Genomic DNA, 288,358 nt, shown 5'->3' with positions numbered 1-288,358 from the left:
TCCTCCGGGGCAGCCGATGCAGAGCTTGTGTGCACAACGGTGTGTATTCATGTGCCGCATTGTGTGTTTGGGGGATTGTCTGGCCGGAGAATGTGTTTTCCATTATTCACATATCAACAGCGAATTCAGCAGGGAAGAGGAGGCACACAAATATAAGCAAAACAGAGAGAAAAGAGAGAGAAATATCCATGTACTCCCGCTCTCGCTCTGTGTAATTCGTGGCCTTCAAGCTCTACAATACATTCCAGTTGTGCTCGCCTAAAAAACCCTTTTTTAATTTCACACGGCTATTCAGCATCCTTCACAGCAGGCTTGTGATCTCACTTGTGTCCATTTTCACTCATCTGCCGTTACAAAGAGTCCTGTTTTTTTTTTTTTTTCTTGCCATGGGAGCTCTCATACCAAGACGCATTTAGCCTGTGAAAAAGGTAAACGAGGAAGGCCTGCGGATCTATTTGTCATTAATTGGCACGCTGCAACCATAGATTACTGAACATGACAGTGTCTTTTTCAGAGAAATCTATCTGCCGTGACCTCTCTGGCACTATTACAACAAGGTCAGAGAACGCAGAGGGAAACCAATCAATACCATATTGAGTGCAAGAGTGGACGGAGTCTGATCTGGGGTGACGAAAGGAGGGAAACCAAGAAAGAGGACTTGGGCACAGAAAAGGGGGAGAGAGAAAGTGAAGCTGTGATGGCAAAGGAGAGAGAAAAACTGATTACAAAAAGACAGAATCGAATAAGAGGAATGACCGGGGAGGCAAAGGGATGGAAAAGCACGGAGATACACTCAGCCAGAGATTGTGGGACATGGATGAAGGATTGAAAACGGTGGAAATGGAGGATAGTGAGGACGGCCCTGAAGGTGGCTCGCAATCTCGTGGGTGGCAGCAATATCAGTCTGCAGCGGTGCCACAGGCACAAACACACAAACGGACACCTGTGGATGAATGTGGAGTCCAAGACATGGTCAACTTGGGGAGAATATTTTCCAGCTACAGACACAAACACATATTTGCCCCGGGGAGGTGTCTGATAACACTGCATACAGCAAACTATACACTGTATACTGCATGGTGGGTGTGTCAGTGTGTAGATGTGTGTGTACATGTATATATGTGTAAGTGGCTCATGGTATACCATACACAAAGTGTGCTGTAATGAATTCTGGGTGATTAGCAATAGCTGTATCCGGTTTACTATCCACTTGCATATGGTGCAGGGATTCAAAAAAATATCTGTATCCATGTACATATATTTACATTAATCAATTTCTACATACTGCACATGACTTTGCACTACTATTTCTTTATGCACACGTACATATTGTTAGTTTTTACCATTGCACATTTCGTAATTTAGCGCGTTTGAAAATACGCCGCGTTTTAACGTCTTTTTAATGTAAAGCAGCATCAGTGAGAAATGTCTGGTATGACTTAGCAGTAATTTATTCAACTCTGATACAGTGTAAGTGATGGCACTGGTGTCAGCGGCATAAATTTGCACTGTATTACATGCACGCCTCGATTCCTGTGAGTCCCTCATGCATCTGATATCAGTCTGGAAAACCTAATGGTGGCCATTTTCCTTCGAAAATTACTGTAAGGAGTGGAAAAAGTAAAAAAAATACCTTAAACAGTAACAAGAATGAGGTTGGTGTTCAGATCATTCTACATTTTAAACCTGTAACAAATACATCGACCTGCTACAGAATATATTTTTCTACTGTTTTCTGGTCACTTGTGCTTCATCCACAATGTTACATTGTGGTTTTAATTTATGCAGACATTTAAAACACTATAAAACACCACAGTAATAGTTCTAACTTCTCTTTCGAAAGCCCAGATGGCTTTGTGTAGGAGCATTTCAGCACATGCAAATAAAATCAAGAAGGCCACATGATTAACACAAAGGACTTCAAACCCCACACACGAAACACTGAGGTTGTCAAGGCAACCATGAGGTTGATGAGTGTTACAAAGGAAATGGAAAGTTTGTTTGGGACAAAACTTATCATCATTTTATTATTATATAGATTTTATTAAGTGATTTAAAGCTTATAGAGACTAATAGTTAATGTTAGCTATGTCATAGGAACGTTTTATAATTCACAAAAGTGCATAGCGGTGCAGGCATGCAGCATTCAGTGTAATCATATTTTCCAGATATAAAATGTGATACTGTACTAAAATTAATCATTTTATTACAGTTACACAATCATGACATTATCTACGTTACAAAGGTTCTTCAGTTATCTCCAAATAGAAAGACAAAAACATGCTTTTTTTCTTCCTGCGCACTCGCGCTACAATCTGCCGATTTCAGAAAATGGTGGATATTCATTTTATTTTTATTGCACAAAAGAACCAGAGCTAGCCAACAGCTAGCCAACAACCCAGAGTAATGATAAAGCTGAGTGCATGCCGACCCCAGCACAGGAGCCAGATCCTGCTAATTAAGTAACGTACTGCATTACGTTTAAGAAAAGTAAGGAGTATTATAGAAGTCCTGACCCTTGGATCGTTGACTTAAAATGCCGTCACATACATGCGGTACTGCGGGAGACCACAGTACCCCATTCTTTGTATAACATCTTAATGCGCTAACCACCCAATTTATTTTTTGGGTCAAACATAAAAAATTGGTTGTGGGTTCTTTCATGTGTTGGTTGTGTATCCCACGACATGGACACTTTTACTCTTTTTGCCGACTTTTGCCAGCAGTTGGGCTTCACAAGAAGGCACCTTCAGGCAATACAAACTCATGAAGGAGCAATTAATTGTTTTCCTTGGGTAAACAAATATTCACCATCTCTTTAGATGTAGCGAGTATTTCTACCAAGAAATAAAGGTAATTAAGCCAAAATAATAAAACTAACAATTTCGATTGTCCTTGAGCGATATTAAATGGTATACTTTATCTCTGGGCTGAAAGCCTGTGCATGAATCTGTGTGCATACATTATGCTCAGCATTTCTGGTTCTGTCTGCCTGTGTGTCATGAGCATGCAGTCATGTCTGTTTCTCATTTGTCTTTTTCACCTTGCCCTACACCAGATACAAGGTTGCATGTTCAGCATGGGCAGAATAATAAGTTCCATCATTGCTCCTGAACAAACACTGCAGTCTGTTTGAATTCTATCTTAAAAAAATAAATAAAAACAGGACACTCAGACACGCACACACACACTCACGGCACCCCACTTCTTCTCCCGAAGAGTACACTCCATGCTGGCCCAGCGGTGCTCGAGTGTGATTCATGTGAGTTTCGCTTCCTCGCCACTGGAATACGACTACAGCTGCTCTCTGCAACCACCTGTTTTCCATCTACGAGGAAATGGAAAGGCAGAGAGATGGAAAGAAGCTGTGTACGATATAAAGTTAGAAGGCTACAGGGAGAAAATTAAAGACAGAGGTTAGCGAGAGTTGGAAACTTTTGAAAGAGATAAAGATGAAACAAGAGAACAAATACTAAAAAAAATGCTCAAAAGACAGAAACACAAACAGAGAGAGCGGTAGATAAGAGAGGTTTCACATTTCAGGCTAGTGAATAGAGATATAAAGACAACACATATTAGCGCAAGTTTGTATGTGTGAGTAGGAGATAACGAGTCGGCATGTGAGTGCTCTGTGTTTACTCTAATTAACTACATCAATACTGTCAGGCAGCTTTGATCAGCTCCCCGAGCCTGCCAAAAGTCTGCGCAAAAAACACACCCGTCAATCACAGTCATCCTCTTTTTATGCTAATCTTATTGCAAAAAAAACAAAGGACAAATTAATTCACTTTCTCTCAGAGAAATGTGTGTCGCAAGTCAAGTCGGACAGACGGATGGATGGATTCATGGATGGATGCACGGATGGGAGCACTTCCTCTGATTTGGATTCCACCCTCATTCCATTCCCCTCCATCCACTTCTACTCCACCCATGCCTCTTTTCCACTCATGACATCCATTACTTTCCCCCCCTTCCTAACACACACACACACACACACACACACACACACACACTTGTACACACACCTATGTACACATGCACCGCTGGCCCGATGTTGAATATGTAAATCGACATCTGCTCCAGTACCCAATCTCCAGCCCTCACCATGTGTCTGATATGCTAATGCAGCCAACACAGTTTCTTCACTCCACATCTTCCCCTCCTTTTTTCGCTTCCCTCTGCTTCCTCTCCTCAGCGCCGACTTACCCGAGCCTGCCAACATGAGCAGATGAGGCAGAGGAGGGGAAGGGAAGAGAGGGAGAAAGAGCGAGTGAGTGTATAGAGAGAGGCTTCAAACAAAACCTGATAATGATGTTGTTATGGATGGATGTTACACACACAAACAGGCATGTGAGCAGCAGCGAGAAGCAGGGCTTATTAGAGAACAATAGCAGGGAATCCAGGAGAGGGTTTGCTGAGTGTGGGAGGAAGGACAAATCTCCATCCTCCGGCACTCTCTGCACTTCTCCCTTTCTGATCTCGCCGTTCGCTCAAATAAGCTCATAGGTCATCACCTCACAGTCACAACCGACGCACCGTTTCTGCAGCTTAGCCGCGAAACGCCCCGCGGCCTGCGCGCGTAAGCGTGCGACCCTCGCGAACACGCGGATCGCATTTGCTTCGAGGAGATGGATGGCGTCCCACTCCAGTGGCATTGTTTTGCATCCAAATCCTGGAGGGCGCTTTGATTTATAAAGGATGAAATGGGACAAGACCTGTTTCCCAGAGATCCCCAGTTGGCGGAGTTCACAGCTTTTGCCGCTTTGACTGAGTTCTGAGTGAATACATGAATGTTAAAAGGCACTCGCTGTGGTTCTGTCTGAGGCCACACGAGCTGCAAGGGGGTCCTGTTGAAAAAGATAGGGCCTGTTTATACAAATGAAAGGGTGTGAAGCTCTCACAAATTGGTGTCATGCCACATACACACACGCACGTGCACGTGTAGACGAGAGTCATACGTCTTAACGTTTCTATAAAAAGAATGGGAACAAGTAGTAACACGTGCACTAATGTCTCGTATTACACGGAACAAGCAAACACATTTATCAAGCAAAATCTCATTTATCAAGCAAGTGCATGACCCAATTGGATCACAAAATGAATCTGTACTAATTTCCCTGGAATATAAAACATTTATCAGTTTGAGCCCGGTCGTACGACTACAATCAATCTCTCATCTGGACTGAAATACTAATAGAGAAACACGGGACTCTATATGGTCTGTATCACGCATCAGCTAACCGGCTACAGCGTCATTTCGTCATGTCGATGTTCATCCACATTCCAGCAAAGATACAAAGTCACAGACAGGAAACAGAGGCTTCACAAAGCAGCTGAGCTGAGGAGAGAGACGCACCTGCAGCACAATGTGTTTCTTTGAGGCCGATCTGAAAGCGATGGACCTGCAAAGCGCTGTTTGTGTCTGCAGCCGGTTTCAGGATAGAAGGCTAGGCTGTGTGTCACATGATCAGAGATTTATTTCATTTTCTTTTTTAAAATTAAAATTTCAAGAAAGCATCGAAGTCTTGTATTGTCATGAATGAAAAAGTGCAATAAAATAAAATAAATTCATTTGTTTTGCTTTCACATGATTCGGTTTTATTACAAGTAGCTTTCAGATTCAGGCTTGTGAACGGGCAGGTGGCCATATGGTTGCCTTCTTGTAGAACTGTAATCAGAAGATATCATTTTGTTTGACTAAAGCTTTTTTTCCTGTGGATTAGACTGAAAGGACTGCAAATGTCTGGGCCTTGATGTGATTCTCATTTCCCACCGTGTCTTCAGTGAAACGGAATTTGACACCCGTGGTCTCTATCCACACATGACACGAACACAATCTCCAATGTTTTTTTCGCGCTACATGATGAAACCTGCCAATTAGATTTGGCAATTTCATAAAATCCACCAGGTCTTACAGGAAACCTGACACACGAAAAGAAACATTTTTTTCCTCCCTTCAGCTAAATATCTGGAGTAATCCCTTTTGTTTTTCAAATGCAGGACAGGAGCGAACATATCAACATCATTAAGGGCAAAATTAGGCGCGGCCACGGCTAAGCTCCACAAACACGTTGCAGTTCCCTTTGAACTGATCTGCTGCTCGAAGGGATGGAAAAAAAATAATGGAAACACCACAAGAAAAAGGACTGACTTTGAAGCAACTACATCACAGAGCCAGCAACAGAGGTGAGGCGCATCCAGCCGAATGACAAGTAGCAGCAGAGTTCAGAGCCGTGGAGTTGGGGGCAAAGAGCTGAACAAAGTTTTGTATTGTTTTCGCCGTGAGTGATGCACTCACTGCATGATTACAAGAGGTTTGGTTAACACATGTCAGATCTTCCTGGAGAAGCTGTTCGAAAACTAAGAACTGCTTTAAAGCTTTTCAGCACTTCTTCACATTATGCTAGCTACTGTCACCAGGGACCTTGTGTTTTTGGTAGTGTTTGCGCTTGCACGTGTCATTCTGTCTGTAACCGCGATAGCTAAAAAAGTTTTGAATGAACTCTGATAAAATTTTGTAGGGGTGTGGAGTGGGGTCATGTGAACAACCTATTCTCAACCTATTTTGCCTTTCATCCACCAAGGTCTTCAAGGTCAACATAATAGTTAATTTGTTCAGAAATTGACAAAAAGCCGTCTAAATATGAGTCTTACAAGTTTAGTGTTTATTGTCAAAAACATTTAGAACAGGGGTAGTCAACTCCAGGCCTCAAGGGCCGGTGTCCTGCAGGTTTTAGATCTCACCCTGGGTCAACACACCTGAATCAAATGATTTCTTCATTACCAGGCCTCTGGAGAACTTCAAGAGATGTTGAGGAGGAAATTTAGCCATTTAGCTGTGTTGGATCAAGGTGTTACGACTCTGTATTGAATGTGTTTGTTTTGTGCAATCAACGCATCTGTTTATGTTAATTCAGCTGTGCCAGGGCCCTGCTGCGATTGGTGCGTGGATATACAGCTCCGGAGTGACTGGTGGAGGACCCGCCTATTAAATGGAGGCTGGAGAGCCACGAAGAGGGAGGTTCTCCTGTTTCTCCCCACGACCAAGCAGTGTGCCTGTGACAGCCACTGGCTGCAGTCTCATTTGTGAAAGTTGAGGAAGTGGAGTAGGTAGGTAGAGGTGAGCTGCCGTTTCTTTTCATCATCAGTTTCCTTCTGTTTTTTAGTAAGTCAAGGAGGTCAGACTCTGTCTTTATTTTTAGCTTTTGTTTTGGTAAGGTCAGGTGTGTGGGAATCAGTTTAGAATCATTTTGTTATTATTTTGGCCTTGGCCGTTATCACTTTGTAAATAAATCTCATTATAACGAACGATTCTGTTTCCTGGGTCCTGGGGGGAGCGAGTGCTTCACTCATGTTATTGCCTGGCCCTAGACGGGTCGTAACATCTACAACCTGCAGGACACCGGCACTGGGACCTGGAATTTCCTACCCATGATTTAGAATATGTCACACTGACCTCTGACCTGATCTGAAGGTCAAAATGATAACAATAATACTATATAGACACTTTAAAACTGTTTCTTATGGCCATTCTAAATTTCACATTATTTTAAAAGTTGGAAAATATTTTTTTACTAAACATTTCAACAAATTTTGTTAAATGAATTCTACTCGTGTGCTACAGCCGCGTAAATAAAAACTAATTGAACTCAACATTATGTCTATTATGTATATTAAAATGGGTTTCAATCATTGGGTTCAACAGGTTAAATAACAAAATCCTGGACTTTGTACTTGTTTCCACTGCACTAAAAACTTCTTAAAATAAGTTTAAGAACAAAGAAACAAAATAGATATATACAGGATACAATGCTGTTCCTTTAAAAATAAGTACTGCCTAGAGAGCAAGCTGCCTTGGCAGATGTGTGCGCTCCTCTCCGTGCTTCTTTTTAAAAATAAAGCAATTAAGTAAAACAATACCACAATATAGCAAATCCTAAAGAAGCTCCAAGATGGAACTAGCATATAACGTTTGGTCTAGTTTCCTACAGGATTGTTTACCCTGACTTTAGGCTCTGTTTGTTTTTTTTTCCTAACCTTGCAAAGTGTTTTTGTTGAGAGACTTCTGTATATAATTAACCAAGCAGTTCATGTGTAATTGGAATTTTACTGGAAAGTAATGACTATTGGTTTACTACCTCAAGTAACTGATCCCAGTGCTGTCCATGAAAACTCATTTAATTACGCCTTTGAAATGCCTCCTTACTCTCATTGTATTGCATCTTCTCGGAGTTGCACGTGCAATTCTAAAATTGGTCAAATGTGTGCCAAAACACAGCGCAGATGGTCACAAGAACCAGACATCCTCCTACATATCCCAACACTTCCTGTTTAGACAGGAAGCTGAGAGCCAAAATATCCCAGCAGAAATCTTGTAGCTGTTGCTGGAAAACATATGGTGAACACTGAGAGCTGTTTTTACAATATTTTTATGGCCCTGTCTGAGGATATGAATGAGTGATGGACAAGTATTAATTGGCACCTGTGTAATTTTTCTTTTAGTGGATTTGGAGGAAGTCAATGAAGATTGTACACAATAACAAAGGTATCACATGTCAAACCAACCCATGTTGGTTGAAAAACAAAGGAAAGCAAAGCATATGCTCAGTTCTTCAGGTCCTTTTGTCCTCAGCATCACTAACATCTCTCAGGCAGCATAAGACTCATTTATACTGGATGATAAAAGAGTTCATGTTATATTGTGAGAGCAGATTGTCTGAGCAGATACTGATTCAAGAACTTCTATTCTCTAAGTAATAGTTTAATTATAATTTATTATTATCAATTCATTTTTGAACACCTATCCAATTTAGGGCCATGGTGGGGTTGGAGGCTATTATAGCTATCCTGGATCAAGAGGTGGGAAACACCCTGTACAGGTCAGCAGACTGTCAGAGGGCTAACACAGAGAGGCACACAACCATTCTGCTATTGTACAAATGTGTGAGGTGAAAGACTATCCATCCATCCATCCATTCGCTTCCGCTTATCCTTTTCAGGGTCGCGGGGGGCGCTGGAGCCTATCCCAGCTGTCACATGGCGAGAGGCGGGGTACACCCTGGACAGGTCACCAGTCTGTCGCAGGGCTAACACACAGGGACAGACAACCATTTGCACTCACATTCACTCGCACATTTACACCTAGTGGCAATTTGGATTATCCAATTAACCTATCCCCACAAGCTGCATGTCTTTGGACGGTGGGAGAACAGTCCAAAGACATGACGGTCCTCCCACCTTCTTGCTGTGCGGCAACAGTGCTAACCACCGTGCCACCGTGATCCACAATGTCACCAAAACTTTGGCATTACTCATCAAACTAAATGCAAGCATGTTACAAATCTGCCACAAATATACACGGACCAGTGTGATGATTGTTGCATTTAATGAGCCTGTTCTGTATATAATGAATGCTCCAAAAATCATTTATTAGTCACACTGCTGTCCTTTTGTTTGGTTAAACTATGATCCAATCCTTAAGAGAAGTCAGGCTGGGAAAAAAGGGGGGAAAAAAAAGGTTATTTCGTCTTTTACTGAAACATATTGATCTGTATTGTTTTGCCTTTTCTCTTATTGATTACAGAGTGGAATTTGATACAGTCCGAAATGATACATCCTGGCACATGCTCCTGGAAACAGATATTAAAGGCCAATTCCTGGACTCAGTAATGAATATGAACAAAAATCATGTGACTTTGTTCATATCTGCTTTGTGGAAGTTTTACCGGGATTGTGTTGAATATGTTGAAAAGCGATCAGGCTTATAATATGATTATGATGTCTACATAAAAAAAGCAAGGTCATTTGCAAAGCAATATGATGTAGCTATTAAAAAGCTACATGAAGATAGGTTTTATTTCACGTAAAGGTGCAGACCTAGAGTTCTTTAGCTTCCTCAATGATATAAAACATTAGGGTTAATTTAGGCCTGCCTTTCATTTGCTGCATGAACAAGCTTGATGTGTTTCCCATTCATGTGGCTATTATGGCTCCATAGGCCATGCTACCTCTTCCACTTTTGTTGTGGAAATAAGCATAAAACAGTGGGCCCATAAAATAACAAGCTCTCTGAACCATTCCGATAAAAAAGAGCACACATTTTGGCATGAATCATTTGAAACATGTTCATGCTTGACACAAAGTCAGCATAGAAATTAGCCACCTGGAAAAAAAAACTGTTTGCTATCTGCATTACAGACCTCCGTTCAGCTACAGTCAACAGCTGACCTAATCATCCTAAATATTCATCCACTTTTTGTTTGTGACCTTTTAATCCAGGATGCACATCTCTGAGCAGTACAAAGAGAAATGGTTCCAGTGAAAGATGTACAACGACTGTTCAAAAGAGAAACACAAAACAAGTTTGAGTAAGGTCAGAAAATCACAACTGTGTGTAAAAGAATTTTGTATTTTTTTCTTACTTACTAATGAAAAATAATGTTTAAATCCTCTTACGTCCACCACTACTGATGTACAGGGTGGGCCATTTATATGGATACACCGGAATAAAATGGGAATGGTTGGTGATATTAAAGTCCTGTTTGTAGCACATTAGTATATGTGAGGGGGCAAACTCCTCAAGATGGGTGGTGACCATGGTGGCCATTTAGAAGTCGGCCATCTTGGATACAACTTTTGTTTTTTCAATAGGAAGAGGGCCATGTGACACATCAAACTTATTGGTAATGTCACAAGAAAAACAATGGTGTGCTTGGTTTCAACGTAACTTTATTCTTTCATGAGTTATTTCCAAGTTTCTGACCACTTATAAAATGTGTTCAATGTGCTGCCCATTGTGTTGGATTGTGTTGGACTGATAGCAACACTGCAGGAGAAATGCCAGCACAGGCATTAACTTTCCGTAGTTTCAGGTGCTGCACATCTCGTATCTTCACACCATAGACAATTACCTTCAAATGACCCCAAAGATAAAAGTCTAAGGGGGTCAGATCGGGAGACCTTGGGGGCCATTCAACTGGCCCACGACGACCAATCCACTTTCCAGGAAACTGTTCATCTAGGAATGCTCGGACCTGGCACCCATAATGTGTTGGTGCACCATCTTGCTGGAAAAACTCAGGGAACGTGCCAGCTTCAGTACATAAAGAGGGAAACATCATCATGTAGCAATTTCAAATATCCAGTGGCCTTGAGGTTTCCATTGATGAAGAATGGACCCACTATCGTTGTACCCCATATACCACACCAAACCATCACTTTTGTTGGTCCAACAGTCTTGGAGGGATCCATCCAATGTGGGTTAGTGTCAGACCAATAGCGGTGGTTTTTGTTTGTTAACTTCACCATTCACATAAAAGTTTGCCTCATCACTGAACAAAATCTGCGTGAACTGAGGGTCCTGTTCCAATTTTTGTTTTGCCCATTCTGCAAATTCTGTGCGCCGATCTGGGTCATCCTTGTTGAAATGCTGCAGTAGCTGAAGTTTGTAAGGGTGCCATTTGTGAGTAGCTAATATCCGCCGAAGGGATGTTTGACTAATGCCTCTCTCCAGTGACATGCGGCGAGTGCTAGTGTGGGCTCTTGCTGAATGAAGCTAAGACAGACACTGATGTTTCTTCATTACTGACAGTTTTCTTGCATCCACATTTTGGCAAATCCAACACTGAACCAGTTTCACGAAACTTAGCAAGCAGTTTGCTAACTGTAGCATGGGAGATGGGTGGTCTCGTAGGGTGTCTTGCATTGAAATCTGCTGCAATGACCCGGTTACTGCGTTCACCAGATATCAACACAATTTCGATCCGTGTGTTAACCTCTTTGACATGTCAATGGCTGTGAACAAAGAGAAACTTGTAAATAACTCATGAAAGAATAAAGTTACGTTGAAACCAAGCACACCATTGTTTTTCTTGTGACAATAAGTTTGATGTGTCACATGGCCCTCTTCCTATTGAAAAAAGAAAAGTTGTATCCAAGATGGCCGACTTCTAAATGGCCATCATGGTCACCACCCATCTTGAGGAGTTTGCCCCCTCACATATACTAATGTGCCACAAACAGGACTTTCATATCACCAACCATTCCCATGTTATTACGGTGTATCCATATAAATGGCCCACCCTGAAGATCCTCATTTTCTCTCTTTTTCTTGACCTTTGTTAAATTCAGGTGACAAATAGGACCCAACAGGTACTGATGACAGAGTAGAAAATTGTTGAGCTCTTATATTATCTCAGAGAAAATGTTCAGGAGCCAGTCTGGAGCTGGTCATGGATTCAGACTTCAGGTAGATGGAATCAAACTGGATTTAGCCTCAAAAATTAGCTCTTACGTGTGTTGTTTGCTAGTTGTTACCAAAGTCTCCAATAGATGTACTGGCTGAAGAGCTGATGAGCAAGCTAACTATGTGCTAGCTGCTACAAGAATAAAAATGAGTGACAAGCATAGACCATACTGAGTAAAAGCTGCTAACTGTAGCAATGCATTACTGATGTAACTATGATCAGTAATCAGCTTGTAGCTTGTAACATTATGATGAGCCGTTTACTTAACCATGACGCTGTATTTGTCCTTGTTTTCTGAATATATGTTGCCACATTTGTTACTGTAATCAATTTAAATATCCTTTAAATTTATGTAGACACCTCTTACACCCAACTCAATTCAACTGAGTTCTATTTATATAGCACCGAATCACAACTACAGTTGCCTCAAGGTGCTTTAATATTGTAAGGTAAAGACCCCACAGTAATACAAAGAAAAGCCCAACAATCAGACATCAAACTATGAGCAAGCATTTGGTGACAGTTCGAAGGAAAAACTCCCTTTTTAAACAGGAAGAAACTTCAGGCAAAACCAACCTCAGGGAGGGGAGGCCATCTCCCGTGACCAGTTAAGGCTGAGGGCACACTCAGCAATAAACTAGTTTGAAAGTGAGTAGCAGGTATGCGGGAATTTAACAGCATTTAAAGATTATCCTAATCGTAGCCGCTGCTTGATAGCAACCCCAGATATTTAAGTTATTGTGTCATTGTTTCATGTTAATTTTTCATAAGGGGTCACAGTGCCATTTTAATTCCCAATTCCCAGCAGCTTGTCAGAAATGTTTTTGATTGTCTGCCATCAAGTTATTTTTAGCAGAATCCATGGAGGTGCTGTTTAATACAGCTCTGGCAACAACACAGTTTTTTGTAAAGCAGTTTTTGTCTTTGTTGAGCACGCATTAAATTGTGAATACAACTCAACAGGATTTGCACACAAATTAGATACATTTTTCTACACTGATACATAAATGTATCGAGGTAAACAAGCCTTAATAGACCCATGGGACACGCCTGTTTTTTGCCCACTGAAATGTGCAGCTTATGTTACGACAATCTGAGCAGTCAAAGTAAGTAGGCCCAGATGCAGTGTTGCCAACTCCTCAGTAAGGAAAATCGCTATTGGTTGTCCTAAAAGTCGCTAGAAGTCGCTAAATGATGTCACCGCCTAATTTGCATAATTGGTCATGCTAACGTAATTGTAACCTACGTTGTTGGAGAGAGAAATAACATCGTGGAAGAGACATAAAGTGAGTAAAAAATGTCCTAAATGCATTTAGAGTTTTAGAACTACAAATTACATTTCTTTTCGCAATTATTGTTTTTTTTTATGTCACAGTTCCAACCCTGCTCTTTTACCTGGGCTTGGACCGGCAAAAGTGACCCGAAAATGACACTCTGGTGGAGTTACTTTGTGTTTGTGTGTGTGTGTGTGTGTGTGTGTGTGTGTGTGTGTGTGTGTGTGTGTGTGTGTGTTTATAAGTAGTTTTAAACCTTGTGATCCACAAAACAGCATAAGAGTAAAAGAAGAACTGACTGCATTACAGTCAGTGCGGGAGCGGCGGCTTCGCTAATGCGCGATTCATTTGCAGTTTGGACGCACAGGTGTGCACATCTCCTGCCCTGATAGCAGCTGGGGGAGGACTATCCTCCACCCGTGAGCGCTTTGGAACGGGCGAGGTGCTTGTTGAGAGTAAAAGCGATACACGCTTTCACGTCAAAAAGTCGTCATAAATAAGTCTCCAATAACACCAGAAAAAGTCGCCATATTTGTCGCTAGTCGCTTTTTAGAAAAAAAGTCACTAAGGGGGTCTGAAAACTCGCTAAATATAACGACAAAGTCGCTAAGTTGGCAACACTGCCCAGATGTCATTGACTGTCACCGGATCAGGCCGGACCAGATATAGTTTACTATACTGAACACATGTTCCAGTCAACATCCAATCATATGTGTATATACACCTAAATATAATAGTGTGAGTAATAAAAAAGTCATGGTGTCATTTTAATTCTCAGCAGTGAACCCTCTGTGCTAACGCCATCGGCTACACAGTAAACATAACTCACTTCCCCAGCCTCCTCCTGCATTAGCATTTAGATTTAAGTGAAATCAGAATGTTTTTCCTGTATGTGTTCTTGCTCAGTCAGGTGTTGTGTACCTAGGGCTCTGCTGGGGGGTGGAGGGTTGTGAGCTTTGAGACTGTCTGTGTCACCTTATCTCACAGAGATTTGTTTCTGGGGCATTGGTGCAGAACCAAGCCACCAAATTCAAATCTTTGTTATCGTTGCAGTAAAACCACGATGCGAGAGTCCTGACTGAAAGGCAGTAATCTGATTGGCACGTGAGGCGACGCTGTCACATATAGAAAATTATATGAAAATATGCGATCAGTGATATAAGCGTGCACACACAAAGAGCACACATATTGTAGGCTTAGGTCACATGGAAATTGGTCTTTTTCTCATACAGGCAGTGTCAGATTGAACTGGAAACACTGCTGATTCTTTTAGTATCTTATTTAGCAAAACAGAGTTGAAGACTTAGTAGCTTGTAACAACCCCAGTCCTTCTACTTGATGTGTAAGCACAGACTGGTAGACATGTAACATGAACTGAGCACTTATCTTTGGATTGATGCCTTAACATTTTACTTTTGGGCAACCACCATGGGTTTGTTTGTTTGTTTTGTGTTGTCTGTTTTTAAGTCAAAAATGAAGATGCAGCTAACACTAGCAAACTTGATTTGCGAGCTACATCCATCAACTGTTCAAATGCTTAGTAACAGACTAATAAAAAAGTACAACTTTACTCACCAAAATATTAGCAAAGAGTTGTTGGACAGTCTGTTCCACACTAAAAGGCATACCATTTGGCAGAAAAATCCATTACCATGCTTTGAATAGGAAAAAGAGAAACTACTGCTGCTAGTGCTAGCACATTTATGACCAAGTTTTGACAAAATCCACATAGGTTAGTTTTTTGTTTTGTTTTTTTTTTTTGTTGAAAAAAAATCAGTTTGTGTTTCTTGTTCTAAGCTTAAAATCTGTCAATAATAAAGCTAACCTTAGGTCTTTATGGAATTCTGTTTGGTGTTGAATTAGCAATAGCACTAAATGAAATTTTCTTAACTAGGCAGCCATTTATTCAAAGACGGCATATGTTTATAAATCTGATTATTTTACTGCTGCCAATTACGTAAAAGAAAAACAGGCAACAGCCAAAACTTGATACAAGCATGCTGCTGGGACACTAACAATGTGACAGTTTATTTCACTCATAAGGCTCAGTGGCATGAAGATTGACAGTGATGAAGTCTAATCAATCATGTGCAAGCTTCACACAGTTGAAGGGTGCTCCATGGGGAATAGGGTTGCCAACCGTCCCTTAAAAAACGGAATTGTCCCGTATTTAGAAACAAAAGTACACGTCCCGTATTGAGCTAATAAGGGACGCACTTTGTCCCGTAATACAGTGAGAATCAAAAGTAGTCTATAAATGTTAATGGAATTAACGCTTTGTTTGAAAACATAATTCCCAGCCCCTCTCCTGCTTTGTGACCAATGAGCTGACAGCACACTTATGACAATTCGAGTATGACAATTCAGATTACCGCTCATCTCATTGGTCGAGGAAAGGTCGCTTGCGGAGAAAATACCGGAAGACAACAGATGACCACAACAAGAAGCATGGCCAACAGGGAAACAAACGCCGACACTGCGGTGCAAGTCTCGGATGACAGTACACCTAAAGCTGGGCAGACACTGTGCGATTTTTTTCAGTCACGTTATTCAGCTCCTGCTCAAACTGCACGATTGACTCACAGGGGTTAGAAGTTGGTAGGTCACGATGCAGGGTCTCACACTATACCGCCCGATGCTCTGATGCGACCTGAGTGCTCACACTGTGCCTCCATAACATGAAGGTTATAACAGAAAATCTGTCGCTCTCTCTGTCTTTCACTCACACACACACCACCACCATCAACTTTGCTAAATTGCTAATGAAAAACATTGATCAGGCAGCTGTGATTAAGCAGCAATGTAAATCCAACTATTTTCACGCTTGTTGTGGTCGTGATAATTTTGTGATGCCACATCGAAAAGGCTCGGATGAGCTTTCCAAAGTTCTACAAGTGCCTCCATCGCTTGTGTCCAGATCACACGCTGCACAGCCGTGCTGCTCCATCTTTTTCACCGACGTTTACGTGTTTGCGCGTGAGCAGTGTGAGCGGCTGCGGTGACACCCTCACGAGCGATTGATGATTGGGAGCTGGTCGTGAGGTGTTAATTGCTTCTCGTTACCCCACGTATACTACACGATGCACGATGAAGGCCAAAATCGGGCCGATCACCAAATCGGTCGCACGACTCAAAAATCGTCTCAAAATGGGCCAAAAATCGCACAGTGTAAGCCCAGCATTAGAGCAGCAATGTTTGTTCGCTCAGAGAAAGAAAAAAAGGCTGCAAAAGTACAGGGAGGAATGGGAAAAGGAAAACACCTGGCTGGGAAAATGCACGATAACACCTTTAAAGCGCACTGCACTGTGTGCCGGCGCACTTTTTCCATAGGCATGCTTCTAATGGTGGGCACATGAAGAACAGGAGGGGCGTGAAAGCTCGGGGAACCCTTAACCAATTTCTTGTCCACCAGGCCACGGCAGAAGCAGATATGGTATGTAAACACTGGTTAAGGTTAATATGGGCATGTGCAGTGAATATCAGCGCTATGTGGCCAGAAGTGTGATAATATAATTTATTTTGTGTAATAAACAACTGCAAGGATAGCATTAGAAAAGCTGAAATAATACCTCAACTGAAGCCAATTGTACTAAATGCACTATATGTGCACTGTTACAAGAATGTTTTTCGTTCTATTGTTTTCTATTAATTTATATAATTTTAAGTTAAGCAGGACAGAGTTCTTTTAAAGAAAGATTTACTTATATTCTCAAAAGTTAAGCATGACAGGCTTCTGTTTAAGAAAGAGACCTGTTTTATTGTGTTAATGTTGTCATTTTGAGCTAAAAATAAATGGCTAAATGATCATTTGTTTCCCATATGGTCATATCACAAAGAATATGCATCTGCTTAAATCAAATTCAAGTCAAATGGTTAAAAAATAATTTCACACACAAAAAAAAGAGCTACAAAATTCACCACACTGGGAAGGGTGAAGACAACTGGGTTGCCCGGCCCTGGCCACGAGCAGTGTTGCCAACTCCTCAGTAAGGAAAATCGCTATTGGTTGTCCTACAAGTCGCTAGAAGTCGCTGCCTAATTTGCATAATTGGTCATGCTAATCTAATTGTAACCTATGTTGTTGAAGAGAGAAATAACATCGTGGAAGAAACAGAAAGTGAGTAAAAAACGTCCTAAATGCATTTAGAGTTTATTTAGAACTACAAATTAAATTTCTTTTAGCAATTATTGTTTTTTTTAATATCACAATTCCAACCCTGCTCCTTTACCGGCTTGGACCGGCAAAAGTGACCCGAAATAGGCACTCTGGTGGAGTTACTTTGTGTGTGTGTGTTTATAAGTAGTTTTAAACCTTGTGATCCACAAAACAGCATAAGAGTAAAAGAGTAAAAGAAGAACTGACTGCGTTACAGCACCCGCTGCTTGTTGAGAGTAAAAGCGATATGCGCTTTCACGTCTTTTTTAGCAACTTTTTTTTAGAAAAAAAGTCGCTAAGGGGTCTGAAAACTCGCTAAATATAGCGACAAAGTTGCTAAGTTGGCAACACTGGCCACGACGTGTCCCTTATTTATTTTTCAGGGAGTTGGCAACCCTAATGGGGAATGATAAGAAAGAAATTATAGTTCTAAGATCAGCTGCATGTTTATTGCAGGATCAGGACAACTTAAAGATATCCTCATGCCTAACATGAAATTCCTAGTAAATTAGTCAGTGTGACAAATTATTTTAAAACCAAATTTCTTTGTATGAAACTTTGTAAGTGTATGCATGTGAAGATGTTGGGCATCAAATATTGCCATTTTTTCTAGCTGTAGCTGTCATCACATATGCACAAGATGTCTTTTGGCACTGGCACTAAACATCTTTAATGAATCATATTTCATAACTTTAAATGCAAATATAAATTGTCAATTTTAAAATCCTATGCACAAGTTTTGCAAACAACAAAGTTATTTGCATCCATTTACCTTGATTTTTTAAATAACCATTTAAAACTATTTACACATTATCTGCATTCAATAAGATGCCACACAAATTATTTGTGCCACTCCAAAAAAATTATTTCTGTCTACTATAAAGGAGAACATCACAGCCTGATACCTGCAGGTCTGATAGCAGCAGGTGTATCACTCCTGTTTCTACCTGGAGACAGCAGTCACCTCATTGTTCTTACACACAAGGCAAGGCAAGTTTATTTATATAGCACAATTCAACAACAAGGTGATTCAAAGTGCTTTCCAGAGACATTAAAAGACAAGAACAAATAAAAAGCATGATTTAAAATTGATTTAAAAAAAAACCCAGTAGATAAAATCAGAACAGTAGATAAAATCATTAGTTAAAATGTAAGTTTTGAAATTTAAGCTTAAAAGTGTGGATTTGGTGTTTTATTCAAATTCAGCTGAGAACAGGTGAGTCTTCAACCTGGATTTAAATAAACTGAGTGTTTCAGCTGATCTGAGGCTTTCTGGGAGTTTGTTCCACATATATGGAGCATAAAAGCTGAATGCAGCTTCTCCGTGTCTGGTTCTGACTCTGGGAACTGATAAAAAACCGGATCCATATGACCTGAGGGATCTGGAAGGTTCACAGTGGGTCAGAAGGTCACTGATGTATTTTGGTCCTAAACCATTCAGAGCTTTATAGACCAGCATCAGAACTTTAAAGTCTATCCTCTGATGGACAGGCAGCTAGTGTAAAGACCTCAGAGCTGGACTGATGTGGTCCACTTTTTTGGTCTTAGTGACGACTCGAGCAGCAGAGTTCTGAATGAGCTGTAGTTGTCTGACTGATTTTTTTAGGTAGACCTGTAAAGATGCTGTTACAGTAATCGAGCCTACTAAAGATGAATGCATGGACTAGTTTTTCCAGGTCCTGTTGAGACATCAGATCTTTTATCCTTGATATATTCTTGAGGTGATAGTAAGCTGACTTTGTTATTGTCTTAATGTGTTTTTCTAAGTTTAGGTCTGCATCCATCACTACACCCAAATTTCTCGCCTGGTTTGTGGTTTTTAGGTGTATAGATTGAAGTTCTCTGGTGACCTGTAATCGTTTTTCTTTGGCACCAAAGACTATTACCTCAGTTTTGTTTTTGTTTAGCTGGAGAAAATTGTGGCACAACCAGTCATTGATTTCCTCAGTGCATTTACCAAGAGCCTGTACAGGGCCTCGGTCTCCTGGTGACATTGTGATATATATTTGTGTGTCATCTACATAGCTGTGGTAGTTTATTTTGTTGTTCTTTATAATCTGTGCCAGTGGGAGCATGTAAATGTTAAACAGAAGGGGTCCCAAGATGGAACCTTGGGGAACTCCACATGTGATACTTGTCTGCTCAGATGTGAAGTTACCTATTGATACAAAGTATTTCCTGTTTTCTAAGTATGTTTTGAACCAGTTTAGTACAGTTCCTGAAAGACCTGCCCAGTTCTCCAGTTGTTTGAGTAATATGTTGTGGTCAACTGTATCAAATGCTGCACTGAGATCCAGTAAAACTAAGACTGACATTTTTCCACTGTCTGTATTCAGACATATGTCATTGAACACTTTGGTCAGAGCGGTTTCAGTGCTGTGATTCTGTCTAAAACCTGACTGGAAGGCATCATAGCAATTATTCTGTTTTAAGAAGTAATTGAGCTGTTGAGAAACTGCTTTTTCAATGATCCTACTTAAAAATGGGAGATTTGAAATCAGCCTGTTGTTCATTTGTGTCTTGTCCTTTTTCAGTATAGGTTTAATTACAGCTGTTTTTAGTGGTTCTGGAAACACACCTGACATTAAAGAAAAGTTGACGATCTGTAACAGGTCTGACTCCAAAGTCTTTGAGATTTTTTGAAAAAACTTGTTGGCAGGACATCTAAACAGCAAGAGGAGGAGTTCAGTTGACCTAAGATGTCCTCCAGGTCTTTGCTGTTAATAGGGTGAAACTGTTTTATGGTGTTTAAACAGTTTTTCGGTGGACACAGTACATATCCTGGATCTGCTGTTGATGTACCAATTGTTTGTCTAAACTTTTGGATTTTTTCTGTGAAGAATTTGGCAAAGTCATTGCAGGCCATGGTCGAATGAAGTTCAGCTGCCACTGACACAGGAGGGTTTGTTAGCCTGTCAACTGTAAAAAATAAGACCCGAGCATTATGACTGTTTTTGGTGATGATGTCAGAGAAGTAGGACCTTTTTGCACTCCTCAGTTGTAAATTATAATTGTGAAGTTTCTCTTTATAGATGTCATAATGAACCTGGAGGTTTGTTTTTCTCCATCTGCGCTCAGCTTTCCTACACTCTCTTTTTTCATTTTTCACTAGTGTGGAGTTTCTCCATGGAGACTTCCTTCCAGAGATAACCTTCACCTTAATGGGAGCAATAGTGTCCATTACATTTAACATTTTAGCATTCAAGCTATTGACGAGCTCATTGACTGAACCTCTGGACAGGTCAGGTGCTAATGGGAAGACCTGGTTAAAGATCTCACTACTGTATTCAGTTATACACCGTTTTGTGATCACTACTGTTGATATATTTGTGTGTGCTGAAATTTTACTTTCAAAGAAAACACAGTAATGATCAGACAGGCCCACATCAGACACAGTAACCTTTGAAATGCTCAGGCCCTTGGAGATCAGTAGGTCAAGAGTGTGTCCTCTATTATGTGTGGCCTCTGTTACATGCTGAGTCAGCCCAAAGTTGCCCAGAGTGTTACTCGGGTCTTTAGTCCCTTTGTCCTGAGGGTTGTCCACATGGATGTTAAAATCCCCAACAATAATTACACAGTCGAAATCAACACAAATCACAGACAGCAATTCACTGAGATCATTTAAAAAAGTCTGTGCAGTATTTGGGAGGCCTGTAAACATTAAGAAACACAACTTTGGATGGGGCCTTCAGCTGTAAAGCCACATATTAAAAAGACTGAAAACTTCCAGGAGATAGCTGCTCACATTGAAATGATTTATTAAATAAGACAGCAACCCCTCCTCCTCTCCTGCTCACCCTGGCCTCACTGATAAAACAACACAAAACTATCCACAAAACTACACGCTAACTACACAAGAAAACACATTAACTACACACTCCAAACACGCTAAACGTCACAAATCTCTCACATCTGAAAACTCGCTCTCTCTCTTTTTCTGCTGTCTTTCTCTCTCTCACACACACACTCCTAAAACTTCCCCTGTTTTTTTTTTTTGCTTGTTTTTTTTTTGGGGGGGGGGGTCATAAGCAGACAGTGCTTGCTAGCGCTGTTCTTACGTGACGAAACTATTGAGGGGGGGAAAAAAAAAAAAAAAAAAAAAAAAAAAAAAAAAACGCCGCGTATATATTGTTTATCATGACTTTGGTTTTACGTGGCCTATCAACACAATTTAACCCTCCTCTCATGTTAGGGTCGGCACCGACCCATTTTAAATTTCAAATGCATAAAAAAAATCACATACATTTGTTTTTTGTATCAAGGCTTTTTGACTTTGTCAGGAACCTCTATTTCTACAAAATGAAACAAAAAAAATATTTTCACTAAATTATAAAATGCCCTAGTTGAAATTATGACCTTTGTGTTGTTAGGGTCGGTTTCGACCCAGGTATAATATTATGAGTATAAAGCAATAATTAAAGCCAAAACTGAAATCATAAGTGCACTGTCAGCTAAAACACTTACAGCAAGCTCCTCTCCTAATCATATAAGCTTTAGGGGATTCTTATTTTGCATGTTTTTTGCAGTATACCTGCACAAAAACAAAACAAAATAAACACGGGCATGTCAAGACATGTGAGGTGAATTCACTATTTGAGTGGCCATTTGACTTCCAGAGTGCGCATTTACAATTTGCAGCATACAAAAACTGAGAAGAAGATTCACAGTGAGCTAAGTTCAGGATCATATTTTTGGTGAAAATGAAGGAGAGGACACAGAGCAGCATAGCGATTCAGATGGGCAGGTTTCTAAGGAGGAAGACAATGTGGACTATCATCCAGAAGACACAGACACATCTGATCAGAGGTGGAGGTCGCTGGTGCTGAAGCTACCCCTGCTGAAAGATTCAAGTCCAAAAATGGTAAGATCTTTTGGAGCTCAGTACCTCATGATGTACATGGCAGGGCAGCTGCTGCAAATGTAATCAAAATGACCCCTGGAATCACAAGGTTTGCTCTGACCAAAGTCAGTGACATCAAGAGATGTTTTGAGCTATTTATGCCATTGTCACTAGAAAGAATCATCATTACTATGATAAACCTTGAAGGAAAAAAAGTCCATGGCGACATGTGGAAAGATATTGATGAGGAATACCTGGATGCTTTCATTGGTGTTCTTCTTGCTGGAGTGTACAGATGCTGCAATGAGGCCACTGATAGTCTATGGGACGCATCGACAGGCAGAAACATTTTCTGGGCAACGATGTCACTTCACACATTTGATATCATTTTGATTCAAGAGTCCTCAGATTTGACAACAGAGAGACCAGACCGAGGTCTGACAAGCTTGCTCCCATCAGGGATGTCTGGGAGAGATGGGTGCAGCTTCTTCCACTGATGTTCATCCCAGGGCCAGAGGTGACAGTGGATGAACGTCTTGTCCACTTTTTGAGGAAAATGCCCTTTCTGGCAATATATACCCAGTAAGCAAGGGAAAAACGGCAGAAAAATCTGGGAAGCCTGTGATGCAAAAACCAACTATGCCTGGAATGTACAGATTTTCACAGTCAAAGCTGTGAGTGGCACCCCTGAGAAGAAACAATGAAAATGTGTGGTCCTCCATATGACCACTGGACTGCAGGATCACAATATCAGCTGTGATATTTTATTTTATTTTATTTTTTACCAGATATGACCTCGGACAAGAACTTCACAAAGGAAACTGAGGTGAAGCTGTATCATTGGGAAGTGATAAAAAGCCCACAATTACCCATGGCTATAACCAAAACAAAGGAGGAGTGGACTTTTTCTTTTTTTCAGTTTATATTAAAGGTCTACTGCTGAAAAAAAACAAACTTTTTTTTGTCTTTTCTTGATGTAAATATCTATGGGTCGAAATTGACCCGTAACACCATAGATGTCATTTTAGTTATTAATCTTCAGAGGTGTGGACTCGAGTCACATGACTTGGACTCGAGTCAGACTCGAGTCATTAATTTTATGACTTTAGACTTGACTTGAAAAAATGTTCTAAGACTTGTGACTTGACTTGGACTTTTACACCAATGACCTGGGACTTGAATTGGACTTGAACCGGTTTACTTGAAAAGACTTGATATTTTACCCCAAATATAAAATTTAACATGCATATTATATAGAGATTGAAAATGTGACGTCATTCAGGGGTAAAACCGCAAAGGATTCTGGGAACTCATGGCAAGAGGTACTAGCGCACGCAGGCTTTCAATTGAAATCAGTCACACAGCGATAAAAAGAAACACAAAAATGTCAAGAAGCCGTTGTATTATTAACTGCAGTAGCCGGTCGCATGACAGCCACGGGAAGCCGACGGGTAAAGAGATCGGTTGTTATCGGATTACGTCGTTGAAGAGAAATTGTTCAAGCCATGTTTCCGAAGTAACAAAGACGCAACGGATGGCCTGGATTGCAGCCATTCAAAGACCAAATATAACGTCCCAGAACACTCCAGCTCACAGGTTAGTCTGCTCAAGCATTTACACGAAGGTCAGTGTTTTGTAGTAGTTAATACGTCATTTTTCTTAACATAATTGGTGATATAGGTTACAAGCAAGTCTGGCGCTGAACAGAAATTGTCGCGCTATGCTCCTTTATTTATTGTGCATAAATAGTGAATTGTCCTGACACAATATTGCGTTTCGCTTCTGTTATTATGGTACATTGACAAAAACATATACTTTTATTCACAGGATAAAACAGGTTTTTTGTATCACTAATTGCCCAGTACGATTACAGCATACAGTATTATTGTCACTGCTACATTTCTGTGATGCTACCAGAAATTATTTCCACTACTAATTAATTACCCTTGAGCTCAAAGGTCCTATTAATAAACGGTTAACGAATGTGTATTTATGAAGACAATTTGTGAGACTGGTAAACTTATGATAGGTACGATGGTCTTTCGTTCTACACGGTGCATTTCAAGGTCCTGCACCCATCCGTCGGTAAACTGTACCTGGGCTTGTTGCAGTGACCTGAAGTTACTAAACTTCATGAGTGTGTGCACTCACTCCAAGAACCGTATGATTATAAATATGCATATAAATATGCTACAATGAGATAGCTGACTTCATCTAACTAGCAAATGTTGTCCAGGCTACGTTGGTGATGCAGTTTTTTTTAATGTGTATGATATTTTTGTCATGCGATTTTAAAGCCGGTCCTACAACCGCATCCAAGAATAACATGCAGCTTATCTCAGAACTGTCGGTGAAAATTATTCTTGGAGCTAGGTTTAATTGAGCTGCATTTTAAAGAGGTGCAATTTCACAATTTGTGTATATTTTCTAAGTTCACTATTTTGTCATGTGTTGAGAAAAACACAGATTTAAAAATTACATGGTCTAATATTTACATTTAGCATATAACTGCAACATTCTTTTTTCGTTTTTTGTTTTTTTTAAAGACTCGAAAGGACTTGAAATTCAAAATTTCATACTTGTGACTTTACTTGGACTTTTACACCAGTGACTTGAGACTCGACTCTGACTTGAGGATAAAGACTTGAGACTTACTTGAGACTTGCAAAACAATGACTTGGTCCCACCTCTGTTAATCTTAAAATGAAAAAAATCAATAAAACAGATTTATTTAAGAGATGTGTCCTATACCCCTCAGTAATACTCAGGTAACACAGAAACCTTTTATTTATTAATATGATTCTCTTGAGGTTAATTTTACAATTTTTTTTTAATTGAAATCGAGGGGTATAGTGACAAAAAAAAAAGACCCAGAGGCCCACGCCAAAAGTATTAAAACCAACATTTTCATGGATAAGGAAGCCTAACAAGGTAACCAAGAGATGAGAAACAAATTGGATGATAACTTATTGTTTTTAGTATATTTTATAGCTGATTTAATTCACGGGTCAAAACCGACCCACTAACATAAGAGATGATAACAGAAAGCTAACACGAGAGGAAGGTTAAAAACTGGTATACAGTATGTCACCTTGTTGCTTTGTCTTTAAGTGGTCATGTGATTGGCTTACCACAACTACTTTATTCTTCCTCAGTCAAACAGCAGCACTCATGCAATTGTTTTGCCCCCTTAGCTCCAGGTGTTGTGCTAGATAGTGATCGTGATTACCATCCGCGGGAGCAGCTGCTTATTACAGATTACTTACAGCTACTTCCGTGCAACTGATATAAGATGCGGTAAGCTGAACACAGCTTCAACCATCTGTTTGTTGAAAAATAGTAATGGACCGCGTTTCCTTGCTAGTAACTGTAACGGCGTTGTAACAAAAGGAATAGTAATTAGTTAGATTACTCGTTACTGAAAAAAGTAACGCTGTTAGTAACGCCGTTACTTGTAACGCGGTTATTCCCATCACTGTATATGGGTAGATGATGAAAGACAGACTGATCTAAAGAGCTATAAAGAAAATAATAAATCCCTCAAATCACCAGTGCTCATGAAAGGGAGTAACAGTGAAAAGAAAATGGAAAGACTATAGCTAAAATGGTCATAAAAAAAAAAAATCCTTGCTCGTGGTAGGGTTTGTAGGTTTGGACAAGAAAATATAAGGCCTTTGATTTACAGCGTTAAATACATTAAAAACACACGTGTATTGGTTTAGGTCTTCTTCAGGGTTTCAACACATATCCACCAGAACAATTAGAGCTTCGCTCGTCACAGTTGTGCAACACTAAGCCTACGTTCACACTGCAGGTCTTAATGCTCAATTCTGATTTTTTGATCAAATCCGATTTTTTGTCTGCTTGTTCACACTACAAATAAAATGTGACAGCAAACACACTCTAGTGTGAACCCTCAAAGCGGCCGCATGCGCAAAAGAAGACTTCACACACAAAGCGCTCTGTTTAGACCCAAACCAAACAGTATTGTTTGACTGATGGCCTTAATATAAAGACTTGTTTCGGACTTTACGTTTCCTAATTTTGTTGTAAGTTATTTTGTTATTTACATATGGCCTAATTATTATCCTTATTGCTGTTTTAGAGAGGAGCGGTGCTTCAAAGGATAGTTGCAGAGTTCTGTCAGAATCTGCAGATTATATAGTACAAATAAAATGTTCACGTTTCTCCAACGTTGTCTTCCAAACAGTTTCACTGTAGGGCCAGGAAGTGTTCACGATGTCTTATCGGGCGCTTCTCCGGCGCTGATAACTGGCGTCTGTCTTGTGTCAGTGACGTAAAAGATGGATTTAATGCGACATGACCATTCAAACAGCAGTCACTTTCTAAGACATCGGATATGTATCTGATTCAGTACCACATACGAAAGTGACCCAGGTCAGATTTGAAAATATCAGATTTGTGATGTTCATACTGTCATACCATGATCGGATATGGGTTGCATAGGGTCAAAAAATTCGGATTTCATGAGCTTTCGCCTGCAGTTTGAACGTAGCCTAAGTGCATGTGCCATTTTCTTTCTAGCCTCTAGGGGCAATGGTGTCACCCAAGAAGTAGAAAGCCCTCTCACAGGCAGTTTTAAACAACTTTTCAAACCAACGAAAGCGTACATGCACGAAATTAGTCAAATAAAATACACGTACATAGATACATTTAAGCCACAGCAACATCAATTATACAGAATTTTCATGAATGAAAAACCATAGTCAAACAATGCAAGTTTGAAGTCTTTAACAAGGTCATGTTTTCTACTTCTTGCCTGATTAGATATTAATTGAAGCCACCGATTATTGTTGGCTGATGGATAGTTGAGGAAACATTTTATTCTCAATACTTTAAGACTTTAGTTTGAGTCTCAATTGAGCCTTGATAAGTTTAATCACTGCAACGAAGAACAATTGTTGCTGCTCATTTTTCTGTGCCAAAACAGTTGAAAAAGAAGGCAATCAAATCTGAAGTGCAGACTGCTATGGTTGATAAAGGTGTTTTGTCCCTTGCTAGCCCTGACCCAGTAACTCTTTCTAAGGAAAAGTCTGCTTCTGAGCACCAGTGGTTGAATTGAGATACAATGCTTACAGCTTAGGAAGAATGAACTTACACAGAAAGCTCTGCTTTACACTAATCACAGAGCAAGAAACCATAACTTCAGTGGACATCCAAATTGGCTACTCTACCTACTACTCTACCTTTAAGATTACACAGTCGCACTGATTTCTCCCAGCCAATCAGTATTCATATTGATTTGTAATATGAAATCAATGCAAGTGAAGATACACATGTAGGAGATCCTGCATGAGCTCCTAAACAGTCTTAGGTGCAGCCGGTGGTGCCGGTATATCAAAACATAGCTAACCTTCTGCCAATGGCACGTACTGACAAGCCATCATGGAAGATTTGAACTACGTGTGTAACCTCTGTAGAGTCCAGGTATCACCTCGTGCTACCAGTAGCACACCAATCACACCAAAGCAACTAAAACTTATTAACCCCCTCTACTACTTAAATGACCACATCGATATCCTAGAAATGTAACTGACTTGATGATTAAACGGACCCAAGATGCAGACTGTGTAGTAGTGAGCGAGCTTTATTAACACAAGGGTGAAGTACAACACAAACAAAAGGGTGGCGAGAAACAGAACTGAAAATACTCTAAACTGGGAAAACTAAAACTTAAACAACAAAACCAGAACACGAATGCGAGTACCTTGCAGGAAGAAAGTCCAGGAAGACGGAGGAACATAGACAGAGACGAGGACATAGACAGGAAGACGGAGGGGAAGAACACAGACAAACCAGCAACGAGGACGGGTGAACACACACTATAAATACACACATCAGTAATCAGGGGATGGGGAACAGGAGGGAAACACACCTGGGAGACATAACAGCTGACGAGGCAGGGGAAACGTAAACAGAACACACTGACATAAGACAGAGACCTTCAAAGTAAAACAGGAAACACATACACGTAATGACACAGACTCAGAGACGCGGACTAAACACAGAGACCTACTACACTAAGAGGATACACAAGCAGGGAAGTCAAAGGAGCTTGCAAAGAAAAGTGTCTGGACTTCTTTAAGTTACTTGAAGACGTTTCACCTCTCATCCGAGAAGCTTCTTCAGTTCTAAGGTCAAATGGTGGGGAGTCCCAGATTTAAACCTAGTGGGAGTGTCCCCCCACAGAGGGACAAAAGGACCCCCTGATGATCCTCGAATCGCCTGAGCCAAGGTGTGAAACTGGGTGTGGGTCCCAATCAGCCAGAGTTTCGGGTGAGCTCATTGTGAAACCTGGCCCCACCGCTTCTTGAAGATCAGACACCAGCGAGGGAGGATAAGAAGGACAGACGCAACAACATTGTCATCCCCTATATAGCCGGTGTATCAGTAAAACTCAGGAGAGTTTTCTCCAAGCATGACATCCCGGTGCATTTCAGACCCAACAACACGCTCAGACAAAAACTGGTTCACCCGAAAGACAAAACTCCAAAACACAGACTTAACAATGTGGTGTATGCTGTACAGTGCAGCGAGGAATGCCCAGACCTCTACATTGGAGAGACCAAACAGCCACTTCACAAGCGCATGGCACAATATAGAAGAGCCACCTCCACAGGACAAGACTCAGCAGTCCATCTGCATCTTAAGGATAAAGGTCACTCTTTCGAGGATGCCAATGCATGATAAGGTGGGGCCAGGTTTCACAATGAGCTCACCCGAAACTCTGGCTGATTGGGACCCACACCCAGTTTCACACCTTGGCTCAGGCGATTAGAGGATCATCAGGGGGTCCTTTTGTCCCTCTGTGGGGGGATACTCCCACTAGGTTTAAATCTGGGACTCCCCACCATTTGACCTTAGAACTGAAGAAGCTTCTCGGATGAGAGGTGAAACGTCTTCAAGTAACTTAAAGAAGTCCAGACACTTTTCTTTGCAAGCTCCTTTGACTACAATGACCTGGATGACTGAGAACATTCACAGACACAAGCAGGGAAGACACCAAACAGAGGGAACACAACTAAACCCTAGGAAACCCAAAACAACAGTCAAACTATCAAAAGTAAAAGTACATAACCAAAAACACTGGGTCACCAACCCAGGACCATGACAGATTTACTCTAAGAAAAAAGAGTTTCTTTACATTTTTTGATCAGTGTAAAAGAGCAGACTGAAGAGCAGCGATTTGATTCCTTTTTACTGTCACTTTAGTTGCTGCATGGTTACATTTAGTCAGACATCTTTGGTACGTTAGGAAGTTTAGGAAAAGGAATGTGGTTTAAATTAAACATGCACCTTACCAGTTTTGCACTTAACGCTGCACATTCTGTTTAAATTTGACATGAATAAGTCTTTTACAAGCATCCACATGTGATCATTTCGGAGTGACACTATAGCCTTGACCCAGAGGTGTGAGACACCAGCAGCTTTGACAAAACGGCAGCATTTTACGCTCTGTCTTACAGGTGGTTCTTGCCTGAGGCTCACAATGGCAGCGGCTTTTTCCAGGATTCAAAGGATTGCTCACTATAATCTTTATAGTGAGTGAGGGCATTTCACAGAACTTCATCATCCACTGAAAACATTTCTCCTTCACATTTTTTCCTCCTGTGTTTCGACATTCATACACAGAATTCTTCAACAGGGATGACCCACTCCACACACTCCCCAATCACCCAGTGTAAACACAGATGAAGCTTTGTAGTGTAAACATCATTGGACCTTTATAAGAAATAGATTTCTAGGTTCTTCATCCTTCAGTCCATGGGAGGATTTCCACTTTGAAGAAAGTTACTTTGTGCTTATATATTTTAAAAAGAAGAAGAAAGCACAGTGTGACGTAAGATGATGGTCATTCTAAAGGCTGATGCTACTGCTTCTTAGATACATGATAGTCACCATATATATCCTGTAGGGAACTGTATTATTGTTTTCCGTTGTAATCAGTAAGAGATTTGTGTCATCTTGATGAGGATGAGCAACAAAGGGGATTTATGCACACAGCCATGAGAACGCATTATTATGCCCGTCGTGTTGCATTCGGTGACTCAGATTTTTCCGGTGTCCGGGGTGCAGTTTTCCCTTAGTGTCAGTGCAGGTGTGATAAATGAGGGTCATTTGGACTTTAACTGAAGGTCAGCTGCGGCTGAGCCTTTAGTTGTAAAAACCACTTTGAGAGTTTTGTTTCATATTTCGAAAAAAAAAAAAAGTTTGTACCTTTTTCTGGCCTTGACCCACGTTAATACACTGACACCTGAATCCTGGTTCTAAAAGAAATGCGTTAACCTGAAGGTAACCACCGCTCCCACCGAGAGAAACTGCCACTGATTAGAAGCATTTACCACCCAGCCTTCTCTTGTGGTCGGGTGTGTAGGTCGCTCGTTTTAATCAGAGGATCAATCATGCTAATGAAGCCTTGTGCTCCTTCTTAGCAACCCAGTGTGTGCAGACGCTTTTCCGCACGCTGTGGACCACGTGTGAATTTTTGCGTTTTATAATAACATCTTCCTGGGTGCTTGGCTGCACTGTAGGTGGATAGCTCATTGTCAGCTCTTCAGCCTCAACATATCCCTCGCACGCACACACACACACACACACACACACACACACACACTGCATGCAACCACACATAGATTGCCCCATCATTAGAGTCTGGAGAACAGACACAGACATGAGAGGGGGGTGGAGTGGAGATGGATAGACAGAAAAAGAAAGAGGGGGAAAAAAGAAGATGGATTCAGGAGGGAGGACATTCGGGTGCATCATTAGCACAGGAGATGGAGAGATCCAGGAATAGGGAAATATAATGGAGATAAGACAGTTCATTTGAGATTTTAAATGTACAAAAATATGCAAAACCACGGTAATGAGACAAGGATATTAACTGTGCGCACCCTGTCATGCCTGCACAAAGCAGTATGCTCCCAGATCTGGCCTAATTATCGTTTGCTTGAAATTGTCATACAAAGGGCAACATACATTTGGGCCAAACTAATTAATCAGAAGTTTTATATTGTGATTAAAAATAAATGTCGTAATATTTTGTGAACGTGTTGCAGATCCTTTCTGCTCACATTTCAGGTCATTTTTTTTCTCAGAACAGACACAGAGATGAACAAAAATCCAAACACGAGTTAATTATAATAAGCAGAGACAATTCGCTAGACAGGCTCTCCAGATTATTCAAAAACTCCCACGTAGATGTTTTATTTACAAGTGGGTTTCAGAAAAGTTGTGAGGTTCTGTAAAACTAAAAAAATGGAGGAATCAACAAATAATTCAACACTGTACTAAATGAAAACAAAGAAAACATGTCAAAAATGATTACGTGTATTGTTGTTGTTGTTGTTTTGTTTGTTTTAGTCAGTATGGTTTTTTTTTCGCAGTGCCAATAACACATTTTCCTACTGGAGGTTTCTTCATCTTAAAAGGGAGTTTTTTCTTCACACTGTCGTCAAGCGTTTGCTCACAGCGGGTTGGTCTCTGCCTTTCAATATGAAGGGTCTTGAGATGACTGTTTCTGTTACTTGATGCTATGTAAATAAAACTGAATTTTAATTAAACCCCGGCATCCGTGATGCCATGTGCACTCTTGCACATACCACAGGTAACTTGTGAATCCCCGAAGGTCCCATTAATGCTGAAAGCAATATTGGAGTAAAGTATGCTGTTTTTAAAGAAAACATAGCTCAAGGAGGCCCCTTACTTACAAGGACCTATAAGTGTTTTATTATCTATTACCAGACCCTGAATAAGCATTACCCATTTTTCCCTCCACTTACTAAATGTTTAAAGAGTCTTAAAAGAAGAGGTCCAACACACTGGTAAACTTGATCATTTTTGTTTTGGAATGTGCTGCCTGCATTGATTTCCAGTCGATCTACATTCCTACATTCCCCTATGGTCCTGAGCTCTGAGTGGTGAGCAAAAGAATGAGCACAAGCAGCAGAAATGAGCTTTCTCCAAAGGGTGGCCACAGGGGTTTCGCTTACAGTCGCCACTCGTCTGCATCAAAAGCAGCTTGCTGAAAATGGTTTGGGCATCTGACTGGGGTACCTCCTGAGTGAGGACACAGACATGTCCTACTGGGAAAAAGCTCGGGGAACGCTGAAGAGATTATATCTCTCAGCTGGCCTGGGAACACTAAGGTGTTCTCACGGATAAGCTGGAGGATGTGCCTGGGGAGAGGGCGGTTTGGGCTTCGCTGCTGCACCTGGCACAAGATAAATGGTGTGGATGGATGAATGGGTGGATTAAAAACATTTGATTAGCTACAACATTTAATATGCTGTTTTGTATGATTGTGAGTGACATTTTAACAAGATTAACAAGATAGATTGGAATTTCTGTCTGCTTTAATGAGTCAATGCTCACCAAAATGTGGATCATGGAAAAGTGATACTACTTTGTAAGAGGAACTCTTAGATTTTAAAGATGTAGCAGTACCCATTTATCTTAGCTTATTCTGCCGGACCTGAAATAGCAAAAGTGCCTGGAGTTTGATTATCATTAATTTATTTTAATTTCCTCTGCCATGACTGAAATATTCATATCCGCACATGAATTATTGGGTTTGAATACCCTACAAGAGCTAGCATCGCCAGAAAAAGCATGTATCATGGACTTGAAATTTTAAGCAGGGCTCAATATTTCAACAGTGCATTCCAGGAAACCGCATGGAAGTTGTATTGACTTCTATCACTTGTGTTTCACTTTAGCTCTCGAGTTTATCGAAACATCAGCCAGTCTCCAAGGTACAAAATTGGTGTATGAAAAATAGACGAGGCTAAAAATATTGGCTTAGGGAGAGATTGATGAGAGGGATGAGGGGATGACAAAGCTGCACAGAAGGAACATTTGATCTTAGTCCTTTAATTCACAGTGGACAAGACTGTCCCGTTACATTTCTGTAGTACATGTCTTGCAGTAACAGTGACCCATATGAGACATTCTCAGTTCTTATGAGCCTTCTATGACCCGGGAGTCCGGGAGCTGGCACGATCACTAACAGGTTAATTTACTGCTGATCATTGTTAGCCATGCAAGCTGTTATCCTGATTTTTTTTTCTAAGTAAATGGTGAAATTGAGCAGTTTGAAGACAACATTAGAGAGTCAAAGCTTAAATGGTTTGGAGAGGAGGGCTAGTGGATATACTGGACTGAGAATGTTAAAAATGGAGCTGCCAGCCAGGAGGATGGATTGATGGATGACATGAAGAGAATTCTGGGATAGGGTGAGATGGAGGCAGATGATATGCTGTGGTGACCCCGAAGGGGAGCTGCCAAAAGAGGAAGAAAGACCAGATTAATATATTTCAGTATGAACTGAAAATGATTGGTTACTGAAAATTACATTCATTGTAATTTGTCAAAGTAGATTCTGTGGCTCTTTGAGCCTCCAAGGAACAGGCTTATTTTAGCTGATGCTTTGGATACATGATCTGATTGGAACCCGATGAGTTTGGAGGCTGGGTCAGCATCTTAGATTGCGTTCTTCTAGCTGCACCTGAGAAGCAGTACAGCGGAGTGCAGTATCTCACTAGAGAGGAGTTACCTACTGCTGCAGCGCTGTCGCAATGTTTAATTATTTAATTTATTATGTCTTTAACTTTCCCACCTGCCTCCATATGAGGAGTTTTGTTGGTTCCTGTTCTTCCCCACAGGCTGATCGTAGGAGAGGTTATGAGAATGTGTCGATTTTGTGGCAAAAATACCACACAACCCAGTTCTAGGTCTTGGTCAGGGGGCTTCTGAAAACTCATCATGTGGTATCTTTAATCACCTGATTAAAGATACCACATGATCTTTGTGCACAAAGATGCACAAGGTGCTAAAATCTTTGTGCACCTTTGTGCACAAGGTGCTAAAATCTTTGTGCATAAAGGTGCACAAAGATTTTAGCACTTAGCTGTTTCCCTAAAGAAGAAATGCCACTGTGCGCCATACTAGCTTATGTATAAACTGAAGTTTATCACCACTTGTTAAGCTGTCTTTCAGTAAGATGTCAGATGTTACACGTTTAAAATTAACTTAAGAGTTCTCCCAAAACACGCTCATCTCAGTGTGTGCAGTGAATACATAGTAGAAAAGCAATGGGAGAAAATTTGGGCAAAAAACAGACTGAATGGAAATATGAGTCTGAAATACAAAATAAGTATTTTTTTTTAAATAATGGAAGAAAGGAGGGAGCAGAGGTAATGACAGAAGCAATGAGTATTCTCACAGACTTTAAAAAGAAAAGTCTTCTTTTTAAAAAAAAAAAAAAAAAGCTGAGGTGGTTAAATATATATTTATACATGCGTGACTGTGTGTGTGAGAGACCTCGTCTGCACATGTAGCTGTGTGTGTGTAAGAAAGCTGTCAACTACTCCAGACGAGAGAGTTCCAGCAGTGTGTCAACCTAATGGGCAGAAACTGGGGCATAGTGAATAATTCAGCAGCTTTTTACGGGGAGAGGAGACGCTTCCAATATCTTCCCTTAGGAGAAACGGAAGGACCCTGGTCTCGTAATACAGTCACACACACACCTACACACACACACACACACACACACACACAACACGGTATGTGAGCAAGACGAGTATGCCATCAATTCAGTCTCTGCCAACAGGTTGTGCTAAACTATGTATCTAAGCGGCTAGCTTAAACCCACTGAGACTCTGCGTGTTACTTAAAGGAAATGAGCAAAACTGTGGAGAAATTGTCTGTTGGTCAACTCGCTTACAGAAGTATCAGAATCACTGTTGTGTGCCTTGGGAGACGCAGCATTGCATCAACCACCATCCACAGTTGTCAGGAGTAAAAGTAAAGCCGTGTAACAAACAACTACAACCCCACATGGAGTTAAAGTGCATTTATATGGAGACATCTTAAAAAAACAACAAGAGAACAAGTGGACGAAAACGGATACGTGGATGGATTTCTTGAACGGCTGTTGGTGGCTTCGTGATGCCACAGACTGCGAGAGCACAGCATAACCAACTTCAAAACGAAAAGAGAAGCAAAGATGGCACATTTGCTGCTTTTCTCTTCATATGCATTTAACCGCACAACCAACTGTAGCTACTGCACGACTACTAGTGCTCGAGGCAGCTTGCTGAGTCATTTAAAAGTGGATAGCTTTTTAAATAATGTTATAGACAGGCGTGCCAAGGCTGTCAGAGAACAAGCATTGGCAACTCTACACACAAAACATTTGGAATAAAACACACAAATTTATACAAAGCTGGGAGTTATGTAGTGCTTAATCCCCTTAAACTGTCTGTGGGAGAAAATTTTTGATCTCAGCAGTGGATTTGCTCACAAACATTTCTGCATAAAAATCAACAAAACTGAAAAACTGTTTGCAAACCTTTTGCTTTTCACTGATGCTTTTCCCAACTGCTGCGATTCACAGGAAAGTTGTCTTCGGAAATGGCCAAAATCGGTATGTTGTAATGTTGTGCGAGCTCGCCTGTTATGGAAATGAATTCTCTCAGAATTGTTCTTAAGGAAATGTTTGATGTTGTAAAATTGCTGGGTGTATATTCCCACTAAGAAATCAATCCATCCATATTCTTAACCACTTGTCCAACTTAGGGTTGCAGGGACGCCAATCCCTGTCATCCCAAGGCGAAGGGAGGCAACACCCTGGGATCTTATGAATTACAGGCAAAGGGACCTAAACGGACAGTCGCAGGCAGGCGAGATTACAGAAAAGTGAACCTTCATTCAGGACGATTACGGTGTTCAGAATAATGTCCATGAAAGGAAGACTCAAACCAAATCCACAGTAGGGAAGACAGCACCATTTTTACACAAAAGGGTACACAAGGGAGAGCTAAAACCAATCGAGATGACAAAGGAGGAAGTCAAGTGAGACATAAAATACAAGATTACCAGAATAAAAGAGGACATGATTAACTAGAACACCAGACACAGAAGAACTTGACACACGAGGGTAGACTAGAGAAAGTCATAACTCAAACAGACTTAAACTGAATGGACAGGTTCTACTATACCACTTCTTACACTCTGCTTGAGCACCCACAACACTTTACACTACAAGCCTCATTCACACAAGCACTTGTTTCTTTGTCTAAGTGCTTTCTTTCCAGCATTAACACGCCAGTGAACACGCTGGGAGAAACTCAGGGTTCACTGTTTTGCCAAAAGATACTTTTGTGCGCAGACTGAAATACCACCAACCCCTTCTATGCCACAGCCACCCCAAGTTGAGACTAACTCAAAACCTAACAGGTACACAGAGTAAGGATCTCTACTGAATCAACAGAAATAAATGCTTCAACTATAGAAAAGAAGAAGAAAAACAGAATCTAAAAAGCCTAAAATTTAATGTCCTGGGTTCAAGATCCAGAACCATGGCATGGACAACCCAAAAATCCATCAGAGCATCACGGCTGCCACATAGAAACAGACAAACAGGCAGCTTTTCATGTGCACACCTGCAAACAATTTCAAATAACCATTAGCCAGACTGTGAGAAGAAGCCGGGAAACTCCACACAGAGTGTTCCAGCCAAACAGGTGAGACCTGGTACTAAACATTTGTGCTGTGGTGTGATAGTGCAACTACTGCACCACCATTTAAGACTTGAGAGTAACAAACTTTGATCAGATCAAAGCTGCTAAACAAATGCACTTGATTAAGTGCATTTGTTTAGCAACACCTGACTGCTCATCAGCCACTTAATTCCTATGGAAGCAGTAAGGTTGGTTTTCACACCCTGCTTCTGCACTTTAGTTTCATTTTTGTTAAATAAGGTTGTATTGATGTAATTTTAAGACCCACTAAGGTTTTAATTGATAATGTTTATTAATTCCTGATAATACTTAATTATATTTCACCCAGTAGTAAATTGTTGTACTGACCTCCTGTGAACTATAGCATCAATTTTAAAATATTGTTGCTCAGCTATAAATACTTACATGGGCTCGCTCGACATTATCAAGCAGATCGTTTATGTTCCCATGCCTCATACACTCACTTAGGTCTGCTGATCAGAACCTTCTAGTACAGGCTGGCTTGTGCAGACTAACAGTCTTCAAATCCCTTAAACTTAAAACATGCTGCTTTTCATTAGCTTTGTCATCTTCAGAATAGCTTTAGCTAACTGAGTCATTCTCCATATTGCATCTCTTTTATTAATATTGTTTTGATCACTATTTATATTACATTTTTTACTCTAATTTTATCTGTAAAATTATTATTTTTATCCTTTTTTCTTTCCTTCAATCAAGTGTATTGTTTTTTGATGATTTTACTCGTGCAGTATGAGTCCAGTTTGTTAAAAAACTGCTGTGTTGAAATGTGCTAACCTGACTTGGCAAGCAAATGGATTTGAGCAAGTTTGACAACGGCCATAGATCAGTCAGGGTGTCCATGCTGAAGTCCTAAGTAACGTAGACGGTGGAGTGTCCGCGTTGTTTACCTGGGGAACACCTGGCACAAGGATTCATTATTGGAATAAGACAGTGTTTGGGCATTTCCTTCTTGAGTTGGATACAGGACCCTAGGTTTCCCAACAGAACTCATGTGGATGTTACTTTGGCACATACCACCTGCCTAAGCATTGCTGCAGACCCTTTACACCGTTCATGGAAACGGTACTCCCTGATGACTGTGGTCTCTTTCAGCAGGATAATGCGTCCTGCCACAGAGAAAAATGGTTCAGGAATGGTTTTGTGAGCACAACAAAGAGTTTGAAGTGTTGACTCGGCCTCCAAATCTCGATCTAGTTAAAGGAGGATCTGTGGGAAGCAAGTCTATCCATAGAGCCGGCACCTCACAACTTAAAGGATCTTGTCAGGGGGCTGGGTCTGTGACCCAGCTTTTTTTTTTTTTTATTTGTAATTTTGGTTTCTTAGATTATATTGAAATATGTTCAGTTCTTGTGGTGTTATTCTTAGTTAGTGTTTAGTTCAAATTTAGTCTAGTTGTGTTATCTCCTTGTCTATCCTTGTTTTCCTTGTGTTTCTCTCCTCTGTGTCCCTCCCCCTCTCTCGCTCCCTCTCTCTTTGTCAAGCTTGTGTGTCCCAGTTCATGTCTCTCCATATTTCCTGTTTTATTTTGTAAGTATTGAGTTTCCATGTTCAGTGCATTTGGTTTTGCTTCCCCTGTGGCGTCTTGTTCATTTGGGTTAGCTGTGTCTCACCAGGTGTTTCCATTACCTCATTACCCCTCTGTGTATTTAAGTCTTCCTTTGTTCAGTGTCAGGTTGTCTGTCAAGTCAGGTTTCAAGTGTTTCATGATTCTGTTCAGGACATGTTCAGGTTTTGTCTCGTAGCTTCTCCTGCTCAGAATCGTGTTCATGTCTTTCTTGGTCATATTTATTATCATCTAGTTTTTTCCAGTTTAGGTTTTAGTTTTCACCACTGTTCATTTTGCCTTGTGTTTGGATTCATGTTATCAGCTTTAATAAAAGCTCGCCTTTTCTTTAAACAGCAAGTTCATTTCTCCCATGTCTACTTTTGGGAGCGTTTCATAAACACACCGGCCATCCCAGCCGTGACAGATCTGCTGTTAACATCTTGGTCCATATACCACAGCACACCTTCAGGGGTCTGTAGGAGTCCATGCCTCCATGGGTCAGTACTGTTTTGGCAGCAAAATGCAATATTAGGCAGATGGTCATAATGTCTCTCATTATTTTAAAGATGCTCTGTTATGACACCTCAAACTCAGCACTTTCACCATCGTCATCTCGGTGATCTAAAGTTGGACATGAAAAGCGATGGATCTAACTCAGATATCGACCCTAAAATCAGAGCCTGTTTTGTCTTTTTTGACTCCAGTATTAACCATCATTTACAAAAGGAACATCATGTTACATTGAATAATACTGAAAACTTACAATTCAGACCAAATGATCTTCTAAGATAAGAATTATCACAGACTTCTATACCACTCTACAACAATCCCCTGCCATTACAAAGAACATAGGAGGAAAGAAGCTCACTTTCCTGAGCCAGAAGGTGCAGCCATCTTTTATATAAAGTCTGTATATAATGAGTACACAGAGCTAACATGGTGACAGAAATAAAAATAAAACTAGTGATTTTGCAGTTCGCCGCTCAAAAAATCTCCAACATTCAGAAACCATCTGTCCAAAAGTGTTTCTCTTTTTCTTTTTTAAGTCCTAAACTCTCCGCTGCCAAAGAGCCCAGCCTTATGTAACATGTGACATTTACAACGAGGTCCGTTCCCTGTCTACCTATCTGCCACTCTCTCCTGTGTTTTCCTCCCAAACCCCACTCTGCCCCCATCCTCCTCCCCCCTCCAGCTTCTCTTCTCTATCCAGTCTGAAGCACTGACATTTAATTAGTCAGTGAGTGGAGGGTGCCTCACCACATCAGCCCTGTAGTGTTGCTGACCTTTTCTGACTGGGTCACTCATCTGCCATTAGAGTACCACCCCAACCACCGCAATGTGCACACACAAAGACACACATACACCCTCATTACTCTCTCAGATCTAACAAAGAATACTTGAGATGAGCCAGCTGGTGATCTGGCAATTGACAGTAAGGTGGAGTGTTCTTTTCCAAAATTGGATGACGTCAAAGGATATGTTTCATGATTTGAGATGCGGACAGTTGCTATGTGTGTGCGTGTGTGCTCGTGTCCTCTGATCTTCACATCTGTATATCGATGCAGGTTTGATCATATGTTGTTGTGGCCCTTTCTTGCAGACGATTGCATCACTCTAATCAGCCATCACAGAAGAAGACTAACGACAGTTATCCTTTCATCTTCGGTCAGCGCAAAATGCCCCTTTGCAACACACGTGCGCACAGAAGGCTACACGCACGCACACACCTGTGCACCCGGTCAAAGCCAATCAGCAGTTTCCTGTTCTGTCTCCCCCCACGTCTCCTCTCCACTCCTGAGTGCTGTGACATATCAGCCAGCAACATCGGCTGCCAGACACCTCCTATCAGAATCGCTTTGGAGGCCTTTTAATCCGCCCTCTAAAGAAGTCTTTCCTGTCAATGAAGGGAAACGTGACCCCAATACCAAAGATGGAGGAGGGAGGGGAGGTTGTTATGGAGAGATCCGGCGTGAGGATCTGGCAGAGTGAGCTACCCAACTGGCCCTGTTTGCAAGTGTTGGGTTGCAGCCCAGACAGATTTTTTTTTTTTTTAATGGCTGGAGATGCTGGAAAGCATCCTCTGCGCACACATAGAAAAGAGGCAAAATACACCTTTATTGTCAAGAGTGAGAGGGTTGTGGTTCACTGGACAGAGGAGTGAAAGTTACAGAAGAAGACATGCAGAAAGTCATCCGAATACAGTGTCAAGAACTGCAAAATTTATCTTAAAAAAAAAATCACAATATGCATTTAAGATTAAGTTTTAGGAAAGATTTTGTTTATTTCACTGCAGATCGCAAAGGTACACTATACATTAGAATTTCATATATTATAATTTAATAAACAAAAGCTGCAAAAAAAACTAACACAACTAACACTTCCAAATCCTATAATTATTGTAGAAGAAGAAGCATTATGGAAAAACAAAAAATGAATTTTTGATTTTGAATTGAATTGATTTGATATACCTGTATTAGTCCCACAAGGGGAAATTTCATAAGGCTGCCGACCTATTGCACGCAATGGCGGCGCCATCTTACCCTCTGACCATACATACATTACACAAACCATCAGATATCTATTCATATTAATGTACAGAATTCACCTGCTTGCTGCTACTACTGCACATTCACCCAGTGTATATACTATATGTGTGTATATATATATATATAATGTTCCTCCTCTACACCCCCCCCCCAATTTTTGCACATGTCGAGGAGCGTGTCAGGCTACATTTCACTGTGTGTTATACTTGTATAACTATGCATGTGACAAATAATAAAGAACCTTGAACCTTGAACCTTGAATCACATGGGGAAGACAGGTCAGAGAGGTATAACAATGGAAAAATGCACCACACGAGGAAAGATAAGGAGAAAAACATAACTCCCCCCAGACTGAGCTCCAACAGGGGGATCAGTTTGAGAACAGAAAAAAACACCTCTGCACATAGCACATGAAAAAACTCTTAATGCACCAAAGAAACACATGACAAGCAACAGGGGTGGGTAAAGGGTGCAGCATCGGAAGGGAATAAGCGTTGAAGGCGTTTGGAAAGGGAGGGGGGAGGAGTGTGGGCATATCAGTGTATATGTATGTGTGTGCGTATCCAGAGTTCAGCTGAGACAGTGTCCTTCGCCCTGCCAGGCTAAGTAAACAGTCTTCCAGCCAACCCAGGTGGCCTTGCATGGAATGGGAAGGAACAGACTAAACACAGTCGTTATCAGGGTGTTGTTGTTCAGCTCCAGCCTTGAGACCGCAGCTGGCGCCAAAGGGGTATCCGCATGAAGTGATGGTGGTTTTTACTTTAGTGCGAACAGCCCATGAGAATTTCAAAGCAGTTCTACAGTCCAACACTGGTCTCTCAATCTCCCGTTGGAGAGCCGCGAGCTTCTCCATACTTGCGTCCTGTGATGTTGTCATTTCTTGTGCTCAAGGAGCCGATTTCTGAGAACTCACGGCAGTGTGCCTCCCCGAGATGTCATCCAATTTGCGCCCAGAGATGTTATTCCGAGATAGCCCTTCCAAGATGTATCCAGTCTGCAGTCAGAGATCTTATTCTGAGTATTCACAGCAGCCATAGCCTCTCCAAGATCTTATCCGTGCTGACTCAATGAGCCCATTTTGAGAAACTCATGCCTCTTCCCATCGTTCCAATCCCAGCGGGCAGCCTTGTGGGGGTTTGAACAGCTGGTTCCGCTTTCTTAATTCTTCGATAAGTCAGGGCCAAGCCAGCTCCGATCCGCCAGAACCCTGTTACCATAGTTCCGAATAGGTAGATATCTTCAGCACTCAGGCTCACCCAAGCCCAAACTTCTCGTTGAGAAAGGGGTGTCAATTGCATTTAGGGACCAGTTGATCCAATCCATAATTCCTCTTTTAGGTTTTAGAGAACAGACTGTGAGAGAATGTTCCAGGGAAAAGTAATACAAAAAACACGAGACTAGACAAGGACACAAGAGGCTAAGCAGGGAAGCTAAGGGAGAGGAGGAGAGGAGAAAAGTGCGACCGCCTTCGTCAAGAGCAAGAGCAGAAAAAATAGCATGTGGTATAGTTATGTCAAAACAAAGAACGCACAACAAACAGAGCAAAGATTTAAAAATACACGAAAAGCACAGACAGTGGCTGCAGTGGACACTTTCCTCTGGTTTTAATACATAGTTTCACTTCAGTTGTTTGTATCTAATAACTTCCATCTTCTCTGTGGCTGATGGACAAACAACAGCACAAGCAAAAGTAGCCCACAGACCACTTATACCTCATTTTTGACACTGCCCACATCTGACAACGGATGACAAACATGCAACCAGTGGAGGGTTCATCTGTGCTCTGAGGGCGAGAAAGATTCAGGTAGCGTGTGTTTTAATTGCATTTAAAATGTATTAAATACTTTTTGTCTGTTTTTGTGTATTTCTATTAAACTTCGATGGTATTTGGTGAATTTTGCAATATTTCTCTATTTGCTGATGTTTTATTAAGTTGCAGCATGTTTGACCTCTTATGGCCACAGTACGTCCCTTAGTTTCTTGTCAGATGCACCCATTGTGCATTCATTCATTATGTCCATCTTTTATATACAGACTTTGGTCCACAGAAAAGTGAAAGATGAGCTTTTTTTTTCCAAGGAGAAAATTAAAACCAAGCCAAAAAGGTTTATCTGAGTATTTCAGAAACTGCAAATCTACTGGGATTTTCACCATCTCAAAGGTTTCCATGGAATGGTGTGAAAAATAGAAAATAGCCAGTGAGTGATAGTTCTCTTTGAGAAATGATGTCGGAGGTCAGAAAAGAATGGCCAAGCTGGTTCGAGCTGATAGGAGGGCAACAGTAACTCAAATAACCACTCATTACAACCAAAGGTATGCACTGGGTGTCACTCAAATGGGGTCCAGCCCAGAGCTAGTAAGATGTAGCTACTGAAGTGGTTGGCGAGCAAATTCATTTTTTCCAAATACAAATTTAGATGCTAATTTTCTGGAAGTCAGTCAACATTTTGCTGTCAAAATATTGATAAAAGCAGAGTTTAATTGAACAAATAAGGAAAAGGGGACTTTTTCTGATTGGACTGATTACCCGTTTTCAGTCATGAAAAACAATATCACCGGTTTTCCTGTTAGAGTTGTTTGTGGAAACATTGCCAGACATATGAACCTTTGTGACTTGACAGCCCTGACGAGAATGAGGTGCTAAGAACTATCATTAAGGCCCCATCATGTCGCTGGCATGGTGTTTATCCATGTGTCATCTCTGTGGCCTGTGGAGCTCCAGCCAGAGCATCACATCTCCTCCTCTGATCCCAGAGTCACTCCATTGTCTAATAACTGGGATCATGGATGGTCCACAGATTTTGTTGTTCTTTTTTTTCCACTCAGTGATTTCAGCAGCTGTCCTAGACAGAGAAGGAGAATTAATCAGATAAATAACCTGGCACGGCCTATGGAATGAAAAGCTGCATTCTTGTAGACCTTAGAGGCATGTGTTTGCCCACTACTCTTCATGGTTTCCACACTCGGTAATCATAGCCCTTAAAAACGTTTTTCAAGCTTTGATTTGGAGACAAGAAACCTTGACAGCTTGGCCAAGCTGCCAAATAATGAATGTAAACTACTACCACAAAAAGAATGTCACAGATCCCTTAGATATCAGACAGTCTGGAATCCCTGCAGAGTCCAAATCAGATAAATGCAACCAGGCCAAAGCAGCCCTGGACTGCACCACACTCTCTTTCACAACAGATGATACCATTAGGTCAGAGCAGATTGTCTTTCCATCACTCCTCCATTCCTCTCGGTTCAGTCAGTTTTACACCAGGCTGTTAGACATTCGTGCTGGGTCCCTCAGTGCCTCACTTAGCACCTTAGTTCAGGAGAGAGCTTGGCCAGTGAGCAATCTGTCACCACTGTAAATACTCGGTCATCTTGGAAGGATCACTGCTAACTGAGAGAAGAGAGCTACAACATTTATGTCAGTTAAAAAAAGGAAAAATATGACCCACAAAAAGAAAAAACAGAGCACGATGTGCACACCCAGAACTCATAAATGACTAACATGGTAGAATAAATGAACCCATAATAATTTAAGTCAAGAGCAGAGGAGGCACAGATCCATATAGAAAGCATGGAAATAAAATAATAATAACAATTATAATTTTAAACAGTGCGGTCTTCACCTTCAGGTGGGAAACTGAAGCCAATACTGAAATGCAGTAAACCTGGTGGGGCTGTGGGAAATAACAAATTTAAAGAAACATTTCCTGGTTTGATGAGTCCTGATTTTCACCTCAACATGTGGATGGTGGGATAAGAATTTGATGTAAACAGCATGAAAGCATGGATCCATCCTTCTATCAACAGCTCAGGCTGCTGTTGGAGGAGTAATTGGTGTGGGAGTTATTTTCTTGGCACTCTTTGAGCCCATTAGCACCAGCTGAACATCATTTAAATGCTAAAGCTTACACAAGTATTGTTGCTGACCATGTCCATCCCTTTATGACCACAATGTCCCCATTAGGACTGAGCAATTAATCAAAAATGAATCAAAACTGACATTCAGACTCTCTAATTGACATAATCATGCCCATTTTGGTTATTTTCGTGTTACCCCAGTGTGCACTGTCCTCTTTAAAAGAAACTAGCCAGTTTGTGGTCACGTGACTTTGCTCTTTTTAGTTTGTGACATGCAAGCATCATGGAGGAAAGCTCAAACACCAAAGCCGGCCACAGAACTCGAACAGCTTGTGACGAATATAAAATCACGTGTTCGTTGTTTCGACATATTTTGGGGTTCAGTAAAGCCCATATAAAAAAGGGGGGGAAAGCAGAAAACTGCAGGAAAAATAGTTCAGGTAATATCAGAGTATAACATCAAGTCAATTAAACTTATGCACGAGATAAACAGAAAGTTGTTGGAAGCGTCTTCGGGTTTGAACGTGTTTTGTTGTTTCCACCATTCCACATTAAAGTGAGTGGATCTCTTGTAATTCATATAACATGACAAAATTTAAGAGCTCGACACGTGGTGACAACTGTACTATTTTCATGTCAAGCGAAAAATATATATCATGTGAGTAAATTGTGGGAAAATCTAATCCTTTTTGCCTCGTGTAATAACACCGGAGAACACCCTTAAGCTGGAAAATGTTTCCAAACCACATAACTGTACTCCTCAATTCAAAGAATCCCTGTGCGCCCCAGGGATGATCTTCCATTACAGCCCCTGACCTCTAATCTCCAAGAGGTGAGAGGAAAGGGAATTTCCCCCGGGATCAACAAAGTATTACTTAATCATTATTAATCTGGGCCGAAAAAAAAAGAAAAAGAAATGAAACAATTTGGTTGATGGAATTTTAGATCAAAAGAGATTTAGCAAATCTCCCTGTTTACCTTTAGCCATAGATAAAGTGCTTACATTGCCAAAGGCGCCACACTAAGATGTTAAGGTTTTAAAACTCTTCTCAACTGAGCCCTGGGAAAGAATGATAAATGAAGGAATTTATTATAATCTGCTGCTGGTTATTTCATTCTTAGGCGTTGTATAGCTCTCTCTCTGCTGGCTAGTTTGACACAGATTTTGCTTCAGACAGAAGGGACCAGTGAGTGGAAGTACAGATACTAAGCATACATTTAATATGTTTACTCCCCTTCCATGAAATGTAGATCCTTGTATTAATTTTGAGAATCTTTATTTAAATGTAATATTCTTTTTTTTTCATTCAGAGTGAGATAACAATCCCTCATGTTGCACACATGAAGGGCAGAAACCAAAGCTCAAGTCTCTCATAACTTAAGAAGTAGCCAACTGACATTGTGCTTTAATCAGACTGCACAAGTTCAGACCTAATGTGACAGCAAACAACAGCCTCACTCGAGAGTCTTTGACAAGACACAGACTGCTTATGAGCTCTATGGCTCCTTAAAGACTCTGGTTAGTAGTAGCATAAATTGTCTACCCAAAGTACAAAAGCCATAAAATAGCTAAATCGGTAAATCTAGTGACAAAGTACCTCTGAGAAGCCGAAGTGCTTAAATCAACCCACTTTTGCTGGTAGTTATTACACCGCATTGATTGTCCACAGTATTTCTGCAGCTCTGTGCTTTTTGGACAGAATCTTTGCCGCAGCTCTTCAGTGCATTAATTTCTGCTTGTTTAGCTCATGTCTGCATACCTTTGCTTTTGCTTTTGTTGCATTTGCAATGGAGCTACCGCAACAAAAGACAATTAATCACCCATTCTGCTATTGCAATTTGGATCTTACACCACAAACCCACTCTGTATGCTGCTACTATAAAACTTTTCCTGAGATAGAAACTTTATGTAACTGTATCGCCCAAAGTGGGAAGAACTGGTATTTTAGTCTATTTTAAGAGAATAATTCTATATTTAGATTCATCTCCAGGCATAAAAATGATGCAGTTGTTGCATGCCAGTGTTGGCAGCTCCAATAAATTTCCATGTCCAACTTATTTGTTTGAACCCAGTAAACAAATATAGGATTGATGGCTAAAAGAAAAGAAAATTTAAGATGGAAAAAGAACACAGGATAAGGTTGTGTTTGTTGAACCTGATTGGATGAATCTGACTTTTTCCTGAAAAAGGTTGCAACATAATGTCTTCTGATTCATTTATTGTGACATAACATGATTGGTTTAAACTGACTCAACCATAGAGTACTGTGGCAAAGTCTGAAAATGAGAAATGGATGCAGTGGTTTAATAGAACATACATAACTCATACAAACACAGATTGAAATACAGTATCTCTCTCTCTCGCGCTCTCTCTCTCTCTCTCTCTCTCTCTCTCTCGCGCTCTCTCTCTCTCTCTCTCTCTCTCTCTCTCTCTCTCTCTATATATATATATATATATATATATATATATATATATATATATATATATATATAAATATATATGGCCAAAAAAAGAGTTTGTACAATTATAATGATCAATAATAATTCTTCTATACAAGCCCGAGCTCTCTAAGGTCCTATTCCTTTAAGAAGTCTTCAGGAATAGTTCTCCAGGCTTCTTGAAAGACATTCAAAGTTCTTCTTTGGATGTTTCTGCCTTTTGTTCTGTTCTTGTCAAGATAATCCCACACTGCTTCAATAGTCTTGAGTTCTGGCTCTGGGGAGGCCAATCCATGCAACACGTTCTCATCCCAACGCGTAACATACTGACGACTGTGACAAACCATCGGTATGTTACACATTCGGAGGCATGAGAGCGGGTTGGAATGAATCTATAAATGTGTTTTCATGTGTGACATGAAAATCCACCTAACAAAGCATTATGTATGTTAAATCTCTTCACTTTCGGATCCTGAATCACTTTGGAAAACACTACGTCATAGGGTTAAGATTATGGTTAAGGTTAGAATTAGGGCTGGAATGGACAGCTGGAGCCTCTGCTCTAAGAGTGTCCTACTGCTGCGAGTGGCTGCGAGTGTCTTATTAGGATGTGGAAGAGTACCTTTTGCGCTACTATGCAACGCCTAGGGGCATGACAAATAGTCTGTATGCTATGTATTGGGAATAATAATGCTCTGGTCCATGACTGATAGTGTTCCATATTGTGTTTTTCAATTCAGGTTTGCTTTCACATCGGCAGTGTGTTTAGGATCATTGTCATGGTGAAAAATGTAGTTGTTGCTAATTAGGTGCTTTTGAGATGACACTCAATGGTGGATCAAAATCTGGTACTTTTCTCCGTTCATAAGTGCCTAAAGACACATTTTAAAACTGGTTGTTTGCTAAATTGTCTGTTATTTGTATATAAAACACTGGTTCATCCTTTGAGTTAGGTGTCTTTTTTATGCTTGACTCATCCATAGATCAGGCTCAACAAACCCCCAAAATCTTTGAAAAATCTAAAGTAGGCCTGGAAAAATATTGCTCAAAATCACTTTTAAAATTTTACAATGTCTGGGTCCTTGGATGCAAAAGATAAGATAAGATAGAACTTTATTAATCCCTCGGGTGGGTTCCTCTGGGAAATTCGGTTAAAAGATAAAGATAAAGGTATAAGTGGCAATTCTGTAATTTAATGCAAATTATTTGCTTTTTGCTATTTTACATTGTACTTTTCCCAATAATACTGGAACATTCTGGACGTATTTGATTGATTTAATCAAATCTCTATTTTGCTACAGCTGCATTGCTGTTTCATTAATAAATAGGCCTTGAAGAGACATCGATCCTAGTTTTGCAATATCATCCCAGCTTTTATGTAAAAATATTAATAATCTAAAGTGTTATCTTCTCAGGGGCATTACTGGAATATTTTGGACTGGGCCATCTGTCTCGTCAGCTGACATGACCGCTGCTAAGTGAGACTTTAGGGGCATTTACTCCCTTCTCTGATATGACAGCAGCTACAGAGGTCACGACTAAACCACAGTCTTTCTGTTGTTCATTTGTCTGTTATGTGCGAGTTTGTTGCTCTCATACTTTGCAGTTACTGTTAGCTAACTGCTCTTTTGGCAGTTTGTATTTGTTTGCGTTCATTCAATAATGAGTAACACTGATTGCCTTTTAGGAACACCAGAATCCACTGTTGGCATTGTCTGTTGGACACGTAGCGTAGCCAACTTCTCCCTCAGTATCAGCACTGGCCGGCATAGCTTTATAGCGACTGTTTTCAACTAGGCCTACACATACCAATACATTTTTCATCCATTTCTCAATTATTTTGTTGCACTGGTAATAAATTAAACTAATTTTAGTAAACTAAAATTTAAAGTAAACTTTTTTTTAGTTATATAATTTTAATAATTGCATTTTGGAGATCAGTATCTTACCCGAGGACACTTAGGCATGCACACATAAAACCACCATCCCTCCGATTAGTAGATGACCTGCTGTAACTCCTGAGCTATAGCCACCCTGTGGCAGCTTCATCATAAGCCTCAAATGTGCTTTCCATACAGATTTGTTTGTTTTTTCCTGCTCAAAAATGGCTTAAAATGGCTCCAGCAAGTGACACCATGGGTAGCTGGCAAATTTGTGAATTCATTAAAGTTTTCCTGTTTGTAGAAACGTTAAGCCAAAGTTAGTTAAAAGATTACCTTAATGATGAGAGAAAATAATTCTCCTATCCCAATTTTTGCTGTCACACATGCAAAACCAGTGCAGAATTAGACTTGTCAACACTCCAGCAGTTTTTCTAACAACAAACCCTGGATCACCAGTTACCTGAAAGCAGTACTGAATGAAAAGAAGAGGATACACCACGAACTGAATGCATGATTGAGATGGTGTAAAGATGCATACAGGAAGAAGCTGGAGGCCAAATTCCAAGAATTTGAAGGATGTTATAGCAGTGTACTTATTGCTCTTTTGCCTGTATGTGATGGTGCTTCTGGTGAAAATAAGGTGTGTTTATATATCATTTTAAAGAGCTTCAGTTTTTTAGCACTGATCTGTTATACATAAAGTGATTGTCCAAAGGAGGGTATCCTCCAGAATAAAATATTGACATTGCATTGGTTCATTCAATCTTCTGTTCTCTACCTCTGTGTGATTGTGATGAAGTGAGTGGGAACAGATGGAGAGCTCTGCCCTACTAGCACAGCCGAGGGCCCTCAGTGGTCCAGACTTGACCCACGACTCCACTCACCTGGCACTGGATCCCGGCATGGATAACAGACTGTTCCAGGGGATACAGCATGGAGGAGAATTTTGTTTGTGTTTATATGTTACTAACTGGATTTCTTTTGGCATTACAAGAGCCAAAGAAGACAAATGGCCTTTATTTGTGTCTTGTTTTTAGACTCACAGCAACTATGGAGATAGTCCCTGAACAGTGAGTGAGTATAGCACTCAGAGTACTTATAGCACACTTTGCTTCCACTTTATTTTTAAGTATTTCAAGGGTAACATACTCAGGTTTGCAAACTCTGAGCTCCATCTATGTTGTCAGGAAATCTTTTTTTAAATGTTTTGTCTGTTTATCAAAGTCAAAATATTTTGAGAAGTGTGGAATTTGCAGGTTCTCCTGCAAGTGTCTTCAATCTAGCTGAGTCAGGTTGGTTGGCATCAGGTGTCTAGCCTAAGACCCGTACTGGATACAGACACCCCGGGAGTCAAACCTATGACTCCTGTTCCAAATGGATGTGGGCTTACCATTATGCTATCCAGCTGTACCCAGCTTGGAGCCCTCGGTGCAGTGACTCCCAAGCTTGGCAAGTGGCTCCAGCAGATCCCAGGAACAACACTTGAGATCTCTGTCCAGAAGAGGGCAGTGCTAGGAACAGCTAAGGCAGACCTTCCCAAAGTGTGGGGCCCGCCCCCTAGTGGGGTGGGGGGGGGGGGGGGGGGGGGGCAGAGCCATTGCAGGGGGGGCGCGGTATGAAAAGGGAAAAAAAATAAATAAATGACGCTTGGACACTGCTAGCACGGGGCGCCCACACAAACACAAAGCAGGAGATGAAGCATAGCTGAATATGTTTCCAAACCAACTTCATTCTAAGCCAAAGACTAGAAAATATGGTGAAGCATATCTTCCCTTTGGTTTCACCTGCAAAATTGGTTTTCCCTTCATCGGGAGCACCGCTGGGCTCTCCAAATCACGGACAAACAGTATCCCACATTCTTGATTTTTAGTTCACAAACACTTGTTGTAATGACTAACTACTCCTGACATTTTGGAGATGTGAGCTCTTTATACAGTAAAGTTACAGCGGGATACAAATAACATCAGGCTGATCCTGCCACGATTTGTTCCCCTGTCCAAATCACAGACAAACAGTATCCCACAGCTGTTTATGTTTTTAAACCCATTTTGCACAGAGAGGCATTTTTTGAAAAATTTATTGATAGCAATGTTGAATATTATTACACAGGAAAAAAACAACTACATGTAAAATAATTACACCGTGACGCCTCTGCCTTTCTAAATACAGGGACAGTAACTGCGTGTTTATATGTAAGTGTGTAAAACCTGAAGATAGACACAAAATACTGTTAATCTGACTATCTGCCATTCTGTAATTCATCTCATGTAAACAATAACGTGGCGCACAGCTGACGTGAAAAAAGGCACATACCTTTGACGTTGCGTGACGAACTCTGTATTCCTCGTCCACACGTAAACGCAAAAAAGGAGTTTTAAAAAAATCCCCATTTTCAGTGATTCGAAACGCCGTTTACGTGTGGATGACACAGCTGCGTTTTCAAAAATACCCGCGTAGGTGCGGACGTAGCGTAAAAGAGTTAGTAGTTTATTTTCTTACTACCTGTATTTGCTTAATTGTTTACTAAATGTTTGAGATGTGAAATAAACCACAATTGAGCAAAATATGGGTGTGTGTGGTTGGAGGATGTGTTAGTGCGTGCGTGTGCGCGTGTGTGAGGGGGGCGCGAACATTTTTCCTGTAAAACAAAAGGGGAGCCCAGCGAAAAAAGTTTGGGAACCACTGAGCGAGAAAGGAAAAAAACATATTTATCAACGTGTCAGAGCACTCCTTACATTGTGGTACATCTTATCACCTGTATCCTTAAGCTCCCCAGCCACTGGTGAGGACCCGAGCTTGAAAGAGAGACCGCCCGCAGGGTGAGAGGGGACTGTATATATATGTGTATATAGCTTACTGCATTTTTCTTTTGAAAATATCATGTTTATTTCATCTACCACATATTATAAATGCTAAAGGAAACAAAGAGCTCATGAAAAATAGCTCAAGGAAGCGTATCATCATCCTCGTTTTTGGGATTCTGCAACAGTCTTTGGTCTCATATAAAACCCAGCTCAGCTCGGCAACGCAGTACCTCTCAGGCAAGCTAAAATGGGCGAGGTTATGACACTGTCTGAGTCGTGTGTGGTGGAGCCGCTTTGTCGGCTGCTGCTCCCTCGCCTAGTAGAGATAAACAAAGCCCCGATGTGAAAGTTGAGGATTTCTGCAGCTTGCATTCCATTACTAAATCCCTCACCTCTCTGCAACTCCTCCAGTTACAGAACCCGGCGAGAGCAAACAGGAGAGCTTCATTAGGCTTTTCCAGATGTAAAAAGTTAACTAACCTCATGCGGGTACACACCAGCATTTGCCTTTTTTTCCCTCTCCCTTCCTGCTGCTCTCTCCCCTTCGCCCCCTAAGGAGTTCTCTCCGGTGACTCGCTGTTCCACAGGATGCTTCCAAAATGGCGGCTCGGGGAGCGCTGCAATTCCCCAGGCTGCCCAGATGAGATGCAAGGTTCTCTCTTGTGGGCACAAAAAGAAGAAGAAGAAGAAGAGACACACAGGAAGATGTATGTGTGTGTGTGTGTGTTTCCCCCCCTTTTATTTCCTTAGCTTTCTCTGATCTGATCTGATGTGAAATCACAAATTGGCCCCTAGCCGCTGCCCCCTGTGTACATAACAGAACTCATTAAAGCGAGGAGGGTTATTAAAAAGTGATGGAGCGAGGGAGGACTCTGACAAGAAAAACTGATTCAGTTTAATAAAAGAAACAGAAAGAGAAGAAGAAGGTGAAGCTCCACAAAGAAAAAGGAGGCTAAGCAATGAGGGAGCCGCAACGACAGGTTTACTGTTCACTTTCACACAAGGCTTATGCAAATACGCTAGATTCTTCCGAGGCTTCGGACAAGCTCAGTTCTTTATTTTCTGACAGATGATAACATGGAATGGGACATCTTTCCCAAAGGTTCAGTTCGTGTGCCCTACATATGGACAGACAATACAGTGTGAAGGCAGCGACTTGGCCAGCAGCAGAGCAAACTGTATGTTGCTTCTTAAATCCCAGCAATCGGCTAAAGCCCTTGAGGTCTAAGCTAAAAATACAGCATGTATTACTGTTCACTTAAGATAAAAGCATCTGTTAAATGACCGTATCATAATGCCTCCACTCCTCTGGGCAGTATTTTTGTGTGTAACAGCAACAGGAGACCACTGGCATTCTGCTTCATGGACGTTCATTTATAATTCATCGGTTTTGACTGGGAACACACGTGTAATGGGAGCAAAGTATATCTTGGAGGATTACGGGGCGAGGACAAGAGGGGAAGATGAGCGGATGGCAAAAACATAACAAAGAAAGAAAGACTGAAAGAGGTCTGGTGGGGAGAGATTGTTCCAGACTGTTTGCTCTCCAGAGGCTAATGTAGATCCACAAAGAGCGAGGCTGAGAAGGGAACCAAACTTACTTCTTTTCACTTTTTTTCCACCTGGAATGAGTGGCAGGGGTAGAACTATATCTTCAAAAGCAAGAAACTAAATGTAAATGCTTGGGCATACATGTCTCTGTGCATCACCGTGCTCAGAGAGAGGGCCTTCTGCCCCCTTTGTGGATGAAATGGAATGGGAAAAAAAAGTGAGAGAGTGTGAGGGAGATAGGAAGGGTGAGTCACTGATTTCTGTTGACTTTGCTGCTCTCCAGCGAGTTGCCGTGCCAAGCAACCAGCAATAACTAGAGTGACTATAACCTGTGGCCCGCAGCATCCCACCTGTATGCCTCTGCAGAAACTAAACCACCTGCCCCATCCAGCAGCCTCCTGAGGTCTCATTTATAAACATAACATCCGCTCAGAAAGAGTGGAAAGTTGTGTGCAGCGTTGCCCAGACAAATGCCAAGCTTTAGAAAAAGTAAGCAGCCAAACTATAGCGTTGCTTTATGCAAACTCTGGTGCACTGAGCTCAAGGCTAGATTTGACTGCTATGGTAAAACCTACAATAATCCATCATTCTTCCTCTGCTCTGTCCAATTTGTACAGCAAAAAAACAGGCCTGAATATTGTTGTGTTGTTCGTTGATTATACCCATCCATTCATGTTTTTAACGTCTCATCCGTCGAGGGCTGCAGGGAGGTTGAAGCCTATTCCAGTTGACACTGACCACCGGTCATCAGTCCATGGGCTCCATCAATTCAATTCAATTTTATTTATAAAGCGCCAAATCACAACAACGGTCGCCTTGAGCTTTATTCTCTAAGGCAGGGGTGCCCAATCCTAGTGCTCGGTTTTAGATCTCACCGTGGGTCAACACACCTGAATGAAATGATTAGTTCATTACGAGGCTTCTGGAGAACTTCAAGACATGTTGAGTAGGTCATTTAGCCATTTAAATCAGCTGTGTTGGATCAAGGATTCATCTAAAACCTGCAGGACACCAGCACTCGAGGCCTGGAGTTCGACACCTGTGCTCTAAGGTAACGGCCCCAATAGAGAGAAAACTCCAGCAATCAGACGACCCCTATGAGCAAGCACTTGGTGACAGTGTGAAGGAAAAACTCCCCATCTAACAGGAAGAAACTATTAGCAGCCCTAAATAGAAACTTTGTCAAAAAGGAAAATTGTATGCATAACTGGAATGTTCAAATCCAGAACCTTGCAACAGTGCAATCCACTGCATCGCCATCCCACTCTCTTACATTTACCACTTTATTTTTGTGATTGAAAATACAGATATTCTGGTCACGATATCTGTAGATGTCTTCTTATTCCACTGCTAATATTTTCCTGAGTGCAAAACATATAGTATCAGTAGAAAAGTTGAATATGCTGATGTGTGAGGTGCATTCAAGTTCTGCTTTGGCAAACACCAACTTCATCTTTAAACTGACCCAGCCTTCACACTGAGGCTCGCTGATATTCTCAGGCTGCAGCGCAGTGATGAAACAGCAGTTTCATCACAAAGGTGGAGCTCAGGTCAGGAGCAAAAGGAGAAGCCTGCTTGTTGCTTCTCTCTACATTCAAAGGGGTTGCGGTCAGGGGTTAAAGTAGGATTCAGGAGGTGGGGGAACCCTAAGATTGGGTGCAGCAGTGCAGCTTGGGGAAAAGAATGTCTTAGACACGAGTCACACAATAATGTATTTTGTGAGCTCCAAGAGATCTTTCTTTGTGCACAGGCTGTGATCAGCTGACCTGTGCTTTTACTCTAGTATTCACTGCTATCTGTAGATTCAGATGACGGAGTTTAAGTCACAAAAACGCTGGATTCCATCAGGTAACGATCCAATATCTGATTTTAAAACTCTCCCACTACATGTCAGATTTAAGTTTCCATTTTATAAAATTTCATTTGGCTAACGTACTTAGCTTTTTGTAGCAGTCATTTCCTAATCTCTCATTGCACATTAAGAGTTTTCTTTACATTTCACATTAACTGGATATACATTTTCTGACAAACTGTGCAGAAACAGCTTGTGTGTTTGATATTTATCAAGCTGCATTTCAAATTACATGCCACTTAAAAATAAAAACAAAAAACTTACTCTGGTCATGTTAAATCCCCTTCTGCAGTGCTAGTGGGACTGCAACTTTATTTACATCTGCACCATGAACGCCCCGAAGGGATGAGGAGAAAGGGATGTGTTAAAGGTGTAAACGTACCGCGGGACATCATTATTTTCTTATTACTGAGAAAGTGTCTCCATGCCCCCACTGGAAGCAACACCAGGCTGCGGCACCTGACATGTTCACTCATTCAGTGTTATGCATTAACCTGCCTATCAGATTAAAGTGCTCATTAAATGAAAATGCCAGAATACCATTCCAGATTGTTCCACTTTCCACTTTATTCCCTGGTTATAGTGCTTGAATTCCTCCTCAGCATCAGACCCGAGGATGAAAACAGCCTCTGAGTTCAAACTTACTTGATGCACTCTATCACTTGCACTTAACTTCATCCTTGTCCCGAGAAATCAAAGTCATGATAGACGGTTATCATTTTCAGACAGTGGAAAGAATCCAACGTGGATATACAAGTGACCAGAGCAGGGCTTTAAAGAAACAAGTGGATGTGCACTTGAAGCACTGCACAAGGAAAAATCACAAAATCACTTCTTATGAACTGAAACACATCAGAAGCATTTTTTTCCCTAAAAACAGGGCAAGGCCAAATGTAATATAATAATATTTCAGACAGTTTTTGAGACTTCTACATCATCCAGTACAGCACTTCAGAGTCACACTGCTAGCGATCGAAGATTTAAGTAAATTTGACAAGCTCGACGCAACAGAAGATTGATTGACAATGGTCTATAGCCAATCAGGATGCAGAACACAATGCGCTGTGGGGGGAAAAAGCATGCAAAACTGCACAAAAAAAATCCACGAAACAGCAAGGCCGCAAAAGGTGAACTGCAATATAGCGAGGGAGCACTGTAAATAAAACAAGGTGACAGTCAACACAAAAAGCTTCAGACATTTTCATAGTGTATATTTTTGACCTATTTTTGTACTTAACTTAAGTGGCTAGAAACAAATCTAAGTATTGATCCTATTGCGCTATAATTGGATCGATCTGCCCACGTATAGGCTACTGCTTTATTCTCATATATTATACACAACACATCCTACAAATTCGCCCATGTGAGCTTCATGACGTCCCACCCAAACCTATGACATGTCCGTACCAACCCTGCATCACTGCTCCTCAGCATCCGCCTTGACAAATCACTCCCCAGTTTATAAAGAACATATTTTGTAGAGTATGATGAGCTCAGAGCCTAGATTGCAAACTCTAACTATACTCTGCTGGTATAATGAATGTTTTCTAACTTGAGTTCTCTGACTGAAGTTCATTAGTGTGCCCACCACCCACCACCACCACCACCACCATTCCCTGTCATCCCTGTTTTGCTGAGCTTGGTGTCTCTTTGTTAGGAGTGACAAGCTCACAGCCTAGAACCACATATCAACACTGAACTAATTAGGGAGCTGGCTGACTGGACTGAAATAATTAAGATTTTAACATAGTCTTTAACCCTGTAAAGTTAGAGTTAGGGTTACTCCTCTTTAACCTTCAGCCTGAACCCTAGGCTATTAGAATATCCAGTGTTTTTTGCAAGGCTCAGACTTCTCAGAGGCAGGTAGATTTTTCTTTAGTTTATCTTTTGTCTGATGTGTGTAGATTGATGTGCACTGCATGCAACAGACACGAATCTCATGCTTAGCAAGACCTTTATCCAGACCTCTCCCTTTCTGCATAGTCGTGCGTAAGTCTCCACTCAGCATGCATATCTGCTGACAAGTGTAAGCACAATTTATTTTTATAGAATAAACACTCCCTACAGGGAAGCAGGAAAGCCAGAATAATGTTCAAATCATTTTATTTGTAAGCTAATGCATTCTGCACATCCCACATGAATGAACTGTAATGAGATAATTTGAGTATTATTGTGGATTACCGTGTATGCTTTCCCGTTGGGGGTGTTTTACTGGGAGTGTTACTTTGAGATTGTCCTACGTATCCTAATTAAGCCAGACAGTTTGTGCATTTAGAAGACAAAGTGTAGCATCTTGACTGCCATTCTTCCTAATTGTCGCACTTTTTTTTTGCCCATTATCTCTTTTTTTTTTTGCATGCAAAAAAGCATGTAAGCACTTTGTTCTTAGCTAACAATGAGTGCATTTTTTTGCGATTTATCCATTTTCTCCACAGTGAACCCTGTTAGTATATTTAGGACAATGAAAAATACAATTGAATTATTTATTGCCTTTTTTAAGGCATAAAGACCCTGCAATAGCACAGACGAGCCCCGTGAGCAAGCAGTTGGCGACAGTGGGAAGGAAAAACTCCCTTTTAACAGGAAGAAACCTCCTGCAGAAAAGGCTTAGGGAAGGGCGGGGCCATCTGCTGCGACTGGTTGTGGATTGAGCAAAGGACAGTAACAGTAACTAACGATTACATAGACCGTCCTGTCAAGCAACAGTAGTGAGTGCTTCTAACTGTATGATCCCTTTTCAGTACTTTTTAACAGTGCTACTCACTCTGGTGTCCCTTAGATAGGCACTGACAAGGGAGACCCCAAAGACCTGGAAGCGGAAGCCAGCTCTGACCAACAACTGAACCCGATCGCAACTGCTGCTGAACCGTAAAGCCGGCAGTCAATGAGCCACGGTCAGGCAGCAGGCAAATAAATACAATTAGTGTAAATTAGCTGTGACAATTAGCAGAAGCTACCTCAGCTCACCTTTGTGTCCTCGCGGAGCCACACAAGTCCCTCGCCGATGATGCTGTACATTCATCTTCAAAGCTCCTAATGACTTTCTCTGCGAGGTACATAATACAAAGCCAAGGTCAAGCTGTGTTGCTGACAGGAGTGCGATGAATAGGAATAAACAGGGACAGGTTGGGTTACCTTGCAGCCACAGGAGACACTCGCACGCCCGCTCGTGTCTTTACAGCCACCGTGTCCATCTTTGTCTCGTCTGCTCCAGTTCCTTTGGCTTTGAAGGGCACGCCTGCTTGCGTGTGAGAGATTAGAAGTGTGTGTGTGCGTTGATGTCTTTGTCCTGGAGGCGTGAGGAGACAGAGGGCAGCGGAGTCATGCGGACTTCAACTCTGGGAGTGTGTGCGTGTGCGTGTGGAGACAGGGAGAGAATAGAGGCACTCGTCTGTATAATGGAGCGAGAGCTCAGCCAGCTTCTAGGAGCTTTCATCTGTCTGCTGCAGCACCAAGACACGCACGCACGCACTATTTCTCTTGGCCCACAGACCTAACCAGACCAGCTGTAATTTGTCATTTGGCTGCGATCTGGCCCGTCAGCGCTGGGTTACTTTCAGCTCGTGGCTCTATGGTAATCCCTCCCTTTGAAGGCCGGCCAATCCAATCCCATGGCTGACATTGCCAAAACGGACTTCACTATTGTGACCTTTACAGCGCACCAGCTAATCTTTCTTCAACGAGCACGGGGGAGAAAGTGAAAAGGGGAGGGAAGCTGGCAATGAGTTCAACAAGCTTACTTGTCCTCCTTAGCGCTGTCTCCCTCCATCCTATAGTCTGAATTTTTTTTCTTCACAAGAAAAACGTCCCCCACAACATACGCTGCCTAGTCAGTTGGTGTTTTGTTTTTTAAAAAATGAAGGAAAAAAGTCATGGTTGACATTTAGCGAAGCCTCATGTTTCTGCCTCTGGCGTGGCGCAGAGGTGGCGTGCGCTGTGTTCTCGTTCCCACCACCACCTGGCACATTTACAAACAGACTCGTCGGTTAAAGGTTTTTCACACCTAGTTGGTTCAAAGCGCATAGCTCTCCGGTTTTGCTGCTAATGTGGGATCACGGGCGAAATGAGAAGTCAAGAATCAAACAGAGAACTTGCTGAGAGGTAGGATTTGCACTTCTTCTGCAATCCACCTGGAGCAAAACACCCCGGATGTAGACTATGATTAGAAACTTCATTCAAAGCAAAATCCCGTGAGAAGGTGATTTCTGGCACGATGTACCGAAACAGATGCATGGAGTTTATTCAAAAAAAGCTCGAAAACAGAAGTAAATGTTAAATAAAGTTCTTATAAATCATATCAAGAACAAAATCAATATGTCCCTCTGATCAGTGTTGATGTACGAGCAATGAGGTTTCTGGGATTACTTCCCCGTGGATTTTTTGAGCATCACGCATATTTCCCACACTTTGGTGAATTGGTATCCACTAATTTTCTTTTCCTTTTCTGTCCCACATTCATAATATAAATTCCTTTATCTACTTAAAGGAAGTGGGGAGGAGTAAATGTGAGTGTGTTACATTTTGATAAATTAATTTGTAACGTTTTTTAAAGTTCTGGTGTGTTTGGCGAAGAACATCAGTCCTATTTTTCCAACGGTGTAGACTGACTTTTAGACAGTGTACTTCCAACTGAAACACATTAGTTTCTACATTGTGGTGTTTTAATGAGGCACTCAAGTCGATGTACCTGTACAAACAGACTGCTTTTATGCAGTAAATACAGTAAATGCTGCTAGATCTCAGTTCCTGGTTTCCATGATGTAACTCTTTCTGTCATCTGCCCACCTTCAGTCTGTGTTTGACCTCTTTCATCCCCCCTTGTGCTCTAGTTCTTTCATCTTTCCTCCCTCCTTACCTGTTATTGCAGTAAATTATCTAGAACCATTGGCCAGTTATAAAACTTGAAACAAATTTGACTTGGGACTCTGGGCTATATAAATTAATTTAACTTGTATTCATAAATGTGATGTTAAAAATTCAGATGAGCTAGTTAATCATTGGATGTAACGTGAACCTCAGGTAATCAGTGACTCTACAGTGAAGCCTCGTGAAACAGATTATGAAATGAAATGATTGATTATTATCATTATTACTATGAAAACGGTCAAAAATAGCACACGGTTTCAAAATTGAGGGTTATGAGTGGTTTGAATATTGGCTAACAACTTCTCAACCACAACTCTGTAGAGGACTCACCATTCCTCGTCACATCTTGGATTTTCCAACCAAGATGGCGACAGCAGAAACCCCTGATTTTTGGCCTTCAAAACAGGACTTCAGAAACTAGGTATAACCAGTTGCTGTTTATGCCTCTTTCAAACATCATTGGCTACTAATCTCAGCTAATTCTTCTTTAACTCAGCTGTTTTAAATGTGCAAACGTTTGCAAATGATAAGATTACTTACTGGCCAAACCAACTCTCTAACCATGTCTGAACTCTCGAACTCTGTTGGTCCGATAAAAAGATGTCTCCGCAAGATGTTCACCCATTGGATGCTTTCTGGTGTATGTGTTTTTGCATGTTTTTGAAGCACTGTGGGACTCAAACTAGTCAGTCATAATCAGTGTTAGGACCAGAGATGGGCAATAACTGTAATCCGATTACTTTTTTCGAGTAACGAGTAAAGTAAGGGATTACTATTGCAAAAACGGTAATTAGATTACCGTGACTTTCCCGTAGGAACGCTGCGTTACTGCGTTACCAAAACCGTGATTTTTTTGCGAGAATGTCTCATGACAGTGACGTAAGCAAGTGCGACGTTTGTGACAACAGCTGTGTGCAGATCAACAGTGGATCATATATCGAGTGCGGGAGAGAGTATGAGTGTGCAGTGTTTAAGTATTGACCTTACTTTGAGTTTGATTCCATAAAAAGTGACAAAAACATTAGTGTCCGTTGTGCGTGGGAAGAAAACTTCTTTTTACAGCGAAAAAAACCCCTAAACTTCCAAGCAAGCACCGAGTGCGCTACCACGTAATGGGAAATTCACACAGAAACTGCCGTATCCTTCCACTGACTGCTGCGGCACACCTGCACCAGGGTAAACCTCCGCCTACCCTGCTCCTGCTTTACAGGTGAAAATAGAGCAAAAGGACCGCTAGTCTTTGACTTTATTTATTTTCTGCTGTGTTTTACTTGCATCTATTTGAAAGACTGAGTGTAAACACAAAAAAATAAAAAATTATGTGCTGGAATGTGCAGAAAATAGGTTTAAATATTAAACAAATTTCTTCCAGTCAGTGAATGTTGCATATAATTACATTTTTGCTTGATGCATAAAGTTAAAAGATTAAAACTAATAAAACAAGTTTTAAAAAGAGACTTTTCCATTTGATTTCCATTTTGTATGATGGATTATGTAGAAAAAGTAGAATTGGGCTGAAAGATCTATCGCTTTATCACCTCTTCAGGTTGTAAATCGTGTTTTTAAAAAGTAACTAAGTAACTAAGTAATTAATTACTTTTGAAAATAAGTAATCAGTAAAGTAACGGGATTACTTTTTTGGGGAAGTAATCAGTAATTAGTTACTGATTACTTTTTTCAAGTAACTTGACCAACACTGGTTGGGACTAGCGCGTTATTAAATAACGCGTTACAGTAACTACGTTATTATTGTGGTAACGAGCACGGTAACTAGTTATTATGCCAAAACCGGGAACGCGTTAGTCGTTACTGGGATTTAGATAGGCTCGTTATTCGTTACTTCGTGTGGCGGCTATCGCGGAGCTTCCACAAATTCAATAACATTAGCAAGTGGTGGAAGCCAGCAGGTGGATGAAGGAAAAGGGAGGCAAGAGGAGAGACCCGAAGCAGCCGCTGGTCCGAGAGTGTCAGGTGAACTGAACTTCAGGTAAGAAGATATAACCTGCAGTCTATCTGGGTCAGATATGAACCAAGTTTAGGTGGAGTTTATTTTCGTTATGCTGACTTTTTCGTACTGCGTGCTAGCTAGCATGACGGAGTTTCTATACAGCTGGGTGGGTGCTATGTTACTGATGTTGAACTTTATTTTGTTCATAAGGTTAATTATTAGAGTTGCCAACCGTCCTGTAAAAAACGGAATCGTCTCGTATTCAGAGAAAATATCATGCGTTTCGTATTGAGGTGAAAAGGAACACAGTTTGTCCCAGACTTCAGCTACAATGAAAAAGACACAAAGCTGGAGTTATTCTGTGTTTACGCTGCACAGCTGCCTCTTCTTCTCTCATCCTCTCACCCTCCCTCTCCTGTTTCTACTTCAATCATGAAACTGATCAATGATCAGCTGATCGGCTTTTCTCTCTTGTTTTTTTATCGTCCACTTTGCGCCAGAAAGAGGAAACCAGCGGATGTCGCGCTAAACAACAGCAGCACGTTTAAGCTTGATCAGCTGTTGTTAGAATTTATTTAATATTAATTTCTAGTATCAGCTGATGTTGGCTGGAGCCACAGCTGTAAACCTGCTGGTCATGATATCGGTTTGGTTATGTGATGAGAGGGAAACATGAAGATGAAACCAGGAGATGTCCTTACTGAATCATCAGAGCTGTGATGGAGAAACAGGTTTACCTTTTAGTTAACATGAATGAGTTGAAGGGAAGTTATGAACTGTTTCTGAGAGACAAATAACACCAGGATCCTTTTCTAAGTAGCTGACAGCTGGTAACTGTGCAGGGGCGGGTCTAGCAAAGTGTTGCCAGGGGTCCACGTAGGGCATAGGTGTCAAACTCTGGCCCGCAGCCTAATTACATTTGGCCCGCGAAGCCATACCAAATTACTATTAGAGCTGGCCTACTGGTATTATACAGCTGATATATGTATTGTTTAGTATTAAGCTTTGCTTGTTCCATTTTCAGTTTTTCAGCAAAACTTGTTTGAGTCCATAAGAAAAGATTCATTCTTATATCTGGAGGAAGATTTTTTATTAAATATTAACGTTAGCCCGCGACTTTGTTCCAGTTTTGAATTTTGGCCCACTGTGTATTTGAGTTTGACACCCCTGACGTAGGGCATTAAAAGGGAAAGGGGGGCACAAGGAAATACTTTCTTATTCTCATTTAAAATGTCTCACTTTTAAAAAAATAATTATCTGAGTCTTGCAACAAACAATTGATAGATTGATTCATATATACCATCAGAACAGTGTACATCACTGTCACAACAGTGTTTATTTTCATTCAAAGGCTTTATGATTTTTCCTATAATGGCGGGCCGGTCTCTAGTCAAAATGCCCGGGACGATTTTTTTGTCCCAGTCCAGCCCTGTATGCAGCTCATCTTCAGTCTGGTGTTACCTACATCTTCCTATTCAGAAGGCAGAATTTCCGAGTTCTGAGTACAATCGAAAGCACCACGACTGCAGTTTTTGTGTTGGATGTAAAAAGCAGGCTTGGATAGAATCAGGTGTGGGATTTCTCTCGTGGAAATACATTATTTTTTTCCTTTCTACTGGTAGCTGGCACAGTGCACTTGTGGCAAGTAAGCAAGCTAGAAGACTGGCAATCTTGCTGGGTATCCAGTTACGGAAGCAACACATTAACAAGAGAATTCTGAGTAAAACCAAAGTTACTTTCCCTAATAACTAGTTACTCTGAAAGTAACGAGTAACTTGAAGTAACTGAGTTACTTTTGATAGAAGTAACTAGTAATGTAACTAAGTTACTAATTTAAAGTAACTTACCCAACACTGGTCATAACTCATCACTGCTGAAGCATCCCCAAATACAAGACTAAGGTAAAAAAAAAAAACTCTAAATGCAATCCAGTGCATTAGTCAAAAGTAACAAAATAACAACTGGCAACAAAATAACAGCCTATAGTCTTGGGAAAGCACTGACATGTAAAGTCATGCCTATTTGTAGCTGTAGCATCAGTAAAGAAGCGCTGAAAGTGCCTCTCTCACTCAGTGCTATTTCATTTTGTTTTTGTTTTGGTCCGCCAGCCCCCTGCCATCGCTTCATCTCTTTTTTTTTTCCTGCCAGACCAGGCCGAAAGGGGGTGTGGGCTCAACATGAACTCGCATCAGCGGGCTACCTCCAATCTCCCGCCATTTGCCAGCATGGTACCAATCAACACTTTACTCCCACCCCGCTGAGAAGCAACCGACTCTGAAGGAGACAGAAGGGGACCTGGTGTGATGGAGATATGAAGTGCGTGAAAGAGAAGAAGAAAGAAGAGGGAGAAAAAAAGACAGAAATAGAAGCAGAGAATAAGAGAAAGCAGGAAGGCAGCTTCTTGTTAAGCATCCTAAATTTACCCTAAGTGCTGAGACCCCCCTCCCTGTCATCATCTTCAGCTCTTGCTCTGTCAAAAGATTTGTCCCTGACACACATGCACTGGGATCTACCGTTAAAACTTCCTGAACATCCACTGAAATAACACTCAAATTTAAACGTTAAGTGCAAATTTCGAGGATGTACCCAGAATGAAATGTTCTCAGGCTATCAATAACTTTTAAAAATAACACCTTTGAATATAACAAAACCAGTTAAATTACACCCCTTCAGATATTAATCTTTTTTTCCAATAAGAGTTTCTGTGATTTCATATATTTCTACAGTTTATCATACTGAGGTCTGCTGGCTAACCCCTCACTTCACAAGAGTACTATTGATCCAAGCTCTGTCGTGATGAAAGCAATCTTTTACACCCTGACCAGCTTTTGTAATTAAGATTCTAATGGCCCTTGCACATCTTTCATTCATATACATCTGAGGTATATCTAGATGTTCTGAGAGGGGTGGCTTCTCATTCTGCAAATAATAAAATTAACTATTGTGAAGATTACATTTAAAGTCATTCAACTACAAATCTGGCCTTTCTGTTTTTGAGGCTGATTATAGACTTTGGCTTTGTTTGTAAAGGATCCTGTGATTATTCCACCCCTTTTTTCTTCTGTGGATGTCCAGCTGGTGATTGCATTTTTTTTCCAAACTGTACCAAACTGTTTGTTCTGTTACTTCTAATGTCCCTCCAGTCTCTCTGATGGATTTATTTAAAAAAAAATAATTGCAGCCTAAGAAAGACCGTTTTCAATGCCTTTAACATTTTTAATGCCCCACTTGTTAAAATACTGTATCAACCTGAACTATGAGGAAATAACAAAACCCCACACTGGTCCATGAAACAGCTTTTTAGTGTACGTTCAAAATACATTTGAAGTCTTGAAAATAAGGTTAGGGTTAGGTACTGTTAATCCAATAATTTCGTTTGGCCACTCCAATTCCAGTTTAAATTCTGTAATCTAAGACAATATTCATAATATCACTTAAACTTTGATGTTTCTTTTTTCACAAACTGAAAATTACAAAAATTGCGGCAGTTTTCCAGAAGTTGTGCATTTGTCTTGGTTGTATGATGTATAACATTATTGTGAGATCATGAGTGGCCGTTATCTCTTGATGATAACACCAAGATTCTGATTAATAGATTAGCTGCTCTACCTTCATAGCCACAGCCACCTGCATATATATTTGAGTCACACCTTTTCATGCTTAACTACTGCTCAGCAGTGTTGGTCAAGTTACTTGAAAAAAGTAATCAGTAACTAATTACCGATTACTTCCCCCAAAAAGTAATCCCGTTACTTTACTGATTACTTATTTTCAAAAGTAATTAATTACTTAGTTACTTAGTTACTTTTTAAAAACACAATTTACAACCTGAATAAAGCGATAGATCTTTCAACCCAATTCTACTTTTTCTGCATAATCCATCATATAAAATGTAATCAAATGGAAAAGTCTCTTTTTTAAACTTGTTTTATCAGTTTTAATCTTTTAACTTTAAAATTTAAATTTAATTATATGCAACATTCTCCGACTGGAAGAAATTTTTTTAACATTTAAACTTGTTTTCTGCACATTCCAACATTTTTTTTTTGTGTTTACACTCAGTCTTTCAAATAGATGCAAGTAAAACACAGCAGAAAATAAATAAAGTCAAAGACTCAGCGGTCCTGTTGCTCTATTTTCACCTGTAAAGCAGGACTGCGGTAGGCGGAGGTTTACCCTGGTGCAGGTGTGCCGCGGTCAGTTGAAGAATCCGCAAGTTTCTCTGTGAATTTCCCATTACGTCGTTGCGCACTCGGTGCTTGTTTAGGGGTTTTTTTTCGCTGTAAAAAGAAGTTTTCTTCCCACGCACAACGGACACTAATGTTTTTGTCACTTTTTATGGAATCAAACTCAAAGTAAGGTCAATACTTCCACGCTTTAAACGCTGCACGCTCATACTCTCTCCGCACTCGATATATTATCCATTGTTGATCTGCACACAGCTGTTGTCACAAACGTCGGACTCGCTTACGTCACTGTCATGAGACATTCTCGCAAAAAAAATCACGGTTTTAGTAACGCAGTAACGCAGCGTTCCTAAGGGAAAGAAACGGTAATCTAATTACCGTTTTTGCAATAGTAATCCCTTACTTTACTCGTTACCTGAAAAAAGTAATCAGATTACAGTAATGCGTTACATGTAACGTGTTACTGCCCATCTCTGCTGCTCAGTGGTTAGGTATCAAGTGTCTGCAGATAACCATTGTCCAACCAATCAACGGGCAACTGCAGCAATCAGCTAGGAAACAAAGCAATCACAAGGAGGTTTTTAGTGCAGTACCCCCTTTGTGACCAATTTAACCTAGCAACAAGTAGCAACCACCTGCCAAATGGTCGGGGAAACACATTTTTCTCTAACAAGCGGAAGTCTCTAGGCCTGTGTGACTGAGGTTTCACTTGCACATCTGCAAAGGCACCATTAATGTTAAATGATAATTACAAGTTTTGAAGCAACATATAAATCAGTCTCCTGCATTTGGTTCATTCTAAGACAGACAATATCGTAACAGCTGAAATCCACCGTTGGGGAAGAATGAAAAAAACCCTTCCCTTCCAATTACACCAATTGGTTTTCTCTTTTCCAAGTACCTGCATAATGTTATTAAAAGAAGAGGTGATGCAACACAGCAGCAATCATGCTTTTGTCCATGTGGCTTAAACTGTGAGTTGCAATTCTAGGTTTCTGTTTTTGGTCAGCAAAATATTTCTACATGCAAAGGATCAAATATCAATCCAAAACAGTTTATAGATGTTAGACAGTAGGCCGTGATAGATTGTACACAATCTGTTGTCATTTGACAGTCTGCAAATGCGCTCTAACAAGGTCTGATCTGTGTTGACAGCCTTCTGCTCTGTGACAGCGTGCAAATGTAGCTGATGACAACAAATCCTTTCTGTGAGAGCATTTACCTGTGCATCAGTTATCAAGATAGTAAAGACTTTATCAAATTCTTAGCCAGTGCTTTCCAAAATGTCAAAATATTGCTTCTGTCTCATGTAGGCAGCAATACACCCGACACACACTAGCATCACTCTGCTGAAAAAAAATTGTTCTTCTGAGATGTGCTTACCTGTTTCTCAATGTCATCTTTCTGAGTTTTCAAATACAGAGAGTGCAGGCACGTGTCCCTGAAAACATCAGCACAGTTTAGCAAAAAAATAAAAATAAACAGAAAACACAATGTTTTCTAAATTATCCATCCAAAAATTTAATTTGTCTCAGGCAGTGCTGCATAACATTCAGATATACTGATCATAAAACATTGTGTATAGATTGAAGTAGCAACCCTTAATTTGAACATGAAGCTAATGCACAAATGCAGTTTCTGGATTAGCCACTTGAAAAAGTGTGTAACGTTCCACAGGTTGCTATGTTAAAATGCCCATCATTTTTTTAAACAACTGCATGGTGTGTAAAATTATTTATAAAGCTTCCATTTGGAGACGGTCGACACGCGCAGCTGTAACCAACAGCTGTTTGCTAGCGCTAACCCTCAGCTAATTCAAGACACGTAGCTGGCCCTGTTGTTTGTGCCTTTTGGAATTTTTATGCAATCACAGGACACAATATGAAGCTATATGTGTAGCTCAGACCATCCAGTAATGTTTTACTTCTTTTTTAGTGAGCGAAATGCTACTATCTTAGGAGTCTGTTACTTAGCACTTATTAGCATGTACATGTGTCACACCCATAAACTTCGCAGTAACCAAAATGCTAATGTCAGTGTTTCAAACTGCAGTTAAGAAATGCGTGGGCCAACCAAAACAGGACCAAAAGGCAAGGTATTCAGTTCTAACAATGCCTTTATTCAAAACAAACGAGTTACTAAAAAAGAAGTAATCATGGAAAAGGTTTAAAAGAAAAGAAATTAAGGAGGATTCATGAGAAAGGCTGTGTGTCAGGGACGTAACGAGGAAGTGAAATAGGCAGTGGTGGGAAAATAGACTCGCTGAAGTGGAGTTAAGTGAAAAAGTAGACACATTGGGAAGCGAAAAAGAGAGGCAGCAATATTGGATCAGGCAAATATTGAGCAAGAGCAACAGCAGAGACAGAGCAGAGAGCCAAGGCAGAGATCAACAAAGTGATCCGAGGAAAAGCACAATGACAACAGCAGACATTTTCGGTGTCTGGCCGGCTGCTCCGGCTGCAGCTGTGTGGTTGAGAGCAGCAGCGGCGGCAGTGGAAGAGCCAGAGCAGGAGAGAAGGCCCACAATGCAACATTTGGCTATTTCACAGTGTGCTGCAGCCCACCAAAACAATGTTGAAGCAATCAGAGGTAATTGCTCACTAATGGCTCCCTTTCCACTCTCCTTTTTCTAATTGCCTGCAGCGCCATCTGCGCGCACACGTGCACGCCTGAATGCATCCTGCATACGCAACCAGCTGACGAATGACACACAGGTCAAGGAGTCGAGGAAATAACATGTTACATTTCATCTGCGCAGAGCACGAGAAATATTCTCAAAATGTGCCCACTGAGCCAAAGAGGGCATTTATACTGGCGGTGAACCTCAAACATGTTTGCATTGATTTTTTTTTTTTTTTTGCCTTCAGAGCCCGGCAGTTAAAGTAACCATATAATCATTTGTTGCAATAAATGGATGCAGTTTAACAGGGAAGAGGAGGGGGAGAGGGAGAGGGGCGGTTTGTGACTTGAACACGATCACTGACGAGCCCGTTATTGAGGCTGCTGATGGATCTGCCTGTCACGCGCAACATTTTTTTTTGCCTCTCCCCCTCCACCTCTCTCTTTCTCCCGCCCGGCTCATGGATCCATGAAGGGGGCTTTGCTGACAGGAATAGCTTGTCACTGCTGTCATCTCCGCGGCTCCTGCGCCGTGCATCAGGTTTCTTCCCTGCAGTTCTTTGTTACCACTTAGCAGGAAATCTTTTTTGGCTGCGCAGTGTGGAAACCATCACCGCAGGCAAAAAAAAAAAAAGGTGAAACGGGTATGGCGGGGGGTGGGGGAAGTGTTTTAAAGTGCAGCAGTTGCCACGGAAACCACCTTTACCCAGGTTCTCCTCATTTGCTCACCTTGCAGGTTTTCGAGCTTAATTGACAGATGCAGAAAGATGCACACACACACACACACACACACACACACAAAGATGGTCCTGGAAGTGATTAAATCCGCTGCCCACCTGCTTGTTTCCACTCTGGCGACCGATCCGTCTCTGTTTTCTGTTTACTGAGACATCATCTACGCTGCCATCTGTACCATTCCTGTTTGCAGTGAAAACATAATTTTTTTATCAGAACAGGTAGAGTTCCCCTTTGCATTCCTCAACAAAAAAAAACACTGCTATGATTTGTTTCTGGTCAGCGACACACACTCTCAGACACAGGGGTACAGTAAAAGTCCAGGTCTCTGCCTATAGGGATTAACTATACTGATTTACCATCTAGGGCTAATTAGCATACCTCAAAATAACGATGCGTACTTTTCCCAACACTAACAAGTACATAAACGCGCCATTTCGTCAAGACTTTTCTGCAGGCAGGCTGTGTTCAACAAATACAAAAGTATTAGGTGAGAAGAAATATTCATGTTACCCTCAGATTTTGGGGGTTTTACTGTTTAAATTTTTAAAAAGCACTCAATACATTCTTTTTTTTTTTTTTTTTTTGCTTTCAGTTATTGGTAGTACACGGGTTAGTGCTGAGACCTGAGGAAATGTGTTCTGGATTTGTGGTTATTAAGACTAGACAAAACCTCTGGATCAGTGCCGATACGGGACGATAAGAAGTCCGGATTTGTTGGTTTTTTTTAGCTTTATTTATGCAAAGGCACCATTAATGTTAAATGCTAATTATTTTTTAGTTATATTTATAAGTTGAATGTTTTCAAACTGTTGCAACGTCTTTCTCTATATAATATGTCACTCTCTGAGCTTCTGCACTGATGTGTCATTAAAATGTCAACAAAAACCAACACAGTCAAACGCTTGTGTGTTTGCAGGAGGTGCATGACTGGTAGAAATTAGACGTGACAATTTTGTTGTATGCAAGGTGGGCATAACGGGGCCTTTTGTTAAGAAATTAGAAGTAATCAACGCTCCTCAAAAGTTGGACATTGCTCTTCCAGTTTTATCCTATTTCGTGATCCATTGTCAAAGGATTGTAGTGCAAATGTGCATCACACTGCCTGACAGACAGATATGCTTGGTCAGGTGAGCATGGGCATGGGTAATCTGTGGTTAAAATCCTTGAAGCAAAGTTCATAGAGTTTATGTGGAGATAATGTGGAGGCCGGCATGCTCCTGTCCTCATACGTCATAGATTGTGAAGTGATTCACGCTCTGTATTACAGGAACTGAACTGAGTGTAGGTCTTTCCGCTTAAACACCCTCATTATTATTTTTTTTTGAACACAAAAGCTCGAGTCCAGCTCCATAAAACATTCAGCATTTGTCTGAGCTGACGCAAAGACATGCAAGATAACTGAATTTATAACACTTCACACTTGTCACCTTGGTAAAACAAAGTGTCCAGATGCGAGGTCGGAGTAATGGCATTCTGTCTGAGAAAAGATACGCAGCTTTGAAGCATGCTCGCATCGCATGTGGTAAAGAAGAAGAAGATAGCCTTTCAGGTTTTTGTCTTTTCTAACACCCTTTGAACCTCTCGTCATACTGTTTTCACTGCATTTTTGAGGTAATCAAACCTGTGCAAGAGTTCCAGTTTGTAGTCTTTTAAAGCTGTTCTTGCTCTTAGTCAAACTGATAGTAGGTGAGGTGTTTAACCACACTTTTATTTACACTCTGCATCACTAGTTAAAGTAGATTACTCTCAGCTACCAGGGTTACACAAACATTTCATAGGAAGTAATGAGTGCGTGTGTTTCAGCAAAATAAAGGCTGACTACAACTTTATTTTTATATTCATGCTTATTTACTGTGAGTACTGGGACCAAGCCTTCACATGACCATAAAGACTATATGTGTGTTTGTGTGTGTGTGTGCACTGGGCTGTACTTTAATGTGCCACAGTGTTCTGCACCTCGTCCCCGAGTGTGACAGAAGCAGATGTTAAACTGAGCTCCGGCCGCGGGGCTTAGAACAAAACTCCCATCACACAAAGCTATTTCCCCCTCCAGACAGTGGCTCTGCAGGCCAGTTTAGCGCTTTTATCCAGTGTTCACTCCCTTTGTTCATCATAAATCCTCTGCTGATGCCAGAAGGGGGAGGAAAAAATAAAAAAACAGGAAAATGTCAACGGCCAAACTGGGACAAAAAGTTCTACTTGCACTGCTGCAGCTCAGGGATTTCAAAAAGGCTGTTTTATTTATTTATTTATTTTCCCCCGTCTTCTCTTGATACTGATGTCATTGCCTCCTGAATGGGCTGTCAGCACATTTAGGTCACTGTATAGTTTTTGATGGACAGGTGAGAGGGATGATGGGCAAACACCAGGAAGCCAGGATTAGCAAAGGGCGGACAGGTGTGCTATTTAAGCGCTTCACCGAGTGCTGTGAGTTTGCGTGCCATCGTTAAGTGACACAAACTCTACTATTCCCTAACCTCGCTGACATACAGCCGCTGTAACCCCTGCATGCCGGCTTCAGGCAAGGGTTTTAAACTAGCAACCCGGCAGACACTGAGAGAACATATTTCCCTCAGAGGCATTCGGGTCCAGACCTCTTGGCAGAGCGTTCTGACGGAGAGCAAACACATGTAACCAGTGGGAGTCAGCCCATCTGTCTCTGTCTCGGCTGTAGCAGCACGCACGGCTGTGCGCACACTCACAAACACAATTCTTCATGAAAGTGAGACATGAGCCTGTGCCGGCAGTGACAAACGAACTGCACAGCATAGGAAAACCGGTTAGAAGATGAAGTGACCAATAGATCAGACAACCGAGACTCTCCCTTTCTCACTTGCTCTGCTTTCACTCTCGTGAGTCTGTTGCTAACAGGATCTTAGTTCAAATCTGCAGGACTTTCTGTAACACACAGAACCCATTTTCATGCATTCTTGCTTAGCAATATCTAATCATGCGCTTTGTTTTTAAAGATTTCTAGCTTTACTGCAGTTTACAATTACAAAGTGTGAAGCGCTAATGCTCCCCAGTACACAAAAATGTTGTCTTTTTTAAAAAAGATGTAATTTTGTAGTATTGCACTCTGCACAGTTATGTGAAAAATAATCATATTGATCTCCATGATTCAATAACATGTAGAACCAACTTGAAGTAATGATTTCTGTCATACACATAGTCTTTATGGTCATGTGAAGGCCTGGTCCCAGTACTCACAGTAAATAAGCATGAATATAAAAATAAAGTTGTAGTCAGCCTTTATTTTGCTGAAACACACGCACTCATTACTTCTTATGAAATGTAGCTGCTCTACCAGGTGTAACAATTAAGTTTAACGTCCAGGCATCCATGAAAACGAAATTTATGATATTTAACGGAGTTAGAAGTTAGCAGGGAGTTAGCTCACTAGCTTCCATCTAAATATAATATAGGATGTTCTGACTGAGAGATTTATGAAACAAATTAAAACATACAGCTATCACTTCCAACATAAATGAAGATAAAGTAAACAGCGGTGACATGTGTAGGGTTACTGAAATTTGGCTAGCTTGTATATAATGATGTGCTACGTGATTGCTAGCGCGACAAAGCTATGTTAGCATAACATAAACAGTAAAGCTGGAGGACGAAAATGATTAGCGGTAATAAAAACTGAGAGAAGCCGACATTGATCACTGACTGTTTTTAGAGGCTTGTTGAGATTAAATAGAACAAGATACAAAGCATTAAAACGTGTTAAAAACACAACAGCCTTATTAAATGCAGACTACTTTGGGCCCAGAAGCAGAATTCGTCACGTCATCACTTAAAGACCAGATTAATCCTTGATATCCAAAAGGATAGCTGCTACATGGACTAAATCATTCTTTTCCAGAGGAACTTATTTTGCTCTTAGCAATGAGGCTAAGCTAACGTGCTTGCTAAGTAAGTCATGCATTGTTAGGTTTCTTTCTTTCTTTCTTTTTTATTCATGGAAAATAGTTCATCTGTCATGTGTTGTGAGCACCACAAATAAAGTTACGCTTTCCTTTCAGCACCATTGTATTAGTGACATCTCAAAACCTGGGGGCAAAAATGAAACCATTTGCATGGGTAGATACCAGCAGAGGTACGTGAGAAAATGTCTGCGTCTGTGAATAGTGTGAACCCTTTAATTCAAGTCTGGTGGCGATAAGGGTGGAAAGATAGGTGTGTGCATGTGTGTGACAGAAAGAGAAGGGAAAAAGAAAGCAAGAAAAAGGAGAGAGGGACAGACTGTGAGCGTGTGAGGAAAAGGCAGCGACGGGTTTCACCTAAAGCCGGATTCATTACCATGCATCTGTCAGAGCGTCGACGGAGGTCTTGTTGCCAATGGCAATGTGGAAAGGAGTTAAAGAGCATCAGCATCTTTTCCTCTCTCCTCACTCCCCCCCCATCCTCGCTGTCTGCTGCCACTGTCTCTCCTCCTTTCTCACTTTCCAAGCCAGAGAAGTTAAACACATCAGCATGTCTGTCATTGCTCTTGCTTCACCATCTGCAGACGCCAACACAGTGCAGACAAGAAAAGTCCATTATCGCTTCCCTCAGTGTGACTATTTATCTCCCTTACCATCTCGGCCTGTCACTTGCAAACCCACCCACCTACCCCACCCTGCCTGCAATAGCACACACACACACACACACACACACACACACACACAGACAGCAGTCAACTAGGACTGTGACGAGCAAAACATTGCATCACTTGTCTTTCTTTCAGAGAGAGCTGCCGAGCACCCTGCTTTTCCAGAAACGTGTATGTAAACATAGTGTGTGTGTGTGTGTGTGTTTGCAAATGTCTGCATGTTGACACAGACTGAATAATGCCCCCAGCAACTATCATCCATGTGTTCTTTCCACAAGACATTTAACCCCAAACTGCTCCAGCAGTGATGCTCAGAGACTAACAGCTGAATCACAAGTTTTCTTGTGTTTCCCAAGCTGAGAAAATATGCAGGGCTGATTAACAGTACAATATTTTTGCATGAAACGCCTGCTTTCTTTCCTAGAGCAAGGTAGCAAAACAAATCGATATTTAACTTGTTTGTGTGCCAAGTATGAAGCTAGGCTAGGGTACAGACTGGATACCTGAACAAGATCTATAATGAGTATCTCTCACCAACTTTGACACTTGACCCTGCTTTTAATGCCCAAACATGAGAGACATAGATACTTTGGGAGCACAGCTGAAGTAGGGTAGGGTAGGTCTGCTTTTTTAATAAAGGCAGGCTAGTTTCTTCTGGTTTATATGCTAATCTAGGCTAACAATGCTTTTGTGCTAGCTCTAAGAAAGGATTTCAAGTTTTCTTGTGTTTTCTGGGGGTGAGAATATGTGCAAAGCTGTTTAACAGCGCATCTGGTGGGAAAAAAGAAAAATTCTGCAACTTAGGAAATTTATATTTATTTATTTTCTGTTTGTGTACTAAAGAAGCAATTACAGCACACACACAATTGGCTATGCTAGCTTACAGCATGGAGGGTTGAGTGTTGTTATCTGATCTATACCAGAAACCCAGTTTATTTTCACAAAAATGTCATATTAGAAACTTGAGGTCTCAAAACATGGAAAGCACAGGTATGTTCTTCATAATAGAAGACTTTTTTTTTCTTACTAAAAATGAAAAAGTCATGTTTTTCTTGTTTTGGTTCAGAATAACGGATGTAGCGCACTAATTAAACGATTTGTTTGTGTTTTTATCAGTGTGTATATTTCAACATGGAAATCGTGTCAGTTAAAACTCAAGTTTTCCTTCATAAATTAAAAAGATTTCCAGTATTTACATGAAAACACAGAGAGGAAAGTGTTCACCAACTGAACAAATCAGCTTTAACAACAGAGTACACTTTACAACATAGACATTGATGTAGCAGCAGTGCCATAATTTTAATAAAACACCAAGAAAACAGTTCCTTTTAATCGATAACACAGTACAATTAGCAGTGGCAGGAAGTATGCGTTTTTTCCCACATTCAAACAATTCATTTTGTAGTACAAATCAAGTAGCAACACTTTTTCATAGTAGCACAATGATTTGTTGTTTTTCACTGCAATTCATGTACAGTTGCTAAATATATGTTTTCATTTGCAATGTAAAAATAAGCCAACACACAGTGCAACAATACATTTCAATTGTTAAAGAAAGAAAATTTTGATTACAGTGCCAGTATAGTATAAAAAGGTATATTCATTCATATCAGCAGTCATTGATGGCTCTAATCATTTGGGTGCTTTGGGCAAGTGAGGTTTCTCTGAGTTTTTTGTAGGTGTGCCTATATGTTATTTTGTAGTATTATATTTTTTTTTTAGTATTCCGAGTGTATTTTTAATAAAAACAAAAGTTAAAGTGGCAAAATTATATTCTTCATATGTTTAAACTCACCCACCTTACCTCATGAACCGCGTTAGCTGAGCTGTGCATGCCTTGGGCCTCATACTTCCCATTTCTTGCCATGTAGATATTGATTTCCAGTTTTTAGATACTGTGGAACAAATTCACAACTTTTAAGTCAGAATACCTTTGAAAATAGTTGTTCAGGTCCATTTGAGTATGCCAAAGTTTCTCCTTGGACTTTTGGCTATCTGTCAAGTTACGTTGGAGCAAAGCAGTCACCTGCTGTGACCCTCATTTTAACTACAAAAACGCTCTGTAGTGGCAAAGCCAACCCTATTTTAGCTGCTGTCATCTCTTCAAACACGTTTGCCCGCCTACCTCCAACTGCTTTGTAGTGTTGAGGTGGAAGCGCCGTGTCTGAGTGGAATGGTTGACTGGCCAGGTACGTTGAAATGTCGGGAAAAAGGAATATCCCATCAGGAAGAATCTCTGTCAGTGCTGCAGAGACCTCTTAGCTTTAAAGCTTCCAGCACACTGACAGGAAGCTTGAAAGGAGCTCTTTTAAAGCAAAGGCTATCTTTTGAAGCCAGAACACCCACATACACATATACATCTTTGGTCAAAAGTTTCCTTACGCTCATCACCAGCTTGAATGTGAAGGTATTTTGGGGCTTTTAATCATTTCTTTGAACTCTTCTTTTTCCAGGTTGTAATGATTGTACAGTATATGTCTTGAGTGACTTAAGTATTCGGTTCGTTAGTTTGAATTTACTTTGGATTCTGCACAGGTGAAAGGTATAAATACACCTCCACTAACATTTGATTAATATCCCTTAGAAAATTGCACCTCAAGCTGATATTTTTAGTGTCCATGACCAAGCTTCTGCCATAATTCTGACTGGACATGTGACCTCTCCTCTTGGCAGAATTGGTAGAGTTTATTTAAATTGGTTGGGTTTCTTTGATGGACCCAGCTTTTAAGTATAGCCTACAATAGGGTTGAGGTCAGACCTTTGGTAAGTTTAATGTTACCTTGCTTTATACATTACAAAACTAGTTTTGATGCATGTTTGGGATCATTTTCCTGTTTGAACACCCAACTGTGTCCAAGTTTGAACTGTTAAGCTGTTGATTTGTGGTGAAATTATAGAATATTGAGGTAGTCCTCCTTCTTTATTATTCTAACCACTTTTTACGATGTATCAGTACCACTGGCAGTAAAACAGACCCAGAGGATGATGCTCACACCACCATGCTTGACAGCTGGTAGAGTGTTTTCAGATTTGAAAGTCTTTTTTTTTTACCACCAAACATGCTTCTTGCCCTCATGGCCAGATAGCTCGTTCTTAGTCTCCTCTGACCATTACATTTTTCACCAGAAGGCATTTGGCTTCTAACTCCTAACTACTGTCCTGACAATGTCAGTTTGGGTATTCTTTTAGACCTTGGCAAAGTGGTAACACAGAAGAATAGCTTGTACTTATGCACAATTGTTTTAATTGGTGATCCTAGAATCTGCAGTTGTTTAGAAATAGCTCCATTAGGCTTCTGGAATAGGCTTTCCAAAGCCCTGACATCAAACCTATTGAAATAGGGTTAAAAAGTGTAAAAGCTTGGATCATACCAGGAACCCACCCAATTTAAATGAACCCTGCCAATCCAAAATTGTGCCCAATTTTTGGTCTTTAAAGACTTTAAAGATTGAAGACTTCAGCAATAAACCGACAAAAGGAAAAATCCAGTCAAAGAACATCACATGTTCCTCCCCCACTAGTGGCTAAAAGAATATTTCTGAAAAAATTATGTTGATCTGATGCATAAGTGTAGATATTCAAAGTCAAGCTGAGGTCAGGTTAAAATGTCAAAACACTTGTTTGAGATAAGATAAGATAGAACTTTATTAATCCCTCGGGTGGGTTCCTCTGGGAAATTCGATTTCCAAAAAAGCACAGCACCGACAGAAGTTACAGAGTTACAGAATATTATATATATATATATACACACACACACATACACACACATATATAAATACAGAGACAAATATAAATAAAATATACAAAGGGGATAAATAGAATAAATAGGAATAAAAATAAAAATACAAGTGAATTGCACATTTCAAGTATTTCAAGTATTGCATGACGTTCACTCAATACTGACAAGAGGCGTGGGACCAGTCTAAAATTAAACCACCAAGACTTCTCTGGTGGTTTCCGTGCTGAAACATCCCCCCAAAAGGAAGCACCGCCGTGTTGTCTCTGCCATCGAGGTGCACCCCATGTCGTGTTCCTCAACCAACATTTACTCCCATATTTATCTACATCTCACCAGACCCAGCTGCAGACCACTGATTGGTTTTGGCTGAGTAATGAGCACAATCGACAGAAAGTACAATTTAATTAGGAGCCTCGAACGGCAACACTGAGATGGAAGATACTAGAAGAGGACGGGGATGGCGATTAATGAAACAACGCCTACCCAGTGTTCCATCATTTCAATCTGATTTATTAATTACCCATGGCGATGGGGTTTTTATCTCGCTCGTCATGCAAATTGGCAAAAAGAGACACACACACATAGAGTGGAAGGCTATGTATCATGGAAAGGCTTTTCTTTCTTCCTTCTGCGTAATGTTGACTGGTGTGACTCACTGTAGGTTTATTTCAATATGAGCTTGAAGAAACTTACCCGATCCACACAAGCACGCAACCGCACCGCCTCACATACGTGTCTTTTGTTTTGGGCTCTTTTTCTATTTTTTCTTAGGTGGCGAGGTCAAGGTTGGTGGTTGCAATGTATTTTCAGCCGGTGTTGTTGTTGTCAGCCTAACATCGCAGTCATGAGGCAGTCAGAGGGAAGTAAAAAAAATAAAATCCCACTTTTAATATCCAACTCCTGGATGCCCCTAGCAGGGATTAGGACCAGATTACGTCCTCTGTCATGTACTGTATATCCACAAACACAATTACTCAGAGAGATGGGAATACAGAAAGTACAGAACTGCAGACAGACAGATGTAGCACAAGTGTTAACACAGAGAAAGGGTTAATTTCTCTTCTACCTTTCTGTCTTTTATGCAAAAATCAAAGCTGCATGATGTCAAAAAGAGGCAGACTTACAGAAGAGGCATATATTTGGCCTTGTACGATTCATTCATAATAGTACATGTGGCTATTTCAACCTTTTCTAGTGCTTATACCCAAAACCCCATCACATTGTTTCCCCAATTCCCCTCTGCTGCTTCCTATATTATCTGCTTTTAGTGAGTTTGATGGAAATTTGGATGTTTTGTTTTACTCACAAGAAAAATGACTCATTGAAGAGTCAGTGTTCGGGGCAACAAATTGCTTAGATTTTGTTTTGCTTAATTTTCCTCATGGATCTCTGGTTGTGCAGACCGCATTGTTTGCAGTTTCAAAAGACAAGAATTGATCTCGTGTGCATTCATTTCTGCTGCAATTATATCACTGTGGATGAGTGAGCTGCCACATGCTCACACTGTAGCCAACAGCTCCAGTGTAGTATAAGCCAGCCTGTAAGCTTTGTGTGCAAGGAAAGGAAATCTACCCACTGATAGTGGAGTGACAAACCACAGAAACAAAATGTTGGAGAGCCAGTAAAACCAAGGGATAAACATCTGCAAGAGAAAATCAAATGTGTGAGAAAAAAAGAAACTACAAAAGGCACTCCAAAACAAGGGGCCTAAAAAATTCACAAATGCAGTATGGATTTAAAAAAGTACATAAATAATGAATGAAAAGACAATGATAGACAATGACCCACAGAGAAATGTTGTTAAAATATTGAATTCATTTTACATCAAAGTCCATTTTCTATACACTAGTTTTCTCCAGAGGAGGGGAACTTGTACTTCCAGCCAACACTGTTTTTGTAGTTTGACTGGTGTCTGTTTGGATGGCCAACAACCCCACATTAGGCATTTTTCTCACTGGCTGATCTGTATTAGATATCCATAAATTATATTTAAGGCCTCAGTGACACAGACTTAGAGACCAATGTCAACTGCCAGGAGTGAGAATTCCCCAACTGGTTGCAAGTTGTTGCTGGCAGTCACTGTGAAATAATTTGTTAAAGCCCCATTCAAGGAGGCCTAAAGACCGGTTAATGGCATCTCTGGCAACCCTGTGACCCTTTGACTTGTCTCCAAACACTCACAAACAACTCACCAAGTGGTAGTGAAATTGAGAAAAGGGTGATTCAAACTGGAAATGAAGAATGTTCGCCGTGAAAGTAAAACAAGTTTCTGATCGTTGCAAACAACACAATTGAAAAGCTGCAGATACTACACTAAAGGTGAATGTTGTTTCCATCTTCTTTTAGTTTCTCTACAGCTTATGGTGATTCCTTACAGACAAGCATCAGAGACAGCATCTTTTATGCAACCAAAGCAATTGAAATGAAGTTTTGGTTGCCAGCAAGGTTCCCAACCAGTCTCAAGGTCTTTGTTGAAGGAGGCCTAAAAGATGTCTGTAGCCAATGTGATGTCACCCATAGGTTTCTGTACTCACATTTTGGAGTGTTCTGGCATTTGGGGGGTTTGGGGAGTTAGAAGTGCTAAATGAGAGTGCTAAGCTATCACGGAACACATATAAGCTTGGTTATATGATATATCAGTGTAACACACAGGCATACGTACGTGCTTTTTTGCTATTTATCGCACTGTTTATTTTAATCTCTGTGTGCAGCGCTTTGTGACTACCCGTCTATGTAAAGCGCTTAATAAATAAACTTTACTTACTTACTTACTAAAAGATCCAGTATACTAGAATTTAACTCAACAAAACTGAAACATAAACTTGTCAATGATCTACACTATAGAAAAAGCAGAGTTTTTGTTGTTTTTCTATTCTATGTAAAATGGAAACGTGGTCAAGACGTTGTGAAAATCTGATACGTGACAGCCTCTGCCATTGCAGGAAATGTTCCATATAAACACAAACACTACGTGAGTTTACATTTTCAAATCAAAAAGGGAGGGAAGACCTGTCTTATATAAGTGTCCATAGATGATTCAAGGCTATGAAACTCTCAAGGTATGAATGTGTCAACGAGTCTAAAAGCCTAGGCCCTGTGTTCCACAAACATATTCATAAAAAAGGAGTATCCTATCCAAAGAGGTACAATTGATGACATAAAATGAATTACATCAAGGGTGATGTCCATGCACGACCACAGCTTATGCTGTAACACACATCCTCCTGCCCCAAAACCACCCCCCCACTTCTTCCATCTCTCCGCCTCCACGTGGAAGCAAAAGACCTTGATGTTTCTTTGAGGGTTTGCCACGGCACATTTCCACGGCAAATCTAGCGTGTTATGCCTGTGCCAATGTTGCCAAGTCCTCATCACTCATTGTGATGACTCACAAAGCAAGGCCGAAACAGAAATGTCTCTCTGCCATCGAACCCTCCCCACCGCCCGCTGGTAAAGAGAGAGAAACACGTCTTTATATGCGGAGAAGAAAAGAAAAAGACTTGTACTCATTGGCTACTGTTGCCTCCCCACTTTGAAACCATGCTCATGAGTGAGCCTGAGTATCTCTATCTGAAGAGATTAGAAGTGTCCTCATGGCTCATTTTACAGATTGTGGAAAATTAATTGTTCTTAATTACTCCTTATCTTAACCTTCGTGTCGTTCTTTGTATTAAATCACACACATACACACACAAAAACAACTCAAGAGTCAAACCACACTGATACGCAATGTGACATGTGGCGCTCACCAATTTTCTTATAAACTAGAATCCCACACCTCGTTCAATACTCCCTCGTATTCCCCGGAGGTGATGAGAATTCACATCCAGCTAGCGCAAAATCAATGATCACTTGAGTTCACGGTACAAAAAGAGGCGGAACTCATGTTTGCAGTGATCAAACAGGGTGGCAAAACCGGTCCCTGAGGCATGCCATCTTTCCGCCCACTCGTAACAAACTAGCACACGCGCATGCTCACGTATACAAACACAGTCACACATACATACACTGCCTCTGAACCTGCGCAAGGCGGCTAAAGCAACATTTGATTTGAGGTGATGGAAACATGCAGGAACGCGAGCTTGTAATCCTGTAACGGTGACTCCAGCGCATTTGAAATGGGTCCCAGTGGCAGTGCGGTACTGGCCCGGGGGCATTGGTAAATGAATCTGTCTGCAGTCACGCAGCCAAATGAACACGGGGAGCTAAGTAAGAGAGCGGCGGGTGCGGCAGTTCATTTATGAAATGTATTAGGATTTATGAGGCAATGAAGTGTAAAGGTGCTTTATTACTCTCCCACCGCCGTCAGTCCACCAAGACGGGAAGCAGAAATGACACTCTTAATGTTTCAACTCCTGTTTTCTTTCCTCCTGTCTAATGGCAGGAAACCAGGATAATGAAGAAAAAATTGATAAATCAATTTTGAAAACCTCACATATCACGCACACAGTACGCCCAGTATTTTCTCATGCTTTTCTGGGAATATCTCTGTATTTATATATTTTCTCTTGAAGGAAATGGTCTTTGCGTGGTCCCACTATCACCCAGTCTGACAATATACAACCTGAAGCCACATGTGACTTATTTTCCGAGACATACTCCATGTCTATAAACCACCATTAATATGCTACAGTGTGACCCTTGGTTGAACCAATGCTGAAAGCTGACCAGGTGTGGAGAGAGCGAAAATGGTGCTGATCTCCAAAAGTCATCTAATGCAGAATGAATAGGATGAGGTAGTGTGTGTGTGTGTGTGTGTGTGTGTGTGTGTGTGTGTGTGTGTGTGTGTGTGTGTGTGTGTGTGTGTGTGTAGTTGCCATGGGGCTGAAATGTGAAAGAGTGGTTTTGCTGGTTCACTGCATCCTTGTCGAGATCAAAATCATCTGAAAGTTGTGTGAATGGGGTCTCTAAGGAGGGTAATGGAGAAAAAGGCCAACTTGGTGGTTTGTGGTACATTGCGTGTGTCTGTGTGTGCATGTACACTCAGGAGACTGTCTTCCCGCAAAACATGACCTAGTAGGTTGTTCTTATAAGCAGCTTATTAGGATCTCTAGTTGCGTTGTAAAACTGACCGACCTTTAGCAACTGTGTGAGCAAGTGCCTGTAAAATTTACTCTAGCATCATAACGTTTGGATTGGGAACCCTACTAATGTGGAACATTGTTTTCAAATCTGTGCCAAAACAAACTTCTAGTTCTTTTATGAAATTTAAAGTTTCTTGGATTTGGACTGTAACTAATATGAAACAGTTGGAAAAACTGGCAGCATGGTCACAACTACAGCCATAGTTTTCACTCACAGACTGCATATAAAAGACATGCATGGCCTCTCTTTAAAAAATGAAGCCAAAGTGCCTTAAACCTGCGTTCTTCTAAATGTCAGCAGGTCTGCCTGCTCTGGCTGCAAAACGTCCAAATTAATAGAAGTCTATTCCATAATTCAATTCGATTTTATTTATGTAGCGTCAAACCACAGCAACAGTCGCCTTAAGGCACTTTGTATTGTAAGGTAAAGACTCTGCAATAATACAAAGAAAACAGAAAAAACAAGTAATGGTTACAAGTAATTTTTTCTCTAATGGTTCAAATGTTATTTGCTAAAGAGAAACTTAGAGTTGTTCTTATTTCCTTCAATCAGCAGTGAGTATCAGTAAGATGTTCTAGCTTTATGGAGGCTTTGAGGAAATACTTAGATGTTTAGTTTCTATGCCATATGTCAGAACAAGATCTAGAGTGTGATTAATGTGGTGAGTGGGTTCTTTTACATTTTGAGAGAAGCCAACTGAGTCTAATAATAGATTAAATGCTGTGTTGAGGCTGTCATTTTTAGCATCTACAAAGATGTTAAAATCACCCACAACAATTATTTTATATGAGCTGAGCACTAAATCACATATAAAGTCAGGTGGACAATAGATACCAACAAATAAAACTGTTTTTAAGTTTTCCAGCTAGGGTGGACAAGTATCAGGTTTTTAAATGAATTAAACTCTGTCTAGGTCTTTGGTTGATTGACAAGCTGGAGTGGGAGATCGATGCCCCCCTAAAGTTGGTTTTAGTGAAACAATAGTAAGGAGACCAATTGATGCCCTCATGATAGGTATACATCCATCTTTTTTAATAGACTGCGAGCAAGTACATCTGAACCCAGGACACTAAAGAAATTTTTAAGGAATGAGATTCATTCAGCGCTGTTGTTGGGCCCTGGGGTCCACACAGTGCACTTTGGTAAGCAACACTGAATGTAAAACAGAAACTTTGTTTAGAAGAAAACTCCATATCTTTAAATATAATCTTTAGATGTCTGATAAATAAAAGCCGGAGGGCATTAGATCATTTTCTTCATACCAAAAATCAGTAAGTATTTGCCATTTATTTGATGAAATATGACAAAATTTGGCATACTTGGAAACTCTTGCAAACTAAGAAGGGATTGAAAGTTTATTCATTCATTTGGTGAACAAAGTAATGAACAAAGTAAGAGGGCATATATCTCATATTTTTGCATTAAACTGCTATTAGAAATTTTTCCAACAGATGTTACTCTAGGAAAATGGGTATAATTTGGGTTTCCAAGGATACCAGGTCTCCTTTGAAATGCTCGTTTTATATTTGATGTATAAATCTACACATGCCATTTTTCTTGTGCAGTCTGCATTCATTCTGGTGTGAAGCATGACGAGGCTGTAGGTGTTTTCTTCCACAGCTCATGTGCCCGCCATACTGTCTGGCCTCTTGACTTCCCACCCAATAGGGAGTATTTCATTAGCACCCAGTAAGAGAAGCAGCGAAGGCACAGTACCTGACCTAACACTCAAGGTCTGAAGATGCTTACAGGGAAAAAAAAAAATTCTCAAAGCCTGATTAGCTGTCGGCTCTTCTCTTCGACTGGGAACTACAAATATTACGGACATTGGGGTTTATTAAGTAATCGCTTACAGTCTGCGCACTGTGACACATTTGATCACCTAATGACACCTAATTATGCCACCACCTAATGTTGGGTTTATTTGAGGTCAGGTGTCCACTGTGCTGAGCTGAGAATGCTTTTAAAAAAAAAATACAGAGGTAATTATTGGCGAGAGGCGCGCTCTCATTAGAAACGCTGTGTCTGAGCGGTGCAGGGAGAGTGAGAACAAAATCTAATTATCGCCCTCTTCTCACCCACCCCTCTGCGACATCAATACTCCATTATAGCCCCTTGTCCCTGGGGTGCAGATAAACTCTGACTCCCACACATGTGCCGTGTGCATGTACACATATACACACAGATACAATGCATCGAGTCATTAAAAATTGCTCTATTTGCTGCTTTGCCGTATGGTACGACAATCACTGTTTTCCTGTTTTTATTGAATCAGCTGTGGTGCATAACAACTTTGCTAAAAGGGATTTTGTTATATTACCCAGTGTGCCCCAGAGGCTGAGACAATGTACAATTTTTTTTATTCAGATTTGCGTCATAAGGGATTCTGTTGTTTTGGGAAAACAAATGGGAAGGCTGATAGCGTTTCATGCGGCCAGATGGAACGGTTCACCATAACTGCTGCCTGAAATGTTTCTGAAATAATAACATACCCAGAATGAACTTGAGGAGGAGAAGCATCATCAGACATTGGACACACAAGAAATATGGACTTTGTTTTCTGTACAGGAAGAAGCTCGTCATGATGACATGTACAAAACTCCTTCCAACTGCAGTTTTCTCATTTTTCTGTACAGCAAGGTTACTGGCTTTACTAGCTATACTGCAGCTTACCTTAAAACCATAAACAGCTTCTGGGCTTCCCAGTTAAAGCCAGTACAGATGAGTTTTAAACCTGAATTCTTGTTAATGGCCCCCAGGAGTGGTACCTGTGGTTGTAAGAAGATTTCCAGTCGCTTGCAGGTCCCAAAAGAAGTGTATGGAAAATTGTCCCTCTGCTCTGACGTCTGTGAAGATTGAGATTGTGAGATTGAGACTCAGACATTAGAGCATCTTTATGAGCGTTTTGTTTGGGTTTCCACCGGCGTGGAATTACCAAAAATAGAGGGGAACAGCCTAACTGTAACTGTATTCTGAATACCACCTTTTTAAACTGTAACGGAATACAGTTACTCATATTTTGTATTTTAAATACGTAACACAGGTGCGTGTATTCCGTTACTCCCCAACACTGACTATAGCATATAACCACCCAACACTAGCCCTAACCCTGGACAGGTTGCTGATGGCTTGATAAATGTTAAAAGTACAAGATTCTATGTATCACCAATACTTATGTGTTTCCAAGAGTGCTGATTGCAGGCCATCAATAAGCATTGGTGCTGCGTGACAGGTGCAGACTGAAATCAAACATGCTTAAAAAGCCTAGTGTGTCTGTGATGGTTAAAGATTGTGTCAGACTTGTGTCTTGGTAACCTGCTGACATGGCATCAGTAGGACCGACACTGCACCACCGCAGCTTTGAGGTGATTAACTTTGATCTCACCAGCTGGTCCGTGACGGATAAATCCTGGCTTTGTCAGCTATGGTAGGTTGCTCCTGGCTTGAACTGCTCAAAAAGCACAATTTCTCCTGTACAGTTCAAGACCAGTCTCCAGTGTGGGATTTGTGAGAGGTGACAGTTCAGTTTATTGGACTCTATTGGTGCTTCAGTGACCAACAAGGTATCTGCTAGAATCTTGAAATACAGCAACTGAAACAAAAATAGAAGGAAAAACATGAGAAGTCATGTGATCAGATTAGTTGTGAAAAAACTGGATTAATTTATTTGGACTAGAATTAACCACGCGAAATAGGATACTTAGTACCCAGTTCCTGGTCAATCTTTGACCACTGTTGGTGGCACCATGTGTTCATTTTCATTATTAAACTGTAGCAGGGCTGTTTTTCATACCTTTGATGATCTGGCAAATCCCCAGTCGATGTCCCAGTGGAGCTATTTTTATCAGTGGGTCTATGTTCCAAAATCTCACCAATTACTTTGTTGATCATCAGCGCTGTGATGCTTTGAGAGTACAATAATTTTCCTTTAACACAACAACGGCACTGATCAATCAACAGAGACAACCAGGAGCATCCCACCGGGCCCATGGCTGTGGGAACATGCTTCCAACAGGGTTTGCTGTGGGCAAAACATAACACGTGTTAGTTGGCGCTCTGGACACCTATTTTAAAAAGCTCTGTCTATGTTTTTATGAGCTAAAAAATGTATCGTATGTTGATACTGTTCAAATAATGATAAAACAGTGGCTGTCAACACTGTTGAAGAGGTAAAGCACATGTAAACACCCCATCTGCACGAACCCATTCTTGGACATAATGCCTGCTGGCACTTTTATTTACCGTCAAAGCCAACAAAGATGCGATAGCAAGCATACACAAGGACACAAGCATTATAAAATGCTCTGCGCTGGCTGTTAGAAAATCCATATTACATTTGGTCACACGATCCTCAACCACTGGCAATTTATACGCACAAGCAAAGCAAGTGCACTGGATCATCAACTAAAGTTAATAATGGGCTAATTAGCATTTATGCCAACTATATAGTGGATGAAAATTGGTTGGTCTTACCTAATGATAACTCTCCAAAACTGTTTTATTTATACACACTGATGATTATTCAGGTTTATAGAAACGTCTCGTTACATATCCAGTTACTCTCCTGCTCGGCTTGGCTGTTTTTGATGGATTCAAATCTGGAATTTGCTTCTGCAGAATCGCTTCCTTGAAATTGCCTGCACCCATTGAACGATGCAAATGATGCAACAAAAAGAAAAAAGAAATTCTTAACAATTCCTTTGAAATATACTCTCCTGTCAATACTTTCAAATTACAGCTAAAAGAGACATTGAATTTTTAAGATGTTCACCAATTTAAAAATCCAATATTCCAATGTACATGTGTTTCTTCCTTCAGAACCACAAAATATAAACATTTTTCCCTGACATTTGTTAGTTCTTTGCGCTCTGGCTGACTTCTCTCTGATCATCTGGTTGCAGTGCTTGTTGTGTTTCAAACACACATTGTCATATTATGCAACAAGGGTAACATGGTCAAAGAGTGTTTCTCCCATATCTTGTTTAATGCTTGGGAACAGACTTGACCTGTATTAATATATTCATTTTGGAACTGGAAAAAGTACAAATCAATACAGCCCTCTTAAGGAGAATATTAGTATTCTTTATATGTTATAAAAGTGCAAAGAAATAAACTTTTGTTACTGAATTTGGGGGACTTAATAAATGTAATGATTAAAAAGAAACACTTGACAATAAGACAATCAGAAACGCGTTGACAAGCCAAAAAGGAGGCAAAGTGCATTGAAGACTGTGAAATGCACTACACACAGGTACACACACGCACAGGTCTTTGTCTCCAGATGCCACGTTTATTTATAGTTTCCTGTGTTATGACCGACCACAGTCTGACAGCTGTCGGTCTCAGCTGATTTCCCACTCCCCTCCGCTCCTCTCCCGTCTCACTATAAAAGGGAAGGAAACCATCATCAGTCCAAAGCGCCATCAGCTGTTCTCACCTGCGTCTCCAGCACCGCCCACCGCACCACTCCTCCCCTGCAGCCGCGCCCGGGACCACACCTCCGCCACAAAGACAAACTTCCAAACACACATTGTTTTACCTGCAGGCACTTTGTCAGCCCTCTAATGTCTGCTGTTGAACTTGGAAATGATACGCACCGGGTAAAGACTTCAGAACGACTGAAAACAAGTTGGTTTGGAGTCTGTACTTTCTCCCACTCAGCACTCAAGAGGAACTACAGCAGGTGGGCGTTTTTCTTCAACAAAGAGATAGAGATTGACCAGGGGACGAGTGGAGGGAGGGTGGCAGACTCAGTGAGGCAGGTGAAAGAGACGGAGGAGTGAGAAGGCAGAGTGATAATTTTGTGTTGGAGACGGCATGTGGAGGAGGGAGAAAGGTTTGCGTAGGGAGGATATATTACATGCAGTTCCATTAGTGTGTGTAATGGTGCTGAAAGACGGCGTCCTGGTGCTGTTGACCGTGATGGTAGTAGGAGTTGAATTAAACAGCCCCTGTCAGGCAGCGCTAGGCACATAGTGGCCTATCAAACAAAAACACACAAGTCCTCTTATACAGCCCTATCGCTACATGTCAAATCAAACCTGGTTATTGACTGGTGTGTGCTCAGCGTGAGGTGCTGCTGACGCAGAGTAATTGCCACTGTGGAGTGTACAAATACATACTCAACGAAGTGCGGGTCCAGGTAACTGGACCACACATTACCAGCTCGATAACGGTGATAATGTGATAACTGTTAGATAATTATAGCACTGCAAGGAAAGTGGTTCCAAAGTTGTTCCAGCTTTATGAAAAATGTGGAAATTGTGTCAGGAATGAACGTTTTTCTTACTTAAACACTGATTTGTAACATTTCACTGAGATTAGTCAGAAAAACTGACCAGACTTACAGAGGTGAAAATCTGCATGTTAATGTTCACATCCATAGTCATTTTCATTGATTTATTTAACCTTACAGGTGATCTCACTGAGACTCAGTGTCTCATTTACAAGAAAGAGCTGTTTCAGGCAAGCATGGTAAAATTATAATATTATTAATATAAAAACACCCAAAAGAGCAAAACTGTTGTTTGTTGAATGTCTATGAAGGTTCTCAGTCATCGAGGTCATCATAGTCTAAGGATGGGGGTCACAATCAGCTGAGGTTTTGGGTGAACCTATTGGGAAATGGCCCAGGATGTGATCTATAAGGATCCATAATCTGGTTTTGAGATCCCTTCCCAGAGACACCTCAATCCTGGGGCATTTGACCTCAGTAAATCACATGGCTGGGGCTAGGTTTCACAATGGGTTCACCCGAAACCTTGGCTGATTGTGACCGACACCTGTTTGGCTCATGTGATTAGGTAGAGGATCAATAGGGGTCCACAACCCTCTTTGGGACGCTCCCACGGGGCTTAAAATCTGTGACTCTCCACCAGCTGCTCTTAGAACTGAAGAAGCTTCTCGGATGAGAGGTGAAACATCTTCAAGGAAAATTAAAGAATTCCTGACGCTTTTCTTTCCAAGCTCCTTAGACTTGTTTGTTGAATGTTTACACAATCATATTAAAAAAGTGTTTCCAGTGATGAGTTCATGAAAATTATTTAATGAGGCCAGAAAAGTAGAATGCTTTCTATGTAAGCTTTATATGAACTGTTGGACTGTATAACATAATTAACTACGATTAAATGGAATGTAATGAAGTCCTGAGACGGCCGATTATGACTAAATTGTTTACCTAACATGTAATCTGATAGTCTACACCAGATCTGGTAACAGACCTCAAATGTAAATCAAATATAAAGTGAAGTCTGGACGACAGATCTCCTGGAAGTACTGAGTGTTTCAAATGTTCTAATGTGTCTTGTTGTTAATTGATTGCTTGCATGGACCCAGAACTTCCTGAAAAGTAACATTGATACTGAGTGGCAGAAAGAGAAACAGTAGAAAATGTCCACCCACATCTAACTGCACCTGTGGCTGCACAATGTCAGCGATCGTGATGTCTTGCTGCCTGTGTGCCCAGATGTCTTCCTTTTTTAAATGTCAGCCTCTCTAGAAAAGTTGATATGATTTCTACCTTGCTGGCATTTAAGGATTTGTATGTTGTGTCAAAGGTAGACAAAGACAGACAAATCACTGCTGAAAACTGGAGATTAAGAGTGGGAGTAAGGCATTTGAGAAATGTAACATGGGCTTGTCCAATATTTATTAGCATGTAAAATGTTAAAAAACACACACACACACACACATTTGGGGCACGACATTCAGATTATAGATTAGTGAAAAGGATTGCTCTGTAAGCATGAGGTATTATTTTGATGTATTTCAAGATTACGCAGTAACGAGTTAACACACCCTTAAATTGATCTCTAATATACACTCACCAGCCACCTCATTAGTTACATCTTTTACATTATATCTTATACATCTAGTCTTGGTGCCAGATGGGCTGGTCTGAGTTTTTCAGAAAACACTGATCTGTAGTGATTTTCCCAAATAAGCGTCTGTAGAGTTTACAAAGAACTCTACAGGACCCAATAGGTCGGCAGCCTTATGAAATTTCCCCTTGTGGGACTAATAAAGGTATATCAAAGAATGGTCTAAAATATGGGAAAACAGCAATTCTCTGATTCCCTGGGTGACAAAGCCTTGTTGATGTCAGAGGTCAGAGCAGAACGACCACACTGCTTTTAGCTAATAGGGAGGAAACAGTAACTCAAGTAACTACCAATGTATGCAGAACGCACAACATGTCAAACCTTGAAGCAAATTGGCTGCAGCAGCAGAAGACCACTCCGAGTACCACTCCTGTCAGCCAAGAACACCACAGTTCACACACCAAAATGATAGAACAGAAGACTGGAAAGACGTTCTCTGGTCTGATCAGTCTCAATTTCTGTTGTGAAATTTGGACGGTAGGGTCAGAATTAGGCATAAGTAATATTAAAGCGAATCCATCATGCCTGGTATCGATAGTCCGGGCTGGGAGTGAGGGTGAAATTGTATGGTGGATATTTTCTCGGCACACTTTGGACCCCTCAGCACCAACTGAACGCCAGATGAAGAAGATGTACGTTATCGGCAGTGTGTTGCACCTCTTTTACCCACATTCTTCAAATCTCCACACAGGCCCTGCATCACAGACCACAGTCCTAACTGTACACTTGCTTGTCGGTATTGGCAACCCCATCATAGCAACTGTGCCAACAGTTGCAAAGCCAACAAGGTGTTAATGCAACAGTTCTTCAGAAATGCCCTTCATACTGAGGCTTTCTAGCAGGATGTGACTGGCAGAAGACCCAGTGCATCACTGCAGTGCGAGTAAGCTGAAATAAGAAGCTGCAGATCACACCTTTGTTAGGAATTCTTATGCTGATGATCAGTCATGTGTTTGGTGTATTTTCAGGATTTATTTATAAGGAAGCTGTAAAATCTGATGGCCCGCTGCTCTGACTTATTTTCAATTTTCTTTTCTTTAGCTGGTGACACTTCTCACACTGAAATACATTGCTGGTGTTTGGATATCAGTTGTAGTGGAAGGGGACAGAGGAACCAAATTGAAAAATGCTAAAGCAGGCCAAATAAGCAACAATAAAGAAAATCCAAAGCCTAAATGAGTAAAATAAAAAACAAGCATCCACAAAGAGACAATTTGACATGAACATAGTGAGGACAGACTCAGCTGAAGACACAGCATAAGGAGAAACATCCAGAGAACAAGGAGTAAAACCAAAGAAAAGTGACGATTCTGTTCAAATGTCCTTTAAAAGACTGCAATATTGCATAGCCACATGAAGATGCTGTATATTAGCTAACAGAAATACCCTCATCCCAGGTGAGAACTACAGCTTTTAAGTCAAAACCAACAATCAATTCCTTCAACTCTTTTTCTCTCGACACCCCTGCAAAGATCTGATTGGACATTTCAAATGCAGCCACCTTCATCGGCATGACGCTACCAGCATTTGTCACAGGAAAGGAATGCAACACACAAACAAAACTGATGAATAAAAAAAGGCACCACAGCAGGTGCAAATAGCCAATGTAATGCAAGGGACTAAAATTAAGAGCAAAATAAAGCATAAATGAGCCAGAAAACACAGAGGTGCATAAACAAAACAAACCCCACAGTGGCTGCAGCCTTACAAGCACTGCACAAAGAGAGCTGCCCAGTTTGTGGACAGCTCAGTACACACACACACGCACACACACACACACAAGGCTACAGAACAAAACGGGATGGTATCAGCAAGCTGTTGTCTGATCGTCGTTCACAGTGCACCACAAAGTCCTTCACAATCGACACTGATTCAGAGTGAAGTCTATCCAGCCCATTCAGCCTCTCTGGCCCACCGTCCTCCTCACAGTTCACATCAGAAAAGACCAATTATATGAGCTTCATTGGTTAATTACACTTAAAAGTAGATGAAAAAAAACTGGATGCACGCTTTGTTTTCTTAGTAACCAAATTTCATGCGTGTTTCCATTGTTGTGTAAATCTTCCTCCCTGCAGAGACCTTAAGGGATGCCAGCAGATGGACCGGGGTCACTGTGAATTATGGAAGCCTAAAGGCCTACTGATCAATAGATGTTTTAAGTACTGTAAGTCTAACCTTCACAGCATATTGATTTAGCTGCATGTCTTGTTGGCAGCACACAAAATCACTGTTACAGCAGCCGTTTGTTTTTTTTTCTATACTGGGGTCTTGAACCCCTTTTGTTACTTTATCCCTCTGTTTACGTTAACCAGTGTCACCGATCAAAACTGGAGACGACATGATATGGATGGAGTTTTTAACTTTTTTTTACCCCTTGTGAGGTTTCTTTTTCTCTCTGGTGGTTTTTTGTTTGTTTCGGATCTTTATCATTCTGAAAGGTCTGCTTTTATTTAAACTTTTAAAGAGATAACGCAACATTATGATTTGATAAGATGCAGAAAGTTGGCAAAGTTACTGGGTCACTCCATCTCAAATCAGCACTGGTCTTCATCTCCGATTTGCATACAAACGTAGTGGTCCAAAGTTTGAACATAAATAACAACTGCTGTGGAATTTTTGCTTTTTTCAGCAAATGCTTTTTTAAGATGTATCCTTTTTTCATGTTTCCTCAACCCACTTTCAGTTCTTATTTTCACAAATCTGCGGCAGTGTTTTAACATGAATATGTCAAAAACTATTAAAGATAAAATCCTGAATTTTTTAGGGGTCTTTTGTATCATCAAACTGAATCAGGATGTGTAATTTGGGAGCGATACATTAAGAAATGATATTGACAAGTTAAAATACGAAAGAAATATCCAGTATTCGAGCAAACACTTTTGAAATATGCCACATTTCAAAAGACAGCTAGTGACTGAATTGTGAATGATATATAGTTGTATTTTACAATATTGCAAAACAAACCAGGAATACTTTTCATCTTTAGCCACAGAAATAAAGAAAAGCTTTTTTTTCTTCCAACTTTAATGCTGAGTTTAGCAAATATGACAGGGAACAGGGAACATATCCAGGGAACTCTGATTAAAACTCAGAAAATAGTTTTGTTAAATATGTACATGTTTTTCATTTTCCCACGACCTGGGTCATTCCATCTGATATCAGTAAATTTGTAGAATATTTTCTGCTCCACCATCCGAAATCTGCATAGAAATTTCATGGTTCAAAGTTTGAACATGCTTAATGATTGCTGTGAAATTTTAGCTTCTTATAACAAATAGTTTTCAGGATCTAGTTTGTTGAAATCAATCAGTCCCCCCATTGACTGTGCTCTCCTCTCATTACAGTGCCCCGGCCACTTCATAGTCCAGTTTCCACCTCCCCACTGCCTCAGCTGTTCAGCTGCATCCTAGAGTTGTCTAGTAGGGGTGCAACGATACACAAAATTCACGGTTCGGTTCGATACTTTGGTGTCACGGTTCGATATTTTTTCGATACAAAAAAAATGTTCATGCCTTTTTAATTTGTCATTTATTAAAATTATAAATATATATATTTAACTCAAAAGTACATTTTTTTTTAAATTTAATGTTGCTGAAACAACAAAGTAATAAAAAAATTATTCTATCTGATCAAGAAATCACTCATCTTTGGAAAAGAGAGAGTTTATTCCAGAGAAATGTCTCTTTCCAAAATAAAAGCTATACAATATTCTTCTTCTGGGCTATATTCTCAGCAGCATATTAAACATATATAAGGAGAATCACGTGCTAACGGCTGTCTAAATGACTCGGGTAAAGTTTGTAGCATGCATGCTTGTTGTTTTTGTCTGCTTCCACTTGTCTTTGCACTAGGATGATGTTGGCGTAAATGTGCAGTCATATTCATTTTGTTCCCACTAGTGCTGTCAGCGTTAATCTCGTTGAAATGACGTTAACGCCACAACACGGCAAATCTCTGTTAACGAGCTACCGCGGATCGCCCCGTGCATGGGGCTGGATGGCCAACATGTTAACGAGCTAACTGCGCTAACGCAGTAGCTCCCACCAATGTAATTAAGCATTGCGTGGCACATCCGACATACTGTTTTACTTTTGTACATGACGCGCTTACCTTCAGGGTCATACGTCATATGAAAACCAAAATAGTTCCAAACGCCAGATCTGAATTAGGGTGGGGGAGGTTCAATTTGCCATGTTGCAAGGAGAGCTTAACTTCTGTCTCGCTAGCTTGCCCTGCGCTCAGTGAATCTGCATTCTACTACTCCGCCTAGGCTGCACTGTCGAGCGCAGATCCACTGAACGCTCAACACAGACAGCATCGTCAGAAGGAAAGTTGATAAAATAAATTAAAAATTTTGTATTGTTAGATACATATGCGTACCGAACCGAAAGAACTGTATCGAACGGTTCAGTATCGATACGAGTATTGTTGCACCCCTATTGTCTAGGTCACTCTTAGTTAACTTGGTTTTTACTGTGCGCCTCTAATGTGGTGGCGTCATTTTGTTTTTGCTTGTGTTTAATTGTGGGGGGAAATAAACCTTTTGTTCACTTACTGTCTCACTTCCGGTTTGGTTTCTGCACTTGTGTCCATCTCAGTTACCTTGTGCCGCTGGGCCATGACAATTTCTTACCATCAAAATGAACCATGACCTGTAATTTGGGACAGGAATACCAAAACCTGTTGTCTGAATAAATCAAAAACACATATTTTGGATTTATTTGTTCAGAGAACATTATTCCAACATGATCATTGCCTCTCAAGTTTAATGGGAAACCATAACCTTACTCCAGTTTTCATTTTGAGAGTTTATCCCAGCAGAGCTCCTTGCAGGTAAAATTCTCTTTCTGGCTCTAGACGTATGCATTTTTGAACAGCTGCAAGGATTACCCATAGATCCTACCTGCAGACAGATTTTTTATTTTTTATTTGTTGCATCAGTCTGCTCTTGGCCTGAGTTTGCTGGTCAGTCTCAAACAGCCAGTCTTGGACAGGCTGTTTGAGATCAGTGTCATTTGTAAATGATTTTCCTCATGTTGGAATAATTTATTTCACATCGTCAAAGGAGCTTGCAAAGAAAAGCGTCTGGACTTCTTTAAGTTACTTGAAGACGTTTCACCTCTCATCCGAGAAGCTTCTTCAGTTCGAAAGTCAAATGGTGGAGAGTCCCAGATATAAACCTAGTGGGAGTGTCCCCCCACAGAGGGACAAAAGGACCCCCTGATGATCCTCTAATCGCCTGAGCCAAGGTGTGAAACTGGGTGTGGGTCCCAATCAGCCAGAGTTTTGGGTGAGTTCATTGTGAAACCTGGCCCCACCTTATCATGCGAATTCCTGAGATCAGATGGCCCAGGATGTGAGTGGGTTTATATCTGGGACTCTCCACCATTTGACCTTAGAACTGAAGAAGCTTCTCGGATGAGAGGTGAAACGTCTTCAAGTAACTTAAAGAAGTCCAGACGCTTTTCTTTGCAAGCTCCTTTGACTACGATGACCTGGATGACTGAGAACCTTCACAGATTTATTTCACATCATTTAGAGAGCCATTTAAATGCCTTGCCAGACTCAGAGGTATCCACTAACCCTTTTCTTTCTGAAGGCCTCAAATATTCCCTTTTATTTCTGTATTATAAAACCACACAAGCAATTTTAGCAGCAAAGAGAACGCCAGACCCTAGAAGTCAGAATCTGAACTTACTGTCATCTACTAGGCCACCGGTAAACAATCACCAGGGTGATCAACAAGAGGGGGTGGGGGGCTACGTTATATGTCACATATTTCTCTTTATATGAACTTGGCACTAAAAGTAACAAAACTTTGAGTTTCAGTGTATGTTGTAACAGTGCTTCTTGACAATAAATCTCATGCTGTTGGAAAGCCAGTTTGTTGTTTTAATTCAATTTTTGGTTGAGCAGCAGAGTGGAGTATGTGGGTTGCGTCCATTAAAAATTTGCCAAATCTTCTCTGGCAGTGCCAAACAGCTTATTCTGCTAATGACTCTTGTTTTGACCTTCTGGTACCACAGGTGCTGACAATCAGGTGCCTGATTGGTAGGTGCTGCTAAACCGGGTCCATGCTTGCATGCTAGCTCTTCCATGCTAGCTGCTACTGCTACTACTAAACTCTGCTGTTTAACCCCCAAGTGCATATTTCTTGCAAACGTGGCACCATGTAAAGGGAAATAAACACATTTTCCAATGTTTAAAAGTTGACACAAATTTCTTTACTTTTTTTGTTAAGTTTATGCATGACTGTGATTTGCGCTAAGCTGTCATATTGCTAGCAAGGCCAGTAACCTTGTCATGTAGAAAAATGAGAAAACCAGCAGGGGAAGTGTTGGCCAAAGCTAACAATTTACACATCCCATCAAGTTTTTTATTTTCTGGAATTAACTTGACATTACCTTGATGTGCTTTTGCAGGAGAAATGCAGATTTGATTTACAGCAGGCCAGTTTCTAGCACACTGTGACCCCACAATGTTGTGAAGAGAAAGCTGAGCAGAAATTAAAAGCTAATGCATTATTAAACACTTAATTAGCACTAACATCCAAAACATTTCCCAATTATTAAGACAAACTTAATGAAATATTTGTTTTGTTTTGGCTGAGGACAATGAGCTTGGGCTCAGGAGAGTTTGGTCGAATATGCTGTGAAAAGAAAGGCAGAAAATAAAGTCAGATGCGGGAGGAAGAGTCAATGGGGGAAGAGAAAAAGTGAAGCGAGAAGGACGCAGAGTTAGAAAGAGAGAGAATCTCATTAACGGTCTGAGGAGTCTTTGGCCTTGGCCTTTAATGTGATGCTATGTCTCTCAGCCTTCGCCAGAAGCTGCCAACTTTCCCCCTCCTCCCCCTGCTCTCCTCTTTCTCTCTCTTCCTCTCTGCTCTATACCCCTTCCTTTTTTATTACTCTTGGATCTCCTCTCCCCCGGCTTCCCAGCGTCTTTCTCCTGCACTTCTTAATGCTACAGAGCATGGCGAGATGGGTATTATTTATTTATGGCCATGCATTGTCTGTGTGCGTGGGCTTAAGTAATATTCATCTGAGCTGTGCTGCTATAATACAAAGCCTCATTCCTTCTCATATGCGAGGGATGAAACACGAGCACTGGAGCCTGTTACGGAGCCTGAGTCTGAATGCTCACAACTCAAAGTCGAAGGAGTGCAGGGGGGTAGAGGAGCTTTGTAGAGCTCAGGATGCTTTGTTATGAACTACAAAGAGAGCAAACTCACTCTAGCCCCTTTTGTTTCTCCTTTGCTTATATCTGTGGCAATTTGCTTCTATTTTTGTCCTCCTTTTTCTTTTTGCCCATGTATACGCCTTTTTTTTTTCTTCTCTAGTCCGGAACTGTAGGGCAGGTTGTTGCTGTAGAAGTTAGGGTGCAGCGAAGCACAAGTGCTTTATTCCACTGTAGAGAGCAACTTTTCCCATGAAACCTGTCTGGTTGTTTCCAGCTGTCACAAAGTAGGTTTAATAGTTCATCACATTACTTTTGAATATCTTAGTCTATCTTTGCACAGTTTCTGGTTATGGATGTGTGAAAGTAAGTGTTTTTCCTTTTTTTTAAGTACTCTGTGCAGTAGAGTGATAAAATATATGACAATACTACACTATGTATTTGTTGAATGCATAATTACTTAGATGCACTTATACTATAGACTGTATATAAATGCTAGACATAGCCTTCAGATTTGAAAAAGAGTCTAATGTGGACACTTTTTTCTGTGCCCAGTAGGGAGCAACTCCTTTTATTGAAAACAAAATCAAGTAAATAACAACCAATTTTGTAATCTTCTACAATACAGAATGATGATCATTTTTTTAATGTTGGTAAAATTTAAAGCTACTTTTAGGGAAAACAGCATTCTTTGGCTCTCAGTAATACCCACCCCTCGCTAATTAAGCCTGAGTTTTAGTCTAATAAAAAACAGCCTTTGTCATGGTCCTGGGCCATGTTGGCCCAGTATTCTTAGTTTTATGTATCTTTGTATTTCAGTTCCCTGTTTAGGCCCTGTTTCCTAAGTTGTCCTGTTGTGTTGTTCCTTATTTGACTTCCCCTTGTGACTTTTATCCCTTGTGTGCCCCTCTATGTATCTGTGAGCCCTCATCTCCCCTCCTTGTTTCATTCCATGTTTCCCCAGCCCACTATGCCCGCGCTCTCTCTCCTCCTGTTTGCACCTGTGTACTTCCTGTTTTACTTTGACAGTCTCCCGTCAGTGTTGTTTACTCCTGCCATGTCTTGTTATGTTTATCTGTGTCAGCTGTGTTCCTATGTGTGGCCATTTCCCCTGATCATCCCTCTTGTGTATTTAGTCTCTGTGTTTCATGTAGTCTGTGTCGCGTCGTCTGTGTTACCACCCCCTGTGTTCCGTATCTCCAGCCATAGCGTTTTCTTAGTTTATGTCCAGTTTAGGTTTTCTGTTTGAACTATTACCCTTATACTGCCCTCGCTCTGGTTTGTTCTGTTATCAGCCATAATAAAAGGCTCGCTTTTGTTTAATCCACTCCTGCATCTTCGCTTGTGTTCGCGTCTGGGTCCAACACACACATTCCCACACGGTCTATCTCCACGGACCGTGACAGCCTTTAAGAGTAGGCTGTTCAGGTTTGTCAGTAGTTTATGTATGGAGCCAGTTTTCTGGAAGCCAAAACTAATATCCCAATTGGTATCACCAGGAATGAGAATTTTATATTTCCAATAAAGTTAGGTCTCATTTGGCCGTCAAATTAGCTGCGAACAGGTATCCACCAAAAACCCTCTTTGCAGTTTCTTTGACTGCTATCAGGTTGCAAACTGGAAACAGAGATCATTCACCTTTAAAGTGTTGTGTAGTTTGAAATGTGTTGCAGTAAAGTAACGCATAACTTTACCGACTGATCTATAGGCCTGTGTGATGGAGGCCTCACTTATCTAGCAGGTAGGTTACCTGATCAAGGACTCCCTACCAGTGGCTGGTGCCCCACCTCGTGCATTGGTAGTTCTCTGTGTGCGGGGCTGGATGCTCGGGTGTGTGCCGGCTCGCTCCTGGCGGCTGCTTGGTGGGGCCTGGGCCCTGGCTATGTTGGGGGATGGGGTGCCCTTGGGTCTCAGGCCCAGTGCTCGGTCTGCTCTGGTGTACCCAGCTGCCAGGAGACTTGTTGCTGCACCCCACTGGGATTTCTGCACTGTGACTGCTGCGTGACCCTCCTGAAGCTCTCACTCACCCAGCGGTGGTCCTCCTGCGGCTCTCATGCTCTGGGGGGCCTCTGGATGACTGGGGCCCTGGTCTCCTCCATGCCTGCTTCAGGTCTTGTGGGGTGGGGCTATGGCTCCCCACACCCACTATTAGAAATTACATGGAGAAACCTTATGAACACGAGCACCTACGCACACATGTGTACACACAGGTATAGACACAGACTACCTTGGGGTGCTGCTGCCCCTAAAAACATCTTGTATTATTACTGTTGTGTGATTTTCAGTAATATTGTCATTGTTATTTATGCACACGTTGGTTGTTGCTGTGGTTTCTCTGCTGGTTTTGAAAGTAAATCTGTTTGGCATTTTTTGGCCAGACAACAATTCTGATTGCTACACTGATGGACATGATGAGGGAAAACAGACTAAGACGGGTTTAATGCCAAAACTGGGGGATTCAAAATAGTAGTCCACAAATGAGTAAGTGGCATGGTCCATGTTTTGCTTACGATGATATAATTTGGATGTTATGATTAAAGAAATTATCATTTTTTAATTTTGCACTGGCTATTGTATTGAGCACTGATGCCATATGTATGATAATAATTGGAATTTTACTATAGTACACCCAACTGTGCAATGCACAGTGATTATGAATTATAAAAATCTGTGAAAGTATGGTAATGTTAATATTTATAGGGTTTTCTTCTAAAGAGTAAAATGCTGCAGAGCTGATATTGGCATGCGGCATGCACACACTCCCCACTGACTGTGAGAGACTGTGCAGAGGTATCTTGAGGTTGCCATGCATTTGCTATCAATCAGCAACAACTGGACCTGGACCAATAAAAGAGAGACAGGTAATGCTAGCTAGATTTTCTTTTTTCTGTAACGTGGGACAATACACACACAATATTGAGCAGTAACCATAGCCCAGCATCTTCCACACCCCAGTCATACTTTAATCTAATTATTACAACTGTGCCTCTTAAACATTGCCTGGATGCTAGTTTATGGAAGATGCAGCGTGAATGATATTTTGAAAAATGGACAAAAAAGGATGAAAATTAAATTTTCACTTCAACCTTGAGCCCAACCATTAATGTCTCTTGATCACTTCCTGTGTGGCTGGGTGAAAAAAAGCAAAGGATGCCAGTATAACATAGTTAGGAGCTCGCAATCTGTTGCTAAAGTAAAAGTAAGTTGCGTGGGCGTGAAAGGAGAAGAGAGCAAGGGAGGAAGACTAAACTAGATACACTTGCTCACATATAAGCAACCAAACAAGCAGAGAGTCGACGATTCTTTCTGGAATTAGACAGCAGTGGATGCCGTTCTAATTTCCTTCGCCCCTCCTGCTTCCATCTTTATCCCTGTTTCTGTCGAGCGAAGCCTAATGATGTCCCTTGTGACAAGTGCTGGTTAACTACTCGCCATCAACACTCGCAGGCACACAGACACATGTGTGCTGCCGTGTACACACTGCACACGCTTGTACATTTCTGTCCAGCAGCTGCAGCTTTGCCAACTGTGTCCCCCTGACTTGAAGGAGATACGGGGAGCAGATGTGACTCTATTCTGCCTGACAGGTCTGGGAGAAGAAAACAAGAGCCAGCAGACTGTAATGGGGGGGTGGGGTGGGTAGAGTGGCGAAACAAGAGCTTGTCTCCACCTTTTAGTGCACAGAAACATACAACAGATTTATTTTTGCTTCGTATAAGCCGCAGTCACATCTTTTTTCTTAGCAGAACGCATTGAGCAGGCTGCATGCCATTACCCTAAAAATGCCTCTTCCTTTCCTTCACCACTTTCGCCTTTCCTTTCTGACGATGTGCCCTCGCCATCCTGACATTGTGGGAAAAATCTGTAAGCTGCTTCATTATCTCCTTTGCCGCAGCTTTGCTGGTGGAAACATGGGACTAGGCTTTCAGAAAGCATTTTTGCCGCCACGCCCAGCTATGTCTTAAGCTGACATCTGTAACAATGGGACACACGATTAAAGCTCCTACAAATACCACAAGTAAAAAAAAAACTAATACTAAATGCATGTGATGTTGTAATAATGAGGCACACCAACAATTTTTATTGGCTGAATGTTGTGAGGATAGCAGCTTTCTTCAAAATCACCATGATCCTTTGTCTTCTTCCTCCCCTCATCTATAGCTACACAACGCTGCAATCTAACCACAGCTTCACTCTTAACGACTCGCACACTTCGACCAGCGATAAAAACGCATCAATTTAAATTAAAGGTCTGACTGCTAATTCCTTCTCAGCTCGAGATTATTAAGCGACATTACACAAAGCACGAACCACATCCAGTACTCCGTGGAAGCTGCTGAGCTAGGCTGGAATTTATTTGCAAATCACTCCTAAAATATGCATTCTCAACTGCATTTCAAGGAAAATTCAATTAGTTTTGTCTCCTATAAAATACTTAACAGTGGAAAAGATCTGCGTAAGGAGCATACACACTGGAAGAAACAAGCAGGAATGTGATGTCTGGGAACATGGAATATGGTAAATGGACTGGTACATATGTATCGTATCGCCTTTCCGGTTAAGTTGGGAATTCAAAACACTTTGCACACATTTTTTTTCATCCAATCACAAATAAATTCATGCAGCACTTTTTTATAAGCACTTTATCTAACACTCACAAGGATGTGCTGGCAGCAACTTGGGCTGCAGTATTTATCCAAGGATACTTCAACATCCAGACGGGATCAATGGGGATCGATCTGCCAATTGGTAGATTACCTGATCGACCACCTGAACCACAGCCAACCCATTGTTTTTGGATTTTCTGAAGTTTTGGTGCAAGAAAAGTTTGATTCAAGCAGGAATTAGCAACTTATAGCAATGACAGTTGAAATAACGTGTGGCCGGTACCAAGTTAAACTACTCTCAACTTTAATCGTCTGAGGTCTTATTCATCATGGGTGATAATCCTAACCTTAACTCCATCTAGGCCCTCTATTTTGGAGAAGGCCAATTCTTTTAGGTTTATCTTCTTGGTCCCTGATTTCCAAGACACAGGAAAACAATTTAATAATAACAAAAAGGACATATTATAATAACATAGGGCAACAGATAGTGTTAGGGTTCAGGCTGATAATTTAGAGCTCAGGGGTTGTGATGAGAGGGATGGATGATAAATGGCAAATGACTTACAAAATGTCCAAAAATATACAAGAGATGTATCTATAAAAACAGGCTCTGTTTTTATAGGCTCTGAATAACTTATCGTAATCATTATCGTTTAAATCCACTTTTATATATGTTTTAGACTTTTAAATGTATCTTTTCATTTCTTGTTTTGGTCAGGTCCAGGTACAAAAAATCGTGCTGGATATCTATACTGGAGCGGTTAATGTGTTATGAATGAAAAGACGCCACATCGTTTGATAGAAATAACAATGATCAACCTACAGAGGGCTGAATTCAAAGACACCCTGAAAAACAAAGTGAAAAAAATTATGCAGCAGGACATTTTGATTCAGTTTCATCCTAGCAACTCAAAATGGTACACAGTGGTTTGTATGGCCCCCAAGTGTTTCTATGCAAGCCTGACAACATGGCATGCTCATCATCAGATGACAGATGGTGTCCTGAGGGATCTTCTCCCAGATCTGGAACAGGGCATCATTGAGCTCCTGGAATGTGTGAGGTGGAATCTTGCAGGGATGGATGGCCAAAACATAAAAACATAAAGTCCCGGAGGTATTCTATTGGATTTCGGTCATGTGAGTGTGGGGGCAATCAATGGCATTAATTCCTTGATCCTCCATAAACTGCCTATATGCTCTCGCCACATGAGGCCGGGAATTTTCATGCACCAGGAGGAATCCTGGACTCAGTGCACCAATGTAGGATCTGACAGTGAGTCCAAGGATTTCATCCTGATACCTATTGGCTGTCAGGGTACCGCTGCCAAGCCTACAGAGGTGTGTACGTCCCTCTGTGGATATGCCTCCCCAGGGTCAGTAATGGTCTAGAGATGATCTGGTCATACTGAACAATGTCACAGGTTGCTTACATTCACTTTGGCTTCTTCTAACCCTTTTATGTCTTTCACATGTGCTCAGAGTAAAGCTCTCTCATCTTTGAAAAGCACAGGATGTTAGTAGTGGACCTGCCAATCCTAGCACTCTATGGCAAATGCCTTCTACAGCCCTGTCCAGCTCTACTAGAGTAACTATCTGACTCCTGGAATCTCCTCCAGTGCTGGTGGCACAGTAAACCTTGGTACATGCCATTGCGATATCTTGCAATGGCACATGTTGATTACTTTTTCACTTCCTTGGACTACCTGTCCTATCTCTGTAGGGTCCAGGTGTTGCCTCATGCTACCAATAGTGATACTGATCCAAGCCAAATGCAAAACTGGTGAAAAACAGAGTCAGGAAAGATGAGGAGGGGAAAATGTCAGTGCCCTCTACCTGTAAAACCATTCCTGTTTAAGGGGTTGTCTCGTTGTTTCATCTGTTGTTCATTTCATTGACACCAAAGTAGCTGAAACTGATTAACAACCCCCTCTGCTACTTTAGTGACCAGATCAATATCCCAGAAGTTTACTGACTTGGTGCTATTCTCTGATTAAAAAGTGCCAGCATATGATTTGTTGTCTGAAAAGGAGCACCTGGAGGGAACCAAGAAGAGAAACTGAAAGGAAATGTTGATTATATCTGTGAAATGTCACAAACTAAAGTATTTGTAATGTTATTAGTCCAGTTCAAGCTCAGTCACAATCACAACAAGTCTGTGGATATCAGTGGCGGCCCACAGTTGCTGCACATCTCCAAAGCCACTTTGCCACCCACCTCCACCTCAGTCCCAGTGGATGTTCTGTTTTGTGCTGTTTTTTTGTCTTCCCTCCTCATCCCTCATCTTTGTGCCACCTCTGCACAGATGTAATTCTCAGACCTCTTTTGACTATAGTAGCCCTGACTTAAATATATTTCCCCATAACAGTGTGTTTATGAATGTATGAAAATGTGGCGAACATTTTCCTTTTCCAATTGAAGTTTGCTGCCATGGTTACCAAGTATGCTATTTCCCACAGAGGATGGATTTGGAACCCCAACAGATGAAGAAATCCACAGGGGAGATGTCAATCACAGCCATGTTCAGACCAAGCTCAAGATGGCCGTGTTCAACAAGAGTCTGCAGTTGGAACCCTGCTGCAGGTGAAGCCTAATTTAATCTTTACTTCTCCATTCAGGCGAGATGTAGAGAATGAGGGATTAGACATCTCTGACCTTGAAATACTTGCTGGTAATGCAGAAAGTTCCCAACATCACGAAAATTCTCAGGCTGCTCTTCACCACAGAATACCATCGGCCAAATAAACTTGCAGCGATACATTTTAAACAGCTCTGTCAGTTTCTGCTCGTATCAGAGCATCTTTGATATTTACCTCACCTGCATGGGAACAGATTTTTTGGAGACTGAGCTGTAAATTGTAGCCACACCGTTATTTAGAATGAGTTTTCCCCGTGAGGCAAAAGTTGAAAAAACACAGTGTAAATACTGAACAATCAAGCATTAGGAAGACATTCCACTGAAAACTCTAAATCCCTGTCACTACCCACCATGGTCATATTGCCGCTGCGTGTGTGTATGTGTGTGATGTGTATTTGAGTAAGGATGAGTGTTTGTTGGTGGAGTGTGTATGTTGTTAGTCTAATACTAGTTTACTCACCATTCCATGAATCTTTAGGTGATGGTCTTATCAAGCAACCAGGCCCATTTCTTTTATATGGGGATTAAGGGGAGTAATTAATCTTTAATCTCATCAGATAGGGTGTTCAGCAGGATATGATGGAAGCTAACATCAAGATACAGCCATAAACACATCACACACACACACACACAGAAAGAGGGAGAGTTGGGCGATTAATGTCTAATTTGCATTGTGTGTGCACTAATCTGGGACAAGACCATAATTACACTTAGTGACAATAGCGCAGAATGCTTGTTGGGCTATTCATTACATGAGAAAGCTTGGGTAGCTGTCAGTATCCTCTACACACATACACCAATACAAGCTCTTAGCCCGGTACTATAAGGCTGCTCGCTCATGTAATCACAGAGCATGATGACACATATTGAACATTAGCTGAGCTGTGCGTTTAAATCCACCACAGTAAGTTTTATCCCTACAGTTATTTCAAATGCCAGTATCCAGTGAAATTTCCGTAGCATACAATCAACGTGCATGTTTGCATTTGCAAAAACATTCAAATCTGTGGAGGACTAAAAATGCTTCAGTGCAAATGAATCAATACAGAAATAGATATTTGGCTATAAAATAAATACAATTTTGTGATGGAAAATAGGACAAAGCACAAACATGGCAGACAGCGACTGGCTGTCATTGTGTTAGCACACCCTTCAGTCAAGGTAGCCATACCCCTAAAAGCCTTTTAAAATATCCGTTAATATGGAAATAGATAAATATTACACCTCAGACACTCAGCTAGATGCTGCTTCAGGTCGATCAGCTCTCTGAAATGATTTATCTGCCTCCTCAGATGTGGTGTCCATTCTGCCAACAAGAGTTCAAACTGCCTCACTGACATCCTGAAATACGAAAGCAGCCATGATAAAGCTTCAACTCGGGGCTCAGACCTTGAAATCGTACCTGTTGCTGCCATTTCTCGAGAATTGTTCAGTGTTTGGCTTTATTTTTTCAAGCCCAAAGTTCACTGACCACTCAACAGCCATCGGGAAATACCTTATATGGATAGTTATTTGGAATTATTAGCAGAAATTTTGATTTCATTTGCTATCAGTGCTATTGGGTGTAATGTGTTACAAAGTAACAAAGTAACACACAATCACATATAAACATCAAACAAACTTTCTAGTTGTTTCTTTTTAACTTCCTGTGCTACAATCAGCTGATTTCAGCTCATGTGAGGGAGGAGGGAAAAGGTGGGTCTACAGTGGAGATATGGAAACTGCACAAAAAGGCAACAACACTATGGTGAAGTGAAAAGTGTATCCAGGACTGCACTATACAGCGAAATCTGCTGTTGAAAGGATTCTTGCATTTTTAGAAGCCTTGTACAAAACAAACTTACACAAATATAAATCTAATTCCAATTTGCATGTCATTACTAGAACAAGTGAGGCACTGCAGATAGGTAGGGTACATCAATGTGGGTAATTGAGTAACATTGCTATAAATGATGTGCCTCTCAGATACAAAATTCACTGCTTTTCTTGGAATTCTGAGATAATAAATTAAAAGTAAATGTTCAGTATAAGTATACTAGACACAACTACAGGTACATGTGTGATGTGATGTGTTTTGCTGTTAATTAGGTGAATTTACCCTTTAAAGTGTCAGAAATAGCTTCAAAGAGCAGCTTCGCTTTGATCTTGCAAATTAATTAATGTGATTGCTTAATGGTTCACAAGCCCACTGTTCAATTAGTCTTTAAAATAAAGTACTACATTTGTGAAGTATTATAGCTTGGATAGAGACAAAGATGCAACATTAAAATGAATACAAGCTATTTCTATTTTTTATTATTAGTAGTAGTATAATTGGTATTCTGTTTGTATTTTTGTCCTGCTGTGGCTTTGTGCTCACGGTTGCTCTTATTGGCACGATCATGGTTGAAACATGTATAGTAACTCCAACATGATTTCCATGCATGTTTAAATAGATGGCTGACATGCAGCTGACACTGGTTTAGCTAAAACAGGCTTTTGTTAGGATGAGATTAATATATGAAGCAACCCCCCCTCTCCCCTGTCTGTAGGACTGAGGGTCCTAATGCACACACACAAACAAATGCACACACACCACCTTGTCACAACTCTGTTTTAGCTCTCATCTGATATGAGAACATGCCCTGGGCTGTGCTGGGAGAATGGAAGTCAAAGACTGAAAAAGAAAAGGGGAAAAAAAGAGAGATAGAGGGACGGGGAAGGAAATAAAAGAAAAAAAAGCCAAAGGGGAGAACACAGAGTGATAAAAGGCCAAACCAGGAGAGGAGAAGGGGGAGAAAGAGAGAGACGGAAAGTGAAAGAGAACACGACAGGGGCTGTGGATCAGCCTGGAGGGTCAGCGGTGTGAAAGAGTTGTAGTTCATTGTAACGTCTCGACCTCTTCCACCACCCCCCGAACCCATCCGCGACCATGTTGTCCAGCCCGCCTCCTCCCACCAGGTCCCTCCAGCAGCTATTTAACATGGAAATTGATTTAAACAGAGGCTGAGATATCCGCAGTGGGACCTGAGGACAGGTGCCTCCAGTCAGCAGAGAAGAAGCTAATGAGAGGTGAGAGACCTGAGCAGAGCTAACAAGGAAAGCAGCAAGCACAATGAGACGGGAAAGGAGAGGCAGAAATTAGAGAGGAGGGAGCGCAGAATGGGGAAGAAATTGAAGTAAAATTGGAGAGAAATGAGGGAGTCGAAATTTTATAATTTCCAACTCGAGCTCCCTGCAGCCAACTGCAAGACGTGAAATAAATAAAGAAATAAATGAGTGAGAGAGGTGTGTGTTTGTATGGGAGTGTATGTGTGGGTGCAGAGCTACACTCTGTAGGTTACCAGTATATTCAAGTCAAACAACACAAGTCTTTTCCCGTATTTTTTATATGTTACTTTATTTTCATTTTCAAAGTTATACCTCCAATATTACAAAAGAAATAAACAAGAAAAAAATATTGGCTGATGTAGGAATTCAAAAAATTCAAATTCCATATTTCTTATTATGTATGTAATATATTAGAGATAGGGTGAGGAGTTCAGCCATCCGGGAGGGGCTCAGAGTAAAGCCGCTGCTCCTCCACATCGAAAGGAGCCAGTTGAGGTGGTTCAGGCCTCTGACAAGGATGCCTCTTGGGCGTTTGCTAGGTGAGGTGTTTCGGGCATGTCCCACCGGGAGGAGGCCCTGGACATGTGGAGAGATTATATCTCTCAGCTGTCCTGGGAACGCCTTGGCGTTCCCCTGGACAAGCTGGAGGAGGTGGCTGGGGAGAGGGAGGTCTGGACTTCTCTGCTTAGGCTGCTGCCCCCATGACTCAGCCCCAGATAAGCGGAAAAAGATGGGTGGATAATATATAAGAATATACATAAACTATATTATACCTCTGGTCATTTCAATTATGTAAACTCTCCTTTTGATGTTGGACTTTACAGTTTTATTAAATCTGGACATTTTGTTTATCTCAACATTTGTGTAGTGTTTGAACATATCTCACAAAAGTTTGATCAAGATAGCAATTATAATAAGCTATGAAACAAAAACCTATTCTTCACTAAACTGCTCGCTAACGTGTATTAAACAGCATGCATTAATTTTTGTTTTATAATGATAAAACTTCATAATAATTTGCTTTACTTTCACACCTGTGTTATGATTTTATCCCATGTAAAATGCTACGTTCAGATGAAGAGACTGGAGTTTTGATATTTGTGCATTTTATGTCACAATTTATTTCTGATAGTTCCTCCAAATATTTGTGATTAGAATCTGTGAGTACTTCAGTGTACGGCCTTCTCTTTCACAGTCACAGCCTTCTTCTCCTTATATACTGAAACTGCGCCGTGCTGTACTATTTCTTTTATTAACAATTAACAAAGATGTTTTTCACTTCTGTTAGAAACCAGTACATTGTCTGCATAAAGTATTATTTTATGTTCTTCCCCAGTCTGGTCTTGTCTTGCTGCTCTCTTCAGGATAAATATTTCAGATGGTGTTCCATTAACTCTTACTCTAGTACTTGTCTGATTGTACATGTTGTTGTTTTTTAATATTTAAGTACATTAACTACATTTAAATACTTATGATACATAAGCATGTGATGAAAGCAGTATTAAATATAAATGGCCTTGATAGTTGATGAAATGCTTTTCCTGGAAGTCCCATGATTTAAGAATAAGCTGCTTTAATTAAATAAGCTTTAAATGTGTGTGTGTGTGTGTGTGGGGGGGGGGGGGGGGTAGTTGGAGCCTATCCCAGTTACAATGGGACAAGAGGCGGGGCACACTCTGGACAGTGTGCCAGTGCGTGGCGGAGCTAACACATGAGACAGACAACCATTCACACTCACATTCACACCTATGGGAAATTTTGAATCACCAGTTAATCCCACTAATTCCATGTCTTTGGACTGTGGGAGGAAGCCACCCATGCAAACACGGGGAGAACATACAAACTTTACATAGAATGGTCCTTCTAACCACCGTGCTGCCCTAATTCTATTTATTTTATTTTATTCTATTTTTTCCTGATATTTGACACTTGGTTTAGTGGTTACTTTTTTTAAAGTGCCTTTTAAATAAAGTTGGCTTGGAAAATATATCAGCCATGACATTTGGCTCTCCATTATTCCAACATACAGTATGAGCTGTACTTGCTGTAGTGTGGCTCTTGCCTTCTTCCTTGACTACTTGCCAAAGGTAAAGATTATTCCTTGAAGGACTGCCATGAGAGGAATAAATAGAAATGCACGAAAAGCTCTCCCTGCAAATGTTAGAACACACTCCAGCATGAGGGACTCTTAGGCACAAGTGCTTTACAACATTTTAGGAACTGCTTGTAACTAAGTAGAAACATTTAACCCTGAGTTGCTTGAAGCTGCAATCACACCAGGGAAAACAGTGGTTGGATATCACTGCATGACCGAAATTAGTAGCATTCTGATGATTAACTGTCTTAAATCAGCCAAAATTGCTAATCTGCTGGGGTCTACACATGGAGAAATTCACGGTAACTACTTACCGTGAAGGTCCTGTGGCACCTTCAAATATAAGGTTTCACCAGAACCTCATATTTGAAACAGAACTCCAAAAATTTACCCACAACTAAGGATGTAGTTTCCATCCTGCAGCAACTACATCAAAATGCAAAAATGACAGCAAAACGATATAGGCACAGGCTTGCTGCATTCATATAGGACAATAAGCAGAATGAAACTAGTTGGCAACCAGCCGAGGCAACCCCCTGTTGCAAAGCAACATGTTGCAACAGTTCAGATTGATTTACAACCTGGTAGCAATCCGTCTGCCTTTGTAAATAGGATGGCCAATATTTGCAAACTGACTATCCATCACAGGATTATTGAGCAAAAATGGATAACGTTCAGTTTTTCAACTGTTTTGCTTATTTTGCCAAAACTTCCCTTGACACTGCTATTTTAAAAGAAAAGTAGTGTTACATTTTACAATTGTGTTGGTTTTCCCCTACTGCTATCTGAACAGATGGTCAGCCAGTCTTTGTAATCTGAGTACTATATGCTGGAGAGTAGTAGTAATTTCTAGGCTTGTGACTACAAGACGTAAAAAAAACGTAGTTCATAAACGGTGAACTCACAGTAACATGGCTGACTCGCACCGTGCCCTCCACAGGCCCTGAACAATGCACGCCTGACTCTGGTTCGCTGTGTCTCGGCATCTCAAGTCCTCTCTCGCGCACTCTCTCATTCACACGGGCATTTTTGGCGAGTACAATGAGGTTTGCGTTTTTTGCATTTTGTCGCTTATTTGGAGCAACTTTTAGAAACAGTGACACTGAATTCTCACATGCATTACAGATTTGTTAATTACTTAACACCGCATTTTCCACTGAGGAAGTGTTAGAGTTCTGTGCCTGGACGCTGTTAGCGATCGCACTACTTGTGTGTGCTGTGCCTAAGTCCAAATGAAGCCCACCAGTTTAACCACACTCGGCCACAGAACGCAGTGATCACGCTCATCGAACAAGCTGGAAAATGAACCTTGCCTGGGCCCAGTGCACTCGCAGGCCATCGGAAACTGCAACCACGATAGCACAGCTACATTTACAGGTTGGGTTCATGAATGTGTTAAAAAGGTGCAGGAAAAATTGCATACTTTATTGGATCCCTTGACCTACTCTTGACAATTTGGGTAATAACATGTAATTTCTGTTAACTGCTGCGCTCATTTAGCATTAATTGCAAAATAGCCACGGAGCCTAGTTTAGTTCATCAAAGCTCCTGACTCGCTGCAAGGGATGGGTATCGAAAACCGGTTCTTGTTGAGAACCGGTTCCCACTGTTTCAATTCCTTGGAATTGTTTGCCATTTTTGCAAACGATTTCTTTATCGATTCCAGTCGCCCCGAATAAGTCACCACGTTGCGGAGCATCATTTACCTGGCAGGAAACACGGCGGCTCAAACGCTCAAAAGTTTGATTATACTTTACGAGAACGGATGAAAACAGGGCAACTTGCAGTACTTGAAAAGTAGATATTTCATTTAAGGGAGGAAACACTGCGAATATGCAAAAGCATTTGCTCACAAAACACGCGATGACCTTAAATGAATGTCGTGTTTTTAATTCCACTCCGGACTCGTGAATCTCAACCCAGCAGCAGCAGTAACGTTTGCACGTCCTCTCCCGGTAAATAATCAACTAACAGTGCATATTATGTTAGCGCGATCCGCCTTATTACAAAACCTGCCATTACTGTGCATTTAGGTGACCATGATGAGAGAGACAGACAGAGTCTGGCTGGCTCAGATGCTGGCAGTTCTCGCTGCAGTCTACCGGTAGCGTCTCCTTTCAGGCCAGGATAGACGAAAGTCACCGAGCAGTGACTAAGTTTGTGGTAAAAGGCTGCCACAGCAGATGCCCCCGATTTTCGGTAAGTGAATGTGTTTAATTGTAGGCAGGGACATTACTGGATATTCTTGTGTAATTGCTACAGAATAATTTATGTTATACTTTGTTATTGCTACAGAAGAATATTTATTTTATTATTTTACATTTACAATTTTTTTTCCTGGGGACCCTGTGACACCCCATTGAAGAGCCGTAGGCTGTGGATCTCTTAAGATCTCACTGCTGGGCTTGTAAGGCCATGTTACTCCTAAATTTCTATCTTGTTCAAAGAGAAGATATAGAACAAAGTTCTAAGCTAATCGAACTTAGTGTTCTCCTATTTTAAAAAGAATCGATAAAGAATCGAATCGTTAAACAGAATCGAAAATGGAATCGTGAAAATCTTATCAATACCCATCCCTACTCGCTGCCGTTTCAAACAAGTTTAGTTTTAATTTTTCTGGTCGAGGAAGTGACTGAAATGGCTAAATGGAGGCTGAAGCATTACTGGTACACTTTTGACAGCTCCAAACAGGGAAAAACATGAACAGATCTCGTAATAAACAGTGACTTAGAGTTCTAAACACCCTCTTTTAACTTCACTTGAACTTACTTCACAGCGAGCTTCAGGCACGGATGCATCTGCACAATCGGCTCTGCTACTGGGCTGAGACAAAGCCGAGTAACTTCATTATTTTTGATTGAAATCAGACGTGACAAAGCAGCATGAGGACATGACAAGCTGTAATGGTTTGAGCACTCGCTGTTTCCCCTCCACTCCGTACCTGAGCTGTCTGTACATTAAAGAGAAAGCTGACTTCAGTAAAGCTCGAGTCTTATTGATCTCTGCCTGCCACTCGGGAAATGTAAGAATTCAACATGTGAACACGCCGCGCGAGCTTGCACAAAACACACGCGGGTTTGAATATCAATGGGATTAGTGAAAGGTCTGGCTGTCGCAAGCCTTCAGATTGTAAACTACACTAAAAGACGGCCATGCTGCTCTTTAGATGTAATGTCGCAGTTTGATAAATGTTCTTTAGGAAACACGACAGGTATGGCATTTTCTGAGGATAGCTTCCCCTGTAGAGAAGGAAAGGCGCTCTTCATTCTCTCTCTGTGTTCCTACAAAAAAGAAAGATATATGCATACACACCGAGGCTGTTCTCTTTGGCTTTCATTAGTAAACAACCCAAGATGTTCTTCCAGGCTCTTTCTCACACACATGCACACTCACGCTCACACAAACAGACATGCAGCCTTGCTCTTGAGTATCCCATCCTTCACTGCATCATCTTGTAAGTATTCCATGGCAACCATTTCAAAAGTAAGATTCATCCACTTTATATAGCTGGCCTAGTTTGTCTCCTCCAGCCCCCGCTGAGCACTGCCATCCACGATGACGACTGGGCGCTGTGCAGACTACACGGAGCAGGAGAGAAGGGGGACAAAATCCCTATGCAAACACCAACATTTAGTCTTGAAAGTTCTGCGTTCTACTTAATAAAGCCTTTGAGAGACCTACATAAAAGTGAGTCTATTTTAATATGAAAGTACGTTTGAGTGGTGAAGCTGCAGATGCACCTAAGATGGGTTCTTTGAAAAAGAAAAATGAAAGCATTGTGAGGTGATGAGATAGAACTTGGATGAACCGAGCTTCCAGGTCAGAAAATCAAAGTTAGCGACTTGCAGGTTTCAGAAACATGTCCAGTTACGTAGTCTCCAGGAAAACTGACTTGGCTCACTTTCCTGATCAGCTTATGATTACAGACGCTGTTTGCAACTGTAACTGGCTCCAAAATGATCTTTATTTAATAAATGATGATCACAATTAGTGTCCAGACAGATGAGGACACAGGGTGTGTATGAAGGCTAACTGTCCTTAGTTTCTCGGTCAGTTCCACACCCTTGGTCATCATGTCCAGATTGAAAACAGCAGGACAACAATGGTGAAAATGCTCAGCTCAAGGCTTCACAACAGGTGGCCCATCATGGTTGTATACCTTATATAGACCCATCCGGCATAACATAATAAGCACTGACAGGTGAAGATAATAACATTGATTATCTCTTTATCATGGCACATGTTAGTGGGTGGGATATGTTAGGGGGCAAGTGAACATTTCGTCCTCGAAGTTGGAAAAATGGGCGAGCATAAGGATTTGAGGGCCAAATTATGATAGCTAGACGATCACACCGTCTCCAAAACTGCAGCTCTTATGGGGTGTTCCCAGTCTGCACTGGTCAGCATCTATTAAAAGCGGTCCAAGGAAGAAACATTGGTGAACCAGTGACAGGGTCATGGGCACCTAAGGCTCACTGATGCACATGAGCAGCAAAGTCTGGCCCGTGTGGTCTGATCCAACAGACGAGCTGCTGTAGAGGAAAGACTCAAAGCTGGTCACAAAGATTCCTCTTATATCTGGTTCTTACATGCAGCTGTGTCTTGATGCGTTGTCCACTTTATGGGTCTTTGCGTTTACATCTGCTTTAAGAATGCACGCATCTCAATTCTGTCACAATTTGATCCAATCTGAGTGCAAATGTTTACAAGTTGAGGGTGAATGGCTGACTTATCAACAGAAAAGGTGCATGCAAGGTCAAAGGAAGCATCGCTGGTGTATCAACTATTTTTCTAGCACCTGGAACAGTGTGGCTACCACCATGAATGTTCATGTGTTTATAGACCACTTTGCATTTAATCATTAGTTATTATTAACCTCTTACTCTGCAGTGCAAAGTCTTTTGTCCCATCTCCCTCCTCCCACCCCAGCAAATAGCTGCCCCTGCCTGAGCCTGGTTCTGCTGCAGGCTACTTCCTGTTAAAAGGGATGTTTTCCTTCCCACTGTTGCCAAGTGCTTACCCATGGGTTGCTTGACTGTTGTGGTTTTCTCCAGAGGCGGAGCCAGACATTTGAAACACCCGGGGCTTAGCCCTAAAGGGTAGTATGCACGTGGGATTTTTTTTTTTTTTTTTTGGGGGGGGTGGAAATGACTGAAAGATTAATAGGCTCTGTTTTGAGTTTTGTTCAAAAACGAATGACTTCATATAGGGAAAAATATATATCACATGTGCAGGACACCTTAAACTAGTTTTTTAATTAAGCAGCAAGGCAGAACAAAGTCGGGGCTGTATCAAGACACAGGGACTAAACCCCAATTCAACCAGACCCAGAACTGATCCGGAATTAAAACAGGACTACAACAGTTCAAAATCAGGACTACTGAGGACTTAACCAAGACAGGACCAGAATCAGAACTAGATGATAGTAGCACTAAAAATCATCATATACCTGCACTACACTATTTTTTTAATTCTACCAAAGTACAATATTCAGATTGAGAAAAGTTTATATAATTATTTAGCCTTGTTGTGCAAACAAGCCTGCATAACTTAATAAATATAGAATTTGAAAAATAGTAAACCTAAAAAGAAACACTAGGTACGAGATACATGAGGACCTATGATATGGTGATACTTTTGGTAAACAACCATTTGACTAACATGTGTGTCTCACCTGCTCTTGTTCCCTCTCTGTTCCTCTCTCTCCCTCTTTGTGCTGACAATCATCAAATATACAGTTGAAACCAGATATTTACAAACTCTTCAGATCAAAACACAAACACTTTTTTAATTGTAACATCAAATCAGACTAAATGTTTATTTTTTTAGATTGATAAATATAAAAAACATATTTGTTAACTTTAAGAGTAAAGAGAGAAACTATCTGTATTTCTTAATTGCAAATGGCACCAAATTGTATTCAAAATTGAGCCACACTTATGGAGCTCCACAATTTTTTTCCTGGTGTTTTGGTTGATATCTCTTGATGTTCCCATGTCAAAGAAACAGGCTCTGTGTTTTGCCTTATATGCATCCACAGGTGTGCCACCAGTTTACTCACATGGACTCTACTAACCTATCAGAAGCTTCTTCAGCTCAGAATGGAATCGTCTGGAGTTTCTTATTAATTAACAATAAACTTAGTGTATATGTACTCCTAAATTTGATGAAAGTGATAAAAAATAGACAGCTCCCTCTTTTTATTCTGACATTTAACTAATTCAAAAGATATTTCAACATTTATTTATCTAAAACAAAAGTTTACTCTAAATTGATGTTGTACAGTAAAAATGTTTTATCCCTAAAGTGTATGTAAATATCTGGTTACAAATGTGAATATCCTGCTGTGTACTGAAATCCCTCTTGTTTTGCATAGAAATATACTGAACAACATACAAAGCATAATATATAAAATAACATTTACCTGAGTTTTTTCTTTGAAAGAACCCTCTAATGTCCATTCTTATATTTCAGTGCATTACTGAAACCGATTTAGTCGGGGAGGGTAAGAACTGAAAATTTGTAAATTTGTAAATTTTTGTAGTAAACTGTAAATTGTAAATATTGTAAAACTTTTCTTCTGTCATTTAATGGTCGGGCATTGTACAGCTACAAGCATTTCACCCCCATGTCATACTGTGTATGGTTGTGTGTGTGTGACAAATAAAATTTGAATTTGAATTTGAATTTGAAAATATGAAATAAACACACATGTAAGCTAAGACTCTCTAAAGAAACAGCATTGTTGTTGTTCGGCTTTTCATTTCGCCATTTGTTGATTCACTTGAAGAGCGAGTAACGTAATATTGGTCAAGTGATCAGTTTGATATCAATCTTTCGTGATGCACCGTCATATTTACATTATTTGTACGGTACGAATGATTTGCTTTGGTACCTGGTCAAACTTAAGCTCTCCTTAGTATGGCTGGCTCCGTTTCTCCAACAGCGCACTCACAGGCAGCAGCTGCCCCGCCCCCTCACTCAGTCGCTTAGTGACTGAACTCGGATCATACCAATATCAGGGGGGATTCACGCACAGTCGTAAATTCCCACAGTGTGCACTATGTGCTTCGAATATTGTGTGTACTTTTTGTTTTATACAGTTGTCAGCCAGGCATCTAACTATGAAAAAATTACACTCCAAAAGACCCCGGGCTTCTGACAAAACAACCCGGGCTTAAGCCCAGTAAGCCACCCCCACGCTCCGCCCCTGGTTTTCTCTGTACAGGGTGGGCCATTTATATGGATGCACCGTAATAACATGGGAATGGTTGGTGATATTAAAGTCCTGTTTGTGGCACATTAGTATATGTGAGGGGGCAAACTCCTCAAGATGGGTGGCGACCATGGTGGCCATTTAGAAGTCGGCCATCTTGAATACAACTTTTGTTTTTTCAATAGGAAGAGGGCCATGTGACACATCAAACTTATTGGTAATGTCACAAGAAAAACAATGGTGTGCTTGGTTTCAACGTAACTTTATTCTTTCATGAGTTATTTACAAGTTTCTCTTTGTTCACAGCCATTGACATGTCGAAAAGGTTAACACGTGAGGAGTGGATCGAAATTGTGTTGATATCTGGTGAACGCAGTAACCGGGTCATTGCAGCAGATTTCAATGCAAGACACCCTACGAGACCACCCATCTCCCATGCTACAGTTAGCAAACTGCTTGCTAAGGTTCGTGAAACTGGTTCAGTGTTGGATTTGCCAAAATGTGGATGCAAGAAAACTGTCAGTAATGAAGAAACATCAGTGGCTGTCCTAGCTTCATTCAGCAAGAGCCCACACTAGCACTCGCCGCATGTCACTGGAGAGTGGCATTAGTCGAACATCCCTTCGGCGGATATTAGCTACTCACAAATGGCACCCTTACAAACTCCAGCTACTGCAGCATCTCAACGAGGATGACCCAGATCGCTGCACAGAATTTGCAGAATGGGCAAAACAAAAATTGGAACAGGACCCTCAGTTCACGCAGAAGATTTTGTTCAGTGATGAGGCAAACTTTTATGTGAATGGTGAAGTTAACAAACAAAACCACCGCTATTGGTCTGAAATTGCTACATGATGATGTGTTTCCCTCTTTATGCACTGAAGCTGGCACGTTCCCTGAGTTTTTCCAGCAAGATGGTGCACCACCACATTATGGGTGCCAGGTCCGAGCATTCCTAGATGAACAGTTTCCTGGAAAGTGGATTGGTCATCGTGGGCCAGTTGAATGGCCCCCAAGGTCTCCCGATCTGACCCCCTTAGACTTTTATCTTTGGGGTCATCTGAAGCCAATTGTCTATGGTGTGAAGATACGAGATGTGCAGCACCTGAAACTACAGATACTGGATGCCTGTGCTGGCATTTCTCCTGCGGTGTTGCTATCAGTGTGTGAAGAGTGGGAGAAGTAGGGTTGCATTGACAATCCAACACAATGGGCAGCACATTGAACACATTTTATAAGTGTTCAGAAACTTGTAAATAACTCATGAAAGAATAAAGTTAGGTTGAAACCAAGCACACCATTGTTTTTCTTGTGACATTACCAATAAGTTTGATGTGTCACATGACCCTCTTCCTATTGAAAAAACAAAAGTTGTATCCAAGATGGCTGACTTCTAAATGGCCACCATGGTCACCACCCATCTTGAGGAGTTTGCCCCCTCACATATACTAATGTGCCACAAACAGGACTTTAATATCACCAACCATTCCCATTTTATTACGGTGTATCCATATAAATGGCCCACCCTGTATTATCGTGGGGTCTTTATGTTACAATGTAAAGCGCCCTAAGGTGCCTGTCAACTACCCTCCGTTGTATACTTTTGAGGCCCATCATCTGAGCCTTTTTCTACCCATTTAACATGAACGTGAGGACACAGACTTATAGAAACCACTTGTACACATCTTCAATTCCCCTGAAACATCAATGACCCTCAGGGGTTCATCCCATCTCACTCCAAGCACCATCAGTCACCTAGATTATTGCCTTTGCTGAGGAAACAGCAGCTGATGTGTATCTGGAGGAGGCTGATTGTCACCGTCTTCACAGGCATCAGTGTGCGATGTTCCTCTCATGGTGTGAATCCGTCAGGACCAGAAGATTCAATCCAGCTGTCCAACATATCTGCCCACAGTATCTCCACCTCTAACACACACTCAGAGCATTTTAACACATCCACCCACCCTGAATAAGACAGGACGGTCTTGCCTCCTGTCTCTTGCTTAGTCCATCCATCTTGTTCTCCCACATGTGATCACAGAGCGCCAGTTGACTATAAAGGCGGGCAGTATCCACGGGGCTGTGTGTGACACAGACAGCTGCAAGGAGATCACAGATGTCCACATGCACATTTTTCTTGTGTATAATGTCGAGGAAATTCACTTCACTTCCTTTTTGGCAAATTTTTGTCTGCATTTTCTACACTCATTTTCACAGGTCACATATACAGACAGGGTTTGCTTTTCTTTCTTGTTGGGGTCAAAACAATTTGATGACTGCATTTTGCTTGGGTTAGTAAATGTGCTTGCGTTACCTCCTCACGTCAAAAAGGACAGTTGAAGGACACAGGTCTTTTTGTCTCACTGCCTTTCTTCCACTCTCAGCTTCAACAGTAATGGCTCAGTAACACTAGAGTAAAGGCAGGTTGGCAACCTCTTTGCAATGAAAGGGAAAAAAATCGGTGGTTGTTCAGTGATTGCACTTTTGTTGTAGGAGACTGGTTGCAAGAAGATTGCCGGGTGGGAGGCAAGTTGTCTCCAAACAATCACAGTCCAAGTTGGACTGACTGCACTCTCAGATAAGCTGCCAAACCTTTGCTTTCTAATTTATTAATGCAGACAGATTACCAACATGTTGCAATTAATTATTTGGGATAGGCACTCAAGTGATTGCCAGATGGTTGTATTCTGGTTAAGTTACTGTCCGGCAGCAGCTATGTCACCCTTTGTTTTGGCTGTATTCCATAGTGTGTCTTTTGTCCTGAGTCCCTCCCCTAACCTCCAACAGATCGCTGTTCCTCCCTGAGCACAGTTCTGCTGACGGTGTCTTCCTGTTAAAAGGTTAAAAGGGAGGTTTTCCGTCCCACTGACGCCAAGTGTTTGCTCATTAGGGTCTGATCTGATTGTTGGGGTTTCTCCTTTAACTTACAGTATAAAGCACATTGAGGTGACTGTTGCTGGGATTTGGCACTATTTAAGTAATTTAGAATTGAACTATTTGTTGAGTTATTTCTGTTTTAAATCTACAAGGTTCTAGTTTAAATCTGAGTGCACGAAGGTAATGGACGTTTTCAGTTCCATCAGTCACCATGTTATTAAAAACAACAAGGAATTGCCATCTTTACCCAGTTCAATCATAAATTACAGACTGATAGCAGTTTGTCTTTTTGCCATTTTATCACTGTCTTAACTCACCAAAGTATGAAAAACATAAACGGGCAACATTAGTTAGGAAACTATCAACAACACTCCTGAACTTGAAGAATGGAGTCTCTTAACTTACACAAGGTGAGGCAGCCTTTGAACAACAGACCTGCAAACTCACATACAGCTGCAGTTTTGTCACCAATCAAAGCACAGGAAATGGTCAATGTCTGGAAGGCTTTATTTAATTAGGTAAAGTTAAAGTAATATAAAAGCACACTTGGCAATTTCTTCAACAACCACGCTCAAGCATCTATCTTAATAAAATTACCTGAGCTTTGTGAACTACACTATGTAGTGTGTATAGTCGTGATTATATATACTGATTTATGATGTAGTTCAGATCCTGTTCATCTTTGAATTTGCTGTAAAGCCTGTTGAAGTGGCCCAATGTTTAGGTTTAATGTCCTTGCTTCCTCTGGTGCATCTTACAACCTGTGTGTTGCGAACATGTTACCGAAGTGCAGCTGTTCTGGGTAAAAATGCACATCTTTCTTTCATAGTTTATTTCTTTCATTAAACAGCAATGTGATCCAAATGCCGCCTTCTGTCAGATAGTTGCCGTCCAGTTCTTCCACCCTGGTGCCGACACTTCTGCTGCTTCCTGGCTTCTCTCCATCTCTGGGCTAACACGCTGCTGCTTGACTCACAGGCGTCTTTACACCTTGAGGCTGGCATGACTGAGTCATTGCAGTTTGCCAGCTGTATTAAAGTACTGTGTATCAGTGACATTTATTTATGCTGGTTTAACCAAGTTTGGTTTGGTTTTGTTTTTAAAATTGTTTTTTTACATTCTTATATATTTTTAATTGCTATTTTTCCCTGATTTATTATTTATATAATCTGTGATAAAATATATAAAAAAAAGAGAAAATAAATAAAAAGGCCAACTTTGTTTTGTTTTTGAGCTGACAAAAAAAGAAAACTTAATTTTAATTGACCCCTTCTAACTGTGGGTTATTTTTTTGGCAATTATTCCACCTCACATTCGAGTTGAGGAAGTGTTGGAACCGTTTTCTCAACACAGGCAGCTGTAGCTGATTGGCGTTTGCTAGGTCTGACCTCGTGTAATGTGAATGATTTAAGTAGCTGTTGGCCTTTTTCTGACCATCTTAATGTCATTATTTAAAACAAAAGTTTGGGTTTTAGTGAAAATTGTATGCTCATGTTATTGGCCTGCTGCATCCAGAAGTTAGGATGTATAAATCTGTAGCATTGTACAGTTTATGGTAGCAGGTTGCTAACCAAGCTTGCTAGCTTCAGTTAACTGTTGTTCTACCTCTCATCCAAATCTGATGCCGTCTGACTCCAAAAGTCACCAAAGTTGATGCTTCAAAATGCAGACTTCAAACCCAGCAGGAGACAGCATCACAAAGACTTCCACTCTTCGTATAGTCTGTTGTTCTAACCACACTGCACCCAACCAGTTGAAGTGAAAAACTTCTATGAAACACTAGAAGAACAATTTTGACTGAAAACATTTATGGTAATTATAACCTGATATTGTGACATCACCAGATTGGGAATAAACTAGTTTGTTGGAGGGGGGGGGGGAGCTCCCCGTACTAGCAGGATGTGATGTCTGTGCCCACCCCTCCCTCCCAGAAGCTACACCTATGCAGATGACCGATAAACAGCTCTTTTATATTCAAGTCAACCTTTATTGATCAATGCACAGTAGTATTTACTTCCAAACCTCACACTTTTGACAGTTCCATCGATCCAAACAAAGGAAGCGGCTTCCACACCATCACTCATCTTTCATTAGATTACAGGAGACGCAGAAATCATTATTTTAGACATAATGGCACATAAAGACTGAAAAATGGTCTGTTTTGGCTATGGCCCGTTGACATTTCATCTCAAATGATGGTTTCTATCCTAATATCTAATGTTCTATCCTCAGAGCTGCTGGCTTTTTCAATAAACGAAATGGAGCCTCTGACTTGGCTAATGCTGCCTCTGACCAGCGGATCGGGACACAAATTTGTTTTTAATACAGGAAAGTACAGTTTTGACCTCTAAATGTAACTCAGCACCACAGGCAGCTGTAATATCATCAGTGATAATGGCAGAAAATGGCAGAGAGGGGAATCAAATCAACACAAGCATGATGGATAGATGGATGGATGGCAGGGATGTTAGTAATGTCTGCCTTCACCCTCTGTCCCTTTCTCACATGCGACTCCATCTCGTCGAATTCTAATTCTTGGATGCTGAACTGCAAAGAACAGGCCAGCGCTGCCTATGAAAGCCTTTCACATACGCGGCGAGGGTACATGCAAGCACATGCAAATAGGAAGCATTTGCATGTGCTTAGCATTAGCATTCATTATCCGCGGCGTCGCATGGGGCTCGTGCGAGAGGTGGCAAGAGTGCGTTTCGCGAACTCGTCCTCAGCGAGACACCGATCATTTCTAACTCTTGAGCCTGGATTCTAATTCAGTGCCGGGATACAAAACTGCTGGCTGGTGAAACGGATAAAGCTCGCCTTGGTGGAAAGTAAGAGTTTCCTTTTATGTCAAACTCAACAGTTAAAGGAAATTAAAAATGATTTCACAGCCTGCTATAACAGGAGCGCTCATTTTATGGTAAATTAGGCTGTGACAATTACATTGCTCGGACCACGGGGTGGTCTGCGGAAGCCACGCGCAAAAGTGTGCACAATCAGCGCAGGCTTCGAGTGGGCGTCTTCCAGACTTGAAAATAATTAACACGAGAATAATGTGCTCTAATTCGATAGTGACGAGAAATATATAAATAGGAGGAAAGAGTCCACGTGAAATGGGAGTCTCTGGATTCTCAGTCTGCTCACTGACCAGCTGCAGTCTCAACCGGCTCCTTTCTCTTTTTCCTCATCTCCCCCCAACCTCTAAATCAGCTGGCTCCTTTGGATGACATGGCAGCCGGCCACCTCTCACCACCCATTTGCTCCTCTTTCCTTCCCCCACCCACCCCCATCACCTCCCACAACCCCTGCCAGGAACAGAACTGGGCCTCGAGGCCACTCCTTTTCAGCTCCGTCTGACCACGACACCATGCTGAGCTGCTCCCGTGCACGGCTTCAACTGCAGAGGAGACAAGAAAAAAAAAAGAAAAAGAAAAGATGTTGGCATGAGAGGACATGTAAATACACAATGCTGATTCTTAATGTCCCTAAGTCGTCCCTTGTTTCCTGCTCTGCGGCAATTTAGAATGAAACAGGGGGAAAAAAAATACGAGGCCACTTTTCTAATTCAATTTTTAAGCATTGGCTGCAATAATTAAAAGGTCATTTTCCTGCCAAGCAGCACAGCTCTTCTGCTGTAACTAAGCAACATTTTAAGTGAAACATAATTATTGGCAAGACTGCCAATTTTGGATTAGCGCATTACCATTTCAATCAACAGCTAATGTGTTCGCAGCGCTCTGATTCAGAGTATTTTCCAGCAATTTGAAAGAAACACGAAGCGGAATCCAACAATTCTGAGACGCCTGGACTTGAAGCCGCTGGAACGAGAGGATTTTGATATATATATAATTTTTTTAAAGGAAGGATTTTCTTCCTAAAAATAGTCATATTGAGCACATTCTTCTAACAAGTGGGTGACCTTTCTGTCAAAACACCTCCTTTAAAGTGGCCTTAAATGCTTTGTTATCCACTTTCTCTGCCAGCTTCTCAAAGTCTGAACACCGAGCAATACTTTTCCAGCCATCATTCAACTTTTCCTGCCTTCAAGGTGCAGACAGGACATAAGAAAAACACCCCCCGTCCAACCCCTCTCCCCCTCTCGTTCCATTTCAGGAATGGCCAGAGTCCTCATGCTGCTCTTTTCCTTCAGTCAGAGTGAGTGAGGCTACAGATCCTCATTAGTCACTTTTCCTGAGACCACCCCGACACGGGCATCGAGCTCTCCTCGCTCGCTCAGACTTGCTGAAGGCTAGCCGCGGCCACACACCAATTCACAGGCATTGTGAGAAGCAGAGGCGACTTACGGGAGCCCGGGCAATCATCAGAATCAACCAACCTTTGAAATGCTGTGAATATCATGAACGTGCTGCTGCTGCATAATGTTACACCGGCTGAACGGAGCCAGAGGCGTTTGCAGCAGTGCAGGGGGGTGGGGAGTTAAATGGCCGTACCAGTGCCTTTGAATGTTTAAGAACATTACCTACAAACTGTGTAGACACTCTCAGGCTAGTCTTACACTTACACTGATATAAATATTATAAGAAGAGTCCTTTCAGAATAACATTTATATCTGTCATCAATAACTATTAATGACAACTGACACAAGTGATACACACGACTGCGGATTTATTCTTACTAAGGGTAAAATATGTTACCAATTAGCAAACTTAGTTATTTTGTAACAAAGGTTTCAATAGTTGTCAAATCACATGAATCTGAGAGATGCGCACAGAAGTGATACTGTTAATGAGCCTATTTTAACTCAAACTATGACTTTTCCTAAAGTGGAAAAGGAAGTTTTTCCTTCCCACTGTCTCCAAAGTGCTTGCTCATAGGGGGTCATATGATTGCTGGGTTGCTCTCTGTATGTATTTATTGCAGGGTCTTACAGTATAAAGCAACTGTTGTTGTGATTTGGTGCCGTATAAATAAAATCGAATTGAAAATTGAATACTTTGCATTAAATCTTTGCCATCAGTACTTCATAAAATCCTTCAGAAAACCAACCCTTTACTTGTGCACCTTTTTAGAAATGTGTGTATACATAGAGTTGGGGTAACCTGCAAAGATTTAAATGGGAACCACCACAAGACAAACTTAGAGGCTTTTTAAACCTATGAGGATGAATTCCAACTCTGTAACAGTCATTTAAACATGTCAAAAATGCACAAGTGTTTAATCAGCAGTTTACCTTTTATGGGTATCAGTTACCATTTAACAGTTACCTCTCCAAATAACGATGTAGGCTTCGTTAACAATGAATAACAAATGAATAAATAATTAGCTTTAGTCTTTGTCAACAGCAAAATAACCTTTAACTAAGGTGTATCTAGCCAATGATTTTTGTTAACTACCTATAAAAATCTGATATTCAAACACAGCATTTTTTTCCCTCTCCTCCTGTCAGACATTTGAAACCAGCAGACTTGTGTGTAGTCATTTGTTTTAATCTGGCTCTGTTCAGATCAGCAGTTTGCTTGCTTTTTAAATTTTGTTGTTCCAAACACCATAAATATTAGTAAATGTCTGCATTTAGCCAATAATATCAGTCAGTCTCCAAACACAGCATCTGCAAAGACGCACATTCCTGCTGTGATGTAAGAGCATCAACGGCTGTCTGAGGTATACAAGAGAGAAAAAACAGGGCTCTAGATGATGCCTGCAGCAGCGCAGCTCTTAAATGGGTGAGGCGTAGCAGCGAACCAACCTGACGTTTGCATGGTCTCTGTCCAGCCGACCGTCAGTCTCCGGGCACTCAGTGACCGATAGCTGTGCCTGAAGGAAGGACAAACCCCAAATCAATACCTTGTCTAAAAACACTGGGAGAAACTCGAGACAGATCATGCAACATCTACAGGAGAAGATATGCTCATGCAACTCAAGCTTTCTTTTTCAGATAACTCTGTACAGGCACAACCTTTTGAAATATTACAGTAAGCAACTTTTACACAGCAAATAAAAAAAGTAACAGCAGCTCAACTGTACAGAAGATGATGACAGATTTGGCTTTGTTCTTTTTAGCAAGAGTTGCATTAACACTATCCTATTATATTTTGTTAGTACACAGCACAGTTATTTTGGTACATGAAATCCACTACTGTATGATATTGGAAGTTACGTTTTTCTTACTTTTGAGTCGATTCTTTTTTGATGCCATGACTGTAATGATATTTTAAGAAATTGTACGCATTTACCAGAAAGTTTATGTCAAAGGATAAACACACTAAGAAATTAAACATTTAGGGTTAGGTTACCTTTACAGTGGAGTTCTCTAGGTTATAACCATCCTCTCCATTGCACTGCCATTACACTCTGTACTAAAGTAGCCATCGCGCCAGCTGTCATTCATGACAATGAAGCCTAGACCTGAATGGTGGTTTGAACTCAGTTAATTTTCAGATGCTATAAAAGCAATTCTCATTAAGGATTACGACCACAGGTAGGAGGATTGAAAAAGTCTTATACGTACCCAGGCATTCAATGCTTTAGAACTCTATACACATTAGGAAGCTATCCAGGTTATTTTAGAGGTCTTACCTCTGGGTCCTTTTTAAAAAGTATAGAAAGAGAGAGAAAGAATAAGTTGTGCTTTTTTGATAATCAATCAAGACATCATTTAGTAGGGTTAAAGTCTTCAGACGTCAATACATTCATTTAGATTTAAAAAGCGCTTTTGAATGAGAAACAAAGGAAAACACCTACATCTGACTGCTGGTTTAAAAAAGGCCATTTCAGAATTTTACTAGGACAGGAAACAAATAAAGCAAGTTAAGTTTCATAAAAAACAAACTAAGCTTTATTGACAAACTGCTGCAAAACATCTTTTGGACAGATTTAGTAACCTATTTAGGCAAGCTTACACATGTAGCATAATGCATTTTATGGAGAGGGTACAGATACTAGTGGCAGAATAAGTACAGTTAGGATGTTTTAAAATATGTACAAGAGTTCGGATTGAGCTGCAGGATCCCTTCTCTATAGAAAGAGAAGACCCATGTGGAGATTTTTGTCCCAATCCTTCTTTGTGTACTTTGTGCATGCAGTTTATGTAGTCAGATCACAAAATCAAGACCTGAACCGTGTGTTTCTTTTTTCTTTTAGCACAACAGGTGAGACCAGGTCTCGTCCATGTTCTCATTAAACAAACATTTTGTCTTCAGTCTTAAAATTATTAATTTTTGTCTTTTTAAACATGACAAACAAATTGAGGATATGAGGACAGTCCATCTCAACAGTGTCTATTAGGGCTATATTTCAAAACTCTAAGTACAATGACAAATATTGCTGCCTAAGTCTAAATGGACAACGTTTTAGAACTATTTAAACAACAAACCATAATCAAGAATGAATTGTACTTGAGTTAGCCTTTGCTTCATTTAAGGATTTGGGTTTTTGTTTGTTTCTATATTACATAACTGAACGTTTAAAAGGTCTTTTATTTGGCTATATTAACAGAATTTTGAAATGTAGCCTAAATGGGAATCTGCAACTGACCCTCAACAGATTCTTTATATATATGTATATAAAAACAATTAAAATGGATTCCTTAGACAAGTGGATAATGAGCCACTAATTCAACTAGAAACGACTACTCCCACACAGTTAAAAAAATAAAATAAAAATAATTAAAAATGAACGATCAACAATGCAAAAAAGCCAGAGGAGGGTAAAAAGGGTCAGAGGAAAAAATGACAGCAAAACGTAAAAAAACTCAAAGAAAAACTATATAGAACGCCAACTTCTCATCTCTGACCCATCTAAAAGCCGCTTTGGTTGGTTGGATGGTTGGTTGGTGCGACAAAGAAGGGGTGGGGGAGGGAGTTCGCGGTCAAATCTCAAAAACCAGTTCCGATTTTCAGTTCCCAATTTGCTCTCTTGTATAAAGTCCGGCGTAGGAAAAGACCAAACCAAAGACAAAACAGACAATTACTTTTGTCGGGCTTCTTAAAGCGAGAGCTGCCGTGGTAGACAGGCGCTTGTCAGGGCGACACTAAGGGTGGCGAGTCCGCTTCAGTACTGTCGATATGGGTGCTCCCGGTAAGTCGTCTTGCCGCCTCGAGAGGGGGGAGGGGCCTTCCCTGGAGTTGTCCGCTGGGTGCCGTTCCAGTCATCCTGGCCTGGAGTGGAAGCGGAAAAAAAAATAGACACATCAATAATTCAACATTTCTAACAAAGAGCCTTTGACTGAGCGCACATTAGAGCTGCCCTGTGGCACCGTTCAGTTTATCGGACATGTTGGAAAAGCACTAAATCCTACATCTGACCGTGCACGGCACCTACAACACGTCACAACACATCAACAAGAAGTCAAAAACTCTACAGTGTGACTTTAGCGTTAAAGAATATTTAACTGTGAAATAAAGCCGTCAGTTTGGATCAGGGTGAAGAACTGTCCCATCACATTGTGGATGATCAATTTTGTCCAATTTCAGATCTTTAAAATAACCATCTGGCAATGCCAATGTTTTCCTTATAGCTTTGTCTTTTTCAGCCTTCATTACAACATGTTTAACATTTAGGCAGCAGAAAATAATGTGACACAATGGCACTGATGCTGACAGATCTGAGTATCAGTGCCATTCTATTAGCTGACAGTGATATCAATCAAAGTCAATATTAGCTGACACAATGCACATTTTGGAAAATTTAATCTGGCTGATGATTTATTTATTTATTTTTACTGTTTTTAAAGACAATCAGAGACATTATGGGCTGACGTGCATGCATATTTCAGACACCAACACGCAATAACAAATATACAGAGGAGCAATTCAATCAATTCAATAAGGATGTTTGTCTTTTATTGTAATAAAAAAAAAAAAAAAGTTCTTTACCATAGGACTCGTACGACTCTGTGGTCTCCCCATGTCCATAGTCATAATATTCTGGCTCTCTGTATGTCATAAACAGGGAAAAAAAAAAAAGAATAAAAAGAAAAATCACTTTTAATCTTTGAAAAACATCAAGCAGCTGACTGTAATGTCTAGGGGGACGCTAATTGGCTTCTACGAATAAGATCAAAGCTTGGCTCTCTACTATGGAACATCTGAGTCCCGGCTGGTCCTTCTAAATAACACTGGCATCCACAGCATGAAACACAAAGTACTATCAACGCTGAATTTGTGCAGAGTGGCTAAAAAGTATTACTGCTGCTCTCAAATCCCATTTCAAGTGAAACTAGCAACTAGGCGATGTGTGTGCATTCTGTGAGAAGCAGGTGAAAACCAAAGAGACGTCTGATTCACTCACGCCTGCGGCTGACTGTAATAGCTGTCGTAAGACTCGTAGGCCGTGTCTGTGTAGCTCTCATCGTAGCCCTGGAGAGGGAAGGAAACAGAGAGGGAAAGAGAGAGAAGGGGGAAAAAAAAAAAAAGAAAAAACAGGGTGAGATTTAAGGAGAGTCTTGTTCATGAATGTCAAGATGTCCCCAAAGAACTCCACTTGTACAAAAGCAGACACGCTCCCCTTATGTCTCGAGCATCTGAAATCACTTATTCCTATGACGACGGACAAGCAATTCAAAGCTAACAGAACGTCAAGAAAGATCTTATTGAGATGAGACGAGCAGTGGAGAGGTCAGATTTAACAACGTCAAACCTGAAAGCATAACGTCTACGCAGACAACTGAGGCGTCGCTGCACATTTCTTATATCTAGCTCATCAAATACAACACTAGAAGTGACGTTTGTGTGTGATAATAATAAACCTACAAAATAAATGTGAAAGGATAAATTCATTTCCACTGGCAGTGGTACTTACATATTCGTCATAGCCTTCAGCAGCTGCACCGGGGTTGTGCTGGTGTGGAGGCGGTGGTGGCATCCTCTGGGGAGGTCCTCCAGCTATGAGTCTGGCACGGGGTGCCACAGCTCCCCTGGCGGGTGCTGCGGGAGGTCCTCCTCTGCCTGCTGGGGCACCCCTCACTGCGCCACCTCTGGCTGGGCCACCTCGAGTCACACCTCCCCTGGCTGCAGCACCACGAGGCGGCATTCCCCTGCCCCTGGAACCAAGAACTCTGGGTTATTGTCGTGATGATCTACAGCAGGGGTCTCAAACTCAAACGAGCTGAACTACATCTTTGGAAATATTTGTGGATGTTATTTTTATTTAAAATATTGTATAATAAGACAAAACCGCAAAGGTGAGAACTCTTATCTGAAGCCTTATAACATAACAAAATGGTACTTTTCTATCTGACCAGACACATGGCTGCACTTCTGCTATAGTTTTTTTTTTTTTTTTTTAAAATAAAAGTATACACGTTAGTTTTCGTAGTGCAAATAGTTTTCTTTACAAGTAACTCCTTACTGAACAAACGCAGCCAATCCCTCAACATATTTGTGCTTCCTGCTCACATTGCCTTCATATTTAAAAATAAATAAATATTTAAAAAAAAAAAAAAAAAAAAAAACAGACAGGTAGGTTTGCATAAAGACAGCAGCAGGGGCAAAAAGCAACCCAACTCTAGAGCCCAACTGGTACAGGATTTTTAAGGCTGACAGAGAAACTTGGCAAAAATGTAAAAATCTGATACCAGCCAAGAAAATGAGTTTGTTTAAAAATTTTATTTATTTGTGATCTTTAAACTCCTGGCAGGGTAAGAATAGCTGATTATATGTTTCTTTTTTAAATACTAAGCTCAGCTAACTGGTAGGTGGTTGTAGCTTAATATTAACCATTAAGATGTGGTATCAAACTTAGGCTTTTGACGGCATATAGAGCCGGGCAGCCTGCTGGGCCTGAGAGGACCCCAAGCATTCCAAATCATTGAGAATTAAACAACAACAATAAAAATGTATGTATGTGCATACATACATACATACATACATACATACATACATATTCAGTGATGCAGCAGCTGTCATGAGAAATTGTGTATGTTTGTGTGCACTTCCTCACCTGTGTGCTCCTGCAGGGGGGACACCGCGGCCCCTGACTGGCAGGCCACCTCGGCCTCGGGCTCCGTGATCCTGGCCTCCGTTCAGGTAGCTCATCTCCATGAACTGCTCCTGGCAGATATCATCCATCATATCCTATACACACAAACACACACAGTGAGGACGATAATACTAAGACAAAAAAAAAAAAAAAAAGAAAAGAAATGGAAAAGTGACTGTGCAAACACAAAAAATAGAAAGGAAAGGAGGCAGCGTGGAAAGAGGAGTGATGAATAAAAGAGTGAAATCATTTCCGAGCTGCTCAAAACACGCCACCCCTCCCAACGGCTAACAGAGCGACTGGAAGAAAAAGTCTTAGTGCCAGTGACTCAGAGTGTTAAAGAGAGGAGGGGGGGGATGTGGATGTGGGAGGCTGGAGGTTGGAAAGCATCCATCCACACTCCGTGCCTTCCTGTGTCTCTCCATCATGCACAAAATGTAAATCACTTCTCTGCACACTCCTTGACAAGTCTGGTGTGACTGCATGAGCAGTTACCTTATTTTATCTGCAAAAACAATAACTTGGGGTGGATTAGCCAAGCTGCCTGTCTCAGCAGCACAAATCCTGCAGCCCAATCCTCCGCCTTTCTTCTGGGAGCAATCACAAGAGCTGCACTGTGACCCAATCAATTCTTTTTCATATCACTCCCCAGACTGGAATAGTGACAGAGCTCTAATGATGTCAAAAAAAAAAAAAAAAAAAAAAAAACTACTGGAATATGAGATGCAGACATCAGCTTTCAACTTATCTGCAGCAAAAGCAGGCAGAGCATTTGACTGATTAGAAATTCATCTGAAGGGAGGAGCAGTCCAGCTGATGCTGCAGAGGATGCAAAGTCTTTACCCAACAAGGTGTTGAGTTTAATCAAGGATCTGTAGACGTTACGATCAATAGAAGAGAGAGAAATCCTTCTGCATTCACGTTGGTCGATGTGCAGATATACACAAATAAACAGGATGAGGAAGAACAAAGAAGACAAACCCTGCTGAAATCACAGGGCTGTGAGAGACTCACTGTCTTAGTTAAATAAACTAATTTTTTTAAATAAAATAACTCTCAAGTCTAAGATGGCCGATATTCAGCCCTCCCGCCACTAGCCTGGGCTGCAGCAACAACCTCCTCTCTCACTCTGACAGGAAGTTACAAACATACAAGGTGAGAAGTAAGACAGCTGACAGCCTTGTGGACCAGTATGACACCAAAACTGCTGTGATCTAAAACACAAACAGTTGCATGTCAGAGTAAACTGGCACACCGCCACTCCAATGCAGCAATGTGTTAACTGTGTTCTTTACATGCATGCGGCTTCGAACCTGCACGGACAGTGGAGCTGCTGTTTGACACATCTACATATGACTACACCTGCACCAATTTAAAATAATTATAGGAGAATGACATTTCAAATAGGGCTGGGCCATATCATACCGTTCACGTTAATACCGGTATAATGTTGGGCAACGATAAGAAAATGAAATATCGCAATAGAATATGGGTAAAACGCGCATGCGCAGTGCCTTTGTTTTCATACGCACATGGCGGAGAATGAGAAGGGCGAAAGCAGATCGTTGAATGAAACGGATGAACCAGAATTGGTTTGTAAAAATGCTGCAACTTCAGTGGTGTGGAACTGGTTTAGCTTTCGTCCGTCAGATACACAACAAAGCACTATTTTTGGTAGAGCATGCTAGTGGGCCGTCGTTATTACTGTGTTTTGTGGAAAATATGGCACACTTAATCAATCCTTTGATTTTTCTGAAAATCGACAGTGCCCCTTATAATCCCGTGTGCCTTGTGAATGAATTCTGGTTGTGTTTACTGACCTCGAAATGATTTTATGTCGTACACTGCGCTCGAAAATCTGTCAAATGTTTTAGTACGACTTTGCTAAGCTACGAAGCCGCACCGCTTGATGGATTGTCGGAGCATTACGGCTATCGTAGGCAGGAGCCTCGCGGAGTGATACGTACTGTGCTTCAACATAATATTACTGTATTGTGTGTGTGTAACCTCTTTTTAAGTTTTGTGGATATTATACATGGTTATGCTGAGGATATGTCGGCCAGTTTCCACTGGAAATGCCTTTTGGTTAAATTGTCAGTAAGGAATTTGCATTTGCACTGTTAAATTTTTATATAACTTTCATGCACATAAAAAACAGCTGCTTGTTTAAGTGAAAATATATTGATGTTTTTTCTTTTTGCACTAATCAAGTTGTGGAGTTGTAAAGTATTTTGTCTAGTGTCAATTACATCGTCAGTTATATCGTTATGGCAAATTTTCAAATGTATATCGTGATAAATATTTTTGGTCATATCGCCCTGCTCTAATTTCAAATGGCTTGTAAATCAACAATCAACATGCATTCAGCCACCTCCATGCTCAGTTTTCCTACTTTGAGGCCATTCCATCAATCTGAGCCCCCCCCAAAAAAAAAAAAAAAAAAAAAAAAAAAAAAAAAAAAAGTAAATTAGTCACCAGGAACATCCCTGTGGAATACCTAAGCAGAAGTACAGGCAATACATAAAAGTTTCAGCAACAAATTACATCCACCCATTCTCCATCTGAGTCATTTATTAAAACACAGCCTTGCTCTAAATGAAGGCCGTCACGCCTGACAGATTATGGTCTTAAACTGTAACGACAGCTTCTGCAAGCGGCTGATTTTTACATAACGCAGCAACACCAACACCGCAGCTGGTTCATCAGCCCATTCATCTAGCCTCCAAATTATTCTTTCTATAGTGCCCTGCACACTAATTAAAAAAATGTAAGGCAGCTCACAAACCCCTGGGCCTATTGGCCTGCTTTGGTGAGAGCCATTGTGAGAGGACTGTGGGCTTCAGCTGGACCCGACAGCACACCGAGCTGGCCGGCACTCAAGAATCTCTCAGCATAAAACCAACAAAGCAGACGTGGGCTGCGTACAGTGAATACGGCCACATATCCGCCTCGAAGCTCTACAACTCCAGGCCGATTCTCCTCTCTGAAGAATGAGACTCAGGTGAAAGCAGAAAAGTAGGCAAGCCACATGAAGGGGGCAACCCTGCTGACACAGTGAAAGCGGCCCAATTCCTCCTCTTAAGCTGATTGCTTTACGTGCCTGGACTGTGCCGCAGAATATGTTTGCTCCAGGTAAATACCCACTCAATCTCCTCCGGCTGTCCTAGCAGGCCCTCCTCCCAAAGCTTTGTCTAACCAGCACGCTGCGGCTCTCTCCACCTTTCTGAAACGTAATTTCACTCGATTACCACGAGAACACTTTCAGTGTAGCTTCACAAACTTTTCCCAGCTTGGCGATGGGGAAACTGCATTTACAATCCAAAACAACTTCTAACCTCTGCAATTAAAGAAATGATGAAGTTGCATTAAAGTGGATATGGGTGAGTGTGATTTTCAGATTTAAAGGCATTTGTGAGGATTTGCTCAAAGTTCAATCAATAACGAGCTTAAAAACCAATCTTGAATCAAAACCAAGCGGAAAATAAAGTCATATTACGAAACTGACATCTCCTACATCTGTGTGCAAATGGGCCTGAAGAAAAACTTGCTGACTGCGTGAATGCAGCTCAAATCAGAGCTGAGACGATTAGCCAATTACTTAGTTGAAAATTAAGAGGCAACTACTTTGTGATTCAATTAATCTCCTGTTGTTCAAGAAGTAATACCAATTAATTCCCCAATTCCAGCTTAACTGGGTTGACTATTTATATTTCCCTCTCTTGTATGGCGGTGAAGACAGTCATGTTAGGGAATGAGACAAAACCCTTTTCAAAGATCTACCTGGGATTTAAGACAGCAAAACGGCACCGTCATCATCTTCAATAGCATTTATTAGATTATGTTTAAGAAAAGAATGGGCACCCAGATCAATGAAAATAATCGTTTACTGCAGCCAGAGCTCAGCCTGTACAAGGCCTCAGATATCACTGAGAAAAGGAAGCGCTGTTTCAATTATACAAATATAAAAATACACTTATACAGGAGAGAAGAAGCAAATCCTGGATTCAAAACAGTGTTTGTGTGAGGTGATCTTTGGAAAGCAAATCCATAATTTAAAAAAAAAAACAAACAAAAACAAAACGAAGCATCTTCTTTTAAGCTACAACGAAAATGCCTCTATTCTCATGGCAAAGTCATGTTTAACCTCAACTATTCTCACTCTGACTCTGAATTAAAATTGAGAAATCTCCCGACATCACTTCCCCCTGTTAAGGTGCTGAGTGTTTTCCACATTGCTGACCTTTTACAGGCTTAGTTTTGCAGTTAATAAACGGCACAAAACGCTCTACTAAACTCCACACAGGCAAGTTCACAGATGGCCAAAAGCAGAACTGGCAAACTCACCGGAAACAGGAACTTCTTGACCTCCTCCATGGCGTGGGCCATGCGCAGGTAAGCCTCGGGCACAGGCGCAAAAACCTCGATGAACACGTGCAGCTCCATGGAGAGGTGGGCATACTTGGGCTCACCGCTTTTCCTCAGCCCCTCCTCCTGAAAGAAAAACCATCACAGAGAGTGAGAAGAAGCCAGCTCAAACATTTAATGAATAATGCAAGGAGAAAAATCACATTTATTCCACCTCAGAGGGCAACAGGGGTTATATGCAGTATTCCCTTCCTTTGTATAGCTTGATAATTACATCAAACTGGTAGATAACAGGTTTAGTGGGCTATCCTGAAGACTCTGGAGCAGATGTGCAGTGTTTGAATGCCCTTGGCTGAGTGTTAATGTTCAGCTGAGCCATCCAGCAACTTGACTCCATCTGGGCTCACTAACTGTCATCCCGCTCAAGCAAAGGCCAGATGTGTTATTGCTTCAGGTAACCTTCCCACAGGTGCATAAGACCAGATGTGTGTAAGCATGTGTGTGTACCTTGGCTTTGTCTCTCATGGATCCTTTGCCCAGCACAGAGATCTTGGCTCCAGTCTCCTCCTGCAGACGTTTGATTGTGTTGCCCTGAGGTCCCAAAATCTTCCCCACAAAATTGAACTAACAGCAAAACAAAGCAGAACAAAATTAGCCTGACAATCACGGCAGAGGCGAGTTTAATACCAGGAGAGTGAGGGAGAGGCAATCACCGTCTGTCTGTCAGGGCTCTTGTTGCACATACTGCAGCCTTAAGTAGTAGATTTAACAGACAAAGTCGATATGAGCCCCCGAGGGCTGTAATACTGCCGTTTGCTATTCACTGCAATCATCCATGCAGTGAGCCAGAACTTTACCTCCTCGATCTTTCAACAAAGTAATTACCGTGTGTATGATGCGTCCCGCAATTAGCTGTCATTGCCAGAAACGTTTAGCAAAAAGCCGCCCCAAAGGAACCTCGCTTCAACCTGAAGTAGTAAAAGCAGCTCCAATAATCGGAATCGCTCATTAGCTGTGTCGTGCCCGACACAGCAGTGTGACGGAACAACTAAAACCCAAGGCCGGTGTTAGGGATGCACCTGTCCTGCATTTGGAGTACATCAGTCCTATCCCACCTCAAAACCCTAAAGGGTCAGCAGACTGGATGCATTACACACCTGCAATGCCAATGTCTGAAATTCATGTTTGCAATTATTTTAAACTCAATAATCACAACTCGACTGGTCCAAAAAAACAAAAAACAAAACACAAAACTGGGCTCTCTCTCTCCCTCTCTGACAGCTTCTGTCGCTCGCTGGCTCGGCTTAAAAGTTTGGAAGCTTTCGCTGCACTTGCAGGAACATAATGCATTGAATAATATTATCTCACTTCACCTGCCTCTTGACTGCTTCACTGGAGTGGAGCAGACAAGAGTCCATCCAATTCGGTCCATCCCCATTCTGAGAGATCAGACCCTCACAGAACAGGAGATGCTCCTACAGCTCATCGATCCGACGCTGAAAACGAAGCAGCACCTACAGATCTCATTCTTTATAAAGCAGTTTGCTCTATTCAAAAAGAGCACTGAACACCAGAAGTTACACAATGGGCCATAAAAGAGACACCACACTGACTCTGGCAACTTAATCTTTTTATTTTTATTTTATTTATTTTTTAGCAGCATGCAAATGATGCATTGTGCAGCTGCAGCATGCTCTCTGAGTTTTACAGGACAGATTACAGCCTTTATCACAAACACTCATCCTAAAATCAATGCAGCCTTACGTCTGAGCCAGATATGGATTGAACCGATATGGCTGAATGCACCTGAGGTTAAATGATAAACCTAAGTAAGGCTCGGGATGGAAACAGGAAAAGATCTGAGCACCAGTATGAATTACACTGAAATATAGAGCCATCCCAGCTATACTCATTTTAACATTTTGATCCCTTTTAGTGAGATTTTAAAAACATGCCAGTATCGGCTGTAATTATACTCTGGAGCTTAAAGATCAGGGTTGAGAGGAGTAATTTGAGACTCCCAAGTAACCCCGTGGCTTTGTGTAATTGAAACACAGCTGCAGGATAAATTAAATCAAGAGGGGTTTCGCTGGGAAGCGGGAGACGACAGGAGGAGGAGGAGAAAAGAGGGGAGACAAAGAAAGCTCACCTTCGGGTACTGTTTGACAGGTATGAGCACTCGCTCCTTGAGTTTGATGTTCTTCGTCGTGAAAAGGTCCAGGTATGTCTCAGTTTCCTTTTTAGTCTCACCTTTCTGGATTCTGTCAATTTCTGGAAGATGAGAGGGATCATTTCAGGCAACCAAACAGTCAGAGTGGCAACATACAACACAATGATGAAAAGCACTTATGTGCGCTTACGTGAACCAGAAAGCACCAACTTTAGGGATTCAGCACCACCAGGATAGAGTTAAAACCTGATCTTAAAAACCAGTTGTGCATACACTCATCAGCTGTTTAGAGTTGGATTAATACAAATCTGGTCCCAACTGTGTAAAGCGCAGCATCACTTCTATGATTTGTGGCCCTCTGAGGGAAAAACACGTCTGACTTTTTAGCCCGTTCCTGTGGTTGTAACACACACCTCTGCAAGTCTTTGATTCACAAGCAAATCCACATTAACTGAATGCCAAACAACAGCAGTTTCCACTGAGTGCGTTGACTGCTTCACTCTGCACATTTGTGTTCATTTGAATAGCAGTGAAACAGCTTAGCGAGCCATTAAAAGGCAAACACTTGATCACGATGAATAGTTTCGGCCATTTATCAAACAAATCGTAGCCCATTCTCTCGCTGTTGTTCACTCTAAAAGACCATTTTGCTGTGATTATGTCACCCTAAACAGCTGATCAGCCAAATCGTCTCAGACCTTGTTCATTCTTTAACAAAAATCAAAACAGTCCAACTCTAATCTGTACTGGAAACAAATCAACACGAAGTATTTGCGAGCATCCTCTGTAACCTCTTCCTTGTGGCAGAGCACCTGGTTTTCCCCCTCCAGCACCCATTGCAGTACTCCCATCTCAAACCACCTCCGCCCTCCTGACTGTGACAACTCCCGAGCCTTCAATGTGCAAACATGCCAGCTTACACCACAGTCTACCAGCTGCAGATCAGGAGAAGCCTGAGTAGATGTTTCACCGAGGGAACCCATCCACACTGCACACCCTGACACACTTTGTCTTCCTGGTTAGTCCACGCTTCCAAATTTCACACACGCAGCCTAGATTCGCCAAATCACGTTTTCCAAACGGTCAACTTCATTATCACCAGGGCTACCTGAGTTAAGCAAATAAATAAAGTAAAATAAAACCAGTTTCACAATTACTGACAGAGCACATGGCCAATGGCTGACATAACTATATAATCACATTTGTTTATATAAAGCAGTCATAGCTAGCTTTTAACATCCTTTTTTGTATTACGGATAGCTGACCAACTCACACAGTACTACTAGGTAGGTGTGTGTGTCCACTTGTCCTCGCTTCAACACAGCTGCAAGGCAGCAGTCCCGGGGCGGCCATGGCTGCAGTTTTGTTGCTCAAGGACACTTAAGCAGTGGCCATCGGCAAGCACCGCGGTTAAAGGCTCTTTGTCGCCTCTGCTAGGCCGATTCTCGGCTTTAAAGTACTGAGGTGACCCCCGCTCCTGGACACTAGCGCACATTCACAGGCTGCTGCGCAATAATATCAACAGGGACTCGAGAGCACACGACGGAAACAGTCCGCGTGCCCAAGTTTAAACTCGCGCGAGCACCGACAGTTACAGAAAAGAGCAGGTGCGACAAAAGCTGCACGCGAGGAAGCGGATATTAGTCGCAATAACTGAAAAGTGTAGCTCATCCGTAGTGTAGCGATAGCCTTAAGCGCTTTACTCTTTCAGACGCTATTCGTTCACTAACTACAGATTTTAACGCCCACACGTATTTTTCTTTGTTTTTGAGCCATGAATAGGACCTCGTCTCCGCGTAGCGGTGAACGGGGTAGTTCACGTCCCGTCCGCAAACACATGGCGCCGCTCTCCTCAACTCCAGAGGATAAAGCGTACGGTGGAAAAAATCACAACAAAACAAAAATAAAGACAGTGTAACAGTACTTTACCCGCGTTTAAAAGTTTCATGGCGTGCGTGAACGACGAGTCCAGGCTGTCCTTCTCTGCCAGAAGCTCGGGGAGATATTTGTCGTCGTTCTCCATTTTGTTGAGTTTGGAGGTGTAGGGGGGGCAGTCAGTTTCGGTGCAAAAAAATTAAGCGTGGAGAAAAATAAACCCAACAGTATACGGGGAGGAAAAAGTAGTCCAATTATGTAACTACGGAGAACCGTGTATCCTCTTTGCAGACCGTGCTTTGCATGTGGCGTTTTTGTGCGCCCGACGGGTCCGTTGCTGTTTGCCGCGTCCCAACCGGTTGGTTCCCTCTTCTCAGCAGCGCTGGCTAGTTGGAAATGGGAGAACAAAAGCTGCGAGGCGCTGGAAGAACAGCCAACTCAAACCGACGGAAGTGAGCTCAGAGGGACGTACTTCTCCGGACTGACGCCGCCTACTGTGTGCTGTTCGGATGCGCCGCCTCCAGGAGCGACAATCCCACTATCAGATTTTCAATAGTGATATGGGTGTGTCCCCTCTGGAGCGAGTTACTGTCATAATAAAAACGTCTAGACTGCCCAAAGGTGTTCAATTCCCCCACACCCTCCACCCCATACTTTAAATTAGGGGAAACTTAGAGATACAATAGGGTGGCCCGCTGAACTAGAGGTGCTCAAGAGTGGCCACATGCTTTAAAATATGTCCTCATATGTTTGCTGTGATGTCTGTAGAAGTAAGCCACAATAATTCAATCTGTCTTGTGGATATTATAGTTTTCTCACATGAAGAATACAATTAGTCTGTGCAGTTAAAGTCATACATATGTAGTAATAGAAATATTCTATCTCTTATGTGGTGTTGTACAGGACCTTTTAACATCGGTTGTATATTAAGTGGTGTGAGCAGGATAATAATAGATGATGACACCCACAGTGTTTAATTAGTAAACAGAATTTCAGTGAAGATAGTGTGCCCTGAAGATGTGCCGCGTTCATTTGAGGCTCTCTACTGCCCCTTAGTGGCAGTGACGACAACGACAAGGAGCGGGTCTCTGTGCAGCTTAAAGTGGGTCTGTCAACAGAAACCCTTTCTCAGTCGAATTACACGTTTTCCTCTCAGCTGTCTATTGATTCAAAAACACTTATGTGTGAGCGAAAAGCAGCCGTGAGCCTAATGTCTGGGAGAAACAGCTCAAGGATTGATTCTGGAAGCGGTAATGAACCTTGCAGTGCCATTCTGTGGAGCACATGGTGTCAGAGGGTACAGCTGACTGGTCCATGCAAAGTAAAAGAAGGCGGTTTCCTGTATATTGGTTATTTGAGTACATACAGTGGCATGCATTATGCCTGGGCAGATCTTCTTTGAGCGAATAGCTGAAATTGCAGATCATTTGTCAGTCGGCCGCCGGACTGAAAACTATTACAATCGACCGCAGGTGTACCCAGGCATGCATCTGCTCAAAACAAATGAAGGCAAAAATTGACTGCAGTCAACACTTATGAGAGGCTGAAGACCTGCTCTAACTATCAGCGCTCAGCTTGATCTATCTCTGACCATTACAGTGTTATTAGTGTTGGGGGTTGCAAGGTTGTCCTGACTCCTCATGTCATTGACAGAATGGATCGCCTGTGAGCTGAATTTCAATTGGCTCATAAAAGGAAGAGTTACTTCTCTTGGCAGGTGGAGGAGTTCCAATCGGATAGCTTGTGCTCTTGCCTTCTGCTCGTGTGGACTTCCCATGTCCCCTAACATACAGGGCCACAGTCTGGGATAAACAGGGGCAGATGGAAGGAGGTAAACACTGGGGTTAGGCTTATATAAGCCATCACTACTCCAGATCTTTGCATCTGACCATTTTTCATGCCCCACAGATTCGTAAAAATGGCAAGAATTCAGCGCTCCCCTGGAGTTTCATCCTTGTTAGGGCAGAAGAGCATGTGAAACAGCATTTGGAGCATCATGGGAGTCTGAAACTCTACTAAAAGTCAAACTAATGAAATTCTCAGCAGCTCCTTATGGCAGGTTTCACTGCCGTTTTTACAAACTGCAGTATAACAGGACTTGGAGACTACTGCCTCAGTGAAGCTGGACTTCAGCACAGCTGTGCTTTAGGGTAAATGTTAGCATGACTGAAAAAAACACATCCCCACATTTTTCCCTAGCGTTCCTAATCCTCTTCCATACAGCCTCCCAGTGGCACCGGAGAAACAGTTACAGGGTTACCAAATGAACTTCGATACATCATCTGAGAACCATGCAGTTCCATATAGTTATTGAGATTCTAGTGAAACGTGTGACTTGCTGTTAGAAGTTGATGAGAATTCAGAAGAATACTAAAGGATCCATCCTCTCAGACCACGAATTTAGAATAAATAAGTCATGTTCTTGTCAAAATGTATTTCAGTATGGAGCAGTGGACTGTTGGTTTTTTTGCCACACAAATTCCTAGAAAAATGCTGCTTGCTAAAAACCTCCCATATCATGCTCCAATAATGTTTTCTGGCTGGTATCTGGCATAAAACCAATATAATTCAATGCATATTGACTAAATGTAATCATGTTGGAAACCATCATATCAGAAGAGACACTAAATGGATGATATCCCATTGTAAATGGAAAGCTTTTATCTCTACAGTATGTTTCCTCCAGCCACGATGGTAAAGGGAAAATAGAGATAGAATGAAATCGGTGGCAGGACAAATAGAAGGAGAATAGGAATTTGTACACTTAAATCCTTTAGTCTTCACACTGTCAGCGGAGGGTTTTCCTGTTCTTGGGAGGTTTAGGCACGAAAGCAAGTGAGAGTGAGCGAGAAAAATGGCTGGGTTCAGTCTGAGGGTCACGCTCAGTTTAGCATCGCTACAAGGCCAGAGAAACCTTTTTTTCCCCATGAAAGCTTTCAGAACTGTCACACCTGCTTAGGTCTGTAACACCACCCCACTCCCCTTCCTCTTCCTCTTTCCCCACCTCTTCCCAACCCTTCTACACTCCCCATCCCTCCCTCACCGCTCAGCCGCCACAGAAAACAACTCTCTCTTTCACCTCTGTGCAAGATTTTTCTTTACACCCCCGTCCTTTCGGCAGGGCGATTATTTTTCTTGATGGTTTACAGAAGAGGAATTGAAGCAAAAGAAATGCTGAAGTAACACTAAATCGTTAAAATTTATAGACAGGTTGTTTTGATTTTTGATGCAAATCCTTTGTTTTGTTAAAGAGAAATGCCTGCCTCTTTGTGTATCATTATGCTATACCTCTAGACTATTATTAGAATTGGAGCTCTACTACTTGGAGACAGGAGTCCAAGGAAAAGCTATTAGTGAGGCTACTTACATATTCTGCTGGTACTGCAAAAACAGGGGGAAATGCCAAAGACTCAGCAGTCAAAAACTTTAATTTTCTCTGCAACATCTTTTGCTTCAGTAAATAAGTAATGTGACACTCTTGCTGTGTTATTTCAGATATATCACTGTCCCCTCCTCTATTAAAAAGTGTATTAGCTCATTTTGGTGTAAATAAAGAAGTACTTTATGTCCAAGTAATTTGGATCCTGTCATAGGTCCTGATCTAGAATTCTAGACAAAAATGGGACCATTTTCCTCTTCCACAAGTCCAGTAACTGGTCTCCTCAGTTCCCAGATGTTTATGAACTGTTGTTGAAAACAGAGGGGATGCTGCACAGCAAATTCAAAATGAGCCAGTATTTTTCATAAAAGAGTAAAATGTCTCAGTTGAAATATATGATATGCTTCCTCTGCTCTACTATGAATAAAATATGGATCCGTGAGATTTGCAAATCACTTCACTCTGTTTATATTGCTAAAAGTATTCAGTCATCCATCCAAATCATTGAATTCAGGTGTTCTCCCATGTCCACAGGTGCATACCAAGACATTTTGGAATATTTCACTTCGTGGGAACAGTTTGGGGATGGCCCCTTCCTTTTCCAACGTGACTGTGAATCAGTGCACAAAGCAAGGTCCATAAAATATGGATAAGCAAGTGTGTCGTGGAATAAATTATTTGGCCTGCAAGAGTTCTGACCTCAACCTGATAAAACACGTTTGGGAAGAAATTGAGCGCAGACTGGAAGTCTGGTCCAGCATCAGTGTCTGACCTCACAAACGCGCTTCTGGAAGAATGGTCAAACATTCCCATAGACACACTCCTGAACCTTGTGGAAAACCTCAAAGCTGTTATAACTGCAAAGACTGGACTAACCTATGGATTAACAATGGGATGCCCCTCAAGTTCATATGCGTGGGAAGGCAGACGACCTAATGCTTTTGGCAGTACGGTGTGGTTGCCTGTCCTCAGACACTCCCCTTATCCTTCTGAGTGGGGATCTTAACCCCCCAGTGTTGAACACAAAGTTACACCCCTGGTCAGCAGTGGTACCTTTTCCCAACTCTGAACAACAGTAACCAGCAGTTTGAGATGGCATTAACTAATGATCACATAATGCACACAGAATGATTTAATGAGTGTATTTCAGTAGCAGTGAGCACTTTTTAAATAAGAAAACTTGCATATTCCCAAATGGTGGACAATCAAGAAAAGAAACAAGTTAGGTGTTAAGGAACGTTACTTTAGCTTCTGAGCTAACAGCCCTGTCCTGAACTGAACTCACAGAGCAGTGAACGGACACTTGGCTTTATCAGGTGCCAGAAGCCCAACTCTAATGAGACTGTCAGTTTAGTCTGGATGTGCTGGATGTGTCAGTTGCTTCTCTTCCACACTTAGTGCCACAAAATGCCACAGTAATGCAGATTTAAACACTTGGCAGCATATACATAGCATGTCTCAATTTGGATACTTTCATGTAGTACACTATGTACACTTCTTACTTGTGTAGTACATTAAATGGACAATGTAGTACAAATCAAACACAACAAGTTGCACACTTATGGGAAGCGCAGATGTTGAGCTACAAACTTGATTTTTGGGAACATTTGCAACTCTACGTGCCTCTGACCGTACATGATAACGTAAGCTTCTTTCTACTAAGAAGATGGAAACTGATGATGTATAAACACCAAACACCACTACAAGACACAATGTGTTTTTATCTGTGATGATAGTTAGCATTGGAGTAATTGTCGATGCTGATGACACATCCTGGGTCCCTCCCCTTCCTGCTACTGAGGCTGAGAAGTAGACAAGGTCCTTTAATAAACTTTTCGAGCATTATATCACACAGTACTAGTTGACATAAACACACAAGTGCACTAAAAATAGCAAGTTTAAGTGTGAATTACATCATTTTAGATTGAACCGCCAGGGGACAAGACTTTTGCCTGACACTCAAAATAATGTAAACCTACTACCTTGCCAACATCCCAAACACTCGGATTAAAGCTTTAAAGAGTAATGATATCTGATATGTCTGTCTCACCGCTGTGATTTGTGGCGAAAATAAGTAGGCCATTTCTTAGCCCAGGAGGCAGAGGAGTCTGTTTACTCACACTCAAGGCTTTCATTTGTTGTTTTCATCAAAGTTCTGATTTCTCCGTGAGTGCCTCTATTTGTCAGCGTGTGTGCACACAAAGGTGGGCACTTGTATGTGATATATGTAGAACGTGCTTTACACTCAGGGGCTTTCCCTCTCTTTTATTCACTTTTTGATGCGAGTCCTCTCTTTAGCACTCTCTTGCTAAAGATATACGTACAGTATTGATTTATGGTACCCGGCCACCTTCATCGGACCCAAATGAAAAGCCAACAAGGTGTTTATAGACATATATATCTTCTCATAATGCCCCGTGGCTCGTTAAGTTTTCATATCCTGTATTACCTTCGGGAGGACTTTAAGTAACGGTTTGCATTCAGCTCTGGTTCTGTGTCATCAGTAAGCAAACAGTAAAGTGGCTGGGGGAGATATTTTGGCTCTCGGGCAGGGGGGTGGTGCCAAAAACAGATGAAATGAAGATTTCCTTGTGTTGTAGGCACACTTTAACTGTCAGCGTGATGGAATTTACTAGTCTCCATCTCCTTGTGTGAACACAGTTTCATTCTATTAATAATGAAGTGGGTCATTGCTGCACTCACGGGTCCTACGTGCAGATTTTTATTAGTATGACTATATTATGTCAACATCCACCGGTAGCTGGTTTTTCCTTGCAGAAGAGCAGGATTATTATTTTTGAGTGGCAACTAATGAAGTCGATTTCCAGCTGATTGATTCATGGAGGGTATGTTATAGAAAAAGGTGAATGACTTCATTTTTAACCAGGGTAATGATGACGCCACAAATCCTGCACTGTAAAGGTTTTCGCTGTATCTGTTTAAACATGAGCACTGAGAACTTAATGCCTAAGTTTCTGGCTTATCTAATACATCATCTTCTATACTCAGACTACATAGTCTGCCTCATGGCTCACGCTGTCAGGGGAGGAAAAATTATAGACTGTATATAAAAGATGGATGCAAGGTCACCACCCACTGTTTTTCAGCTTCTAGTTTGTCAATTTGATATTTGCCACCGTGTAAGGATCTGTCTGTGTGTATAAACCAGACACGAGTCTATTTTTGATAAGACTTGTGGCGCTTTCAGCTAAATCTAATACTAGCTGGCTTGGTCAGTAAACTTCAACCCTTCACTGTGATATTAAACTGGATGCTAAACAGGATTACAGTTGAAGAGCGAACTCCCTAGGGCAGCGGTCCCCAACATTTTTTGCTCCACGGACCGTTTTAATGTCAGACAATATTTGAACTTTTAAACAAGAGAGAAAAGTGTGAAAATGTTCATGCCTGTCTGAGAAAAGTGCATAAAGTGCGTAGTGAGGGGTTTTACAGCCTTTATGATTTTTATGAATAAAACAGATGTAAAACTTACGAAAATACAGTTGAAAGTTGAAACTCTGTGCAGTCCTTCACATTTTCCAAAGCTGTCCAGTGGGCTGGACTGAAGTCTTTGCTGGGCCGATGTTCGACACCCCGGTTCTAGAGAGTGATCTGTATAATTTTAATGGGACTTCACGATATTTATTATATGCATTTATGTTTTCTGCTCCGAAGTTTGTTTTTCTCTCTTTTCCTTGTTCCTTGTCCAAAGTCCCTGTATGAAGGATTTATACATTCTATCAACTACATCTTAGAAGAAATGGTTTGATCCAAATTGCCAACTGAATGCTGGCTGCCAAAGTAGATGTGGTGGCTGTGTAGTTATAGAAATGACAAAAGAGAACCACAGTAGTTGAGTGGGATTGTGGTATCCAGCCCCATACTACCGGACAAGCAGTTGTGGTAGAGTGTAGAGGCATTCAACCCCAAGGGAATCCCTTCTGCTCAACAGTTTCTGTATCACGCCCATCCCTGCCTTGATTTTCTTGCCCTTTCCTGTGTCATCAGAAAGACATTTAATTAGAGTTACGTGTCCAATTACGCTGAGTTGGAACTGGATATAGAGAAAATTAGTGGTTTTGTGCCGAGCTTTACGGGTTCAGAACAATCTACCAAAAACCATCATGACTTCCTTCCAGTTCACCATTTAGCATGTGTCAAGTCTGAATCCAGAAATATTTATAACCAGAACCAATAGTGGGTCTTTTTTTCTTCAAAATATCTTCTTTTCCTTTAAAATATGACATGCTTTACACTCATTTTCCTTTAGACTCATCTTCTGGCTTTCCACTCAGGCTCTCCTGACCCACCACAGCTGGACGGTCACAGTCAGACTCTGCTGCCTCAGTAACACAGCAACATCAAACAGGGCTCTCAGCCCATTTGATATCTCAGACCGTGGTCCCTCCCGCCTCTCTTCACTGAACAGCATCTCAAATGCACAAATACTATAAATAATCTCCAAAACCAAAAGAGGATTTCACACTTGGTTTAGAGCACTAATAATTAGAAATGCATCGAGGCCTTCAAAGGCTGGCTGCAGATGGAGATCAGAGGCCCTTTCTTAACTGTCAAAGCTCTGTAATGAAATGTCATGACTACTGAGAATTTCTTTCTTTTTTTCTTACCCTTCACCTGCCTTCTACCTTCGGGGCATTTACACAAACGCAGCCGTAACTCATCCCACATTCAGTTTTTTTTAATGTTTGTGAATGATACATCCCTCTTCATGGTGCTTCTTCAAAGCAGGTATTCTTTTAAGGTGAAATAGAGGGGTAAAGAGAAGCCCTGCCTTTGAGCTTCTTCTCAGGGATCCCTTTGATCGAGGCGTGAGCGTGTGTGGCTGTGCGCTTGTATATATGTGTGTGGGTGTGGACATGTGTTCATGTAAACAGTAAAGAAAAACACCGTGTTCCCCAGAGCTAAAGATCTGGGATCAAATACTACCTTACGTGGTGTATATATACATATATATGAAGTGTGTGTGTTCATGTGTGTGTAAATGACACGATCGGGTTCTTCCCAGCTAATGACACATGCTTCATACAGAACTTTGAAGACAAATCAGAAAAAGGAAAGCGCCACCTCCACCGCCAACCCCACCACCACCCTCCCTGCGTCATTACCCCCCTTTGCTTTGAGTGTTTCATGCACGCACCGAATGCAGAGGAATGCAATTTATCACCTCTCCGCTCCACATATTGCTAAAAATTATTCATGGAAACTTGTAATTGCAGGGAGGAGACATTTCCCTGCTCGCTCCCCAAGAACAATATTCATGTTCTGACTCAGCTTTCTGCAGCCGTCCACGATAAAGAAGCACATCTGTGTGACATTCGGCTCACTCCCTAGTTATTAAAGGGGACCCATTATTCCTTTCCTTACTTTATTTCATATGTATACCGCTGCAGTGATGGATGCTCACATTAAACGTGACCAAAGTTTCAACTAATGAGGTCAGTGTGGGTGCGCATAATCCCTGTGAGCTGAGAGCTTCCTCAGACTGTTCTAAAAGCTCGGTTTCAGGGGTTTTTTCTACTCTCAGCTCTTTGTGATGTCACAGAGAGGGGGTGTGCTTAAGATGGTCAGTTCAAACCTGTTTGCGAGAGGCAGCCAATCAGAAGAAAGTGGTCTAGAAGGGCGGGAGCGGTGGGAGCAAGAAAGAGTGTATGTGTGTCAGCATTGGGATAGGGATTTGTGTTTGTGTGTTTTTATGTTGTTAACTGATAATTATGGGACAGCGTGTTTCAGGGCATTTAACAGAGTAGTGAGCAGTGTTGGTCAGGTTGCTTGAAAAAGGTAATTAGTAACTAATTACTGATTACAAAAAGTAAATACCATTACTTTACTGATTACTTACTTTTGAAAGTAATTAGTTACTTAGTTACTTAGTTACTTTTAAAAGACATGATACACAACCTGAATATGTAATAAAGCAATAGACCTTTCAGCCCAGGTCTATTTTTTCTGCATAATCCATCATATAAAATGTAATCAAATAAATAAAGTCTCTTTTTAAAAATTGTTTTATTAGTTTTCATCTTTTAACTTTATGCACAAATCTAATTATATGCAACTGTCTTTGACTTGAAGAAATTATTTAACATTTAAACCTATTTTCTGCATATTCCAGCATACAAAATAAAATAATGTTTTGTGTTTACTCTCACTCTTTCAAATAGATGAAAGTAAAACAGCAAAAAATAAATAAAATCAAAGATTCAGCAGCAGTCCTGTCGCTCTTAAATCTATTGTCACCTGTTTAGCAGGAGTGGGGCAGGTGGAGGTTTGCCCGGTGTCACAGCGGGGGTTTCTCTGTGAATTTCACATTCCCGTGGTGGCGTGCTAGGTGCTTGCTCAGATTTGAAGTTTAATTTTTCGCTGTAGAAAGTTTTCTTCCCACACAGAGTGTACAGCAGACGCTGATGTTTTAATTGTCACTTTTTACAGACTAAAACTTAAAGTAATGTCAGTACGTCCACGCTTTAAATGCTGCATGGTCTCTGGTCACGAGATAGTAATGTAACTAGTAGTGTGACAAATTACTTTCACCAGTGAATAATGAAGTAACTCACTGAATTCGTTTTTTAAAAAGTAAGAAGTAATGTGTAATATATTACTGTTTTTGAGCAACTACCTCAACACTAACTCAGTCCAGATAAGGAGACACATGGAAGCAAAACCAAAGGCACAAAAGACAGAAAAATATCAAAATAAAAGAGGAACTTTAAAGCTGTAAGTAAATGGGGAAACATAGACACATAAAACTTGACTTGGGGGGAAATGACTAAGAGGATAAGATGGGGAATACCGACGGAATAAGTCTATGTAGTTACTCAGTCATCCAAAGCAAGGTAGACTTCAGAGCTCGAAAAAAACAGAAGGCAACTGGACTTCTTTCTTCTTTTAAAGAAGTCCAGTCGCTTTCTTTTTTCAAGCTGTTGACACTGAGGGAACAAATAAGCTCTAAAACTAAGACAAAATTATGATAAGAACTAAACGTTCCCAAACGCTCAAGAAAATATAAAGATCAGCAAACGGGATTATGAATGTGAAAGCAGGGTTCATGACACACTCGGACAGAACCGCGGCAACAGTGCTGGTAAAGGATTAGTTTCTGCTGGAAGCAAAGAAACTGAGATTTTTGTTTTGTTTTGTTTTCAAAGTTTTCTCCACAAAGTCATATTTTCAAGCTGTTGCAGCTTCTCCCTCTGTATAATCTGGGAATCGCTGAGCTGATATACACTCGTGACTACAAACCGGCAACACTTTGTTTCTCACCTCAAAGATTTTTTGTTTTTAATGCCAGTTCACATGAACAACAAAAAGATCATCAATCAAATCCCTCGGGGAGTTTTTCTGTCTTTTCCCATATCAAGTCCTCCATCACTGTGCTGTCATTTTGGTTAACCTGATTGTTTGGCAGGTTCGATCCCCTCCTCACGTCGAGGTTACGTGGTCCTCCTCGGGTGTCCAGTCGAATTTGTCTAGTTTGGCCTTTAGTAACGGCGCACACAAACAATGCGCACACATGCCTTGAGTAAAAATACACCCAACGCGAGCTGTGGGCGAAGCAGAGGGTGAACCCTCTCAACTCAAACAACACCTGGATCCAGACAGCTGGCCTGATGAGGTCTGATGTGGCCTTGGGCGGCTCAAACTCTGCATTCTCAATGGACTCTCAAAGCTACCTGCAGTGCTTCCTACAGTAGTGAGGCCAGGCAGACCATCCAGCCTCAGCGGCCAAGGCTGTACTTTAGATGAATTTAAAGAAAGCTTTATTTTGTTGCTGCAATGTTTTGCAGACTTCTGTGGAGCTCTATGCATCAAATCCCCTGAGCTTCTTTCCCTCATCCAGGAATGGCAGTTCAGTAAAGTCTGTGTTACTGGCAAAGTCAGCAAATAACAACTAAAAACTATATTTTCTATGGATTTCTACAGGGGTCATGTGGTGAGAACAGAATGTGAAAGTCTGTGTGCCCCTGTTATTTCACTGAGGAAACAGACTAATAAAGCATGGGCATGGACTGCTCGGAGACATGAAAATTATGCTTAAAAAACAAAACAGAGGTCCATAAATTCCCTTGGTGAAAAATCTGGACAAAAACATTAACAGACTAAGTGTTTCACATGAACAAGTTTTTCTGTGCTTTTATACAAATTAAGACTTCAATTACAGCAATCTGCAATCTATTGGAACACACCCAAGATGACTTTGCCTCCTAACTCCCCACATACCAATCAAATCAAGCATGAGGTACAAAGGATGGGCTACTAGCATCAGCTAACACAGGTCCTCTGTCCATGCCCTGATGGGTCAAAGCCATTTTGGCAGCACAAGGGGACCTCAAAAAATATTAGATCAGTGGTTTTAATGCTGATATTCCTCGCTGATATACACGGACAAGAGAAACAAGTATGGCATCTCTTATCCATTCTTTGAGCCTTTTGTCATTCAGTCTTCATACCCACTAAACCTGCTGTCAGGTCTTGTACTGCATTGCTTTAAATTTAGCTATTTTAGATTCTTCCACTTAGATGTCTACACAACTTTCAAATGGACCTCAAAGTGACTTCACTTCAACTGCTTTTAGTTCATAAGGGTCATCCAAACAGGAAGCAATTTGCAGCTTTGTGGTGACCAGAGATTTGAGCGTTACCTAGGTAACTGGACCCTGCCAAGCAACGGTCATCTTCAAAAGCAATGCAAGCGATTCAATTCCAACGTGGATGCCTCTTTACCTTTGAGTAGGATTGCTTCTGCCTTCACTGCTCACATTTCATAATGCAAATAAGTGATCTGCACATACAAATGGAATCGAGTTAACCCCTCACTCTGTGGACAAACTCTTCGCTATCTGGACTCGCACCTCGTAACAGTCGTGTTGCAAAGTGCACCTTGCACCCTCTGTTAGCTCGGCATGAAACAGCTTGGTTTGTTGGGGTTTGTTTGTTTTTTTGCATATTTATCAAACTTAGATGTTTCAGATCAACAAACATATTTAATGTTAGGCACTAATAACCTGTTTTTAAAAAATCTGTGATTAAATAATGATTTGATTTATTGAAGGGAAAAGGCTATCCAACTTACCTGGCTTTGTGTGAAGAAGTAACTGTGTCTAAACCTAATAACTGGTTCTCCCACTCTTGACAAAAGACCTGTAATCATACGTTAGCAATGACAGAGTCTTTCACACCTCTGTGGAGGAATTTCGGACCACTCTTCTTTGCAGGATTGTTTTAATTCAGCCACATGGAGCGTTTTTACTAGCATGGCCTGTTTAAGGTTATGTCAAAGCATCTCAAAATGAAAGTCTGGACTTTGACTAGACAACTCAAAAACCTTCACTTCATTTATCTGAACCATTCACAGGTGGACTTGATGGTGTTTTAGATCATTCTCCTTCTGCATAGTTCGAGTGAGCTTGAGCTTCAGGGCACAAACTGATGGTTCGACATTGTTGTTCAGGATTTCCTGTTCATGGATCCACCAATTACAGCAAGTCATCCAGGTCCTGAGGGAGCAAAAGAATATTACACAATCTTCACCATGTTTGACTCTTGGACTGAGGTTACTTTTACGAAATGCTGCGGTGGTTTTATAGTGGGTGTAACGGAACTCAAGCCTTCCAAAAATTTCAATTTTTTTTCCCGTCAGTTTTTTCCCTTGGTGATCATCAAGATGTTTTTTGGCAAATGTGAGACGAGCCTTTGTCTTCTTTTTGGTCAGCAGTGGTTTTCTTGTCCCAAGGATGCCATTTTTGCCCAGTCGCTTTCTTATTGTTGAATCATGAACTCTGACCTTAACTGAGGCAAGTGAGGCCTGCAGTGCTGATGTTGTTCTGGGTTCTTTTGTGACCTCCTGGATGAGTCGTCGATGTGCTCTTGGAGTAGTTTTAGTGGGCTTGACACTTTTGGAAGGTTCCAGGTTTTCATCATTTGTGTATAATGGCTCACTGTGGTTCACTGGCATCCCAAAGCCTGAGGAATGGCTTTGTAACTCTTTTCAGACTGATAGATGTTAATAACTTTCTCAGCTCTTTCTTTAGATTATGGCAGATTTTTGCCTTTTGAGATCTTTTAGCCTACTTTAGTTGTCACACAGGTTCTATGTAAGTGATTTCATGATTTAGCAGGTCAGTAATTAGTCTTGGGTGTGGCTAGAGAAATTGAACTCAGCTCTCCAAAAAACTGTGGTTGATTGATGACTAATTACTTTTTTCACACAGTGCCAGGTACGTTTGGATATCTTGTTTCCCTTAATAAATGAATTTTTGTGTGGTAGCAAACTTTATTTGATGAGCTGAAACATTTAAGTACAGAAAAATATGCAAAAAACCCCCAAAAAACCTAAGAAATCAAGAAGGGGGGCAAATACTTTTTCACAGCACTGAATATTGTTTACCTTCTCCTGCCTGGCAAACTAACCAGCTGATTATGCCATTTTCGGCCCATTTCAGCTCCCTCGTCACTCTCCAGTGAAATACAAGATCCTCCTTTACAGGTTAAGCACACTTCAGCGTGCCCAACTGTGCCGTATGCGTACCTCTGCCATAAACACAGCACACTCAGTGAAATGATTCAGTGATTCAGTCACCTTTAAACCTAACTACTTTTTTCTCCCCCCTTTCCTCCTTCAAGCTCAACCCTGTGAGTTACAGCAGCACGAATTCCATTAAGATATTCCGCCCCCACCACTCTCTCCTTGTGGTTTTGAGTATAATCTGAGCAGAGGAGTTAATAAGCGTATTAATTACCTGTGCAGAAGACAAACCAGCTCCCAGAGTGAGCCCGCAACCCACCCTCCCCGCCCCCTTGCCTCGTCCTCCCACACGTGTGCACAAATCGAGGATGGCCGCGTTTAAATGAGCCATCATCCTCCCGCTGTTTCCAAGGTCGGCCGAGACTCCGCTGTTAGCACAGAACCTGCTGCAGGAGGTCTCGAAAGCCACACTGTAATGAGAATAATTAGAATAATACAAGGTCAAGCAGGGCTCCAGAGGACACAAAGGGGAGAGGGAGTAGTGATCAGACAAAGGTAGGCAGCGAGGAAATGGCTGCAAATCCTCCCGGAGACTGAACGAAATCACGGCCCGATGCTTACGTTTCTAATTATCTCACTGTCAGAGGGCCGGTTCTCCACATTCGCACGCTCAACAGACGGCACACAGCATGTCGAGGCTTCAACCTGTCCGCGCATCTCACAATGAAGGGGTTCGCTCGACTAAACATCAAACCACACATCTTTCTCTCTCTCTCTCTCTCTCTCTCTCTCTCTCTCTCTCTCTCTCTCTCTCTCTCTCTCTCTCTCACACACACACACACACACACACACACACACACACAGACTAAGCACTGTTAACTTCTCTGAATTTTAACATGGATGTATGTGTCGCTCTGGGCGTGCCGGGGCGTAGGTGCACTCTCCCAGCGACCTCTGGAGGAGGAGGAGGAAGCCGAAAGCAGAGCCTGAAAAGAAGAGCATCGGCTCAGTGTGTGCAGCACATACAGCCAGAGGTCAGCACAGGTCAGCTGGAGCTGCCCACAGCCCAAATAACAAACAGAACAAGCAGCAGGATTTCGTTTCTTTCTCCTCAGAATCCTCATAGAAATCGGCAGCTCTGTCATGATAGCAAGCGTTTGACTTGTATAGCAGTCAGAACTTTGAGGGGTTTTCTTAATAAAAAAATTGTGTTTCAGACTGCCCAACAACATCCAGCATCTTACTAGTAATTCCAGAATTTTCTCTCAGACTCTTCTTCTGCTCTTTTTTAACGTACTGCCGAGAACCAGCGTTTGAGCCCGTTTGGATTTCGTAATTTTGGATACAAATTTTCCTCCGTTACCAGCGTCTGCCCCAGAATGAACAGTAGCTGCTCCACGCTGTGTAGGTGGAGGGACTACACCCACGGCTAATGTTCAGCCATCTCTGTGAGGGCAGGAATTGACAATAATGCTTTCCCAAGCTTTCCTATTCCATCCCCCCAAAAATGTGTCAAACCTTTTGGTTACCTGTAATCATGATTGTCAGTTTAGATGAGCAAGACTGCAAACACACAGACACACACACTCTCTCTCTGTCTCCCTGATTGGGTACTGCACTGCTTCTTTCATAGGGTCATATACGGTAACTCATTAAAGGGGAGCTCCATTAATTTTAAATACCAGCCTGTTTGGTGGTCTTGGGAATGCTTCACATGTAACAAAAAAATTAAAACAGCCTTTATTGTCACATCACAGAATGGCCTGATGTGCTTTCAAAGGGTTGAATCTTCTCATCTACCTCTTGGCAATAAAGCTTTTTTGGAGCGGGAAAGAAGTCCTTTAGACTTCTGAAAATGAAGATGAGACCCAGCTGGTCATCAAAGAGCAAATTTGTCCAATAGTCCTTAGAAAAAAACATCAAACGATGGATCCTCTCATTGATTGCTGGGCTATTCGACCCTGTCAGCAAAGAACTTTTACATTTTGCCCAACAGATTATCTGTCTATCCATCCATCCATCCATCCATCCATCTATGACCCAAGGCCAAGCTTTAGCTGCCAGACCGACAACCTCATGTTTGACTCTAAAGAATTTCGGGTCCTATGGCTAAAAAATTATTTGCGCTTACCCAAGATGTAACAGTCTGATCGCGGGCGAATTTCCTGGGACGTCCACTCCTGGGGAAGACTGACAACTGTCAGAGTGTGTTTCATTTGTGAATAAATGCTTTCTCACTGCACAATGATGGACTTCAAATTGTCTAGAAACAGCCTTCTGAGCGCTTCTCAGACTGCTGGGCAGTGACAGCTGCTCCTTTATTATCGTGGCTGAACTGTTTTCCTCCTTGGAAAGAAGGAAGAGATGTTAATGAGGATGCTGTGCAGGTCTGCTGTGGTGAAGACAGAGCTGAATGTGAAAGCAAGACTACTGATTTACACTGTTACCCTCACCTATGCCCATGAAGTGAAAAAGAATGACACTGTGGATACAAGTGGCTGAAATAAGTTTCCTTCCAGGGCGCTCCAGGTTCTCACTTAGACATAAGGTGACAATCTCGGTCATTAAACAGTGACTGAGAGTTGAACTACTACTCTTCCACGTCAAAGCCAGCTGAGGAGGTCGAGGCATCTAATGAGAATGCCTCCTAAGTGAGGCGATTCAGACACCCCTGAAGGTAAAACAAGGTACTCTGTTTTCTGAGCGCACAGTGTGTTTGGTCTGGGATTCAGATCACGCTGGACTGTTTGTTGCTCAGACCTTTTCTTGTTTTAGCTGTTTGACCCTCTTGCTGTGGTCCTCCGTCAACAACCAAGTTGATCCTGTTCCCTTGAGCCCTCCTCTCTTTTCCATCGATCTGTTTACAGCTGCTGGCAGCGACGTGGAATTTACCGCCATTAGAAATTCATCCTCTGCAAACAGAGAACATCTGGGAAGCCACTTCAATGCTTCACAGCGAGGACTGCCGCATGCCTGTTTTACTCCAGCAAACAATATCGAGGCAGGAAGAGGAATCAGCGCATGGCCGCTAGGCTTTGGCAGCGGTAGCTGTGAGCTTTCTTCTCCAGGTTGCTGGTGTTTGAGCATCTGCCGAATAGTCACGGTCTCATTTGCATTCACACGACGACAGCGGCGGCCATAAAAGTGACATAAGAGGGAAGCCTAATGTAATGGCCTTTTTTAAAGTAATAATGTACTGAGTGGGTATATTTATATGGATGTCACAACGTGTATGATGGTAAAAGGGCAAGAGTTACAGTGTGTGTGTGTGTTTGTTAGGGAGACTGGGCGGGGGGGGGGGGGGGGGGGGGGTTATTTTCCCGCTTCATGTGGCTGCCGCACATCATCAGTGAAGTGAAAGACAGCATTCTGGCATCTTTTACACACCAATACACAGAGGAATAAATTCCCTCACTAGACCACCCTTTCTTCCACACACTTGCACACACAGCCACACACACACACAGCTGCATCCTCCTTCAAAAAAAAAGAAGAGAAAAAAAAGCATAAACATCAGGAGCGAGGAAGTTGCTGAGAAGTGAAAAGCCGTCTAAGCTGTTGATCCTGTTTGCTGCTTTGAAATTTTCTGGGAAATCTTCCTTTTCAATCTTCTTCGCTGAGGGATGAGCGCGTGGCGAAGGAGGCTGGCGGAGACGGGAGGCTTATCTGTCGCGGGGCAGAGTAGCACTCTACGGAGCTCAGCACACTCAGGTGCTTCATCTCACACGTCCCTCTGCCGGTAAGCCCATAGCCTCATGAAACAGCGGGGTGGCTGGAACACGAGCTCATGTGAGGGTGTGCCGCCCGGTAAGCCGGCATAATACAGAGTGTAAAAAATATTAATATATATCTAGAGATTATGTAGACTGGCTTTGTCAAGTCCTCCAATCACACAGTTTGTGTGTTGTTGTTGTCAAAACCACCAACATGATTCATATGATTTGCTATGCAAATGGCCCTTGATGGTTGGGGTTTAGTTACACTCACAGTTCTAAATGATCGCATGGACTGCTGAACATGGAAATGGCTGGAAATAAAAGTCACTTTGCAATGGTGTCATTATTCCATAACTACTACAGTGTGCAATCATCATTTATATTGGAGAAATGTTAATACAACAAACAAAAAAAAAACCCTGCCTATTGCTTCATGACTGCAGCTACTTTGGAGGGTACGATGTGATCATAACCCATAGAAACCTAAACTGTGATTCACTCCAGCTTCCTGTTTAATCAAACAGACCTTTGTGTTTCAGGTGGACTTGTGCTTGGAAAGTAGAAGTGGTTTCAAGCCATGCAGCGTATACTGACTTTGAGTGCAGCTGCTGAAGGCGTCACTTTGACTTTGTTTGCAATCCGAAGATACATTAGGAAGGTTTTGCCAAGTCACATTACATCAGCCTTTGCTTCTCAAAGACGACTTCACGAGATGTCGCATGTCACGTGACTTTAGGTCTGCAGTCTGCATTAAACACACACTTTATCAGGCATAACATCAGCACCACTTACAGGTGAGGTGAACCGATTATTGCTTCATCAGGGGACCTGAACAGTTTGATGTGTTAGAAGCAGAAAAATGGAAAACCATAAAGATTTGAGTGAGTTTAGGAAAGGCTGTGTGGTTCCACCCAACAGAGGAGATGCTGTAGCCAAAAATGTAATACTGGTTCTGACAGAAATGTGTCAGAATACTGTCACGGACCCGGTTCCGGGGACTTGGGGTCCGTGAGCAGTGTGGACCTTTAGTGTTACTATTGCTGTTGTTGTTATTGTATTGGATGTATGTTTGCTGCGCTGTGCTCTTGTGTTCCATGCTGGTGTGTGTCTGCGGGTGTGGCTGAAGGATGAAGGACAGCCACGTGCAGGCCTGATGGGCGTGACCCTGCCGGCTGCCGGTCACGCCTAGGTTCTCACACACCTGCTTCTGATCAGGCTCGTCGGGGGAGCTACTTAACAGAGCGATGGAGCTTCCTCCGGCGCAGGATTGTTGAGTTAGACTCCATGAGGACAGCGGAACACAGGACTGCAAGACACACGGTGTGTGCGAAGGCACAGGGCAGAGAGCACGAGATACCAGCACTTAGGAGAAGACACGTCACGGGAGTCGAGGGAGCACTTTGGAGATTTATTGTGTGGTGTACATTTACCTCACTGTAAATAAACCCACTGCTCATTCCACTAAGTCCAGCGTTTGGGTCCTTTCTCCAACTTCCCCCACGGCTTGCCCTGGCAAACCGTGACAAATACACAGTAAATTACAGTTTGTTGTGTTTGGGGCTGCATAACCACTGACCTGTTAGAGTGCCCATATTGACCCCTGCCCACCATCGAAAGCACCGACAATGAACTGGACCTCAGAACAATGGAAGAAGGTGACCTACACCAATGAATCGCATTTTCTTTTACATCACATAGAGCAGCGGCCCCGAACCTTTTTTGCGCCATGGACCCGTTTATGTCCGACAATATTTTCCCGGACCAGTCTTTAAGGTGTTGCGGATAAATACAACAAAATAAAACCAGTACCGGAACTAAGCAAAAGAAGAGTTATTCATAACACACAGGAAAAGTCCCAGGGAAACAGAGTTAACGATAAAAAAATAACAATAAAAACCCTGAAAACCATAAATTTCACACCCGAACCTCAACTTTCATGGCCCGGTACCAAACGATTCATGGGCCGGTAGCGGTCCATGGCCCAGGTGTTGGGGACCGCTAACGTACATGGCCAATGTGTGTATCGTTTACCTGGGGAACGATAACAGCATCCCTTTCTGGCTGTAGCCTCTTTCAGCAGGATAATGTTTCCTGCGACAAAGACAAAGATAGTTGAGGAATGGTTTTAGCACAACAACAAATTTGAGGCATTGACTTGGCCTCCAAACTCCCCAGATGTCAATCCAATCGAGCATCTATGGGATGTGCTGGACAAACAAGGCTGATCAAAGGAGGCCCCACCTCACACTCACAGGACTTAAAGAATCTGTTGCTAACATCTTGGTGCAGAAACCAAAGCACACCTTCAGGAGTCTAGTGGAGTCCATGCCTCAGTGGGTCAGGGGGACCAACATAATATTAGTCAAGTGGTAATAATGTAATGCCCGATTGGTGTAGAAAAGGATATAACCACAGTGGTGTCAACTGTTGGTTTCTAGACTCATTTTGAAGCTTGGTTAGCAAGCTGTATAGCTAAGCTGTATTAGTGCAACACAGAGATGCAAAAACTCTTGAAGAGTTTCCAGCACACAGCAGCCCGTGTTATTTCTCAGATAATTCCATTAAAAATGGTCAAAAAGGAACCAGCATCATAAACACAGTGAAGATGTTATGGTTAGTTACTTCTTTAAATAAATGTGGCCACACCCCCTAACTTTAAGTCTCAGTAAAATCCAAATGGGTGATATAAAAATTCACCATAGAGACCAAAAACCCAGTTCTTACCAGGTTGTACACACGCTTTTTAATACTGTTAAGTTGGCCATTTTAACATGAGACTCTATTGGGATTGACTTGCTTTTTGAGCCAGCCTCAAGTGGCCACTGGTGGGAATTTGTTCCACCTATGTATTTTCCTGCTGTGGAGATTTCCACTTTGCTGAAAAGATCAGTAACCTAGCAACAACCCAAGAAATCAGACCCATTACTCATGGCCTGGGTTGACACCTAAAAACATTTTTATCTGCCAAGGATAGTCTGTCTTGTGGACCAACTCTCTGGACTGAAAGAATTTAAAGGTAGAACATGTTTTAATGCTTTGGAGGAAGGCGCACGCTGCAGGCGATCTATTCATTGACCAGCAGCAGACACCTGGGGCTGCAGGGGGCAGATCCCACTGCGAATGTGTGCAACAGTGTGTGAGACAAAGCGCACACATGCTTTCCCCAGATAAAATGAAGGTTAAAAATATATGTGTAGCTGTCGTTTGTGTCTTACTTGAACATTTGACAGCAGTAGGTTTGGTGTTTCAGTAACTAAAGGTTGGATTTCTTTCAACATGAAGGCCCGTTTTTTCTTTCTTTCTTTTCTTTTTTTCTTTGCAGCCTGCAACCCCACTGAGAGGGATGATGATGGAAGGAGCAAAGTAAAGAGAAAAAGTTACAGGGGCCGGAGAGGAAGACAGGGTGGAGGGAGGGAGAGAATAAAAAAGGAAAACTCATATCGAGCTCAGAGGAGAAGCCTCCGAGGAGAGGCGGGTTTTGCTCATTTTATTTGAACCTGCTCGTGTTCATTTGAGAAGTTGCTCCGTGCTGCTGAGAGATGCTGTGAATTATGGGAAGTAGGGGAGGAAAAAAAAAAAAGCATGGTGAAACTGCGACAGGTCCTTTGTGGAAATTCTTATCTAACTGGAGGAGGGAGGGGGGGACTAAGGTCCTGACAGATTCAGGGCACAGTGTGTCACTGCGATTTTTCTAAGTGTGTGTGTGTGTAGTTTCCATTTTTTGGTCCTGCAAAATAGGACATGGTTAAAAAAAAGGTTTGTACTCATATCTTCCAGTGTTATTCTTTCAAGGGCAAATACCAGAGTTTGACTATAGCCAGTGCTTTATTTAAACACCCAAGCCAAACACTCCAGTGGAAATCAAATCAAAGCAGACGGTATTTCCTCTTACGATCACACAAATTCTCCAGTCTGCTGCCAGTCTGAAGAAAACCTCCCCTTCTGCTTCTTTATCCTCCATCGATGTAACACCCCACTCCCCCACCTCATTTCTCACTTTCTTGTTTCTCCAGCCGCACAAAGAGACACCTCACAAAAAGATGAGCCTCACCATTAGATGATATTTAATCAGGCATTTAATAGATTGCCAAAGGGAAGAAATAAACACTTTTGCTTTTCCCAACTGCCTGAAGTGACAGTCAGCTCGACAGGAGGAAAAATAAAAATCTGCCTGTAATCAACACATAACTATAACTGTCCACGCTGCGAAGTAATAACCACTGACAAATTGAATTGCATACTTTTCATGCCACTTGTGTCATCAAGTGTTTTGTGAGGCGCCTGAAAAAAGCCGAGAAAATCGTTTACCGAGGCAGCGGATGGCCTGTGCAGTCAGCAAAAAAAGGTGGCAGGTCATGAATTCTGTTTTTCCACAGGGGTAAAAGAGGATGAAAAACACTTCTGAGGGAATGAATGATAGAACGGGCACGCCGGCCTCAAAACCTGACGCTGCCAAAACCACCCCACTGTGTGTGCGTTTGTGTGACTGAATTGGACGCACGCTGCTTAACAAAGTGTCTGTAGGTGGGTATTTATACCTGAAAGGGTTTGGATTTGGACTTGGGTGTACTTCAGTGTATAGCTTTCAAAAGACATTTTGTTGTTTGTGCGCGTATTAACACAGAGGTGCCACCTAATACTGACTCACAGTAATTAAGTCTCTTTCTCCTGGTCTTTGTCTATGATTGGCTGGTTTCCCTGGGAACTGGAAAGAGGAAGACCTTGAGTCATTAAAAAAGAAGAAGGCTCCAACATATAGAGCAGCATCAATATGAGATGATTGATCTCGTATATCTGTGCAGTCGTTCTACATTACGATCATGTCGGCGAGAAGGATGAGAGAGACTGCTGTTTCTGAGCATTCGCTTTATTTAACATCTCCACAAGGCTGCCGTTCTTCTTTTGAGTACTGGTGGGTATATTAACAAAGATGAAATAAAGAATAAATACACATGAGTTAAATATACATCATTTTATAGTCCTTGGAAAAAAGCTTGTTACCATTTTATCCCACTTACAAGATGGGTTTCTGGTGCTGCCATTCTGAAGAAGCCTTTTGTTTTGCTCAAAGTCCCAGTCTTGTGTTCCTTTTGGATATCCCATGACAGATCTACCAAATGCAGTATTAAAATTATAATAAATATTTTACGTATGAAATAAAGATGAAAGACACGAAGATGAAAGCGACTGTGGATTTGCCAATTCATGTTCCTTGTGTCATGTCGCAAACACATTGCTTGAGAGTTGTCCGTCATATTGGATGTGATACAACCTACTGACATGACCTTTGACACAACTCACGTTGTTTATTTGTGAATTAAAACGATTTTCTGCTGCCCTGTTGGCTTTAGCAGTCATAAAGCACAGAAAGAGAACTTTTGTTTTTATCACTTTCCTCCCAAATTGGATTGCCGCGGTGAATCGCAAACAGTGGGAGCCTAAAGTTTACAGTAGATTATGCAATGAACATTTCATTGAAGGTAAGATTATCAAAGTGACCCGTAGTTTGCATGGAAGATACTGTTTTGTATGAAAAACATAGGCTACTATTACTAATAGCAAAACTTGAAAAGTGCATTTCAAACACAAAACAGAGAATGTTTATAGTTCAGAGTTAAAATTGTGTCTCATTTCAAAGTGTGCAAAGTTAATCTTGAAGGGCGATGGTCTCAGCAGTCAGTGACCTCCTCTCTAGGCTTGTGTCAATCAGGCTTTCACAATTAATTTTACACTGACAGCCAGAAACCTCCAGCAACCACTTGCAAACCAGTCTGGGAACATTTTTTCTCCCCATGACCAGTGTTTGTCAGATGCTTGCCAACTGGTTTCTACGCCTGTGCGAATGAGGCCTTTTTCATTCGAGCTTGCATGACCAAAATGGCAGACAAATTATTGTAAGTGGTCTGTGGTCACATGACTGAAAAACTTGCTGATACTAACGGCCTTAAACTGAGCTTTCAAAACAATCAAAACAGTTTTACATTTTACTAATCAAAGCAGAATAAGCACTTTGAAAGGGGATGTTTTTATTTAACTAAGTACAAATTAATAGTTGGTAACAGTGACAACCCGAACTCAAATTCAGTGAGATTTTATTATGATGCCCATGTTTATGCATCACAATAAATGGCAGCTGTCAGTGGAGTAAAAACTGAATCAGTGGCTACAGAGAAAGTAAGAATACATTAGACAATGGGTCATTATTAAAACTCTTTAGGACTGCTAGTCAGAAGCTAGGACCAGCTAGCTTGGCTACCCAACATTTACCAACCTGCTCTCCTTCTCAGGGCATCAAATGCAGTTTTACCAAGACTGTTTGTATCTCTGAGATATACACAGGTTAAGGACAAAACTGAATGCAAAGGACAAATGCTCCTGCTGGGAATAAACATGAAATCATTACTGAAATCATACACACAAGAGTCAGGGAGAACAGCTGAAAACTGAGCATTTACAGGAATTAGTCACACTCATTTTTAAAAGTTTGGTCCAGGTTTATTACTAGCGTTCACCATCATATCGATCTATCTATGGGGAAACATGTCCACTTTATCTTTGCAGCTCATCATCCAGGTAAGACATTCAGACACTGATATCAGATCAATACCATGGGTAAGTTCAGCATTAATCCCTAATAACACAGTTCAGCTTAAAGCAGTATTCAGTTAAACCAACACGTTCTCATGCCAAAGCGCAACATAATGACAATATGTGCCAAATCACTGGTATGTTAAGCTTTCGGCAACCCAACCCGTCTGTATGTTATGTGTTCAGAAACATAAGAACTGTTTGGAATGAACTAAACACTAGTGCGTGTGTAGACACTATCTAATGATTTCGGTTATGGTTAGGGCTGGAATACACGGCTAACCCGGATGTGTTACCGCCGTGAGCGTCATTCTATTGGATTCCATCCACAATCTGGTGCGTATCATAGGGACGCGGAAGGTTACCGTTCGGGTTCCTATGGGACGCCTCGGGACGTGACAAATCGTCGGTATGTTACGCGTTGGGAATGAGAGCGGTCTCGTTGAACTCTCCCTAAATTTAAGGGCAATCAAGACAAGCAAGGAAAGCAATGCGTGACCACTTAAAAAAGAAACGAGATAGGCGAAGACGACATTCAGCTCATGTAATGTAGTCAATATAAAGTTATTAAATTTCAGACTTTCAGACTGTGCAGGCCTGTCAACCTGTTATCAGACTTTTAATTAAGCTTGGCGTGCACAGAAATGAGTGGCGTGGATCTTTTCACTTACCTGTTTAGATTTGATTCAAAAGCAAAAGATTTTCAGTAAAGCAAATTACTACAGTTTGCATCATCTCAACATGTGTTATCTTGACTCATATATCTTCTTGAATCAGAGTTTTTCATATTGATGATCATATCTAGACTGGATGATCATAAGATCACAATAAATAAATAAAATAAAAGCAGCTGAAGCCATGCATCACAAAATTACTTTAGACTGACACATTTTCACAGCATGAATTAACTGAACACATGCACAGTGAGATGCATTCGGTCTGTAGGATAGGGAGTTTGCTTCAGGCGGGCTGCTAAACGTACCAGATGGTTGAGGATTTTACTGCAACACGATTATTCAAAAAATGCCCGACAACAGAAAAAAAACAAAGGGAGCCGAGCTGATTTGACTTGCAAATACGTCAGTGTGATTTCTGACACTTGCTGACACTCATCATATTGTCTTATACCAGCATGAGGAGGCAAAAAGAAATGTGAAGAAGTCTTATTAAAAAGCACTTTCTCTTTCAAGTCATTTTTAACATGCAGGGTAAGTTTTTTTTTTTTCCTTTTCAAAAGAAGATCCAACAGTTCAACATTAACACTACTGCCTTAAGGTACAGTAGGAACAGTCTGCTGACGACAGGGCCTAGCAATCAGCAGCAGACAATGTCTCCCTCATGTGGTTTAAGGAAGGAACAACATGTAAAGGAACTCTTCTTAGCTGTTGACTGCAAGCATACAAGGACCCACAACAATAGTAGAGACTCAGACTTCCAGCACTTTCTGAAACAATTAGATTTCTGAAGGATTAGGATCATCACTTTTATCATGTTGCTTGTCAGTGTGTTCATGGTCAATGGAGAGGTCTTTCTAAATAGTATTTTTCTCTTTAACCTTGTGCAGTTGTGTCACGCACACTGCTAAAACTCAGTGAGTTACAAATTGTGCAACTCAAAGTACAGAATTGCAGTGCATTACTAAAAGTTTATTAAAATCTCAGAATCAGTTCGACTTTATTTATATAGAATCAAATCACAGTCACCTCAATGCATTTTATATTGTAATGTAAACACCCTACAGATACAGAGAAAACCCCAACAGATGACCCCCCCTTCTTTTAACAAGAAGAAACCTCCAGCAGAACCAGGCTCAGGGAGGCAGACAGACACTATACAAAAGTTTCCCCAATTTCTTATATAAACAGAAATGATTGAGTTGTATATGCATTCATTATTTCTTTTGGTATAGCTGTTAAAAATGTGTTTTTCAGCTGCTGCTCTGCCTTGTAATCGTCGTTGGGTCTCAGCAGGAATCCGTGCATTTCTAATAAACTGGAGCCAATCAAAACGTGGGGCACGTTTCACACCCATCCATAAGGATCTCAGCTGGTGCAGAGATCACATAGGTAATTCCAAATATATCAGCTTCTGTATTTGCTGAATCAGCTTCCAAATAATTACCAACTGGCTCCTGTTTGTACTTAATTACTCTTCCCTCAGCTCTTTATCTTGCTATTACACTCATTCCCATTCATATTTATTCTTAGACTCTACTGGGAATTGCAGTTCATATTTAACTTACCTTATACTTGGCCCTGGTGCACCCACTCTGTCACAGTCTCAAACAACCTTCATCTAGATCAGCTTTCTTCTGATTGGCTGCCCCTGAGGAACAAAAGCTGTGAACCCCAGTAGGGTGGGGGCTTCTTTGCCTGAGAGGAGCATTTTCTTCTTATATTTGGTGTTGTATGAAATCTCAGCCGTGTTTAATAGGAGTATCCAGCACTTTTAAGGTCCCCTTCAACATTCAGCTCACACCAACAAACTGCTTATCACAGCATTACAGGCCTCAGTTCATAATAACATATACCATGTCAGCTGATAGGCTTTACAATGCCTTTACACATTTTTCAGGCTTGAGCCCCTTTCTTCACTCAAGCATCTTTTATGCACAGTTAAGTGATAACATTGCCATCCTGTGGTGAGAAATGAAGCACCACTTTAAACAGGTGAAATTTGGACACCAGCTCAACGTGTGAATGAACTCAAATTTGATCTTGAGGTCAAATGCATTTTATTTTCTTGTACAGGACATGCTTCAACAGTCCTGCACGCTGGTGCTTCGAGTTGAACATTTTCAGTCATGTTGGATACGAAGGTTTGGTGAGTTATTAGCAGCTAATACTTGGAAGATTTGCTCACCGTGTTGTTCCACTACATCTGTTATCTGCCAACATCATCTGTGACCATGACTTTCTGCTCTGGCAGATAAAAATCACAGTGCTGCCACTTCTCCTGACATCTGTGGTGCACTCATTAGAAACCCTTCGCTTAAACTAACATTGAATTATGACTAACATTAAGTTAGAACTACTAACTATATAATTTCTTTCTTAAATTACTTATAATAATAATAATTCTGTTCTAATTGGTGTGTGATGAAAAAGTGTTTGAAATGTTTTCACCTTCTTATCCCTCAGTGAATGTTCCCATTCCAAAAACAAAAGCTTAAAGAGGGCCTTTCACATTTAGTTTAGATTTTTATTCTTGGGACTCTGCTAGAGCAGTTTTGTATGACTCACAATGATCCCCGTTTATTTTGGGTTAGGTTTTGAATAAAGCTGCTTTTAGCTGCTCCCTTGTTCATAAGGGGCCACCACAGCAGGTAGCTCAGCATTTTTGATTTGTGTCTCCTTCCAGAATCAAACCCAACCTACTGCTCTCGGCTGTTAATGAGCTCCTCAGTTTATTCTCTGACTGAAACAAGCTGTTTTAGCCCCCTACTCTTTCCCAGTAAGCTGGCTTTCTTCTGATTGGCTGCCCCTCTTGAACACAAAGCCTGAACAGCAGGTGGGTGGGGCTTCTGTGCTCCCTTCTTCACATGCAGGAACAAGATTATATTTGGAGATATTCGCTCTTGATGTAACACAAAAAAATGATCATGAACTCAAAATCATGAGTTCATGAACATCGTGAACTGTTTTTTTGTATCTCATTATGATGACATAACTTTGGTAAGCCCTACCAGATAACTACACATAACTAAAAATCTACTAACACAGCTTTGTATGATTCTTAGTTCATAAATAATCTCTGCTGATCTTATATCGGCCTTAGCGCCGCCTGTCTGAAAGCAGACATTTTAGCTGCTTTCCCTTTTAGCTCAGCTTCCTTTCGACTGGCTCCCTCTCAGGAAAAGGTTTTACAGCAGGTCGGAGGTGCTTGTGTGCTCATGAGCAGAGCTGTGCACCTAAAATGACCATATTAAGGTCCTCATCATACCAAGCCCACAGTAGAAGTAACTTTCTTAAACCACACGTTTAGAGGAATCTGAAGCCAGAGCTTTTGCCTGACGGGGGTTACTCACGCCTACAGCAACCTCATCATTTGAAACATTAGCTGTAATATAACAGTATAAATATAAAAAAAGAAATAAGGAAAACCCTAACCTAACATTACATCCTTTGAAATAAATGAAGACATATTCCACTGGTTGTGTACAATTTTATTATCGTTACTGGTTTCCCTTGTCAGATAAAAGCAGAGAGATAGAGAGGAGCATTATAATCATAATGGCGTGCAGCTTTCCTGTCCAAAGCTGGACGAGGGAACTGTCTGAGGTGAGAATACATTATCAACACAGGGCAAACCCCAGCGCCATAAAAGCTACATGACACTGTCCATATCATAAACAGTCACAATGAGGGCTGCTGTCGAAGCTTCGTGACACTAAACCCGTCGTGCACGCCTGTCACACAGGAACTCTGAGGTAAGCTTGAGTTGGCTAGTGTTGTACTGAGCAAATAAACCTATCTATTGTATAGCTATAGTGTTGTGACCATCACTTCCTGGTTTCTCTACCGTGGCATAGCTTTGGCATTAGGAGGTAAAATGGTAGCCGCCCCCACCCGCAATTTGAGAACATGAGTTTTTGTTCATTATATGAACATCGAGGAGGTAACTTCCAAGGCCTTAGGCCAGTGAATATATGAGGGATTATGTAATGCAAAGTTCAGCTATTCATATTTCAAGTCTGACAAATAAGTTTCTATATACTGCTAATGGACTGAAAGGAAAGCACCCATAGGTGTGGGATTTTTTTTCTGGGTTATGTACATGTCGGAGAGCTCCTCGAACACAACTCCGGTAAGATTCACTCCGAAGTGCAGCTTTGCAGCCTGAGAAATTTACAAGCTCGAGCTTTAGCTTATCCCAATAGAAAGTGAGGGTAACTTGTAGCATTTATGTTGTCGCACAATGATTTTTGATCACATTTGTTTTAGCGTTCTTTCAAACGATAAAAAAGAAACAAGAAAAAAAAAACTGAGTAGACTTTATGTTTCTAGTCTAGCTTCACTGGCTGAGGTTGGAGACAGCAGCATTAAATATAAGAAGACAGATAGTGTGATACTTAGTCCTAGGCATGTCTGGCTAATATCAAAAGGTATAAATAACACTTCCTGTTTCGGTTAAACAGTTAAGACGAAGAAAACGAAGCACACGTTAAGACACGAAAGAAACCTGGTGCAACTCTTCACCGCCTTTATCCACGATTTTTGGGATTACCTGAGATTCCGGTTGTCCCTCAGGGCTTTTGATGGCAACAGCACTCCTTGATTGATCGACTGATTGAATCAATCGATTGACTGATTGAGGTTGCAGTCTTACGGATCAGATGGAGGGGGGGGGGGGAAGAGGTCAAGACGTTCAAGAAAACAGAGGGCGTTTGTTTCGCCGCACGCTAGATCCTTGATGTCGCGCTTTATCCCCACCACCCCAACACACCCGACCTGCAGGCTCAGCACATTCCCGTCACCACAGTCCATCAAACAGCCACCCTTTAAAAAACAAAGCTCAAAGAAGGCATGGAGCACAAAAACAGAAAACGCTTAGCTTAAAATAGGCGAGGTATCACTTACATGATTCTCCCTCTAAGGAATTTAGGCTTTTTAATACCATCTTGGAATGCACTATATATATTGATATATATATTTAGATATTTATATACTGTATATTGCCGTTAATATAAGCAGGATTACTGTTGATAAATACAGTGGCCTCCTTACCATCTGAGGCACCTCAGCGAGCTTCCGCACCCTCCTCCCTTTCATATTTGGGTGACTCAGGCCCGAAAAGGCCCTGCATTGGTGGAGCAGGAGACACTTAATGTTTCCTTATTTCATCTGATTAAAATTCGAACACAGACGTGCCCGACTTCAGTCACTCTTCATCCACGCTCTCCCTTTTTGAATCCTCTTCTTTCTGTTCCAGAACCTGAGGGCGGGGGCTCGGCAAGGCTGCCACCTCCGTAGAAGCAAGCGAGGCGGGATCCTGTTGGTCGACAATCCTCTGGGAAGACGTGTCTTCCTGTGGATGCATAAGCAAAACAGTTGGGACTTTAGTGTCCCTTTTATTAGATATCACTTCATAAAGTGGGTCCCTTTTCTCTCGTATAGCAGCTCAGGCCCTCTTGTCAGTCTTAAGGCAGCAGTTTGGGCTTGGGCAGCTTGTTAAGGGCAGTGAAGCGGCTGTGGAAGTGCTGCATACTGTGTTTATGCCTTGCCTGCTGTGACCAGCTAACAGCTGGCCCCAGCTTCTGCTCTGGCCCCAGTGACTTCCTGCAATTTGTACAGTTTAGTAAACTCTGGCTGCTACACTGTGTCTGCACAGAAGGCGTAGCGTGTTAGCAGAGCAGCAGCAGCTCCGTGTTTGTTCACACTGAAGGCGTTCGAAAATGTGTGAAAAATGCACCGTTTTCTTAGCTTAAAGTGTAAGCAGGTACGGCATCACTAGGATTCTTGTGGTCTCAGTATTGCTTTTACAATTCAGCCTCGTGAATATTGTTCATGATGACCGTCGCCGCTCTGTGCTTTTAGTGGAAAAGATGTAAATTCACTGTTCAAAAAATAAATTAATTAATAAATGAAAATTTGTCTCAATGGGAAAAACATTATGCTGAATATCTGTACTACTATGGGCTGAGTAATGTATTAGCTAACCCTTAACCCTGTAGAACACCTCTGGGACAGACTGTCCAGGAGTTCAGTGATGCTCTGGTCCAGATCTGGAAGGAGACCCCCAGAACACCACCTGTCATTTCACTGGGACCATGCCCCGATGTTTTAGGCATGCATACAACCACAGGGGGGCCACACAAACTACTGCGCACCATTTAGAGTTGCTGCAATGAAATTTGGGTAAAATGGACTAACCTGCTACATCATTTTCTACATTTGGGGGGCTTGTTTGAACTCAGCCCTCTGATTGCATACATGTCCAGCATGATTACAGATCTGATGCATTTTCAAAGTGTTCCTTTAATTTTCTGAGCAGTGCGACATGGAGCATCAACGCGAGCAGTTTTACCCGGCCTATACGTGTTCCTGCTAGTTATTTGTTCTGGCCTCTCCTTGGGTAGAATATGGTCATGTAATTAAGTCCGTGTTTACTTACTTGCTCTGAGAATCGATGAGTCACCTGATCCGTGAACTCCTGCATCTCTCCTTCCTCCCCATTCGAGTGGCAGCTTGGACTTGGTACCTCGATCCCATGGCTTTCCAAAATGGCAGCTTCTGGTTGGGTCAGATGAGGAAGCAGAAGTGAGATAAATATAATGTGTAGAAAATGTGCATATAAATTAATTAACAGCAGAAGCTAACATTTCCAAAAGCCTTAATCTGTCGTTCCTATGTTTCCATCTTCCTCACCTATATTCGCTCTCCTCTTCATCTCCTTCCGACGATTGGCGAACCAGTTGTAAACCTTCAGCGCCGTCACACGCTCAAACTCTGACAGCTTACAGCCTGAAGGTTGAAACAAACCAAACATACAAAACAGTTAAATGTGCAAATCCTAAGGATTTTATTTTGCAATTCCAGGCGCTGCTTACACATCCTGTTTCTCTGCCTGCAGGCTGGCTATGTTGTTAACATGACAGTCCAAAATGTCCTTCAGCTGCCCCTGCAGGAGGTCTCGTTTCCAACTTACCTACTCCCACTCTGGACTGAAGCATCCAACAGTTACCAGCCTACTGTTGGTACTGGTTCAAGTGGCTCTCCAGTGGATCCATCAGTGGATCTTTAGAGCAGAATAACAATGTGGAGTTAGAGTCTGTCTGAAGTAGGAGAGACTCACTTGGAAAGGCAGCTGAGTGACGCGGAGGACCGCCACAACAGCAGCCTGTGAATCTGCAGGTAGAGAACCTCAAAAGTAAGACAGAATTTGGCTAACTGGAGCTAAACTGGAACTGAAAGTTTCAAAGAATGAGTCTACGGAGTTTGTGGATTTTAAAGATGCTGCAGAGTGATTGAAGCAAAACAAGCGACCAGCACTGGAAAGTCGAACGCAGTTACAGAGCAACAGCTTCCAGATGAGCGACCTTTAGCGACGACTGATGAGAGCGAATTAAACTGTTGACATATGACCATCAGCTTCGAAGCAGCTTCAGAATTCAGGAGTGGTGAAGCAGTTCTGTGATGAGGAAAAACATCTCCAGAAGGTTCGAACGGTCCAATCAGAAACTCCAGGAAAAAGCTAAAGCTCTTGCTCACTTGCTTTCTCCAACAGCGTTTATGAATGATGTGCATGACAGAAAAGCAGCAGGTGTTCCCGTTCGATAAGCTGTAGGTGGCATTTTAACTAAAAAAAAAAAAGACTAATAATGATGAACGTCAGCGACTAATCACCTGTCAGCTGACATCAATTCAGCAAGATGTATTTTCAGAACTCAGAAAAGTGCGCTTTACTGACGAACCCCTCTTGCTACCTGGTTTCTGGATGACGGAGTTGCAGGCGTTGGCGATCTCCTCCCGCTTCGCCTCATCTGGATACTGGTTCTCCATGAAGAAGCTGGAAGACATGAAGAGCCGCTCTGTTGGCAAAGAGCTCAATCACGCAGGCGTCATGGGCATTTATTAGTTGACGCGCAGCGCCGGTCTGAGCCGAGCTAGTTACGCCCTAATTTTACACCTCATCAACTTTTCAGGCTTTTGCATTAAGCGGCAGGAGAGTTAAGGACAATGTTTACACAGTGAGAGAGCAGCGGGGAGGGTTCACGCCGTGAAGGGACAGATTAACGAACCGATTAAGCAGATTCATTTTAAGCTTTCAACATTCAAAACTCTAACCCCGTAAATACAACTATTTATTTCTTTTTCTTTGCAAATTTGTGTTACTCATCTCTTTCCTTTTCCTGTCTGTCTAACAGTGAAAAAGAATCATTATTTCACATTAAAAAAAACCACAGGGATCAATTTCTCCCAGCTCTCCTATCCTTTCACCTCCCTCCCTCCCTCACACACATCATCTTCACCTCTACTGTATCGTCCTTGGATCTGAACTAGCTCATAAGGATCAGCACTGCAGTAGAATTGCGTAATCCCGGGGTACTGCTGGTGAGTGTTGTCTGTGTGCTCTTATTACTTTGAGTGCCCAGACTGCACCCTATACTTACAGCAACCATTTAATAGAGAAATCAATTGCACACAGCGGGCACCGTGCTCCTCTTTCTCAGCATCCGTCTAGGTTACTGAGAAGACTGTCTGGGACAAATACGTACCAGGGAAGCAGGGTCACAGCAGCCTTAATGAAAAATGACATCATAAACTGAGCCGGTTCTGCTCGCCACTGAGAGCAGGAAGCCGCGGCAAAGAAGCCATAAAGGACACAAATACTGGAAAGGTTTATAATGCTGACCATTAGCTTAAGCGACGCTGCGCTTCTGCTCCAAGAACTCGAGCACAGATGTGCTCCGAGTCATCTAAAGTGTTCTGCCGATCTCGGCTGCTTTCTATGAGCTTTTTTTTACTTCAGAGCGGCACATAAACTTTATCTAAGCACAACATGTGACCACGGGAATTTTCCAGTCATTGTTTAAGGGGCTGCAGATGTTTATGGTGACAATTTAGGATCCATCCAGAGTTATTCTAATTATGTAGTTTGACCTTAGGTTTGTAAGTTTCACTATTTGTTTTGGTCACTGCACTTATGAAGACGGGACAGCTGTCAGTGGAAATATTTCGGAACAACAGAACAGACACAGTACTAACCCTAGTTAGGCGGGTTGTGGCAAATTTTAATTTTGGAAATTTACAAAATCATTTGAGCGGTTTTATTTTGTTTTGTTTTTTTTCCAAAGGCCATTTTTAGTTCATATAAAATGTTTTGTCCCACCTGGTTTTAGATTTGAATTTAGTTTTAGTTTACTGTAATAACCTCGGTCCTATGAAGCAGTGCGTGACTAACTGAATTTGAATTTCAGCTAAGTTAACTATGAAAACAAGACAACCAGGATAAAACAGTGACTTTTCATTTTCTTTAACCAAAGCTCAAATTATATCTTGTGTCCTATATAAAGCACACCCCTTCCCCATCGGTGCCCCTCCCTCAAAAGCCAAACTCACTTGCTCTTTCGTTGAGCTACAGCCAAGACCAGTCAAGACCAGATTACAAAGGGTATCTGTCAGAGGTGAGGACCTACAGACGGTGGTAAAACAAACTATAAGCCTGACAGATGGTCTGCAGTAATGCTGAGATTATATTGCTCTGTCATGGTGAACAGAGGGCTGAAGGTGAAGTTGTCAATTTACTGGTGGCTACATTCATACTTTCAGCTATAGCAAGGAGTTGTGGGCAGGGACTAAAAGACTGAGATTCTGGATGCAAGTGAAATGAACTTCCTCTGAAGGGTATTGGGTCACACACTCCTGTGGACCTCACCCTATCCTTTAGTGATAGAGAAGCTTGGTCACTCTGAAGGGCTCAGAGTAGAACCACCACTCCTCCACATCGAAGAGCCAGGTGAGGTGGCTCAAGACCCAGGATCCATGATGCTGGATAAATTATGTCTCTTTGTTGGCTTGGAAACATCTCTGTGTCCCTCCCATCCTTGAAGAAGTGGCTGGGGGGAGGGAGGTCTAGGTCTGGGTGTGACTAGTTGACCAGATGATTAATCTTTGCTCGTTCAGTATCATTTATTCTGTTAACATTTTGATATTCATTGTCTGTAAATTTTTGTGTCCTAAATATTATGCAGCCATCTGCCATCAGATGGCGCTGCAGTCCCGACACTGTTGTAGAAAAACGCCACAAGGCTCTTCATCTAAACCTGATCTTTTTGTTGAGCATATTATTATTAGTGTTCTAAACGCGACATAATGACATTGCAGATATAAGCAGTGGAAATCTGCTTTATCTTAAGGGTGGCTGGCCTCTCCATAACAGAGGATGAGGAGTTCGGCCATTTGGGAGAGGCTCAGACTAGAGCTGTTACTCCTTGGCACCAAAGGAGCCTGTTGAGGTGGTCACCTCCTGGATGAGGTGTCCTACCTGGAGGAGACCCAGGGGTAGACCCAGGACACGCTGGAGAGATTACTCTCTCAGCTGGCCTGGTACGCCCCAGTGTTTCGTAGGATAAGCTGGAGGAGGCCGCTCTGCTCAGGCGTGACCCAGCCCCAGACAAGTCGAAGAAAATGTACTGATGGATAATAATGAGACTTGAACATCTTTTCAGTAACATATTTTCATATCATATTCAACATGAGCTGTTCTTTTTTTCCTTCTTCTTAATTTTCATTTTAATGTATAAAATGCCATATTCATAATCCATGATGTGAGGTGCCACATAGTTAAGCAGCATTTAAAGTATGATTGAAGAATGTGATTAATGATTTCAAATGTCTTTGACAGTTTTTGACATCTGAGTGTTTATTAGTTTCACATTAGTTTGCTAGTCTAATATTTTTGTCACCAGGAACATCCCTAGTCTGAAAATCTCTGCTTAAAGTGCTACTCCAACAATCCAAACCTGATACACGACAGAAAATAAAGCTGAATGGAAAACCATAAGCCAAGTCTAAATTAGTGCTAAACCTTCCTCACCTCTCCATAATTGATTGGCATTCCTTTCTCCAGGTGAAACGGCTTCCTCTGCGCAGCCTCAGTGGACCGCCCACTATCCCTGCTCTGTCGCCTGTCATGATCCCCGTCCTCCAGTCAGGCTCCTCCTTCACCAAAGAACGCATTGATAAGGTAGCACCTGTCGAAGGGAGAGCATGCAACTTCACTTTCCAAGACCAGACCTTTACAAAGGGCGTTGCTGTGTCCTTCAATATGTTTTTCTTTATAGCGGAAGGTTTGACATCGTCTTATCCGATGTGTAACACCTTTTGGCATTTAAAAACTGAGGTTTAGTCATTTTTGTTCATTTTATCATGTTTTTGTCCCTCCAGACACAACCCATTAAAATTATTATTATTTCAGTCTTCTGAAATAACTTTTTTCACTCTGATGAAGTCATCTCTTGACCCAGCTGTCTTAGCTAATTATAGGCCAATCTCCAACCCTCCTTTCATATCAAAAATCCTGAAAGACTAGTTGTCAAACAGTTAACAGATCTGTTAGATCTGTTAACTGTTTCAGAGTTTCAGGTTTCAGAGCTCATCACAGCACAGAAACAGCTTTAGTGAAGGTTACAAATGATCTTCTTATGGCCTCTGACAGTGGACTCATCTCTGTGCTTGTCCTGCTAGACCTTAGTGCAGCGTTCGATACTGTTGACCATAATATCCTATTAGAGCGATTAGAACATGCTGTAGGTATTACAGGTACTGCACTGCAGTGGTTTGTATCATATCTATCTAATAGACTCCAGTTTGTGCATGTAAATGGAGAGTCCTCTTCACACACTGAGGTTAATTATGGAGTTCCACAGGGTTCAGTGCTAGGACCACTTCTGTTTTTCATTATACATGCTTCCCTTAGGCAGCATCATTAGAAGACATAGCATACATTTTCCCTGCTATGCAGATGACACCCAGCTCTATCTGTCCATGAAGCCAGATAACACACACCAATTAGTTAAACTGCAGGAATGTCTTAAAGACATAAAGACCTGGATGGCCGCTAACTTTCTGCTTCTTAATTCAGATAAAACTGAGGTTATTTTACTCGGCCCTGAAAATCTTAGAAATATGGTATCTAAGCAGATTCTTACTCTGGATGGCATTACCTTGGCCTCCAGTAATGCTGTGAGGAACCTTGGAGTCATCTTTGACCAGGATATTTCCTTCAATGCACATATTAAACATATTAAACGTTCTTCCATTTGTGCAACATCTCTAAAGTTAGAAATATCCTGTCTCAGAGTGACGCTGAAAAACTAGTTCATGCATTTATTACTTCCAGGCTGGACTACTGCAATTCATTATTATCAGGATGTCCAAAAAATTCACTGAAAAGCCTTCAGCTAATCCAAAATGCTGCAGCAAGAGTCCTGACAGGGACTAGAAAGAGAGAGCATATTTCTCCTGTTTTGGCTTCCCTTCATTGGCTTCCTGTTAAATCCAGAATTGAATTCAAAATCCTGCTCCTCACATACAAGGTCTTAAATAATCAGGCCCCATCTTATCTTAATGACCTTGTAGTACCATATCACCCTATTAGAGCACTTTGCTCTCGCACTGCAGGCCTACTTGTTGTTCCTAGAGTATTTAAAAGTAGAATGGGAGGGAGAGCCTTCAGTTTTCAGGCCCCTCTTCTGTGGAACCAGCTTCCAGTTTGGATTCGGGAGACAGACACTATCTCTACTTTTAAGATTAGGCTTAAAACTTTCCTTTTTGCTAAAGCATATAGTTAGGGCTGGACCAGGTGACCCTGAATCCTCCCTTAGTTATGCTGCAATAGACGTAGGCTGCTGGGGGATTCCCATGATGCATTGAGTATTTCTTCTTCAGTCAGCTTTTTCACTCACTATGTGTTAACAGACCTCTCTGCACTGAATCATACTTGTTATTAGGTTCTGTTTCTCTCTCACACCATGTCTTTATCCTGTTTTCCTTCCAGTTGCGGCAGATGGCCCCGCCCCTCCCTGAGCTGGTTCCGGAGGTTTCTTCCTGTTAAAAGGGAGTTTTTCCTTCCCACTGTCGCCAAAGTGCTTGCTCATAGGGGGTCATATGATTGTTGGGTTTTTCTCTGTATGTATTATTGTAGGGTCTTTAACCTACAGTATAAAGTGCCTTGAGGCAACGGTTGTTGTGATTTGGCGCTGTATAAATAAAACTAAATTAAACTGATGCACAAGGTAACAGTGCTCATGTAGCCTCGGTGCATATTTTAGCACATACAGTCAGGGAAAAAATTATTTGAACCCCTGCTGATCTTGTAAGTTTGCCCACTAACAAATAACTGATCAGCCTATAATTTCAATGGTAAGTTTACTTGAACAGTGAGAGACAGAACGATAACAAAATAAATGCATTTCAAAAAAGTTATCAATTAATTTACATTTTCATGAAGGATAGGTATTTTATCCCCTATAAATCAGTAAGATTTCTGGCTCCCAGGTGTATTTTATACAGGTAAAGCTGACAATGACAGCCTTTTCAACTTGCTACTAGGGATGGGTACCGGTATCCGGTGCCATTATGGCACCGTTCTGACATAAACAGTAACCAGACCGAAAAGCAGCGCACATTTCGGTTCTTTATTTCGGTGCTTTTTTTTCCTGAGATGTCATACACTTTGGATTCTAGCCAATCATTTTACCTTTCCAAGGATAGTCGGCGGGCCCAGGTACGTGCGTTCCTTTAAAGCAGAGCTGCAGATTAAAAATGCCCAAGGCGAAGTGGTCAAAGTCTGGCTGTACTTCACAGCAAAAGATGCAAACTCAGCAGCCTGCAACAAGTGCTTTAAGGTGATACTGTGCAAAGGAGGTAACACCTCGAATCTGATGAAACACCTGGCAGCATAGCGTTTTTTTTAAAGCCGAGAAATGCACCGTATTTGATAGCTTGCTGCCAGACCTCACACAGAGCAGCACATCTACTGCGGGTGTGGTGCCTGTTATCGGACCCGGAGTTAGCAACATCCCCCAAGAACCTGAAGAGTAGAGTCCTGGCCCCTAGCCCTGCCAGTGTAGCAGAAATGATGACGGGTGATGATGGCAGCAGCAGCCGTTCTTCTCTGCGTGAGTAGCTTAATGTTGTTCGTGTGTAATTTACGTTGAGTAGGCTAACCACGTTATTACATTAATGCATGTAAGGTGAACTAGCAAACACCATCGTAGTTACATGCGGCTGTCTTCTTGTTTGATAGAGTGATACCATATATGCCCTATAGCTGCAGAAAAGGCTAACATTGAAATCTTTTTCCAAAAAAAAAAAAAAAAAAAAAAAAAAACAGCTAAACATGAGAGGTTTTAGGACAAAGTTTGTGTTTTCCATTGTTTATTAAGCACCAGTTCCAACCAAAGGTGGTATGTTGTATGAACAGAAAAGGCTAACTTGGTTATCATTTTGCAGATAAAAAGAAACTGCTAAAAAATAAAAACATAAGAAGTTTTTGGACAAAGTTTGTGTTTTCCATTCTTTAAGCACCGGTTCTAGCATCGGTTCTAGCACGTTTAAGCACCGGCACAGTTTCAAAAGTACCGGTTTGGCACCGGTATTGGATAAAACCTAAACGATACCCAACCCTACTTGTTTCTTGTATAAAAGAAGAGAAGAGAAGAGCTTTCCTAGGATGTCAGTGACAAGAATTTGGACCTACACAAGGCTGGAATGGGCTACAAGACCATCGCCAAGCAGCTCGGTGAGTGTCCACAAGGCCCCACCGGCTCAAGGAGGCAGATGTACAGGCCCGTTTGAAGTATGCCACTGAACATCTCAATGACTCAGAGAAGGACTGGGAGAAAGTGTTGTGGTCAGATGAGACCAAAATCTCTTTGGCATCAACTCAACTCACCATGTTTGGAGGAGGAGGAATGCTGCCTGTGACTCCAAGAACACCATCCCCAGGGTCAAACATGGAGGTGGAAACATTATGCTTTGGGGGTGTTTTTCTGCCAAGGGGACAGTACAACCAAACTGCATCAAAGGGAGGATGGATGAGGCCATGTACCGTCAAATCTTGGGTGAGAACCTCCTTCCCTCAGTCAGGGCATTAAAAACAGGTAATGGGTGGGTATTCCAGCATGCCAATGATCCAAAACACACAGCCAAGGCAACAAAGAATTTGCTGAAGAAGACGTATATTGAGGTCTTGGAGTGGCCTAGTCAATCTCCAGACCTTAATCCTATAGAAAATCTGTGGAGGGAGCTGAAGGTTCAAGTTGCCAAAAATCAGCCACGAAACATTAATAACTGGGAGAGGATCTGCAAAGAGGAGTGGGACAAAATCCCCTCTGCGTGAAAAACGTGTGGCCAACTACAAGACACGTCTGACCTCTGTAATTGCCAACAAAGGTTTTGCCACCAGGTGCTAAAGTATGTTTTGCAAAGGGATCAAATACTTTTCTGAAATGCATTTGAATGGATTTTTTTGTTTAAAAACAAACAAACAAAAAAACTCTGATATGATGCCCTGTCCTAAACAGTCCTAAACAGAAGGCGTTTGTAGTGGTCAAGTAAAGTCAAGTCTTATTCTTTTCAGATCACATTCATGTCTCAGGTTTTTAAAGGACATGATATCAACACAATTTGCATGACACAGACTTTGAATCTTTTCAAAAGCTTTTAAAAGCTCAAAGTTTAAACTATGTTTAGTATCTGATTGTGAATGTGAAGAATTTGGGGTACCAATCACAGTGCATGTGGGATTTTATGTCAAACCCTATCAGAACTTTTTACCATCTGTACTTTGACTAAGCGAGCTTTATGAAAACACTGTCACAGAAAGGTTGACACGAATGGAACAGAAAGGGAGTCTTAAACAGAGAGTAAGAAACTCACTTCTAGATAAACGTGTGAACAACCTCTCGCATGAGAGGTGAAACATCTTTAAGAAACTTAAAGAAGTCCATTCACTTTTCTTTCCAAGTTCCTTAGATTATCATGACCTGGATGACTCAGAACACACAGAGACAACTACATTAAACCACACCCACTCGCTATAATGGTGAGCTGGATATGAAACGTCTGGAGCCATTTCTTTTTAGCATTAGAAATCTAAGTTTAGGAGCCATCTGAGACTGCTGTAAAACCCCGTGCTGACAAAGCAGGTCCAGGCTGATCAGCATGCAGACCCACTGTGGTGCATGTGTCTCCTGTGGCAAGCTGCTGATGCCAAGGAGGGCGGGGTGGGGGTGCGCGAGTAAGGGCGCAGTTACCTGGCTGGGCTTGGGCAGCTGCGGCTGCAGCAGTGTACCACGGCAGCAAGTGCATCAGCAGCTCTCTCTGCCTGCTCCACGATGGGTTGGGGTTGAGGTTGGTGTTGGGATTGGGGAGGATGTTGGGGAGGCTGCCGCTTGCCCCTGCTACCGTCCCGTCTCTGTCCCCTCCCCTGGCCCTGGGACTCACGCTGTGCTGGCTTTCACTCCACCTCAGCCCTTCAGTCGGGACAAAACCAATAGTCAGGCAGGCCACCGCCACGGGACACAGACACCAGCTGTGGCAACAACTGGAGGCTGATAGTTTGCATCTATGTCTCTGGATTAAGTGACACACTCCTGCAGACGTGCCTTGAAATGGTAACTTTATCAACAAATACACGCGCTGTAATTTCAGTGGATTGGCCGATCAGGAATCAATTTCACAGACAACACTGCTTCTTTACAGATTCATGGAGGGCAGGTCAATAAGAGCTCATGTAAGAAGCAAAGCGCCGTGGCCACTTTGGCTCAGAAACATTGCAGACAAAGTAGTTATTGTTAGTATCACTGTTAATAGCTTGTTTGTTAGCCATGTGGGAATGAAAACCAGCACCAGAGTACCTCCAGCGTCAGGGCTGGGAACTACAGAGGAGCTAAAGCGAAGCCTGAGTGGGACGATGTGGGAGGGGGGGAAATAATAAAGCATTAAGATGAAAGGAGACAGCAGGGACGGCAGATGGTCCATCAGCGGCTTTGTTTATTTCACACACTAACAATGTAAAGATGGACTTTTTGACATGATTTGGTGCGGGAGCATGCTGTTTGACAATAATCAATAAAAGCAGGGAGCATCTTGAGTTGACGCCCGTTTGTCGTGCCGTCGCCGTTTTAATGCTTGCCGAATTTGCATCTCAGGACGAGGCGAGGTCAGCGCTGACCCGAGCTGTTACTCTAGCCTGCGCAGAGAAGCCGGATTCGCCCGCTAAAGTTTCATTTCCCAACCAGAAGCCTTAACGTTATCGATTAGAATCTCCTGTGACGGGACTACCTTTAGCTGAAAATATAGATTTGTCTCGTGTCCTTTCTCGACCTCGCAGCCATTGTGGACCAGGTTGGGGTTAAGCGGGAGGAATTAAAGGTGGGCGGGTTTACCATGCGGGAGAATGGTGGGCGGGTAAAGTGGAGGAGGAGGAGGAGAGGTGGATGGGGAAGGGTTAGCAAGCGGTGGTTCGCATTCAAGACACACAAGACATATTATCCCTTTCTAACACGAGCCTTCTGCTATCTAATCTGCAGGGTAATCTTTCATCATTAACCTGACATTCAACCTTGAGGCACTGATCTGTACCTTCTCATAATTAATCCAAAATCCATTATTCCTGGGAGGATCTGTGTCCCGCTCCTCTCCTCTGTAAAAGTTACATGTTACGCTTGTACCTCTTGGCCTGCGTCTCACCTGGGTTGTTCCTCTCCAGCAGGTACCAGCGGTAGAAAGCTCTGCGCTTGGAGTCGCTCATCTCCAGGCCCTGCTGCAGCAGCCACTGAGAAATGTAGCTCTGGCTGATGCCTGCGTGCGGGAGGTGACACACGTTATTTTAACAGGTTGAGGACAATGATTTATGTCGTGGCGCACCATCGGCGGCGGCGCTGCTGGAGAGATCGGCTGCGTTCCAGCTCTGGAATACTCCTGTTCAGCTAATGAAGCCATCCCCCGACATCGATACTTTAATTAAGGACGTGATGTAGTGCAATCCATTTTCAAGGAAGGAGTAGAAGTTTACTGACATGAACCTGCTGCTACTGCAAACACACATAATACAGCTGGCATTAGCTGAAGCCCATTAAAAGGCTCTTTAAAATCTTTCTGACTCTGTGTGCTTATTTTTCCTTTTCTTGGTATTAAAAGTCAGACTGTGCTCAGGTACTCAACTGTATTCAGGCTTTGAAAGCAAGTCCAGTTACCAGTTAGGCGCCTACACGACAGTACAGTGAATCTCTCTGAACTTTGTTAGACAAAGCAGTTAATTTAAACACTTTAATCGCAATATTTTCTCAAGTTTTTTACCAACTCGATGGCCCTAAAATGACCACCAAGACCAGGAAATTCTGTGTTTTAGGATCTTTATTGGAGATATAAGCTACAACATTAACTTAGCCCACTAATGGAAACCTGACGTATCTGAGGGGTAGTTTATGGTTAGGTTTTAACAGAATGTGTGAAACTCATGTCTAAGCATCTGTGATGGCGTGGAATTTCCCCCATTTAGTGACCGATCGCAAATAGATGTGGAAACCACTTCCAATCGCAAGGTGATTGCACAGGTTGGCTGATAGGAGGCAAGTCTTTTCCAAACAGTCTTGACTCAGACTGCTGAAAGTTTGCAAATAGTTGCCGTCTCATTTATAAAAGCAGAGAGATTGTCAATACATTGACATTAACCTGAATCAGTCTACACTGATAAGTGCAATTTGTCTCTTTGCAGTAGGGGACTCGACTCAACTGGTTGCCAGCTGGTTATATTACTATAACAGCAAGGTTGCTATGCACCTAAATAATTTTTCAGTTAAATCCTCGTATTGCAGCAACTATGTCACTATTTATATAGGTTTCTGAATTTCTGAGTCTATGATGTTCAACTAGTGAAAACCGGAGTTTCCACTAGTTCATTACAACTGATCATGATTGCATGTTGCAGACATGCTCTCCATCTTTAAAACCACCAAAAGCAACGCGGCCACAATTTCATTGCACACAGTAATGTTGCTTTGTTTGCGTGGTCTCCTAACGGTCTCAAACTATCAACAAATTTAATCCAACAGGGAGTTAACAACAAAACAAGAGCAGCTTGGAGAGATTTCACAACTTTAACAGCTTTAAGTTTGCAGTAGTTTCAGTAGTATCAATACTCCGCATCAGCAGATGCCTGAAGCCAAGGTTCAAGTATTGAATAGAAACTGGCGAAAGTGGGATGGGAGCATCTGTGAGCTAGTTACACTTCATTTTGCAGTTTAAAAAAAAGAAACGAGTGAATGAGTTGGCAGAGAGAATAAGAACAAAAAGCCTGAAAGCAGCTTTTCATTTGTTCAATACAGAATCGTTTGGTTTAGCATTTTGTTTGAATTAAATCAAGACAGCAAAAGTTCAACTCTAATTAAATGCTGAGCCCCCCCTGTGTTTCTCACTGCACGATCAACAGTTTAATGATCGGGGATGTCACAGCAAAGCAGAGTACCTGTAACTTGGCCCACGATTGCCTGAGAGATTCTGCGGTTGTTCAGGAAAGTTTTAATCTCTTCTTTCACCAGGTTGCTGTCTCTCCTGCGAAAGCAACAAAAGGCCCCATCACTGCCAGAAGAACCATTACACGGTGGTTAAAACACCAGCCTTTGCTCCGACTAACCTTATTCACTGCTGCTTCTCCTTTTTCAGCCATCCCTGAGCACCTGACCTGAATTAACTGCATGTAAATTCTGAAGAATAAGCCTTCGCCTCTGGGAATAGTAGCTGTCATTATCTGATGTTATAATAGTCTCTCTACTATTCCTTTGGTCTCTCTTGCACCACAATCCTCCCGTTCTCCCTCTCCTTACCTCATGTACTCCTCCACCTTTTCCTCCAGGTCCCAATCCTCCTCCCCCATCATGTCGTAGCTGAAAGACCGCTGAACTGCCACAGTGGGAGGATAGAGGGGTGGGGGAGAGGCCTCGAAGCTGTTGCTTGGGGACAGCGCGGCGCCGTCCAGGCCGGAGGTCTGCGTGGTTGCTGAGGCCAGGGAGAGCGAGGAGGCGGAGGATGATGACGACGAGGACGGGGCTGGGGCAGCAGTAGCGGGGGCGTTGTTGGAAGGGGCCGGGTGAGAGTCACAGTGGGACGGGCGGTGATCGGGGTCCAGCCTCTCCAGGGACTCCAAAGCGTGGATGATCTGAGGTTTGGTCATGCCGGACAGGCGCAGGCGCTGCAGGAGGTCAATCTGCTCGATGGTGTAGCGGGGCTCCACCTCACAGCACTCCATTCTGGCATCTAGAGTAAATGAGCCGGGTTTATCGAGGTGAAACCAATGAGACACAAGACCAAATCTGTGAATGAGTCTGAACCACTCATCAACCTATTAATACACCCGAGAGCAGCACGGACGGGCTGATTTCTCACCAGATAAACAGCACCACGAGACTTCACAGTGTTACCAAGACATAAACGGCTATATTTATCCCCACTCAACACATTCACAGACCTTAAATAGAGATAATATGTTGCAGACTTTTTCAGAACCTGCAGAGAAATGATCAAAGGAATATTAATAGATGAGAAAGGCACACGCAGCAGGATTCAAGCACTTTGAAGGAGTTTATTTATAATGACACTTTAAATGCAAATCTGATCCAAGTATTTTGGTAACGTTAATACTCGAAAAAACCCAAATAACTTTGAGTGAAAACATGACGAGGTTATAAAAAAACTGCACTTAGAGAACAGAGCACTCCGCACTGTTCTCCTGCGAGGAACCCTTTGGGTCATTCAAAAAAAAAAAAGTTTTGGCCACCTTTCAAATGCTTGGCAACACTGCACTTAGGCTAACCTTGCTCCATTTGTCCTGGGTGGAATTAAAGTAAGATCACCCTGGCATACGTAACCTAACATCAGGTCCCACCTCGGCTGAGTCATATCCATCCTTTTAGGGTTTTTATTTTTAAAGTCCCGCAAGTCTGCAGGGAGCCTTATCCTAGTATTCACCAATGACTAAGATGCACTAAAAAGTAAAGATCACATTAAACTTTTTTTTTTTTTAAAGAATTGCAGGAATTTGACATGACCTTGCTAACATGAAAAGCATGGTTATTCAGAGATGGGGCATCAGGTAGCATTAGCCCCCCTCAAATTTGATTTTCTATGATGATCAGTGCCACTAGATGTTAGTACAGATAGGACCAGTGGCAGACATAACTCAGTGCATTTACTCAAGTACTTTAGGGAAGTACAGCAGTGGAAGGAAGGGCATATGGCGAAAAAACTGTGCCAAATAAAATATATGGATCACTGCACTGTGGCGACACCTCTGGAAATAAGGTAGCAGCATTAAGTATGTTTAATGCACTTAAGTACTTCTAAAGTAGGTTTTGCATGTATTCTAAAATATCTGTCTCCTTAATATGAAGCTGTATTTTTGAATCTACAGTAACTAACATTAGCCTCCAGCTGTAGATGATTTTAATCTTGCATGAAAGTCTGCATGAGTACTTTCACTTGAAGTGCATTAAGTACATTATGATGATAAAACTTTTGCACTTTCACCTAAGCAGGATGATACATTTATACACCCTGCTCTGTTCTTGGATGACAAAAATCTACTGGAATAATTTCTTCCACTTTTGCATAACTGTAAATAGTGGATAATGATGCTGCTACAACAAACAGAAAAAGTTCAACTTGTTAAATGTGTTGCAAGACGAGGAAACTTCCAGAACACTGCCGCATGGAAAAAGTTAAGTTGTTGGATTTTTTTTTTTTTTTACAAAACTCTCTGCTTAAAAAGTCAAGCGCTCCCAAAGCAGCGCGCAGTGATTTAACCCCCCACCTTTACCACACACGGATCTCTCTAAGCACAACTGTAACATCCAGATCTCAGCAGCTGGCTGACTTTGACAGTTTCGCTGTCTCGTTGTAGATCTTACCTGATGGAGGTGGTGACACGGACAGGCGCCCCGGGAGTGGTTCAGTGCGTGGGGTCGCAACGGGGACACACCACTGTCGCATGGCTCAGCGAAGTTCAGCTCGGCTGGACCTCTGAGGAGTCACACAGGAGACTTGCTGCAGTGTGTTGCGGTTAAATCGCCTCTATTAGCATCTTGCCAAACCTGCAACAACAGATCACTCCCCTAGCAGCCTGTGCTGGCTAAGCTAGCGCCGTCAACTCCAGTTGGTTCCCCTGAGCACCAACCTCCCATCAACTGCTGCTTAGCTGTCCTGTTAGCCAGAACGAGACTAGAAAGCGGAAGCGATGCTTGCAACCTTCAAAGTAAGACAAACTGGTAGCTCGATAACAATAACCATTTTCACATTATACACAGACAGAATTAAACTGAATTCGGAAGCATATAGCTATTTTATAGCTATTTTCCAAAATGAGTCTATTTTCCACCTCTCTTTCTATCTGGGGCTATTTCCATTTATGTCTCAATGTAATGTTAGGTTTTTACACTTAACTCAGCTGTAAAACGACAGAGTAGTAAACATAAATAAATAAAGTAAAATACTTTTCACATGCCATGTCTTTTCTCAAATTTCATTATCCACTTATACACATAGAAATACAAAGATGAATGTGAAACGCTTAGAAAGTTAAATGTATTCACCTTTTGACCCATTTACTGAAATGACAACTATTATTTTGCTCCAATTATGAGCGCAAATTACACTTTTATTTTGAAAAACTCGGGAAACGATGCTACTTACTCTGGTTACCTTGATAAAACGGTCTGTCTTGTCTCGGCTAACAACTTACCCAAAACTTGCACTTTAAGGGCAATCTGAGCAATGTTTCAAACAAGCAACCGTTTACGAAAAAATCACCGTTCTAGAGTGCTACAGCCAAACATTTTATGTGTTAAGTCGAAGGGCTGGGACCACCGCCAGCTGCTAACGGGTTAGCTCGCCTGCTAGCTAAGTTAGCTGGTGGCTAGCAGCGGATTGTCCCGCCGCGGAGCACCTCTCTTACCTCCCGTTGCTGAAGAGAGACAGCTGCAGCCGGCTGGTCGGACAGGGCAGATAATTAAAAGTGGCAAAAAAAAGTAGCGGTCCACTCAACTCTGCTATAGTAAATAAGTCCTGGGTTGAAGGCGGACGGTTAAGTTAACGAATAGAGGGTGAAGGATGCGGGGTCATGTTGTCTTTCGCTATGCAGTGGGGAAATAGTATATGCAAACGAGAGGAGTCTGTCTCAATTTGTGACCCCTCACCCGACAGTACCGTGAAGGCAGCAAGAATTATCATTATGATTTCCGGTTGTACAGTGCATGCTAGAAAACGTCTACCCTAAATTCAAGCACGGCTGCAGGGCGACATGAAGCCAAAAGTAACATTTTAACTAAAGTGACTGAAAATGTAACGATGCTCGTGCGTACATCTCGCTCAGGCGGCTTTAGCGGCATTTAATGCCCATGATGAAAACATTTCTTCTTTTATTTTGGACAAGTACTTAGGAAATATGTCACTAAATCGGTTTTCCTTGACGCATCACCGCCCAATACATAAGTGGGTCTGTATGCAGACTGTAATAAGCTTCCTCGCAAGCGTTTGCAGAAGAAGCCATATGAACAGGAGGTAAACAACAATTATAATGAGTGGATAAAACGAGAGTGTGGCTGTTCTTGGCTTGGAATACCATGAAATGTACTTAACCATAATATGCATTTGCAAGGAGCATTTACAGCTTTGTGAGGTTGTGCTTCGCAAAGCAGTCAGTGGGAGCCTGTATAGAAAATCAGAAAAATCTATAAAAATTAAATGCAAATATGGACAGAAAAAATTGGGGACAACTTTTTGGTTCTTGGGCATCACCCTGTACTTTAATACAGATGGTATGACTTTAAAAGGTGACTGTGCACAAATGTTTGAAAAAGATTCTGAATTAACTATTTTTGCATAATGTTGGAAAAAGTATTTGACTCTTGTTTCAAGTAAGAATCATAATACTACAATATGAAGGTACATGTTTCCAAGTCCGGCAGTCAAACTCCTTCAGAATCTTTTTTAAATATGGAAATCTTTTTTTTTTTATTGCAGCTATACCAAAAGCCTATAAAATATATCCTCTCATTCAGTGCAAAGAAAGAAATTGATCCTAAACTTTATTTTATTTACAGTATAAAACAGTATAGATAGATAGATAGATAGATAGATAGATAGATAGATGTATATGTATGTAGTTATTGATTGATTACTTGTAGTAAAAAAAAAAAAAGCATTAGTGTTAAAAGAGATCCATTATCACTCAGGGCATCTACATGAAACATGTGTCATTATAATTCATAATAATTAATTAGAATTATAAATTAGAATTACTAAAAACCTATAATGTCATAATATACATTATGTTAGTATAACAGCATGGTGGTTAGCACTGCTGCCGCACAGCAAGAAGGTCCTGAGTTCAATTCCACCATCAGGCTGGGGTCTTTCTGTGTGGAGTTTGCATGTTCTCCCCGTGTTTGCGTGGGTTCCCTGCGTGGGGATAGGTTAATTGGATAATCCACTAGGTGTGAATGTGCGAGTGAATGTGAGTGCGAATGGTTGTCTGTCCCTGTGTGTTGGCCCTGCGACAGACTGGCGACCTGTCCAGGGTGTAACCCGCCTCTCGCCCTATCCAGTGCCCCCTGCGACCCTGAAAAGGATAAGCGGAAGCGAATGGATGGATGTTAGTATAACTATTAATCCACAAATAATAATAATGAGTCAGGTCTTCCTGGGCCTCTCCGTCTGTGTAGGCTGTAGACATAAACACCTTCCTATAGCGTTGTTGTGTCTTTGTACATCAGTACTCTCCAAGAACTGCTGATCTAATCTAATACAGCTGGATTTCATTGTCCAGCTTCACGCAGACACGTACAATGTCATAACCATATTATACAGTCTGTGGTCTAAACCCAAAGGATTACTTGACTCTGGCTGATGTGGTTCTCTATATCCACTCTAAAGTTATTGTGCACTGTAGAGCTGTGGAGCCAGCCAGCAGACCGCCTTAATAGCAAGGGTTGATATACAAAAAGGTTGTTCATCCAGGACCAGCTTCATAGGTTATAAAATTGAGAATAAGGTTATTGTAACTGTGTTGCATTTTGTCCAATCTGACAAGTTTTGTCTTGTGATTGTAACAGATTTTGCAAAAAATAAAATGATTTCACAGAGGTGCTGTGTCTTTTTCTTTATAAAGGTTGTTTTTTCCCTTTTCTATTATGGTAAATGGTCTGTATTTGTATAGCGCTTTTACTTGGTCCTAAGGACCCCAAAGCGCTTTACACTATACACAATCATCCACCCATTCACACACACATTCACACACTGGTGATGGCAAGCTACATTGTAGCCACAGCCACCCTGGGGCGCACTGACAGAGGCGAGGCTGCCGGACACTGGCGCCACCGGGCCCTCTGACCACCACCAGAAGGCAACGGGTGAAGTGTCTTGACCAAATTATAATTTAGCTAAAGAGTGAATCAATATTATATTTTATTATAACCTCTGTTTTCTTTGTATTTTTGCAGGGTCTTTACCTCACAATACAAACCACCTTGAGGAACTGTTGTTGTGATTTAATGCTATACAAATAAAATTGAGTTCCTCATACAGGAAGGATGGGATTATATAAATCACCTGTGATGTTTTGTCTTTGTTTCCAACTTATCCAAGGATAGGATCGTACTGTTTTGGCCACATTTTAAATATATAGTAACGCTAAAGTCAGGAGAAGACAGGTTGGTGTGTTGGTGTGTATAAAAACTTTCCTCAGAAGTGAATACTCATCTGTCTCTTTCTAAGAAACTTCCTGATAGGCAGACTTTTTGTATCTTTTGACACAACCTGGCTCGTTGTATCACATACCTTTCCTTATTTATTCTAAGTCAGGCTAACTGGCTTTCTTTGAATGTAAGACTTGTAGCGTCCAGGATGGTGCAGAGCCTGTGTGAACTAGTGAACTAGTCAAGGTGTGTGTGTGTTTTATCACCAGTTACAGAAGTAACTCTAGCTGAAGAATGGGTCTATGTTTGCTTTGTTCTGTGTACCTCCCTCCCTTTCTGGCTGTGTCAAGAAGGCACAGGCAGGTATTAAGAAACATATTAAAGCACCTTCGTGCTTGACATGCCCAGTTCAGAGTGCGTCCAAGCGAGCTATACCTCAGCAGTGGGTCCCACATTTTGGGATTTTCTTTTTTAGTGCTCTGTTTCTACAATTGGGTTCAACTGAAATCTGAAACAACACCATGAACTGGATCTTCTTGGAGGGTCTCCTCAGTGGGACTAACAAGTACGCCACAAGGTTTGGTCGAATCTGGCTTGCCATTGTCTTCATCTTCAGGCTCTTGGTCTTCTTGGTGGCTTGTGAAAAGGTCTGGGGCGACGAACAAAAGGACTTTGATTGCAACACCCGCCAGCCTGGTTGTCAAAATGTCTGCTATGACCACTACTTCCCCATCTCTTACACCCGACTCTGGGCTCTCCAGCTGATCTTTGTGACTTGTCCATCCCTTCTCGTGACTCTCCACGTTTCCTACAGAAAAGACCGGGAGCGTAAGCACCGGCTAAAGTACGGAGAAGACTGCACACCTCTGTATGATAACACAGGAAAGAAACGAGGGGGTCTCTGGTGGACCTACTTTTTCAGCCTGCTGTTCAAGATAACTGTGGATGGCGTGTTTGTCTTCCTGCTGTTTTACCTCTACGAAGCTGCCTTCTTTCCTCCACTGGTGAAATGCAGAGAAGAGCCATGTCCCAATGTGGTGGACTGCTACATTGCGAGGTAAGGGATACCTTTAAGGTTCTAAATGGCCAAAGATTTCAAACACTCAATCCTACATTATGTTTTATCTCTTACACTCTGTTTTCCAGGCCAACAGAAAAGAAGATATTTACTGTCTTTATGGTGGTGACCAGCTTTGTGTGCATTTTCCTCACTCTTTGTGAGGTGTTATATCTGTGTGGGAAGAGGTTCCGGGAATGCTGCAAAAAAGGACCTCGCTCCATGAGAGACAACTCCTTCATGATGACCAGAGTTCCTCTGAGTGGTAATGAAAACTCAGCCTACAAAGAACCGGTTCTGGAGAAGAGTGTGACCAATGGAGAACCGGGCCAGAAGGGTTCAGCCCCGCCCTACACCATAGCCTGAGCTCATTATGTCCTGAGAGACATAATGAATTTTTAAATATCAGAATCAGAATCATCAGCAAATGCTTACAAACAGATGATGTTGGTTATTTTGAAACCAATTTTACATTTTAACTATTTTATGTTTTTGTTCCCCAACATTGATGTGTTGAGCATGTATGTACTGCTATTTCAATAAACGTTTAATCTGATACTATCAAAATTATTATTTTTTTTTTGGATTTATATGACCATATGTCAAGACTATCTCTCCACTCTACATATTTCACATGTTCAGCAATGTACACTGAGCAAAAATATAAACGCAGCACTTTTGTTTTTGCTCCCATTTTTCATAAGCTGAACTCTAATATCTGAAACATTTTCTACATACACAAAGGACCCATTACTATCAAATATTGTTCACAAATCTGTCTAAATCTGTGTTAGTGAGCACGTCTCCTTTCCCAAGATTATCCCTCCCACCTTGCAGGTGTGGCATGTCAAGGTGCCGATTAGACAGCATGAATATGGCACAGGTGTGCCTTAGACTGCCCACAATAGAAGGCCACTCTGAAATATGCAATTGATCACACAGCACAATGCCACAGATGTCGCAACTTTTGAGGGAGCGTGCAATTAGCGTGCTGACTGCAGGACGTCTACCAGAGCTGTTGCCCGTGAAATGAATGTTCATTTCTCTGCCATAAGCCTTCTTCAAAGGTGTTTCAGAGAATTGGGTGGGGTTGTGGTATGGGAAAGCGTATGTTATGAAAAACGAACACAAGTGTATTTTATTGCTGGCATTTTGAATGCACAGAGATACCGTGTTGAGATCCTGAGGCCCATTGTTGTGCCATTCATCCATGACCATCACCTCATGTTAAAGCATGATAATGCACGGCCCCATATTGCAAGGATCTGTACACAATTCGTGGAAGCTGAAAACATCCCAGTTCTTGCATGGCCAGCATACTCGCCGGACATGTCACCCATTGAGCATGTTTGGGATGTTCTGGATCGACGGATATGACAGCGTGTTCCAATTCCTGCCAATATTCAGCAACTTTGCACAGCTATTGAAGAGGAATAGACCAACCTTCCACAGCCCACAATCAACAACCTGATCAACTCTATGCGAATGAGATGTGTTGCACTGCATGAGGCAAATGGTGGCCACACCAGATACAGACTGGTTTTGCCACATCTATGGCCTCGTGCTGTGTGATCAATTGCATATTTCAGAGTGGCCTTTTTATTGTGGGCAGGCTAAGGCACACCTGTGCAATATTCATGCTGTCTAATCGGCACCTTGACATGCCACACCGGCGAGGTGGGATGGATAATCTCGGCAAAGGAGACGTGCTCACTAACACAGATTTAGACAGATTTGTGAACAATATTTGATAGTAATGGGTCCTTTGTGTATGTAGAAAATGTTTCAGATCTTTGAGTTCAGCTCATGAAAAATGGGAGCAAAAACAAAAGTGCTGCGTTTAAATTTTTGTTCAGTGTAGATCTAGTCTTTCCCCTCAGAGAACCTGGGTTACAATGTAACCAACTGTTATGATTCTCCAATCTACATAACACAAAATTTCTGAACCTGTGCTGAATGAATTAAAGTAAACTGATTTTTTCTTTAACTACACTCAGAAAGAATTAGGATGGACATTATAACTTCTCAACAGTTTATCATTTTTTAGTTATCCACCATGGTTAGACTTTCATTTAAATTCCACCACTTTCTACAGAATGTTTTACCTGTTTGGAACATTCAACAGAAAAATCGTCACGCCAAAATATATAAAAGTTTATTTGAAATGCTGTTCTAGTTTCTGTAAACTTAGCAAGTGGTTAAACCCAACCCAAAGCTGAGACAGATCACTGGTGTTCTGGTTAAGTTCTTGAGACAAATGGCAATGCTGTAAAATGAACTAATAGAGCCAGACTGCTACTACCATTCCATAAGATCTTTTAAAGTAGTCAGCAAAACCACAATGTGATGTATCCACATGACAACTTCATGTGGTAAGTGAAGGGAGTAGCATTAAAAACAAACACTACTCCTACACTAGTTTCGCACCACCTCAGTAAAAACTACATTTGGCATTCCTTCTACGAGCGTCATATCAAAGAACAGATTTGTACTGAGTGTACTTATAAGGTGGTGACTGCTGCACTTCCTAACCTTAGAAAATCAACAAATAAATGCATATACTGTTTAGCGATATCAACTCTCCATATCTCAGGTGCATTTTAGAGTTGTTGCTCAAACAAATGTTAGGTGGTAGCCTGGTTGACTAAGCACCTACCCAAGGACATATCTTCACATCTCAACTGCCTCATGAGACTGATAAGAAACATAAGAAACTCAAATCACAGTGGACAAATACAATTTAAAATGTGCCTTATTAAGGCTAAATGATAGCGTATCACTACGTATGTGTATTTTGTAATTTTTTTGCTGCATTCATAACTTTAAGGTAGTATATTGTCCAGCACTCCGATTAGCTGGGTAGATGCCAGAAGTGGACACACCTCTAGATTATGACCAATCCGTCCAGAGGTTGAACCAATGCTACCTGTTTAACTTATTTTTTTAGGAAGTTTATTTCCCAGACTGGACGCATGAAAGACTGCGTGCAAGAACAGAAGTCATAAGGTAAGTTTCTTTTAGATACAGTCTCACATAAGTTATTTTTCATTTTAAAACTTTATTTAGAAAAAGAAATCCTTAAGTTTAATGGAAGAACTAAACGTGGAACACAGTTGAGGCAAGCTTCAGCTTAAACTCTTCTAAAGGTAGCCGAGGTAGAGAATCAAGTATCTTTTGTGCTGTCGTGGGATTTTATGTTATAAACCAGTGAGCATTTCATTAATTATTAATGGCATATTTCTTTAAAAGTGTCAAATTTTGAACATAAGTGAAAACATGCTGTGAGAAGTGGGAGAGCTTTAGGTTTCAGAGCTTCCGAGCAAAAGTTTGATCAGAAATGGGAACACCTATTTGAAAGACCCACTGTTGGGAACAGATATTCTCTGGATGATTGCATAACTTTTCCTTTATGTTTTCTTTTTTTTTCTGCCAAATATTCACAGCTTAAAAGAAACATATTGAAGCCTGAACTCATGGATTGGAAAGTTCTTCAGGGTTTTCTCAGCGGAGTCAACAAGTACTCCACTGCCTTCGGAAGGATCTGGTTATCGGTGGTCTTTGTTTTCCGGGTGCTGATCTTCGTGGTGGCTGCTGAGCGAGTCTGGAGCGACGAGCAGGGGCACTTCGACTGCAACACCCGTCAGCCTGGTTGCACCAACATCTGCTATAATCACTTCTTCCCCATCTCCCACATTCGCCTTTGGGCCCTCCAACTTGTTTTCATCACTTGCCCTTCATTCATGGTGGTGCTCCACGTGGCTTACCGGGAAGAACGGGAACGCAAGTACCGAGCCAAGCACGGCGAGAACACTCGGCTCTACGACAACCCGGGACAAAAACATGGCGGCCTGTGGTGGACGTACCTGATGAGCCTCTTCATCAAAACTGGTTTCGAGATCACTTTTCTCTACTTGCTCCACTACATCTACGATAGCTTTAAGCTGCCCAGGAAGGTTCAATGCGATGTCAGCCCCTGTCCAAATCTGGTCGACTGCTACGTGTCTCGACCCACTGAGAAAACCGTTTTTTCCTACTTCATGGTGGGGGCATCCGTCCTGTGTGTGGTGCTCAACATTTGTGAGATATTCTACATGATTGCCACCAGAGTGGTGAATCGAAAACAACACGGCAGCATCAGAATTGCATCGAGAAAGGTCCGCCCTGAAGTGGACTGCGACACCTGCAAGTCCTCTCACGCTGAATAGCTGAAGACCCTTTTGGGGAACTAAAAATCAAGAAATCTTCTCACGCCCCTTATTAATCACCTATTTTTATGCATTAAATGTTAAGTAGTTTCACCTTTGGCTTTCAAATCTTTGATATGGTGTTCTGCACATTTGAAGATCCCTTCCTAATATCATTCAAATGTAAGATTATCCACTTGACATCTGACACCTCATATCAGCTTCAACTGAACTTAAGTGTGTGTGTGTTTTGTTAACCTTCAGAAGGGATCTCTCCACGGCCCTAATGGACACGATGATAATTTAGGCCTCTGCGTGTTGTTGAAAAGCACCCATGAAAAAAGGTGAACGCATTCAGGTTTATTGTATTTACATTTATAAAGTTTCCAAAATGTAATTTAATGTAAATGTTCTAATTCCCTGTTGTGATCTTACAAATAAATGTTTGATGAAATATCAAGAACTGATTTTCACATTATGGGCTGAACATTCACAGATTTGTGACTACGGAACGTTACAACACTGAGCAAAAGTGACTATTAATTTGTTTGACTTAGTCGCTCAAAGGGACAAAAATAAACATTACAACTTGTATATATTTGTAAAAATCTGTAAAATGGTCATTCAGCTTCATATTTCTTCAATAGCGTCACTGATCCACTTGGTGGCAGTCAAGCCTTATTGGCATATGAAGGGACAGAACCCATCAGTGATATCCCCAGAGTTCCGTTGTTTTGTGACTGTTTACTATTTGGGCTTCTTTAAAAGATTATTTTGCTGTAGTTGCTACACATTCTTTTACTCTTGTGCAGCTTACTTATTTATTCAAACCAGCCACATATATTGAAGTTTGGACTTTTTTTTTTTAATGGCAACTGTCAAACTGTCAAAAGTTGCATCACAATCATTCAAATATTTTTACATTTAAAAAGAAATCTATAGGCAGTGCCCTGTCTGCATCAAGGTTAGAGAATATTATATATATAATTATTGAATTTACTTTCAAAATAAAAGCATGTATTTAAAACAATTTATTCAGGGGAGAAAATTTTTTCACAGACATAATCCCAATTTATTTTTCCACACAAGAAAGAATCAGTTTAAAGTATTAAATTCCTCATTTCTTTTCATAATAACAAAAAAGCTTATCGACAGTTTTGAAAACTCATCAAGTATGCTCCACTTTCAGGGATCATTATTTTATTTTGAAAAGCGTCGTGCAGGAGTGTCAGAGACTGTGACTTTCTGTCCGACGGGATTGTGGAGATCACTTTGAAGAAGAAGCGAGAGCACGCTGACACCGTCCCACCGCAGGACAGCCTGTCTTTTGAATTAAAATAATTTAAAACAAACAAACAAACAAACAAACAAAAAAACCTACCGAATGGTGACCTGACAGAGATGGGCGACACAGGTAACAAACAGGAGTGTGGGGGTTTGGGGATTTAATCGCCTGTAAAGTGCTGTCAGTGTTCCAGACTTCAGTGTTTGTTTGGGTGTGGTGGTGGTGGTGGTGGTGGTGTGGAACTAGTTTATCAGGTCACTTTTGATACCGCAATAACAGAGTGACTGCTTACTTTGGGCATTTTCTCTAAACGTTATCACCCTTTACTGGCAGATTCAAACAAACCCAGCACCGTGTTACATTGTCACAACTGTCATGCCTGTGCGTGGATGTTTCACGTGGCAAGAGGCGAGTAAACATTGACCAGATATTTAGTTGTGAAACTGTTGTGGCTGGAATAAAGGAATAAATATGGATCTCACTTGGATGGATCGCCGTACGAAATGTATGCGACGACCGGTGTCACGTGACTACACAAGCCCCATCAATATTCATTATATAAATTGAGATGTGATCCAGATTTCATAAGAAAGGGAGCCCTGTTCATGCTAATTTTCTACTTCATAATTTTACTTTCTACTTGAGCAGCTTTGGCAGTTCAGAATAATCCTTCTTTCTATTAAACTGGGCCTTGGAGCATCCCTTGATTTTATCCAGCGTCTGTGTTAGCGCCTTTCCCCTTCCCTTAAAGCTTGCTTTCTTCTGATTGGCTGTTTCTAGTAAACAGAAGGTTTAAACAACAGGCTTTTCACAAGATGAGATTAAAGTTGATGTGCAAGCCTAAAAGTGACACAAACAGGGCGTGTGTCTTAGATGATGACATTGATGACATCACACAGAGCCAAGAGTAGATAAGCTTGTCAGGAACTGTATCTGTAGTTTCCGCTTTTGGATAAGAGGGATTATTGTGCATTACATGAAGCTAATGTGGGTTTATTGTGAGCATTGACTGGTTGAAAAGATGGGGGGGGAAAGCATAACAGGCCAAGTGTAGATTTTTTTGTCTTGGAAATCTTTGGTCACCTCTTACACACTTGTTTGGGACAACCTGCGCTCAGCAGCTAATTATTAACACGGCTGACATCTCCGCCGTGGTTTTGACCTGGCCCCTGTGTTTCTGATCAATACGGCGTGGATGACCTAAAGTCACCTCTCTCTGCTCTGCTGCTGTGGATCGACCTGCTTCTTTTCTCCCTCTCCCATCAGGACTGTGCTGCGACAGCCTGCAGGATCCCAAGGCCCTGATGAAGATGGGTCTGAGCGTGATTCTAGTCGGTCACGTGAACTTTCTGTTGGGAGCTCTGGTGCATGGCGTGGTGCTCAGGCACATCAGCATCAAAAACCAGGACCGTACCATGCAGTACGCCATCGCCAACGTGGTGGCCATCGCATCTGGCATGCTGGTGAGCATTTTGGCACTAACAAGGATAGAGCAAGAGGACATCTGCAGCCAGTGTAAACTTTTCAGCTGCCACTCCCATTCAGTCGGGGAATAGTCATTTTTACCTGTGTGACTAAATCTAATCTTTATTAATGACTGTATAAATCCCACTGTGGATAATTTAGCTCGGAGAAGCTTGTTGTGCCTAAAACACAGTAACATCCAAACAAACACGTGAGCTAAAGCATCAAAAACTTTTACTAGCAGGTAAGGTATAACGATGCCCTGAAGGTAACAACGATAACTGACCTGCAAGACCACATTCAAAAAGAGCCAAAACACCCACAATCCTCCTCTCTGGAGGACTGGTTAAAAAAATGTCATCTTTGCTTCACTCCTGTGATTTTGGCATGAATACTACTTCTACTATTATCACTAACAATAACGACAACAATAATAATAATAATGATAAAATATTGCCTTTTGGTTATTATTTATAGTTAGGGTTTTCCAAAATACCATATGCTACAACATGCAATATACAATATAAGTAAACATATTCTAGTTTTTCATGCTTTCTGTTAGCTTAGTGATGCTAAAGCTTGAAAATGTGCAACAGACTGGAAAGAAGTTTGCCCTCAGACTAAAAGTTCACTCTCAGTGCTGCAGCCAGTGTAAACTTTTCAGCTGCCACTCCCATTCAGTCGGGGAATAGTCATTTTTACCTGTGTGACTAAAGCTTTATTTGCTTGATCATACTCTGTCACCCTGAGTGTCACACATCCAAAACAGTGTGGACGAGTTAAGGTCACGTGGAGCAGTGTGCAGATAAAGATGGTGGTGAGACGCGACAGGCCGGTGCGCGGGTTTTGTAAAGCCGATGGTGATTTTGTGTGTGTGTGCGTGCTTGTTTGTTTTCTTTGTGCAGGGTAAGAATTCTTTTACGTGCGTACGTTTTATTCAAATATTACCAATGTTGCCTTCCCTCGTGGTGATGACAGCACAAAAAACAATAGAATTAACTGTTTTTCAGGATTCATAAGTTATAAATCTGTAGACAAATTCACAGCTGTGAAGTAAAAATATACTTTACTGTACTTAAGAAGATTTTTCAGATGTCTTTACTTTACCTTTTCAGCTTTTTACTTGTACTCCCTACATTTTAACCAAGATATCTGCACTTTCTACTCATTACATTTTCCAAACAAGTTCTTTACTCCAGGTTTAACGCTTTTGAGGGGGCTATTATTTCCTGACACTGCTAATGTTCAAACATTAAAGTGATTGGAGGCTAAATGGGGAGAACAAGAAAAAGGACAATCAGTCCTGTTGGTGTCTCCATCACTGGTGCTTATTACAAAGAAATCTAAGAGGCAAAAAAACCCAAATATATAATCTATACACATTATATCATTTGTTGTACTATACTCAGGGGTTAAGTGGGCCGGAACAATCTGGGATGGCTTTTTTGGTGCAGATCGTCCAAAAGTTGTGGTTGAAGTACTTAAACATCTAGCTAGCGCTACAGAAGAGGCGCTAGCGTAAATTAAGTAACTTTTTGTTTGTTCAGGGGTTTGTTTTGGTAGCAGGTAATTTCAAATAAGTTTCTAAAAGCTCAAGAGATATCAACAAATACACCATCTATTTGTATGCAGTTGGTCACACGTTACGTCTGTTGGCTAAAGATCCAGCTGCTGTATTTCCCAGGAAAAGAAGAGTGCTCGATAAGTTCACTCAGAGCTACCATCTGATAATCCCGTTGATCCTGCATCGTCATCGGTCCAGGATCAAGATTCCAGCTGACCAATGATGTTGTCTGAGGAGTCAGTTAGCATTAGCCAGGAAGTTAGCTAATGCTTTTAAAAACTATTGCTAGATAACCAGCATGAGTAGCGTAAATTTGGAGTAACAGCAAAGCTGATAATATTGATAATATACACATTATATAATATAACTTAATAAAGGAAACACTTGACATGCTTACATTTTTTCCAGAAGAGAGTTTCTTATAAACAAAGGCATTTTTTTTTCTTTTTCTCCGAATTCCAAAGTTATGACACAACGTGATCAATCAATTGCAATGTCGATCCTGGAACAACATTATTATCATAATGCATGATTAACACCAACACAGGGATATGGCCAGATACGCTCAATCAGAGATGGAGAAAGATGTAAGACAGATAACATGGGCTTTTACGCTGCCCTCACATGCTGAATGTCACTTTGCTTCCAAATAACAGATGGTTATCGGAATTCAAATTTTAAAATGATATGGTTTGTATTCACGTTTGTGGGAGGTTCAAAAAGCTGGTAGAAATATCCAAAGAGTTACTTTTTACTTTCTGCCTTTTCTCTCTTACTTGAGTTAATAAATTGAATCAGTACATTAACATTTACCAAAGTACTTGTTACCACAAGCATCTGTATGTCTGCTTTAGTGATGAATGTGCTCACTTTTGCCATCTCTGGACAAATATCACAGGCTTAAGTTGACGTTTCGTTTCTAATCTGCAGCTCCGGCCTTTGGTTAATTGGACTACCCCAACTCTAGTTAAAAGTTGCTGATGTCATTCACGTGTAGGGGATTGATGTGATGTGCTCGTTACAGATAAGAATGAAACAAAGTCACAATGACTCTGCTGTAAGATGTGACCACATTTTAAGACAGGGTTCACTTCTGGCTGTTCTTTGGGTTTGTGCCATAAATGATTCTCCTTGCTGCTATGAGGAAGCAATTCTGAGAATGACATGCAGCACATTTGTTTGTATGTGAAAATAGGTCAGTGTTAAAGTTCATTAGAACCATTTTTACTGTATAAAGAACTCTAGAATAATGTTTAATCTCTCTCTGAAAAATGTGGCTTGTGTAGGAATCTGAGTGGTTTTCACTTAGTTTGAGCCACTCTGTGAAAATGCTGCTCCTCAGGTCTCCTAAAAATATCTTTCAAAAATACAGAGGCACTTAAAGATGTGTTTGAATTGCTTGCAGTGCGTTCCCTGTTTTGTTTTTGGTTTTTTTTTTTTTTGGTTTTTTAAAATGTCATCTGTGTTCTTTCCGCAGGGAGTTGTTGCTGGTATTCTGGCTATCGTCCTCTCTAAAAACAAGAAGAGTAAATCCCTGGTTAGTATCTCTGCAGTATGCTTTTTAATCTCAATATCTGGAGAGTAGGTTCCTTTCTCCTTGTGTTATCCACCTTTTCTCCTTTGCTTTTCTTATTGATCTAACATTACTGTGCCAGAGCGGTACCTTCACAGCGCTCCAGCGCTCTGCTCGCCTGCTTATGCTTTGATATTTTACAGCTTCCTCACCTTTTTCTCTCTGTCGTGACTTAAAAAAAAGCCTGCACATTGCCTCAGGTGTCTGAATTCAGCCCTGCAGAGCTCTGTGTGTGTGTGTGTGTGTGTGTGTGTGTGTGTGTGTGTGTGTGTGTGTGTGTGTGTGTGTGTGTGTGTGTGTGTGTCTGTCTGTCTGTTTTTTTTTCCCCCTCTCACTCCCTGCATCTCCTCTCTGTTTATTCAGTTAGCTGTCGGGCTGCTCAGACGGGACTGACGAGGCAGCTTGCTCATGAGTGAGCTGTAGCTTGATAAACCACTCCGGTTTCCTTTGTTAGCGAGTGCCTCTGTGAAGCAGGCTGTGAGGCGGCAGTTTGAGTCCATTACATCTTGTTATGTAACTCAGTCATCCACTTCAAGTGATGAGTGAACACGGGCCTTTCTTACATGTGCTGGCTGCTGTAGGTGGTTTTTTTTTTTTTTTTTTTAATTTCTTTTTACTGGCCTTATCGGGTTTTGATTTAACAGCTCAGTCATCTTCGCAAATTGACTTTAAATATCTGGGCACGCTGATTAGCTGCATCTCACCTTCTGTAAATTCGGGATAGGTTTCTCCACCCAGCGTATCATTCATTATCGTGCATCATTCATTTGTAATACAAGTATAGCTAAGGCTTGCATAATCAGTCTATTTTCTTATCTTCTTATCATGCATGGAGGCTGGAGCTTATTCCTGTTGCATTGTCCAAGAGGCGTGCTACATCCTGAATGGATTACTATTATTTTTTCTTTTTTAAAACAAATCATAAGTAGTTCCTTAGAACAGGCGATGACTGTACTTAGGAAACACCATTCGTAAAACATCAGGAAATAAACTGCAATGTTTGTGTTCATGGTTAAATTGGACTTTAGTTCCCATTTAAAATTGTTTTCAACCCAAGCTTTTTATTGTGATCAAATCAGAATTTTCATTTCAAATCTATAACCCACAGTCTACTTGTGTTTTGTGGACTTGGAGAAGGCATTCAGCCGCATCCCTCCGAGTGTCCTGTTGGGGGTGCTACAGGCTATGGGGTGTTTGCTGTAGATCTACAGCAGGAGCTTGATCGAAACTACTGACAATAACCCAGACTCGTTCCCAGTGGGTGTCGGACTTTGCTACGCCTGCCCTTTGTCACAGATTCTTTTCATTCTTTTCAGATATTATGGACATAGGTTTTAGGTGTAGCCAGGTGGCAGTAGGCTTTCTCTTTAGTGGCCTCAGAATCTCATCTCTGCTTTTTGTAGATGATGTGATTCTGTTGGCATCCAGCTGTCCTCGCCAACCAGCCCTGAACAATTGGTAGAAAATGGATGGATTGCTAAGCCCCTAATCACACAGGCCTAGAGCAAAAAAAATCTTAATTGCCGACTGGTTGGTGAGTGGTTGTTGGAGGTTGTTTGTTGTGATGGGTCACAGAAGGAGTGCTGCAGCAACCCCCAACCTCTGAAACCAACACTTGGCAAAAGGAGCAACATACAAACAACAGGCAACCACAGCAATGTTTTAGCAACAAAAGCAATTGCAAGGAGGTTGTCAGCACAGCTGTATAAGTTCTTACAACTAGTTTCACCTAGCAGCAGCTAACAACCTCCAGCAACCACTTGCAAACAATTTAGGGAATATAAATTTTTCCCTAGCAACTAGGGGCTAGCAGAAGGCATTGCAGGTTTTTAAGCCTGCATGATTGGGGCTTTAGCAGTTGATTTCACAGCAACTGCCAGCAGCCTCTAGCAAGTACTTGCAACAGATTGGGTAACATTTTTTTTTTAATAACAACCAATGGTTGCCAGGCAGTCTTTTAACGCTCTCTAATCCTGTGTGAGCCTAAGGCTGCTATCTGTAGCTTTTACTGTGCAGCCATCAACTTTCAAATCATAATGTGTTTTGAGAGCCTATTATATTATGCTATGCTACGCTATGCGACGCTATGCTAGGTTATGGCAGTGCAGTCAGGACAAGCAAGGCGAGAGAACATGTCCAAGCAGAGAAAAACCGATTTCTTTTGGGGTTTTTGTTTAGTTTTTTTTGTAATTTAGGGTTGTTGTTTTTTTGTGTGTTGAGGGAGCTCAACTCTTTGAAGACAGAAACACAATATTCAGACACAGGAGTTCTTTTGACAAGAACACTTATCTTGGTATATGAAATCTGATAGGCTGCATAATGACAAATTGCGATAAATGGAGGGACACAACAATTTAAAGTCTACTTAATCAAAAGCATGGTTAAAGTCCAGCCATCCATCCATTTTCCTCTGCTTATCCAATTAAGGGTCACGGAGGCACCTGGATCATATCATAGAGGCAGAGGACGCCAGTCCACCACAGAGCTAACAAAGAGAGACAGACAACCATTCATACTCACATTCATACCTATGGTCAATTTACCTAACCCCATTTGTGTGTTTGGACTGTGGGAGGAAGCCAGTATAACTGGAGAGCCCACAGACACAGGGAGAACATGCAAACTCCACACTGCACCCCCTGGTTGAAGTGAGGTTGTTAAATATCAAACTGTTTTGTTTGTTTTTGTCGAGTTAGTCTTGCTTTTCTTTGCATATTTCCTTATGAGCATCAGTCAAAATCCTGCTCCTGCTTTTGCTTGCTTTACTATCCTAACTAACCCTGTTTGTATTGCAAACTTCTTGTTGTGGGTGGGGAGGATGAGGAGGCTATGGCAGTGAATCAGCACGCACAGTAGCAGGAGTGGAACCAGAATCATTAATACACCTGTGCTTTTGTTGCTCTGACATGTCAGAGCGGCTGCTGTGAATAATCTCAGCTCTACTAATGTTTGTTTCTCTTTTGCCGTCTTTTTCTTTTCTTTTTTTTTAAAAGTCTATTTCCAGCCGGAGATGCCCCAGTTTCCCAGCTGGGAGAATTTGTCTTTCCTGATCATCTAAGTTGTGTTTCTCTCTTCCTTTCCCCTAGACGTGGTCTCTCTTCACAGTGAGTCTGGTTGCGTCTTTCACGGCAGCGGCTTCAGCCATTGGCCTTTTTGTATCCGTGGTGAGGGCCATTGTTCACGGTGGGCGGAGCCTCATGACTTTCTGCCGCTCCCCCGACGCCACCGGCTACTCCAGCGTCACCAACGAGTGTCCCTTTGACCCCACACGCATCTACGTGAGTGCATTAGTGTGCGCGCCACAGATGCTGAGATCAAGGCGTGACCTGTGACCTTTTCTGCAGCAGATGGCTCTTTGAACAGCTGACTGTTGTGACATAATCACAACAGAGGCTGTGCATCATGGTGGCAGCATTCCCTTTTGTACTGTGTGTGTGTGTGTGTGTGTGTGTGTGCATAAGGGTGTGGGAGAAGGAGTGGGAGGCTGGGTGTCTGTCCTCTCTGTCACTCAGGCTGTCGCGCTTGTGCGGCTGACGGACTGGTGGCACAAATGTTGACCTGACCCCGTCAGCTAGCTCCGGGCTGCGTCCAGACACCGTTACACTGTCAGACGCACTAAGCCTCACGGAAACATCCACACATCAGCAACACTTTGGCGTTTTAACACCCAATGTAGTTGACAATTTGTTGCATCAGTCACCTTCATCTTAGAGTGGATTTATTCTTGGCACGGGGGGTTAATGGCACAGCTGCTGCACACGGTGTAGGTTATCATTTGTAAGTAGCACAGACACGGCCCTGGGCAGACAGTCCCCACCGCCACCGTGTTTGTATTCTTTCAGTCAATTTTGTGGCTCAGTGAGTGGGAGGGCTTCACTTGTCTAAATATTGAAAAGGAGACTGCCATCGTGCAGTCGTGTCTGCAGTGCAGATCGTCACTCATCATGATAGAGAGCGGTAATCACAGGGTAGCATGTTATGCCTCGTTTCTACATTGTTTCTCTGGGTGAACAGATATGTTTCCGTTTGAATCAATACATCTGTGTAAGTCATTTAACCATGATTGTAACCGCCTGTGGATCGTGCTTTTATTTACTTTATTTAGTGCCCTACACCCGATGATTGGGATGAGAACAGGGCAAATCATCCTGAAGATCACAAAAGACAGTTAAAGCAACGACTAACTCAGACGTACTACCTTAAAACCCTAACATTCACGCTGCTTTAAATAACACAGGTGTTTTCACATTATAGTATAGCTGAAGAAGCCAAAAATACACTAGTGCTGCTTGTTATTCCATTACAGTGGTCCCTCGCTATAACGGTTCACTTTTCATTCAGCTTGTCAACTTTACATAAATCTTCCATCGCTAGCAGCGTGAGTCTGAAGTGCTGTACAGTATGTAAGTTTTCTCCCCGACAAACACAACAATGTCGATGAAATGTTTTGCACCGTCAAAGGAAACCATGGGTGCCTTTGGTTTCATTCTATAATACTTGACTTATTTTTCTACGAAGGTTTGTACTTTGAGAGAAAAGTGTGAAAATGTTCATGCCTGTCTGAGAAAAGTGTATAAAGTGTGCAGTGAGGGATTTTACAGCCTTAAAACATCTATAATAAATGTAAAAAATAATATAAGGTTGGCTACTTTGCCGATTTCACCTATCACCGGTTATTTTTAGAAAGTAACTCCTGCGATAAACGAGGGACCACTGTATATACAGAATTATTTTGTTCAATATTGAGATTACAATTGCTCATAGACCTAAAAATAATTAATAACAAGTACATTTATTAGAATTTAAGCAAAGAGAAGAAACTTGTCTTGTTAATTATGTGGATTTCTTCGTGTTTTATTTAGAATTCCTCTGAATAAATAAATCAGTGTGAACCTGCCACAGTCTGACAGGACGTGAACGGGAGTGGTAGAAGGAAATGAAGCTAAAAGGAAAAGTGGGGGAATTATTGCAAACCTGAGTACATAATGTAAAGCGTAATAATAGGATTCCTATTGAAGCTCCTGGCACACAGTTTTTGTGCTGATGTTAATGCCAGAGGAAGATTGCGGTTACTGAGTCTGTATTTAGTATTTAGCGACCCTCGCTCTCCATCTTTGTCTGCTGACACTTTGCGGCTGCTTGCTGTGCAATCATACCACTTACAGGTGATCCTGAAATATCTAGGAGGGAAGACAAACTCTCCTGCTGCAGCAGTGCCATCCTATTACAGTACCATTCTCTGACCTCTTTAGAACGACCCTCAAAGACTTGGAAAGACAGACTGCATGACTGGATGCTTCGTTTTATTCCCCAGTGGCAACGGGACTAAAAACACCTGAATTCAAATCTTAAGAGGTGTGGCTCAATACTTTTGTTAATATAGTAAGTAGCTACCATCAAAGCTTATTAAAAAGAGAGAAAATGGGTTCAATAAGTCAACAGAGAGCTTTGAAACAAAACTTGAGCAATACTTATCTGAAATTTAGACAAGTTGTAAGATTTAAACCCAAGTTCTTCTGCTTTCTTTCTGGAATGAGGGTTGGATTATCATCTTTGGTGTGTTTCTTCCTCGTTTTACAGCCACATAAAGTTTGCAATGGACCAAATTGAAGCTGGACCCCAGAGCATCAAGTTTTGTCTTAGTCTATTGAGACTGCAGACCATGCTGTTCACTCAGTGCTGTGTATTAGCTAGCGGCCTCCAATATGGCTGCCGGAGGGTACATTACATCACCTGAGAGTGTGTTTTGGACTTTTATGGCACACATGCATGCTTAGAAGCAGTAATGATGGTTATGCAAGCCTTATGTTCTGTGCTTCCTGCATATTTCATCATGATTTACAAAGAGAGCTCCAAATTTTGAGCGGTGCACTTTTTTATTCTCTTTGTAGTCTGCGAGTCAGTGTGCCCAACAACAAAAGGCATCTCTATTTCTTTGAATTCCCTCTGTAGCATTTCATGCTCTGCATATTTTATCCAGCCTCTCCTGTGCGAACTGAAATTCCCACAGCAGGGCTGCAAACCAGAAGTTTTTTGGTTTGCAGCCCTGCTGTGCAATCTGAGAACACGTTCACTTCTGTATCACATTATTATCTATACAGTTTCCCCATTTTATGTTAGACTGCAGAGCACCTTTACAGATATTGTTCTCTGAATGGTCCAGCTGGTGTTTCCCCCCAGCTCATCTTCACCTTCTCCCTCCCCAGAGTACGACTCTGATCCTTTGGGTGCCTTTAATCGTGACTTGTCTCATCCAGCTGGTGTTTTGTGCCCGCTGCTTTGCTGTCTGCATTTCCTTTCTGGGTCTGCCTTGCTGTCCTACCAGGAAGAGACCCAGAGGCAGATCGGTGAGATTTTGACTCAGGCATCTATTGAACTCTACTGGCAGTCTGTGCACTATAACTAAAGCCATTTTTTGGTGTCTGTGTAGATTAATGCTGTGGTGCCAATCGAGAAAGGTGCTTCTCCTCACTATTCTAGACCTCCAAGTAGCTACAATGAACCTGCCCCTGGGCATACAGAGCCTCCAAGAACCTACAGCCAACCACCAAGAAGGAGCACAGCAACTCCACAACGCCAGCACCGAACTCCCACCCCTCCACAGTATCTTCCTCGTCAGGACCACAGTCTTCCTCCCTCGGAGAGACAACCTCTTCGCCAGCCACACAGAGTGAGATCAGACAGAGAAAGGCAAGTAACAAGAGCTGGAAGCCAGCAAAGGGCGACGGAGCAACACCGGCTCTTGCAAAGGGGTGCGCTGGAAAGGTCCAGCTTCTGGATATAGCGTTATTTAACGCAGCAGATCTACTCGAAGAGCCAGAAAAAGACTTATGAGGTTCCAGCTACAGTACTTGGAGTCAAACTTCATGCTCATAACCTGTCAGTACTTTAAAGCTCTGGCCTCAGATGAAGATGTTTCTTTAAGAGGAAGTGATCTATGAATATTCTGAGGCCCAGATTATTTCCCAGTTATGGGAATTTGTCAGTTCTCATTCTTGTTATCGTGTTGAACAAAATATGCACATCAGGAGGAGAGATGCTGCAAAGAGAGGACACAGTGCCAGGTCTGAATGGGATTATGAGAAATAGCTGGTCAGTTTGTTGTCAAGGGTTGGATGAATGATCCGATGCCGCTGTGATGTCAGCTGTTCGGACCTGTTTAAAACTCGATTCACACTTTCCCAGTATAAAGCCATGAGGCAGGGCTAATCTTGAAGTTAGCGCTCTCCAACACTGAAATCTCTACCACAATTCAAAGCTCAGTATTTCACACATGCCAAAATGTGACCACAAAATGTTTTCATTTTGGGGTTTTTTGGTGGGTTCTTTTGCACAATGCCAACAGAATGGGAAGAACAAGATGAAAATATTCTTTATTCTGACTTTGTTGGGATGTAAATGAGCTGCTCTCCTGGTGTTACAATGCTTTTCCTCTTTTTGTTGAGGATAGAGTCTCAGGTTTGCCTAACAGGGTATGAGATGCATTTTGTTTTCTTCTTTTAGCTCAAGTCAAATTAGCACTGCACATGTTGTTTTTTTATTTCTTAAGTAAATAAAGTTTTTATTCAAGAAACCACACCATTGTTATGTGTTTTGTTTCTGAACTTTGGCACCAAAACATTTTTAGCACATGGTAACCCCAGCAGCTCGTGAGTGACCTGACAGGTAGGACTGGTTATGCATGACTTTTAGCCAGGTTGATACAAACCATCTGCAGGTGCACGTCAAGAAGTGCCTGGAATATATGGAATATATATGTCATGTTTTAATTATATTACAGTTCAGCTGTCAGATCAGACACGATCTGCTCAAAAATAAGGCTCAGGGACCAGAATTGGGCCACCACAGACTCCCAATTCGGTCGACTGGGCTGCTTTGAAAAAAAGGAAAGAAAGGAATAAATGTTGGATTTTCTTTTTTTTGTACAATGAGTCTGCAAAAAAAGGCTATTTTATGTGAATTAACAAAAAATCTTTCTGCTCCATAATTAGAGGACCGTCTGGGCAATGACTTACTTTTTTCTGCTGATTTTTTTTTTCCCCTTGTAATCTAAGCCCAAAGATTAATGCTAGCAGATGTTTTTCTTTAAAACTGCATTCTACATTTCTATATCATGTAGACAAAATGAGACATAATGTTAAAATTGGGCTTCTTATTCCTATATTAAGATAATTAAATGTTTTAATATGATAACAATGTCAGTGGTTTACAACTCTAAGCAGTTTCACAGAGTTTCATTGGTTTGATCCAGTTAAGACAAAAGCAGACTGTATGTCGACCCCTGTTTTAACGTTTTCCACACGTATCCAAAATGACCACAAATGAGGACGCAGTGCACACGTGCAGCTTAGAAACACATATATTTCGATTTCAGGTTCAACAGAATAAACATGACATCCTCAGATGAGGTTTTCATGCAACAGAAAAGTAGGAAGGAAGAAAGAAGGAGGTTCGTATTTATCCAACACAAGGTACCAGTTTATCAGAGGCAGTGAGAATAGAAAAGGATTACACTGTAATAGATCAGAGAGTAGCAACTGTTGTTCTTTATCCTACCAGCAGAAGGCAGTGACACTAAAGGATCCCCAAAGCAGAGGTGCGGCTGGTTAGGAAGCTCCTGTGCGAGTGTTTGGTACTAGTTAAATGTCACATAGATGCAGCAGCACCAGGATGACTCTCAGCCCCCACTGCTACAGTAGTATTCAGTAAGTTAGCTAAATTCTGGCTAATGATGTCAAGATAAAATTGAAAGGAGACAACAACATGTTGGCGTTCTGTCTGCAGAACACACCATTGAAACTAATATTACAGGCCAGAGGTGCCATGCTAACTTTGAATTAACAATAATCCTGATATTTAAAAATAAAATATCAATGTTGTTTGAGTATTTATGAATTCATGACTACATTCCTACCTCCTCCCTGCTGTGTTCCTTAAAGAAAACAAAAAATTTGACCGAGAGCATTATTTTCTATAACTATTGAAATACCGTTAACGTGATTTTGTGTTTTGCTCATCATGACACCCATGATGACAAAATCCATCATGACAAACTGATATCCTTGAGTCCAACTTCCTTATGCGCCATATCCACACATTTTCTGTTAGCTTTGTCCCATTGCTTCAATTTGAGTGTGTGTGTGTTTTACCTTGAAAACACAAGAGGGCAATAGTGATCTGACTATCGGGGCATTTAGGGCGTGATAAAGGAGAATGGTGCTGGCCGTGCTGCAACCAGTGACTATGTTTATTTCAGGTTCAGGTCTTCTTCACAACTGCATCTGGTCTTTTTAAAACCTCAACAACGCACAATACTTATTTGTCACTGATACAGGAGACAAGTTTATAATTTTAAATTTTTTAAAATATATTCAACATTCTTTCTGCTCTATAAATAAGATCAAACAGATCCAAATTAGAACACATTTCCGGACTCGCTGCAATCTTGTGAAACACGTCCCTTCATCTAACTGCTCTGCAAGCAGACTAATCCAGGAGGTTAGAAAATAATAATAATAAAAAAATCATTAAGCTAGAGAGTGATGAACAAGCCCTTAGTGAGTTCTCGGTCTGTCAGAGGAAAAGAGAGCGTGGGGGTAGGAGGCCCGTGTTGTCCCAGAGCAAGACAAATATCGAATCATTTCTGCCTGGGGTCCATGCTGAGGAGGCTGAAGAGCTACAAAAAGTTACCGCTGTGCGTAAACTGTGTCTGTGGATTCTGTCGTCGCCGGGTTCGAAGGATCATGCAGTAGTACAGCGAACGGTTACAGCTATCTTAAGTTTACTGCTCATCGTTAAAGAACTTTAAAATACTTACAAATTAAGAAACAACACAACAAGATAATACTGTAAAAGTTAGCCTCAAGCATACCTTGTGTGTGTCCACATGCACGCGCACGCATTCAGACCCAAATGCACAGCCATACTTTATATAAACAAATGGCGGCTCGACTGATATGTGCTACTGGTGTCATTGATCAAATGCAACAAATGGGATCCCGTTATTTTACAGGAATTCCTCCGCTCGAGTCCACAAAGAGGTCAATCTTGACTAGTTTTGTCTCTCTCTCTCTCCGTCACTGTAAACTGGAATTTGATCATCTCGATATTATCAAAGTAAAAGCGCAATAATGAGAATAAAAACTGAATAAATAAACCATGAAGGAGGAAAACAGTATGTACAAAAGGAAAATAAAAAGCATTTTAAATTAAAAAAAAAAAATCAAAGAAATCTGATGTACAAGCCCCGCCCCCATCCCACCCCCCTTAAAATGCCCATTCAGATGGACCACCAGGAAGCTACGCTACATAATACTGCCTTTCAATGGCAAAGAGTGTGCGCCCCTATATGAAGACAGATGCACTTTATCTTATGATATACAGGCGTACAGTATATACATGATGTACATCTACATGTGCATATGTGTAGGAGTAGGAACTGATTCCTCTCCCTGCGGAAAAAAGAAAAAAACAAACAAACATCCACACGCCGTCACAAGCTCCTTGGAAATCCAACGCTCCAGAGAGAGAGAGACAGATATTATGGAACATTAGCAGGCGTCTCTGTCAGTCATACCTAGTCCCTTCATTCTCCCAAACATAAACGTAAAATGACAGTGACGACTTTCCTTATCCTCCTCTATCATCCTTGCACACAGTAACAACAACAACAGAAAGATATCAGAGACGAGAACCATCATGCATTGATTTGATTGACTGTTTCAATAGAGCAACAGAGCAAAGTTGTGGATAAAAAAAGAAGAAGGTTGCAGTAGGGGCAGTTTTAGAACTGGGAGGCCGAGCTGGGGTCACACTGGAGTAGCCTAACGATGGAGGGGTCACTTTTGGCACCTTTGATAAACTCCTCCAGGGACAGCTTGCCTGCAGGAGAGACAGGGAGAGAAGAAGAACAAAAACAAAAGAAATGCTGTTATTAATTTGTGGAGATATTTTGAAGATCAATGTGTGTAATATGCAGAGATGGGCAGCGTTACTTGTAACGCGGTGGCAGAAAAACATGGTGGCAGAAGTAACGCGTTACTTGTAACGCGTTACTGTAATCCAATTACTTTTTTCAAGTAACGAGTAAAGTAAGGGATTACTATTGCAAAAACGGTAATTAGATTACGTTACTTTCCCGTAGGAACGCTGCGTTACTGCGTTACTAAAACCGTGATTTTTTTGCGAGAATGTCTCATGACAGTGACGTAAGCAAGTGCGACGTTTGTGACAACAGCTGTGTGCAGATCAACAATGGATCACATATCGAGTGCGGGAGAGAGTATGAGCGTGCAGCGTTTAAAGCGTGGAAGTACTGACCTTACTTTAAGTTTGATTCCATAAAAAGTGACAAAAACATTAGCGTCCGTTGTGCGTGGGAAGAAAACTTCTTTTTACAGCGAAAAAAACCCCCCTAAACTTCCAAGCAAGCACCGAGTGTGCTACGACGTAATGGGAAACTCACAGAGAAACTCGCGGATTCTTCAACTGACCGCTGCGGCACACCTGCACCAGGGTAAACCTCCGCCTACCCTACTCCTGCTTTACAGGTGAAAATAGAGCAACAGGACCGCTAGTCTTTGACTTTATTTGTTTTCTGCTGTGTTTTACTTGCATCTATTTGAAAGACTGAGTGTAAACACAAAAAAATATTTTATTTTATGTGCTGGAATGTGCAGAAAATAGGTTTAAATATTAAACAAATTTCTTCCAGTCAGAGAATGTTGCATATAATTTAATATTTGCTTGATGCATAAAGTTAAAAGATTAAAACTGATAAAACAAGTTTTAAAAAGAGACTTTTCCATTTGATTACATTTTGTATGATGGATTATGTAGAAAAAGTAGAATTGGGCTGAAAGATCTATCGCTTTATCACCTATTCAGGTTGTAAATCGTGTTTTTAAAAAGTAACTAAGTAACTAAATAATTAATTACTTTTGAAAATAAGTAATCAGTAAAGTAACGGGATTACTTTTTTGGGGAAGTAATCAGTAATTAGTTACTGATTACTTTTTTCTTGACTTGACCAACACTGGTAATATGCTGAAAAAGAGTGAGCAAGGGAAGTATGATTAAGAAGTATCAGCTTCTGTACCTACACTGTTACTATAACTAATGTTCTGATAAAAAGGTGTGTCAGCCTCAACAAAGCCATGTCCACAAATATTTGCTTGTCCTACACAATACTACAGCTGGTGACTAGTTGATAGTGCACATTCCAAACTAACCTACTAATGTATTCAACGCCCTCCTCAAATATACAAGTGGGAAAAATGGTATTTCCATGTGAAATGGCCAACTTTACAGAATTAAAATGTATGTTTACAGAATATACAGTGTGTGTTTGGGCTGTTTAAAATGCACCTTTTGAAGCATTTTATTGGATTATCAGACTACAATTAGCCAATGTGTCTGCACATTGTATCCTTACAGTTTATCAGTGCTACTTGTTAGTGTCACTACCCGATCCGTACCTGAAACCTGATCGGTACCATGCAAGCGCAAATCTTACGTCACTTCCTCTCTTTGCCAAGATTGCAACAGTTAATGTATTTGAGTGACACGGTTAGCGCCCAGTTAGCTCATAACATTTCTGAACAGCTCTGCCTCCTTTTTGACTGCCCGGGACATTTAAACAATGGATAATTCGTATACAAACAAATTCATGCTTTTCTCCTCAACAGAGATCGTCCCCCAATTGAACAACAGCGCCGTAAAGTATGAAGAATGGCGCCTAATTACAGACTTAATAATACTGACTTAGTAATATGTCACGTGAAGATTCATCAGCCAGATTAAGTGTTTAATGACAATTGACAGTGATAGCTGACATCATCATTACTATTCCAACAATCCTCTCCACACAGACAAGCATAAACACACGACTATCACTAAATCAAATTTAACACGCGTTTGTAATGATGCTAGTTCATTTTACAATAGGGCTTATTCGCTCGGTCAGCAGGTGGCAGTATCCTCATACACTGGGGAGTAAACTGCCATTAAACAAAACAGAAGAAGAAGAAAACAAACGCACATGGGCGGTATGGATCAGGTAGACCGATTTGTACAGTCCAACTTTGCACATGCTCAGTAAGGATTGGGGAGTCCTGATCCGTAACTGTCGTTTTATTTTTATTTTTTGTCTACATTATATTGAAATATTTCATTATTGCAAACGTTTTAAGCTATACTTATTATTCTTAACATCTTAACAGATGCTCTGACCCGTAACTATCGTAAAATGCTTCGGCCAGAAGTAGACACCTTTCGCACATGCGTGGTACCGATCTTGTTTCTGGTACGGATTGGGTAGTGACAGTTAGCCAAGCTTGCTAGCATTAGCTGATAAATTAGCGCTCTTTGCTTCTGGCAGGAAACAAAACCACAACAACAACAACAAAAAAAAAAAACATGGTGGCACCAAAACACTAGTGTAGCTTCAAATATGTAGTTAGCTCTCCATTAGTGGCATTAGCTATGATCATGTAATTGTTTTATGCTAGCGTGAACACTACATACATGCTGTGGTGTTTCTGTTCAGGAACTTTGAGAATTCCATTTCTGTAGCAGCTAGGGCTGGGCGATATATCGCGTTTTTAAAAAATATCGATATATTTTCATACGAGATATAAGATGTGACAATATCCTTTATATCGATATAGTCTATGTTACGTTATAATTATACTTGTGGAGCCACAAGTTTGCCTCTCTTTCGTCCACTTTTGTCTTCACGCAATGTTACTCGGCCTCGCCTCTCCTTCACTGAACACAACTCCCCCTCTTCCCCCATAGCTTCACCTGCAGGCAGCGATAAGATGGACACGGCAAATCTCCGTTAGCGAGTTGTGGGGCTGGACGGCGTCAACGTGTTAGCGAGCTAACTGCGCTAACGACATGCAGCCCACAGGGGCTGCACGGCCTAAAATCCTTTCACTTTCTCAAAAGTTGACAGCGCGCCTTATGTATGAATTCTGGTTGTGCTTACTGACCGCGAACCGATTTTAGGTGGTACACGGCGCTCAGCAATCTGTCAAAAAATGTTTTAGTACGACTTTAGTAAGTTACAGAGCTGCAGCGCTTGATGGATTGTTGGAGCATTACGGCTACCGTAGTCTGGAGCCTCGCGGAGTGATACGTACTGTGCTTCAACGTAATATTACCGTATTGTGTGTGTATAAGGACCATAAATGGCACCTGTTCAGAGACATGGTTACAAAGAGGATTTCAAACTCAAGGCTGTCAGTCACGCAGTAGAAGTTGGGAACAGAGCAGCTGTGAAATCTGTCTTTGTTATTATGCTCAGCGTCTGTTAGTTTACATTTTGACTGCACAATTATGAGCTTTTTGTTATGCACAAAAACATAACATTTATTTATGGAGCATGATTATTTAATAAATGCTGCTAATTTATTTTTGAGTAATTTCTTCATGTAAATCTATGCTGTATGGAAATAAAAATGCCTGTGTGACATCTGGGACACAGTGTGACTAAGAACTCTCTTTTTGTTCTTAACTTATGGCTTTAAAAAAATATCTAGATATATATCTTATATCGCCACCCAGCTAAAAAATATCGAGATATGAATTTTGGGTCATATCGCCCAGCCCTAGTAGCAGCTTATGTTAGCATAAAATTTCAACCAGAAAACAGTTTGTCTGAACATTTACTAATGCTATAATGTATAATAGAATATATATGTATAATGATACATGTGTGTTTGGTGTGTATCTTTACACCAGCAGAAACCGCCTGATTAACACTTGCTCCTTCTTTTGCTCTTATGCGAGGCTAAGCTAATTGCCCCCAAGCATGTGAGAGTAGTCTGTCTTGTATTTGTATATGTATTTCATTAAATATGTAGTTAGCTTTTAATGGAGGTAGGTAAGGCATAAGTACAGATCCTTACATCCCATTCATCTTCCTTTTCTTTGTATTTTATTTCTTGCCTTCATTTTTCTTCTGTTTTTAGATAAATAAAAACCAACACTAGAACCAACTGGAAGATCCAGTGTTTATTTCGACAGTTACTGCAACATTTTTCTAATTTTCATTACTGCTGGCCTCTTCCTGTGCAGTTACATCATTACAGCCTTTAAACCCTTACTTCTCTGCATCATGGAGTTTGAAGCCCAATCCCAATGTCCACACTCTCAGACTTACAGAGTTTGAGTTGCGTTCCTGCTAAATCAGTCTTATGTCTGTTCCAACACCAAGTTTTTACGTACACGTGGACTCTTTGGCAAACACTTTTGGTACGTCTGAATTTGTTGTTGACTTCGCAGATTTACCCACAGTTCATTGTGCTTACGTTATACATAGAGTTGCAGTTAATGCCTTAGAAATGCTTTTTGGGTAGGACAAACCTACCCAAAAGTTTAGCTTTTAGTAAAATATCTCAACAAAGATCTGTCAACCAATGATAACCAATATATTTGTCAATCAGCCAACAGTAAAGCCACATCCCCATGCCAATGAAACCATTTTCACATAACTTTTGCTTTGGGACTTGGTGCATGCTGGAAGAAGCCAAGACCATAAAGGATGCACAACAATAGGCAGTGATAGTCTGTGAAGTTATTTCTTTTTGCACACAATATCAGACAAAATTACAGTTACCATGGTAATCTTCCAATTTACACAAAGTATAAAAACTTCAGCGAGGAAAGATTTCAGACTCTGGAAAGAAAACGTGTGAGAGATGTTTCTGAAGAGCCCAGAACATCTGCCAAGACACGAGTGACTCTCATAACCACTTTGGGAATTGTAGTCTCAAAGAAGACAACCACTAGAACCCTGCAGAGGTTACAGACCAAGAAAAACTGCTCTTCTGCAGAAGACACACCTTCAAACCACATTAAAGTATGCTAAGGATATAGAGAGAAATATGTCTGCTTTCAACTCCCAGTGTAAAACTGGGACATCTGGGCTTCCACTGTATACCTGATGTTTCTTTTTCTAACAAAAACAAACTAGAAAACATGACTTACAATTACAGATACTATACAGCAGCCTATAAAGGTTAATATGTGGTTTAAATGATCTGGTGTTACATGCTGGACGTTCTTCCTCTGGGAAAAGTCAGCCAGTGCTCAGCTGCAGATATGGAACACCACGATTGTACATCATTGTGGATCATCCTGTGGACTGAGTGTATGCTAACTAATCTCTGTATAGTTTGAATATATATTTAAGGCAAATAATGTGGAATAACACTTTAATGTTAATGTCACTATTCACTAATAAAGGCAGGCTAACATTAATGTTAGTGTAATGAATAATCATGGTGGTAATGGTAGCAAAACAAAAAGAAAACAAACCCTCAACTATACAGTGGAAGGCCAGATGTCCCAGTTTTACACTGGGACTTGAAAGCAGCATACATTTGTGGATCTGTGCGTTAAATCAGTCTCATGCGGCGTGATCTGTGCGCATCTGGTAATTCGCCACACGTTTTGTGAGTGAGCGAGAGATGGTACGTGTAGTTTTACACATTTTTGTGCACAGAAAGGTTTTTGAAAGAGAAAATTATTGGATTTGTGAGCTGAGCAAAAGATAAATCATTGGACACATTCGTAAATCTTAGTTTATGCTTTTAGATCATATCGTCCATATTTGCAACTCTTTTGAGACATATTTCTTTCTGTATGAGGACAACCTGGAGAAAGACTATGTGTACTGGAAGCACATCCTTTGGTCAGATTAGATGAAACTAGAGCTTTTTGGCCACAGAGGTGTTTCTTATGTTTGGAGAAAGAAGGGAGGGATGCACAGCCCAAAGAAAACCCTCAGCACAGTGAAACACGGTGGTGGGAGTCTTACGCTGTGAGGATGCTTCAGCACATCTTGAACTGAGAAATGCATGAAGGTGGAAGGAATCATGAAGAAAGGAGGACGTAAAGATTTTGAAAAAAAGCCTCAAGCAGTCAGCAGTAAAACCAGGTCTGGATCAGCACTTTGTCCTTCATCATGACAAGTACCCAAAATATATGTCGCTCCTGGTGAAGCACTACCTCCTAAAGTCACAAAGCCCCAAGCTGCATCAACCTGCACTGCATTGAAAATATGTGGAGTGTGGAGAGCTCAGAAGTGTTTTTGAGACTACAGCAAATGACTGCAGACTGTTATCCAGCAAAAAAAGATACCAACAAGTATCTATTACCATCAGGGGGCTGATAATCAACGGCAGGGGGGAGGGGTGGGGGGGGGGGTAAATAATTTTGCTTTTGTGTAAAAAAATAAAAATAATGTAAGAATCCAAAATCAAACCTTCAAAGAGCTGTGTTTAAAAACCCTTGCTCTGTTTGACAGCACTTGGGAAATACTTTAGTCAAATACAATTTCAGACGATGGCTAATAGTTCTGGCCTCATCTGCACTTTGTTTATTGCTATTCTAACAACAAGATGACACATAAAGACTAATTGCTTTCATTAAACACATGCGCGCACACACAAAATGGTTTGTTTTTCACGTGTGAATGAAAGCCACTTTTTTTTTTTGTAAATGTTGGACACATATATGCTGTTTGAATTCTGTACAAAGTCTTTTGTCCCCAACAAAATTAGCACATTTCAAAGATGATCTTGTCACATTCACCCAGCGCTACCCTCATTTCTTTTTCTGTCTCTCCCCAGCACCCTCCTTTTTGCCATTTCCTCCTCTCACCATCATTATTGAGGTCCATTTGTCTGAAGATCTTATCTGTCCTCTTCTCCGGCGTGGATTCATCCTCTGGCATCTTCATCACAGATGACACCATCTTGTAGATGGCCTGAGAGATGAGAGAGAAAAAGAAGGAGAGAGAGATTGGTTGGGTGGGCGGTGGCAGGAGAACAAGAAAGATAAGTGAATTCAAGCCAGCAGGGACCCATTAAGGAGACTCAGCAGGAAAGAAGTAAAACATAACTGAACTAAAAAAAATAAAGTCACTGCAGCTTTCAAGATGCTGATAAACAGCCTTTCTGAAAGTCCACATGATTCACTGACATTTGTTGCTCCTGATGCTAAGAGCTGCTCCCTGGGCAGCTTTTCCACAAATACCCACGCAGTGTTTGTGTGCCTATAGAATCGCTCCATCGCGCCACGGTGACATGGATCACATGTGGCAGCAGGGTAAAGGGACGGAGGGCTTACAAGCAGGGCTTACACTATTGATTTCATACATCTTTATCTGTTGACCGATATGAGCACGCCGCGTCCCCTGATAGCATTAAATTAACCTCTGCAAGAGAAGCTCCGAGTATCAGCTGGCCTCAGGCGCAGATCTAAAATCAGCTTACGTGCCTATTAAATCTCCTCCGCTGGGACTATAGGGTGTAAAAGCAACTGTAGATCGGTGTCGCAGGAGCATCGACACAGAGGCAGGGAGCTTGCAGGAAATGAGCCCTCTGTGCTTTTTAGAAAGATACACTGGCTCTAAAATGTTATCTCTTCTGACTGTAAAGTCTCATGCCCACATCGTCCTTCAAAAAACTGTGGGAAAAAAACTCCAAGGAGAAAAATAGTGACAAAGGCGTCAGGCACACAGAAATAATCAGGTATTTTAACTGCTTTAAGTCTGAGCACAGATGATTCAGCTATGCCATCATTAGTGTGCAACAACCCTTCAGTTTCATGGTTGGCCCCTTTTATCTTTTCACCAACAATGAATGTCAAGCTAATGCCAACAGGTGTGCCAGGTGGCTCCCTGTAATGAGAGGTATCCTCAGATGTGCTTCCCAGGAAGGCTCACTAATGACTCGGGACCACAACAGAATCTGAAGACACAACAGCGATGACGTTATGTCCAAGATGTCTGTGGATTTTGCTGCAGAGATATCAGCTCAAGTTGAAATGGAGCCCAGCTGTACTCTTACTTTATACCATTTTAAGGGCATATTGTAGCATCCATCCATCATTAAGACAGACAAACAGCATTCAAACAGCGTTAGCTCAATATTTGATTAATATTGTCCTAAGCTGACTTACTAAGGTAGCTAGAAAGTTAAAAAAATAAATAAAATGAACATAAGAAAATTAGTGAGAAAACAGGGTTTTGTGATACACAAGTTCACGGTTTGGGATGTGGACGTTATCCCTGCATTTGTTGAGGAAAACAAAAAAATTTAAACACCAGGGGGCAGCATTTTACAACTGACTGTGTTGAGATCAATGACTGTAGATGGTTGAGGTGTTTTGATATTCCTCTTACTTCCTCCCCCACTCAGTTTTTAATCGATTTGGCTGGTTACCGGCCTGCTTCAAATCCACCTCCATCGTCCCGATACCCAAAAACTCCAACCCATCTTGCCTCAATGATTACCGCCCAGTAGCACTCACCCCCATCATCACTAAGTGCTTAGAGCGATTGGTCCTAGCACACTTCAAATCCTGTCTCCCCCCCACCCTGGACCCCCACCAATTCGCATACCGCCAGAACAGGAGCACAGAGGATGCAGTCTCCATCGCAATGCACTCTGTCCTCTCACACCTGGACAACAACAACACCTACGCCAGAATGCTGTTTATAGACTTCAGTTCAGCATTCAATACAATCCACCCCTCACACTCATCAGGAAACTGACAGACCTGGGCATCAGTTCCCTCATCTGCAAATGGTTACTGGACTTCCTGACCAACCGCCCCCAACACGTCCGGCTGGATAACCACTGCTCATCTACCATCACAATGAACACCGGTGTACCACAAGGCTGTGTGATGAGCCCTTTCCTCTACTCCCTCTTCACCCACGACTGCAGACCTGCTGATGGTTCCAACACCATCATTAAGTTTGCAGATGACACCACGGTGATTGGCCTCCTCAGTGACAACGATGAGGCCGCCTACAGGGAGGAGGTGGATCGTCTGGCTGAGTGGTGCGACAGAAACAACCTGCTGCTTAACACCGAGAAGACCAAGGAGCTCATCGTGGACTACAGGAGGAATGCTGACCCACATCCACCCATCCACATTAAGGGGACGGCTGTGGAGCGTGTGAGCAGCTTCAAGTTCCTGGGAGTCCACATCTCCGAGGATCTCACCTGGACGACCAACTGCTCCAAGCTGGTCAAGAAGGCTCACCAGCGCCTCTTCTTCTTGAGGACTCTGAGGAAGAACCACCTGTCCTCAGACATCCTGGTGAACTTCTATCGCTGCACCATCGAGAGCATCCTGACCAACTGTATAACAGTCTGGTACGGGAAGTGCTCTGCCTCGGACCGGAAGGCGTTGCAGAGGGTCGTGAAAACTGCCCAGCGCATCGCCGGAGCACCACTTCCTGCCATAAAAGACATCTACAGGAAGCGGTGTCTGAAAAGGGCTGGGAAAATCATCAAAGACCCCAGTCACCCATCACATGGACTCTTCACCCTCCTGCCCTCTGGGAGGCGCTACAGGAGCCTCCGGACTAAGACCACCAGGTACCAGAACAGCTTCTTCCCCACAGCTGTCAGACTCCTGAACTCTGCCTCCTGACATCTGACCCACGTTAAACTCATGGACTGAACATACACACACCCCCAATGGACAACTGTACCCTCAAACACACAATAATAACATGGACTGAACCACCACTCACAACCACTAGCACTTTATATAGCCTCTGTAGAAACTATCTACACCCTCACTTATCTTAACTGCACTACTGTATAGCTCTGTGTAAATAATCATTCTGTACATTCGATAATCTTTAATCCTACAACTGTTTACAACTTGCATAGTTCCCATTTCTGTATAGCTGTATATCTCAGATTCTGTAAAGTTATTTATTTCATATTCTGTATAGTTTTTCATATTTATATCCTGTTCATATCCTGTACATAGCTTGTACTCACTACAGCCTGTACATACTTATAGTTATAGAATATTCACAACATACTTCATACCGTGTACATTATAACATACCATAATAGACCCATTTCTGTAATATACTCACATATCTATATTATTGCTAATATATATTGTAATATATCTATATCACTAAAGCACTTCTGGATGGATGCAAACTGCATTTCGTTGCCCTGTACCTGTGCATGTGCAATGACAATAAAGTTGAATTCTATTCTATTCTATTCTACATTAAATATTATAGTGAGTCTTTGCACCATCTTGTGGTACAAAATGGTATTACAACTTTGGATTATATATCTTTAGCACATTTCATGGATGTGAATATTAAGGTTTACACAAAAAAATAGAATTGATAAAAATCACATTTGGATTGAACTGCAGGTGTTTACTCAAATTCAGGTTATGAGTAAAGACGTGGACTCTAAAATATGAATTTCACAGAAAAGATATGTTGGAAGAGCAGTTATGATACTTGTTAATAAGTCACCCAATTTTAATTGTGCCAGAGTAGAAAAAGCGACTCCACCATAGCAAGGCCATAGTCTGTAAAGGATTCACTGAAGGCCACAGCTTGTTGCTTTTAAGATTCCCCACAGCAGATCATCTGAATATCTCAGCCTATCACTAACATCTTCCTCTGTCACACCAACCCTCTGGAGAGGAAGAGGCTCATTCCTGATGTAATCCCACCCCCACATTGGTTAGTGTTAGGGTTAACTCCCTGCCACTCCTACCGCACACCTCACCAATGTCTTTGCTGTCCTCATACATGCACTGCACCACCCTCACATACATCTCTCCCTCCTGACACTCCTTAGCACCCTATAATCTGCTTTCTCTAGATGCACAAAGACACAGTGGAGATCCTTCTCTACACTTCTCCATCAACACTCTCAAAGCAAACATCAGATCTGTAGAGCTCTTTGTCAGTATGAAGCCACACTGCTGCTCACCGATCGTCACCTCTCTTCTCAACCTAGCATCAGCAGCTCTTTCCCATATTTTCTTGGGCTGGCTCATCACTACTACAGCTCTGCACATGACACCTCTTGAAAATCCGTAGCAGCAGGCTTCTCCATTCCTCAGTTATCCTCTCACTCTTGTGGATTGTGTTGAACAATTTGGTTAATAAGTCCACCGCCCTCTGTCCCTCATTTCCTCCTTACTAATCCTCTGCACTTCCCAGTTCACCATCTTTCCCCATTCTCTCATTCATCAGCTCCTCAAACTGCTCCTTCCATTTTCTCAGCAAACTTTTGCTTGTTAGCAAATATCTATCTTTAATCACCCTGACCTGCTGCACGTCGTTTCCACCTCGATCTCTCCGTCTAACCAATCTGCACGAGTCCTTTTCTCCTTCCTGTGTGTCCACACCCACATACAACTCACAATATGCAAGAAATTGAAATTGTGGTTATTATGATGGACACGTCCATTGATCAGCAAAAGTGTAGAGCTTTTATTAATCTGATAATGTGGTGTAAAACAAATCTGACCTCAGTCATGACCCTTCCACTCTCCTGCTCAGTCTCAGCACATAATGGTCCCCTCCTTTCCCTAACGGTGTGTAACCTCAGTGAGCCTGTAGATAATCCTAGCATTCTGCACACTCAGGGATAAACTCAAGTTAAATTTAACTTGCTAATCCATGAGAATCCAGAAGTGCATACACACACACAGAATACACAGCGAGATCCTCAGTCTAATATCTTGACATATGAGTCCTTCTGCTTGTTCTCTTCAACAGTGAAAGGATTAGATGCAGCACTACTTAACAGCCTTCCTGCAAACTGTTGCCTGTGCCAATGCTGCACTCAGGGTGCCTATTAGAGTAAGTTAATGCATTCATCCACATACTTAAATGAATGCATTAACTTACTTAACATAACTAATGGGAGTATTTATTAAAGGTGCTCTGTCTTTTCTTAGTATTGTATAAATCTCTGTGATTGGCTGATCAATACAAACTGTAATGTAGTTTGCACCATGTGCTAGATGAAAATTTGAAGGACCAATGGAAAGAACAAGCAGGAAAAAGCAAGAAAACATACTGAGACTCCTGGTGAGATCAAATTAGTTATTCAAGAACATTCCTGTTTCAGTCGCATGATGTGTGTTTATGAAAAGGAAATCAGGTTTGGGGATTTAGAATTTGAAATGGACCATAAATCAAAGTGCTTTACGACTCTTACTGAGTGCTTTTTACTACAAGCTACATTCGCATAGCATGCCCACAGGTCCATCACAGGCAATTTGGGGGTTGAGTATCACCTAACTGGTGGACAACCCGCTCTATATCCTGAGCTACAACTGCTACAGATAAGAAGGGATCTTCTACACATATGGCAAGCATACTGTAGAGTCTACATTAGTGATTTCATTCATGATTTAATGTACTCGGTTAGCTCGTTAACACGTTGACACCTTGCAGCCCCACGCACGGGGTGATCCGCGGTAACTTGCTAACGGAGATTTGCCGCGGTTATGGCGTTAACGTCATTTTAACGAGATTAATGCTGACAGCACTAATATAAAGGCCTGCTAGGGAGATGACAAAGTATTTTTGCACAAGTATTTATATTATTTAGTGATGATACTAAGTGTCTGTGAGCTGCTAAGGCACTCTAATTCATGTTCGCAAACTAGGATGCTACTAATGATTCCAGTGTTACAACTTCAAAACTGCCATGGCTAACTTTTTATCTAGCCTGAGTTTCCATTTAAAGGGAGTTAATTAGCTTGTTGTTGGTTATGTGGTGGGGGAGATGCCACCAACATCAACTCACTATGCAATTAGGTAAGCGTATACAGTCAAGAGGTAAATGTAGAGTAGGCAACAAGCCCTCTGGATGTGTGACCTAGCTAAATGCAGTAGATAGCACTGCAACAACAGTTTGCTTTTAAATGGCAGTAACCTTGTAGCCCTAATAAAAGTGTCATAATGAGCTATAACGGAAGGTTTTGAGAGAAATCGCATGGTCTACATGTGACAACCCCTCCACCAGCACCTGAGGCCAGAAGAAGTGTTTACTTCCACCAAAACTAACCAGCTTCCCTTGCTTACCTCTACAATCTCCAGCATTTCCTCGCGGCTGATGTACCCATTTCCATCCAGGTCGTACATACTGAAGGCCCATTTAAGCTTCTGCTCCAGCTTTCCTCGTGACGTCACACTCAAGGCAATGATGAACTCCCGGAAGTCTATTGTCCCGTCGGCGTTGGTGTCAAAAGTTCGGAAGACATGCTCGGCAAACTTGGAGGCATCGCCGTACGGGAAGAAATTGGCGTAGATCTTCTTGAATTCCTCCACATTCAAGGTTCCACTGGGGCAGTCCTTCAAGAAACCCTGAGGTTAAAAAAAGCAGATATTAGGTGAGACAGGGTTCAAAATAAGACCTTTAACTTTTTCTTTATGTCTATAGAATAATATAAAACAACTCCAATTCCAATAAAGTTGGGACGCTGTATAAAATGCATTGAATTCTAGGTGATCAGTGTCTATTTTGGACTGCAGATAGGCCAGTCTAGTACCCAGACTCTTCTATTATAAAGCCTTGCTGTTGTAATAAATGCAGTATGCAGTTCAGCATTGTGTCGCTCATATATGCAAGAAGCCAGGAAACTAACATAACTTTTTCAAAACATCAGAACAGTCAGAGATCAAATTTCTCAATCAAAACTTTGAGTAGTAACATTTTCAATCATTTAACTTCTTATTCTGATAAGAATGATTTTGAAAAGGAGCTTAGTCTTGGATCAGAAAAGCCAACGCTATCTTCTATTCAAGCCCTCACATTTGATAAAGCAGCATTGTGCCTGAGGAAAAAAAGGGAGGTAAAAGTCACTTCTATCCCTGGTCTTTGTTCAAAAGAAATAAAGCTCTTTTACAAAGACCTTTAAAATAGAGGCAATGAGGTAACAAAACCATTTCTGATGGCTGGGATTTCTACTCACAACTGGAGGGGAAAAATTAGCAGGGTTGTGCTCCTAATAAATATTTTTTAATTGACAGTGTTCAAAATTTCACTGTGTTTAGTGAAGCATCCAGCATCTCCCACACTCAGAAGCAGTTGATCTGCTGAGAGCTGTGACCACTGTGACAGGTCAGTGAGGGAGGGGCTTTAACCTGTACAACTCTTATTCAGGACAGCACGCACAGCTGTTCCATAGGTTTAAGCCACGTGTAAAGCTCTGCAGCCACTACACATATATCCATGTGCATAAGATGAGATAACTTGTGAGGTCAGGTTCACTGTGGCATTTCATAATGCTAAGCTCCCCACTGAATAAAGGACTGGGTTTAGACAGTGCTCTGTGGTGGACGGAGATAAGACTGCTGTCAGTGTTACAGATCACAGATAGAAACATGTCTGTACAGAAGACGCAAGGATGTCCTAACAATCGTGATATAAATCATAACTCTGCTGTGTGACATATTTGCCTAGTTTAGAACTTATTTTTACCAACAATGAAAGGATCCAAAGCGCTTTTGAAATGTTTGAAGATCAGGAAGATTCTGATTTTGGAGAAACAACAGGTAAAGAGACTTATTTTAAAACATGCAACTTTGATATCAGAAGATGATAACTCAAGCCATGCTGTTCAGACGGTAATTAAAGGTGCAACATTGAATATTTTTATAACACCAATTGATCCGATTGTGCTGTGTCACATGCAAGGTGACGAATCTACTTAAATCGACCAGATTATTCATCTTTATGCTCCGGGTTATTGCTTTTATTAGTTTGCTAATGCGTTCAGCTATCAGGGGTGGGCAATCTCAGTCCACGAGGGCTGGTGTCCCTGCAGGTTTTAGATCTCACCTTGGGTCAACACACCTGAATCACATGATTAGTTCGTTACCAGGCCTCTGGAGAACTTCAGGACATGTTGAGGAGCTAATTTAGCGATTTAAATCAGCTGTGTTGGTTTGAGGACACATCTAAAACCTGCAGGGACACCGGCCCTCGTGGACTGAGATTGCCCACCCCTGAGCTAGTTGCTAGCTAGTTGTGTTGCTCCCAAATAGCCAAAGAATCTGACAAAAATGGTTGTGTTATCAGCTAACACTAGCAAGCTTAGTTGGCATTGTATGAGTAGATGGGAGTAGATCGTACAGATACCTGGTATCTGTGTTTAAGCCAAGTAACATATCCCACGAAGGTTGATTCTGTTCATCTGCACGTAGCATTTTCAATCGGAGAAACGTTTCGTCACTCATCCAAGTGACTTCTTCAGTCTTAGCTGACTGCAGGTTTCCCCAAGTACATTTGCACAATAACTGAAACCAGCCCACTGAAGGCTGAGGAAACCTGCAGATGAGTGACGAAACGTTTCTCCCACTGAAAACACTACGTCCAGATGAACAGAATCAGCCTTTTGGGATTTGCTTACATGGATGATCGAGCATGCATCAAGATATCCCACGATCGAATAAAAGATTGTAAGTCAACAAACAACACAGGATCATGGATTTGTTGGACAATCTGTCTGTATAATAACCAAACTGAAATCCATATTATTTGCTGGATAACTTCAGTGAATATGCTCCAAAAGGCACCAACACCACAAATAAGAGAATTTAAGAGAGATAAATTGCCTGAGGTGAGCACTATTCTGTAACTCAAAGTTGCCCCACCCTCATTAATAGCTAACATTTATTCCTGTATAATGTTAAATGGAAGAACTGAAAAAAAAAAAACCCCCGCCTGCACAGTTGCCATATGCAGAGAACCTGGGCAGTTTATTTCTGTATTAAAGTTGAGCCTCAAGCCTCAGATGGCCGTTTGAGAAACTGCAGTTTTTGGTTCTTTGCTGTTGGCTTCATCGTACGGCTTTATAAACATCTATGCCAAACGATACCTCTTATAGTTATATTAGTATTACTGGTCCATTTTATGTAGATGCCATATAAATACCAGATCTGTCATTATATACAATTCAATATAAATCTGCAAAACAAAAAAATACAGTATTAGAAGTACAGTAGTGTAAGACTACAGTTATAATATAGTACAGTACTGTGCAAAGGTTTTGAGCCATTCACAATTTCTTTTTATTTTCTGCATTCCTTCTCATGCAGCAATTTATTGCAGCATGTGGGAACACAATTAGAAATACAGTATTTAAAGCTTTAAATTTAAAGTTTGTATAGTTTTAATGAGCTTGAAAGTCAATATTTGGTATGACTAGCCTTACTCTCCCACGCAGCTTGAACTCTCTTAGGTCAGCTTCCTTATCATTTTATCAAGTATCTTTGGGAATAGTTCGTCAAACCCTTTGAAGGACAGTCAAAGCTCTTCTTTAGATGTTGGCTTTTGTTCTATTGTCTGTTAGGATGATCCCACATTGCTTCAAAACATTGGATTTTTGGCTCTGGGGAGGCCAATCCATGACTGAAAGTGTTCCATTGTGTTAGTTCTTCTACCAGGAAGGTTTTTTACTGTATTGGCAGTTTGTTTATGATCATTGTATGCTCTAAAATGAAGCTGTGGCCAATCAGACACCTTCTAGATGGTACTGAATGGTGGATCAAAATCAGATAGTACTTTTCCATCTTTTCCATCATCATCCAAAAGATCCCTGACACAACTGTCTGAAATGCAGCCCCAAACCACGACAAAGCCTCCATCATGTTTTACAGATGGATGCAGCCACAGACTATCTGTACCTCTATCCTGACCTCCTCTGTACACATTGATACACAAAATACAGCTGAAGAGCCAGCTGTAATCTCTCAGGCATCTCAGGTCCTGTGTCAGGTCTTTGCTGGATTTTGTTCTGTTTCTTAGGGATGTGACTTTCAGATACTGTTCATCTACTGATCTGCGGTCTGTTATGTGTAGACACAACGCAGGTTTGGTGCCTTTAGGTGGCATTAGGTGCCATTTTATCCTAGAATGAATCATACGTCAGGGTTATGTGGCTCAACAAACAAGAGAAAGCATTCCTGTGAAAATGAGGAGTGTAAGGACTTGCAGTCAATGTCTAAAGAAAAACTTTGAACACCTTCAGAAAGCCTGGAGAACTATTGCTCAAGACCACTTTAAAACTTTACAATAATGTCTTGCTCCTTGGAAGGAGAGTATAAAGAGTTGAAGGCGGGCTCGAGACTTTTGCACAGTGTTCAGGGTGTGAATTGTGCACCTTGTACCACTCCTGCAACTCGTGGTCGGAGAACTCGGTATTCTCACGGAGATCCTGCAACACCTCTGGCCGCAGTTTGCTGTTCTGTTTCCCCATGGCAACGGGATGGGACTTTGGGTTTCCTTGACAACAACAGCGACTACAGCACTAGCCAGGCTGCTTTTCACACCTGTCAATCAGAGATAAGGAAACGGGAGGTCAGCAACAATTAAGAAGAGAGGAGGGTGAACTCGAGTGACAATTGAGAAGTGCAAACAGCGCAACGTCACCAAAGCTGCTCGGCAACAGACGAAAAAAACAAAAACAAAACATATGAGGGATTAGAAGAGAGGGTTCGCACAGTCGACTGTTGGCTACAATTAAAACCAGCAGCTGCTTTCTGCTTGAACAAATAAAATGATCGGGCAAACCATGGAACAGTAACATAGACACTTCCAAACAGACAGCACAGCTTTGCAACTCACACAAAGTCTTTTAATGGAATCAAAGCAAGCCTTGTGACGATATTGTTTCCCAGTCCGTTTGACACGAGATGTTACGCAAGTCTTTAAACTGCCACATCACAGTCGCAAAACGTTAAATAATCCTGAGCGCGCCCCGGTGACGTCAAGCGCTAGCCCACTGATCACATTTTTATGGGATTATTTAGCCAGCTGCGTGTCTGTGTGTCAAATCAGCCGTGTGGTGTGTGCCTTCAGATCTCCTAATCTTCATGTCAGATCAACCTGCTGCACAAAATGCGATTTCAATGATTCAACTAAACAATAAAACCATTACTATGAAAAGGAGTACATCACTTATATAAAATCCGATTCATTTACCTATTAATAATGTAATGAAGGTACTTTGGAGGCAATTTGTACATTGCAATAGTGGTTAAAGATTAAATACATAGAGTAAGAGATTTTAACAGTAGGAAAAAAAACTAAATATACCTTAAATTGCCACCAATTAGGGTTGAAATGCAGTGGTTGCCTCATTTAAAATGATGTCTTTGTGGTATTTCTTGTGGTAGAGCTTTCTATACAAACATTTATATAGTTCTGCACTGTAACATCTTTCAGTAAAAAAAAGGTCCAACAAACTTGTGCTTGTTAACTTTGTTTCCTTACTTTGGACCACTAATTAGCTTGTGCTCAGCCATCAAAGTGTTCTGTGACTTCTGTGTGTGTGGCAATGCAAATTAAAATTACAGTATCAGTCGGGCTTGAACACCTCTGACGAGACGCTTCCTGACCTCCACTTTCTCCTCGGTCGAGCTCGGTAATTACGCCGTCAGCTTTTCGTGTACGTGCCCAAAGAAGCGGGAACAAGCGCGGGCCTGTTTGTGTTTACGTGACCTCTACAAAGTCAAAGCGAGCTGGTGGGGCATTTGAGGTGGACGGCGTGGTGTTTATCACTGATTGGCGAGAGCTGCACCATCGCAGAAGCGAAACCCACGCACTCAACCATCTCTTTACTCGGCTAATAAAATTAGGCTTTACTGTAAACGCTTGAGCACTGACAGTAATTCTTGTAGTCAGTCCCCAGCCTGCTGACGCTGGAACTGCAACCATCAGTTATGAGTCCTTCCTGTTTGGGGTCTGGGGAAAGTTGCAGAGGGAGGACTGGGATGTGACGGAGGTTGGGATCGTGTCGTCACCAACAAAGTGCATTATGGGACCATTGTTCGTGCAAATCCAAGTTGAAAAAAAGCAAATACAGAGACTGAAGCTGCTTTTGGGTCATCAGAATGGTGAACTGCTGTGGCACAGCTGTGTTTTACAGAGTGGAGGAAGACTTTTGCTCTGGTCATGAAGCCGACGATGTACGGCTTGAAGACATCGTAGGGATTTTGCTACATTACAAATGTGGCAGTTATATGTAGGCTGTAGCTACATGGTGGTATGGCTTGAATCAAACAAAAGCTTTATACTTTCGTGTTTTAAAACTTCTGCAGTCCCGACTTCGTGCTGTCGTTGCACTTCAGTTACACATCTACAGTAATTGTTACATGGTTACAAAATATTAGTATGTAATAATAAGGAAATATTGTGTTTTATCGAATTGGAAAAAAGACAAAACACATTACAGTACAGCATTGAATATTGAGTAACTACCTGTTGATGTCCATCTTTGTTTAGGTTTTGAGCGAACACCAACATGGTGGCAACTACCCAGAATACACTGCAATTTTCGACCCTTTGCCAGCTGTCAGAAAAATGCAGTTTACTTGGCGCAACGCCAGTGTTTCCTGTCAAGTTCACACCTTGGAGCTGCTTTGATTCTGAAGGGCGTCAGGTTTTGAAGGTTATTTTAGAAACACCTGAGGACCAGTGCTTTCTTTTTGTTTTTTCCCAGAAGAGCTTGTTTCAAATTTTAAGTCCAGGATGTTTTTAAATAGTTTGAGTGATCAAATCTTCAACACACAAACCTTTGATTTTTTTACTCTGAGCAGAGTTCAGTTTGTCTTAAACATCATGTGCAATCCAACCACAAAGACAGACATAAATCTATTTCTCCTCAAGGAGTAACTGGGTGGTGGTGCCTGCACCGCTGAAGGCTATATGTGAAATGAGTAGGTAGTTGCTGTAAACCAGTAATTTACGTTTTAGCTGAACAGACCGAGTGCACCATTGTGCCTTGGATGAGCATTTGGAGAACACACACCCATCACGCACTCACTGATGCACACACTTTCTAGTTCCTGTAACGATTAATAATTCCTTCCCACGCTGCCCAAATGTGAAATTTAATTGTTGAGACAAAGGTGATTAAATAACAGCAACAAAGGTTTCCCGATGACAAACAGAAACAGTCAACCTCTGCTTCAATTAGCCACGAGGGTTGCTTCCACATGATGTCTCTGTGAAACGCTGCAGATGATTTGGGCTGATATCCAAACAAAACAAACAGAAAGTGAGTGAGTTTGTGAAGACCTGCTAAAATGTTCACATCAGGGTTTTTGAGAACCTTTCGCCACATGTAGCCACAGATCCTCAGATCATGGGATTTTCCTCTTCTCATGGAGGTCCAGTGCAATTATTGTTGGTGGAAAGGCTCAGAATGGGAACCACAGCTGCATCCTAAGAGCAAGCTCATCCAGCTTTTGAAGTAACTGACTTAAAAAAACAAAAAACAAACAAACAGTTACCTTATAAGGACTTTACTTTAGGTATGTGTTCTTCGTCAGAGCGTTCTCACTCCCGAGGCGTAACATGTCGACGTTTTGTCACGTCCCGCGGCGTTCCTGAGGAACGCGAAAGGAGACCTTCGGCGTTCTTATGGTACGCGGCGGGTTATGGCTGGAATCCAGTGCAATGACGCTCCCGCGGTAATAGACGTTCCAGCCCTGTATTCCAGCCCTAAACCTAACCTTATCCCTAGCCCTGACCATAACCTTATTCCTGACCTTAACCAGGACTTTAATGATGTTAAATAGCGTGTTTCTAAGCGATTTGAAGAAAAAGAGCGAACATGTGTAGGTTCAGTCCAGACAGTTCTCATATTTCCTCTTTTTCCGAGGTCGTCATTTAGGAACGTGGTGGGTAGCCGAAAACGTAATATGGTGACGATTTGTCACCTAGCGTAAAATGTTACGCTTTGGGAGTGAGAACGGGTTGTCTTCGTAGTCACGCTCAAGGCCTTTACACACCGGACACAGAAAATATTTTGTGTGTTAAAGAAATGTTGGGGCCTCGACTATTCTCAATTCAGCCGCTCACACCACCTGCATAATTTTGATGTGGTCCCACCTCTACTGAAAGTGAAGAGCTGAAAGTTCCCCACTCACATCCTGAAATGTGTACAAAAGCAGCCGTCATACAGCTTCAACTCTTCAGACCTCCCCGTTGCTGCCTTCTGCTGAGAACTGAACCTCCATTTCTTCCTTTTCTTGTTTTGAAATATCAGGACCAGCTCATAATCACTTGATGTTTACTTCCTTTTTTTTCACAATGCAGAAATGCAATCCTTTCCATGTGTGTATATCTTATACAACATATTATATGTTACAAGTTCGCATATGAAAAAATCTGGAATGTCATGGCGCTTTTTTGCAATCTGCTCGGCTTTTAGATCTGAGTCTTCACAACAAATAAGATTGTTAGCATTGTGTATTAAACACAATGGTGATCTTTACAATCATATTTTATATTATTTCATCAAGACCATCCCTAAAGCTCTAACAAAAATGGCTACTGCCACGAGTCAGTCAGATCCTGTCCTAAAGACTCAATAATGCAAAGTGACAGCCTGACTGACAGTGCTCTATGCTACAACTGCACAACAAAACCTATTCTAGCACACTGACCTTTTCTGTGAACTCACAACTCTCTTCTTTCCCCTCAGAATTGTTCTTTAACCAAGCTGTGATCCACAACAACTCTGTGTGCATGTCAGTCGGTCAAAGAAGCCACAGCCACAGTTATTTTAATCCCAATCTAACTCCCAAACCCAATCCCTACTGTCCCTTTATTGCTTATCCTTCCATCCTGAAAGATGAAAAAAACATTAATCCATCTCCCCAGTTTAAGTGCCCACTGCTTGTTAGTTGCTGTTGTCAGGCCCCGTCATAAGTCCATACGCACACACACACAAACCCTGTGAACATCTGTTTCAGAGCTGCTAAGCGGGTCACTGACTTCTACCCTGATGATCTTCGCATGGAGAAAAGAGAGAAAGGCAGGCGAAGAAGAGAGACAAAGCTACACAGACAAATGGCTTAAGAGCAAAGACAGGATCACAGAGAGAAAGGGAAAAGAGGTGACAGAAAGTCAGATCTGTGGATTTAGAGGTGCTACCAAAACTTATTACAGTATCTGCAACTGTGTTTTTTCCAAGTACCTTCCTGAAAATCCAAAAACACAATTTCAGAGCAATTTCAGAGCACTGCAGTCTGACACTCTCACTAATTAAAAAGAAATGTGGTATTTTTGAGTAAACACAAAGCGATTCACTCATTATACGTCCCTTTGTAGCTGATGTATGGTTCATAGTAGCCCCTCCTGTTTAGGTAACAGTCTAATGTCTTTACTAAGTTGTCATATACACACCATGATAACTTCACATCACCCAATGGCCCATTTCTTTAAAAGCTTGGTACTTAGTTTGCTGTTGCTTTGCTGTTTTAGAGGGAGTCTGATCGAGGTGTTGAAGTGATCTCGCCGCATTCAGCAAAACGTACAGTTCAAAGCTAGCTAGCTCGCTTGGCTCAAGAGCTGGAGGTGGGGGAATGTTAGCTAGCTAGCTTGGCTCAAGAGCTAGAGGTGGGGGATACAGACTAACAAAACCATGCAAATCCCATCGAACAAAGTTGTGTCAACAAGTTAGCTGCCTTACTAATGTTAGCGACATACATTGCAGTATTAATGAATCACATAACTGGGTTTCTCAGTGTTATTTATGCTTATGTTAAATTAATATTAAGTTAGCTGTTGATGCTAAAGCTCTATTTACCATTTTATTGTTGTTGTTTGCTTTTATTTAATTGGAAAACTAATATGATAAGTTATTTTTCATAGCATTCACGATTTCAGGCATTTATGTAACACATGTAGAAAAAATGTCTCCTCTGGGCCCTGCAGGCGGTCTATCCTTCAAGCTCAGGTCTGCCACCAGAGCCCTGGGAGCTTGAGGGTCCTGCGCAGTATCTTAGCTGTTCCCAGGACTGTGCTCTTCTGGACAGAGATACCAGATGTTCTTCCTGGGATTTGCTGGAGCCACTCGGCTAGCTTGTTACCTTCACCCTCCACATCTTCTCGAGCTCTTCTCTGAGTCCTTGGTACTTCTCCGGCTTCTCTTGTTCCTTCTTCCTGATGTTGCTGTCATAATATGCCGGCCACTTGGTTATAGCGTTCCATGAATGCCCTGCCTGCTAGCATCTTGCACCCTGCTATTATGTGCTAGATACATTTTATATAGATAGATAGATACAATTATATTACCCAGAAAACCCATCAGAAGTACCTTAGAGCACATCAGTTGATTCTACAAGTAATTTAGTTCTTCTAGTTGTGTAAGCTGCTCCTTAAGGAGGATTGAAGCAGGTTTCATTGCAGGTTTTACAGACCGTTCAGTAAAATCCTCCCACACCAGGCTGAAATTATTTCTCTGGGCGCCCATGTGAAATAAAAAGTATTAAAACTATATTGACTAACTGTGGTCAGGGAGGCACTGCCATTATAAAAGAGGAGGATGGCATTGGCTGGCCAATATCAGGTTTTTAATAAAAGGCTTTTACAGAACATCTGCCCAATTTTAGCAGCAATAAATTGAAAGAGAGAGTAGTGAGGCAGAAAAGTTTGAGATGGAGAGGTGGAAATGGGAAAAGAGAAAGGATGAATGTTTTTTTTAAAAAAAAGGCAAGCTAGAGATAAGTCCAAAGTTCAATTTAACATTTCAGAGAGTTGGTCTCTTTCTTGACTGTTTAATATGCTTTTACGATGAGAAAATGCCGCCTTCATATCGCCTGCCAGTAGCTCAGTCATTAGGGAGGAAAAGGAATAGAGAGAGGGAGGGAAAAAAGCAAGAGGACTGGAGAGAAGACAGACAACAGGGGTGGTACGGTACTTGAATAAAGCACACTAAGCTGGTGCCATGTGAAAAGAGCGACAGATCAAAAAAACTGACAGGCACCATTGATTTTATTTTATTATTCTCGAGTGTTTTCAGTCTGCCGTCTCCCGTTGCTTCTTCTCAAAGAGCCAAAGAGCAGCAATCTGAGAGGCCACCTGAGATGCTGGGCCGCTTTCTTTTCCTTCCCGTCCTGCTCTTCATGCTTTTATCTCCCTCACAATTTTCCGTAATTTCTGCCCAACAATTTCCTTTTCTTCTATTGGAGCAGCCCTCCTGGTGCTTCTCCCTGTCACTGCAGGGATAAGCGATAGCCTGGCCTGGTCTCACAGCGATTGTTCTCACAAAAGAATTTGAGTCTTATTTTTTGACACCTTTTCTCACTTTTGATGATAACTTTATTTGTGCACTGTGTAGGTGACAAATTAGAAAATGGTAACATAGTAAAAGATTGAAAGATATTTGCATCTTAACTGCTCTCTTTTTATTGTCATCGTTTGGTCCACTCCTGTTCACCCGTTACGTACCCTTGCAGTTTCTAAAGCTTAAATTATACTTTTATATTTTTATTTTTACTGCCATGAATCTGTGTAGAGTCTACAATAAAGCCTTTGCAAGTGGTCAGCACCTTTGCCAGTATTTATGTCAGTTCATCATATGGATGCATTTCCAGGGAGGTTCATGTTAGCTTACAGCGTAGGCTCCAGCATAAGGTTTCAGAAATATTTTACACAGAAGTATAAATCAATTGTATGTAATGGGCTCATACTTTATTTTGCAAAATTACCATCATGTTGTATTCAACGAGATTTAAAACTAGCAGCCAACCCTATAAATGTATTATATTGATATTACAGCATTTACTGAGCTCACAGATCCAGCGCAGGGCTGTTTTCTCATATAATTCTATACAAATGCACCACTTTTTGGAACCAGAGGAGTCGTCCCCTACTGTACATTAGAAAGAATGCAGATTGAAGGCACTCCTTTATATAACAACTTCCACCCTCACGGACTGCCTCAGCAAAAAACCCTAACCAAAAAAAATGAAAACACACCTTAACCTCCTGAGACCCAAACTCATCCACAGCATGCATTTTTAATTTCTCTTTGATATTTGGGCTGATTGGGACCTGATGAATGTAAAAACAAAGAATTACCAGATTATTTTTTTTTACCTAATTTTTGTTTCTAAGAAAAATGAGAGCCACATATGAGGATATTCATTTAAAATTTCGATAGAACAGTGGCAGTATAATGTTCTCGTAAGTGGATATCAGGCCCTTGTGAAGCAAAATTGAGTATTTTGGTCTAAATAACCCAAAATGTGATGTCCACATATGTGGAAGCAGGATCCTAAGAGGTTAAGACTCTCAAGCCTGCAAAGAGTGAAGCTGGTGAAGAGTGAACTGTAAGTGTTGGAAGAATAGATTATTTGGAAATAAAATTATTTGTGAACACGTAGGAACAAAAAGATCTCTGATCGACGAGTTATCAGAACTGCTGGGTCATTGTGTCATTGACTGCAACTTGCAAATCTTATTCCCGAAACTTACTTCTGAATTTCACTCTTCCTTTATTGCTTCTGAAATCCTATCTCCGTTATGACATCCAGTCACCACCAGAATTCTTCATGGTTTATCCTTTAAAGGGCAAAATAATTCATGAATACAAATCTTTTTTTGCAGCATCCCTGAAGGCACCAATGAGGAAAATCAATTTTAGACCTCGTTTAAAAAACTTTGAATATATTCAACAGCGCACTTATGGTGAACTAAAGCATTCAGCAGAGTTTTGGGCATAATGAAATACCGATACAGTGGGATGAGATTTTTGACAACTTTAAAGCTACTAACTATTAATTAAAAAAAAAAGTTTAAACTTTTTCAAAAGTACCTAATGTTATCAACAGAATGCAAAGTGGTGGTATGATAGATGCAGTAATGTAAGATTAAAGGAATAACTGATCATGCCGAGTATGATTGAACTGGGACCATTTCTTTTGAAAGGCTAAGATCAAAGGTCTTGATGCTAATGGTTGCAATGTAGCAAAAGCGGTAAAACACTGTCCTCTGATTGTGAACATTTTAATTACATTTTACAAACGGTGATGACATTAAACACCTTTTATAAATGGCTGCAAATGCCTTTGAAGCAAAAGGTAACATTAGCACTTCATTGCTAGCATTAGCTAGCTTGTTTGCTAAAACTAATGAGGGATTGTTCAGATCTTTAGCAACAAAAGTCTGTGCTAAAAGCTTACTAGTTGTTTACTTTGTCTGCTTTTTGAATTGGGGTTTATAAGACTTATAAACTTATAAAGACTCATAAGACAAACCCCCCCAAACACGTGATGTTATGGGACTAAATCAGACAGAAGCTGGAAAATGCTAAAATGTTCAGTAAAACTTAGGGGGAATGTTGATTTAGTAACAATTCATTAGTATTTCACAAAAATGAACCAACTAAGAGCTTTTCTTGTGTAAATAATAGATATGATCATTGCCCTTTAAGAATAATTCTCCCATCAACCCCATCCTTCCTTTCCTGAACCTGCTCCATATTGTGCCTTGTCACTGGCTGCCTGGCAGAGGCAGCTGATCAATACAAATCAGTTCGTCAAGTCTCCAAATTCTTGTGCTTCCATCTTAAGAAGCAGTGGGGAAAAATAGACATAAAGAAGCAGAGGCAGAGTACAGGAAGAAGGATTGTTGAAGAAACTGAAAGTTATTGAAAGAAAAGACATTAATGGAGTGGTTAAAAATAAGAATGAGGACTGGTCCTCAGTGTGGAGCTCTTTGCTGCTGCAGAGAGAGTTTTCAGAGCAGGACTAAATGCTGATAATAACCTGCTATCAAACAGGGAACACACACATTACTGAGTAGTCACGGCTATCTGAACACACACACACACAATGCAATACAGTATGATCTAAAACCGTTCCTCCTTCATTCAAAATGACTAATGTATAAAACGATAAGAAGAGATTGGGGTATGATGAAGTAACAGCTAAGGTCACATAAGTGCAGCGGGCTAAGGCTTAAAAGGCTTATGTGGCATTCACCTCTCTGAGAGACGGAGAGAAAAACAGACAGATGAAGAGGAGAGTTTAGGGGTAAATCAGGGACGCCTTTTTTGATGGAGCTTTTCACATAATTGAAATAGCTGCTAATCATTCTTCACATATTATTGCAATCGATTCAGAGAACTGCAAGCTGTTTATTTAATCTTTCCTATTTGTTCAATATGTATTCTGTTTATGAACATAATCAATGGATATCTATTTATTCTGTTTGCACCAAGATCGCAGTGTCTCGCTCCGGTTGGTGGTAGGGCTCTCTTTTTATGGAAAATTTGCCCATTTGAGATGGGAAAAACTTATGAAATTTTTCTAAAAATGTGCTGGCTTAGCATGAGACTCACAATCATCCTAGCCCTAACCACAGACACTTATATGTCAAGAGGTTAATGCTGCAATTAATAGTGAAGCTAAAGATTTCAAGGATGCTATAAATTACAGTCGAATGATATTCCATTTACTGTCATGGAAACTCACAAAAGCAGTAAATCCCCACTGTGAATTCGAAAGGTCAAACTGAAAACCTCTACTCAGTGACTGATCGTGAATTATGATTTTTTTTATAGTTGCTTTGCTTTTATGACCAAGAAGACAGAAAAAGAATGAATGTGATTAATGGTTTCAAATGTTTTTGTTACTGGTTTTTGACATGGTCCATTAAGCAATTCTCAAATTTAACTTGATATTTAGTGTTTCTTAGTTTTAGACCAGCGGTCAGTCTAATATTTTTTCCTTGTTTAATTGAGTAAGAAGATCCCCAGTTATAAGCAGTCTTCTGTTTGGTACAGTCCCACTCTCCATCAGATTCACCCACAAAACAAAAACTATTCACGAGTAAGGAGCACTGTGAAGAGACCAAGACTCCAAACTCCTTGCATCCCAAATGGATCTTCAAGATCTTCAGAGTGAACTGGGATTGGTCCAGTGCATGGAAACAGGGTCTACTCTGTTGTGCCAAAACTCTTAATGTAACACAATAACTCGTTCAAGAATTGTGCATTACTGACTTTTTGAAAATTGCATCTTTTTACAGGGAATTTTTGCCAGTTAAAAATCTAATTTAGATGAAAAATAAAGAAATTATGGCACAGCCTCCACCACAATCTGCTGGATCTGTAGACACAGGCAGCTGCCGGGGAACAGTTAATGGTCTTGTCAAAGGTTCCCTTCTGGAAATCTTGTTATGACTTTGACATTTTTCAGATATAGTCTTGATGACCAAAGGTCCTTTTTCCATTGTCTCGGCTCCATCTGAACTAAACGGCGAGTAAGTTTGGGGTTTTGAGAAGGATGAATGAGCACTGCTTTAATTGAAAAGGGAAAACCTTGTAGTGTGATTATATGGAAAAATAATCATTTTAACTGGATTCTCTTCTCTTAAAGGTCAACATCTTAATAAATTGAAGTCTAATTAATCATCCAACCCCAGTGCACCGAAATGTAAGAATCTATTGCCAACATCCCAGTGCTAAAACAACTAAAAGTGGTTTCGACGTCTAAAGACCAGTCTACACACCATTAAGGCAGGTGGTATTAATGCTGCGATACCACCAGCATTCCTTCGTCATCGGCCCAATTGTAGACCTCTTTTCAAAACCTCAGACCTCCATCTGAGAGGAGGCTGACCTCATTTATAACACATCCATCAGAGGGCAATGCTATTTCCATCTAGGTCACAAAGACAGGAAATAATGTCCTGTATCCAGGAGTACAAATCTCAATTTCATGACTGAAAGCATTCAGCAGTCCCCCTCCCCCACAACTTATCTATTTCCTTGGGTCGCCAACAGATCGGCAGAATATAGATTGGCTCTCTGTTAGGGAATCTGATGATGACCCTAAAACTTAACTCTATGCTAGCAGACACAAAATAATCATTCCAACTGAGACAAATCAAACTCTGGAAAGCAGTGATAGTGGTTTGTAAGGAGTTACAGGAAACTCCATAAACGATCTGTATCCAGCCGTGAACACTTTGTTTAATGGGAACAGGAATGGTTCAAAATGAAATTACTGTCCATACCACCAACTGCTCCAGTTTTTGACTGACTTGTGGGAAAAAGGTTTACCTTCATGACTTAAATACCTTCACCTCTTTGTGCTTGAAGTCATCATCAGCAACACCATCAACCCTATCCCCAAACTCCAATCCCAACCCTAACCCTTTGTTTTAGGGGTAAGTAAAAGTACTTTGATTGGAAAAACATCAAAATCAGATTTTTATGAGTGCCAGTAAGAATGTTCACTCCTGACTGCCAAGACCCAAGAGAAACAGTTTTTAAAAACAACAAAATTACATATTCTGGTAGCACAGGGTTAGTGCAGGGTCACCATAAATGATAATCTAGACCTCAGAGGGTTCATGTATGATACAAAAAAAAAGAAAAAAAAGATGCACATGCCCAAATATATCAGCACTCAGGAATGTACGGATATTCTTTACTTTTTGCTCATAGGAAAGATATATGAGCCAGCCAGTCCCACGTGACAAGAAAGAAAGAAGATATTCATTTATATAATATTTATGTAATATTTTTCAAGAAGCCGGACTGGTGGAAAGCCTACTCACGGCAGTTCCTTATAAAATATTGACACTGGGAAGCTCATCTTCACAGTCACTAAGGCAAAATTCACCATGTAGCCAGCATGCATTTGTTAACTACTTCATTCTGCTCCCCTCACACATGCATGGGCCAGAATTGCAGAGAGATTCTGCCTTGAGCGACTGCAAACGCACACAACCGCTGCGTCCGAGGCAAAAGCAATTGTGTGCTGTAGCTACACACTTTTTGTTATGAATTTTTAGGTTGAAACAGAATCTGAACAGTACCTTTGGTAATGCACTTCGTGCTGTTTACACTAACCGTTTCATGCATGGAAACAGAGCAGGGAGAGTGTTCACAAACGGGAAGGTGTGGGCAGCTATTACAGCCTTATTTTTTGATTTCATTGCAGCTAATGGCGAAAACCCATCAGTGCACCGTAAACATGTTCAGACAGAAAACGAAGCATTTGGCTGAGTGCACAAACACTCTGAGCTGTTGCTTTGAGGAAGACTTGTGTGCTAGCCAGCATACGGCTCAGGTCAGCTCTGCATCTGTCTGCACATTCACAGCACGGGAGGGTGTTCTAGCTAGCTTCCCAACTGAAGCGCACCATGTGCTTGTGTGGGAAGGGCCAGGTTTGAGGAGACTGCGAGCAGGGTGTCGGCACAGTTGGCGCATCAAAGGGAGCTGAGCTTTTTCCTTTCGATGATTAGACCATATGTGAGACCGAGAGACATCATGACTGAAGAATGTTTGCGAGGTTAGGTTTCACTCTGTAAAGGTAGCAGATTAAGAGGAGGAAAAGAAAGAGCAAAAGAGGAGCAATAAAAAAAGACTACACAAAACAAGTGGAACACTGATGGATAATTAATGTGACTTTTTCCTCTTCCTTCCTCCCTCCCTCCCTCCTCTCGCCGTCTGTTTTCGTATCTGCTCTGACCTTTAGCGAGTGTGTAATTCTAGCACAGGGCCTGAGCATAATAATATATGAAAATCCATAGGGTCTGCTGCTCATTGTGCAAACCCAAGACAGGAGACAGGCTGCTGACAGGCTGAACCGTGGCCCTCTACTAAGACAGCCTATTATATCACCAGGAATCGAGCTCCCATGGGGGAGAAGGGGTGAGGGTTGGTGATACAGCCGCAAGTTTGCTCATCTTCCTCCTGGAGACAACTTGACCTCAGCAGCTGAGCATGGCAAGTCTGTAACACAATATTAGGCAATATTCTAACTAAATACTTCTAACTCATTGTCAGGAAGGTTTTCCATTGCCAGACATGCTCTACAGCTTCCACCAAGAAAAAACCAATATGAAAACCCAGACAGAAAACTACCAGCCACTATCACGGGCTTTCTGACAGTTAGGAAACCTTTCACAGCTTTTTTTAAACTAACGTTCTGAGGTAAATATCATGTCTGATCAACATTTCCAACACACAGACTTTATTTGCCCTGGTATATTAACCAACCACAATTGATTTTCTAGAGGACAGTCCCTGGCTTTTTGGAAGTTCAGTTGCTGCTAACCAGCTAGCACTCGCCCTTCCTTTCTTGTGTTTTCCTGCTGGCAGGGCAGGTAGATCAGTTTCAAATATCATTCAGCTGTCCCTCCAGTGATTCTCTTGTCCTGTGGTCAGACAGGTTTTAACTTGTCCCCCGGTGTGTCTCCATTGTAATACCATGAAAAGTAAAACAGAGCTATCCATATTGGACTTGGGGCTAATAAATCTCAAACAAATTTTCACTGAAATGCAGACAAGAAAGACAACTTCAGAAACTCTCAAGCCCTCACACAGAATATTTAATTCAATTCAATTACATTTTATTTATACACTGCCAAATCATAGCAACAGTGGCACTATATTGTAAGGTAGACCCTACATTAACACATACAGAGAAAAACCCAACAATCGTATGACCCCCTATGAGTAAGCGCCTTTTAACAGGAAGAAACCTCCAGCAGAACCAGGCCCAGGGACAGGCAGCTATCTGCCACGACCAGTTGGGGTGATTTTTAGATTATTGTTAGATTATGAAAATAAGAAAATTGGCTACAACTGCATTAGCATTAGCAAGAGCACGCTAGAAACAAGTAAGCTTGAACTAATCAATACCATGTTTACTACCAAACAGACCTATCACAATCATTAGGGTCTGCGATGCTATGTCGTGTTGTTGTCAGATATACGTGAGGCTACATTGTAGGGTGCTGGGCTACACCATCTACAGCATGAATTAAACACAATGTTTTAAATCAAGAAGGAGAACTGGTTCATGTCCTACTGTGCTGAGTTTAAACAGCAAAAAGCATAAATACTACTATTACTGGCTACAGTCCATGCCTGTGGAGCCAATCGACAGGATGAGAAACTTGCCGAGGGATTGTCAATAATATTCATCTGTTACTTTGTCTCAAAGTACTTGGTTATTAAGGTATTTGCAGATGCACATCTTGTCTGTCTCCTTTCATGTGCAGATGTATATATACCAAAGCCCTAGCAGAGATAGAATCTAATCTATGCATGAGTAATAACTCAAAATAATTACCCATCAGACTGAGCTGCACCACTCATTTAACCTGATGTCCTTTAACTCATCATAATCTGAGCCATTTAGTCCCATGCTAACATGCTGGTATAGCAGCCACACAGCTATCAGGGTATGGTAATCCTCCTGTGGATGGACTAAGGATTATAGGCAGATTATTGGAGCAGTTCTCACCAATGATACCACATGTAGGAAAATATTAGTGTACATGAAGTAGAGGTGGAAATTATGGATCACTTCGATCTGTCATCTAAGATTAATAACCATTAATATCTGAATCCTTGTTTGCAACAGTCTACAAGTTGTGTTCCTGATTATATCTTTAGTGTTTGTTCTGTTCAGTTCAAGTTCTAACAGCTTTAATTTCAAGTGAGAAAGTTCTTGTTTTTTTCCCTCACTGGTACAAACCGGCTTATTTAGAAAAAAAACCCCAATGTCACCAATCCTTATCTGAATCTGATGCAGATGTTTGTTACTGATCATTTTTAATAAACTGAACCCCAGGATGTGCCGATGGACGATGATGTTGGGAGATTAATATGAAGTTCACTATAATTTCATGTCGCATCTCCACATATACCCATTATTTGCAGCACAGGCATGTCTGGGCATGCACAGGCACCTGCACACAAGGTCGTGCCTACACTTCTGCATACTTTGAAATAAATATGTGTGTGTGAGTGGCTTCATCGATCAGTCTATCATCATCAACCTATAGTAGACCTACAGGTTTAAGGTCAAAAAGTAAAGAGCTACTAAATGTTATCAGTTAATACTATTTTAGTGCCTGGCTCATATCCATCCTCTTATGTTAATCTTCCTTCCTTGTTTTGTTTTGTTTTGGGGCCCACACTGTGCACCATAGAGGATGGATATTACTATGCTCTCACATTAACATCCTGCTGCCCAGTCAGCGACACTATCAGTTATTGGCAATGCAGCAAACACAGGACGACTGGACAACGGAGCAAACTGTCCAGCTCATTTATAGCATTCCAAGATCACCATCAAGGATATAACTGAAATTGTGTCTGTGAGACTGTCCCCTAAACAAATCTATAGCATCCACAAATTTCCCCCAGGAGTTACAAGTGCAGCTATTCCTGTCACTGAGGTGAAGGAGGATCCTGATATAGTTCTATCCTTAGCTGGAATTGATCTGCTGACATACCACACCCGTCTTCCCTATCCTCTCTTTTACCCTCTCCTTTTTCTTATCCTCTGTCCTCCTTCCAGCATCTTCTGTCCACTCTAAACCATTTCTAGTGTCAGTTTGTCATTTTCTAACAGCCCTTGATCTTTAGTAAATGCCTTGGGCCTAGCTTGCTGCTGTTTGTGCTCCCATGGTATCACTGCTCTAGATCTTTCTGTCCCGTTCCTGCCAATGCAAATTGGCAACAGAACCTAGAACCCAGCCCTGTGGCCTTTCTCCTCATTATTAAACTAACTAAAAGTGGGTTCAGATGTGCCGTGCAGTGTCCTGGTTTTAGCTACCTGACTATTAAAAAGCTACCAAAGTAGTAAAGTCAACCCTCTACCATCTAAGTCATTGCAACAACCCCAGCCATAACCCTAAAGCTAACCCTTAGCTTGCCCGAGTCTTGGCAATCAGGGAAAACAAGAATAACATAATTCTACGTGACAAAAATTTAAGACTTTAGCAGCTCTCTGATCTTCTGAAAGGCTTCTGGTTAGCTTTAGCTACAATGTAGATGATAATGCAATGGTAAGTTAAACAAGATACTGAAACCTCTCTCCTTTCAACCTGCAAGCGGTAACACATTGCCTGGGAAGTGAAATGTCTCGTAGACACTGATGAGGGAATGAAAGGGTGGACTGCGCTGTTTTTGGAGTTCTCCAGGGGCTCGAAAAAAGGGGACATCCCTTATGGAGCGACACCTCCAGGGTGAAGAGCTGTCGAGGCACTAACGTGTATTTTAGTTCATGTCCCACAGCAGCAACCTGCACTAGCCCCAAGGACGCACTCGGAGCAGCGTGCAGGAGTCCTACGAGACAAAGACACACTGCAGTGTCACACACACTTCCCAAGATGAAGCTGGTAATTATTCTCTAAGCATCAGCTTCCTTCTTTTGTTGCTGAAGGCAATTATTCGCTTATTCAGGTCAAGGATTGCTCTGTGATGAGAAACGAGTAGAGGGGGGGGGGGGGAGAGACAGGCCCGTGGACTTCACTGTGGCAGTTCCCACATTTTAGCCTGAGAGAATTCAGTTTTCCTTTTTAATATTTTACTTGGTCATAATACACATCAGTCTTAGGTGAACTGAAAGCACCTTTTTATCTTTTACATGATAACACGATTGTTCATGTCCTTGGATCATGAACTGACAGTGACAAACCAAATGTCGATACTGTGTCTGCATCCTTGTTTGTTTCACTTACCAAAGAGACACACAACAATAAAGTTATAGATTAATTTGGAAGATAATGATACCATTTGCTTTTTTACATTTTCTGTTGATATCGCAGTTATATTATCCATTTTTTTATGTCAGTCAACGGGAAATTGTATTCTGATTCCTAATTTCAAGGTAACAAAGCTGTTTTTTTCTCAAGAATATGAATCAGTTTATTTCTTTATCTTATGAAAACAAAAGTCTGGTTCTTCAAGATAACTGCCACAAGAAAAATGACTTCTTCTATTTTATTGATATCATGGGATATTTATGGTTTGAGCTGTGACTGTGCGAGAACGTTCAGGTCTCAGTGTTGGCAGGCTTCCATCATTACTGCGCAGTTAGTCGGAAAAATTCACATCTTTGTCAACCTGTTAACACCCACCCAGACGAGACATCGATTCACTGATCCACACTACCAGGATATACAGCAATGACATCGGGATGTCATTCGGGCTGGAGAAGTGTAGTCGGATGGTAACAAAGAGAGGGAAGGTAGTCAGAACTGAGGGTATCGAGCTACCAGAAGGCAACATTGCAGTCATAGAGGACAGTTACAAGTACCTGGGGATCCCGCAGGCGAATGGGAACCATGAAGAGGCCGCTAGAAAAGCTGCAACCACCAAGTACCTGCAGAGGGTCAGGCAAGTCCTGAGGAGTCAGCTGAACGGTAAGAACAAGATCTGGGCTATCAACACCTACGCCCTGCCCGTGATCAGGTACCCTGCTGGGGTAATAGGCTGGCCAAAGGAGGAGATAGAAGCCACTGACATAAAGACAAGAAAGCTCCTCACCATGCATGGAGGGTTTCACCCCAAGTCCAGCACCCTGAGGCTGTACGCTAAGCGGAAGGAAGGGGGCCGGGGACTGGTGAGTGTCAGCACCACAGTCCAGGATGAGACAAGGAACATCCACGAATACATCACGAAGATGGCCCCAACTGACAGCGGAAACCCAAGAAAGTGGAGGAAGGCGAGGAACCATCATGGAAGGACAGGCCCCTGCACGGTATGTACCACCGGCAGAGAGAGAAGGTGGCTGATATCCAGAAATCCTACCAGTGGCTGGACAAAGCTGGACTGAAAGACAGCACAGAAGCACTAATCATGGCAGCACAGGAACAAGCTCTAAGCACAAGATCCATTGAGGATTGTCTATCACACCAGGCAAGACCCCAGGTGCAGGCTGTGTAAAGATGCTCCAGAGACAATCCAGCACATAACAGCAGGGTGCAAGATGCTTGCAGGCAAGGCATACATGGAACGCCATAACCAAGTGGCCGGCATAGTGTACAGGAACATCTGTGCTGAGTATAACATGGAAGTCCCAAGGTCAAAATGGGAGACGCCCCCAAGGGTGATGGAGAATGACCGAGCTAAGATCCTGTGGGACTTCCAGATACAGACAGACAAAGTGGTGGTGGCTAACCAACCGGACATAGTGGTGGTAGACAAACAGAAGAAGACGGCCGTAGTGATCGATGTAGTGGTTCCGAATGACAGCAATATCAGGAAGAAGGAACACGAGAAGCTGGAGAAATACCAAGGGCTCAGAGAAGAGCTCGAGAAGATGTGGAGGGTGAAGGTGACGGTGGTCCCCGTGGTAATCGGATCACTAGGTGCGGTGACTCCCAAGCTAGGCGAGTGGCTCCAGCAGATCCCGGGAACAACATCAGAGATCTCTGTCCAGAAGAGCGCAGTCCTAGGAACAGCTAAGATACTGCGCAGGACCCTCAAGCTCCCAGGCCTCTGGTAGAGGACCCGAGCTTGAAGGATTGACCGCCCACAGGGGCGAGTGGGGAATTTATTTTTTTTTATATGTGTGTATAGTTTTATAATTATTATCTTCTTTGTTTCCTGACTTGGGAGAACAACCTAATAAGAATAAAAAAATAAATATTCTGCTTGCCTATGATGGTTACAGTGAGGAAACAAAGAACAACAAAGAAAACAAAATAAAACCACACCATTAACGCTACATGGACAGCGACACCTTAAAGTTGTTAACCCTGTTAGGTATAAAGCTGTGTCCGAAAGAAAGAGTGACTCTTCTCAATTCAGTGGCAAGTGGACATTCAAGTTGCCTAGGTAACCCTCTAATGTACTTGACCCCAGCCTGAGCCTTTTTTGGAAAAACCAAGTATGTTTTTATGCAAACAGCTTTTCAATCTGCGTAATTTTTCGTCTCATTTATGAAGAAAGTGTCAATGCATGTCATCATGGATTTTTCACTGTGCATTAGTATTTATTTAGTTATCGCCTCGTTATCGTTAGAAAAAAAGTCGTGTGGGAAACTTAGACAAAAGTTATTGATCAGTGAAATTAAGATTGATCTTAAGGCGGGTGATAGAAAACAGAAAAAGTCACAGTTACATGAGAAGAAAAACGAGAAGCTTTGGTCATGTGGAGCTGATGGTTGGCGGGACGGGGTGTGAAAGGCAGATGGGAGAGGCAGGAGCATCAGTCTTTTCCAGCTGCTAGCTGGCACAAACACTGACGACAAGGTTGCGACCCTTTCGCTTTTTTGTCCCCTCTCTCTCGCTCTCTGTTTAGCTTTCCACTTCATTTCCCCATATCTGGTTCCCTTCATTCTTCCTCTACCACCTCTCTCGTGGCGACGTTGCATGTTCTCTGTGACATTTGTTAATTGTCTAAGGAAAATCACCAGCAACATCCCCCCCCCCCCCCCCCCCTACACTTCTTGGATGAATTCCACCTTGCATCACCCATCATATGGAGATCACACATCCTTTGGAAATTCGTGACTCACAAAGCAGAATGTGCTGAATGGAACTTAAAATATATATAACCTGGCAGTGTTTCTGTTTGCAGAGCATGTGTAGGAGAACTGTAGGTGCCATATTGCTTCATTTCACACATTATGTGACAGTATGTCGAGTAAAGACGTTCATTTTTATTCATATCACTTCCATTTTGCACTGTCCAAATAATTTAGACTAATGTTGTTCCAATGCTTTGACAATATTACTTCTTAAAACTTTCTTGTCATTAAAGAAAGAACATGTAATATTTACTCATCATTGCATGTCTTTGGCTGCTATTCAGAATAATCCTATTATCTGTACATAACGCAGAGTTGTCCTAAGAAGGTCCTCAAATTCAAATTCCCTGTGTTACACTTGGTGATTACACTGATTCCAGCTCCGATGAGTATCCCTGTTGCAGAAGAGGGAGAGATCCTGCCCTTAAGTCACCATATTAAAATGAAGCAAAGAACATTGCCCTCAAACATACTTACATAAAGAGGATTTAACCCCCACTTTGTGTTCTCACAACCATAATCTACCTCCTGCTCAGCCTTGCCTATTTCACTGTGACTTCTCTCTTGTCACAGCAATGTTTGATTGAATGTAGCTGATGACGCGTCCCTGAATGTGCAGCCGGTTTGCTTGCCCTGGTCTGCTTAAGATAAAAAGACAAGTAAAGCCACATTAAACAATTCAAGAGTGAGGAATGTATGTAGATCCTTTCTTAAATGCAGTGCTGCATATGCAGAGAGATGGATTAAGCCTGGGACAGGAGACACAGGGACAGCTAAAAAACACACTCCACACCTTCCCACATTATAGATGTCTCACTTTCAGATTCACTGAACCAGCCATGAAAACAGAGGAAGCATTAAATAAAAGTCCAGCCCACCCTCAGCCTTTGCCGTGAAGGGAGAGAGCCAGCTCAGCAAGAATTTCCCCTTCAGAAACGATCGCGTCTCGCCGATAGCTGCATGATGAAGATATCCCACAATGCAGTGCTGTGACTTGCAGTGTATTGAAGTGCAGGGCACGCTCACGCATTCAGGCAACTTCATGTCTCTTGCTTGTAGACTCTCTTGTTCTGACACTCTACCTACTCCTTTGTCTCCTGCAGGCTGTGAAGCTCACACATCAGTCCATCGACACCGAGCAAAGAATTCGTGCTGCTTAGCCGCTGCTCGGGTTACTCGTTTTTATAATGCAACCACTGGAAGAGAGATTCCTTACTGCACCAGGGTATAAATTGAGGCAAAAAAAAAATGAAATGAGCTCTGCTTCTTGTTTTTCTTGTTTACTGTAAACAGTGCATCTGACTTACAAGAACAAGGTACAGTTTTGTTCTGAGCTACAGCAAAGAGCTAACTTGCTTCTGAAAAACAAATTCAGTCCATAATGGAAAACCTCAACTTGGAGTGTAAGTGTTTTAGGCACAGACTGTATATAAAAGATGGCAACTGGTGGTCAGTGAAGCTCTGTTGTGAAGCCCTGGGCAGAAAATTTCCACTATCAACATCTTGGCGATAGTGGAAACTGAAGAGTGGACGTGACACTGCATGCTCATATGAGAATAACTATGGGCCCACCCTACTTATCCTCTAATGGGGACCAAAATTCATAAAACAAACATTGTGTTGTATTCAATAAAACGTAACTAAAGACAGAGACAGTAAATGTGTTGGGAAACATTTTACTGAGGTCTCAGGGCAAGACAGCAGACGTGCCATTTTCCCATAGGTGTCTATAGAATCAGACTTCCTTTTCAAACCAGAAAAAAACCTTCTATTGGCTATTAGAAAGTCTACAGGTTTAAGGCTCTTCAACACTACCTTTGCTTTTCAGATCCTAAAGCTACAGCTAGTCTATTTAAGTGGGACTACCCCCTTGCCCTTTAATTAAGTAAGCTAGGTTATTTTGGTTTATTCTTTAGTATGTCAAGGCAAAAAAATAAATACATCACCAAACCATCTGAGGAGCAGTTTGCAAGGGCGCATAGTTTTCTTCTTAACTGCATCATGAGTAGTTTAGTTTAATGTATAAACCATTGCATCGTGAAACTGTTTCATGTTCCAAAGTTGAGCTATTGAGGCACTTAGGGTGAACAGATTAACTTATCTCGTATTCATAGGTAACATGGTAGCATAAAAATGCTTTTGGGTGGTCTTTTGCTGTGGTGACACCACAGCAGCTAGCTCTCCATCTTTGATTTGGCAGTTTTACACCAGCGGTTGGATCTGTAGCATTATTAAGACTAAAGGTAGTCCCAGAGCCTTAACGTCAGTAAAATAAATCAAATGTAATTTCGAATAAGTCAAGTAGTTAAAATTAAAATACATGAATCAATTTTACAGAGATGTGAAGTTAGCAGCTTTGAATATGAATTCAGAGGCAGGGACATAAAACACTGATGTAACATGTGACATCAGTTAAGTGATGCAGCAGAAGCACCACAGCTGAAAGCAACGGCATTAAATCCACAACTAAGCTTAGGATTGAGTATGTTTAGGTAGCATTCGTATTAAATTAAGTAAGGTTATCCTATTATGGGGAAATCTTTCTATATGTGCATTTAACCCAACCAAGTATTAAGAGCAGTGGGCAGCTGTGTGCAGCACTCAGGGACCAACTCCAGCTCTAAGCCAACCCCAGAGTCAAGGGTAATTTGAAGGAGAATTAGCCGATCATGTTTCTCATGGTGGAAGAAACAAAGGAAGATATTACAGTTAGCATTATTTTTATGCGACATTCATTCAGAAACTAGCGAGTTTAGGGAGTGGTTTATTATTTACAGAATGATTATGGGGTAAATTTCACAGTATAAGTGTTATGCTATAAGATAATGCTTTAATCTTTTAGTCAGAAAAAGTATTTTGCCACTGTGCTGCAAAGATTCAGCAATTATCATCATGAAGTCACAGAATGATGTTTGACCCCATGAGAATAGCTACAAATTAGAAAAGGAAATCAATGACTGAAAAGAATAATGTCTGTAATGTAAACCATTTTGCATGGCACCAGTTCAGCCCTGGCCCAAATCAATAGGTATTTTAGGATCAGAGGAATCTTTTCAGAGATCTTATGACCTTTAATGGAAGTATTCCTTTTTGTGTATTGACACTGAAGGAATAATAAACTATCAAAGATCTTGGAACCCCATCTGTGGATTTTTTCCTGCCTTTTATTTCAAGACAGATACTCTCCAGCTCTGTGGAGGACCGTTTGAGTGATGTAACTGTAGACTGATTTGTCTGGATGTAAGAATGCCTTTAATACTGTGACACAGAGAACTGCCACATAAGAAAAAAAAAAAATACATAAAAACATAACAGTGGCATTATAGTGGGATTTGGACCTTAGCTACCTGAGAAATAGTTTTTTTCAATTTGTTAAAGCTTCATTAGCATTTCCTCTGACTGGGTATTCACATAAAGTGAAACAATGTGCTGAATCTGAAATTAGATAATAAAGTAAGTAAAAACAGCTGAGGTGGATCTGAATTCCTGTGTTTTACTAGATGCTATCCCTCACCACAGTGAGCCAAAAGATTAATCAGTACAGATGGGAAAGTTGGGAAAAAATACAAAATGATATCCTGGCAATTACTCGACTAGATCTCCCACCACCCTGCTAACTGCTAACAGGCTAACTTTACGCAGTTACACTCTCTCACCTTTCATTTTAAGTTCTTTCTAATTAGTCTTTGGTTTTCCAAGCTTCTCCTGCTCGTTCAGTAGCTTCTAACGTCACCACGCCACACCTGCCACACCTGCCACACCTGGAACTTAGTAACATGTTTTCCTTCTTGTTTGTTTAATGGGGGCTGGTAAACACTTTTCAGGAGCACTACCACCACCTTCTGACAGTTCCTTTTGCAGGCTACTACCATCGACACCATTCTAGCTGTTGCTATGCCAACTAATATGTCACACTAGCCCTCCTATTGGTGGTAGGAAGGCAAACAGAAAAGGAAAGCCCCTTAAGGTATGTAGTACTCAGGGGAGCGTTGCAGTAGGTAGTTACTCGCAGGGAGTCCACAGACCTGTATGATCCCTTCCTCATACGATGCCATTGATTAGCGGTAATTCAAACCAACAGCTCTGAAGCAGCAGCAGCATCAATACGTGCTCATTAGTGTGATCAGTCAGTATGCAAAAAGTCATATTCCCAGCTGCAAAGGAGACAAAAGAAAAAGAGTCTCCAGAAACATACAAGTGACTGTGTCAAATGAGGGAACAGGGGGGAAAAAAGCTGTTCACATTATAAGAGCACCATGCCACGGCCTGAAAGACAGGAAGCGCATTTACAGTAACCGAGCAGACTCCACAGAATAATGCTGCTCTTTTGCTCACAGTTCGACAGAAGGAGGTTGCTGTGTGATTGCACCAGCAGCCGGAGAAATGAGTCGGCAGTTGTTACGGCTGCTTGTAAATGCATACAAACCAGCCGATCCCAGATCGATTTTCTTATTTCTGATTGGCTCTCTGTTACTGTCGCGGGAGCCCTGCAAGAAGGCTACTGGTGGAGAGCGACGCTTAACTGACTGTTCCGAGGCACGGGCTGAATTTGTCACCGGGAACATTTTATCTCCATGTTCAATACAATTAAAGTGACATATATAATAATAAATAAATAAGAAAACACAGACCCGACAACAACCACCACTTTGTTTATGTTTATGAGACTGAGGTGGAGACACAGCTGGTGGTTATTCTTCCATAAAATTCCTTGCATTATGTTCAGGTGGAAGGGAGGCATCTAAATTGAGAGAGAAAGCCCGGAGGAGCGAAGAGTCAGGGGAGCGCCCTGAGAACAGAAGATATTTTTGTTTTCTCTCCTACTGTACAGCTTCTTGGAGTGAAGGGACTAATTAAACTACTTTTCGCTTCTTAGGGAGCCTTTTGAAATGGACAGAGAGACAGACAGAGAGGTATTTTTGTGGATGGACAGGAAGAGATTTGATTGAACGGAAGAGAAGAAGAGAGAAATCGCTCTAAAGACACTAAAGTGAAATATTTTTGTGGTCTGGGAGAGACATGGAAGATAAAGCTGCACTGAGATATGATCTGAAGCGCGTGTGCATGTTTGTGTGTTCCCCACCACGCCTTATCAGTTGAGAGCTTGTGGCCCTTTTATGCTAAAGAACCTGCTCTCACACATTTTTTTTCCTCCCCTGGCTTCATTAGCCAAACTGCACACCGAGCTCAGGGAGTAATTGGCTGCCCTTTCAGCCTCCTAATGGCAAGAGGAGAGGCAAGGAGAGATCAAGAGGCAAACAAGCAGAATTACAGTCATTTCATAAATAAAACCTCCACTCAGAGTCTTCTTGCTTTCCTGTGATCTGTTTTATTGTTTTTCACTAGCTACTTTATTGTTTTAACTCCCTGCTCTTTCCTTCTTCACTTATTTTCGGTCCTTTTATTAGAGGACAAAAAGAAGCGTCACAAAACACTTCTGTCAAATCCAGAACTCAGATTGTTTCCTTTTGATTTCAGACAGAGATTTGAGACAGAGTAGCTAGATCTCCTTACAATAAGGAGCCTGAACAATAGTCTTGATTAAGCTTCATGTCTCATTCGCTTGATTCAAAAGATGCTCATAAAATGCAAAGCACTACTGTGCTAATTTACCCAGGACCGATGCTCTAATAAGCCCACAGAGTAAATGGAGGTTCACCTCGGACTGATAGGTAAAATCTTTGGATTTTAGCATTTTGCTTTAAACATCCACCTCCAGCAGAGCAGCTGCTCTCTCGGCCTTATCGCAGTCATTATCAGACTGGATGTCTGACAGTCAGAAGACACCCCTCCCAACTAGGATCAGAGCAGATTATGTGGCCGGCGGCGCACATGGGATGCATGGACATTGCGTTAACCCTTGTGGGTTACATCCCACTCCCGAACAGATCACGTGAAAACACATCCACACACAGAGATGACCATGAAAACATCTCTGTCTGAGTTGCTGATTCCCACTCATCCCATAATGATCATGTAGCATTCACGACCCTCAAGCTATGTGTGAAGTTTGGCGTAGTTTTGTGTCTTTTTAAGGAGCACTCCACTCGTTTTACACATGTGTGAAGTGTAATCAAAAAATGCTACTGAGTCTAAAAAAGCAGTTATAGTTGAATACCTTCTGTAGGTTTGTAACCCTGGAATGTCACGCTGATGTCACCAGAGCACCTTTAGAACAGGATTCATTGAATTTTTCTTGTGTTATTTGAAGGAGAGTTGGGCTTGGTGAAAGTGGACATTAGTCTCTTGCCCTGTGGGAAATGTAGGATCTAATCTTTTTTGCAGTTTGACGTACCTGTCACACCAAACTCTGCCTTTGCGGCATGATTTTAACAGTTCTTTTTATGAACTAGCTTTGATTCTTCCAGATTATGCTGAACTTAAATAACTGTTGTTTTTTTCTTTTAAGTCGGCTTCAAACATTTACATCTATTTCTATCTTGATGGATGACTTCTAACTAATCTAATATTTCTAAGCTTGTTTTTAGGAAGCTGTGTCATCTGTGCTCTTTCAACTTCCGAAACAAGTAAGTGTGACAGAAACAGGATCTATGTCCATCTGAGCTAACATAAGCTTAACAATATTATGCCTCATGTTGGAAATCAGGCCATGTTAAAACCCCGGTCAGACAGGCTCACAGACCAGTCAGTGATGATATGGCAACCACAAGTTGCAAGGGAAAAATGCATATTCCAAAACCAGTTGGAAAGTTTGTGGAAGCTGCTGTAAAATCAATTGTTAAAGCCCATTGTACACAGGCATAAAGAGGGGCTGCTGGCAAACACTAGTGTGAAACTGGTCGCAAAAAGGAATACGGTGCAGCACCAAAAATCTCCTTGTTATTAGTCTGGGCACCAACCATTGGTGGCAACAGCAATCTGCTAGCGACCAAAGCAACCACACAGAGGATTTTGGTGCAGCCTCTTCTTTGCAATCGGTTGGCAACAGCGACCACCCTCCACCAACCACTCACCAACTGGGTGGTGAGTGTAAAATGATTTGCTGTGCCACCTTGTGATTCAAAGTGGTATTACATGAGAGTACAGCTTGGAATCATTTCAACTTCAGTTGATATCTCTGAAGCGAAATGTATACACATTTACTATTTATAGTTGAATCTGTTCATCTGATGAACAGAATCAACTTTTGAGGATTTACTTACCTGGATGATTGAGCATGCATGAAGAAATTACTATCAAACTATTTCTGTTAGTTAGCATTATTACTATCAGCACAGTCAGTTGCTACAGTTTTGAGGTTCCATCTAAATAAATTAAGATTTTTGTCTTTTTAACACTTTAAGCAGTGTGGTCCCACGAATACCACATTTTCTACTGTGGTACAGAAGGTAGAGCAAATCGGGAGGTCGGTAGCTCGACTCCGTGCTGCTTCATTCTGCATGTTGACGTATCCTCAGACAAGATACTGAACCCCAAGTTTCCCCCCCAATACATCCATGAGAGTGTGTGCCCGAATGTTAGACAAGGCATTTAGGCATAGAAAAGAAACTGTCATCAATGTTTGTAACTGGGTAAATGATGCTTGTAATAGAAAATACTTAAAGTGTTCACAATGAGTAAGTAGTAAATCACTTTCTATTACAAGTCCATTTACCAAAATTTGAAACATGCAAATCATGGAGAAACCCTGCCAACACGTTGAGTCATTAACTTACATGAGGCATGGCTCTATCGAAGCAATAAAGGTTTATAGTATTATTGATACAAAATTGTTACGAAACAAAATTGACAGCAATCGCGTACCAACGTTACGAAGATGATCCAACTTATTGGGGCATTAATAATGTCTTGTTTTTGTTAGTTATGTGGTTTAGGTACAGTAGGTGATCATGTTGCTTTCGCAGAATGAATTGAGTCAACGTGTCACCGAATCAACAAAATCCTGTTCAAATTTTATTTAGAAAAATCACAGTTTGACTATACAGATTATTTAAGTTGCTTATAAGAGAAATTCAAAGGGCCGTGAATCATTTAAACAAAGAAAGTCTTGTGTACATTGGTACCTAGCAGCATCATTAAAATCCAGTTATGATGGTTCTGTCAGGAATAGTGTCGTGGATGAGAGAAGGAGGACCCAAACGCTGGACTCACAGGCAGGTAGGTGAAGGTGGATGTTTATTGCCGAAGGAGTGAACAAACAGTACAGAGATAGGAAATGGCTGGCTGACTGGCTGACTGACTGACTGACTGACTGACTGAATGAATGAATGAATGAATGAATGAATGAATGAATGAACAAAGGACTGGCTGGCTGGCTGGCTGGCTGGCTGGCTGGCTGACGAACTGAACATACAGACGACATTAACATCAATGACACGACCGTGAACGAGTAGAAACAGAGGGCTTAAATACACAGACTGATGAGGATGATAATGAGAGACCGGTGAGTACACAGCTGAACATAATCTGGCTAATGACACAAGATGAGCTGACACAGGAAAAGCAGGAAGTGAGCACATGGAAGTGGCAAAATAAACTGAACATGAACAAAACCGAAAACACTGGGTCACCGACCCAGGAACCCTGACAGGTTCATGGGAAAGTGACTGCTCACATTTTGCTAATTAAATGTAATATCACTCTTGTAAAAGATAAACTGAACGATTTCCATTTCCACCCATTACTGTGTTATGCTACAGACCACAGATCCATTTTACACTCATTTGAAGTCTCTCTTCTCTTTTCGCATAATGACTGTTTTGTTTTGTATTGGTTTTTTTTCCCGGAAAGGCCTTGGAGTTCTCCTCAGAGAAAAATAAATAAAAATCCTCTGACCTTTCGAATCTATCAGGTTACTGGAAGATGTACAAACAGCACACTTTTGCAGGGGTGGGGTAGTTAACCCAACTTTAAGCCTGGAGCTGTTTTGGACATGTACGTTTCCCCGGCCTCAGTCACATGATAAATGGACTGGTTCTTACATAGCACTTTCCTACTTGAGCACTCAAAGCATTTTAAACAGCACGCCTCAATCACCCTTATTAATACAAGCACTTTGTTTTTACACACATTAACACTCCGAGTATTGCATCGGAAATGCACCATTAAGTTCAGTATCCTACCCGAGTATACTTTGGATGTATCGAACCATGCAGATGACCTGCTCTACCTCCTGAGCTGTCGCCACTACAGATTCACAGGATTTCCTTGTGTCTCTTCAAGAAAGATCTCCAAGATGCTGAGTCTGAATGTCCCTGCTGACCTGCCTTCACATGTAACCTTAATTGAAAGTGACTTTGAGGCTGCGTACTTATGTATTCCCATGCATGCAAGCAGTCAGGGGCATCTATCTTGTCAAGAATTTCTGGCGGCATTATGTGAGAGCAGGGTCACATAAATGAGCAAGGCTACATTGTTTCCCATAATGTGAGAGCCTGCAGTGTAGAACATAGAAAGGGATGCATTATTCACACAGAAGCAATGCGTGAAAAAACCACCAAAGAGAGTAAGAGATACTAATGAGGCCATTTCCTCAACTCTGCAACTCACTTGCCTCATTGATATACACGTTGACTGCGACATCGATCTTTTGCAAGGTGCTTCAGGGTTAAAACCTCTTTTCATGTGTATATACAAGCACGAGTTAGAAGTGTGTGTGCAGGCGGGGGTGCTTATGAGTCCAAGTGACTGAGAGAGTAGTGCTCCAGCACACATTTATCTTCTTATGTAACAACTAGACAAGCAGATGCAGGCTAAATGCTGCCTCTACCCACCAAAAACATGAGTAGCACAATTCTGCTCGCTTCAGACAGAATTCAGCAGGTTCCCTTACAACACAAGCCCCAAACACGGATCAATTTGTTGGGGCCGTGCCTCCACGTTCCCATTAACCTGGGGTCGGGCTGAAAATGGCCATGTTAAAATGGTCTCTCTCATCATTCTGTTCGTCATTAGCTGCCCTAAATGACAGCTAGAGAATGACCACAAAGGCTTTCACCCCCACCCCCCCACCATGAGCTGCCAATCATGCAGCTCCTTTGAGTATTCCTGACTGCCTGCACAAATTTCGCTTGTCTGCGCCCTGTGCCAAGCCTGATGGTAAATCTGAAAGGATTATGCAGAAGGCGAGCAATAGCTGTGTGGCATTTAGGAAAGAAAAGACAGAGACAATGTGTCGTGTTATCAGCGAAGCTGGTGTGCTATCTCCAGGAAAAAGCAGAGCAGAGGTCCTAAACAGGGGTGCACCTAAAGCAGGGAGTCTGGGGTGTCACAGCCCCATCCTTGGGGGGGGGGTTGCCCTTTCAAAAATGATATGTTATGTTAAAAGTACCATAAGTCCAAATTATGTTGGAAAAAAAGATTCCACTGTCTTCCTTTAATGCATCACTGTAAATAATATTATTTAATGTTAACTAATGTAACATTTGGGGTTAGTCACGATTTTCTAATACTCAAACAGTCATTAAGATGACTGTCCTTTGTCTTGTCTACATATCTTCCTTGATTTTACTGCTGGGTGGTTGAATGCAGTGTACTACTAATGCCAAACAAGTGTGGTAATGTAATATGCACTTTAGGGCGATTGTGGCTCAAGAGTTGGGAGTTCACCTTGTAATTGGAAGGTTGCCGGTTCGAGCCCCGGCTTGGACAGTCTTGGTCGTTGTGTCCTTGGGCAAGACACTTCACCCGTTGCCTATTGGTGGTGGTCAGAGGGCCCGGTGGCGTCAGTGTCCGGCAGCCTCGCCTCTGTCAGTGTGCCCCAGGGTGGCTGTGGCTACATGCAGCTTGCCATCATCAGTGTGTGAATGGGTGGATGACTGAATGTGTGAAGCGCTTTGGGGTCCTTAGCAAAGCTATACATAGCTATATAGTTAATATTAAAGCAGTTAAATATGGTTTGTTTAAAGAAAAAATGTGTGAGGACAAAAGGAGACTCTTTTGGTTAGTAATGTGTGTAATAAACACACATATTTGGAAAACTCGTGTCAAAGGAGTGTTAGAACAAAAGATGATAAGTAGTGATGTGGTGAGTAAACATATCATTACAGATCTGCGGAGAAGACGAACAATGGACCTGAAACTTGCGAAAGTTTTCCCCTGGAACGAATTAAAACTGTAAGTTTTGTGAGCGTTGTGTGGACTCAGATGCTAGACTTTCCTCCTTGTTTCTCCTTTTTTGTATGTGTTCATGGTTTTGTATATGTAATTGTATGTGTATGTACATTTTATATGTAAATTTGTTTACTTTAAATAAAGATTAAAAAAAAAAAAAAAAAAAAGTAAAGCTATACAAATACAGACCATTTACCATTAAAGCTAAACAAAACAACAAAAATTATAAAAATGACCCACTAACTACCAGCTATTCCACTGGCAAAGTGTCTGTCACAGTCATAGTTGGTGCTGCTGTACAAACAGGTAATAACAAACACAATCAGAGACAACGACAGCCAGCAAAACATATTTTTCGGAACGTGTTCAGAACTTAGAGGAAGTCCAGTTTATCGTTATGTTGCACCATTAAGCTAGCACATTACACATCAGCCAGAACAGTCATTCCTGAGTTGTTTAGAGCAGCGGTCCCCAACCCCCGGGCCACAGACCAGTACTGGTCCGTGAGTTGTTGAGAGTTGAGGCTCACGTGTGAAAGTCATGGTTTTCAGGGTTTTTATCAGTTTTTAGCGTTATTTTTTTTTTTTATCATTTTTATCATTAACTCAGTTTCCCTGGGTCTCTTCCCATGTGTTGTGAATAAATCTTCTTTTTTTGGTACTGGTACTGGTTTTATTTTGTTGTATTTATACAGACACCTTAAAGGCTGGTCTGTGAAAATATTGTTGGACATAAACCAGTGCGTGGAACAAAAAAGGTTGGGGACCACTGGCTTAGAGCGTGAGTGGAAGAACAGTTCCCAGTGAATATTGAATATATATTTTACTTGACATGCCCATCTCTAACAATGATGTGTTCTTTATTGCTAATTCGAGATGCAAACCATTACAATATTCCCTCAACATGTGCCTCACACTGGTTTGATTCACTCCATCACATTGCAAAAGTGTACTTAAATCAAAATGACTTTCTTCTTTAATTCTACCAACATATTTACTGCTTTTTGTTAGCCCCTGAGTTGGATGTTGTGCTTTAATGTCCCTGGCATATCGTTACAGGGCATACATGCTTCATAATACATATTTATGCAGGCAGGTCTCTTCACAATGACAACTTGCCAACTTGTCAATTTTCTAGTAGTTTATGTTTATATTTGATAAAGTTTGTGTTTCCCACTCATTGTTTCTTGGTTCCCTCTTGTGCACACCCCACCCAGTTCTCAGTCCAGTATTGATATGTAATAATCACAGTGGATGCCCAGGAAAAGTGTTAACAACCGTGAACAGTGAACTAACCTCACTCACAGAGAAAAAAATACATCACAACCTGAAATGTTGGGCTAGTCTTTGTTGGTACTATCTTATTTGATAAGCAGGCATACACAGCTGGTACAAAAGAAACAAAGATGTTAGTTTGAAATTTCTATAAACTCCACATTAGGCAAAAATGCATCATGCAATTAAAGAGCGTGATTAACGTAGGCTCCTCTGAACGGAAATGCTTTGCACTCAGTGGTTAACTAGTAACGCATTTACTATCAGGCTAGAAATAAGCCAGCAGGCAAAGATGTTGCCTCTTCTTCCGGAGGCTTCAGTGCAGCCCAAACCTGAGACCTCAGAGCAGGGAAGGAAGTTCCAGAGAAGCGCCACGCGCCTCCATCCTTTTGCCCCGCGTGAAGATCATTCATAAAAATGGCAGACCTACACTGCTTTCATCCTATTGGCTGTACAAAAACAGCCTTGTTTTTTCTCCTCCTTTTATTTTAAAGAAATGTCCGGAGAACGACACAAACAGTCAAAAACACACACATACTACAGGCGGGAATATCTTCAGCTCGACTGGTCTGTTCACGCGGTTTATCAGCACCGCGCAGCAGGAAAACGAACAGTTTCCGCGAGTAAACAAAAGCGTCTGCGCCGCTTTCCAGAAACTGAATGTTAGCCCTAGAATACATTAGGCATAAAAGCAAGCTAAACTGAAGCAATAACGTCGACCCGCTCCTCTTACCCGAATAGGCGAGGCAGTGTCGGTGCCGGTGAGGAGGGTATCCCTGCTGCAGGACAGGGAGAGATGCTCGTCTCGGCTCGCTCTTGTGCTCTGTGCGACCGGAGCTCCTGGCTGAACAGCGTCGCTGGACCGGTCGCGTGCTCTTACTGCCGCTTGTCAGTGCACGCTCACACACATCCACACACGCGCAGGCTGAGTGACTGACTTAGTGGCCCCTGGCTACAGCAGCCGAACCCTTCAAACCATGATACCGTGCAGGCGACAGGCATCAGTGATGGTACTGCTGCTGTGGTGGCAGCTTTCTCTCCTCCAGGAGCCTGGGCTGGACAGGACGGCAGGGGAGGGCAATGTGTTTAAGTGGTATGCGCCGGCGGAGTGGATTTAAACGGGGGGATGGTGTAGCTGGGATTACGTGGTAGGGGTTTAATTAGATAGCCCTGCGCCCATTGGCACCAACGCTGCGCACAACCCTCCTCTCTCTCTCTCTCTCTCTCTCTCTCTCCTCTCTCTCTCCCGTCTCTCGCTCTCTTTGTCTTTGGCAGTAAAATAGCTGGATGTGTGGATGTGGATGTGTGGATGTGTGGATCTCATCACCGGCTGATGCCGCACCACGCTGTGTGCTTAATAATATTTCATGCACAACATTTTTATTCCAAGTTATTTGCGATGAGGACTGCACAGGGTCAGGAGCGTTCAGCCGTTTGTACATTGGGGTGGCCTCATTTCTCAGGGAAAAAAATGCATATGGAGAGGAGTGATTGTGTAAGTGTTGTTTCTGCATTTTCAGAATAATGTTGGTCCAAAATCATCATTGCAACTGACCAATCACGATGTTGTGATGTTATGGCTTTGCAATGTGGGGTGAAAAATACAAAAATGTATTTCTTTATAAATACCACTGTTCTGTGGGGTGGGGGGATAAGCGTTTCAATTGTCCTTTATTAATTTATACAGTATAATGAATATGGCCTCAAGTTAGCTTTGCTGTTATCCAATTCCCACATAGCAAAATTGGTATGGCCTGGATCTGGCCCACACAATGTGCTTACACATGGCCCACATACCACAAAGAATGACGGCCCTTTGGTGGCCCAGATCTGGTTTACCAGAGGTGGCCAACACATGGGCCAGCAAAAGGCCAGTTGCAGACAAACTGCTGGTCCTGTGCTGGCTCAGATAAGTTTTAGCTCTGGCCCCAGATGTCAGCCTAATGTGTACCTTAATCAAGCCATGTAATAACAACATGTGCTGGAACATAATAGCGCAAAAGTGACATGAGGAAACTCTGTTCAGACAGTGAATGGACTGATTCTTATATAGCGCTTTTCTACGCTCCCGGATTACTCAAAGTGCTCTATACAACACGTCACATTCACCCAATCACACACTTTTTCTAAACTGAGTGCTTACTACTACCCACTAACCTTCCGATCAGTAGGTGACCTGCTCTACCTCCTGAGTTACAGCCACCCAGTGGTAAACATGAGTAAACCCTCACTAGGTTTTGGATAAAGTGTACACTCACAAACCTTTCAAACCTGCATTTAAAACATTGGCTACCATAGCAGTATAGTATTGCAACATGCCATTTGGGTCTTCTAAATAAAACAGGAAAAGGAACATAAATAGTGTCATCATTGCCAGACCTGGCCCACATCTGGTTGACAGACACCCTGCCATGACAACAGTCAGTCAGAAGTGGCAGCTGATGCCAGATCTGGGTCAGACCTGTTTGCTATGTGGGTTTAAGTAATTCATGTTGGTTTGCTGGTGTTAGTTTTTAAAGGCATTAGCTAACTATTATGATGATGTAGGAACAACACTAATACAGTAAATTTCAGATCATACAAGAAGAGGTGACTATCTCATAATAATATGGCAGCTGTAATGAAAACACAAGATTTGACCGTAAATTGATAAAGTTAACAAAACCTAGTTTTTACTATGATAAACATTTTTATTATCTCAAATAATAGAATTAGCTCTGGGACATATACTCCACTTGCACTCTGAGTTTAAAAAATGTCTTTAATTTCAGTCTGTGATGCAAAAGACAGTGTGAGATTGAACAGAATTGAATGACATAAAAATTGTGGATTTTATTTTAGTTTTCAAAAATACCGTATCATTAATGTGTCCAAGTGGAAATATAAAAAAAAATACTTACCATAGTTTTAATACCGGTAAACTGATTTTGCCCAAGTACTAGTTCCTGCTGATCAATATTTACAACATGACACACTTCATTTAAAAGCTACAAATAGAAGTTAAAAGGTATACCACAACTGGAACTTCTGTGTGTGTAGAAGTAACAACTGCTCCCAATAGAAGGCTGCTGCTACAAACTCTTGAGGACGGAAGAGAGGCCCAACAGTGTGTGTATACAGCATCTGTAAAACACGGTGGAGGCTCTGTCATGGTTTGGAGCTACAGCCCTATGCAGAAACATACTTTCAGATTTTGAACCACCACACAATGGCAATAAACACACTGCTAATACACTGCAATAATACCCAGATAGAAAACAATGAAACACTGTGAGTCATAGACTGGTGTGCTCAGAGCCGGGACCTTAATATTACTGATCATCATGACAGGTAATGGAACAAAATGCAGCCAAAATCCAGGGATAAGCTTTGGAATATCCTTCATGAAGCCTGGAAAACTAGCTTACTTAGAGATGGGGATGGGAGGTACTCCCTTCACCCTGGCCAAAAAGGCTAAAATGACCAAAGAAAAAGTGGGAAACAGCTAAACAAAGTTTGTGTTTTTTCCATTGTTTAAGCACTGCTTCCAGCCAACATTAATACCATATATGCCCTATAGCTGCAGAAAAGTCTAACATTGTTACCGTTTTACAAGAAAACAGCTAAACATGAGAGGTTTTTGGACAGAGTTTGTGTTTTTTCCATTGTTTAAGCACTGCTTCCAGCCAAGAGTGATGCCATAAATCCCCTATAGCTGCAGAAAAGTCTAACATTGTTATCTTTTTACAAAAAAACAGCTGAACATGAGAGCTTTTTGGACCAATTTTGTGTTCTCCATTCTTTAAGCACCGGTTGAGCACCGTTTAAGCACCGGCACAGTTTCAAAAGTACCGGTTTGGTACTTGTATCGGATAAAACCTAAACGATACCCATCCCTACTTAGAAATGAGAAATTGCCAAGAGATTTCAGACTGTACTGGGTCAACTGGGTCTTTGATAACCCATGTAGGGTTAGAGTTAAGGTTTCTGTGCTGAATTCCCATCAAAGGGAAGTGTTGGCCAGGTAAATGAAGCGCACTGGGGAGGACTCGGTCCTACACTACTGCACATGTGCTACTAAGCTAGCCATTTCGCTCGAGACTATAAGGAACGAACAACCTTGTCACCTGTCAAGTAAAATTGGTGACTGTGGCTGTGATTCATTTGAGAGAAATCAAGAGCAGTTGTCTGTTGCTCTAATTTGAGACTAGGGCTGCCACGATTAGTCGACTAGTCACGATTATGTCAACTATCAAAATCGTTGACGACTAATTTAATAGTCGACGCGTTGTTTGAAGCTTTGTAAGATCACAAAAGACGCAGGAATAAGTAGTAGGATTTAAGAGTGTAATAACGGACTGAAACAGAAGATGGCAGCACTGCATGTACAAGGATGCCAGCTGCCATTAAACCCTGAAGAAGAAGAAGAAGAAGCTGTGTTCCATAATTCATAGTGCGGCCCAGAACAGTTGTCAATGGTCATGTCCAAATTCATGGGCTGCATCCTCCTGAGGCCGCATTTGTAGACCGATTACGTCACAGCGACGCGCCGAAGGCTGTCCAAATTCGTAGACTGCTCCGAATGCAGCCGACAAATGCGTCCTCCTTTTCCCCGAATTTGAAGGATGGGTCGGGTGTGTCCTTCGTGGCCTACCATATCCCAGAATTCATAGCCCAGCCAAACTCCAGTTTCCAACAATGGCGCCCGCTACTAAGTTTTAAAATTACTCTTAATAATCTTTCTGGGTCACAAAATAAACTTTTAACATATTTTCAGGTGAGAAAGTAGCTGTGTAAACATCAAATATCTGCTCGGTTTATCAAGATATCGCATATTTGCAAAAGTGCTTCGACGTTTTCGGAGACGTCTGCTACCCACCAGCTCGATAGCTAGCCGGGAGCTCGAGGGTTACTGCTGCGGCCGAGAACGGCACAACTCCCGGCACATCATTTTCAGATCACCGCGGACTTTCGCTGCTCGGGTTAAATGTAATATATAAGTCACTTAGACAACCTAAAAATGTTATTGTTGGGCTTTTTTCAGTGTTTTGTTTGTTCGTGAGTAAATCGGTTTGGCTGAGATTAAAGTTATTAGATTAGATAAAATAAAACTTTATTAATCCCCCGGGTGGGTTCCTCCTTGGTTTTTACACAGCTGACTAAACGTCAAACAGAAAACTGATTAAACAGAAGTGTGAGACGGTCGAGAATTTACGCCAGTGTCCTGTTATATTTTAGATAGCAAGGAGCAGACGGCTGAGTTTATTAAACTCCATCGAGACAGCGGTGACGCTAATCAGAAGGCTAGACCGTCCAATTTCACAGCCATTTACTTCCGGCCTACCCGACCTTCTGAGGACCCGGCCCACGTAGACCGCGCGAAGGCCGGGTCCTCAGGAGGATGCAGCCCATGAATTTGGACACGACCAATGTCGCTACCAGATCTGTACCGGAAACCCGATCGGTACCCCGCATGCGCAAATCTTACGTCCCTTCCTCTCTTTGCCAACATTGCGACATTCAATATATTTGAATGACACCGTTAGCGCCCAGTTAGCTCCTAGCATTTCTAGGAGCTAACTGGGCTGTGAGAATGTAGCTGTGTAAACCTCAAATATCTGCTCAGTTTATCAAGACACCGCATATTTTCAAAAGCGCTCCGACGTTTTCGGAGACGTCTGTTACCCACTAGCTCGATAGCTAGCCGGGGTTCAAGGCTCACTAGAGCTCGTGAGAGCACCGGACTCCCGGCAAATCGTTTTCAAACTCACTGCCGTCTTTCGCTACTCAGGTTAAACATGATATATGAGTCACTTAGATAACTTAAAATGGTAAATGGTAACTTAAAATGTTATTGTTTGGCTTTTTTTTTAGTATTTTATTTGTTCCTGAGTAAATCGGTTTGTCTGAGATTAAAGTTATAGTTTTTACACAGCTGAATAAACGTCAAGCAGACAACTGATTATCAGAAGTGTGAGATGCTCGAGAATATACTCCGGTGTCCCGTTATATTTTAGATAGCAAGGAGTTTATTAAACTTCACCGAAACAATCTGCAAATTTCATTAAACTTTAATAAACTATCATCTTGTCGTTATTTTTAGTTAGCACATACCTTAAACACTTAAAGCTGTAAGCTAATGATAGTTATATAAGAGCAGATGCTGCTGGTACAATAAGCTGTAGTTTTACATCCAAGGGATGATGATCTGACTAGTCGACTAATCGCAAAAATAATCGGTGACTAGTCGACTATCAAAATAATCGTTTGTGGCAGCCCTATTTGAGACCCACATTGAACTCTTTCTACTGATTTTTGGAAAGGCTTTTGAGGAAAAATATATGGAGTTACATTTAAAATGCAACATCTTTTTGTTTCTGAAGATTTGCATGTGGCTAAAACAAAACCAAATCTCAGCCCAAAGCAGGATGAGAATCACCTGGATCGCTGGTGAAGACTACAACCCCTAGCCCAATCTCCCAACCCTAGCTTATGTTTTGGAGACAATTAACGCCCCTCCCCCCCTCTTTTTTTGTTTTTACATGTAAATAGATTTTGATTGATGTCAGGAGAATTACTGTCTTTTACACTGGCTGTAGTTCAGGAGGTAGAACAGGTCATCTACTAATCAGTTTGGTGGTTCAATCACTGTCTGCTCCAGTACCAAATATCCTTGGGCAAGATACTGACCCCAAGTTGCTCTCTGATGCATCCATCAGAGTATGAATGTGTGTGAATGCTAGATAGACAGCACTTACGTAGAAAAAAGTGTTTGTACAAATGGGTGCACCATAACAACCTGTCCATTTACTCTTCATGACATGATGAGAAAATATGAATGTGTGAAAATATTAAACTGAGGTAAGATTATCATTGTTTAAAAAACTGTTATTTTCATCTTTTCATCCCATCCATGGTAAATGGGCTGGTTGTCATACAGTGCATTTCTATTATTATTATTATTATTATTATTTTTATTATTATTATTATTGTTTCATCATTAGTAGAAGTAGTAGTAGTATCCTTGGTCTTTGCTTGTTAATCTCGATAAATCTAATTATAAAAGAGTTGCCATTTACAATGCCATGAAAAATGTTAAGTTGATTCATCCAATAGTTCAATCAGTGATTTGGTCTCTTTCCAAAAAACTAATAAATAAATAAAATAAAAAATATTTTTTGTAATTTTTATTTTTTAACTGAAGTAATCATTATTACTTAAACAGGAGGCGCACACAAACTCACATACATTGGAAAGTAAGAGGCTTCAGGTGTGACTCAGATTTTGGAAAGTCAAGGATGGAAGCTCATGATTGGATAAGCTGGGAATCACTCTTTCTCTCTTGGCCCCCCCACACACACACATGCACACACACACACAATCTGATGTTTACCATCTGAGCCAGACATCAGCCGTACTTTGTCACACCTCACAGAGCTTTAGCAAGCTTTGGGGAGGTTTTTTATTAACTCCAAAGGCTGGAGATGACTCACAGCCAGTGGTCTCTCTGGACTAAGTTTGGCTGCTCATTGAAGGGACATCTGGCCTGTGCAACCAGCGTTTCCTCAACAGAAAAATCTAAAATGACACATTCCTTACAGAAGCACGTAAGCAATTTTCCCATGATAGCCTGGACCATAATGGATTTCTGAAGAGGGACATCAGGAAAGGGGTTGCAAAGATGGCCAGCTCTTTAATCATTTGCTGTAGTGTGCCATGATCGTGTCTCATTAGACCTTAGTCATTTAGACAACACATAAGCTGTTGACGTGGCCACTGGGTGCTCTCTGCTCCAATCACAATCACTTCTGCTGATGAATCCTATGTACAGTACAGTTAAATGAACCACTTCACAATGCATTTACAACATCACAGTCAATTTACCCACTTTTCAAAGAGCGGGCAAAAATTGATTCAGGGAGGCCTGTAAACATGGGGTGGAGACTGTTTGCAAATCAGAAGTTGTGTGTCTGATTAAAGGGAATCATTAATAGATGAACATCATGGCATAGACATCACACACAGGCATATAAATGAAGAGGAAGAGAAGAAATCACAGCAGGGTTGGCTAAATCAAGTGCAGAATGAGATGCAAGTGGAAGATGGCAAGAGTGGAATTACAATTTTCTGCCCTCAGCATGGTTTTCAAATTAAGCTTAATGGGTGGGTGTAGCCAAGTGCATTCAAAGCAGTAGTGCTCCATCAGGGCAAGCAAGGCATGCAGTGCTTGTCTATTAGAGAAATGTAAAAATAGACAACAGTTAAACATACCAGTGAGTGAAAGCAATCTCTCTCCTTTCATCTCAAACAGCTTTCTGTCACCACGTTTCTCTTATGCCTGTTTATATCTAGTCCTTTACATAAAATGTGAATTTGTGGCTGCACTGGTTATTGGAACAATTAACGCCTCTTGATTTGGAGCCATTGAAATCTATATGGAATAGGCATTGTCATGGGTGTGACCTGTCCCAGTTTATTGAGCTAAGAGGCCAGCAACTTTTACTGGTAGTATCTACATGAGCTTTGTGGATAGCACTCTGGTGTTTGATGGGAGACTGATACTAGACAAGATGTCACTGTCTCTGCTTTCACTGCCCTGAGATCAGTTAACATCTGTGCTTTGTTTTAATTTAAATGACATCAGAAACAGCAGTATGCGACATTACGTGATGGCAGAGCTTCAGTTCATCCTTTGTCATTTTTTTTTTTTTTTTTTTTTTTTTAATAAATAGGACAGGGGGAATGAATGAGAGAAAGAGGGGGAGAGAAAGAGAGAAAACCAAAGGGGAGAAGAGACGGTGAGAAGGGGGGGGAAGAGAGAGAGAAAAAAAAACAAACAAACTCCTGGGTCACCTGTATGGAGAAAGAAAAAACAAACAAAAAACAAACAAACAGAGGAGACAGCAAACAACAAAGAGCAACATAATAATAGAGAAAACAAAGCACCATCACAATAAACTAGCTAGTCATAGATATCAATAGTTACTAAATAATAAACGATATTGTGCAGCACGCAAGATAGACAGCGCACAATGTGCTTTGAGGCAGCAGCCAAGAAAGCTGTAGTCCGCGTCTGTGAATACCCGTGTGTACACCTGTGTGCATACCTGTGTGGATCAGCATGCTTGCATTCCAAAGGTTTCTCCGTGTAACGATCTGCTAGGGAGTGTGGGGAGCCACAGCCCCGTCCTCCAGGGCATGAAGCAGGTATGGAGGAGATCAAGACTCCAGACATCCAGAGGCCCCCAGAACACAAGAGACCAAGGAAGACCAACAGAGGGGCAGCCGCGCCACTGTCCCAGTAAGAGCTGAGGAGAGTCCCAGATGAGGGCTCACTTAAAAAAAAAAAAAAAAAAAAACATCTGTGCTTTGTGTGGAAACAGAGCTAGCTTTTGCAAATACAGGCACTCTCATTTAACATCATAACAGGTGGCTTTTCTCTTAGTAACCATCTCTGCCTGGGATGTAAGATATGAGAAACCTTTAGTAACTTGTTTAGCCTTTTAGTAATGCAAGCTTTGATGATGAAGAGGAGAACTCTACGGTGGCCCTGAGAGGCCAAACGGACTGCAACGTAAGATACACCAGCAATAAGAAAAACGCTGCAAAAGCACGCAAATCACAATGGAAATAGGAAAAAACGAAAATGGAAATAGGAAAAAACAGATTTCCAAAAGCACAAGGAAGGTGTTTCTGGGGAGACAATAACCCGACGGACCAGTTGCAGGATTTACTTTGCCAAATGGATCATCGGCCTTGCCGTATCGGTCCATTTGATCAACCTTTGTTGTTATTGTTTATTTTATTTTATTTTCAGTTGTTCCAGACGGGACAGACATGACTGAGGGATAGGAAAGGCAGAAAGAAAGATGAAGGAAAAGAAAAACAGAAGGGAAGAGGGACCGTGAGAAAGGGCACTTAAAAAGAGAAAGAAGCAGGCATGGAGGAGATCCAGCCTCCAGACATCCAGAGGCCCCAGAGTGCGAGAGCCCAAGGAGGACCACCGGAGGGGCATCCGTGCCACCCTCCTGGGAAGAACTGAGGAGAGCCCCAGATGAGGGGTCACTCAGTAGCCACGGAGCAGAAGCCAGAGGGGGCTGCAGTGGCGTGCCTGCCGGCAGCCAGCTGTGCCAGAGTGAACCGAGCCGTAGGCCCAGAGGCTGGAGGCCCGAGGGCCCCCTTTGCCCTGGAAGAGGCCTGACCGAGCAACAGGCACCAGGTCCCGCCAAGTAGTCACCGGGAGTGAGCTGGTACATACCTGAGCGCCCAGCCCCGGACACCAAGAACCACCAACGCACTGACCCCTGAGGGCATCAGTTACCGGGAGGGAGTGTGGTGAGGGGAGATAGGCCTTGGAGGGCCTAGGAGTTCCCAGAGAGGTGGAGTGTAAGACCCGACCTGACATATAAACACACATCCCTTTTACTCACTTTAGCCGGGGGATATCAGATTCCTATGACACTTCTGTTCAGTGGAGTGTCCTCATCCGGTGGCTCATACTTACACCATCCATCCCACATATTGCACAAAGCGATATGATCCTTGAAGGTTTACCCAAAGTGCACTTTCTATAGTCCTGCAGAGTACCAATATTTGCAATACTTGCCTGTGTTACTCTATATCCCTGACATTAAATTGGTGAAGTGTTGCTACTGAAATCTCATGATATTGATACTCAAAGTGGTTACAGAGAAAAACCTTTCTGACCAGTAACACCACAGAGACACAAACAGAGGCAAAACATATATGTGCTATGCCACGCTCCAGTGGTTTGCAGCCAGAGGTTAGGTGAGTTATATAGCTGGATGAATGTTCTTTTGTTTACAAAGTAGTCTTTGTAAACCAACCGAGAATTAAAGAAAGAAATAATATAGCAGAGGTACATGCAACATTTATGACATTTCAAAGTAAGCATAATTAGCAGTTTTGGACATAAACTGACATTAAAGTTGGAATTAGGAGACATGGGGTTTAGTAGCAAACATGCAAGCCTCAGAGTAACACAAACCACTGTTCAAAGCAACTGAGAGCAGTTTTAATGGCTTTTTTGTCTTTGGTGCAGTAAAAACGGCTGTTCGTCTGATCCCATAACACCCCCAACTGGCTCATCATAGGGAGACTTGGAACTGGATCCCTGCTGCATTTTCTGACCTGGGGGGTTGTTGTGTGGATGTCACACTATGAACCTCAGGGAGAAGAATAAAGGAAGTGTGGAAGATGGTGAAAGGCTGTAGGCTTGAACAGTTCTGTTTTTTAATCCAGACCACATGTATGTGTGTGTGTGTGTGTGTGTGTGTGTGTGGGGTCATGCATGTGGCCTAAAGCTCAGAGCAAAGGGATGATGGATGGGGGGGAATGACCTAATGGATTGGAGTTATTATAGGATGGGTCTTTCTCTGTCTGTCCACTTCTGTTCCTGGTTTCCTGCCTTTGCTTTCATCCCCGTTTTGTCTCCCTTCTTTGTCATTTCTCAGGGATCGTGACAGAAGGAATTTATCTGACTCAGCTTTTGTTTATTTCATTAGTGGTTTCTAACTCTGTGTCCTGCGAATGAGGACACTGATGTGATTGAATTACCCCGTCCTCCTCATCCTCTGCACCCCCCGCGTTCCCTCTTCCCTCTGTCTTTTTTGTGTAACGTTGGCACTTTCCCTTCTCTGTGCCAGGGTTCAATGCTGCTGCTGCACTTTCCCTGGTCTTGCGTAACTGCGCAGCGGTCGTGTTGCATTGCCTCCTCCATCTCTTCCTCCCCAGGCAGGATGGTTACTGTGGGAAAAGACGGCCCAGAAAGCTGACCTTCATTTCAGTATTCTAGGAAGACTAACTGGCTGTGCGTGGAGCTCCGCTCACCACAGGACGGCATCATCAGACCTGTTTGACCTTGAGTAAAGTAGGATGAAGCTGGACCAAAGTTCTTAAATGACCTGAGGATTAATGAGTTTATTTCACTACTTATTGATGGGAGTGTTTCAGCTTTCTGCTGTTCTCAGTCTCATTTACCACACAGGAACGCACAGGTGTTTAAATACAGCGATTCACAGGGTGGAAAGAGTGCAGAGTTTCTCTGAGACTTAAGTGTTTTCTTGGAATTTAAAGAAAGCAAAGAGTGAGGGAGAGAAATAGCCTGAAAGAAGTGAGATGAATACATTTCTTTACTCATTAATGATACATAATATAGATTACCAGTGTGTGACAGGATGCCCCAAGTCCATGCAGTGGGGGAAATAATTATTTGATCTCCTGCTGAATTTGTAAGTGTGCTCATTTACAAAGAAATGAACAGTCTCTATTTTTTATGGGGAAAAAGATCCAGAAAAAAACATGACATAAAAGTTTAAAATTGATTTGCATGTCTTTGAGCGAAAAAGTATTTGATCCTCAAGCAAAACATGACTTAGCGCTTGGTAGAGAAGCCCTTGTTCACAAGCACAGGGGTAACATGTTTCTTGTAGTTGGTCACTGTTAGATTTGTATTGTTGATTGTCATTTATGCTTAGAAACATTTACCCACATATGCTTAGAAGTGTATAATCATTTGTAGATTGAAAGAATGTCTCATCCTAGGAGGTCTGTAACAGCTCTGAGTAGCATGAAGGGGGAGGGCGTTCACTCCCTCTACAGAGTGTTCTGGCATAGATCACACACCTCCTAGGAGAGGTCGTATCTTCTCTTGCTGATATATGGTATAGCAAACACACGTATATCTGTTTAAGTATAAGAGTCTTTTGTTCAGATGGACCCGCTCCTGGCACCAGCGTTTGGGGAGTCTTCACAGGGTCACACCTTGATCTCACACACACACACACACACACACACACACACACACACACACACACACACACACACACACACACACACACACACACACACACAGTATTCTTTGTTCACATGTATACCTATGTAAGATGTCATATGTTAATGACCCTATGCATATTCATGTAACCACAATAAAAGGAGTGCTATGGGGAGCCTGGCTGAGAGTCTGACGGGGGCTAGGTGGTGGGACGACACTTGACCCCAGCCAGGTTTCCCTCATGCATGAGTAAACCAGCCTGCTTGTGTCTTGCTTTGCAGTGTAACTATATTGTCTTTAACGTTCCAGCGGATAGGTACAAGCTACAAACCTATCAGTCACCAGGTTTGTTCATTTCATTCTAAGTGAGCAAACGTACAGATTCACCAGGAGATCAAACACTGATTTCTACCACTGAATTTCATAAGCAGTTATTTGCATTTGCATTATTTTTATCGTTAACTCGGTTTCCCTTGGTCTTTTCCCATATTGTAGTTGTGTGTCTTATTTTGAAAGAAATATTTACGCGTTACCATAGTGACCAGAGAGCATTAAGAGGCAGAGAGGAGGATGTTACTCTCAATGTTGTTGGCATATTTCAGGTGAAAAGCAGACCTGAATCAATTTTCCACATGCAGCAGTCGGAAGAAAGTTATAGTTTAACATCATTGGAAACATGTAGGCCAAGTTTCTGGCTGACTTATTTACAGCACCGTGTGTCTCTCAAACTCACAAGCAGCCCTCACTCCTCCCTGAAGACAAGGAATGCAGCTCCGAAGCAATAACATGGCAGATAAAGAGACAGCAGCAAGTCCTGAGCAAAAGTCTCAGTGAGCAGCGGCAATGTGGACAAACAGCACCAGAGAAGAAGAGCAAACCCATCATCCTGACTGATCGGATGAATGGCACTGTGTTTACAACAAGCTGCAACTTCACTGTGCATGTGAAGAAAACTTTTAAGGAGAACTGAGGAGACTGTTGGAGTTTGACATTTGCCACCTGTGGAGTAAAATGGCAAGAAGAGACAGTGGAACACAGGACAAAGCTGAAGGAGAACTGCCGGCGCTGTGGTTGGAAAGGCTCCATCATAAACATGCCCTGTGCAGAGGTCCAAACCCAAGAAGGTCGGCATCAGCGTGGGCGAGCTGATTGTGAAAGCCGTGGCCGTTTCCAAGGAGCGCAGCGGCGTCTCCACATCCGCTCTCAAGCAGGCTCTGGCTGCCGGAGGCTACGATGTGGACAAGAATAAGGCCCGTGTCAAGACCGCCTTCAAGAGCCTGGTGGCGAAGGGCACTCTGGTGCAGACCAAGGGCACCGGGGCCTCCGGACCTTTCAAGATGAACAAGGCTACTGAGACCAAAGCCAAGACGCCCGCCGCGGCCAAAGCCAAGAGGAGCTGCTAAGAAGTCGCCCAAGAAGGCAGCAGCAGCAGCACTACAGCCACTAGCACGAAGTCAACCGCATCAGAGGACAATAGAATGAGAGTGGTGAGAACACAAATTTTATTTTTAATGTGGGAAATCAAAATTTGGGTTAGCAAACCTGGGGAAAAGAAAACTGACTGCTTAAGTGGAAAATTGAGACGGAGTTTTAAACACTACGAAAATAGAAACATATACAAAATCACACACAAAAGCAGAACATGCATTAACCATACTAACACTCCAAACACAAGAGAGCTAATGAAGATTAGACAAAATTTTAAGTGTATGAGTCTGTTTATCATCTTGTCCAAGTCACCTCGTGTGATGCAAAGATCAGTGGAACTTATAGCACATTACATGCTCTGCTGGATATGCAGCTCCACACACATGCAATGAAAATTAGCTGGTTATCTTTCATCAGTGTTAAAATAGTGTCAATTTAGCAGACACTTGTTATCAAATACTGAATTTATACAATGCAAAAAATTGACTCTCTAGGTTGCAGGACAGCAATTTAACTTTTGAAAAAAAAAAAAAAATCCTGGTTTGATAAATCAGTGATCAGACAATAAATTTAGTTGTTAAAATGGTAAATTGGGAGAAGCTTCCTGCTTGATTGATGCAGCAAGTGATTTACTGTATGAGGGAAATTGTCTTTAGTGATAACATTTTGAACATGCATTTCTGTTGTCCTGTCATCCTAGTGGGTTAATAGCTGATTCAAATTAGTTGATCGTTCTTAGATTAATGAAAGGTGATTGAATTCTAGCACGAGTGAATGGGATGTGTTGGAGTTGTTGTGTGTTGAGTGGAGACTCTAAAACACTGAGTTTCCTGTTTTGATGTGTGAGTGAATCCTGTATTTAGATACACAACTCTGAATACGTCAGAACAAACTTCTTTTGTGAAGTGCATGACAGCATGTCACATGTTTTATGATGAAGGGAAAAGGAAAACTGAATAGATCTGTGGCCTAAATGAGTGAAGAGCACAGACCTGGTGACTAAACTCATAGCTAATAAGACATTAGGCTTATGTTGTGTGTTGTGCAGCTGATGGTTGGTTTGGAGTGAATCTAGCTGATGATTCTCTGTTGTGAAGTTGATGAGGAGTTTGTGTCATGACTTAACAAGGCCTTTTTATTTTGATACTTTCACAGTGCACTGAAAGTTTGGTTTGATAATCTCTGTTATTTTTTATTTTTATCTTTTGAACAGGCACTGATTTTGTTTGTCTATTTCTTTTCTTTAAGCAGATCTGCACGTCGGGAATTGAAAGTGCTTTACGACCTGTCAAGAGGGCCGTTGCGGGTGGGTTTCTCCACATTAAAATGGGCTCTGGAGAAAGCCACTTATTGGGACAAGTTCCTGGCCTAAAAAGGATTCAGCGATGTAATCCGATCTAAAGTTCTTTTTCTTTTTGAAATGACGTCATTTTGCTGAAAGTGGAAACTAAATGCGACAATTGGCTCCACTATCAGCAAAGAATGAATGAATGCATGAATGAATGAATGAAAGAGAAAGAAAGAAAAAGCTGACTGACTGGTAAAAGCTGACAAGACTGACTGACTTAACACCATTGTGTGAAGCCAACCCCCACCTGACAAAGGGGTGGATGTATCTCTGTGTGTGTCTCTGTTACAGGAGCAGACAGATGACAGCAACATCTGGGGTTGCGTGATGGTTTAACCTTTTAAATGCCATTTTTATGTTTGTGAATCTATCAGAGGTGTGTTATTCATGGGCTTGTGTTGCTCACAGAAATTACTGTGAGAAGGTGTACACACCTGCGCAGCGCTAACATTTGCATTTTCTTTTCTACAGCATTACAGTTCTTCATGTGGTTTGATCACATGATTTACACCAGGACAACTGGTTGATGTTTTTCCTACTACAGGATTTCTGGGTTTATATGTGAATGACATTCCTTCCACGAGAGGGGATGGTTGATGTTATGGTGTTTTATGGCACCTCTGGAACCTGTTGACCTGTGTCTGACCTCCGTCTGACCACAGTCAATGTGTATTGCTAATGTTTGTTACTTTGGGAATGCTGTGGAAGATTCAGCAGAAGCAGACAAGTGACATGAGTAAAACAAATGAGAGATTACGGTGTTTATGGACAAGTTTATTATGGGCTCATTTGCTGGCCACTTTTGGACCCATAATAATAATAATAATAATAATAATAATAATAATTGAGTGGAGTGACTTTGCTTAAGAGAAGTCACCGATTACATTAATGTTAACTGAGCACATGGGATGATCCATGTCTGAGGCAAATTAGGGAAATAATTGTAGTTTCCTGATTTGAGAAAACCTGCACATGACACTTGTCTTGCCCGTGCTGAATGCTTATTACTCTTTTGATATAATTGTTTGTACGTGTGAAGTTTGCTTTTCTGAAATATAGGTGCAGCAGTGAGAAGCAGAAACATTCCAGGCATAGCTGAGCCCAGGCAGTGGTTGAGGTCAAAGATCAAGCTGGTTGGGGCCCATCATGAGATCAGACCTTGGAGCCACAGCAAGGACCATGAAACTGCCTGCAATAGAGAAATCTCACACTTGGTTGTTTCAGGGGTGAGGGGGAAGTGCTGATTGAGCCCCCGTAGGGTAAGCTCGCACTTCAACCTCCAGCCTCTGACCAACTCTAGGGCAACCAAGTGCGAGGCGTGACGGCTGAATCGGCTGAACCAGGAGGAAGGCAGAGAAGCTGAGCGTTTTGAGACAGATCCAGCAGGCCCAAAATCAGGACTATGCATGACGAGAAGGAGTGCCTGAGAGGATCGTCCACAAGATGGGAGCTGAGGCCAGGAGAGAGGCTTCAGGAGGATCAGAGATCATCTTCAGCACAGCAGATATGACACAGAGAGCTGTGCTACTGAGCTTCCAGGAGATCAAGAGGAGACTTCCCACAGCAAGATTTAAATAAAATGAAAGATTCAATATTGACGCTGAGGAAGACTACTAAGGTGTACGACGTGCTCTGCCTTAAATCTTCAGCAGCGTTGAGACATGAAAACCTGAAGGATGAGGGGAGCGTGCCAAGCTCCATCGACAGCGCAGAGGGAATCTAAGGATGACATCATGATTCTGTGAAAAGCACAGGAACCAGAAGCTATGGTGGTGATAACAGCAGTTTCCTATGAGGTCTGCAGCTTTGGAAATAGCTGAGACCCATGTTGACAAACAACAAAACTAACTGGTATGTTTGAATGTTTATTCTACATACATTTGGACTCTGGTCCTATGGACAATGATGGAAACAACTGGAAGAGACATTAATGACGCCCTGCAGAACTCAAACCACTCTGCAGAGAGACATGTGATTTGCACACCCGGAGGAAGCATCACCAAGCTGAGATGTTTTTGAAAATGTTACTTTTTATTTTCACTATTAAATTAACAATTTCTTTGTTTGCTTGTAGGATGCAGGTTGCCATTGGATGAGATTAATGAGGAATGGGATAACTGCTGATACATTTGTTAAACTGTGTACTTTTACAGTAATTTAGGGTAATTTGACATATGCTGAGTATAAAAATGTTTGCATTAAAACTGTCAGTCATGAGGTATTCATAACTGGGAATTCTTCTAGCATAAAGGTCAATAAGGGGGGAAATGTTAGATTTGTATTGTTGATTGTCATTTATGCTTAGAAACATTTACCCACATATGCTTAGAAGTGTATAATCATTTGTAGATTGAAAGAATGTCTCATCCTAGGAGGTCTGTAACAGCTCTGAGTAGCATGAAGGGGGAGGGCGTTCACTCCCTCTACAGAGTGTTCTGGCATAGATCACACACCTCCTAGGAGAGGTCGTATCTTCTCTTGCTGATATATGGTATAGCAAACACACGTATATCTGTTTAAGTATAAGAGTCTTTTGTTCAGATGGACCCGCTCCTGGCACCAGCGTTTGGGGAGTCTTCACAGGGTCACACCTTGATCTCACACACACACACACACACACACACACACACACACACACACACACACACACACACACAGTATTCTTTGTTCACATGTATACCTATGTAAGATGTCATATGTTAATGACCCTATGCATATTCATGTAACCACAATAAAAGGAGTGCTATGGGGAGCCTGGCTGAGAGTCTGACGGGGGCTAGGTGGTGGGACGACACTTGACCCCAGCCAGGTTTCCCTCATGCATGAGTAAACCAGCCTGCTTGTGTCTTGCTTTGCAGTGTAACTATATTGTCTTTAACGTTCCAGCGGATAGGTACAAGCTACAAACCTATCAGTCACCAGGTTTGTTCATTTCATTCTAAGTGAGCAAACGTACAGATTCACCAGGAGATCAAACACTGATTTCTACCACTGAATTTCATAAGCAGTTATTTGCATTTGCATTATTTTTATCGTTAACTCGGTTTCCCTTGGTCTTTTCCCATATTGTAGTTGTGTGTCTTATTTTGAAAGAAATATTTACGCGTTACCATAGTGACCAGAGAGCATTAAGAGGCAGAGAGGAGGATGTTACTCTCAATGTTGTTGGCACATTTCAGGAGGACGCTGCTAATAAAGTTACACAATTACACAGTGAATTCGCGTTTATTATTATATTTACAAAATACCACAGTTTTTGTCTTGGTCGTATCATTTTATTTTGTTGTATTTATTCGCGACACCTTAAAGGCCGGTCCGTGAAAATATATCTGACATCAAACCGGTCCGTGGTGCAAAAAAAGTTGGGGACCGCTGATTTACAGCCTCCTAGATCCCCTTGTAGCTACCTCTGTAGCTTAAGTTTTTAATTATCTGAGTGAATTTGGGGCAGTTTTAGTCAGTTTTAAAAGGGAAAAAAAAAAATCAAATTCTCAGGGCCTAACTATACAAACGGAATATTTTAAATATTTATTTATTTTGGAGAGTTTAACTTAATTGCAGTTGTTGCTGCTAAAGCCAACCAGTGATTAGGATTAGGGGATAATTACTTTTTCATAGAGGGCTGTGCAGGTTTGGATTTTTTTTTTTTTCCTTAATAATAAACACCTTTATTTAGAAACGGCATCTTGTGTTTACTTGTGTTGTCTTTGTCTAATATTTACATTTTGATGATCTGAAGAAGAAGCTGAAACCAGACAAATGTTCAGCTAAAAGTACATCTGAGATGACTCCATCCTCAACATAGGGTCAGTCACTGGTTTGGATTACTCGCTATGACAAGTGAACATTTTTATTATCTGTTTGTGTTTGCTAAGGCAATTAGAAATGAAAACAGAAGGAAGACTCTTGGCATATAGAGGGTGGGAGCCAGAATGTTTTATTCCTCTCATGGCAAAAGAAACACATGACAGAAAATTCTCGGATTAATCCAATGAAAAATGTGATGTTGGCTTCACTGCTGAAGGTTAATTCATTATTATAGAGTTCTTATTAGATTGCACAGTTTCCAACATGTAGTCATGAATCACAATGCTGTCAGGCATCTGAAATCAATATGTGCCCTTTGTTTTTCTACCTTTAGTTCTGAAAACCCTTTCTGACACCAAACTGAAAAATAATAATGACTATAGGACAATGGGACATTGTGATTATTGTGCAAAAGGGTTAAATATAACAGTGTTCTCAACCAACCTTAAAGAAAGTACTCTTAAAAACTGCAACACAGCCTTTAAGAGTACAACATCAAAAGCAAACAGCATACAACTTGTGTGTTTTGTTTAAAATTACAAATACTCAATAAAATGGTTTATTCTAGCCACCTTTAATAAGCTTTTCTCTTTATTAAACTGTCATGGTCTCAGTTTTATTCCAGATTATCCTTAATTAACATGAACCTAACAAAATAACCATGCATTACTATATATTTTTATTTCTTGTTTTTACACATTATCAGTATTTGAAGCATCCATCCATTTAACAAAACAGGCAAAGTAAAAAAAAAAAAACTATAGAAATGCATTTGATAAAGTTTACTGATATCAGAATTCATAGAACATACTCACATGATTTACATACAGTGGCTTGCAAAAGTATTCTGCCCCCTTGAACTTTTCCACATTTTGTCACATTACAGCCACAAACATGAATCCATTTTATTGGAATTCCACGTGAAAGACCAACACAAAGTGGTGCACACGTGAGAAGTGGAACGAAAATCATACATGATTCCAAACATTTTTTACAAATAAATAACTGAAAAGTGGGGTGTGCGGTCTAAAGAAAGCCGGGTAGTACGTCATGAGTTCCCTCGGTGGAGTGAAACTCAGCTGTCTGCTCCTTGCTATCTAAAATATAACCGGGTGCTGGCATAAACTCTTGACCGTCTCACACTTTCTTTAATTAGTTTTCTGTTTGATGTTTATTCAGCTGTGTGAAAACCCCGGAGGAACCGGCTCTTTTTAGAGAACCGGCTCTCCAGGTTGTTTTGTTGCTTTAATTGATTTATTATTAACAATAATATAAAATTATGCACAAAAGGAATTACTAATGTAAAAAAAAAGTGGTTTTATTTATATATGTTTATATATAAATATATGCGGTGGCCCCTAGAGACAAAACACGTACAAACTCCAAAACACATTTCTAGCATGAACTGAACTTCCAAAACAGAGCTACCTAGATCACTTAAATTACACAATTGAAAGCAGGAAAGCATATGTGTATTCTTTGTGTATTTATACACAAGCATTCATATATAGTCATATAATAAAAAAAAATGTTCATTTACCTGTTATTACCACACACCAAATCCGGTCGTTGGTACTTGCTGGCTTGTGTAGCCACTAGGTAACAAAAGTTCAACACTGCCCCTAACATCCTGGAGCACTTCTGTTGTCTTTTGTACGTGTTTTGAGTTTTTATGTGCTTCTGAGTTTTTACGTGTTATGGAGTTTGTACGTGTTTCGGAGTTTGTACGTGATTTGAAGTTTGTATGTGCTTTGTCTGTAGGGGCCACCATAAATACAGGGAGTGCAGAATTATTAGGCAAATGAGTATTTTGTCCACATCATCCTCTTCATGCATGTTGTCTTACTCCAAGCTGTATAGGCTCGAAAGCCTACTACCAATTAAGCATATTAGGTGATGTGCATCTCTGTAATGAGAAGGGGTGTGGTCTAATGACATCAACACCCTATATCAGGTGTGGATAATTATTAGGCAATGTCCTTTCCTTTGGCAAAATGGGTCAAAAGAAGGACTTGACAGGCTCAGAAAAGTCAAAAATAGTGAGATATCTTGCAGAGGGATGCAGCAGTCTCAAAATTGCAAAGCTTCTGAAGCGTGATCATCGAACAATCAAGCGTTTTATTCAAAATAGTCAACAGGGTCGCAAGAAGCGTGTGGAAAAACCAAGGTGCAAAATAACTGCTCATGAACTGAGAAAAGTCAAGCGTGCAGCTGCCAAGATGCCACTTGCCACCAGTTTGGCCATATTTCAGAGCTGCAACATCACTGGAGTGCCCAAAAGCACAAGGTGTGCAATACTCAGAGACATGGCCAAGGTAAGAAAGGCTGAAAGACGACCACCACTGAACAAGACACACAAGCTGAAACGTCAAGACTGGGCCAAGAAATATCTCAAGACTGATTTTTCTAAGGTTTTATGGACTGATGAAATGAGAGTGAGTCTTGATGGGCCAGATGGATGGGCCCGTGGCTGGATTGGTAAAGGGCAGAGAGCTCCAGTCCGACTCAGACGTCAGCAAGGTGGAGGTGGAGTACTGGTTTGGGCTGGTATCATCAAAGATGAGCTTGTGGGGCCTTTTCGGGTTGAGGATGGAGTCAAGCTCAACTCCCAGTCCTACTGCCAGTTTCTGGAAGACACCTTCTTCAAGCAGTGGTACAGGAAGAAGTCTGCATCCTTCAAGAAAAACATGATTTTCATGCAGGACAATGCTCCATCACACGCGTCCAAGTACTCCACAGTGTGGCTGGCAAGAAAGGGTATAAAAGAAGAAAAACTAATGACATGGCCTCCTTGTTCACCTGATCTGAACCCCATTGAGAACCTGTGGTCCATCATCAAATGTGAGATTTACAAGGAGGGAAAACAGTACACCTCTCTGAACAGTGTCTGGGAGGCTGTGGTTGCTGCTGCACGCAATGTTGATGGTGAACAGATCAAAACACTGACAGAATCCATGGATGGCAGGCTTTTGAGTGTCCTTGCAAAGAAAGGTGGCTATATTGGTCGCTGATTTGTTTATGTTTTGTTTTTGAATGTCAGAAATGTATATTTGTGAATGTGGAGATGTTATATTGGTGTCACTGGTAGAAATAAGTAATTGAAATGGGTATATATTTGTTTTTTGTTAAGTTGCCTAATAATTATGCACAGTAATAGTCACCTGCACACACAGATATCCCCCTAAAATAGCTAAAACTAAAAACAAACTAAAAACTACTTCCAAAAACATTCAGCTTTGATATTAATGAGTTTTTTGGGTTCATTGAGAACATGGTTGTTGTTCAATAATAAAATTATTCCTCAAAAATACAACTTGCCTAATAATTCTGCACTCCCTGTATACTTTTATTTATTCACTCCACATAAAATGTAATAAATAAATCATATAATACAAAAATCAACTATTCACATTTCAACTTTTAACTATTTAAATTTTCTGCTTTTTCCTTTTACAAATTTAAAGTGAAACAACACAAAACACTGCAAACCACAACACAATTAAATATAAATTAAAATATGAAATCAAAAAGAAGATGCATATTCTCTGTCATATGGACCTGCATGAATAGACTTTCTGAATCCTTTATCATCTGCAACTGAAAATAGTTGTGGATGATTACTATACCTTTATAATGTGTCGGTGTTGTCCCTGGCTCTCTTTCTCTCTCTCTCCCTCCTGCTCTGTTCCTGTGCTACTGCTACCGCCCCTCCCCCCTCTTCCCAGCATAAAGCACAAGGCTCGCATGTTGAGTGAAGCAGAAAAAAAGTGCGAGAGAGAGAGGGTGAAAAAAAAAAAAAAAAATGATAAGGAGCCGGCTCGCGTCGTTCACGTCAAAGACCCGGCTCTAAGAGCCATTTCGTTCACGACCGACCCATCACTAATTCTCATCACAGATGTGTCCAAGGAACCGAATCAGAATCAGAATCAGAAAGGGTTTTATTGCCAAATGTTGAGCGGGTTTACAACATTAGGAAATTGCTGCGGTGCTTCAGTGCAAACATACTGTCATAAATACTGTTATAAATTAAGCTTAAATAGACATGAAAATAAAAGTGAGAATAAGAATTAAAAGTGCTAAGTAGATAGATAGATATATACATGGTATATACATGAGTGCAGGTGGTGATCAGTGCCAAACATGGAATGATGCAGTGAACACAGCGTAGGGTCATGTGTTAGTGGTGGGAACAGTCATACGGTTATTGTTCATGTGTCCAACAGCAGAGGGGAAGAAACTGTTCTTATGGCGAGAGGTTCTGGTGCAAATGGACCGGAGCCTCATGCCTGAGGGGAGCAGGTCAAACAGACTGTATCCAGGGTGAGAAGGGTCAGCTGAGATCCGAGCTGCACGCCCCAGTGTCCTGGAGGTGTACAGGTCCTGCAAAGATGGGAGTCTGCAGCCAATCACCTTCTCAGCAGAGCGCACAACACGCTGCAGTCTCTGTTTGTCCCTGATAGTGGCTCCAGCATACCACACGGTGATGGAGGAGGTGAGGATGGACTCGATGATTGCAGTGTAGAACTGCATCATCGTCCGTGTTGGCAGGTTGAATTTCTTCAGCTGCCTCAGGAAGTACATCCTCTGCTGGGCTTTCTTAATGACGGAGGTGATGGTGGGCTCCCACTTCAGGTCCTGAGTGATGGTGGTGCCCAGGAAGCGGAATGAGTCCACAGAGGTGATGGGGGTGTCAGTCAGGATGATGGGGGGGAGTGGGGCTGTGTGCTTCCTGAAGTCCACAATAATCTCCACTGTCTTCTGGGCATTCAGCACCAGGTTGTTGTGGCTGCACCAGGACACCAAACGTTCAACCTCCCTCCTGTAGGCAGACTCATCCCCGTCCGAGATGAGTCCAATAACGGTGGTGTCATCTGCAAACTTGATTAGCTTGACAGACTGGTGGGTGGAGGTGCAGCAGTTGGTGTACAGGGAGAAGAGCAGAGGAGAAAGAACACAGCCCTGAGGGGAGCCGGTGCTGATGGTCCGGGAGTCCGAGACATTCTTTCCCAGCCTCACATGCTGTTTCCTGTCCGTCAGGAAGTCAGTGATCCACCGGCAGATGGGATCAGGCACATTCATCTGGGAAAGCTTGCCTCGGAGATGGTCTGGAAGGATGGTATTGAAGGCAGAGCTGAAGTCCACAAACAGGATCCTGGCGTAGGTTCCTGGGGAGTCCAGATGCTGTAGGATGAAGTGTAGGGCCATGTTGATGGCGTCATCTACAGACCTGTTGGCTCTGTATGCAAACTGCAGGGGGTCCAGGAGGGGGGCCGTGAGGGTCTTGAGATAGGAGAGAGCCAGGCGCTCAAAAGACTTCATGACCACAGATGTCAGAGCCACGGGTCTGTAGTCATTTAGTCCAGTGATCCTAGGTTTCTTGGGGACAGGGATTATGGTGGAGGACTTGAAGCAGGCAGGCACATGACATGCCTGCAGTGAGGAGTTGAAAATGCCAGAAAACACTGGGGCCAGCTCGTTTGCACAGTGTCTGAGGGTGGCAGGAGACACACCGTCTGGACCGGGAGCTTTTCGAGCATTCAGACTCTTAAACTGCTTCCTGAATATGAAGAGTTGTGGTGGGAGGAGGTGGTGTGAAATCCTCTTTTGTGTGGGGTGAGGAGGGGGGTGTTGTAGGTGAACAGTTTGAAGGTGGTGATGGCTCTATGGAGGGGGGAGAGGTGGGGGAATGAGTGTCCAAAGTGTCTCTATTGTTGGGGCTATTGGAGGTGTGAAGGCTGCCTGATGGCTCGTCAAAACGACAGTAAAAGTCGTTGAGGGTGTTGGCTAAGAGCAAGTCATCAGTGGAGTGGGGGGTTTTAGGCTTGTAGTTGGTGATATTCCTTCTCTGCCTGAATTTGCAATTAGTCTTATTTAGCTTCAGGCCTGCAGCTTGGATCGCCCTGAGTACTTTCTAAAAAAGCATATCTCCCAAAAGGTGTAATAAACATGGTTAATCTGCAGCTCTCCTTATAAAGGGAATCGGGTAGAAGTCATTGGCAGCATCAAGTGATATAGACACTTTGGATCCTGAGAGTAGGGTTGCCAACCGTCCCTTAAAAAACGGAATCGTCCCGTATTTAGAAACAAAAGCACACGTCCCGTATTGAGCTAATAAGGGACGCACTTTGTCCCGTAATACAGTGAGAATCAAAAGTAGTCTATAAATGTTAATGGAATTAACGCTTTGTTTGAAAACATAATTCCCAGCCCCTCTCCTGCTTTGTGACCAATGAGCTGACAGCACACTTATGACAATTCGAGTATGACAATTCAGATTACCGCTTATCTCATTGGTCGAGGAAAGGTCGCTTGCGGAGAAAATACCGGAAGACAACAGATGACCACAACAAGAAGCATGGCCAGCAGGGAAACAAACGCCGACACTGCGGTGCAAGTCTCGGATGACAGTACACCTAAAGCTGGGCAGACACTGTGCGATTTTTTCAGTCACGTTATTCAGCTCCTGCTCAAACTGTACGATTGACTCGCAGGGGTCAGAAGTTGGTAGGTCACGATGCAGGGTCTCACACTATACCGCCCGATGCTCTGATGCAACCTGAGTGCGCACACTGTGTCTCCATAAAATGAAGGTTATAACAGAAATTCTGTCGCTCGCTCGTGCTCTCTCTCTCTCTCTCTCACTCACACAGACACACCACCACCATCAACTTTGCTAAATTGCTAATGAAAAACATTGATCAGGCAGCTGTGATTGAGCAGCAATGTAAATCCAACTATTTTCACGGTTGTTGTGGTCGTGATAATTTTGTGATGCCACATTGAAAAGGCTCGGATGAGCTTTCCAAAGTTCTACAAGTTGTGCCTCCATCGCTTGTGTCCAGATCGCTGCTCCGTCTTTTTCACCGACGTTTACGTGTTTGCGCGTGAGCAGTGTGAGCGGCTCCGGTGACACCCTCACGAGCGATTGATGATCGGGAGCTGGTCGTGAGGTGTTAATCGCTTCTCGTTACCCCACGTATACTACACGATGCACGATGAAGGCCAAAAT

At 41.6% G+C, this 288,358-nt stretch overlaps 6 protein-coding genes and 1 pseudogene across 13 annotated transcripts; 4 read left to right on the top strand and 3 right to left on the bottom strand.

Moving 5' to 3' along the window:
* Nucleotides 1-122,879: 122,879 nt before the first annotated feature.
* khdrbs1b (KH domain containing, RNA binding, signal transduction associated 1b) lies at nucleotides 122,880-140,730 on the bottom strand. Of its 4 annotated transcripts, XR_005694387.1 has the most exons (12): nucleotides 140,313-140,730; nucleotides 138,363-138,484; nucleotides 136,721-136,837; nucleotides 136,193-136,339; nucleotides 131,810-131,943; nucleotides 130,670-130,910; nucleotides 130,160-130,227; nucleotides 129,745-129,803; nucleotides 128,841-129,027; nucleotides 127,380-127,456; nucleotides 126,618-127,276; nucleotides 122,880-124,307 (listed from the first exon to the last, which is right to left on the bottom strand). XR_005694387.1 is itself a non-coding variant. In XM_040020842.1 (9 exons), exons 1-9 carry the CDS (start codon nucleotides 140,404-140,406, stop codon nucleotides 128,921-128,923), a joined length of 1,089 nt encoding a protein of 362 aa, XP_039876776.1. In that variant the 5' UTR covers nucleotides 140,407-140,730; the 3' UTR covers nucleotides 127,679-128,920. The 4 variants fall into 4 exon arrangements, 1 of the variants encoding a protein (XP_039876776.1); XR_005694386.1 differs by having other exon boundaries at nucleotides 126,618-127,456; XR_005694388.1 differs by lacking the exon at nucleotides 127,380-127,456 and having other exon boundaries at nucleotides 126,618-126,685.
* Nucleotides 140,731-168,568: 27,838 nt separating this feature from the next.
* zgc:91944 (uncharacterized protein LOC436941 homolog) lies at nucleotides 168,569-188,224 on the bottom strand. Of its 5 annotated transcripts, none has more exons than XM_040020453.1 (11): nucleotides 187,882-188,223; nucleotides 186,839-186,950; nucleotides 184,760-185,189; nucleotides 184,402-184,487; nucleotides 182,625-182,735; nucleotides 181,187-181,405; nucleotides 175,963-176,119; nucleotides 172,850-172,932; nucleotides 171,792-171,887; nucleotides 171,538-171,653; nucleotides 168,569-170,451 (listed from the first exon to the last, which is right to left on the bottom strand). In XM_040020453.1, exons 2-11 carry the CDS (start codon nucleotides 186,918-186,920, stop codon nucleotides 170,305-170,307), a joined length of 1,527 nt encoding a protein of 508 aa, XP_039876387.1. In that variant the 5' UTR covers nucleotides 186,921-186,950; nucleotides 187,882-188,223; the 3' UTR covers nucleotides 168,569-170,304. The 5 variants fall into 5 exon arrangements, with proteins under 5 accessions (XP_039876387.1, XP_039876385.1, XP_039876389.1 ...); XM_040020451.1 differs by having other exon boundaries at nucleotides 171,538-171,656; nucleotides 187,882-188,218; XM_040020455.1 differs by lacking the exon at nucleotides 181,187-181,405 and having other exon boundaries at nucleotides 187,882-188,224.
* A 2,124-nt stretch (nucleotides 188,225-190,348) lies between these two features.
* Nucleotides 190,349-192,975, top strand: LOC120726684 (gap junction beta-4 protein-like). Its single transcript, XM_040020458.1, has 2 exons — nucleotides 190,349-191,678; nucleotides 191,768-192,975. The coding sequence occupies exons 1-2, from the start codon at nucleotides 191,143-191,145 to the stop codon at nucleotides 192,042-192,044; spliced, it is 813 nt and encodes a 270-aa protein (XP_039876392.1). The 5' UTR covers nucleotides 190,349-191,142; the 3' UTR covers nucleotides 192,045-192,975.
* Nucleotides 192,976-194,561: 1,586 nt separating this feature from the next.
* On the top strand, nucleotides 194,562-196,697 carry LOC120726685 (gap junction beta-3 protein-like). The gene is made up of 2 exons (XM_040020459.1): nucleotides 194,562-194,684; nucleotides 195,122-196,697. Exon 2 carries the CDS (start codon nucleotides 195,152-195,154, stop codon nucleotides 195,881-195,883), a length of 732 nt encoding a protein of 243 aa, XP_039876393.1. The 5' UTR covers nucleotides 194,562-194,684; nucleotides 195,122-195,151; the 3' UTR covers nucleotides 195,884-196,697.
* A 401-nt stretch (nucleotides 196,698-197,098) lies between these two features.
* Nucleotides 197,099-209,626, top strand: tmem54b (transmembrane protein 54b). Its single transcript, XM_040020456.1, has 6 exons — nucleotides 197,099-197,276; nucleotides 198,414-198,610; nucleotides 201,653-201,712; nucleotides 204,835-205,026; nucleotides 207,955-208,095; nucleotides 208,179-209,626. The coding sequence occupies exons 1-6, from the start codon at nucleotides 197,264-197,266 to the stop codon at nucleotides 208,530-208,532; spliced, it is 957 nt and encodes a 318-aa protein (XP_039876390.1). The 5' UTR covers nucleotides 197,099-197,263; the 3' UTR covers nucleotides 208,533-209,626.
* Nucleotides 209,627-210,101: 475 nt separating this feature from the next.
* LOC120726686 (hippocalcin-like protein 1) lies at nucleotides 210,102-263,088 on the bottom strand. Its single transcript, XM_040020460.1, has 5 exons — nucleotides 262,728-263,088; nucleotides 229,727-229,895; nucleotides 225,645-225,926; nucleotides 219,419-219,524; nucleotides 210,102-212,629 (listed from the first exon to the last, which is right to left on the bottom strand). Exons 2-5 carry the CDS (start codon nucleotides 229,820-229,822, stop codon nucleotides 212,532-212,534), a joined length of 582 nt encoding a protein of 193 aa, XP_039876394.1. The 5' UTR covers nucleotides 229,823-229,895; nucleotides 262,728-263,088; the 3' UTR covers nucleotides 210,102-212,531.
* Nucleotides 263,089-275,860: 12,772 nt separating this feature from the next.
* LOC120726530 lies at nucleotides 275,861-276,643 on the top strand (annotated as a pseudogene).
* Nucleotides 276,644-288,358: the final 11,715 nt, after the last annotated feature.

This window comes from Simochromis diagramma, unplaced genomic scaffold (genome assembly GCF_900408965.1).
Source record: "Simochromis diagramma unplaced genomic scaffold, fSimDia1.1 OVJJ01000753.1, whole genome shotgun sequence".
Lineage (NCBI taxonomy): Eukaryota > Metazoa > Chordata > Actinopteri > Cichliformes > Cichlidae > Simochromis > Simochromis diagramma.
Note: the sequence above shows the minus strand (reverse complement) of the source record. Positions and strands in the feature narration are given on the sequence as shown.

Coding starts and splice junctions, on each gene's coding strand:
- zgc:91944 (XM_040020451.1), bottom strand. CDS start 186,920: ATGCGACAGTGGTGTGTCCCCGTTGCGACCCCACGCACTGAACCACTC. Junction 185,190..186,838: donor CGTGTCACCACCTCCATCAG/GTAAGATCTACA, acceptor CATTTACTCTAG/ATGCCAGAATGGAGTGCTGT. Junction 182,736..184,401: donor AATCGTGGGCCAAGTTACAG/GTACTCTGCTTT, acceptor TCCCGCACGCAG/GCATCAGCCAGAGCTACATT.
- LOC120726685 (XM_040020459.1), top strand. CDS start 195,152: ATGGATTGGAAAGTTCTTCAGGGTTTTCTCAGCGGAGTCAACAAGTAC.
- LOC120726686 (XM_040020460.1), bottom strand. CDS start 229,822: ATGGGGAAACAGAACAGCAAACTGCGGCCAGAGGTGTTGCAGGATCTC. Junction 219,525..225,644: donor AAATGCTGGAGATTGTAGAG/GTAAGCAAGGGA, acceptor CTCATCTCTCAG/GCCATCTACAAGATGGTGTC. Junction 212,630..219,418: donor AATGGACCTCAATAATGATG/GTGAGAGGAGGA, acceptor TCTCTCCTGCAG/GCAAGCTGTCCCTGGAGGAG.
- tmem54b (XM_040020456.1), top strand. Junction 201,713..204,834: donor ACAAGAAGAGTAAATCCCTG/GTTAGTATCTCT, acceptor CCTTTCCCCTAG/ACGTGGTCTCTCTTCACAGT. Junction 208,096..208,178: donor AGAGACCCAGAGGCAGATCG/GTGAGATTTTGA, acceptor GTGTCTGTGTAG/ATTAATGCTGTGGTGCCAAT.
- khdrbs1b (XM_040020842.1), bottom strand. CDS start 140,406: ATGGAGAACGACGACAAATATCTCCCCGAGCTTCTGGCAGAGAAGGAC. Junction 131,944..136,192: donor TCAAGAAGTTCCTGTTTCCG/GTGAGTTTGCCA, acceptor TTGTGTGTATAG/GATATGATGGATGATATCTG. Junction 130,911..131,809: donor CCCCCTGCAGGAGCACACAG/GTGAGGAAGTGC, acceptor TCTTGGTTCCAG/GGGCAGGGGAATGCCGCCTC.
- LOC120726684 (XM_040020458.1), top strand. CDS start 191,143: ATGAACTGGATCTTCTTGGAGGGTCTCCTCAGTGGGACTAACAAGTAC. Junction 191,679..191,767: donor GTGGACTGCTACATTGCGAG/GTAAGGGATACC, acceptor TCTGTTTTCCAG/GCCAACAGAAAAGAAGATAT.